At 41.6% G+C, this 288,358-nt stretch overlaps 2 protein-coding genes, 1 long non-coding RNA gene and 2 other non-coding genes across 5 annotated transcripts; 2 read left to right on the top strand and 3 right to left on the bottom strand.

The window, feature by feature from the left end:
* The first annotated feature begins 86,094 nt into the window (after window positions 1-86,094).
* On the top strand, window positions 86,095-162,793 carry LAMB1 (laminin subunit beta 1). The gene is given in 34 exon segments (NM_001206519.1): window positions 86,095-86,113; window positions 86,244-86,345; window positions 87,359-87,534; window positions 90,800-90,935; window positions 94,316-94,389; window positions 102,587-102,775; window positions 102,866-102,929; window positions 107,725-107,927; window positions 110,566-110,686; window positions 112,485-112,673; window positions 112,943-113,122; window positions 113,259-113,371; window positions 114,738-114,817; window positions 125,578-125,713; window positions 126,982-127,140; window positions 128,433-128,560; window positions 128,768-128,891; window positions 129,252-129,456; window positions 130,097-130,240; window positions 130,439-130,670; window positions 133,394-133,557; window positions 134,775-134,999; window positions 136,514-136,728; window positions 137,433-137,529; window positions 146,973-147,342; window positions 150,052-150,236; window positions 151,076-151,317; window positions 153,870-154,073; window positions 154,565-154,709; window positions 157,416-157,623; window positions 157,924-158,065; window positions 160,411-160,587; window positions 162,153-162,312; window positions 162,476-162,793. Coding segments are annotated over 33 exon segments (5,361 nt in total). The 5' UTR covers window positions 86,095-86,113; window positions 86,244-86,308; the 3' UTR covers window positions 162,613-162,793.
* Window positions 121,571-121,646, top strand: MIR2418 (microRNA mir-2418). The gene has a single exon (NR_031200.1). It is a non-coding gene; the product is annotated as a microRNA mir-2418 (primary transcript).
* LOC132345088 (uncharacterized) lies at window positions 151,839-153,907 on the bottom strand. Its single transcript, XR_009494217.1, has 2 exons — window positions 153,823-153,907; window positions 151,839-152,112 (listed from the first exon to the last, which is right to left on the bottom strand). It is a non-coding gene; the product is annotated as an uncharacterized lncRNA (long non-coding RNA).
* Window positions 162,794-168,482: 5,689 nt separating the features above from the next.
* Window positions 168,483-195,245, bottom strand: DLD (dihydrolipoamide dehydrogenase). The gene is made up of 14 exons (NM_001206170.3): window positions 195,128-195,245; window positions 193,304-193,382; window positions 185,726-185,805; window positions 184,914-184,982; window positions 184,268-184,337; window positions 182,798-182,898; window positions 182,348-182,491; window positions 181,821-181,922; window positions 172,258-172,448; window positions 171,452-171,622; window positions 170,978-171,167; window positions 170,408-170,545; window positions 169,315-169,404; window positions 168,483-169,229 (listed from the first exon to the last, which is right to left on the bottom strand). The coding sequence occupies exons 1-14, from the start codon at window positions 195,164-195,166 to the stop codon at window positions 169,164-169,166; spliced, it is 1,530 nt and encodes a 509-aa protein (NP_001193099.1). The 5' UTR covers window positions 195,167-195,245; the 3' UTR covers window positions 168,483-169,163.
* A 3,906-nt stretch (window positions 195,246-199,151) lies between these two features.
* Window positions 199,152-199,223, bottom strand: TRNAW-CCA (transfer RNA tryptophan (anticodon CCA)). Its single transcript has one exon. It is a non-coding gene; the product is annotated as a tRNA-Trp (tRNA).
* Window positions 199,224-288,358: the final 89,135 nt, after the last annotated feature.

Genomic DNA, 288,358 nt, shown 5'->3' with positions numbered 1-288,358 from the left:
TATCAAGTGACCATTCTCTTACATATAGCCATGAAAAATCCTAAACCAAAATAAAAATTAAGAGAGCCACCAGATGTTGGCAAACTGTCCAAAACCCCAGAAGAGGCCTTTGGTCATCATTTTACAGTGAGATTCCTTATAAGCAGAGATTCGGTGCTCCTGATTTGAGGTGCTCATTGGGAAAGAGGAGTGAGGAGCCAGCAGAAGGAGCTCAGCCAGGATGGCTCGGGGAGCTCTGGGGCATGAACTGCCCCATGGGTTGGTTCCACATGGAGCTGAAGGGGTAGGGTGTCATCGTCAGCTACAGGCTCCCCACCCCACCCCCAGGCCCTCAGGGAGCACACTCACTCCTGGACACAGTGACTGAGTCCAGTTCTCTGGAGAAGGGAACAGCTGCGAGCTTTCAGCATCCAGTGCCACAGCAGCTGGTGGGTGGGGAGATCTGAGCAGGGCACCTGCAATGTCCCTGAGAGTCCCTGACCCAGGACGACAGTAGAAGAAAATCCTTGCACATTATGATTTCAGACTAAAGCAATTCTGCTGTTCTGGGAAATACTCAATTGCTTAGAACTTGACCCTCTCTAAGTTCATTCTCCTCTGTAGCCTGATTAACTGAGATGCATTACCAAGAAAACCAGAGGAAAGCTGTGTTCAACCCTTCTGCACAAATATCTTTTGTTTATGAGTCAGTTCATTTTTTTTCAATCACCCTAATTACATGATAGATGCATCCATAAAAATGTGCTGAGACTCAAACGTAGAAAACGCATTCTAGAATATAAAACTGGCATTCTTCTTTTAAACCATGGGATGGACTGTAGTTGGTAACATAAAATCCTTAGAAGTTTCTAGGAGAAGTGAGTTGGCATTAGAAACCTCTGTAGCTAATAGGAACTCTTGTCATCTGTTCCATCAGCTTGGTGCCAAGAATGGCCAACTCTTAAACCAACTCTGACCAAGAACTGTAAACAGTAGTCCTGGATTGGCTACCCTCACTCCTAAGCCTAATCTATCTGGCTTCCTTCTGAGTGTCACCCTGCTTGGTTTGTGTTTGCAGAATGCAGAGTCATTTTAGTATCAACTTAAAGATACAATAATACTAAGAATGCATGTATACTTCTTTACTGCAGAATTTTTAATAAGCATTTACTGAAAATTAGCCACTGGGATAGGCATAGGTGTAAATAAGACTAGAACCTTCCCTGCCCTCACCAGGGCTGACGCTCTGAGGAGGAGATGTAGGCAATTATGGAGGAAGTGACAGCACAGTCGTGACAGATACTAGGAGTTGTGACAGGTCATTTGGTTTGGCTCAGGCAGTGGCTCTAAATGTCATCTGACACAACCTTCCCTTCTTATTACAAATATTTTGTATTACTCTTTCCTATCCTGCAGAGAAATTCACAGGAATTATAGCCTACCTGAACACACAGTTTCTAAATACTATCAGTGTTAGGTGCAAACACAAAGGAGAAATAAAAGGGAAGTAATTTATGGAGATATAGTATGTACTTCAATATGTACATGCATGGACATGAACACACTGGGAGACAGTGAAGTGTGGAGATGCTCATACGTGTAGAATCACTACATATGAGACAGCCATGCAAGCAGGTGTGTTGTAAATAAGTTTAACATGTTTTAAAATCACAGGGTAAAGCTTTCACCTGATAACTATAAACAGAAACCTCCTTCATGGATCTTCAGTGAAACATTCAAAAGCTATCAGAGACATGAGCTGATTTTCCTTTTTGTGAGAATGTCTAGCATTTCTGATCTCCACCCAGTAAATGCCAGTCACACACCTCACCCAATTACTTTGACAGCCAAAATTACCCCTTGGAATTTCTAAAATGCCCCATGCGGGGTGGGTACCTCCCACATAGAGAACCAGTGAGCTGAGAGGTCAAGGAGCAGCAGAATGAAAAGAGATGTGACTTAGATATCCTGAGGCGATGGGAAGTCACTGAAACTTTGAAGAAGGAATGTTATCTGAATAGACTGCCTTTTAAAAGATCGCTGTGGCAATAGCATAGAAAATTGATGACGGAGGGGAGACAAAAGTGGAAGACGGGACATCTTTGGGGCTGTCCCCATGGTCATCTGGGTGGCCTAGATTAGGGAAGTGATGGGAAATGAAGAGCAATAAACACATCCTAGACATATCAGTTGGTCAGATTGACCAGGCTCGTAAAGAACTTGATGTTGGGGGTGGGAGCAAGTGGGATGAATTGGGCGTGTTGATGATGAAGAGGCAGGTATCAAAGACGGCCTTCAGTTTCCTACACCAAGCAGCTTGGCAGATGGTGGCACTATTTCCTGGCAATAAGCACTGAAAGGAAAGCAGGTTGTGGGTGTGTTTGATTGGCAGTACCTGTGGGACAACCGATAGGCTCGTCTGTGCAGAGCTGGGACCCAGGACTGAGATGCAGCAGCAGACATAAATGCAGATGAAAACCAAAGACACAGCTTCATTACAATCACTTAGGAAATGGATGTGGGGTAAGAAGAGAGCCCATGAGAGAACCCCAAGGAGCCCCAACATTTAGGGGAGAGCTGTTGCGTTGGCGTGAAGGGTAAATGGGAGAGGAGGTAGTGAAGATGGCAAGGAAACAATTGTTAAAGAAATGTGACTGCCAAGGAATCAAGAGACAAGGCAGCAGCAGGAGACACATTTGAGATCAAGGAGGTGACTTTACAGACGGGAGAGATTTAAGCACATACAGATGTCGACTGAAAGGAAAAGATTGAAGAAGGAGGGCATTGTTGTTCAGTCACTAAGTCATGTCCAACTCTCTGAGACCCCATGGACTGGAGCACACCGGGCTTCCCCGTCCGTATTCCACAGGAATGTCCCCTAGGGCACAGGGCGTAGCTGCCGGGACATCTCTTCCCCTGGGACACCTCTCCTTCACCAGCTCGCAGAGGTGAGGATGGCTGTCAGTCCCTGTGAGACAGGAGTTTGGGCAACAGGAAGTAGGAGACTCCAGTCCCTTTTCTGTTACCTGTTTTCTCTATGGAATTTTGAGGAGTGAGAGGCAGTGACATGCTGGGAGGATGAGGTTAGAAATTTGAGGAGTAGAAATAGTCTGGATTATTGAAATCGTCATCCAAGTTTGAGATTGCAGCCCGCGGTGTGGGTGTGTCAGAGGACAGGAAGGAAAAGACTGAAGAGGGTTGAAGTAAAACCCATGGAAACTAACGTCAGTGTAGACAAAGCAAAAGGATCAGGGGAGATTTATCTGAGCCATCAGGTTCACCTCCCAACTTGACCTGTTGAATTCAACCTTACTTTCAGTGCTGTTTTTTCTACCATTTGTTCAAAATGACAAACTTGGTGATCAGTTTGCTATACCATTCTTCACTATTTCAACCAAGTCATTAGGAAACATTTTGAACAGTATTAGGTTATAATTTAGATAAAATCTCAAGAAACCTAAAGAGATAGTTATTCTTCATGTAACTATTAAACTATAGATCATTCCTCCTTGAGAATAAGCTTGAAAACATGTCCTTGTCCCCATAATAGCTGTGTGGTTTTAGCCAGCAATTCCCAAAATGCATCTGTGAAGCACTAGCATACAGGATGTTAATAAATATTATTTGGATATAGGACCAAGTGATAAAATAAGTGTGGAAACACTGAGTTTTGAAAGTATTTTTCTATCAGATCAGAATTTTTCTATCAGATCAGATCAGATCAGTCGCTCAGTCGTGTCCAACTCTTTGCGACTCCATGAATCACAGCATGCCAGGCCTCCCTGTCCATCACCAACTCCTGGAGTTCACTCAGACTCACGTCCATCGAGTCAGTGATGCCATCCAGCCATCTCATCCTCTGTCGTCCCCTTCTCCTCCTGCCCCCAATACCTCCCAGCATCAGTCTTTTCCAATGAGTCAACTCTTCACATGAGGTGGCCAAAGTACTGGAGTTTCAGCTTCAGCATCATTCCTTCCAAAGAAATCCCAGGGCTGATCTCCTTCAGAATGGACTGATTGGATCTCCTTGCAGTCCAAGGGACTCTCAAGAGTCCTCTCCAACACCACAGTTCAAAAGCATCAATTCTTCGGTGCTAGGCCTCTTCACAGTCCAACTCTCACATCCATACATGACCACAGGAAAAACCACAGCCTTGACTGGACAGACCTTTGTTGGTAAAGTAATGTCTCTGCTTTTGAATATGCTATCTAGGTTGGTCATAACTTTCCTTCCAAGGAGTAAGCGTCTTTTAATTTCATGGCTGCAGTCACCATCTGTAGTGATTTTGCAGCCCAGAAAAATAAAGTCTGACACTGTTTCCACTGTTTCCCCATCTATTTCCCATGAAGTGATGGGACCGGATGCCATGATCTTCGTTTTCTGAATGTTGAGCTTTAAGCCAACTTTTTCACTCTCCACTTTCACTTTCATCAAGAGGCTTTTTAGTTCCTCTTCACTTTCTGCCAGAAGGGTGGTGTCATCTGCATATCTGAGGTTATTGATATTTCTCCCGGCAATCCTGATTCCAGCTTGTGTTTCTTCCAGTCCAGCATTTCTCATGATGTACTCTGCATAGAAGTTAAATAAGCAGGGTGACAATATACAGCCTTGACGTACTCCTTTTCCTATTTGGAACCAGTCTGTTGTTCCATGTCCAGTTCTAACTGTTGCTTCCTGACCTGCATACAAATTTCTCAAAAGGCAGATCAGGTGGTCTGGTATTCCCATCTCTTTCAGAATTTTCCACAGTTTATTGTGATCCACACAGTCAAAGGCTTTGGCATAGTCAATAAAGCAGAAATAGATGCTTTGCTGGAACTCTCTTGCTTTTTCCATGATCCAGCGGATGTTGGCAATTTGATCTCTGGTTCCTCTGCCTTTTCTAAAACTAGCTTGAACATCTGGAAGTTCACGGTTCACATATTGCTGAAGCCTGGCTTGGAGAATTTTGAGTATTGCTTTACTAGCGTGTGAGATGAGTGCAATTGTGCACTAGTTTGAGCATTCTTTGGCATTGCCTTTCTTTGGGATTGGAATGAAAACTGACCTTTTCCAGTCCTGTGGCCACTGCTGAGTTTTCCAAATTTGCTGGCATATTGAGTGCAGCACTTTCACAGCATCATCTTTCAGGGTTTGAAATAGCTCAACTGGAATTCCATCACCTCCACTAGCTTTGTTCGTAGTGATGCTTGCTAAGGCCCACTTGACTTCACATTCCAGGATGTCTGGCTCTAGGTCAGTGATCACACCATTGTGATTATCTGGGTTATGAAGATCTTTTTTGTACAGTTCTTCTGTGTATTCTTGCCATCTCTTCTTAATATCTTCTGCTTCTGTTAGGTCCATACCATTTCTGTCCTTTATCAAGCTCATCTTTGCATGAAATGTTCCTTTGGTATCTCTGATTTTCTTGAAGAGATCCCTAGTCTTTCCCATTCTGTTGTTTTCCTTTATTTCTTTGCATTGATCGCTGAAGAAGGCTTTCTTATCTCTTCTTGCTATTCTTTGGAACTCTGCATTCAGATGTTTATATCTTTCCTTTTCTTCTTTGCTTTTCGCTTCTCTTCTTTTCACAGCTATTTGTAAGGCCTCCCCAGACAGCCATTTTGCTTTTTTGCATTTCTTTTCTATGGGAATGGTCTTGATCCCTGTCTCCTGTACAATGTCACAAACCTCATTTCATAGTTCATCAGGCACTCTATCAGATCTAGTCCCTTAAATCTATTTCTCACTTCCACTGTATAATCATAAGGGATTTGATTTAGGTCATACCTGAATGGTCTAGTGGTTTTGCCTACTTTCTTCAATTTAAGTCTGAATTTGGCAATAAGGAGTTCATGGTCTGAGCCACAGTCAGCTCCTGGTCTTGTTTTTGCTGACTATATAGAGCTTCTCCATCTTTGGCTGCAAAAAATATAATCAATCTGATTTTGGTGTTGACCATCTGGTGATGTCCATGTATAGGGTCTTCTCTTGTGTTGTTGGAAGAGGGTGTTTGTTATGACCAGTGCATTTTCTTGGCAAAACTCTATTAGTTTGCCCTGCTTCATTCCCTATTCCAAGGCCAAATTTGCCTGTTACTCCAGGTGTTTCTTGACTTCCTACTTTTGCATTCCAGTCCCCTATAATGAAAAGGACATCTTTTTTGGGTGTTAGTTCTAAAAGGTCTTGTAGGTCTTCATAGAACCGTTCAACTTCAGCTTCTTCAGTGTTTCTGGTTGGGGCATAGACTTGAATTACTGTGATGTTGAATGGTTTGCCTTGGAAACGAACAGAGATCATTCTGTCATTTTTGAGATTGCATCCAAGTACTGCATTTCGGACTCTTTTGTTGACCATGATGGCCACTCCATTTCTTCTGAGGGATTCCTGCCCGCAGTAGTAGATATAATGGTCATCTGAGTTAAATTCACCCATTCCAGTCCATTTCAGTTTGCTGATTCCTAGAATATCGACATTCACTCTTGCCATCTCTTGTTTGACCACTTCCAATTTGCCTTGATTCATGGACCTGACATTCCAGGTTCCTATGCAATATTGCTCTTTACAGCATTGGACCTTGCTTCTATCACCAGTCACATCCACAGCTGGGTATTCTCTTTGCTTTGGCTCCATCCCTTCATTCTTTCTGGAGTTATTTCTCCACCGATCTCCAGTAGCATATTGGGCACCTACTGACCTGGGGAGTTTCTCTTTCAGTATCCTATCATTTTGCCTTTTCATACTGTTCATGGCATTCTCAAGGCAAGAATACTGAAGTGGTTTGCCATTCCCTTCTCCAGTGGACCACATTCTGTCAAATAAAACAGAAAACAAGCTTATAGTTATCAAAGGGGAAAAGGATGGGGTGGGATGAATTAGAAGATTGGGATTAATGGATACAAACTACATGAAACAGATAAACAACAAGGACCTGCTGTGTAGCACAGGGAACTAAAGTCCGTATTTTGTAATAACCTGTAAGGGAAACGAATCTGAAAAAGAATACATATGTATGTATATATATTCTTGTGTATGTGTGCGTGCACTCAGTCATATCTGACTCTCTATGACCCCATGAACTGTTGCCTGCCAGGCTCCTCTGCCCATTGGATCTTCCAGGCAAGAATACTGGAGTGGGTTGCTATTTCCTACTCCAATATATATTCTTTTATATATATACAACTGAACTACTGTACTGTACACCTGAAACTAACAGAGCATTATAAATCAACTATAAATCAGTAAAAAGAAAGGTAACTTTCTTGCAGTACTTCTCAGAGGTCTAAGATGTTAATCTGCACTGCAAGTCACCCAAGAGGCAGATTGTTTGATGTAGAATAGCACTGTTCATGTGTAACTGAAAAAGACAAAACTTTCTCTTCTTTAATGTGTTTATTTTTAATTGAAGGATAATTGCTTTAGAGTATTGTGTTAGTTTCTGCCAAACATCATCAACATGAATTAGCCATAGAAAAAGACAAAACTTTCTAGAGGAGAGTTTTGTGAAATTAGAGTTCCAGAGTAATACTACAGAGTGCACCATCTAAGTCATAATTTTTTTAATTATTTATTTTGCGGCATGTGGGCTCAGTACTCGCAGTTCTTGATCTCCAGAGTGCAGGCTCAGTAGTGGTGGTTCACCGGCTTAGTTGCTCTGTGACATGTGGGATTTTCCTGGAACGAGGATCAAACCTGTGCCCCTGCACTGGCAGGTGGATTCTTATCCACTCTACCACCAGGAAAATCCCTAAGCTGAACTTGACATTACATCACAAGTAGTCTAGTTAGCAATCTTTCAAATCTAAGACAAATTGATTAGCACGTAAAAAATATAATAATAAAAAGGTAAAGGCTTATTTTCTTTGCCATAAGTCAACAAATGTAAATATTTAGTTGAAGATTTCTTAAATAAATTGAAAATCTTAAAATCTTCAGTTGCACGCAATTAAAAGGATGAAATTGAGTCTCTTTTCAACCATGACTCTCATAGATCTAATTATTTTAATAACTGGAATCTTGAACAGGATCCTACTATGAACAGAAATCTTTTTTTTTTTTTTTTTTCGTTATTTTAAAAGCTTGGTCTTATTCCACAAATCAACTCACTGAAGAATTTCTGCAGCAAGCAGGATTTAGATGAATATCAGCTGCACAACTGTGTTGAAATTGCCTCAGCATCGGGACCTCAGGTGCTCCCTGGAGCATGTGAAAGGCTTATAGCCAGTTTGTCTGCCAGGCTGCACAACGGGGCCGTGGGTGAGTATCTGTTCAATGGGCTCCGCTGAAGCACCGTTGCAAGGAAACATGAGTGAAATGGTTTAATATGTTTTAGCTCAACAGCCAATGTAAATACCAATTGCTAAGTGATTAGATATACAGTGCATTCTCTCCATGTGTTGAAATCATAACTTATAGTACAGAAAAAGTATATAAAAGAAGGGCCTGGCAGTCACTTGGGGAATGCCAGATTTCTGGAACAACAGTCCTAAAATATTTCTTTGGAATCCTGGGATGTTAGAGCTAGAATGAACTACAAACAACCTCTTTCATCCCTCAACCTTCATTTAATAAATGAGATTGAGTCCAAAACATGAGGTGGCTTGCCCATTTCACCAAGCTGTAGAACAGGGTTTAAGCACTTTTGAAATCTAGGTCTGAGTAACACTTCGCTGGGAAGGGGGCACTATCCTCTGCATTGTAAGATGTTTAACAGCGACCCTACCCTCTGCCCACCTGATATCAGCAGCACCCTCCCCCTAGGTGTGACATCCACAAATGCCCCCAGACTTTATCATATGTCCCCTGGGGATCAAGATCTCCCCTCTAGCTGGGAATCAGTGCTATAGAGTGATAGCCACAATGAGAGCCTGGGCTTCCTCAGTTCCTGTCAGATGCTTCTTCCATGCAGGATGCCCACCATTTCATGAAAGATGGAATAAGGGAAATGAAAGGCATAATCCAGCATCAACATGGATCATGAGGAATTGAAGAAATAATAGCATCAATTAGAATTACACTGGAACAACTAATGATTGAAGTGATCTATTTCAAGCCTTTCAGTAACTTGTTAAGTAATCTTTACTGCTAAGTGATGTGTATTACGTAGTGTTTATTGAGCACTTACTTTGTGCCAAACACTACTTCACAGGCATGATTGTCTTTAATCCTTATAATCCGAGGAGGCAGAGGTATCCAATGAGACAGATCAAAACTAGAGCTACCAATGGGCCGAGGTGCTTTGCTGTCACTTCCTTTCCCTCTAACTTCCTTTGTTCCTTGCAGCTTGCAGGTGTCATCCACAGGGCTCGAAGGGACCCAGCTGCAGCCGACTGGGGGGCAAGTGCCAATAAAGCCTGGTGTGACTGGCCGCTGCTGTGACACGTGCTCAACGGGAAGCTATGGTTTGGGGCAACATGGCTGTCACCATACGTAGCAAAACCCAGACGGGGAAAACGCATGTGTTCTCAACCTTGGCGTTTTAAAGGCAGGAAAATCAATGTGGGGAGTTTAAAAGGGGTGGAATTGGGAATTTGACTATTTCAGACTATCAATGTAGGTAAAACACTGAAAATTTTTCTGCCATACTTTATTCTTTCATGCAGTGGGCACTAACTGGTCATCAGAGAAATGCAAATCAAAACCACAATGAGATATCACCTCATGTCTATTAGAAATTCTATTACCAAAAAAGACAAGAAATAATGAGTGTTGGCAAGGATGTGGAGAAAAGGGAACCCTGTACACTAGGAATGTAAATTGGTGCAGCTACTATGAAAAACAGTATGGTGGCTCCTCAAAAACTTAAAAAGAACTACCATATGATCCAGCTGTTCTACTTCTGGGTATTTATGCAAAGAAAATGAAAATACTAACTTGGAAAGATACTTGCACCCTCTTGTCCACTGCTGCATTATTTACAGTAGCCAAGGTATGGAAACAACCTAAGTTTCTACCAACAGATAAATAGATGAAATGTGATGTATATATAGATATGTATTTCCATGATATAATATATGATATATAAATCTGAAAAGATGATGCTGTGAAAGTGCTGCACTCAATATGCCAGCACATTTGGAAAACTCAGCAGTGGTCACAGGACTGGAAAAGGTCAGTTTTCATTCCAATCCCAAAGAAAAGTAATGCCAAAGAATGCTCAAACTACCACACAATTGCACTCATCTCCAATGGCACCCCACTCCAGTACTCTTGCCTAGAAAATCCATGAATGGAGGAGCGTGGTAGGCTGCAGTCCATGGGGTCGCTAAGAGTCGTACACGACGGAGTGACTTCACTTTCACTTTTCTGTTTTATGCATTGGAGAAGGACATGGCAACCCACTCCAGTATTCTTGCCTGGAGAATCCCAGGGATGGCAGAGCCTGGTGGGCTGCCATCTATGGGGTTGCACAGAGTTGGACACGACTGAAGCGACTTAGCTTAGCTTAGCATGTGTTAGTAGAGTAATGCTCAAAATTCTCCAAGCCAGGCTTCAACAATACATGAACCGTGAACCTCCAGATATTCAAGCTGGATTTAGAAAAGGCAGAGGAACCAGAAATCAAATTGTCAACATCTACTGGATCATCGAAAAAGCAAGAGAGTTCTAGAAAAACATCTGCTTTCTTGACTATGCCAAAGCCTTTGACTGTGTGGATCACAACAAACTATGGAAAATTCTTCAAGAGATGGGAATACCAGACCACCTGACCTGCCTCTTGAGAAATCTGTACGCAGGTCAGGAAGGAACAGTTAGAACTGGACACGGAACAACAGAGTGGTTTCAAATAGGGAAAGGAGTACGTCAAGGCTGTATATCGTCACCCTGCTTATTTAACTTATATGCAGAGTACATCATGAGAAATGCTGGGCTGGAAGAAACACAAGCTGGAATCAAGATTGCTGGGAGAAATATCAATAACCTCAGATATGCAGATGACACCACCCTTATGGCAGAAAGTGAAGAAGAACTAAAAAGCCTCTTGATGAAAGTGAAAGAGGAGAGCGAAAAAGTTGGCTTAAGATTCAACATTCAGAAAACTAAGATAATGGCATCTGGTTCCATCACTTCATGGGAAATAGATGGGGGAAACAGTGGAAACACTGACAGACTTTAATTTTTTGGGCTCCAAAATCACTGCAGATGGTGACTGCAGCCATGAAATTAAAAGACGCTTGCTCCTTGGAAGAAAAGCTATGACCAACCCAGACAGCATATTAAAAAGCAGAGGCATGACTTTGCCAACAAAGGTCTGTTTAGTCAAAGCTATGTTTTTTCTAGTAGTCATGTATGGATGTGAGAATTGGACTATTAAGAAAGCTGAGTGCCAAAGATCTGATGCTTTTGAACTGTGGCATTGGATAAGACTCTTGAGAGTCCCTTAGACTGCAAGGAGATCTAACCAGTCCATCCTAAAGGAAATCAGTCCTGAATATTCACTGGAAGGTCTGATGCTGAAGCTGAAACTCCAGTACTTTAGCCACCTATTTGAAGAACTGACTCATTTGAAAAGATCCTGATGCTGGGGAAGATTGAAGGTAGGAGAAGAAGGGGATGACATAGGATGAGATGGTTGGATGGCATCACTGACTCAATGGACATGAGTTTGAGTAAACTCTGGGAGCTGGTGATGGACAGGGAGGCCTGATGCGCTACAATCCATGGGGTTGCAAAGAGTCGGACACAACTGAGTGACTGAACTGAGCTGAACTGATACATATATCTATAATATAATAATGGAATATTATTCAGTCATTTAAAAAAAGGGAAATCTTGACATCTGCAGCAACTTGAATGGACCTAGAGGGTTCACGCTGAGTGAAATAAGTCAGAAGACAACAAATTCTGTGTGATCACATTTTCTCTATTTTTATTTTTTTATTTTATATGAGAGGATAGTTGATTAACAATATTGTGTTAGGTTCAGGTGTACAACAAAGTGATTCAGTTATGTATGTACATGTATCATAGTAGTATGTACCTGTCAATTCCAAACTCCCAGTCTATCCCTCCTGTCTACCCTTTACCCTTGGTAGCCATAAGTTCGCTCTCTAAGAGTATGATCTCATTTATGTGTGAATCTAAAACAAATAAACAAAAATCAAGTTCATGGATATAGAGCACCAATAGATTAGCAGTTGCCAGAGGTGAGGCAGGCAAAAAGAGTGAACAAAGTCAAAAGGGTACAAACTTCCAGCTATATAATAAGTAAGTCATGGGAATGTAATGTACCGCATGGTGACTTTAGTTAATAATACTGTATTCTGTGTTTGAAAATTATAAGAGAACAAATCCTAAAAGATCTCATCGCAAGACAAATATTGTAACTGTGTGTCGTGACAGATATTAATTAGACTTAACGATGGTGATCATTTTTCAATATATACAAATATGAAATCATTATGTAGTACACTTGAAACTAATATTATGTCATATGTCATTCCACAATTCAAAAAAAAACACTGCAGTTGCCTACAATATACTGTTGATCAAATGAAATTAGTGAATTCTTATTAATAAGTCATATGTAACTGGGTGCAGGAGACACAAGAGACACAGGACTGATCCCTGTGTTGGGAAGATACCCTGGAGTAGGAAATGGCAACCCACTCCAGTTTTCTTCCTGGAAAATTCCAGGGACAGAGGAGCCTGGTGGGCTACGGTCCATGGGGCTGCACAGAGTCAGATATAACTTGCCAACTGAGCACATATACCTGGACCCAGTACATGCAAGGCTCTATTCTAAGCATTGTATGGAATCAAATTTATTTACCTTCATCGGGTTGATACAGTAAATTAAAGATTATGATATCAGAACTGTGACTCTCTCACCAACCCACCACTAGCCCCTTGACCCTGACAGGTCTCTCTTTGTTTTGCTCAGCTTGTCACTGCCACCCTCAAGGCTCAAAGAGCGCCATATGTGACCAAGTAACGGGACAGTGCCCCTGCCATGGAGAGGTGGCCGGCCGCCATTGTGACCGGTGCCTGGCAGGCTACTTCGGATTTCCCAACTGCCGTCCCTGCCTTTGTAATGGGTTCGCTGAACTTTGTGATCCAGAAACTGGGTCATGCTTCAACTGTGGCGGATTTACAACTGGGAGAAACTGTGAAAGGTATGGCATTCATATGCACTTTTTTTTCCCTTTTGTTCTGATTTCACAACATTCTCTAAAGGACCACTGTGTAGAGAATCAGTTGTATTGAAGTGTAAAAAGATGGCGACGGGCAGGGGAAGATAGAGCGTCATTTCATCATCCTTCAAAATCTTGTTATGAACTGGACTTTGTCTGATAAATTAGTAACATGCATTTGCCACCTTTCTTTTTATATCCCTAAAATATGCATGTAAATTAGATGCTATGATATCCAGTTTAATGACTAGGCTGTGGGACTTTCAATATGAAGCAGAAAACCTTTCTACAGAGCAAATGAGCATCTTCTAAAATGTTGAGTTTTAAGAGTTGCATTGTCCTCAGTTCAGTTCAGTCGCTCAATTGTGTCCAACTCTTTGCGACCCCATGGACTGCAGGGCGCCAGACCTCCCTGTCCATCACCAACTCCCGGAGTTTACCCAAACTCATGTCCATTGAGTCAGTGATCCCATCCAACCATCTCATCCTCTGTTGTCCCTTTCTCCTTCCGCCCCCAATCCCTCCCAGCATCAGGGTCTTTTCTAATGAGTCAGTTCTTTCACATCAGGTGGCCAAAGTATTGGAGTTTCAGCTTCAACATCAGTCCTTCCAATGAACACCCAGGGCTGATCTCCTTTAGGATGGACTGGTTGGATCTCCTTGCAGTCCAAGGGACTCTCAAGAGTCTTCTCTGACACCACAGTTCAAAAGCATCAATTCTTCGGTGCTCAGCTTTCTTTATAGTCCAACTCTCACATCCATACATGACCACTGGAAAAACCATAGCCTTGACTAGATGGACCTTTGTTGGCAAAGTAATGTTATTGTCCTAAAGCATAGCAAATCCACGTTGGCTAACGTGAGCTTTTCCTAGGAACACCTTAGTAAAAAGAATTTGCCTTGACAGATGCATCGATGGTTAGTTTTATATATTGATATATATATATAACACAAAAAAATTTTAATAAAAATCATTCAAATGCTTTCTTTATATAATGTCAAGTAATCAATTTGATTGATATTTCACAGATATAACTGATTTTTTTCAGATGTCTTAAAGCACCAATTTGGGTAATGTACAGATACTGCAAAAATTAATTCAATATCTATGTCTGTCCCTCAATCAAAAATTTTATTTAAGGAGCTTAAGCACAAGTGCAAATATACAATACAAACAAGGAAAAAAATCATGACGTCTGTATGAGTTAATGATACTAAAAGTGTGGCATTATTATTTTCTTTATTATAATTACCATCATGATATATCATATGGCCATTGTTTTTCTTATTTCTTACCTCTAAGGTTACATATGTCTCTAGTTAATCTTACAGCCTCTTCTCCATGTACACTCTGGTTTGGTTGGTCAGTTCTTAAGAGCTGAGACCGTGGTTGAGCTATGAGACCACTTCTAAATGGAATAAACCAAAAAATGGAAGGTGAACCCAGGGTTTGGGCACCTAAACATTGGCAGTTGCCTTTGTGATTGAAAGAGTAGAGTGTAGGAGAGATGGGATGGTTTTCCACTATCTTTCATGGAAATACCCTCAAAGTGTCCTATAAAGGTTATTAAAAAAAACCCTCAGAGGTTCACATGTCAGGAAACTACTCACCTCTCTGCACCTCCAGGCATGTTATCTCAGGCTGCTGCTGTTTCACCTCTAAGATTGGGTAAGTGTTGGAGTGCCGCATGGAGAACATGGGCTGAGATTAGTTTTGGATCCAGAGGCATATTTGAGTGGTTTTGGTTATTTGAGGACCCAGGAATCCTGAACTCACAACTCAGTGGTTTTTTAAGAAAGACTAAAGTCTGTTCTTCACCAAGAACTTTCTATATTCAAATAACCTTTTTATTCTCTGAATGGATAGTGAATGAAAATGGTTTTACTTTAGAACACTTTCTCTTATTCATCCCAAATGTGTGACCTTTCATAATCCCCAGAGGAGTCCAATTATCCACATCACTCTCCACACACATGCACGCATGCACACACACACACTTCTTATCTCATTCTCTTCTCTTCTCCCCTTCTTTCAGGTGTGCAGTGTGAAGAATGCTCTGCTGGTTTCTATGGAAATCCAAGAATTTCCGGAGCACCTTGCCGGCCATGTGCCTGTAACAACAACATTGATGTAACTGATCCAGGGTCCTGCAGCCCAGTCACAGGGGAGTGCCTTAAATGTCTGTACAACACTCAGGGCCCCAACTGCCAGCTTTGCAAACCAGGTTACTTTGGATCGGCCCTCAATCAGACCTGCACAAGTAAGTCTGCAAAGCTCTTGGCAGGAAATGTGGCAGCTTGAACTGTGGTAGCAACTCCTGTACTCATTTAAGTTAGGTCCATAGTGCCAGCACCCACAGAGAATGGGCTGATGTCCTGAACTCAGCAGCAGAAATGGGTGCAGTGCACACGCAGCTCAGTGTCATTACAGTAATAACTCACTGGTGTTGTAAGTTTGCCTTTTGTAACTGTACACTTCAGCATGTGCCCTGCAGGATTTGAAGTCTTCTTTCTCAGAGTGTGTACCCCTGTGCCCTCTGCCAGAATCAGAGGTGGAGTATCATTATGCAGATTCCTGGACTGTGCCTCAGACCTCAGAGAATTGGATCTCTGTGGGGTGGAGCCCAGGAATCTGCATTGTAACCAGCTCATCAACCAGACTTTAATGTATAAAGAGGAGAATTGCTGATGTAGAAGAGGACAAGAGTTTAATTCCATGATAAAGAAAGGCAAGGAATATGCTATTCATTTTTAGGAAGTATTTTAATTTATTTCAGTTCACCCAAGTCAATTTAGTAAACCATTTGTTTTCAGATCATTGGCTTAAGTGGAACTTTGGTGACTGATGTGAGGAAACAGTGATACTTTTATTCATCCTGATTGTGAGCTCTTGGGACATAGTTGGCTGAACCATAGGAAATTATAGTTGAGGGAGATCAAAAACAGTTGAATGAATTCAACCTACTTAGATTCTTTGATAAATTATGTTCTTGTGAAACGCTTCTTCCTCGGGCCTTTTAAAGAAATGATGCCTTCACGCTAAAAAGCTATTTGTATGGGTTGTTGACTGCCAGGGTTATCGTGGATTCACCCCAATGACGGCTCTGTGCTTCTAGGGTGCTCTTGTCATCCCTCTGGCGTGAGTCCCACTGAGTGTCCCCCCAGTAGGGAAGCTTGCCTCTGTGACCCTGACGCTGGCATGTGCCCATGTCTGCCCGGCGTCACAGGCCGGACCTGTGACCATTGTGCTGATGGATACTGGAATCTGCTCCCTGGCAGAGCATGTCAGCCATGCGATTGTGACCCCTGGACCTCGCTCAGCAGCCGCTGTGACCAGGCAAGAAACTTTCAACTTCCTATGGTGTCAGAGTGGGACACAGTGGGGAGACATGCTTTCTAAACATATAAAGAATGTTTTCTTTATGTATTGCTGTGAATCAGTGTTTTTAGATAGGATTGGCCTTTTATGGGCATAGAGTCTGCATTTATCAAGGAATGAAAAGCACCAAAGAAGAGAGAATAAGGGTCTGAAAGTTAAGCTCTGCCCCATTCAGCTTTCTCCAGTCCTCACTGGGACCGGGCAAGTCAAGATTCAAATCACAATCTTCTCTTTCACTGTTTTGTACATAGAAGCATAGGGAAGCCCCAAGAAATCCATCATTAATCAGAATTGACTACTAACCAGAATGAAAACTGAGTGCCTTCAGAATCCATAATTCCATCTTTAAAAATCAAGCTGTCATTCCCATGGTTCACCAGTTGCTTTATGTATGGTTAAAAAAGATGTCCTCTTATTTTGTTTATCTTCAAGCTACCAGACCAGCAGCAATTGTCTCTAGAGAATGCAGTCCAGGAGTAAATCTTTATGGTTTCATGTACAATTAACTCTACACTTAACTGCACATATGGTTTTCAGTCAATAAAACAATGAGAATGAAAAATTTTTAAAGAATATTAACATTATTTAAGGAAAAAACGATCTCATGATAAGGTTTTTTGCTTAGTAAATATATTCTTTGAAACACTTTTCACATTAATAGAGATGTGAAAAGAAGGGTAAAACAATGATGAGAAGTTTTAGAGTCGAATCCACAGTATAGGGATTAGGGCTTAATTAGAATCAAAATGCCCATTTCAGAAGCTGGAATCTTCCCAATTAATAAGTATGTCTCACCTCCAATTTCAACTCCACTGTTCAACTTATTAAATGTCAAATTTTGTAGAAGTAAAGTTTTGAAGTAGTTCTTATATATAGAATGGGTTTCCCCTTCTCTTTTTCTTTATCTCTGAGCTTCCTTCCTCTAACCCATATCCACACAAATGCACACCATGGCCTTTTTTTCCTTAATAACTTTTTATATTAAGATAGACTTAGGTTTACAGAAAAGTTATGAAGATAGAGAAGATGTACCCCACACCAAGTTTTCTCTATTATTAAATTTACTATATATTAATATGGTGTATTTCTCATAATTAATGAATTAGTGTTGATACATTATCATTAACTAATGTTCATAATTTATTCATATTTGATTAGTTTTTTATCTGATGCCCTTTTTCTGTTCCAAGACTTCAGAACACCACGTGACATTCAGTCATCGTATGTCCTTAGGTTGCTCTTGGTTGTGACGGTTTCTTAGACTTTCCTTATTTTTGATGCCATAACAGTTTTGAGTATTTTGTAAAATGTCCTTCAGTTCACATTTATCCTGTGTTTCTCTCATGGTAAGACTTGGATTATGGATTTTGAGAAAAAGATGACCCATGGAGGTCAAGTGCTGTTCTCATCACATCACATCAAAGCTATACACTATTTACATAGCTTGTCACTTGCTGCCCTGAACCTTGACCTCCTAGCTGAAGCAGCGGTGCATCAGGTTTCTCTCCTGCAAAGTGATCCTTTTGCTCTTTTCCGTACTGTACTCCTTCGGAAGAAAGCACTAAGCACAGCACCACACTTAAGGAGTAGGGAGTTATGCTCTGTCCCCTTGAGGACAGAGTATCTCCATAAATTATTCTATTCTTCTGCACTGGAGTTTTGTCTGCTGTTTCCCATTTCTTCATTTATTTAATCATTTTTTATATCAGTGAACTCAACGATATTTGTATTAAATTTTGAGTTATAAATCAACACTACTTAATTTTGTTCTTCAAGTTGTTCCAGTTTTGGTCATGGGAAGCTTTTTCAGTTGGTTTCTTTTTTTTTTTTTTCCAGTTGGTTTCTTTAGGCCTTTGACATACCTCAATATTGTTGGTGTGTTTTTGTTTTTTTTAAGTACCTCCCTACTTTTTGCACTGTAAGATGTTTTAAGCTCCTTTTGTATATTTCCTGCCTCTGCCCTAGAATCAGCCATTTCTTTAAGGAGCACTGGTTCCTTCTATTGGAGAATGATGTTAGAAACCAAGATCTGGGCACTAGAGGACCATGACTATTTTATATGCTCCTCTCCACTCATCACACCTGCAGCCACCAACCACAGAACATGTTGAACAAATTAGCAGATTGCCATACACTGCTTGGTTCCTTAATTCATGAGGAAGTCCTCATGCTCATGACATCACTGTCTGGTATGCTTCTTAGACTTTTGGGGAAGCATATTTGTAGGAGCACTTGGCAATGACCACAGTTCAGCCATGGAGGCTAAGGGAAGCCTCCAGAGCTGAAAATCAGATGGTGTTGGTTTAACCAAAGACCTGCTTATGACAAGGGTATTTGGGGTAATCTGGTCCACAGGGGATTCCTTGGGGAAGTTCGCTCTTTACAATCAGAAACACTTTCATTGGAGTATAGAAGAGCCACACGATCATTGAGATTTCCAGCTGTTTAAACAACTGCTGATAAATGTCTCTGTGTCGGCCCGTAGGTGGTCCCTAGTGCATTCTTAGAGAAGCAAATATGCTCTGCAATATTTTCATCAGCAATTTTGATGGAGAAACATATGTATCAAATTTGCGGATACTACAAAATTATAAGTTAATATGATCAAGACAGAACAAGAGACAAGATATTTTACAACTGTCTTATTGACTGGAAACAGGATGACATGTCAGTGGAATAAAAATAAAGTTTTGCAATTGGGTTTTTTAAATCCATTGCACAAATACAGAGAGGGAGTAATAACTTGGCACCAGTTTGTGTGAAAAACATCTGGGAGATTTTCTTTGTGTGCTGCAAGTGAACCAGTGGTGCGGCTTGGGGATGCCCATTCAGGCAGGAGTGGGAGTGCCACGCCCAGCTCCAGGGCAGCCTCTCTCGTCCCACTTGTCCTCTGTACTGGTCAGATGACTCCCAGGAACATTGTCGTCATTTCTGAGTACCACATTTTAAGGACTGAATTGACAAACTAGTGTTTGTGGATAGTGGAGAAGCACCATGCTATTTTGTGATGAAGTCTTAGGGGTGATTGATTTAAAATAACGAAGCATATACAAGTTGAGAACGGCCACCTCTAGTTGAGAGATGGACTGTACAAAGGAAGAGGGAAGCTATATGTTTTGTGCAATTTCCTTAAGACTGGGCTTAGAACAATGGGAGCAAGTTACAAGGAGCAGATTCTGCATCAACATACGGAAAGCATTGCCCAGCAGTCAAAGACAGTGTGGCAACGTGACAACTCTTGGGACTACAGGCTCCTGCAGTTCCCTATATTTAAGCAAAAGCCAGTGGTTACTCCAGAGATGGGTAGAAGTTTTAGTAGTCCAGTCGCTTTAAGAATTCAGCTACTTCTGGAGTCCTCTTTGGGTGAGCAGATTTGGTCAAGTATAATGTAGGACCACAACAATAGTGACTGGCTTTGTGTTTTTCCCCATTAATTTTCTAATCTCCTCAGTGTTCAGAAAATCTGGTCAAGAATCCAGTTGGGAGGATACAGAGAAGTTCAGCCCTCTCTCCAAAATACAGTTAAATAATTGTCACTAAATGATTAAGCTTCATTTACAAAAAAAAAAAAATTGTGGAGGAAAAACACTAGCCCAATTGGGAAAGACTCCAATTTACATTTCATAATGGAAACATTTGCCAAACTTATTGATGGATGTTAAAACCAGGTCTTTGGTCTCTCTCTCTCAGGGGAGAACTCTCAGAACCGTAGAGGAGAAGAATGTGGCCCATTTCCTATTATGTATTTTGCTTTCATTTACATCTGTGGCCGTTTACCAGTTTGGGGCCACCTGTCCCTGAACAGCTGGAAGCAGGCGGTATATTCAAGAGCCCTCAGCCAAAACGCATTAACTCTTGATCCTTGGTGTTGTCGGGGGTGGTTGCTGCCATGGGAATCCTCCTCCTGCCTCTGCACAGCTGTAAGTCCTAAATCACTGGAGGGAAAAGTTGTTTTGTATTTAATTTGCATTTTTTTTTTTTAGATCATAAAGCTTGCCAATTTCTTACCCATGACCATTCTCACAGCTTACAGGCCAGTGTCCGTGTAGATTAGGCTATGATGGGAAACGCTGCTCTGAGTGTGAGGAATCATTATGAGGATCCCCTAGGGCAATGCATTCGTAAGTATTGGTTCTAAAAATGTGAGTACAGTCAACCTGGTCCTACCACAGGCTTGCTGTGAACCAACTGAATTTTAAATTCCTTTATTTGGTAGAAAATTCACAAACTTAAAAAAAAAATTCTATATTAATAAAATGAAAGCTGTATAAACCAATTAGATTTCTCTTTCTTCTTTTCCATTATGGTTTTTCACAAGATATTAACTGTAGCTCCCTGGCTATATAGTGTGGGCTTCCCAGGTGGCCCTAGTGGTAAAGAACCCACCTGCCAGTGCAGGAGACATCAAGAGACTCCAGTTCCACCCCTGGGTCGGGAAAATCCCCTGGAGGAGGGCGTGGCAATCCACTCCAGTATTCTTGCCTGGAGAATCCCATGGACAGAGGAGCCTGGAAGGCTATAGTCCATAAGGTCGCACACAGTCGGACACAACTGAAGTGACTTAGCACACACACATGTGCTATACAGTAGGATCTTGTTGTTTATCCATCCTATATATAATAGTTCGTGTTTGCTAATCCCAAACTCCCAATCCATCCCCTCCCCCTTGGCAACCACAGTGTGTTCTCTGTGAGTCTGTCTCTGTTTTGTAAAATAAATTCATTTGTGTCATGTTTTAGATTCCACATGTAAGTAACATCGTATGGTATTTGTCTTCCTCTTTGTAACTTCCTTCACTTACTATGATAGTCTCTAAGTCCATCCACATCGCTGCAAATAGCATTATTTCATTCTTTTTATGGCTATGTAGTGTTCCATTATATATATGTACCATGTCTTTTATCCATCCATTTAGGTACATTTAGGTTGTAACCATGTCTTGGCTATTGTGAGTAGTGCTGCTATGATCATAGGGGTGAATGTATCCAGCCATATGCCCAGGAGTGGAATTGCTAGACCATATGACAACTCCATTTTTAGTTTTTTGAGTAACCTCCATATGGTTCTCCGTAGTGGCTGTACCAATTTACATTCCCACGAACAGTGTAGGAGGGTTCCCTTTTCTCCACACTTCTCCAGCATTTGTTGTTTATAGATTTTTATATATATAATTTTATGTGTTATTTTTGGCTGTGCTGAGTCTTCCTTGCTGCAGGCTTTCCCCTAGTTGTGCAGGGTGGGAGTACTTTCTAGGTGCGGTGCTCGGCTTCTCATTGCAGTGCTTCTCTTGTTGTGAAGCACAGGCTCTAGGGTGCGAGGGCTTCAGTTGTTGCAGTGCTGGCTCAGTAGTTCCAGTTCCTGGGCTCAGAGTACAGCTCAATAGTTGTGGCTTATTTGCTTTGCAGTATGTGGGATCTTCCTGGATCAGGGATCGAATCCATGTCTCCTGCAGTGGCAGGCAGATTCTTTACCACTGAGCCACCAGGGAAGCCCTAGACATTTTTATGATGGTCATGTGACCAATATAAGGTGATACCTCATTGTAGTTTTGATTTGCATTTCTCTAATAATTAGTAGTGTTGAGCATCTTTTCATGTGCCTGTTGGCCATCTGTATGTCTTCTTTAGAAAAATGTTTGTTTAGGTCTTCTGCCCTTTTTTCAATTGGGTTGTTTGGTTTTCTTTGTTTTGTTTTGTTAGTTATTGAATTGTATGAGCTGCTTGTATATTTTGGAAATTAAGCCCTTGTTGATCATGTCATTTGCAAATATTCTCTCCCAGTCCACAGATTGTCTTTTCATTTTGTTTATGGCTTCCTTTGCTGTGCAAAAGCTTATAAGTTTGATTAGGTCCCATTTGTTTATTTTCATTTTTATTTCCATTGCCTTGGGAGACTGACCTAAGAAAACATTAGTATGATTTATGTCAGAGAATGTTTTGCCTAAGTTCTCATCTAGGAATTTTATGGTATCATGCTTTATATTTGAAAATTCACAAACTTTAATCTTAGTTTTGAAAAAAAAAAAAAAAGTATTTTTAGCCCTTAAAAGTTTTTTCTCTTATATTAAAACTTTGCACTATATTGAATGTTAGGTTATATTAAAATTCCTCAAAGTTGTTAATATGGAACAGATTTTTGAGATCATAACTTGTAGCCAGTTTTCTGCCATCTGGAAGCATGCTGATGAAAACAGCTAATTTGGATCAAGGTAGAGCCTGGGAAATGGATCATAAGAAGCCAGCAGAGCAGATGTTTCCTTAACATGGCTTTCATAACTTGGGGTTTATCACAGATTCACTTATTTATTTATTTAAAAATAGTCCCAGAGTGTCTGCTGGGTCCTCAGGGTAGTGAGCAAAGAAGGCAAGGCCTCCAAACTTGAGGAGTTTGTGTTCCTACTGCCTTTCATTCCATTAGCACTAGTTATAGGATTTAAAGCGGGGCTGTTTATTTCTATTTATTTATTCTTAATACACAGCCAGTGCTCCTGGCATCTTTAAAAAATAAGATTGTCTTTTTATTTATTTTTAGCTGCGCCTCACAATATGTGGGATCTCAGTTCCTGGACAAGCGATCGAACCCATGTCCCCAGAGTGGAAAAGTGGAGCCTTAACCTCTGGACTGCCAGAGAATTCCCAGGGCAAGGCTGTTTCCTACTACTTTCTGCAAACATGGAACCATTTTACATCCGAACTATCCAGTGCAGGGACCACTAGTTGTATTAAGCACTTGCACTATGGCTAGTGCAAGTGAGAAAAACAAGTGTTTATTTCATTTAATCCATTTATATTTAAACAGCACATGTGGTTAGTAGCTACCATATTGGACAGTGCTAATGTAGAGTCTGGGTTGGTTCTAGGAGGAGGGATTTTTGAATCCCTCTTTGAAATCCACTTCCAAAAGAAGTCAAACTAAAGAAATATCAGATGTGATGGACTTACCATTGCGGTCATTTCTATTCTGTGTAGCCACATATGGGAATTCTTTCTTCCTGTCCATTCCTTTATAAATGTGCTTTTGTGGTTAAAAAAAAGCCTTTGGTTTTTTGCCGCATTCAAAGATGCAATTTTCCAAGTGGAATTGCTACTTTAAAAACCAGGAAGGAATGTTGGCTCTTAGAAAATCTTTCTTAGAGAGCCTATATTCCTGTGTCCCTCTAATATTTTAATAATCTTATTTTATAAAAATGCTTTCATAGAGGAAACTTTGCAAATGGACAGCTCAGGCTACAGACCCCACTAGTGCTCCTGGAGAAGAACAGACAATAAGGGGGAGCCTTGGCCTCTAGGTGGTGAAATGCACAGAGTACCCCCAGGGGTTCCTGCAGAGGCCTCTGGACCAAAACGAATGCGCCAGACAGATGATGTCTATTGGAGGAGCCCAGTGTGTTAATCAGTTTTTATTTGTAATTGGCATTATTCCCACTCAGGCTGCCGAATGGATTTTTAAATCACTTGTTCCTTACACTTAAGCCTGTGGCATAGGCTAGTGATTCCCTGACCTTTCGGAAATTGCTTCAATAATAATAATAATTGCTTCAAATAACTCCAGTAGCTCTCTTCATCCTCCATCCTTAGCTGTAATCAACAACCTACTCATCTGAATTGCATATAGTATCCGGTTTGGGGAGAGTTTTTGTTTATTTTTTGGCTACACTGCATGGCTATGGATCTGCTCCTAGACCAGTGACCGAACCCAAGCCCTCGGCAGTGAAAGCATGCAGCCCTAACCACTGGACCACCAGGGTGTCCTAACCATTGGACCACCACCTAACATCCAAGGTGTTTTTTTGTTTGTTTGTTTTTCTTTTAATTAAGATGGTAAACTTAATGTTTCCCATTTTTTGAAAAGACTTTTTTTTAGAGCAGTTTTAGGTTCACAGGAAAATTGAGAGAAAGGCAGAGATTTCCCATAGGTACTCCCAGACCCTACATATGCATGCGCTCCCTCATTATCAACCTCCCCACAAGAGTGGTACATTCATTACAGTTGATGAGCCTATATTGATACATTGTAATCATCAAAGCTCATAGTTTATATTAGGGTTGACTTGGTACTGGGTTTAGACAGATGTCTAATGACATGTATCTATCAGCATAGTATCATACAGGGTATTTCCACTGCCTTAAAAATCCTCTGTGCTTTGCCTTCTATCTATCCTTACACACCCCTTAACCCCTGGCAACAACTGATCTGTTTACTGTCTCTATAGCTTTTTTTGCCTTTTCAGAATATCTGTAGCTGGAATCATATTACAATATTTAACTTTTCCAAAGTGACTTCTTTCATTTAGTAGTAAGCCCCTAAGATTCCTCCATGTTTTTTTATGGCTTAACACTCATTTCTTTATAATGCTGAATAATATTTAATTGTCTGGATGTATCACAGTTTCTTTATCCATTCACCTAGACATCTTGGTTACATCTAAGTTGGCAATTATGCATAACATTGCTATAAACATCCATTGTAGGTTTTATGTGGACGTGTTTTGAATTCCTTTGGGTAAATACCAAAGGGAGATTCCACACACACACTTTTTTGAGAACAGAACAGTCTTTCTTATGCAAGGAAGACACCACATCCAGGCTGGGTTTCACTAAGAAAAAGTGTGATCATGGGCCTTCTTAGAGAGTCTGTGACATGCCTAAACCACCCTGCAGGAACAATAGCAGTTGTCCACAAGTGTGTCACTCGATTGATACTCTTCACCCACATAGGTGAAGAACCCAGATGTGAACAACTCACACACTTGCAGTAAAAATGACATCTAATAATGCCCATGTAAGAACCAAGACCTGGGACTTCCCTGGCAGTCCAGTGGTTAGGACTCCACACTTGCACTGCAGGACGCACGGTTTCCGTCCCTGGGCAGAGAACTAATCCTGCAAGCCAAGTGGCGTGGCCAAAACAAAAACAAAAAACAGAACAAAAACCCCAGGAGCTGATTTGTCTGGAGTGAAAAGAGGGATGCTATGTTTTAATGGCCATTGCAAAGATCTCTGAAATTATCCTGCTTTAAATGTTCACCTTAGAAATGGGATTTAGGAAGTTTCTCAGGGAAGAGGAGGGGACTTTATTCTTGAGCTGGTAAGGAGCCAAAGGCCAGGTGACTGACATTCTCTGCTCCTTCTCCCATCTTTTTCAGCATGTGACTGCAACAAGGAAGGTTCCCAGAAGCCTGTCTGTGACCAGGACACAGGCACGTGTCGATGCCAGGAGGGCATTAGCGGCCCTCGATGTGATCGCCGTGCCCAGGGTCATGACCAGGAATTCCCCACTTGTCTTCGGTATCGCTTGTGCTTTGATCAATGGGACCACACTATTTCTTCCCTCTCCACAGTGGTGCAAGGGTTAATTAGGCTGGCTGCTAACATGGAAGATAAAAGAGAGACCCTGCCTGTCTGTGAGGCCGACTTCAAAGGCCTCAGAGAAAACATGTCTGAAATAGAAAGGATTTGGAGACATCCTGTTTTCTCATCTGAGGAATTCTCAAAAGTCAAGGATTATCATGACTCTGTTCGGTAAGGTTTGTGCAAAAGTAATATGTCGCCAAGTTCTTGATTTACCTTAACTCCCGAGAGCTTTAACCACTTTCAGCTTAGAAATGTACCTTTGTTAACATTAGGAGAATGATCATTGTTCAATTAGTAACCAGGCTGATGATCATATCTGTCTGTCTCTTTCCTATCTAGTTAAGATTGCATGTGATTTTTCAGAATGTCATTGATTATAACAAAAAGGCAACCACAAGGTTAATCGGGAAGCCCAAACTCAGCAGAGCTGAAGGACACAAAATTGGAAGTAGGAAGGTTTCTAATACACAATTTTTTTTCAACCATGTACTCAGGGAAATTTGCTTAATGTTCCCAAATTCCTCAGTTGTTTACACGCCCATACATTACTGTGAAGTTGTATAATGAGTACAATAGTTCTTTCAAAATGCAGTATCATTTTTTCATTCATCAAATTGTTCTAGAGATGATGTTGATTGCTGTGGCCCAGGAGTCAGCAAGACATAGTTCACAAGCAACATCCAACCCATCACATTTTTTGTAAATAAAGTTTTATTGGAACACAGCCATACCCATCATTTACATCCTCTGTGGCTGCTGTCCCTCTGCAATGACAGAGTTGAGCAGTTGTGATAAGGATGCTATGGCCCCCAAGGCCTGAAATATTTACTTTCTCACCCTTTACAGAAGAAGTTTACTGACCTGATCTGGGCAAATGAGGATGAGTTGGGTATAGTTTCTACCCATCTAGGAGCACACAGTCTACAAAGAAACCAAGAAGATTATGGTTCTATAAAAAATATTCCTCCTCCCCAGAAAAGCTCATGGATTAAAGAATAGTTGAAGCTACAAAGTTTCATGTTATATAAAACACAAGTGTAAAATAAGGCCATTCATTTTGTCAGTTTTGTCACCAGACAAAAATTCCAGAAGTATATAGTAATTGCTTAAAAGTTAAACAGGGAGGATGATGCAATTCACCTGGTTAGTTCAGAGGACGGGCCACTGGCATCATAAACATAGCTCTAGGGCCCAGGGTGGTAACATGTTCAGATCAAGCTGGCAGGTGAGAACAAGCACTTCCATACCCTAGTAAAGACTGTGGGTCCCCAGAGCTCCCCACTTTTTAAGTGATGTCAGATATCCAGATTTCTATGGAAGTGTCCCCACTTTAAAATATAGGCAGCTAATTCAATAGCGCTTTTTAAAAGTGCTGTATAGGCCAAAGAAACATGGCTGAGAATGAGCTTGTCCCACGGACCACTAGTTTGTGGTTGTCAGACCCAGCAGGTAAAACGGAACTGAGAGAGCAGAAGGAGCCAGTCCATAGTGGATGGTCCAAACAAAGAGTGCAAGAGCCCAGAGCAGAGCCAGCGAGAACAGGAGTCCCAGTGCCGGGTCTGAAATGGTAAGGGACGCCTGCCCCTTCCTGGTCCACCTGTTGAACTCCTGTTCCTCTGTAACAACCACCCAAACACCGCCCCCTCTCTGAAGCCTTTCCTGATGACCTCAGAGAAAGGATGTGTTTCCTTCTCCATCTTTCCATGTCTTGGTAGTTCATTTGCCACTACCTCACTGAGGACCTCCTGTGGGCAAAGCTGTTTTCTCTATGAATGTATTCTCCAGGCCTGATTTAGTGAAATAATAAATGTTCACTGGGTAAATTACAAATCAAAATGGCAGTAGGGGAAGGACAGAGCACTCAGGATGTCCATAAGCATAGATTCAGAAGTCAGACTACTGCAGTTGAAATCCACCCGAAGTATGAGGATACTTAATAATGAGGGCAATTTCTTTGTGTGTGTGTGTGTGTGTGTTTTCCACCAATCTGTCAAATGTAATATAAGCTTTGCTACATTTACTCTCATTTCCCCCTATAAGAAACAAATCATGCAGCTAAGTGAACAGCTGAAAACAGTGGATGAATTTGAAGACCTGAAAGAAACAATAGTCAGAATGAGGAATGAAACAAACCTCTTACTTGAAGATCTTCAGGAAGGAAATGATCTGCACTCCAGTGCCTGGAATGCAAACCTCATGGGTAAGAGAGAAAATGTACCCTAACTGTCTGTTTCTGGACAAGTTGATAAAATCCTTAGTGCATTCCATTAGTGAATCACCCTGTGCTTATTGCCACAGCGCCCAAGCACTTTAAAACATGAAAACATACCCATTAAAGGTAGTATTTGTGCACGAATATTTCAACTTCTTAAAACATTGCAGAGACTGGATAGCATTTGCGCAAAAAAATGCTAACCATTATGCAATACTAAACATATACTAAAACCCAAAGTATTCAGATGCCAAGCCACACAAGGATCTTGTGTAATCATCAGCTTGGAAATTCTAATGTGGCCATAAGAAAATGAGAGAGATATGTTTTGATACCTTCCTGAATATAAGCCTCTCAGATTCCAGCAATCATAAACACAAAAGAATATGAATCAAAAAGAACTTACATATTTCTTGTAAGAACTTTGTAGGAATTTGGAGACATGTAACACATCAGAAGGCTGGAGTCCATATTGCATAGTTTTTAAAAATGAATGGGAGCCATGCCAAAGCCAAGACCAACTTGGAGGAGAAATGGAACTCTGAAACAAAACTTGAATTAAGTCACAGCCTCTTTTCCCATGAGATCCTTGTTATGTTTGGAAATGGACAGACATCTTGTTAACTACCAGGAGAGGTAGCACTGATCTTATTCACACAGAACCCATCTAGTTGAGAGATGAAACCTATCTGAAGGCAAAAGCATCATCTGATTTTCCTTATCCTATGTCTGTGCTCCTGTTTGTCATCTGATCTTGAGCTAAACAAAAAAAAAAAATAGATGGCAACTATGATGCTAAAGGAAGGCCTGGATTTAATGAAATCACTATTGATGATGCTTAATAAATGCCATATAAAGAGTAAGGAATTTGCTCTGATTCCTAATCTGGAAGAAGGTGCCCAATGAAAGAATTGAAAATCCATCAGCAGTCACCCAAGCCAGATAGAAGAAAGCAAAACTGACCCATGCTGATCCTCTCAAACTTGCATTCCAACAGCAGTTACTGGGCTTTTTCTCAATGCCTGACACTGTACTGGGCATCAGAGACAGGCAGTAAATTCAGCCAGTCCTCACCCTGAAGTCACCCCAATCTCATGTGGAAAAGCCAGGCATATAAACAACCCCAAACAGTGAACAGACTCTGTTAGAGCATCTTCAAACTGCTTCAGGAACATAATAGAGAGAATGGTATTAGTCCTGTGTATATTAGAAAAGGCTTCATAGAATAAAGATAAATTTGCCAGATAAATCAAGGCAGAAAATCATCACAAGCAATAGAAAGATGAGTTTTGTTTGTTTAGGGAAGTGGTTCATGGTAAATAAAAATCATGATATGTTAAGAATTCAGTTCAGTCACTCAGTCGTGTCCAACTCTTTGCCACCCCATGGATTGCAGCAAACCAGGCCTCCCTGTCCATCACCAACTCCCAGAGTTCCTCATACTCATGTCTATTGAGTCAGTGATGCCATCCGAGTATGTTAGTATAAAAACCAGGAATGTTTAGAAGATAAAGAGTGGCTGTCATGCCTGGACTCTGGTTATGTATGGAGTAAAGATCAGAATCATGAACCTTTGGTTCCTAAAATAGTCTAAAACCCTAATATGCTATCATTTACATTAAAACATCACATTATGCTTACAGGAATTTGTATTTCTATCAAAATATAGAGAAGTGTTTAAGAACACAGTCTCTAGAGTCAAACTACTTAGCTTCAAATCCTTGCTGCATCTCTTACTATCAGTGAGAATTTACTGTCATCAGAGCCTCGTTTTTCCACTTGTAAAATGGGGTTTGGGCTAATCCTCAGTGTTTTGTAAAATTAAGGATGAAAATTGATCAGAAGTACCGGTATATAGAAAGCACTTAGCACCGTTTGGCGGCTCAGGCAGTAAAGAGTCTTCCTGCAATGCAGGAGACGTGGGTTTGATCCCTGGGTTGGGAAGATCCCCTGGAGAAGGGAACGGCTACCCATTCTTGCCCGGAGAATTCCATGGACAGAGGAGCCTGGCAGGCTACAATCCACGGGGTCATAGAGAGTCTGACACGACTGAGTGACTTTCACTTTAGCACAGAAGCTGTTGTCATCAGCTTCAACATCAGTTCAGTTCAGTCGCTGAGTCGTGTCCGACTCTTTGCGACCCCATGAATCGCAGCACGCCAGGCCTCCCTGTCCATCACAACTCCCGGAGTTCACCCAAATTCACGTCCATCAAGTCAGTGATGCCATCCAGCCATCTCATCCTCTGTCGTCCCCTTCTCCTCCTGCCCCCAATACCTCCCAGCATCAGAGTCTTTTCCAATGAGTCAACTCTTCACATGAGGTGGCCAAAGTACTGGAGTTTCAGCTTTAGCATCATTCCTTCCAAAGAAATCCCAGGGCTGATCTCCTTCAGAATGGACTGGTTGGATCTCCTTGCAGTCCAAGGGACTCTCAAGAGTCTTCTCCAACACCACAGTTCAAAAGCATCAATTCTTCGGTGCTCAGCCTTCTTCACAGTCCAACTCTCACATCCATACATGACCACAGGAAAAACCATAGCCTTGACTAGACAAACCTTTGTTGGCCAAGTAATGTCTCTGCTTTTGAATAGGCTATCTAGGTTGGTCATAACTTTCCTTCCAAGGAGTAAGCGTCTTTTAATTTCATGGCTGCAATCACCATCTGTAGTGATTTTGGAGCCCAAAAAATAAAGTCTGCCACTGTTTCCACTGTTTCCCCATCTATTTCCCATGAAGTGATGGGACCAGGTGCCATGATCTTCGTTTTCTGAATGTTGAGCTTTAAGCCAACTTTTTCACTCTCCACTTTCACTTTCATCAAGAGGCTTTTGAGTTCCTCTTCACTTTCTGCCATAAGGGTGGTGTCATCTGCATATCTGAGGTTATTGATATTTCTCCTGGCAATCTTGATGCCAGCTTGTGTTTCTTCCAGTCCAGCGTTTCTCATGATGTACTCTGCATATAAGTTAAATAAGCAGGGTGACAATATACAGCCTTGACGTACTCCTTTCCCTATTTGGAACCAGTCTGTTTTTCCATGTCCAGTTCTACATGTTGCTTCCTGACCTGCATATAGGTTTCTCAAGAGGCAGGTCAGGTGGTCTGGTATTCCCATCTCTTTCAGAATTTTCCACAGTTTATTGTGATCCACACAGTCAAAGGCTTTGGCATAGTCAATAAAGCAGAAATAGATGCTTTGCTGGAACTCTCTTGCTTTTTTGATGATCCAGCAGATGTTGGCAATTTGATCTCTGGTTCCTCTGCCTTTTCTAACAGGTCAGCAAACTACAGTCTGCCTGCAGATCCTACCCACAGCCTGTGGTAGATTTTTTTTTTTTTTTCCCCTTTTTTTAAAAAAAAATTTACTTTTAATTGGAGGATAATTGCTTTACAATACTGTGTTAGTTTCTGCCATACATCAATATGAATCAACTACAGGTATACATATTTCCCCTCCCAGTCTATTTTTATAAATAAAGTTTCAATAGGAGACAATCTCACCTATTTATTTGCATGGTTACTGTTACAGTGGCAGAATTGAGTAGTTGTGACAGCAATGTAATGGTTGCTGCTGCTGCTAAGTTGCTTCAATCGTGTCCGACTCTATGCAACCCCATAAGTGGCAGCCCACCAGGCTCCCCCGTCCCTGGGATTCTCCAGGCAAGAACACTGGAGTGGGTTGCCATTTCCTTCTCCAATGCATGAAAGTGAAAAGTGAAGTCACTCAGTCGTGTCCAACTCTTAGCGACCCCATGGACTGCAGCCCACCAGGCTCCTCCATCCATGGGATTTTTCAGGCAAGAGTACTGGAGTGGGGTGGCCTAAAACATTTATAATCTGGCCTTGGTAGAATGAGTTTGTCAACTTCTGTGCTATGTAGTGGGATAAACTTGGTTCATCATCTTAGAGTTCATATAGGTAGTCAAAATTAATACCTTACATATGTGAAACATTTCACAGAGTATTTTTATATTATTTCCCTTAATCTTCACAAAGTATTATCCCTAATTTACAAGAAACATACTCTAAGAGACTAACGGGTTTGCTCAAGGACATACCCTCACAGTAAAGGGAGAAGCCAGCATTCAAATCTATGTCTGCAGACTTAAACCTCAGTGCTCTGTAGGTATTCCATCTGTATCTATGACAGGACTTCCAACTTTTCCTCATGAAGTGCAAACTCAAGGGAATGGATGTTGAGTTTTTGTATTGATCATTGAGAGCAAGATAGTCTAGTCAAGTTGGAGAATAATTATGTTGATAGCCCATGTATAATTTCAGTTGTTTCCACAAAATTTATCTTACCTCAGTTGGTGTTGATGTAGATTTTTCAAAGAACATCAAGAAGTATTATCAGAGTTCTTTATCTACTGAAAAGAAAACTAATGAAACTACATCCATCATTAACAACTCCAAAAATACCAGGAATGACTTCCTTCACATCTTAGATACACTAACCTCAAAAGAAGACTTGTCATTGGAGAAATTAAAGCAGATCAAGATACCAAATATTCAAATATTGCAAGAAAAGGTAAATGTTCATGACAGTATAGTAAAAGTATCTGTGGTTTTTACTTGATATGTGTGTGCTTGATCACTCAGTCGTGTCTGACTCTTAGGGACACCATGGACCGTAGCCAGGCTTCTCTGTCCATGGAATTTTCCAGGCAAGAATACTAGAGTGGGTTGCCATTTTCTTTTCCACAGGATCTTCCCAACCCAGAAATCATGCCCGCATCTCCTGCCTTGGCAGGTGGATTCTTTACCACTGGACTACCTGGGAAGCCCAACTTGATATATAAATCTTTTCTATTTCCCTGTCTAATGTTTTATTTCATTTTTAGTTTATATTTTATAAGTATAGGAATAATATATAAATAATATAACCTATATTTAATCTAAAAATAATGTAATTTTTAAATTTCTGAAGTCCAAGTTTGAAAAAAATCAAAAAGTAAAGACTGTGGCTTAATTTTATTATTTTATACTATTTTCTATTTTCCAAATGGTACAGACTGTGGACATTTACTCCTCCTGCTTCATAAGTGAAAGGTAGTTTTTATTTTTAAAAAGATGAAATTAACATGGAAATGCTTAATATTTTCCAAAGAAACCATAAGTATGAAAGTGTTATTGATTGCCACCAGTGCTAGCAACAAATAAGTTAGATACATATTCAGTTAACTAGGAAACATTTAATGGGTCATATCTACATATTAAGCATGAACAACTGTTGAAAAAACACACACGAATAGAGCAGTGTCTTGCCTCAGTGAGCCTGGATGACGTCAGAAAAACCCTCTGCCAACAAGTCACTTTTTCACATAGATCCCTTTTCCTCTTAGGTATGTGGAGCAGAAGAGGACATGGCCTGCGTGCTCTCATCCTGTGGCAGCCCGAGCTGTTACGGCTCCCCAGCCCTCTCAAGGAATGCCCTGCAGAAAGCTCAGGAAGCAGAGTCTGTGGTTCACAGTTTGAACAGCCAAGTTCACAGGTTGAAGAAACAGGTAAATGATGTCTTCTCATGCTTTATTTGCAAAGCTATAGCAATTTTAAAAAAGCAAACTGCTTGAAATTTTTAAATTTTCCATTTATTTTCTAAGTGAAAGAATAGATTCTAGATGTTAGGTGTTCTTTTGCCTGGAAATACAGAATAAAAATTAAAAAAGTTATGAAAGTGTTAGTTGCTCAGTCATGTCTGACTCTTTGTAAACCCATGGACTGTAGCCCGCCAGGCTCCTCTGTCCATGGAATTCTCCAGGCAAGTATACTGGAGTGGGTTGCCATGTCCTTCTCCAGGGGATCTTCCAAACCCAGGGATCGAACCTGGATCCTCCTGCATTACCATCTGAGCCACCAAGGAAGCCCTAAAAATATAGACGTGACTATAAATGGTGAATAGAAGGAGATGAAAATATTGACATATTTTCTCATATATATGACATATAAAAATGTGTATGTATGTGTGTATAACATTGTGTGTGTGTGTGTGTATGGAAAGAAAAGAGAAAAACAAAGTATATGTTCATAGGATATACATAGACGTTTGATTATGATTCCTTTATAGCAAACACTGCATAGAAATGTGTAAATTCCTAGCCTTGGAGGTTTGAAAACTATAGAAATCTCCAAATAAAGAATAATTTTTCATTAATTCAAGAATGTGTTTGAAATTCTACTAAATAGACAAATTTTAATGTTAGAATTTAATGTTAGAAAATGTTTTTAATAGGATTATACCCTTACTTCCTTAAACTCCTTCCTAGGTTGATATGATAAAGTTGTTTTAATATTTAAGTACCTGATAACAGAATCTCAAATAATTTTAAACGATTTTAAAAATCATTTCTAAAAAATGAGTATAATTTTCAGTTACCTAGTTTTCTTCAGGCTTTTGATCAATACATTATATTCATCTTGAAAGGATAAATATAAATTTAAGAGTTTTGTGAGTACATTTTGTTCATCTTGAAAATAAGATGGTATGCTCCCTAGTTTCCTTTGTTTTTTTTTTTGGCAATATACATAGAGCCTTTGAAGAAGAAAAGCTGAAAAAAGCTGCATTTTTTTTTATCAATATAAGATAAATATTATATCAGTCAGCCCTCTTGTTTGCAAGCGGCAGAAACCAACTCCTGAACAGAAAGGAAATGTACGTGCAGACATCTGGGCCTCAGAATTGAAAGAAGGATACAGAGCCAGACTTGAAAATGGGGTGAGAACCAAAGCTAAGATACACACTCCTGCACGTACACCCTGCAGAGTAGCCATTTGTTCCATGAGCCTCGTCTCCATGGACCTGAGCCCCAGCTGGTCCTATATCCTTGCTCCACGGGCTCCAGAATCCAAGTTCTGGAGCAGGTCTCTGATTAGTCAGGTTGAAGAACATCCCTACACATCCTAAATGTTGACATGTTTTGTTTACCTAGGCATCTGTGGCGCTAGTGGTAAAAAACGTGCTTGCCACTGCAGGAGACATGAGATGCAGGTTCAATCCCTGGGTCAAGATCTCCTGGAGGAGGGCATGACAATCACTCCAGTATTCTTACCTGGAGAGTCCCATGGACAAAGAGCCTGGCAGGCTAGAGTCCATAGGATCACAGAGTCGGACATGACTGAAGCGACTTAGCATTCAAATTTGTATTGCCATCTAGTTTTTTCACTTATATATTATCCTTCAATGCTTTAACAAATATTCTTTGAGTACCTATTGCATGCTGGGCGTTTATCTACATGCTGGGAATTCAACAGTGAGCAAATACGAATCCTGGTCTTGCATCCCTGTGCTTAAATCAACCCTTAACCATTTCATGCAATGTTAAACTACAGAAATCTCACACCATTTAAATAAGTCCCATGTTAAGTGATTACTTTTAAAAGATAACCCCTGAAGTATATAATAGCAAAATCTTGCTTAATCAACATATAAATGGAGAACTAGAAAAGGATGAAGGTTGTCATGTTGATAAAATGGTGTGCTATTTTCCTCTTGATTAGAAGGGGGAAGCATGCCAGAAGAGATTACGAGAGAATTCTCAGGAGTCGTGACAGAGGATGGATTGCAGAGAGATGTTTTAAGAGTGAAGTAATTTAGCATTCTTGTTCTTTCTGAATATGGCATCAACTAATCTACATTGAGATTTCATCTGTGTAATTTAGTGCTTCCTGACCAGAGTATTTATTTCTGAAATTCTCATATTTCTTCTATGTATTCTTACTCACAATTTCTCCACTTTATTTTTTATTGAAGTATAATTGACATAGGAAATTTGTATTAATTTTAGGTGAACAACATAATGATTTGATATATGTATATATTGTGAAATGATTAGTACAATAAATTTAGTTAATATCCATCCATCACCACATGTAGTTACATTTTCTTTCCTGTGATAAGAACTTTTAAAATCTCTCTTAGCAACTGGTATCCATTTTAAAGTTTAAAAAGTTCTAGAGAATTAAGGAACAACTCCAAAAAATTAAGGTACCTATTTTTCATCATGTAAATATTTCTGTTTTGTTTCATCATTTGCCAGTGACTACCATTAAAGCCTTTTCCACAGAATCTGTATGGCTTAAATTAAGCTGGCTTTTTTATGGGGAAATAAAGGGAGATTTTTTTCCCCTAACTATGCTTGATCCTAATTAGCCCTGCTTCTGTCACAATTAATTTATTCAGTGCAGCTCAACTTGTGGGTGATATTGTTCTATTGCTCTCCATTTTTTTCTCTTTCTCTCATTTTTTGGAATCCAAGAAAAAGTCCATGACCTTTTTCAAATCATGCAGTTAAGAATTTGCACTTCTAAGTTGTAAGCATTTTTTAGTCCTTATCGTTTCTCCAAGTATACACAGTATTTGTAATTTATTTTTGTAGCCTGCTCTGAGTTCAAACTCATTTATTAAAAGAAAGAGTGCTTCCCTTATACGCTCAAAGAGAGTATATTATTTGAATTTGAAGAATGTTTAAAAGAGTAACGATTTTAACTTATGTTAAACTTATTAAAATTAATATTTTAACTTATATTAAAGAAAATGTTCTCAGCTTCCTAAACATGATGATCACTGTAATTCTGTGAAATTTTTTGATACCCTAAAGTACTAACATTTCATAAAAAGAAAATTTGTATTTTCAATTTATATCAGGAAAAGTCATTGTTTTCAAATAGCAATTTTGATCACTAATAATGTTTTAAGAGAGAAGTTTACATTATTAAGAAAACAGGATTATTAAAGCAACCAATATCACCTTTTAAAAGAGTCCTTTAACATGAATCTATTGTTTAGTTATCTAGACTTCTATTTTAGTTTTAGTGAGTTCTATTTGGTCAGCTAAGTAACGAGACATCACAAAATATGCCTGATTGTTATGTTTGCCTCTTTTTTGTTTTTTCTATTCCAGATTAGAAATATAAGTAAACTGGCAGAAGTTTGCAAAAAGAGTACACTACAGCTAAGAAAGAAACTGAGGGATATGAAAAGCCAAAGTGAATCTGAAGAACAAAAAATGAATCTTCTAATAAAAAAACTGAAAATATTTTTGTTAGGTAATTGTTTTTAAATATTAGGACTAATTTTTGTTCCTCCTTCTCCCCCCCCCCATCTTCTCTTCCTTTTTCTTCCTTTTCAATGTATACTGAAGCATCAACCAATTCCAAATTACATTAATTGGAAATCACATGCCTAAATCCAAAATAAGACATACTCGTTGATCTTAAATTTCTTAATGAAAACAATTGCAAAATACTAACTGTATCAAAAAATATGGTTCTTTATATAAGGTTAATTTAGTAATAAATCCTAGAATTTAGTTAAAATTCCAAACAAGTGAACTTAGCGTTTAAAATTATATTATTTTTTTTAAAGGAAAATCTGACATGAAGACTCTGTCAGATTCCACAATCTGACAGAGTGAGATCAAGGTATGCCAATTGCTGGTTAGTATATTAAATACTGTAGTAAAGTGGCATCTAAAATACTGATTATTTTGGATAACTGTTATTGACTATTTTCCAAGACTCATGTTGGCTTTCTGTGACTGCCAGAGGGAACTATTTGATTCATTATTATTATGATTATAAACTTAATATCCCTCATAGTGCCTTATTTTAGGAGAGGTTTGTTGTTTTGTTTTTGATCACCCCATGCATACGGATCTTAGTTTGCTGACCATGGATTGAACCCATGCCCCCTGCAGTGGAAGTGCATAGCTTTAACCAATGGACTACCAGTGAAGTCCCTGGGAAGGGTTTGTTTTAAACTCCAGAGAATTATCAATTAAAGATAAAAATCAAAGAGTACAGCTGGAAATTGACCTGAAAACCTCACTTTCTGCAAATAATGTCATTTGGGTACAATACTACATGGAATTGATCTGAGAAAGCTTTCTTTCCCACAGCCATCTTCCAAATTCAGTAATTTAATATCTCCACATGAATTAATAGACAGTTAGGATGTCGGTTACAATCTTTGGAGTCACTTTATTAAATCTCTTTGCTATTGATTTTTATAAGAGACCCCTGTGGCCAAGTTCTATTTCACTGTTTCTAGAAATTGTATTAGCAGCTCTAATACTGATTTTCAAAATAAGAAAAAAAAAGGAGTGAAAATAATCAGTAAAAATGACCAAAATAATCTGTGAAAGTGACTGGGTACGAAATCAGTCAGATGGACATTTGTTCAAAAGCAAATTTTCAATGAGAAGCTAGATGGATTGATATTTACTAGGCATATATCCTAGTAGATCTGTGATTTAATCTAGTAGATTTAATCTCATAATCAATGTCAATTAATGTGAGGAACACATTAGCTATTTCTGCAGATACAAGTTAATTCAGACACCAAAACTAAATATCAGAACTACCACCACTGTTGTATGAAAATGGTAAAATATAGTCCTGAGCTCAAGCAACAGATCACAAAGCAGGTTCTGCCTGTTTTCCTCCTAGTTCACTGGATCACAGAGCCTACTGCTATACTGGTCCTGGTTCTCATTGCTACTAGAATGTTACTTTAAATAGAGTCACAATAAAAATGTCACTTTAATTAGCCGAAGGAATTGGGGGCAGGGGGGAACTGTGTTCAGATTATTACAACAAAATTAGGCTAGGCATCAAGAAAAATCGTGTTCCATAAAAGGAACTTCCCTGGTCAGAGTCCCGAGATTCTTGGTCACCAGGAAGTGGTGCCTTTCGCCCACCCAGTTTCTTCATTTTTCTTGGCTGTAAAGCCCAAATAAAAGTATTACATTTATGGTGACCACACTATGCAGCTCTTCTTTGACTATCTTAATATTTTCCTTGTGATCTGAATTCCTTATTAACAGAGTTTTGTGTCACTTTTCCTGAAAGTGAATTTATAATCATTTAAATTTTAATTTTTAATCTCATAATCAATGCCAATAAATGTTTCATGACTGAATGTGGAATTAAGCTCAATTCACTTTTTATTAGAACTTTTCTTTTTAACAAAACAGTTACCATTTCTATAAACAGCCAGATCCATGGTTCTGTTTAAAATATGGCTTTAATTTATTCATGAAAAATTCTTGTTGCATTTTTTCAAAAGCATTATAGGAAGTAAAGCATTCACTTTGGGAATTTGCGGGCGGTCCAGTGGTTAGGACTTGGCACATTCACTACCAAGGGCCCAGATTCAATCTCTGGTTGGGGAACTAAAACCTTACAAGCTACGTGGCACAGCTTTTAAAAAAAAAAAAAAAAACTAAGTAAAATAGTCCTTTTATATTAAAACTAGCTAAGGCAAAATGACTGCAAAGAAGGTATATACTTAGGTCATGTCACTCAAATACTGAAAGCCATCGATGGCTCCCATTGTCTCTTGAATGAAGTCCAGTTTCCTTAGCCCCACGTTTAGGGACTTGTGTGATCCAATCCCAGCCTTCCTGAACTTCAGCTCTTTTTATTTTAAACTTTTTAAGACACTTTTTAACTTTTTCACATACTTTTTACACACCCCCTCCACTGGCCAGCCAAACACACTATTTATCTGTTTCACCCTGAGCTGACAATGCCCTTACCTGTCCCTTCAACCCACATCTCCACAGATTTAATCTGTGTGGGCTTCTAAGGCCGGATTTGAATGTCTTCTTAAAGTTCTTCCTGAAATATTTTCTCTTCCCTCTGAACACCACATCATTTTGTCTTACATTTATTCCTTCTCCTCTTATGAAATATCAGTAATCATCTGGAATGACATAATTTCCTGACTTGATGTAAACCCCTTGGAGATCAGATCTGTATCTAATTCATCTCTAACTTCCCCCATGGGACTCAGGATATGTGCCTCAGTAAGGAGCCAGAAAGAGACAAAGAGTTATTACCCCAAACACCAACAGTACATCTTCTACTTCAGTTCTCAAAGGAGGCCAATTCTATTTTCTGAAAAGCAGGGCGTAAATGTATTTAGAAGTTTCTTGATAATATGTTGCTCATACTATATTTTGTCATATCCCTTCTCAAAGTAGGCTTTTGAGAAGTAGTATCAGATATAATTACTCTGTTATGCAGATAAGCAAAAATTGTTAGCCTTTTTATTATTTTAAATTAATTTATTTTAATTGGAGAATAACTACTTTACAGTATTGTGGTGGTTTTTCCCATACATCAACATGAATTAGCCATGGGTGTACATGTGTCCTACCATCCAGAACCCTCCTTCCACCTCCCTTCCCACCTATCCCTCTGGGTTGTCCCAGAGTACCAGTTTTGAGTGCCCTGCTTCATGCCGAACTTGGACTGGTCATCTGTTTTCCATATGGTAATATACATGTTTCAGTGCTATTCTCTCAAATCATCCCACCCTGGCCTTCTCCCACAGAGTCCAAAAGTCCGTTCTTTACGTCTGTGTCTCTTTTGCTGCCTCGCGTACAGGATCATCGTTACCATCTTTCTAAATTCCATATATATGTGTTAATATACAGTATTTGTGTTTCTCTTTCTGACTTAATTCACTTTGTATAATAGGCAATTGTGAGCCTTTTTAATGTCATGGGAGATTAGAGTGGAGTTTTGTTGAGTCCAAACCCAGGGCTTCCCTATTGTCTCATTCATGGTGTTTGAATCTTTTTTTTTTAAATTGAACTAGAGTCGGACACGACTGAAGCAACTTAGCAGCAGCAGCAGCATAGCTGATTTATATTGTTGTTAATATCTACTACATAGTAAAGTGATTCAGTTATACATATATTTGCTTTCTTTTTTATATTCCTTTCTGTGATGGCTTATCACAGGATATTGAGTATAGTTCCCTGTGCTATGCAGTAGGACCTTGTTGCTGATCCATTCTATGCATAATAGTTTTCCATGGTTTTGAATCTTAGAGACAGGCATCTAAACATTTTAATTGCTTTTGAATCTGTACTTACAATAAGCAATTATTGTGAAGACATTATGTAGGTCACAAAATATCCCAAATCTGTTACTTTTCTAACATTTGTACAGGTTGTGTTCATCATTACACAAACAGTGTTTCTTTCACAGAGAAGGGAAAATTGAGGGTGCAGAAGAGTCTATGGGACACTTACAGTCTAGTTCCTATATTCTAGGGACACTAATCAAATACAAATAGATTTAGCTTAGAATTCATTGTGATGCTATTGACAAGATAGAGTGATAAGGAGACACAGTTATCTAAAACGCATCTTCTTATTTAAGAGGAAAACGTGCCTCCAGAGGATGTAGAGAAGGTGGCAAATCGTGCACTTGACGTCCACCTACCAATAACATCGCAAAATCTAACCCGTGAACTTGACAAAATACAGAAACTTATGCAACTCTGTGAGGACTACAGGACAGAAGAGGACAGGCTAAACAAATCAGCAGATGGAGCCCAGAAGGTTTTGGTGATGGCAGAAGCAGCTGAGTAAGTGCAATTAATATTAATATTCTCCTCCTGCTCTAACAGGCAATCTGCTGAAAGGCCATCAGAAAAATATTTGCCTAAGGAGCTATAGCATTCAAATGAAATTACCCTCTGATAGTTCATTGCCCAAAATGAAGGCTAAGCTGTCTGTGGAGGTGCCCCAGAAAGCTGGGAAGCTGGGAGGCAGTGCATAAAGATGTTGGTTTGCCATTTTCCTTAGACTGAGCGCCCTTCCTGTGGTCTGTTACCTCTTTATACCAATATACGCCAGTAAATGCCATATATTGCTGCTGCTGCTGCTAAGTCGCTTCAGTCGTGTCCGACTCTGTGTGACCCCATAGACGGCAGCCCACCAGGCTCCCCCATCCCCGGGATTCTCCAGGCAAGAACACTGGAGTGGGTTGCCATTTCCTTCTCCAATGCATGAAAGTGAAAAGTGAAAGTGAAGTCGCTCAGTCGTGCCCAACTCTTAGGGACCCCATGGACTACAGCCTACCAGGCTCCTCCTATATTAATTATATGCCAATATCTTATTAAGTGGTGGGAATATCTGTGTATTTCCCTCTTCTTTTACACTGATTTTTGGTTCTTTCTATATTTATGGCAATAAGCAGTACTTTGAAAATCTAAACTTAAAATATATATATATATATATATATATATATATCACGTTAAAAAGATATGATAGTAAGGAAGAGAAGAAAAGGACTCTAGTGCCCCTAAAGTAGTACTGGAGTAGAATGATATATACAGCACACAAAGTCAACTAATTCTTGCTTCCTTTTGCCCTTGTCAATTTCACTAACCAAAGATGAGAAGCCACCTTGATGTTTTTATGATCGTGGGGTACTGTGAGTCAAGGTCATAGGGTCAGTGGATAATGGTACCATCATCTACATCCACCATCATTTTTGGATGCCCTGAAGCAGAGTTGAGACCTGAACTATCTCACCATCCACTTATACATATAAGGTTCCATCAGACTCCACTGAAAGCCCAGCCCCACCCAGTTTTACTATTTACAACTAGGAAGATTAAGTAACTACAGCACGATCATACTGCTGTTAAAAATGATGCTGATGAAGTAACATGCAGAGATTCTTACAGTGTAATGGTAATACTCTTAGAAAGAAGATAACACATTATACACAGAAGAGGCTCTCAGTCATGAAAACAAAAATCTTATAAGGACAAAAATGTTAGAATATGCCAATATCATAAAAGGTGGTAGAATTATTGGTACATTTTCTCTCCGATATTTTTTTCTTTCTTCTATTTTGGGGAGTGCTCTCTAAATGTACTATAATGAGCAATACATTGAAAATCTAAGGGAAAAAGGAATTAAAAAGATACAGGGATAGGGGGAGTTATGAGAAGGCAAGACTCAGGAACCCTCTTCTGTAACTGTAGAGAAAGAAGTGTAGAAAAGGAAAGCTACATACTGTATGATTCTTACTCTAAGACCTCTGGAAATAGCACAACTATGGGGACAGTGAAAAAAAAAAAAGATCAGTGGTTGCAGAGATTGAGGAGAGGGATGAATAGGCAAACACAGAGGAATTTTAGGACAGTGAAAATACTCAGTTTGATACTATAGTGATAAATGCATGTCATTATACATTTGTCCAAACCCAAAGAATGGACAACACTGAGAGTGAGCCCTAATGTAAACTGTGGCCTTTGGGTGATTATGATGTGTCAGTGTAGATTCATCAGTTGTAACAAACGGACCCTCTGGTGTGGGGTGTCAATGACTGGGGAGGTTATAAGTGTATGGGAAATCTCTGTACCTCCCTCTCAATTTTGCTGTGACCCTAAAACTGCTCTTAAAAAAATTGTATTTTTCTTTAAACAGAAAAAAAATTACCACTGGGAGGAGAGGATGGGTTGATTGGAGAAGGGGATGTTTTGCCATTTAGCTATATACAAACATTTCTAACTATGCCTCTATTAAGGTCAGTCAGCTATCTCCCTGACTTTGTACATTCTTCCAAAGGTTCTTCTGAGCCTGTAGATCTAAGTATCTGGTGAATGTTGACTTGAGGTGAGCTCATTTCTGTAAAATAGACTATCACTTGGAATGCTTGTGATTTTAACCTCTGACTGGGCCCCTGGGCGGCTGGAATGTCAGTGAAGCTTAAATAAACCTGAATAAACACAGCCTGTAAATGCAAAGCCTTTCACTCTCTTTGCTCTCTGTGGAGCCTCTTGACTTGCCCACCCCCCTACCCTCCAATAAGAATTTCAAGAGCATTGCTTATGTTTGAGGAGTCAGGAAAGAACTGGCTGAAGATAGTTTTTTGTTGTTGTTGTTCCGAGCTTGGCACTTTTATTACCCAAACAGCTCTGCTTATGACAAGTTAAGAAATGATATCTATGTCTTTGATTTCCATACCTGGCAAAATCTGTACCTATGTAGGCATATACAATATAAGTGTTTTTATTGACATTTAAATATACCTGCTTCTCAAAATGAAAATTTCAGTGCTTTGCCTTGCTTGAGAGTAATTTAAACAGACTTTATGAATAATTCAGGAAAGTTTTTGGTTGAGTTGAATGAACTCTCAAGGTGAATAAATGAATAATTGTATATTTATCTAATCTGATATGTTAATATCTTACCTCAGAAAAGCAGAAAATGTTCTATCAAATCTCAGCAAAATGTTGAATAAGTTGCAGCAAGTTCAAATCACTCAAGGACGGGCAGATTCTACCATCACACAGCTGACTGCCGAGATAACAAAATTCAAAAAGAACGAACTTCAGGTATTTCTTTATCTTCTTTGAAACTAACCTGAAATAAACTTCAACTGTAGAGACAGCACAGGTTTTATGTCTGCCAATGTCATGCTTGTCTTACCTGTTCAATGGGATTATTATGATGATAAATTAGGCTATGATAGTATTATATGTGTAATTAATGTTCTACAGAGCTCTCCCAGCATTATCTTTTTTCATTGTTGGCCAAGCCTGGGGGACAAAGCAAGGGCTACCACCAACTTGTAAATGAAGAAACTAAGACTGGGGAGACTAAGTCACTTGCCTAAGGTCACACAGCTAATTAGTGATAGATTTGAGGACAGTTTATCCCTTCTTTTTTTTAAATTTGTTTAATTGGAGTGTAGTTGATTTACAGTGTTGTGCCAGTGTCTGCTGTTCAGCAGAGTAATTCAGTTTTACACATACATACATTCTTCTTAAAATATTCTTTTCCATTATGGTTTATCCCAAGAGATTGGATATAGCTCTCTGTCCTATAGAGTAAGACCTTGTTGTTTATTCATTCTAAATGTAATACTTAACATCCACCACCCCCAAATACCCAGTCCATCCCTCCCAGCCCTCTGCCCCCACCCCCCATGTTGGCAATCAGAAATCTGATCTCTATGTCTGTGAATCTGTTTATGTTTGGTAGATAGGTTTATTTGTGTTGTATCTTAAATTCCACCTATAAGTGATGTCATATTATCCCTTCTTATACCAGGGAAAGTCATAGAGCTTTGAAAGCTCACCAACCAACAAAATTAAGTGAATTGTTGCCAGACTTTTATAATGAAGTTTACATAAAATCTCACCAGCATGTCCTAAAACTGAAAGATAACCCCAAAGAAAGGGTTCCATCCAGAGTTTGGCAGGAATAAAGCCATGCTTTAACCCACTTGATGGGTCTGGAAGAGGAAGCCTGGCAGTTAAAGGACAAAACAGGTCCTAGTCTGAGAGTCCATGGCATCTCTCCTCCAAGGCTCATCCCCTTCCCAGCAGACTGCAAGCTCCTCAGTCTCTGTTCTTCAGCTCATTTTAGGTATCTAAATGCAGGCATCCTGAAAAGAAAAGCAGAAAGCACCAGAACAGGATTAGTACACCAGGAAATTAAAAAAAGGTTAGATATGAAGAGGAGCAAAAAATAAAGAAGGCCTCCAGGTTTTCTCCTTCTGTGCATCTACTCTAGAATAGGGGTTGGCAAAATACAGCCCAAGGGGCCACATGCACGCACCAACTGTTGTAGTGTCCAAAGTCACACAGTTCAATTGGAATTCAGCCACATATTGTCCATAGATCATTTGTGCAGCCACAGCACTGAGTTGAATAGTTGAAACAGAGATTTTCTGGACCACAATGTATAAAATGTTTACTGTCGGGCCCTTTACAGAAAAAGCTTGCAGATTCCTACTCTGGAAAAACTCCCACATATACTCGAGGGCACAGGAAGGGGCTTCTCTGTTTCTAGCAGCATGATGGACCAGTACACAAAGGAAAAAAGAAACCTGAAAATGTTATTTTAAAACATTTTTAAATGCATCGCTGAATAGGTAAAAAATGGAAGACAGATGACGGACAAGTATGATCCAGAGAGGTAATTGATCAGGAAGCCGACAGCAGGCAGAGGGCAGCTGCCAGTCCCTGGGGTATCAGCACTGCTGGTTTTCATAGCTGCCACAAGTAAGAGAAAAACCCATCCAAGGAGGCCATGAGGCCCCTGCAGAGAGTAGGGACCTTAAAAAGCACACCCTCAAGGAAAATGTTAGACCATTACACACAGAGAGATGGTAAAGACACTAGCCTCTGTGTGGAGGGGGATAATCTTCACTGAGAATTATTAACAAGCTGGCACTCAGGTAAGATGGGGCTAGAATCCATACTACCTGGGTGACCCCCATAAACCAAGCTGAAAATGTCATTTAAAGTGACCCTGAGTTGTCAAGGCCCTCAGATGCCTGACAGAGGCCATGAGAAATCCTTTCCAAAGGACTGTACCTTAAAACCAAGCCTCAAAGGGTTCCCTTAAAACACATAATAAATAAACAAATTGCCTTAAGCAAGAATCATCAGAAATAGCAAACAAGAGAATCAGAATGCAGGAGACTTCAAATGTAACCATTACTGGATATCTGATGCAAAATAAGAGTGTTTATTATGCTTAAGAAAAATCAAAGAAGGTATGAAACTTTGGCCAAAGAACAAAAGAGATAACAAATGACACATCAGACTTTAAGACATCACAAGCATAGTCACCAAAATAAGGAATAAGGGTAGTTCAGTTCAGTTGCTCAGTCGTGTCTGACTCTTTGCGACCCCATGAACCACAGCACACCAGGCCTCCCTGTCCAAATAAGGTTAAGGGGTTTGTTATTATTTATAAGGGAGAAAAAAATAAGAAGCCACCCCCGCATCGCCAGAGAAGAGAAAAGTCAACTTTTGTACAGTCAAACTGTGAGACACTTTAAATTGGTAAAAGTGAATACACAAGAGCTATGCAAATTGGCTTAAATGACCTGTACAAGCATGATTTAAAAATTCAAACTGCAGAAAAACACAGGATTCTATATGTATAAAGTTTAAAAGTAGAAAATACTGTATTTTGTTAGAAATACCCAAAAAGACAGCTATTATATACATACATACATATATACACACACACACACACACACACACGGAATGAAGTGGAATTATTGGAATTATGTGGAATGAAAAGTGTTAGATTCAGGGTAGTGGTGACCTTTGAGGGGGTGGAGGAAGGTATGGAGAGGAGGGTGGTACACCCGAGGCCTTGGCTCATGGCATTACTTACTCTTAAGCCAAAAGGTGGCTACACTGATATTTTCTTTAGACCCTATTATCTGAAGCATCTTATTATAACATTGTTTTAATAGAACAGAAAAAGCAAAGGAACAGTTTTCTTTCCCTTTACACCTAGATTATTTGTGGAGGGATCATTATATCATTATTTTCTTGTTTGTTTATTACATAAGGAGAGTTTTTTCTTTTCTGGTGTTTCAATCAACAGCAGGCTGAAAATCAGGCCCAGGAGATGAAGAATAAGCTAGACGTAGCAAAGCACCAGTCAGTGTTGGAGGGTGGACTTGCCCAGCTGCAGACCACATTGCAGAGGAATTGAGGCGAGGCTGTCCGTGCACGAGCTCAGGCTGAAGCAGCCCGGCACCAGGCTGGGGGCCTTGAGGAGGTCATTGATCCTACCTCTGCCACCAAGAGCAGACAAACAGTGCTTCTTTGAAGGATAATCCTTAAGCCCAGATTTTTGTGCCATTTGTCAGCATTTCCTTTAGTGCTGGTCCATGTTCCATAGTGTGTGTGTAGGGACCCCGCTGGGCATGGAGACGCTTCTGTACATGGAGGGCTGTCTCCCAAGGAAGAGTTTTGTGACTATATTATGTTAGACTGTTTACCCCCATCTAGTCGAAGTTTTTCCTAAACTTCCAAACGTTCACAATTTATGTCACGGGTCTAACTGTATGTCTTTGCCCTTTGCTCTAATTAAATCACATAGCAGATAAAGAAGTACAAGTCACCTGCCAAAGAGAATAGATTGAGTTACAAAAATCAGAGTGAGTTCATGAACCAGTTGTGGAAAATGGCCTATTCATTTCGGTTGCTGAAAGAGGCTGTCAACTCATTTTCTTGGCAGGAAATCTTTGGTTGGTCTCATTCATAATAGCAGCTTAAGCAAAAGAAAGAGGTTGAAGTGTTTTTTATAATTGGTGTATTTTCTTGCTCTTAATTCCTAATATGCTGGGTACATTTTCCGCTGACTTGGGAGCTGAGGGTGTTTTCTGTGAAACAGAGGTTGAGAAAGGTGCTCCCTGCCCACCTGCTACCACTTCCATAGCCCACTACTGGGTCGGGCCTGTATTCATCTGTCTAACGTGCTAGGTCATCAGGCACTCAGGCTGACCCTGAAGATTTCCCTTCTAATACTGAGGGAGCGCTTCATTACCTCCTGCCTCCCTTCCTACCACGTTCCTATCTCACCTTTGTACCAAGCAAATCCTGTGTCCTTGCTGCTTCGGAATGTTCATCCACTCTCTCTGACCTTCACCTTGCACTTGTAGGTGTTCAACCCAGCTGAACAGAGACCTTTGTCCAGGGCAGCACTGAGCCAGTTCTGTCCTGTGTAGCTCTGACCTTATACTTCAGGACAAACGGGTACCTCATAAACAGTTGCCATCACATAAAACAATGTTTGATATTTTACAACAGGAAATTTTCTTTTTTAATTCACTAAAGCTGAGAATTTTTGCAGCCTGTAAACAAACAAACAATGCCAATGAAAGCCGTGTTGGACATCTCAGAATGACTCAAGCATGTTGAATGGATGAGGGTTGCCTCTTACTCCTTTTACGAACAGTATCAGGCAGACATCACATGTGTGCGTGCTTTACAAGTATCTTCTGATAATGAGAATGTTGCTCTGTTGTAGGAGTTTGTTGAGCTACAGAATCAATATGCTGTTCTTCAGCATAAGATGAGCGGGTCAGGACTGATGAAGGAAACATTAGGAAAAGTGAAACACCTAAAAGATGCAGCAGCAAAACTGGCTGGAGACACAGAGGACAAGATGAGAAGAATAGCGGGTACCTCTTTTTTATATGTTCCCAGCTTTTTTGAGGTATAATTGACGAATAGAATTGTATGTATTTAAGTGTACAGTGTGATGGTTTGATGAATATGTATGTTGTGAAATGACTACTACAATTAAGTTAACACATCCACCGCTTCACATAATTACCTTTTTGTGGTGGTGGTTTAGTCACTAAGTTGTGTCTGACTCTTGTGACCCCCATGGATCGTACCGGCCAGCCTTTCTGTCCATGAGATTTTCCAGGCAAGAATACTGGAGTGGGTTGCCATTTCCTTCTCCAGGGGATCTTCCCAACCGAAGGATTGAACCTGGGTCTCCTGCACTGCAGGCAGAGTCTTTACCGACTGAGCTACCAGGGAAGCCTGTGAAGTTGTTCAGTCATGTGCAACTCTTTGTGATCCCATGGAATGAAGCCTACCAGGCACGTCCATCCATGGAATTTTCCAGGCAAGAGTACTGGAGTGAGTTGCCATTTCCTTCTCCAGGGAATCTACCTGACCTGGGGATTGAACCTGGGTCTCCCGAATTGCAGGCAGACTCTTTACCCTCTGAGCCACCAGGGAAGCCCAGCCTTTTTGTATATGTGGTAATAATGCTTCTGATCTACTGGTGTGCACAGTACAATCTGAACGATCCACAGAACCATTCATCTTACAACTGGAAGTTTGTATTCTTTGACCAACATCTGCCCAATGTCCTCTACTCCCCCAACCCATGGCAGCCACAATTCTCCTCATTCCGTGTGTTTAGATCCCACATATGAGTGAGATCATATAGTATTTGTCTTTCTCTGTCTGGTTTATTTTCACTTAGCATGATGTCCTCTAGGTTCATCCATTGTCGCCTATTGGCAAGATTTCCTTGTTTTTTATGGCTGAACTATATTTATACATATATATGTATATATCTGATACATGTATATATGCCTCTCACATTGTTTCTATCCAGTCATCCATGGACAGACACAGGTTGTTTCCGTGTCTTGTCTATTGTGAAGAGTGCTGCAGTGAACACAGGAGAGCAGTATCTCTTTGAGATACAGATTTTGTTTCTTTCAGATGAATACACACATTGAGGATTCCCAGATCATGTAATAGTTCTATCTATCCTTTTATGCACTCCCCCAGTTTGACAATAACATCATATTAATAATATTCCACCTTCCTAGTAGGACAAATACTGGTTTCAATTTATTGTTGACACAGTTTAACCACTTATGAGTCCACTAAGTTGAGACAGAAGTAGGAGCTGGGTTTGTGACTGAAACAGAACATGCCTTGTGCCTGGTCTTACTTCAGAGAGTATTGATGAACTCTGACCTGTATTAATTGGAGCACACTGAAATTGCCTTTAGTCACCTTGAAATGCCCTTGTCCTAATTTGGTGCTTCTGTTATTTCTTTGGCTGTGCTAGGTCTTGTGTTGGGTCTCAGTTGTGGCATGCGAGATCTTCAGTTGTAGCCTGTGGACTCTACTTCTCTGACAAGGATTCAACCCAGGCCGCGTGCATTGGGAACACAGAGTCTTAGCCACTAGACCACCTAGAAAGTTCCCTAATTTGGTGCTTCTTAATCAGGGGTGATTTTCTCCCCTCCCCTGGAGATAAAAATGTTTGAAGACATTCCTGTTTGTCACAACTAGTGGTTCAACTAACGTTCTAGTGGATGGAGGTTAGGGATGTTGCTAAATGTTCTATAATTCACAGAATGTCTCCCCGACAGTGAACAGTTCTTCTGCCCAAAATATCACTAGTGCCAAGGTGGGGAACCCTGTCCTAACCTATGCTGCTCATTGCTGCTCATTTTCTCTTCTCCTTCAAATTACTTTTTTGGAGTTAGTATGATCTAGACTCTAGAGTGCTACTTTAGCACAGGTCTGTAGGTAGCAACTCGGAGGGAAACACACTCTGAACAAAATGGAAATTTTGATGCTCAAGAAGTGTAGTAAATATTGATACTATATGTAATATAGATAACTAATGAGAACCTACTGTATAGCTCAGGGAACTCTACTCAGAGCTCTATGGTGAACTAAACTGGAGGGAAATAAAAAAACAAAGAAGGAATATATGTATACATATGTAGCTGATTCACTTTGGTGTACAGAAGAAGCTAACACTACATTGTAAAGCAATTATGTGCATGTGTGCTCAGTCGTGACTGACTGTTTGCAACCCCATGGACTATAGCCGGCCAGGCTTCTCTGTCCACAGAATTTTCCAGGCAAGAATACTGGAGTGGGTTGCCATTTCCTACTCCAGAGGATCTTCCCCACCAGGGATCGAACTGGTGTCTCCTGCATTGCAGGCAGATTCTTTACCATTTGCACCACCTGGAAAACCCAAAGTAACTACATTCCAATAAAAATTAACTTAAATAAATAAAAGCCAAAGAACCATGAAAAACATAGACCAATTTGGCTAAAGAATTAGTTTCCATCAGACATCAGAGGTTAAGTAAATAAACAGTTATGTAAACACAGAACACATATACTTTAAAAGTTAATCAGTCTACTTTTCCCACAGCTGATACTTGTGATTGTTCTGGGCAGTCGTCATGTCCTGAACCACCTCTAAATCATCAAGAAATATCAAATGATGAGTGGTCTAGTTTTACTTCCAGTTGTGTTTATTGTTTCCCAAAGACCCTGATGCTGGGAAACATTGAGGGCAAGAAGAGAAGGGGATGACAGAGGAAGAGATGGTTGGATGGCATCATCTAATCCATGGGCATGAGTTTAAGCAAGCTCCAGGACATAGTGAAGGACAAGGAAGCCTGGAGTGCTGCAGTCTATGAGATCACAAAGAGTCAGACAGTGCTTAGCAACTGAACAACAAGAAATGCTTTCAAGTTAACCAGATTCATTTGGAATATAAGTAACTCTCAAAATATTAAAATAACTGAAACTCCTCACTTACAAGGGCTTCTTTAGTATAAAATGGATTCCAAGGAGAAATATCACTAACCTCAGATATGCAGATGACACCACCCTTATGGCAGAAAGCAAAGAAGAACTAAAGAGCCTCTTGATGAAAGTGAAAGAGGAGAGTGAAAAAGTTGGCTTAAAACTCAACATTTAAAAAACTAAGATCATGGCAACTGGTCCCATCACTTCATGGCAAATAGATGGGGAGACAGTGGAAACAGTGAGACCTTTAATTTTGGGGGCTCCAAAATCACTGCAGATGGTGACTGCAACCATGAAATTAAAAGACACTTGCTCCTTGGAAGAAAAGTTATGACCAATCTAGACAGCATATTAAAAAGCAGAGTCATTACTTTGCCAACAAAGGTCCATCCAGTCAAAGCTATGGTTTTTCCAGTAGTCATGTATGGATGTGTGCGTGTGTGTGTGTGTTAATCGACCAGTCGTGTCCGACTTTTTGTGACCCCATGGATTGTAGCCCAACAGGCTCCTCTGTTTATGGGATTTTCTAGGCAAGGATACTGGAGTTGGACTATAAAGAAAGCTGAGTGCTAAAGAACTGATGCTTTTGAACTGGGGTATTGGAGAAGACTCTTAAGAGTCCCTTGGACTGCAAGATCAAACCATTGAATTCTAAAGGAAATCAGTCCTGAATATTCATTGGAAGGACTGATGCTAAAACTGAAACTCCAGTACTTTGGCCACCTGATGCAAAGAACTGACTCACTGGAAAAGACCCTGGTGCTGGGAAAGATTGAAGGCAGGAGGAAAAGGGGAATGACAGAGGATGAGATGCTTGGATGGCATCACTGACTCAATGTACATGAGTTTGAGCCAGCTCCAGGAGTTGGTGAAGGACAGGGAAGCCTGGCATGCTGCAGTCCATGGGGTCTCAGAGTCAAACACAATTGAGCAACTGAACTGAACTGATTATAAAATGAGTCTTTGGCCCTATAACCATTTATATCACTGCTGTGACATGAAAAAATGAAAATGTGACATCAGTGTGGGCCAAAGTCAGGAAAAATAACACCATACTCTTACTGTTGAATATCTCTGGGGAAGGGATGGGTGAAGAGGAAAAATACTACTTTTTACATTTGTAGAATTGTTTTAAAAATAGTGAGCTTCTTTTCTTTTTCAGTATTTTCCTAATAATTTTAAAAATACTAAGATTCAAAAGGACAAATGTTTTTTTACCTTGAACCCCAGGGGTGATACCATGAAGAATCAGTTTTTATTATTCCCAGATCTTGGTCCCTGTTATGGGAACAAAAACACAAGGAGAATCCTTTCTGTCTTATATTTTATGTCAGGGTCCACATTGTTTCCACTTTCCCGCATAGACTAAAACTTTCACAGTTCTTGAAATTAAGTTGGAAGAGAAGTTTAAGTCAGGGGACATCTACTCAGAGAGACCGAAAATAATGCCTTCCTACTTCTTTCTCTCTTCTCACTTTAAAGCTGTTTTCACAACTCAACAAGATAGGAAAATAAGACAGTGGTTTGGCCATCTTCCCAACTCTGCCACTTGGGAACAGGCTGAACCACAAGGGTTGTATTCTATTCCATCTGTTAGGAAGAGAGGCCCATGGGATTCCAGAAAGGAGCCCTGACTTAACTTGACGAGGTCAAAGTGAAGAGAGTGGAGAGTGGGCCCCAGTCTATAGCCAAGATCCCTCTGCAGAGCTTTGTGTCAGTCAGGATCCTAGCAAGAAATGAAAACACACTTGGATACAATTCTGGATCATGTGTTTATAAGCAGAGTTGTCTCACTTATCTATTCAACACATCACAAAGTGTTCCCCAAATTTAACATCTTAGAACAACCAGCATGAACTGTTTTTCTGTGGGTCTCTCCTGGGGTGTTACTCAAGCAGCTGCATTGGCTGATGGATCAACTAATAGGTCTGCCAGGGCCCAGGATTGGCTGAGGTACTGTGCCTCTCTCCACCGGGTCTTTCAGCTCAGGTTGCTTGACAGCCTGGTGGTTACAGGGTTCCATTAGAGTGAGTAGAAGGCCCAAGGCTCTTGAGGTCCAGCAACATCATTTCTTCCGCTTTCTGATGGTCCAAACATCTGACAAAGAAAGCTAGACCTGGTTTGAGGGGAGAAGGTAAATAGGCTGTTTTCTTGTTGGAAGGAATTAGAATAGAAGCACAGGAATTAAGGGCATCAACCAAGGGCATGGAGGTCATGGGTGACCAGCAGAGAAGCCATTAGCATCCCTGAAGGAGTGTGAGTGCTAGAAAGCAGCCCTGGGAACACCAGGGCAGAAGGGAGGAGGCCGCATTGCAGGAGCTGGACTCAAAAGATGGCAGAACTGCCAGAACCCTGCTGATCCCCAGGGATGCAATCTGCTCACTCCCCTCCCCCACCACCCATCACTTCTCAGAACCGCCTGGCCGCCAAGTGTGAATGAAAGCCAGAGGTCAAGGGAGCCCCAGGTGATGTCATCCAGGGAGGCTGGCTTTTCAAGACAGGCAGGATGGGGAATGGATCTGGTGGGGCAAATGAAGAGTATCTAGCATGCTCTTATTAAATTACTTGGTAGAAACACCAGGATCTATTAACATTTTTCTCTTAGTACAAATAGTCTTCTAATGCTAAAACCCCTCTTCAATCCCACATGGCCTGTATGTGAAAGTTTCTAGTGATTGATAGAATGCTCATCACCTACCATAGCAACTTCTTAGTCTTTGAACTGCTGTGACTACTGGAAAGTTGTTTTTTGTTTTTTTTTTTTCGGTTGTGCCTTGCAACATGTTTGATCCTAACCAGGGATCAGACCCATGCTCCCTGTGTTGAGAGTATGGAGTCTTAACCACTGGACCGCCAGGGAAAATTCTTTATATTCAGACAGAATCTTCCTTCATGGAGCTTTCATGTGCTGGTTTTATACTATGTCCTCGGGATGACCAAACATGTACATTCTGCTTTTCTGCCCACAAGTACTTGAACATAGCTATAGTACATATCCTGAATCTTCTTTCTCCATTTGAAGCATAACCAGTTAATTCAACTTTTGTTCACAAGACAGTTTCGTATTTCTTCAGCAGTCTAGCTTGTTATGCTACATGCTACATGCTAGTTTGACAGTAACCCCAAACCAACTGAGTATCCACGTGTGATACAACCAAGTGAAGTGAAACGCTTACTTCTTTCTTTTAGAAGTTCCACTAAAGAAGGTCAGTTTCGTTTCTAAAGGCCACCTCACACTGTTAACTGTAGCTCTCTCTACCTCTTTCATCCACTACTTTATGAGCTCCTGGTTAGGGTTTACTATAATTCCCAAGTATTTGTTGGATAAAGAACAGATAAGTAAATGCTTGGATGGATGCATGCATGGATGAATTCATGGATGGGTGTGTGGATGGATTTATGCAGTCATAGATAAGAAGACAATGGCACCCCACTCCAGTACTCTTGCCTGGAAAATCCCATGGATGGAGGAGCCTGATAGGCATCAGTCCATGGGGTCGCTGAGAGTCAGACACAACTGAGCGACTTCACTTTCACTTTTCACTTTCATGCATTGGAGAAGGAAATGGCAACCCACTCCAGTGTTCTTGCCTGGAGAATCCCAGGGACGGGGGAGCCTGGTGGGCGGCCGTCTATGGGGTCGCACAGAGTCGGACACAACTGAAGTGACTTAGCAGCAGCAGCAGGAGTAAGACCAGATAAATCCATGCACCTATGGTCACCTAATCTATGACAAAGGAGGCAAGAATATACAATGGAGAAAAAAACAATCTCTTCAATAACGGTGCTGGGAAAACTGGACAGCTACATGTAAAAGAATGAAATTAGAACATTCTCCAACACCATACACAAAAAGAAACTCAGAATGGGTTAAAGACCGAAATGTAAGACTGGATACTATAAAAATTATTAGAAGAAAACATAGGCAGAACACTCTGTGACATAAATTGCAGCAAAATCTTTTATGATCCACCTTCTAGAGTAATGGAAATAAAAGCAAAAATAAACAAATGGGACCTAATTAAACATTTCCTCCATTCTCTTCCTTAAGATTTGGAAAAGAAGATCCAAGCTTTGAATCTTAGTAAACAAGAAAAAGCTGATCAGCTGAAACAGTTGGAAGATCAAGTCATTGCCATTAAAAATGAAATTGTCGACCAAGAAAATAACTATGCTACCTGCTACAGTTAGGTGGAGTTAAAATGCAAAATCATGTATGCCTTCATTTCTGGCTTCTGATAAGCAAACCTGAGGAGCTGTGCTGAAGCTGAGAAGCACAAATGACCAGCCTTTTCTGCCTCCTCCTCTGAGCCCTCTCCTTGCCCAGCGTGGCTGGGGAGTGAAGTCTGGCCAAGGAAATGCCACTTCATATGGAATAGAAAAGGAGTAGTAAAGAGATCATCTCTAGTTTCAGAAAACTTTGCTTTTGCCTTCCTTTCCTTTCATAGCTTACAAATAATGACTTGCATGTTACAAGTGTAAATCTATAAATAAGGATGTATTTATACTCATTTCAATCTAATAGCCTAAGTGTTAAATACGTTGCCAGCACTTGGGGTTGGGAGAATGGGGAGTTCTAATCAACAGGCAAGATGTTTCAATTAAGCAAGATGAGTACATTGTAAAGGTCTACTACATATTATACATATAGTCAGTGATAACATATTATACACTTAAAAAGCAATGAGTGTAAATCTCATATTAAATGTTAACACAATAAGATAAAAGTAAATAAATTTAAACAAATTAAACCAATATGTCTAATACTAGAATGGCATAAATATGGATGGCATATACTAGATTGTGCTATATTTTATTTGGATATGCTTTGTCTGTAAAACTCTTATTCTATTCTGAGTAAAATGCATACAATTCAAAATGTAACTCGTTTTTACACCCACTTTCCTATGTATTCATTCTCTCAACCAAAGGATTCTGTTTTCCCAAAATGACACTAGAACAATATTCTAGTGTTGGAATATTGAAGAAGGAAGATAAATACTGAGCTACTTTTCATAAGTTGTTCGCAACCACATTTGCTGTAAAAATCTGCTTATTTTTAAAAGACTAGTGATCATGTTACTGTTTAGTATAAAAGATCAGATTGTTTCATTTCAAAATGGATCTGTTATTTCATATTAACCTGTTGCATGTATGTTATACAATAGAGCACATTGTGAAAGCTCTCCTTCAGAGGGATTATTTTAAGGGAATTTGGCCCCACATTTGTGAATAAGAAATAATATACATCAGTATGAAAGAGAAAAAGCAGCTGGAACCATTTCCATTAAGGGCTGACTCTTAACAGATGGATTTAAAAACTCAACAAAGAGGCCTTATGATCACATATAAATATGAAATTTCTTTAGATGTAGGTTACCAAGGAAAATCACAGTTTCCCTGGTGATTCTGAAGAATGGGATGAAACTTTTCTACAGAAACAACCATCCCAGAAATCTCTCTCGAAATATATGATTATAATCCTTCACACATTTAGCACTTGGACTTTTGGAAATTTCCACCAACAGCACACAGAATGAGCCAGAGTTGAAGAACACAGCGATCATATTTCTATCCAATATAGAGAGTGGAACATGCTCCAACTTTCCCACTGGGATACTGACTTTCAACTTGGTACAAATGATAGACTTAATTTTGCAAGCATGGTGATCTGTTTGCAATAACCATGTCAATTACCTTTTCGGTGGGCAGACTGTACAAGTAATAGGCCACAGAGCAGAGAAAGGATTAAAGAGGGAAGAGTTTCTATCCTCTGACTGGGGATGCTATTGAGGTCTGGAGAGAGTGAAAATTCCCCAGTCATGACAAAAGCACTGTGATCTGGGGAACCAAGTGTGAGTGCAAAGGCAAAGATAAACCCATCATCTCTGTGGGCCTCCAGGGACTGCAGCTTGATGAGGTTGGGAATTATGTGATGGACTTTGGACAGATTGTGATTAAAAAGTGGTTATGCTTTCAAAACTTTGGTGTTGAAAATAATCTTTGGTTATCTTTTTTTAAATGTACATTGGTGGAAAATCTCGTTCCTCAGTAATGTCAGGTAAATCATCTTCACTTCTATTACTTGCTGTATCCATTGTTCAAGATGTGACCAAGGCAAAGATTCAGTGAAAACAGTATCTCTTATACGTTGCAAAGTAATTTGAGCAAGATCTAACCTAAGACCAGTTAAACTTGTACATTAGGAAAAAATTCTTAAACACAAGGGTGGGAGGGGGAGTTTTGTGGATAATCCACTGCAGCATTGCTGCTGCTGCTGCTGCTAAGTCACTTCAGTCGTGTCTGACTCCTAGCGACCCCATGGACTGGAGCCCACCAGGCTCCCCCATCCCTGGGGTTCTCCAGGCAAGAACACTGGAGTGGGTTGCCATTTCCTTCTCCAATGCATGAAAGTGAAACGTCAAAGTGAAATCGCTCAGTCGTGTCCGACTCTTAGTGACCCCATGGACGGCAGCCCACCAGGCTCCACCATCCCTGGGATTCTCCAGGCAAGAGTACTGGAGTGGGTTTCCATCGCCTTCTCCACTGCAGCACTACTTATGGTAAAATTAAAGAAATCCAGTAATTAACAGCAAAAAACCCCTAACACTATGATATTTTCCAGTCTGAGTTGCCTTGATTGCAAATGCTGAAAACCAATGCTAGTTTATCAAGCAGGAAGGGAATTTTACCAAAAAGATATAGCACAGAAAAATGAAGAAACAGCTGGAGAAAATGTACCCAAGGACAATTATGCATCTGGACGTATATTCAAGATCACACCTCAGGTGACACTCAGGTAAGGATGCTCAGGCTGGTCGTGATAGACACTCTCCACCATCCTGTTTATTTCCAACTGTCTCTGCACCCTGAGTTACTTTCTCATGACTCAGCATCCCTGGTGGAAGTGTCCAATTGGCTGAGCCTTTTCATGTGCCCTGGCTGCCAGGGAGCGAGAAGAGAAAAATGTCTGCCCCCTTGAGCTTTGGTAGTAGAAAAGGAATTTGGCCTCCATCTATCTTTGAACTCTTCCAGAGTAAGAAGAGTTTTGCTGCCAGGCAACAAAGAATCACAAGTTTCCATTCTAGCTTACCTCTTTGGCTTTCTAATACCATAATACATTCTTCATCCCATCTTTTCTTCCAGAACACAAGCATTTCCACCAAACACAATGTTGTATTCACTCAGCCATCTGGAATTACATCCCATGTCTTCAGAGGAACCAGCCGAAGGTCCCCCATCATGCATTCAGTGCATCCAGCTTTCAAGTTGGGTCTCCAGCTGAACTCCATTTCTTTTCTACTTCTGTTATAAGTCTGTCTTGATGTACCGAACTCATAATCAAAATAACAAATTTCACCACCAACATATACTAAGTACAGAATAGCAGGGGTTGGGGAATAGATTAAAAAGTTAAATATATTTTGTATTTTATAATACAAAATATAAGTATAAAACATCACAGATTGAGAAACACAGATTGAGGTAACAGTTTTCATTTTTATAACTGCTCAAGAAGTTGTAGTTGGGGATTTCTGATTTTTCTTTATGTTCTGTCTTCAGCAAACATCTCTTTGCCAGGTAGAATCACCTAAACCTTCTTTCCTGAGGATTCTGAGTCTTGGAAGGTCCTGCATGAATTGGGGAGAATGTTCTTATGTTTTTCCCCGGGAAAAGGCAGGACTAAACTGTCCAGATTCTAGCCACTGTGTCCCAACAGCTCTATTTCCCTTTAAAAATCAAGATCCAATTGAAATTATTATATAATCCACCCCCACCCCACCCCCATTTTTTGCAACCTGTTTATCATTTAGCATGAGGAGCCTGAAAAACTGGAAATTGATATGCATTCCAATTCAGTAGAACAACTATTATGTCATTAAGTGAAAACATACTTCCTTAGAGACAAGAGCCTAACGTCATGGGTACAGAAAGTAAAATTTTGCCTTTGAGTCATTTAGGCATAATTGTGAGGAGCATCACATGTATTTCCACTCTTGATTTTAGATCCATGGATTCTGCCTAAGCAATGCTTCATCAACTTTCCTGGTAAAAGGCATGGCTCAGCCTCCTGTCTAAGAAAGATAATTCGATGTAAGTAACCAAAAAAGAATTAGAGTATGTAAAGCACCCATAGGTGATAGTCAACTGAAAATATGATTAGAAGAAGACACATTTTAATTCTTCTTATAAAATGCTTACAGGCATCAATATGTATCAATTTGCTTTGCCTCATTATAATTTTTTCTAATACTTTCCTAAATCATCCACCCAGCACTTGGAGGCCTGTTGATGTATGAGGGCCAACACAGAGAAAGCTAAGCTAAATTCTGACATCAAGAGGAGGGGTTGGGGGAAGGGCAGGAGCCGGGAGCCAAAGTTGCTGGGAATAGTGCCCAGGTCGATAGAGACAGGCTGGAAGATTCAACAGCAGCGGCGGGCAGATAGCATCTAAGACGCTGGATGTGGGGGGTGCGGCAAGGTGCTGAACCATGGGCTGGGTGGGTCACACAGGACGTGGGTGGGCCAGTAAGTGTGAGGAAACCCTGTTACCAAAGACCAGCTAGAAACATTTACAGCTCATCTACGAGTTCATTATGAAGATCACGAAAATCATTATGGCGATCAGGAGATAACTGGTGATGATGTATCTGATATGGTCCATTTAGGAAATAGTTCCATGTCTTCTCCTAAATTAGAAACTACAATTCCAGGTAAAGCCTGGCTCGGGGCCTGTAGGTGAGTGCAACTAGCCAAAGCACCAGGGGGCAAGATGAAGTGAAGGGAAACAGACAGTAGAACCTGGCAAGAACAAAGGAGCCTGATATAGGGCACCGGCTAGAAAGTGCTGTTCATTACCCCACTTCTTTCTCTTGGTAATAGAACTCTCCATGGTTTAACCAGACCCAGGGCTGCCTACTTAGACTATATTTCTCAACCTCCCTGGGAGTTCAATGTGACCTTTGGACTAAATTCTGTCCAACAGGATGTTGGTCAGCTGAGTGTGATTTCAAGGATACAACCGTAAAAGGAAGCTGTTTAGAAATAGACTCACAGACATAGAAAACAAATTTATGGTTACCAAAGGGGAAAGGGAGGGGAGGATGAGATAAATTAGGAGTTTGGATTAATAGATACAAACTACTATGTATAAAATTGATAAACAGCAAGGACCTACTGTATCACACAGGGAACTATATTCAGTATCTAGTAATAACCTACAATGGAAAAGAATCTGAAAAAGAATAGACGTATACATACGTGTATAACTGAATCACCCTGCTATATACCTGAAACTAACACAACATTGTAAATCAACTATAATTCAATTTTTTAAAAAGGAAGCTCTTCATCCACTGATAGGCAGAATAGGTTAGGTTAGTTAGTGAAGTCGCTCAGTTGTGCCCGACTCTTTGGGACCCCATGGACTGTAGCCTACCAGGCTCCTCCGTCCATGGGATTTTCCAGGCAAGAGTACTGGAGTGGGGTGCCATTTCTTTCTCCAGGGGATAGGCAGAATAATGACTCCCAAATGATGTACACATCCTCATCTCTGTAACCTGTAATACATATATGGCAAAGAGAAATTAGGAGTACAGTTGAAATTGAAGTGCTAGTCTGCTAATCAGCTAATCTTGACATGGGGCAAGCAGCATGGATAACCCAGGTGGGCTCAATGAAATCATAAACACTCTTGAGCGACAGCTGGGGAAGGTCTCGGGTGACGCTGGTGGTTTTGAAGCTGGAGGGAAGGCGCCCTAGAAGCTGGAAACAACCGGGAAGGGAGTTCTCCTCCACTGGTTGCAGAAAAGAACACAATCATGTGACACCTTGACTTTAGCCCAGGGAGACCTGTCTTGGACTTTGAACCCACAGAACTGCAAGGTAAAGTCATGTTGTTTTAAGCCCTGTGTTTGTGGTGATTGGTTACTGCAACCATAGGAAATGAATACAGCTTCTGTTTATTTTTTCATTTGGGCCAGAATATGGTGAGTCAGAAGTAACCATGTAGATGAGGATAACACTGGTGAAACACGGTAGAAGCAGTGCAGGTTCCTGGACGATTGTGCTGGTCAGGGTCCCAGCAGGAGACAAGGGCATGAGCCAGACAGTTTAATAAGAAACTGCTGACAAAGATGTGGACAGGGAGGAGGAAAACCATAAAGGACAGCATCCCACATCCAGCACCAGTCAGGGGGCTATAGCCAGCTTTGGACAGGGCTGAGGGACAGAGGGTGAAAACTATAGACTAGAATGGAGTGTGTGGAAGGGGCACTCAGCATGACCTATAGGGACTTTCCTGGTGGCCCAGTGGTTAGAAATTAGCACTTTCACTGCCCTGGCCCAGGTTCAGTCCCTGGCTGCGGAACTAAGATCCTGCAAGCTTGAAGGCATGCATCACCACCCCACCCCCTAAAAAATCAAAAAACAAAAAAGGACCTGTAATCTTTGATTAAAGGATGCAGCCAGCTGTGACAATCTGCCGAGGGTCTTGGGGGACAAACATGCTGCAGTCACACTCCCCTCATCCCAAGTCTAATCTGTTGCTAGTGCTTCCCAATAGCTAAACCAAGGGACCAGGTTGATGTGTCCAGATAGCCCAGCCTCCTGGGGCACAGAGAGGGCCAATGACCTTGTGGATCACATCTGCCTGTACCTGACTTGCCTGGACTACCTGCCAGCATGAACTTGTATGCAATAGAAAAGCAAACTCCTATTTATAGCACTGGGGTTTTGAACTTGGTTAAAGCAGCTGAACCAACATCCTTATTAGTATCTTAAGGGTCCTAAGTGAAAGTGAAAATCACTCAGTCATGTCCAACTCTTTGTGACCCCATGGACTATACAGTCCATGGAATTCTCCAGGCCAGAATACTGGAGTGGGTAGCCTTTCCCTTCTCCAGGGAATCTTCCCAACCCAGGGATCAAACCCAGGTATCCCACATTGCAGCAGATTCTTTACCAACTGAGCCACAGGGGAAGCCCTAGGTGAATTCTTTACCAGCTGAGCCTCAAGGGAAGCCATAAGGGTCCTAGTTCAGTTCAGTTCAGTCGCTCAAACTCATGTCCATTGAGTCAGTGATGCCATCCAGCCATCTCATCCTCTGTTGTCCCCTTCTCCTCCTGCCCCCAATCCCTCCCAGCATCAGGGTCTTTTCCAATGAGTCAACTCTTCGCATGAGGTGGCCAAGGGGACTTTAAATTCTGTCTAAACTGCTACAACTGCCCCCACTGCCCTGTATTATGAGGACAGGGGACCAAGGGTCAAATGATAGATGCAAATCCTGACATGTCCCCTACATGACCCTAGGCGATTCATAGTCTCTTGTATCTCAAGTCCTAATTTCTTTCATCTTTAAAAAGTCAATAAATAAACCAGGCCTACCCCACCCCCAGCCCCTGCCCAGGGTCACAGAGCCAGTTCACATGAAAGGGCTTTGAGAAGAGTGAGGTGTGACTGAAATCCTCTAAGACTGCAGTCCCAAATCTTTTGGGCATCAGGGACCGGTTTTGTAGAAGACAGTTTTTCCATGGACCAGGGTGGAGGATGGTTTCGGGATGATTCAAGTACATTACATTTATTGCGCACTTTGTTTCTGTTACTATGGCATCAGCTCAGATCCTGAGGCATTAGATCCCAGAGGCTAGGGAGTCCTGCTCTAAGGCAATCTCTGCCGTGTTATGTGTGTTACATTTCCTGTGCCCTTCTGGTCTTTGCTCCCGTACTATTGCCGGCCTTGAAACATCAATTGTTCTCTCTCCTCCAAACCTGATGTTGCCTTAAGGGAAGCTCACTTTGCCCTGAAGGTCTCTCTGTCTCTAGTCTGGTTCAAAGCCCTTTTTCTCAAGTGTTCTCTTATTTTGCCGATTGGCTGATAAATTCTACCTGTCTAGCCAGAGAGTAAGTTCCATAAGAACACAGTATATCTTCAGTCACTTCTATGTCCCTTATAGAACTTGGTATAATGCGGAACACACTAATTTGTCCACTTACATGTTAGTTCCATGAACTGACTCCAAAACGTTGCGAGTCAGGCATTCTGTAGACCACTGCTGAATTATAAATTTTTCAACCGTTATATGAAACCAGCTCACCATATAGTTCAACTCTCTAAACATGTATTGAGTTGGCCAAAACATTCGTTCAGTTTTTCCATGCTGTCTTACAGAGTATAATTCAAATCTTTGCTTCCATATTTGGAGGGGAAAATGTCACATGGGAATAGAATACATAAGACAAAAGAAATCTTTTCTGCATCTCTACCACTCTCATTAGGTAACCCAACTCCAGAGCAGCTATTGAAAATGCTCTGCAAACTCCTCCCCCATGCCAAACTCACACGCTCTCTTATGTCCCCTTTTCTTGCCTCTCAAAATCTAGTCTCTTTACTTTGCAGTTGGTCACGCTTCTTTTCCTCCTACCATGTACGTGTGTTTACAAGACTGTTGCCATTTTCCAAGTCACAGGGCCTGAAATGAGGGTGAGCCACTCCCAAAGGAAGGTCATGGCCTTGCAGACAGGCAGCAGGGCACTTCCCAGGCACAGCCCACTGAGCCAGGGAGAAGGACAGCCTCTCCTTTTCACTTGTTCAGGCTTTGCCCAGAAAAATCGATTGCATTAAGTGACTAAGCATAAAACGCTAAAGGACACATTTGAAAACATAATTTTATAAATATCAAATACTTAAAGGTTTATACATTTATATATGCTTAAGACATATGCAAAATCTATCTACTAATAAATACAACTAGAATTGGTAAGTTTCTGAGTGATCCTAATCAAACGAGTTTAATCAAACTCTCCTGCATACAAACCTTTCCCCCTGCCCCCATTACTCTCTGACTCCTTATCCCCACTACTCCCTGAAACCCCACACTCCCACACACACATACAAGCCCATGCATGCTTCTTTTCCCCTTGCCACACTCCTCCCCAAACAAGCTTGAATAGAACTTTAAAAAAATTCACTGTGTTTCTAACTAAAAGTTCTTTCCCAGCCTTGATTCTGGTGCTTCAGAAAGTGAGCAGTTTTTAAACTTTGATCAAATTGCTTGCAGGCATTTTCCATTATAAGCTTTAAGGTTTTTGGTAAGGCGCTGCCAGCTTACAGTTAATCAGAAAAAGGCCCCCTGTTTCTCCTTTCATGTTGCCTGCCCTCAGCCCTCTGCTCTCTTGTAAGGGTGAAAGAAGGAGCACTTCATTTTTTTCCTCTCCAACACAAAGCAGCCAAAGCAGAACTTCTCTTAATACCTGCTCATCTGCCAGCATCTAGCTTTTTCTTCTCTGGGGAATAACTTGAACCTATATATAATCTTTTTAAAAAATGAAGTATAGTTGATTTTACAGTATTTCAGGTATACAGCAAGTAAGTTACACATATATATATGTGTGTGTATATATATATATATATATATATATATATATATTCTTTTTCAGATTCTTTTCCATTATAGATTATTATAAGATACTGAATATAGTTCCCTGTGCTATACAGTAGGTCCTTGTTGGTCATCTATCTTATTTATAATAGGAGTGTATATCTGTTAATCCCAAGCTCCAAATTTATCCCTCCTTCCTCCACCTTTCCCCTTTGGTAACCATAAGTTTTTTTTCTCTGTCTGTGAGTCCATGTTTTGTAAGTAAGTGCATTCAAGCCTACATATAATCTTTAACCTTCTCATCAAATTCTATGAGTGCCATGCTAGAAGGTTTCTACTGCTCTACCAACATACTTCTGAGTCAGCCTGATAACTGAAAACTGTTACATGAAGCCACTTTCCACAATCTATATTAAACACATTAATCAGAAAGTATAGAAATGTAAAGTGTTTTCCTCATGGTCATAGAATTTGTGATTTTTTTATTAACAGCCAAGATGATTTGCAGAGATATCTCACTTAGTCCCATGCCCAGCCGTCATAGTTCTGTTGATGATGGTTGGTTGCATTTTATCTTATGTTTACTATGTAGTAATAGATTAAGGATAATGCATGTCAAAGCTCTCTCTATTCATCCCAATGTGACACTAAGAATTAATATCTAATCTTTAGGACTGGTACTTTCTTGCAATGAAGACTTTGAAATATTTAGCCCACAAAACGTTGACAGTAGTGTTAAAAAATGAACCAAACCAACAGCAGCAAAAAAAACCAAATGCTCAAACAATGAAATCTACCAGTGGAAGAGATTACCTCTTATGGGGAAAGATGGAAAATGACTGTCAGGGGACTTCCCTGGTGGTCCAGTGGTTAGGACTCCATGCTCCCACTGCAGGGGGCATGGGTTCAATCCCTGGTCAGGGAATTAAGATCTTACATGCAAAACATGAAAAAAAATGTTCTGTGATATATATTTTAAGAATTCATTTAATTATGTAGGAAAATAAAGTAAATCTAACTACTAAAAGAACGACTTGTTTGGGAGCACTAGTTCTATGTGATATAAAATTTTCTAGAATTGTATGGTAACCAAATAGCCATCCAGATGATTACCTCTGCCAAAGTGACTATCTAAATTAGTCCATGTGTTTTCTTTTTTAAACTTATTTATAATGTCGTGTTAATTATTGCTATACAGCAAAGTGATTCTGTTATATGTATATGTACATCTTTCTTTTTTTATATTATTATCCATTATGATTTGTCATAGGATATTGGATATAGCTCTCTGTGCTAAACAGCAGGACCTTGTTTTTGTCCATTCTATATACAATAGCTTACATCTGCTAACCCCAACCTCTCACTCCATCCCTCCCCAAACCCCTGCCGCCTTGCAACCACCAGTCTATTCTCTGTGTCTGTGATTCTGTTTGTTTCATAAATAGGTTCATCTGTGTCATATTTCGGATTCCACATATAAGTGATACCATGGTATTTGTCTTTCTCTTTCTGACTTCACTTACTATGATCATCTCTAGTTGTATCCACGTTGCTGCAAATGGCATCATTTCATTCTTTTTATGACTGAGCAATATTCCATTGTATATATATGCCACATTTTTCTCCACTCATCTGTCAGTGGACATTTAGGTTGTTCCCATGTCTTGGCTATTATGAATGGTGCTGCTGTGAATATAGGGGTGCATGTATCTTTGAGTTATAGTTTTGTCTGGATATATACACAGGAGTGGGATTGCTGGATCATATGATAATTCTATTTTTAGTTTTCTGAGGAACTTCCATACTATCTTCCATAGTGGCTGTACCAACAGTGTAGGAGGGTACCTTTTTCTCCACATCGTCAGTATTTACTTGTAGACTTCTTAATGATGGCCATTAGAACTGATGTGAAATGGCACTTCATTGTAGATTTGATTTGTATTTCTCTAACAATTAGAGATGTTGAGCAACTTTTCATGTGCTTACTGGTTGTCTGTATGTCTTTAGAGAAACATCTGTTTAGGTCTGCCGGTTTGGGGATCCAAAAGCATTGGATATCTTTCCATTTCTTTTTAAATTTTTATTTGTTCATTTTTGGCTATGCTAGGTTCTTGTTGCTACATCTGGGCTTCCTCTTGTTGCAGAGAGTGAGGGCTGCTCTTTGTTGGGTTGCTTGGGTTTCTCACTGCAGTGGCTTCTCCTGGTGCAGAGCGTGGGCTCTAGGCACGCAGGCTTCAGTAGTCGCAGCACATGGGGTCAGTAGTTGTGGTGTGCAAGCTTACTTGCCCCATGGCGTGTGTAATCTTCCCAGAGCAGAGATCAAACCTGTTTCCCCTGCATTGGCAGGCAGATTCTTAGCCACTGGACCACCAGGTCCATTTCTTTGAATCATCTTTAATTCTTTCACCTCCTTGGTCCAGTTTATTCCTAAGTATTTTAATGGGAGGGGTGCGATTTTTATTATTATTATTATTTTAGAATATTTATTTGGCTGTACCAGGTCTTCGTTGTGATATGAGAGACCTTCACTGAGGCATGCAGGATCCAGTTCCCCAACCAGGGAGCAATCCCAAGGCCCTTGCGTTGGAAGGTAGATTCTTAGCCACTGGACCACCAAGGAAGTCAGGGTGCAACTTTTAAAACAGATTGTTTTTTATATTCCATTTCTGATACTTTATTGTTGGTGTTAAAGATGCAACAGATTTCTATATGTTAATCTTATATCCCGCTACCTTGCTAAATTCATTTATCAGTTTTAGTAGTTTTAGTGTGGAGTCTTTATGGTTTTCTCTATATAATATAGGTCATCTGCACGTAATGACAATGTTGCCTCTTTCCTTCCAATTTGGATACCTTTTATGTCTTGCCTGATTGCTGTGGCTAAGACTTCCAATGTTATGTTGAATATAAGAGATGAGAGTGGGCCTCCTGGTCTTGTTCCAGATTTTAGCAGGAGGGTTTTCAGCTTTTCTTTTTCTTCTTTTTAATATTTATTTATTTGGCTGAGTTGAGTCTTAGTTGCGGCATGCAGGATCTTCATTGCATTACATGCATGCTGAATTGCTTCAGCTGTGTCTGATTCTTTGTGACCCTGTGGACCATATCTCACCAGGCTCCTCTGTCCATGGGATTCTCCCAGCAAGAATACTAGAGTGGGTTGCCATGCCCACCTCCAGGGGATCTTCCTGACCCAGGGATCGAACCCACATCTCTTATGTCCTTTGCATTGGCAGGAAGGTTCTTTACCACTAGTGCCACCTGGGAAGCCAGGCAGGATCTGTTGTGGTGGCACATGGACTCTCTAGTTGTGGCACACGGTCTCGGGAATGTGTGGGCTCAGTAGTTGGTGGTGCGTGGGCTTAGTTGCTCCGTGGCATATGGGATCTTAGTTCCCCAACCAGGGATCAAACCTGTGTCCCCTGCATTACAAGGTGGATTCTTAACAACTGGACCACCAGGGAAGGCCATTTTCAGCTTTCAACACTGAGTGTTATGTTGGCTGTGAAAGAAAGTGAAAGTTTAGTCACTCAGTCATGTCTGACTCTTTGGGACCCCAAGGACTGCAGCCTACCAGGCTCCTCTGTCCATGGGATTTTCTAGGCAAGAGTACTGGAATGGGGTGCCATTTCCTTCTCCAGAGGATCTTCCCAACCCAGGGATCAAACCTAGGTCTCCCACATTGTAGTCAGATGCTTTACCATTTGAGCCACAAGTGAAGTCTTGTTGGCTGTGAGTTTGTCATAAATAGCTTTATTATCTTGAGATATGTTCTCTTCTATACCCACTTTGAGAAGAGCTTTTATCATTAGTGAAGGTTGAATTTTATCAAATGCTTTTTCTGCATCTACTGATGATTATGTGGGTTTTGCCTTTTCTTTTGTTGATGTGGTATATATGTTGATTTTGGCATATGTTGAACCATCTTTGTGAATGTGGGATGAATCTCACTTTGTCGTTGTGTATAATCTTTTTTATGCATTGTTGGATTCAGTTTGTTAATATTTTGTTGAGAATTTTTGCATCTATTTTCATCAAAAATAATGGCCTATGATTTTCTTTTTTAGTTCTCTCTTTGTCTGCTCTTGGTATCAGGGTGATAGTGGCTTCATCAGTGTTTGGGAGTTTCTTCCTCTTCAGGTTGTGGAAGAGTTTGAAAAGAATTGATATAAGTTCTTTGTATGTTGGGTAGAATCACCTGTGAAGCTATCTGCTCCTGAACTTTTGTTCATAGGCAGTTTTTTAAATTACAGATTCTATTTTGCTTTTAGTGATTGGTCTGTTCAAATTATCCATTTCTTCTTGATTCAATTTTGGTGGGTATATGTTTCTAGAAACTTCTGTATTTCTTCTAGATTGTCAAATCTGTTGACATTTAATTGTTCATAGTATTCCCTTACAAATTTTTTGTATTTCTGTGGTATCAATTATGTCTTTTTTGTGTCATTTCTTATTTTATTTGGGTTCTCTCTTTTCTTCTCAGTGAGCCTGGACAGAGATTTTCCATTTTGTTTACCCTTTCAAAGAACCCACTCTTGATTCATTTTTTTTTAAAACTATGGTTTTTATGTATGCGTGTACGTATGTATTTCTTTTTGGTTGCACTGGGTCTTCGTTGCCGTGTGCCGGCTTTCTCTGGTTGTGGCAAGCAAGGGCTACTCTTTGTTGCGGTGCATGGGCTTCCCACTGTTGAGGCTTCTCGTGTTGCAGAGCACAGGCTCTAGGCACACAGGCTTCAGCAGCTGCTGCATGTGGGCTCAGTAGTTGTGGTGCATGGGCTTAGTTGCTCTGAGGCATGTGGGATCTTCCCAGATCAGGGATCAAACCCCTGTCTCCTGCATTGGCAGGCAGATTCTTTACCACTAAGTCACCAGAGCAGCCTCTATAGTGTCCTTCTTTATCTTTCTTTATGGCCTTTCTTTAGTCTATTTTGTCTAATATGAATATTACGACCCTCACTTTCTTACCTTTTCCATATTTGCATGAAATATCTTTTTCCATCCTTTCATTTTCAATCTACGTGTGTCCTTTGCGCCAAAGCGGATCTCTGTGGGCAGCATATTGTAGGCTCTTGTTTTTCAGTCCAATCTGCCACTCTGTGTCTTTGGATGGGAGTATTTAGTCCACTGACATTTAAGGTAATTACTTATAGATAGCTATTTATTGTCCATTTAAACCTCATTTTCCTATTGATTTTATATGCTTCCTTGTCCATTTCTTTTTCCTTCTGTGGTTTGATAATTTCCTTTTGTTTTATACTTATGTTCTCTGCTTTCGGGGTTTTTTTCCTCTGCCTTTTTATTTTTGTGACTCTATTGTATGTTTCTGATTTGTGGTTACCATTTCAAGTATGTTCACCCCTTCCTATCTCTAATTGCCTTCAACTGGTAGTTTTATAGGCTCCAACTGGTAGTTTTATAATTTTTCACATTCTGGGGGAAAAAAGTCTGTATTTTCGTACTCTTTTCCTCCACATTTTATGATTTTGATGTCCTCTTTTACATCTTCATATTCATCCTTTTACTGTTCAATGTTTTTTCTTGATCCTCAGTTAACTGAGTCTGTTAAAGTTATCACCATTCTGTGAAAATTCTAAAAAGAGTAGAATTGGAAGTTAAATGGAGCCTGAAAAATCTAGCAAGCAAACTCGTGTGTGAGAATTCCAGGGCTTTGTACCATGGGAAGAAGCTCAGATCTTGGAGAAGCTGTATAAACATTGCATATCTTAAGATAAACACTTAGGGTCTTATGACCTTCAGGTTTAGGTTTGTGTTGGCCATTACTGCATCATGACTCATCTAGGGAAGGCAAAATATGAATGGGAAAAAACAGATATTCAGGATTAAGGGAATAATTGCTTTCACTTGAAAAGATGACATATAACATTTTATATGAATAAAATAAATGTAAAAAGCCAATCTATATTGATATGATTGATATGTTAAGTTACAAGTTTTTCTTTTTAAAAATCCCAGTTTGGGGAACTTCTCTGACAGTGCCAGTGGTTAAGACTCTGTACTTCCTCTGCAGTGGGCCAGGTTCCATCCCTGTTCAGAAAATTAAGATCCTGTATGCTATACAGAATGGCCAAAAAACATTAATTAAAAAAATGTCATGTTCTGTTCTTCAATCTGATACAGAAAAATGTGCATCTAAATTTTCTCCTTATACTCAGTTTCTTTAAACCTACTTTGGGAGGCATATTTACTATGCAGACACTTTTAAAGATTTAAACTTTGATGTAAACAAAGTTCTGATTTTTCTTTAAGAAAAATCAGCTTATAATTGGTAACACAGTTTACCATACTTTGATTAGAACATAGAAGCAAAGGAGTGGGTTAAAAAAGTCATCCTGGCTGCTGTAACACTGCATTCAAACCCAGACAGACCATGACACTTCCTACGGAACTCGAACTCAAGTTTCTATCAAGTACCTGCATATTTTAAGGGATATCCACAAGGTTGATTTGTTTTTCCTCATTCTAGGCTGGTCAGAAGACAGGCCCTTTTCTTCGATGCGAGCATTGTCCAGTATCTCCATTTAGGTTGGAAAGTCTTTTAACAAGAACTTATGTCTAAACGTAGAGTCACTCTTTCTTCCAACCACAGGAATGCGACTACTGTAAACTATTTTAAAAACTGAGTTTTTAGAACAAAGGCTATGCATATTAATAATGGAGACAAAAGAGGAAGCTATCATCTAATATTTGAGGCTGTATACACAGATAATTCCTAATGATAGCTCTTCTTAATCTCAAGAAATAAAGCGTATGTATACTTTTTTCATAATTGGAGCCTAGTTTTTCCTTCGGGTATAAAAATAGGTCCCATCTTTTTAGGCAACTGAGTATTCCATTACAGGGATCCATCATGATTATTTAACTAATCCCCTAGTGAGGACCATTAAAGTTATTTCCAGTTTTTCTTTTGTTACAAATGGTGTATGCTTAATTTGAAATATTTTTCCAGAGTTAATTTGAAATATATATATAATTTTAATACACATTTCAAATATTTATTTGGCCCCACTGGATCTTAGCTGTGGCATGCAAGAGCTATTTCCCTGACCAGGGATCAAACCTAGGGCCCCCTGCAGTGAAAGTTCAGAGTTTTAGCCCTCAGACTATCAGGGAAGTCCCTAATACATGTATACTAGCGCTCCAGAAAGGCACAAGTTTACCTTCCCAATAATCACTTATACTAGTGCCCTTATGAGCTTGACGATAGATAAGACTTGGGGACATTAACTCAACCATGTATATAATCACCACCTTGCAGCTTCTTGTGAAAGTTGCTCAGTTGTGTCCAGCTGTTTGCAACCCCATGGACTATACAGTCCATGGAATTCTCCAGGCCAGAATACTGGAGTGGGTCACCTTTCCATTCTCCAGGGGATCTTCCAAACCCAGGGATCGAACCCAGGTCTATCCACATTGCAGGTGGATTCTTTACCAGTTGAGCCACGATGCAGCTTCTTACATGATTGTGAAAGTGCAGTCACTTCTTGGTCATCCTGATATAGATTTACACTCTCCACATAATGGTAGAGAGCAAGTTAATATTGAGTTAATACTATACATTGATTAATCCTTCATGTATCTAAATCACAAACCACTCACTTTTGGATATTTCCCATGGAAAATGAAACATACTACATGCTCTTTTAAGTACCAATGTGTATTGGATATGATTCATTTTGCTAAAGAACTACCTGTGAATGATTTGTTCCCCACCTCCCAAAACACCCTGGACATAATGCCAGGTGTTTACTGAACAAATACATGCAGCAAACGCCTGCTGCCGTCTGTGCTCAGTGTTAGGACAATTAAGATGCTCTGAGGGCATTTGGACTTCAGTCTACACAGAATCTATTCATGCACTAACCAGTTACTTCCTTAATACTCTTTATGCACCTACTGTGTGCTCTGTGTGGTGCTGGTATTGGGGGTACAGTAGTGAGTGGGAGAGAGGGTTGCATGACCTCAGGTGTGGCACACCTATTCTAAAAATCTAGAAAGACCTCCTCCATCCACTAGGCATATGTCTGAGTATCATACCTAGAGAATAGAATGGAGAAACTTCCACAGGTGAGCTATCATCACGTAAACTTCGAGCATAAGTAAAAGCTGGCTTGGCAGAGAAGAGGGAGGGGCATTCCAGGCAAAAGGAATGGGATGAGTCATAAATTAGGGTCTGGGTTTGGGGAATGGTGTATCTATGGAGGCTTAGTGGGGGTGGGAGACTGATAGGCTGAGAATGCAGAAATGAGAGAGAGTGTATAGGAGCCAGATTCCAAAGAGCCTGAGTAGTGTGTTAAAGCATCTGGACTTTTTGGGGTTTTTTTCAGTCTATTTGTTTGGCTGCACCAAGTCCTAGTTGCTGCATGGGGGACCTTTGGTCTTCCTTGCAGCATGCAAGAGCTTTCAGTTGTGACTTGTGGGATCTACTCCCCTCACCAGAGACTGAACTCAGGCTCCCTGTATTGGGAACATGGAGTCTTGGCCACCGGACCACTAGGGAAGTCCTGGCACCCAGACTGTTTCAAAAAAAATTTTTAACTGAAGTGTTTTTGCTTTACAATGTGTTAATTTCTGCTATACAACAAAGTGATTCAGTTATATACAGATTCTCTTTCTTAGTCTTTCCATTATGCCTTACTACAGGATATTGAACATAGTTCTTTTTCCCTGTGCTATGCAGTCAGGCCTTGTTATTTACCTAATCTATATATACTAGTTTGCCTCTAACCCCAACCCCCCAGTTAAGTACCTGAACTTTGTACTCCTTTTACAGATAAGGAAATTGAGGCACACAGAAATGTAATTTATATGGTCCCAATTTAAGAGCCTTGTAATGTCATTTGGTAAACCCATTTGTGAGAAACAATTTTAATTCTATGGGATCTTTGAATTTATATTTCAAGATAAGAACTCTGACTTATTCAAAATTTATAACATACTTTATTCAAAATAATAACACTTTGTATGTCAAAAAAGACTTTTGGTTAGGTCTGTTTTTTAATTATGCTATTAATAGTTGTAGACAAATAGTCTCCTTATTTTAAAAAAGAGTTAAAATATTACAGATAATGCAGAAATTCTCTTTAACTCCCAAACCAAGTACTTGGCATCAAATTACTCACTATTGTCTGTTTGCTTTGCCTCCATCTATAACTTCATCATTGTCTATTCATATGTATATATTTATAGAAACAGAGAACTATAATGTTCTTCCTAGACTTTATCCCTTGCTGATCTTTACCAATAGTGTATATAATTTAGACAACCCTGGCCTCAGAATGTAGAATATGTACCATTAATGCATAGTAGTGCTTAGCACATACTAAATGCTCAAGAAATCTTAAAGAATAAGAGATATATGTTGCTGCTAAGGTTTAAGGTACTAATTAGGCAGATGGGGGGGTTGCCAAAGTCAGAGGTCAGCCAATTAGTGGGGATTATCACCACCTGGATTAAAAAGTCCTATGAGTTGGTAACTCCATTGTCAGCTCCATATTCCACAATTTCCAAATAGGATCACTGAGAAATCCATGCAGTCCTAGAGGTTAATAGCAGCATTTTATTAGCGATCTTGAAAAGGGCAAATGCATGCTGCAACTTCTTTGTCTGGCGAAAAGCCCAATTTGTGAGACAGCACCTAATCCTAGAGTGAAACCTAGTGCTAACTTGTCTCTCATGTGATAAAAACGCAGCCACTGCTCTGGGTGGGCTGGCCTTCATAAATCTGATTAGCTGCTTTGTTGTGCAACAGCACAACAGCCATGATGAGATAAATGCTCGCTTTCCAGAAGAGCAGGCTTATTCCTTTAGAGGAACTACAGTCGTGTTAATGCTTCTAGAAAGCCAAGGGCACTGGGGTTGGAGAGATGAGGCAAGACTGCATCTCTTGGAAAGTAGAGATGGCTTTTACTAGCATTTCCATCACTTCTGAAATGTGCTCAGAGCAAAGACCCCATTTTCCCAGGGTGAAAATACTGAATTGAGAACTCGGAACCGTTCCTAGTACAAGCCATGAATATTAGTGGAACATTTAACTAGCTAATTAAATCTAGTTTCTTAGATCACCCTATGTAATAATTAACAACCCAAAACTATGAGATAGGTTTGCACCCAGGGAGTAGATCAGGCTATTGGTTCAAACCTCTGGTACAGATGTTGCCTGAACCTGCTAGGTTCAAAATATAGGTTAAATAAGAAGTGCTTTTTCTCATATTGATGTTTGGCAGAAACCAACACAGTTCTCTAAGGCAATTATCCTTCAATTAAAAAATAATTTAAAAAAATTTTTAAAAAGCACTTTTTCATTCCATAAGCATTTCAGTAAGGACCCACAAAATCCCAAGTATAGGAACTCATGGGGAAATGTAGTAAGGACTTAGGCCCATTAGCAGCTGAACTTTACCTTTCTTTCTTTTTTAAAAAAGTTATTTATTTATTTGACTGCATTCAGGAGCTTTCATGGCAGCACACAGACTCTTCAGTTCTGGAGTACAGGCTCTGTGCAAGCACAGTAGTTGTGGTGATCCAGCTTGGTTGCTCGGCAGTGTGTGGGATCTTAGTTCCCTGACCAGGGATTGAACTCCTGGCTGCTGCATAGCAAGGATGATTCTTAACCACTGGACCACTAGGGATGTCCCTGAACTTGACCTTTCAAATAGAGAAGGAATCTGAATTTTTTTTTTCTGGCTACTCTTGATTTAATGTTTATGTAAAATGGATGTGGTTTTGGATTTCTGAATCATCAGATACAATTGAAATATTGAAGCAATTCAGCCTCTCAAAGATCCAACCATGAAGTCTGATATACCAGTGTTCTCAGAGCATCAGGATTAGCAGCCTCTACCTTCTTAATGAACTGATATGCTGTACTTTCTCTGGGATAAGTTCTTTCCTTAAGCTAATATAATTTTGTCTCTTTGAAACCCAAAGCTGTGGTTGTATTCTATTTCAGGATACAACACTGGAGCATGCTTAGTCACTCAGCCATGTCTGACTCTTTACGATCCCATGGACTGTAGCTGGTCAGGCTCCTCTGTCCCTGGGATTCTCCAGGCAAGAATACTGGAGTGGGTTGCCATTTCCTTCACCAGTGGAGAACCTGAATTTTTTTTTAAAGAGTAAAGGAGAATTTAAAAATTAAAATATTGTAATACAGAAAGTCCTTTTTTCCTCCTCTGGCTACTGGTGAATTTCAGCATCTTTAAAAGGCTGAGGAAGTAATACCACCAGCTGAAATAAAAGTTTCAAAATAATCTTTAAATATGATTTTAGGTGGATTGCTAGAAGAGATGAACTTTCAGTTCAGTTCAGTTGCTCAGTTGTGTCCGACTCTTTGCGACCCCATGGACTGCAGCAAGCCAGCCCTCCCTGTCCATCACCAACTCCCAGAATTTCCTCAAACTCATGTCCATTGAGTCGGTGATGCCATCCAACCATTTCATACTCTGTTGTCCCCTTCTCCTCCCACCGTCAATCTTTCCCAGCATCAGGGTCTTTTCAAATGAGTCAGTCCTTCACATCAGGTGGCCAAAGTATTGGAGCTTCAGCTTCAGCATCAGTCCTTCCAATGACTATTCAGGACTGATCTCCTTTAGGATGGACTGGTTGGATCTCCTTGCAGTCCAAGGGACTCTCAAGAGTCTTCTCCAACACCACAGTTCAAAAGCATCAATTCTTCCGTGCTCAGCTTTCTTTATAGTCCAAATCTCACATCCATATGTGACTACTGGAAAAACCATAGCTTTGAGTAAACGGACCTTTATTGGCAAAGTAATGTCTCTGCTTAATATACTGTCTAGATTGGTCATAACTTACCTTTAAGGAACATTTTTCTAAATCTTAGTAACCATCAGCCACTTAGTGTTAGTTGCCTTCTTAACTTGACATTGATGACTTTCAATACAAATTTATTTTAAAGCACATTTTTATTGGTGTGCTGGGTCATTGTTGCTGTGTGTGGGCTTTCTTTAGTCACGGCAAGAGGGGGCTACTCTTCCTTGGTGTGCATGGGCATCCCATTGTGGTGGCATCTCCTGTTACAGAGCACAGGCTCTAGGGCTCCTGGGTTTCAGTAGCTGCAGCACACAGGCCCTGCAGTTGTGGTATGCAGGCTCTAGGATGTGAGGGCTTTAGTAGCTGTGTTGCATGGGTTCAGCTGCTCTGAGGCATGTGGACTCTTCCCCGACCAAGGATCGAACCCATGTCTCCTGCATTGGCAGGTGGATTGCTGTCCACCATACCACCAGGGAAGTTCAAAAGCACATTTTAGATGGCAGGGTATTTTTGTCTAAGTATCTAATATAAGATATCTTAAGTATTTCTATAGTAAATTATTGTTGTTCAGTTGCTAGGTCGTATCCGACTCTTTGTCCATGAACTGCAACATACCAGGTTTCTCTGTCCATCACTGTCTCCTGGAGTTTCCTCAAACTCATGTCCATTGAGTCAGTGATGCCATCCAACCATCTCATCCTCTGTTGCCCCCTTCTCCTCTTGCCCTCAGTTTTCCCCAGCATTAGGATCTATTCCAATGAGTCAGCTCTTTGTGTCAGGTGGACAAAGTATTGGCGCTTCAGCATCAGTCCTTCCAATGGATCAGATCGGATCGGATCAGATCAGATCAGATCACATCAGTCGCTCAGTAGTGTCCGACTCTTTGCGACCCCATGAATCCCAGCACGCCAGGCCTCCCTGTCCATCACCAACTCCCGGAGTTCACTCAGACTCATGTCCATAGAGTCAGTGATGCCATCCAGCCATCTCATCCTCTGTCGTCCCCTTCTCCTCCTGCCCCCAATCCCTCCCAGCATCAGAGTCTTTTCCAATGAGTCAACTCTTCACATGAGGTGGCCAAAGCACTGGAGTTTCAGCTTTAGCATCATTCCTTCCAAAGAAATCCCAGGGCTGATCTCCTTCAGAATGGACTGGTTGGATCTCCTTGCAGTCCAAGGGACTCTCAAGAGTCCTCTCCAACACCACAGTTCAAAAGCATCAATTCTTCGGCACTCAGCCTTCTTCACAGTCCAACTCTCACATCCATACATGACCACAAGAAAAACCATAGCCTTGACTAGACGGACCTTTGTTGGCCAAGTAATGTCTCTACTTTTGAATATGCTGTCTAGGTTGGTCATAACTTTCCTTCCAAGGAGTAAGCATCTTTTAATTTCATGGCTGCAGTCACCATCTGCAATGATTTTGGAGCCCAAAAAAATAAAGTCTGACACTGTTTCCACTGTTTCCCCATCTATTTCCCATGAAGTGGTGGGACCGGATGCCATGATCTTCGTTTTCTGAATGTTGAGCTTTAAGCCAACTTTTTCACTCTCCACTTTCACTTTCATCAAGAGGCTTTTGAGTTCCTCTTCACTTTCTGCCATAAGGGTGGTGTCATCTGCATATCTGAGGTTATTGAGATTTCTCCCGGCAATCTTGATTCCAGCTTGTGTTTCTTCCAGTCCAGTGTTTCTCATGATGTGCTCTGCATAGAAGTTAAATAAACAGGGTGACAATATACAGCCTTGACGAACTCCTTTTCCTATTTGGAACCAGTCTGTCGTTCCATGTCCAGTTCTAACTGTTGCTTCCCGACCTGCATACAAATTTCTCAAGAGGCAGATCAGGTGGTCTGGTATTCCCATCTCTTGAAGAATTTTCCACAGTTTATTGTGATCCACACAGTCAAAGGCTTTGGCATAGTCAAGAAAGCAGAAATAGATGTTTTTCTGGAACTCTCTTGCTTTTTCTATGATCCAGCGGATGTTGGCAATTTGATCTCTTGGTTCCTCTGCCTTTTCTAAAACCAGCTTGAACATCAGGAAGTTCACGGTTCACATATTGCTGAAGCCTGGCTTGGAGAATTTTGAGTATTGCTTTACTAGCGTGTGAGATGAGTGCAATTGTGCAGTAGTTTGAGCATTCTTTGGCATTGCCTTTCTTTGGGATTGGAATGAAAACTGACCTTTTCCAGTCCTGTGGCCACTGCTGAGTTTTCCAAATGTGCTGGCATATTGAGTGCAGCACTTTGACAGCATCATCTTTCAGGATTTGGAATAGGTCAACTGGAATTCCATCACCTCCACTAGCTTTGTTCGTAGTGATGCTTTCTAAGGCCCACTTGACTTCACATTCCAGGATGTCTGGCTCTAGGTCAGTGATCACACCATTGTGATTATCTGGGTCGTGAAGATCTTTTTTGTACAGTTCTGTGTATTGTTGCCATCTCTTCTTAATATCTTCTGCTTCTGTTAGGTCCATACCATTTCTGTCCTTTATCGAGCTCATCTTTGCATGAAATGTTCCTTTGGTATCTCTGATAGTATCAGAGAGTACCAATACAAATATCTATTGGTATTTCCAATGGATAGTCACGGTTAATTTCCTTTAGGATTGAGCGGTTTGATCTCCTTGCTGTCCAAGGGACTGTCAAGAGTCTTCTACAGCATCACAGTTCAAAAGCCTCAGTTCTTCTGTGTTCAACCTTCTTTATGATCCAACTCTTACATCCATACATAACAACTGGAAAAACCATAGTTTTGACTATACGGACCTTTGTCAGCAAAGTGATGTCTGCTTTTTAGAACACTGTCTAGGTTTGACATAGCTATTCTTTGAAGGAGCAAGTGTCTTTTAATGTCATGGCTACAGTCAAAGTTGTAGTCATTTCTTAAACTTCCACTTATACAAACAAAAATGTTTGAATGTATCTATTACAAGTGACAAAAGCTGACCAAAGAAACAAAAGCCTTTACTTTTGATAGCCTTAAATCATATCTGTGAATTGGCAAATATTTGCAGTTTTAAAATTCCTACCACCCTTCTTTTTTTTAATTAATTTTTTGGAGTACAGTTGCATTATAATGTTGTGTTAGTTTTTGCTGTACAGCAAACTGAATCAGCTATATGTTTACATATATCCCTCTCTTTTGGACTTCCTTCCCACTGAGTTTGCTCTGCTGAGTAGTTCTCATTAGCTATCCATTTTATACATAGTATCAGTAGTGTGTATATGTCAATCTCAATCTCCCAGTTCACCCTCTTGTTCCCCCTTGGTATCCGTATGTTAGTTCTCTATGTCTGTGCCTCTATTTATGATTTGCAAGTAAGATCATCTATACCAATTTTTCTAGATTCCACATATTTTACTGCTCTTCTTTAGCTAGGGCACTCATGAATGAAGGTAAAGATAAGATACACCAGAAAAATGAAATTTGAACTCTTGACTAGTATTCAAGTCTTAAGGTGAACTACACTGAAGTTAATCCTGCTATAAATCTGATTAAAAAAAAATTAAGAGCTTTCTTGAGGCTCTGTAGCTTTCCCTCAGACATTAATCTCTCCTATTCATTTTTAAATGAGGTTAGCATCCAAACATTAAAATCCACAAACAAAAAACAGTGACCTGAATCATCTTGCTCCGTATTAGGAGGTAAAATGCAATATGTGTGCAGCCTTGCAGAGAACCTGTGATGAGCCTGGATGAGGCCTTCTTACACCTGTTTTAGTGACTATCTTAAAACACTCAAATATTGACCTGGGTCCTCTCTCACTTGTGACATTTCTTTTGCTATATTTGAGAGTAGATGATTATTTTTAAGACCATATTGATAAAGACCCGCCTGAACCAGTCAAGATAAACTAGGCTATGTTACAGTCAAAACAAAAAGACAAAGACCTCCCAACTCTCAGGCTAAAAACAACAAAGTTTCCTCTTATACTACAGATCCAGAAAAAATTATTGACTAAGGTAATATCTTCTGGCTTCAGGCACAGCTGGATCAAGAAACTCCAATGTGGCTTTTTTCTTTGGTTTGTTTTTTATTTTTGACCACATCAGGTGTCAGTTGCAGTACGCAAGATCTTTGTTGTGGCATGCAGGATCTTTGGCTGTGGTGACTGGGTTTCTCTCTAGTTCTGGTGCACAGGCTCCAGAGTGCAAGGGCTCTCTAGTTGTGGCACATGGATTTCAGAGCTCCAGGGCTCTATAGTTTTTAGCACGCGGGCTTAGTTGCCCCACAGTTTGTGGGACCCTAGGTCCCTGACCAGGGATTGAACCCGGGTTCACCTGCATTGGAAGGCAGGTTTTCAACCACTAGGCCGCCATGGCAGTCCCTCTAAGGTGGTCCTTAAGGATTTGCCCTACGACTTCCCTTCGTTTTGCTTTCCTCTGTGTTGGTCCCAGTTTCAAGCAGCCTCTACTAGTTCTGGGCAGATGTCTAGAACTCCAGGTCTGGAAGAGGTATTCTTCTCTTCCATGAAAATCCCAGTAATTCCCACAGAAATCCCCAGAGTCACCCTAACTGGAAAACTTAAGTTCCATACCCATCCCTAAACCCATTAGTGGGAAAAGGGAAATGGGAACTTACTGAAATCCATGCAGGGATGATCACCATCCAGTGATGTGGGCTGAAAATATGGACAGACGAGTCACCTCAGATCTAGGAGCTGTTTTCTGATAAAGGGATGTTACTGTAAGCCTAAGCAACAGTTTCTGTTGTATGGGTCCCAGACTGAAAATACCTGACTCAGGCCCTGATGTTTTCCATTTTACATTACTGGTGACAGTGATGACTCCTTTGTGCTCTCTTAATGGTTATTCAGTTTTAGTTACTTATCCAAATTCCACTAAAATACAATCTTTACCCTCCAGTAGCTGGTGGGGGATGGGGATGGAGTACACTTAAAACTATTGATACAAATTACTATCCTGTATATTATAAAAGTATGTAGAAAATACTGTGACTTTTGTCCTAAAGTTTACTGGTCATTGAACTTGCTTTTCTAGACGAATTCTGAAGCTTATGTTTCAATACAGCAAAAACCTAGTAATTTTCATGAGAATAAGTGTTAAATAGCCAGGTTTAGGACTTAACGATGAAAGTCTAGAATGTGACATCCTTGTTACATCACTGTCAACTCGAGGATTTAAAATGATACACATAGGTGGCCATTCTAAGATGATAAAGGTGATCTTGAAAGCATGTCTTGGATTTTTTTGAACAAAAATAATGCCTCAGGGAGACAACTGTCACACATTCTTTTGAGATGGAACAGCCAATAATTGGCAGTCCCATCTGTCATTCAGAATGCTGTAGAACTCTCCAGAGAAGCCTGCCTTAGGCTGAAGCAGGTAGTGCCAGGTACATACAGGTACAGGACAAGAGGCTTCTGTCAGCAGGAGTAAAGCATTGATGGGCTTCACTAGCAAAAGGGATTCATTTGCCCTAAACTTATAAGATCTTCAGAAAGCAGAGGAAGTTGTCTGAAATATAACAGAGAGGAAAATTTTGTTCAGGAGTGAGATTGAGAAGCGTTCAAGTCTGATCATGATTATTCTTTTTGTCTTGGCCTGGAAATTTGTTAGATAAAAGTAGACATTTAAGATTTAAGAAGGTTTTTAAAACATGGAAACAAGTCTTGATTTACTTTGATTCAAGAAACATTTATTGAGCACCAAAGATGTCACATGAGACAATGTTTATGCACAAAGGAATGTTACATAACACTGGTATTTGTCTTGATGTCTATTGGGGGAGATAAGGGGGTAAACAAATAGTCACAGGATTATGTCATGTATGCTGTAACAGGCTTTTACAAGGTGCTGGTAGACAGACTCGGGTTTGCAGAAGATGGAGAGGAGGAAGTCATGTTTAACTAGAGGTGTCAAAGATGTGTGACAGCTCTCTAAGTTGAGGTCAAGGAGGGCAGAGAAATGAAGGTATAAGTAGTATGTCATGTCTAGGGCTTCCCTTGTAGCTCAGCTGTAAAGAATCCACCTGCCAATGCAAGAGACGTGGGTTTGATCCCTGGATCAGGAAGGTCCCCTGGAGAAGGAAATGGCAACCCACTCCAGTATTTCCAGTATCCAGGAAATCCCATGAACTGAGGAGCTTAGCAGCTTACAGTCCATGGGGTCACAAAGAGTTGGACATGACTTAGTGACTAAACAACAACATATCTAGGGAACCTCAGGAGGCTAACATGGGCAGAGGGAAACCATCGAAAGCTTTTGATGTGATCAAAGCTATGCTTCTGGAAAATCCTTCCAGCTATGTTATGGGGGGTTAGACTGGAGTAGGGTAGAGTTTGGCAGGTGGAACACCAGGCAAGTGGGTTTTCAGGTCATACTAGAAGAGAGATGACTAAGGCAGGATGATGAGGTTGGAGCCATGGGGCCATGAGGGTAAGTTGCTAGTAAGTAGAAATAATGGCCCAAGTGATGGTAAGAGATGAAGATGGAACCGTCCAGTGTGTTTCCCAGGCTGAGCTGGCTTCAAGGGTATTTATGATCTGTGTAGCCTCACAAAGCCTCCCCCTCAGAAAGATCCCATGATTGGTTCAATGCTCTATTGGCATCATCGTGAAATCACTGAATTTGTAAACAAGGGGCCCAACATGCTCATTTTCATTTTGTATTGGGTCTGCGAATCATACAGTTTCTGTATGATTCTGTATGAGCTAAGGGGGGGAAATCAAGGTACAAGTAACTGCAACTAGAAACAGAAGAGATGGGTGGAGCGATGAGTTCAGTTTTGTAGCCCATGTGTCTATAGTCATAAAGTAGTGATATTCAATAAGCTGTTAGAAACTGGGTATAAATTCCAAGCAGGGTATATGTTAGAGTTATCGATGTGGGGAATAGCAAGTCAAGGTGGTAGAGCCCAGGGATGTGGATTATAGTGAGTAGAGAGGAAATCAGCTGGAAAAGAAGCTTAATGCGTAAGGGATCAGAGAAGGCAGAGAGAAATGGAAGAGTGGGGAACTGAAGTCCTGTGGGACTTTTTAAGAGAGAATCGTGTCCTGGAAGCCAAGGAAAGGTCTCAAGAAGGGAGGAATCATGAGGAATCATGCCACATAGTAATCAAATACAGAGAACATCCATTGCATTTGGCAATTAGAGGATGGAAATGAGAGCTGCTTTCCAATGGGATAGAGGAGAAGCCAGGAGGAAACAAGGGTGCAGACTATCCTTTCAAGAAGGTGGGCTATGAAGTCAAAGGGAGGAATGGAGTAGAGGGTGTGCAGAATAAAGCTTCTTGGTTTTCTTTTTGTTTGCCTTTAAAATGGGGGACTTGAGCAGGTTTGTGTGTGAAAGAGCATTGCTCTCAGGAAGTGAGAGCAGGACACACTTTCCAGGGCAGAAGCACAAAAGATAAAAGTGAGAATGAAGACAGACACATTCATAGATCGAGTGGTCAGAATATATGCCTGCAAAAACAAACAAAACCCAACAAATCTATTTTTTTGAGTAAAGGTAAGTTTCCTACTGAAAGTGAAGTAGTAAGGAGCACGGGGGGGCTTTAGAGGAGTGTTGAAGGTGTCTGCCCTCTAGCAGAGGACACTGACCAGTGACAGATAGAACCACCAAGTAACAAGGAGGGCTCCCAGAAGAGGCAGAACCAGAGATGCCTGCAGTTCCTACGAATGAAAAACTAATAAGCAACTTTGGCCCAGGGTATCCAAAGTTCCACAAAGGGAGAAGGCATTTACCTGTGAATCTTTTTAAGTTCTGAAGACCCTCCATCACAATATTAGACCTTCACAAGAGGACTAGCTGTCTGGGTGCTCAGGGCTGCTCAGAAAGCACCAGGGATCCTGAGCATCACGTAGAGGCAGAAATCTCCAGAGGCTACAAGCAGGGCAAAGTGCTGATTTGGTGAATAATTAATGTATCACCACAACCTAAGGCTCCCCCACTCCCTCAGTGGAAAAGGATGTAGATAAACTCACAAAGCAACTTACTCTATGGTCTAATGATTAAACTTCCCAGGGCCCTATTTCATTTCAACCAAGTTAAAAGCTGACCAACTGGCCACTTAAACCCTTCTGCTGGGGTGATTAATTAGAAAGTAAAATCTCTTGACTGGACTAACAACTAACATACTCCCCTCATTTCAGGGGGCACTTTTGCCCAGAGGACTAAAGAAAGCTCAAGCTTTGATTCCAGTCATTGCTAAGGCAGCAGAACTGGGCTAGTTTACCGAAAGGGGGACACAAAATGACACCACCGGCTTCTGTTCCCCCCTCTACTCCCAGGAGCTGGGTGAGGGTGTATTTACGCCTTATTTAACCAGACAGGTCACATTCAGGGCTGCTAGAGACCGGACATCAGAGGCCCTCTCTTCCACCCCAGCATTTGTACGCCATGTTATTCCTCCCGAGAATCTGCGAGGTTGTGCTTTTGTGGAGATTGTTAAGTGTGTCTCGAGAGACTTCCTCTCACGGTGAGATGAAGAAAAGTGTCAATAAACTACCCTACAACGTTGTTCGAGAAGTTACCTGAATTCGCACCTTACGTCTGGATTTGGATTTAAAAGTCGATTTTAAAAAAACAAATAGATGGGTAATTCAATGCTGTGGCCACCTGGGTTGCAGGTCCCCCAGGCAGGTCCTGAGTTGGTGCGCAAAGGCAGCAGAGCGAAGAGCACTTTGCTTCCTTGGAATGAAGACATCCGAGGTCGCGCCGAGTCCGGGTTCAGCAGGACAGGGGGCTTCCCCGCTTTCTCGGAAACAACCTGCCAGGTGACCCTCTTTCTAAAGGGTTAACCAGCCCACGCCTAGCGCTAGAGTTTACAGCCTTGGGCACCTCTTCGTGACTCACTCCTTATAAATGTAAATGCAGGAGCGAGCGGTAGGTCCTGACCAGCCCCCTCGCCCGCCAGGCGATTTGAACACCTACCTCCCAGACCCGCCCGAACGCCTCGGGCACCCCAGCGCACCGCTCAGGACACGCACCCGGCGGTCTCCCAGCAGCCCCGCACGGAACTGGAAGACCTACTACCCCATCGCATCAGCAGATGCAGCCTTAAAACAAAGGAGGGGCGGAGGGAGGGTGGGACCTGAACCTCACCCCCTCCCCGCCAAGCAGGGGCCGCCCGGCCCCCTCCGACCTGACTCCGCGTGTGCGCATGAGCAGAGGCGCCTCCCTTGGTTCCTCCCAGGGCGAAACTTTCTAATTCCCTTCTTTGGGCTCAGGGGCTGCCAGGCGCCGAGAGAGCGCTCGTCCCGCCGGGTGAGCAGGACACAGTGGCGGCGCGATGTTTTCCTCCCCACCCTCCCACCCTTCGCTTCCGTGGGAGCGGCAGGAAACGCGAGGGCCCCCTCTTCTCTGAATATTTGCCTTTTTCTCTCCACCTCTCTAGAAAAGAAGACTGGGAAAACAGCCGGCGGCTCGGTGGCCGTGTCCCCTGGGCTGCAGGGACTGGACATGGGGCGGCTCCAGGTGTTCGCGTTCAGTTTCTTAGGTAATTCAGAGGAAAAGGGGCGCGGGGTGTGTGTGTGAAGGGGTGGGCTTGGAGGAAGAATAACCAAACCGTTGGACTCAGCTTTGGGGGAAGCCTGTGGGAAGAGGGACTTGATAGAAATCTGCTTTGGGATTAATCGCCAGCGCCCTCGGTGGTGGCCGGGGACCGCATCCTGGGGTGTTTGTGCCCAGAGCTCCGGGTGCTCCCGCAGCTCCCGCTCTGGGCTTTGCGTCTCCGGCCCTTTTTCGGTGGGACTCTCCATCTCTGGGGTCAGGCTTCCTGGGCTCTGGGGTCAGGCTGCGAGGGCTCCTCAGAAGCCCATCCGGGAGAGTGCCTGAGCTGAGTGCAGGCTTCATCCTGGGAACAAATTGGGGCCATGTGGCTTTAATTAACCATCGCTGTTTGCCCCCGGATGGCGCCAGAAACAGCTAGATCGGGAGCTTCTCTGGAATGACGAATCGCTGAAGCCAGTCAAAAGCCTCAGGGATTGACCACTCGCCCCTTGTTCGGGACAGTGGTGTTCCCCGCGAACCCCATGATCCCCCGTCCCCGGCGAAGCGTAGGCGACCTCCGAGTGTGTGGGCACACACACTCACGCGTCCCCACGCTTACAAATTTCCACGCACACACTTGCACTGTCACCCAAGGATGCACAGGCTACCGTGTGCGTGCGAGTTCACATACTAGTGGGTGTGCGGCGTTTGGCCGCCTGCGTCCGGGTCCAGGAACCTCGTAGTGACCGGAGCTGCTTCCCAGGGCTGATCAGGGTGGGCGCGAGAGTAGGTGGGCTTCCTAGGAGTGATGCTCTCAGTTACTGGACAAACCTGCTGTATCTGTTTCTTTCTGAATCCTTCTCTCCACGTTCTGCCTTCCCGGCCTCACTCCATTGTGTCTCTTTCCTGTGTATCTTGCTTTTTTCCCCGAATCTACTCTGTCTCCGCCCCCTGCTTATTCTCTTTGCATGGGCCCGCTCCCTGCTTGTGCCCTACGCTGTCCGCCTGCCCCTTCCACAGCCCTGTGCGGAGTCGGAGTGAGCGCTCAAGAACCCGATTTCAGCTACGGCTGCGCTGAGGGCAGCTGCTACCCGGCCACAGGCGACCTTCTCATCGGCCGAGCGCAGAAGCTCTCAGTGACCTCGACCTGCGGGCTGCACAAACCCGAGCCTTACTGTATCGTCAGCCACCTCCAGGTGAGGGCAGAGAGATGGCTCCGCGCACACCTCTTCCAGTCCCCACCGAAGGGGAAGGCCTAGGAGACTCCATATCCTGCCAGCTATCCGGATAGGAAGCTCGGCAGTCAGGGAGTCCCGGGATCAGGCTGGTAGCTCACCCTTTTCCCTCATCTCAGTTTGCACAGTTGCATCCGCCAAACGTTTCCTGCCGCCACTGTATAGAAAGGCAGAGCTGCAGACAGATCTTAGGGCCCGTGCGCAAGCCCTGACCCAGGGTCTCCAAAAGCCCATGTTTTTTTGTTGTTGTTTTTTTTTTTAATTTTGTTTTTCAATCTTTCCTCTTTGGAAAATGTATGTAAAAGGTGGTTTGTCCTCTTCATTTTTTATATACTGAGTGGTGATCTTGGGTTTTCCCCAAGTCTTTCACTTGGATAAAGGGTATTCCAGCCCTAGCAAATACCTTGCAAGGTCACTCCAATCATGGAGAAAAGCACTCCAATGTTTTGCTCTCCTCATTTGGTGCTGCTCCCATCCACCTCCATTAGCTATCAAGATCAGATGCTTGCTTTTTCAAAATGCCCTGGTTGCCATGGTACCCTGATAGAGGAAGACCAAAATGAAATTTCAGAGTGTTTTCTGTTTCTAAAAGTGGATCCAGATCGTAGATTTCAAAGGTCACATTTTTAATAAGACTAATTTTGAAAGAAGGTACAAAGCATAAACTACCCAGAATCAGAATCCATTTCCTTGATTTTTTTAAGAGACTGATATCTCTGGCCTGTAAAGCAAACATAAGAGTTTAGGCTCCTGTACAGGGTAAGTTCCAAGTCAATTGCTCTAAATTTGGTCACTCCCCCTACATGTAGATCTGCCCTTCAGGAGAGGGACGGGATATTCTGTGGTTTGCATGCAGATGCCTTCAAATGGAGTCACTTTTAAAAAACAGAAAGAGAGCCCTTTCTGAAAACCTGATAAATTAAACCAAAGGAATGTGGTAAAGTAGATTCCACTTATTTGCTTCCAGGTTTATACAGAGATGTCTAGACTGCTTCCTCCTGATTAGAAGGGAGGCTATAATTACACTTTTTTAAAGTTCTGGTAATTGTTCTCTGGTATTAGTTTCCTTGACTACAAGTCACCAAAAGCAGTTGATGTTACCTTTTTTAACATTAGCATGTAAATTTCACCTAAAATATTATGCTAACATTTACCTCCAAGGCCAGGACATCCTGTAAATGAATTACCAGATCCTGAAAAATCCACCAGATCCTGCTTTGACCAGAATGAGAATTGGACTGTTTGTCTAAAAGCAAGTAGAGCCAGACTCTCTAGTTTGTATGATTAGCCATGAAATTGTGGGGCGCTTTTCAGATATCAGGGCTTCCCAGTGGCTCAGTGATAAAGAATCTTTCTTCAGTGCAGGAGACATGGATTCCATACCTGGGTCGGGAAGATCCCCGGGAGGAGGAAATGGCAACTCACTCCAGTATTCTTGCCTGGAAAATCCCATGGACAGAGAAACCTGGCAGGCTATAGTCCATGGGGTTGCAAAGAGTCAGACATGACCGAGCACACATGGAGGCATGCTATGCTTCAGATACAGAGCCTAGAGAAAGGAACTGGGCATGTAATTCTCTCAAACATTGAACAGGTGTAAAACTTGAGGCAGGAATCAGAATTATTGTGTCCAGGGTTCCCCTGTATTCCTGATTTCTGGTTTCTGTTTTCTAGTTAGTATATCTTGCCAGTCTTAAAATCCCTTTGGGAAGAAGGTGATAACTAATAGCTAGCTAAATACATACAAATGCAGTATCGTAGGTTGATACTGTCCTTACAAGGATATCACCTTTGCTTAATGACTTGCTGACCGGAGGACCAGAGACATATTAATCCATCCTTCATTACCCAAACATTATTGACAGGAGTGTTTCAGTATTCACTTACGTAACAAATTGCCAACCACAGGCATTACTTTCTGCAAAAATCCATAGGTGGATAATGTGTTAAATGTTGTTTGTAAGATGTGTGTGGGGTCTCAACAGATTTCTGCCTCGGCATCATTTTCAGACCTAATAAGCAGTTCAGAAAAACTTGGGTAGAGAGCCCAGCCTCATGTGGAAAAGAGAACCATTAAGTGATGCTGCTGTTTACAATTCACCATGATGGAGTGCAAAGAAGGCTGTTTTGGCCGTGGCTCACATTTTAGGTAGAAGGCAAATGTTAAGCCAGGAGTTTAAAGCTGCTCTAAAACTGAAAGTAGTGGTAGATTTTTCAGTTCAGGTCCTTGGCATTCTTTGACTTGGTCCCAGTTGTCAGTGCTCCCAACTTGACAGGGCAGCCTGGTGTCCCCTTCCTGGATATTCTGAGCAGTTTGTGAGCTAGCCTGCATGCTGCTGCCACGAATTCGCTGTCGGGGCAGGGGAGAAGCTAAGAAGTCTTAATCTGTCGTTCCCAAAGCTTCTTAAATATATCTGACTAATGAACTGTGGTGTTGGAGAAGACTCTTGAGAGTCCCTTGGACTGCAAGGAGATCCAACCAGTCCATTCTGAAGGAGATCAGCCCTGGGATTTCTTTGGAGGGAATGACGCTAAAGCTGAAACTCCAGTACTTTGGCCACTTCATGCAAAGAGTTGACTCGTTGGAAAAGACTCTGATGCTGGGAGGGATTGGGGGCAAGAGGAGAAGGGGACGACAGGGATGAGATGGCTGGATGGCATCACTGACTCGATGGACATGAGTCTGAGTGAACTCCGGGAGTTGGTGATGGACAGGGAGGCCTGGCGTGCTGTGATTCATGGGGTCGCAGAATCGGACACGACTGAGCAACTGAACTGAACTGAATACTTGGTTTCTGCCTTATATAGGTTTTGGAAAATCAAGCCAGTTGAATTGTTCTCTTTTTATTTTCAGTTTGCTTTATGTCAGCAAAAATTCTCTAAAACCTCCTCTGCATTTTGCCTCAAGAGTAAGCTTTTCCAGCTATTCATTGAGATTAAGGCTTAAGCCTAGAAATTTCATTTTGATTAAATTAATAGCTTGTGGAAACAATGCCTTCTTTTACTTTTGACCTTGAATTTGCTAGAGAAGAGGAAAATTTCAGGAGTATATCATACTCCGTTAAGTTAAAAAGTGAAAGACATGTGCTAGGTCATTTAAGTAATTTTGGCACATTCGTTTTTCTTGAAGAAAGTAGGTTTGATTTTTGTATTGTGGACTTGATTTTTGGTGTGCATGTGAGTGTGTGATTGCTTCCCAGACTCGTGAAACTATCTTTGCTTTCAGGAGGACAAAAAATGCTTCATATGCAATTCACAAGATCCTTATCATGAAACCCTCAACCCTGACAGTCATCTCATTGAAAATGTGGTCACGACATTTGCTCCAAACCGCCTTAAGATCTGGTGGCAATCCGAAAATGGTATGTGTGGTGTGGGAATAACTTCCATGGAGTGTGATTGGTTACCTGGAAAGTGTTTACAGGCGCCTGGGTGTTTGTAATTACGATTGGTTTCCCTATCCTGGAATTATGGCCTTCGACAGATTTACTGCCCAGAGCACTGACTTCTCTTGGTAAAATCTGATCCTTCTTCTTAAAGTATGCACTTCCTGTAAGAAAGAAGTCTTTCATGTGAAACCAAAGGAGGATTTCGTAGTCTTCATCCTGAGGGGCCCTTGGGGAGTGTGGCAATGTGCTGGGGCAGTCTGGGGAGGGCATGGGAAGGCCTTGCCCCACTCAGGCCCTTATCCTTCTGCAAAACAGCCATCTTTCATTTTGATCAATCCCAAAAGAAAGGGCAAAATCAGCGCCCACCACCTTCCTCCATCTAGAGAACATTTAGTAATAGTACTATGAATACACACTAGACATAATTTCTCAGACACTCAACATGGATGATGACCCTAAGTCAACTTTTCTAATGAGTGTGTGAATCCAACCCTTTTTCCTTTCTTTGCCATTTGGGTTGGGATTTAATAAATTCATCCAATATGATGTTACTATTGTGCTGCAACTAAGCTGAACTTAGTTTTGCATTTGTTTCCAAGTCAAATGCTGAAATTTGGCAACTAACAGTAGAGTTAATGTGTTGTTAATAATGAGTTAACTTTATATCTTTTTTAAAAAAGCATTTATTAGAAAGGACTCTCAAAGAAGTGAATCTAAGCTTGGCCAGAGGAAGCCTGGGCACTACTAGATCCCTTTATTATGTATTCTATGCTCAGGAAGCTTTGGGGTGCTTTGCAGTTATTTATCAGTCTGTAAAAAGGAAGCATTTTTTTGCGCCACAAGGCTTTCAAGATCCAATTCTCGACCAGGGATCAAACCTGGGCCCCCCTGCAGCAGAAGCATGGAGTCCTAACCACTCTACCGCCAGGGAATTCCCAGGAGGAAGTCTCTTCATAGACTTATTTCTAATTGATTATGAAATTGTGCATGCTTTCTACTATTGATTTCTAGGGAAGGTTGATTATTCATTGGTAAGCTTTGGGACTCCATTGGTTATCAGCTTGATTGAGATAGATTAGATGTCAAAAAGCAATTTATCAGTTAAAGCCTTGTTAATTATTATAGGAGGGTATCTAAGTTGAGAGTTCGGGGTAAAAGAGAAGTTTCTGTAAGTCGGCACTTGAGTCACAGGGGACTTGTGAAATAGCATAGATCTGATTACAAGTTTGGGACCTATCTCACTGTCCACATTTTTCCAGTGAGACCAAAAGACAATTAGAAGGATGCCTTGGGAATTCCCCTGCAGTCCAGTGGTTAGGACTCCACGGTTTCACTGCTGATGGCACAGGGTTCAGTCCCTAGTCAGGGAACTAACATCCCTGCTAACTAGGTGCAGTGCGGTGCGGCCAAAAAAAAGACAGAAGGGTGCCTCAACATCAGTATCAAGTTAATACTTGATACAGACAGTAAAATAGTTCATCAAATTCTGTAGTTCTCGAGGAGGGTTTTTCTTGGTTACGTCAGGTGTTAATCAGTTTCCACAACTCTGAGTTTGTGGGACAAGAGAGGACAAAGGCCCGAAAGAAGGGATTTTCAAACCAAGAGTCTTGAGAGCTCTGTCTCTGTTATAAGAGATTAGATAGGATTAGATGGATGGAACTTCGTCTTTAGAAAGTCAGACGGATTGTTACTGTCTCCTATCATCTCTCTGCTGTCTGATAGTTCACAATTGAAGTTTCTTGATGAATGTGATTTTTATCTATTTTCTGTGTGTTTTATCCAAGTTGAGCTTTACATGATGCATTAAATTATCAGTGCTCAGGCCCAGAAACGGGCTTGGAATGTGCAACTGCTTTTAACTTAGCCCTCATGCTTTATTCCCAGGTCTGACCATACACCATACACCATAGAAGAATGATCTTGGTTCTTTTCTCCATGGATTTTTCTTCCCATATTAAAAAAAAAAAAACCTGTAGCACTTTATCAGGTTAGGAATCTAAAATGGAATGTGCTTTTCAAGCCCACATCAGCAGATACATTCTTATGTTACAGAACTGGTCCTAGTCTTGCTCTGACTTTACATTATTTCGTTATCTCTTCATTTTAAACAAATAGTTCAGGTACTTAAAAGCCTGGGAAGGGAGAGACGGACAGTTGCTTAGCTAACATGTTGCTCAGAAAGAAACCTTGAGAGTCGGTTTGTAATATGGCTCTTTTTCAGAAGTTAGATAAGGTTTGTAATATGGTTCTTTTTCAGAAGTTAGATAAGGTTAGTTAGCATGACGATACTGTTTTTCTTTAACATTCCAACTAACTCATATCCGTTCCAGTGACTACTTTCCCTCCCTCCCCCACCCCCACCCCCAATTGACTTGGCTGTTTTCCAGTGGGAGAGTTTATTTCAAAAGTCTTACTGATTTCCTGAAAATACACCAGCCTGTGACATGATTCATTCTGACACATTCCTGTCTTTCTGCATTTAAGACCTCTCTTGCTCCGGAAGCTGAACCCCCAAAAGCTCTCTGGAGCACAAGAAACCTGGAAAGGTCTCCTTTACCAAACAGGCAGGCTCGAGGGCCCAGGGGATTGTGGAGGAGGTGCTTTCCATCCCTGGAATTCCAGTGGCCTTTTTAGCCTTTTAAAGTGGGATGACTTGACCCCCAGGGCATAGTGCAAAGGCTCATTTGTTTGTTCAGGCTTTCCCCTGAAAGGGAAGATGTTAGTATTTGTTCTGGGGCAGTTTATTTATTTGACCCATTCTTTGTCTCTTTGGCATTATTTCTCCATTGTGGCAATGCACCCAAAGGCTTCTCCAACGGGGATAGGTTTTTCTAAATTGGAGCGTAACTCACATTCATGATGGACTCCTGTTTTCTTTGCTGCTGCATAGAAACAAAAAGGAATATTTGTGTTTCGACTGGATTGTGTCCCTGTGCTTTAGACTGCAGAGCTGAACCCCTACTGTGCACAGGAAATGCCCCCTCTCGTTTCCCCTTTGAGAGTCCCTTGGCTTAGAGAGTTGGAAAGACTTTTAGTTTTTACTAAGCAAAGGATGTCTTTCTTGACAGCAACTAAAAAGGCCTTCTGCCAGATGTCTTGTTCCATGGAGCACATTCAATACGTTGAACTCCAGAATGATTTATGACCAACCAAAGAGTCATTCTGAGATGTGCTTTATCACCTCAATCAAGTCAGGGCGTTATTGTTATTATCTTATCTTCAGATTAAGGTGGACTGCAGAGAGAATTTCTATGAGGAGCATAAAGATAGTTGAAGAAAATAGACTCAATTGTTCACAGATGTTCTTGTTTACCTTGCTATTTCCTTTTGTCTTTTTTAAAAATATCCTATAGGCGTGGAGAATGTCACTATCCAACTGGATTTGGAAGCAGAATTTCATTTCACTCATCTCATCATGACCTTCAAGGTAAGGAATCCTTCTCTTTCTCAGAAATGAGAGCATTGTGTAATTCCCCCTTTCAGAATGGATGGCTGTTGTGAGTTGGGCTAAGTGGGAACCTAAACATTATTGTTGCTATAAATTAGGATAATTGAGCAGCTTTTAAACATGGGCATGGATAACTACACTTAACAGATACTCTATCTTTGTGGCAATAAGTAGAGAGAGCCACTGTTCTATGATTCGACTGTAAACTTTTAATTAGATATCTGTTAATTTCCCCATGGAAAGAGACAGCTTTGACTCACTCCCAAACCACAGTAAAACATCTGGAGAATAAATCCCTACCCCCTTGGGTTGATGTTTTAATGCTGACTTTGGTAACTGGAAAGGAAGTGTGTTATCTTTAGTTTTCAAGGTTTTGCAAAATTTGTGGGAACGGTTTTACAGTTCTTTAAGAAATGTGCCTGCTTTCTTCAGTGAGGATGTTTTTCCCATCCTTTTTCTTTGAGAGATGTAAAATGACTCCAGGACTAAGGAATGGCCCTGTACAAAGTCTCTTTGTTTCTTCTTAAGCAGCTGCCTGGAAATGACAGGCTTCATATGGCTTAAAGTACATGTTGGTGCACACAAAACCCATAATTTACTTATTGCTTCTCAGATTAAAATCACTTTTGAATCGTTTTCTGTTGGGCATGGGGGCCTTATCTCTACCCTTGCAGGTTTTAGAAAAGGTGCCCAGGGTAGATTTGATTTACCATGTGGGCAGGTAACCACTAAAGTCTTGCTTGTGTCCTCTGCATGAACCGGGGAGGCCTAGGGTCAGGGGTGGGCATTGAGGTCAATGTGACTAGGGGAGATGCTGGGCTACCTGTCCCCAGGCCTGGGTTCATCCCCTTGCTTCTCCCCAGGAACCCACTCTTGCTGCTTGGAGAAAAGGTAGGGGGAAGGTTTACACTGTGACACCTACTCCTGTGAGGCGGGGGAGGACTTTCTCTAAACCACTTTGTTTCTTCATTGGCCATGAGCTCAACCTGGCAGTTAGAATTAAGACTCAGCCTCAGATGTTGTCTGCCTGTTGTTCAGTTGCTCAGTTGTGTCTGATTGTTTGCAACCCCGTGGACTGTAGCCCACCAGGCTCCTCTGTCCATGGAATTTTCCAGGCAAGAATACTGGAGTGGGTTGCCCTGCCCTCCTTCAGGAGAATCTTCCCAACCCAGGGATTGAACCCGTTTTCCTGAATTGGCAAGTGGGTTCTTTACCACTAGTGCCACCTGGGAAGAAGGTGTACTTGCAAATAACTCGATACAAGGCAAGGTGTGTTCACTGCTATAGCAGAAGTTCGGATAATGTACATCAGCATGGAGGATGGGGAGATTCATTTTAGCCTGGAATAAAGGAGAAAGCTTTACAAGGAGAGGACTGTGATTGCGCTTGACCTGGGTCAGGAAGAGTGAGCAGGATTTTAGGAGGAAGAGGTAGAAGAAAAGGCCTTCTTGACAGAGGAAAAGGCCTTCTCTCTCTCTCTGTCTGTGGGACAGTTTGGACAGAGTTTGTTCAGCATGTACTATGTAGACATGCCTTGAATGTCTACACTTGGGCCAGTGAGGGGACCAACAGGAAGTAAGACTATAGCCAGAAGGACCTTGCTTCCTTCCTGAGGAGTGTGAACTTTATAGGAGATGGGGAGCCATGGACAGGAAATGAGACCTGTGTTTCAGGAAATGAGGGAGCCAAGAGGAAAAGCAAAGGAGGGCCTGAGGCATGGAGAAGAGAAGGCATAGAGGCAGGGGCTCTCAAGGTCCGCGGTAAGGGGGAGCTGACTTAGGCAGGGCTGTGGTTCTCAACTAGGAGGGAGCCACCTCCTGTAACTGGCGTCCTGGCAGTCTGACGTGGTGAGCTTTTTCTAATCATACATCACCCCTTGCTGCCATACTCTGCTACCCTCTGCGACTGCTAACTTTGAGTCATTACCCAGAGGAGGAGCCTCTGTTTGTTAAGGGAGTCAAAGGTTGAACCATGAACTGAAGAAAGATTAGAAGCAGAAGAGCAGAAGGCAGGGTTAGGAAAGGGATGAATCAAAGATTCCTGAGATGTCCGAGCTGGGGAACCTGGAGGCTGCTGATACCATTAAGAGTGGTGAAGACAGGAAGGGGATGAGGATGAAGAGTGTGTTTCTTTTTTTTTTTAATTTATTTTATTCAGCTATAGTTGATTTACAATGTTGTGCTATGCAACAAATGACTCAGGTATATATATATGTATATACATATATATACACATTCTTTTCCATATTCTTTTCCATTATGGTTTATTGTGGAATATTGAATATAGTTCCCAGTGCTATATAGTAGAACCTTATTTATTTGGGTAGCATTTCCCTTTTCCACTGGCACCTTCCTGACCCAGGGATTGAACCTGGGTCTTCTGTACTGCAGGCAGATTCTTTACCTTCTGAGCCACCAGAAAGTGTGACAGTGAAAGTGTTAGTCACTCAGTTGTGTCTGACTCTTTGTGACTTCATGGACTATAGACTGCCAGGCTTCACTGTCCATGGAATTCTCCAGGCAAGAATACTGGAGTGGGTTACCATTCCCTTCTCCAGGGGATCTTCCCAACCCAGCAATCGAACCTGAGTCTCCTACACTGCAGGCAGATTCTTTACTGTCTGAGCTACCAGGAAAGCTGAGCTACCAGGGAAGCCCATATAAAAGCTACATCTGCTAATCCCAAACTCCCAATTTATCCCTACCCCCTTGGCATCCAAAAGTCTGTTCTCTATATCTGTGAGTCTGTTTCATAGATATGTTCATTTGTGTCATATTTTAAATTTCATACAGTAAGTCACATATGTACCAACAAGTTCTGTTTTGAGAGTTCATAGGTCCAGTTTATTCGTAAGACCGACAAAGTTAGCCTAGGTACCTAATTAACACAATCAGCTGTGTAGTACTGTACTATAATTGGTGTATCATACTTTTCACACAAATGATACATAAAAGAACAAGCCAACACAAAAAATAAAGAAAACATTTTTAATCTTACAATAGTTTGGAAAGTACAGTAGTACAGTGCAACAGTTGACATCTGGGGGCTGGCATCAAGGGAACAGCGAGAAGAGTTACCAACTGGAGGAGGGAAAGGAGGTGGGAGATGGTAGAGCTAAAGGGTCATCAACAAGGAAGACGGAGGGCAAGCTGGGATTTCACCCACGCCTGATGTTGATGGCACAGGTTCTGGTTCCTTGCTGGATCCAATTCTATCTACTCTCTTGAAGAAAAAAGATCCAGTGATGTCTGGGTAGTAACATGTTCACATCTTTGAAAATTCCGAACTTGAAAGTTCATATGTAGGGGACTTAACTGTGTAAGGGATATCATATGGTATTTGTCTTTCTCTGTTTCACTTAGTATGATAACCTCTAGGTCCATCTGTGTTGCTACAAATGGCATTCTTTCATTCTTTTTATGGCTAAGTAGCATTCCATTGTATATATGTACCACATCTTCTTTATCCATTCGTCTGTAGACTGACATTTAGGTTGTCTCATGTCTTGGTTATTATAAATAGTGCTGATGTGAACATCTTTTTGAATTATAGTCTGGATACAGGCCCAGGCTTGGGACTGCTGGATTATATGAGAATGTTTTCAGGCAGATAGATGCTTACTAACTGGATTGGATTTTCTTAGGCTTGCATAATCTAGTTAGCATATTGACAGTCTGTTTTTGTACATAGCCAGACATTTCCAAGCTCACAGCTTTTTTATTTAGTATAAATTCAGAAACAGCCACGCAGCAATGTAAGGCCTGAGAAGGTCAATGACTCAGCAAACAGCATAGAGAGACTTCCCTTCTGTAGGTAAAATGCATTGTCCTGGTTTCCAGCAGCTTCCTAACCTCACAGGAATTTGGCCTTTTGGGACTTGGAAGGTTCCAGAAGGGAGGAATAAGGAAGCACAGCCAGGATAGCTGTAAGGCTCCCTTGCAACATAGAGACATCAGGCTAGTCTCTCTCCAGGTGTCACCACCCAGGAGGTGTGTCCCGTGGGAGGGTTTGCCATGGTTCAGTTAGTTATTGGGGTTTTTTCCCCCTTATTTTAAAATTCTTAGCCTAATACTCTCTCAGGTTTAATATAAAGTATTATTTCCTTATATTTCTGAATAGGTAAAAAATAAATTAAGCCTGAACAACTAGTAAATGCATAAGCCAAAGAATCTATCAAAATATGACTTTCCATTTCCTTATCCTTGTCTCCTTTTATCAGTGAGAAAGACCGTCAAGATTATTAAGGAAGGTGTGAGGAGATCTGGGCATGTACTGCTTTTCACTTCAGTTGTCACCCAGATTTCTATCAAGTTGTCACCCAGATTTTATTTATTTTTTTATGATATGAAGTGTTTTTTATGATATGATATGTTCAAGTTCTTGGTCATCTTGGCCTGCAACATTTGATCTCTCTGAAAAAAATTTTCATTTTTATATAATTTTTAAAGGTCACTCTCCAGTAACAGTTATTACAAAATATTGGCTATATTCCCTGTGTTGTCCAATACGTCCTCAAGCCTATCTAACACCCAACAGTTGTTCTCTATGAGTCAAGCACTGGTTGGAATTCAGAAGTGCCTTTGTTCAGATTCTGTTGGCTGAGTCAGCTTACCTTTCATTCATCACTGTTGAAGCATTTGCTTATTCTTAGAGTTCATTTTGTTTCATCTCATATTTCCAGTTGTCCCTGTTCACCACAACCTCCTATATCTGCGTCCTGCTTGTTTCCAGAATTCTTGTCCTTTTCCTCCTTCTGACATCCATTTTTCAGGCTGCTATTACACCAGAAACCAGAGGCAGAAAAGATCTTCATTCAGCCTGGATTTGATAGGTCTTCACTCAGCCTCAATTGAAGCCTCTCTGCGAATAGCTGGCGAGTTAGGTGATCTCTCTGAGCCTTCATTTCCTCATCTGTCAGACAGATGTGTTGGGAAGGTGTGTTAGTGTGCTAGGACTGCCGTAGCAAACTGCACAGACTGGGTGACTTAAACAACAGAAATGTATTTCTCAGAGTTCTGGAGGCATGTAGTCTGCGATGAAGGTGTCAGTAGAGGTGGTTTCTTCCGTGGCCTCTTTCCCTCCTTGGCTTTGTACATGACTGTCTTCTCCCTGGGTCTTTACCTCTGTACCTGTCTATGTCCTAATATATCTTCTTCTTTAAAGACATCAGTCATATGGGATTAGGGCCCACTCCAATGACCTCATTTTACTTTCAGTTCAGTTCAGTCGCTCAGTTGTGTCCGACTCTTTGTAACCCCATGGACTGCAGCACGCCAGGCCTCCCTGTCCATTGCCAACTCCCTTAGCTTACTCAAACTCATGTCCATTGAGTAGGTGATGCCATCCAACCATCTCATCCTCTGTCTTCCTCTTCTCCTCATGCCTTCAATCTTTCCCAGCATCAGGGTCTTTTCAAATGAGTCAGTTAGTCACATCAGGTGGCCAAAGTATTGAATTTTCAGCTTCAGCATCAGTCCTTCCAATGACTATTCAGGAATGATTTCCTTTAGGATGGACTGGTTGGATCTCCTTGCAGTCCAAGGAACTCTCAAGAGTCTCTTCCAATACCACAGTTCAAAAGCATCAATTCTTTGGTGCTCAGCTTTCTTTATAGTCTAGCTCTCACATCCATACATGACTACTGGAAAAACCATAGCTTTGACTAGATGAACCTTTGTTGGCAAAGTAATGTCTCTGCTTTTTAATATGCTGTCTAGGTTGGTCAAAGCTTCTCTTCCAAGGAGTAAGCGTCTTTTAATTTCATGGCTGCAGTCACCATCTGTAGTGATTTTGGAGCCCACGAAAATAAAGTCTGTCACTGTTTCCACTGTTTCCCCATCCATTTGCCATAGTTACCCTTTTAAAGACCCTTGTTATTGTTCAGCAGCTATGTCCAACTTGTTGCGACCCCATGGACTGCAGCACACTGGCTTCCCTGTCCTCCACTATTTCCCAGACTTTGCTCAAACTCATATCCATTGAGTTGGTGATGCCATCCAACCATCTATTCTCTGTTGCCCCCTTCTCTTCTTGCCATCAATCTTTCCCAACATTAGGGTCTTTTCCAACGAGTTGGCTGTTCATATCAGGTGGCCAAAGTAATGGTGCTTCAACATCAGTGCTTCCAGTGAACATGGAAGGTTGATTTCCTTTAGGATTGACTGGTTTGATCTCCTGCTGTCTAAGGGACTCTCAAGAGTCTTCTCCAGTATGACAGTTTGAAAGCACCAATTCTTTGGTGCTTAGCCTTTTTTACAGCCCAACTCTTACATCCATACATGAATACTGGAAAAACCATAGCTTTGACTAGATGGACCTTTGTTGGCCAAATGATGTCTCTGCTTTTTAATATGCTGTCTAGGTTTATCATAGCTTTTCTTCCAAGGAGCAAACGTCTTTTAATTTTGTGGCTGCACATACCATCTGCAGTGATTTTTGGAGCCAAAGCAAATAAAATCAGACACAGTTTCCACTTTTTCCCCATTATTTGCCATGAAGTGATGGGACCAGATGCCGTGATCTTAGTTTTTTGAACGTTGAGTTTTAAGCCAACTTTTTACTCTCCTCTTTCACCCCCATCAAGAAGCTCTTTAGTTCCTCTTCACTTTCTGCCACTAGAATGGTACAATCTGCATATCTGAGGTTGTTGATATTTCTCCCAGCAATTTTAATTCCAGCTTGTGAGTCATTCAGCCTGGCATTTAGCATGACAAACTCTGCATATAAGTTAAATAAGCTGGGTGACAATATACAGCCTTGACGTACTCCTTTTCTAATTTTGAACCAGTCCATTCAGTTCTAACTGTTGCTTCTTGATCTGCATACAGATTTCTCAGGAGACAGGTAAGGTGGTCTGGTATTCCCATCTTTTGAAGAATTTTCCACAGTTTGTTGTGATCTACAAAATCAAAGTCTTTAGTCTAGTTAATGAAGCAGAAGTAGATGCTTTTCTGGAATTCCCTTGCTTTCTCTATGATCAGATATTTGCAGTTTGATCTCTGGTTCCTATAGCTTTTCTAAATCTAGCTTGTACATCTGGAATTTCTCTGTTCACATACTGCTGAAGCCTAGCTTGAAGGATTTTGAACATTATGTTGCTACCATGTGAAATGAACACAGATCTACAGTAATTTGAACTTTCTTTGGCATTGCCTTTCTTTGGTATTGGAATGAAAACTGACCTTTTCCAGTCCTGTGGCCGTTGCTGAGTTTTCCAAATTTGCTGGCATATTGCATGCAGCACTTTAGCAGCGTCATCTTTAAGATTTTAAATAGCTTAGCTGGATTTCCATCACCTCCACTAGCTTTGTTCAGAGACATGTTTCCTAAGACCCACATGACTTCACAGTCCAGGATGTCTAGCTCTAGGTGAGTGACCACACCTAGCAATGTTTCCAGAGTTCATCTGTGTCATAGGAAGTATCTGAATTTCAGTTCTGTTTATTGCCGAGTAATAATAGTCCATTGCTTATGTGTATCACCTTTCGTGTATCCATTATCCGTTGATGGACACTTGAGTGATTTTCACTTGTTGGTGATTATGAATAATGCTGCTCTGAATGTTTATGTATGAGAGTCATCTGAGTCTCTGCTTTCAGTTACTTTGGGGTGTGTAGCTGGAATTTCAGGGTTCTCCAGCTTCTTGCATTAGTAATTCCTTCCCCTTGTTTTTCCAAAGCACACTGCATGTGACTCTACTATACAGTGTGATGGGTATTTTTGCAAATGATTTCTACACATTCCTGGACCTTATTGGACGAGTTACAGCACTTAGACCATGTCTGGTACTGAGTAGCTGTCGTTACACATCTACTGAATGATTAAATGATGGCATGAAGGAACAAGCACTCAACCTCAGCTGCACGTCATGGGCATGGTGGCTTAATGTGCCAAAACTTGTCTGCACTAAGGCCTGTTTATAATCAGCTTCTAAAGAGAAACAGCTTACTAGTCTCTAATAGGGTGGGAGAAAGTGCAGTATTTAGAGGTGCGACACTGCTGCAAGAAGAGGCTCCGTGGAACAGCTTGAAGTATTTGAAATCCAGCCACAGTGAAATACCAACCACATGCAGTCAGGGTTTGTAGTACATAGTTGAGTGATATTTTCCTCTGGGATTTAAAAAAATATAGATAACCAATAAAAGCATGCAGTGAGTCTCTTCTACCCTGCCTTTAGACATTCCGTCCAGCTGCTATGCTGATAGAACGGTCGTCTGACTTTGGAAAAACCTGGGGTGTATACAGATACTTTGCTTATGACTGTGAGAGCTCATTTCCCGGCATTTCCACCGGCCCCATAAAGAAAGTTGACGACATAATTTGTGATTCCCGATATTCTGACATTGAGCCCTCAACGGAAGGAGAGGTTTGTTTATACTTTTTATTTTCCATGCTATTTACAAATCCAGTTTTTGATCATAGCAAAAATATCAATTGCTCTTATGTTTATTTTTAGGTGATATTTCGTGCTTTAGATCCTGCTTTCAGAATAGAAGATCCTTACAGTCCAAGGATACAGAGTAAGCCTGTTTTCAAATAAAAGCTTGGATGGAAAACAGCAATCATGGGAGAAAGTTTACCCAGACCACTGCTACCCAGAATCTAAATACTCAGTGCTAAATCCACCCTCTTCATTTCCTTCTTTCTCTGCAGTGCTCTACCAGAAGCTCTTGAAATTGGCAATAATCAAAGTCCTCACTGACAGGAACATATTTTGATAAGAGTAAAAGGTTGATGTCATAAGTCCTCAAACCATTATGCTGGTCATATAATACTTTATTTACTTTTTTGTTATATATATGTATGTATGTATGTATATATGTATATAAAAATAACATATGTGTGCTAAATTTCTTCAGTCATGTCTGACTCCTTGCGACCCTGTGGACTGTAACCCACCAGGCTTCTCTGTCCATGGGATTCTCCAGACAAGAATACTGCAGTGAATTGCCATGCCCTCTTCCAGGGAATCTTCCCGACTCAGGGATCAAACCCAAAGCTCTTAAGTTCTCCTGAATTGGCAGGCAGGTTCTTTACCACTAGTACCAACTGGAAAGTCATATATGATATTTGTGTGTGTGTGTGTATGATACATTAATATATATCCTATATATTATGTGTATACGTATATAATTATGTATATGTATAATTAAGGCTTCCCTGGTGACTCACCTGGTAAACAGTCTGCCTACTAATGCAGGCAGACAAGAGACATGAGTTCAATCCCTGGGTTGGAAAGAGACCCTGGAGAAGGAAATGGCAACCTGCTCCAGTATTCTTACCTAGAAAATTCCATAGACAGAGGAACCCATGGGTTTGCAAAGAGTTAGACATGACAGAGCTCACATGCATAATTAAGGTACAGGTTAGCTTCCCTGGCAGCTCAGTCGGTAAAGAGTCTGCCTTTAATGCAGGAGACCTGGGTTCAAACCCTGGGCTGGGAAGATCCCCTGGAGAAGGGAATGGCAACCCACTCCAGTATTCTTGCCTGGAGAATCCCATGGACAGAGGAGCTTGGTGGGCTATAGTCCATAGGGTTGCAAAGAGTCGAACACAACTGAGTGATTTTCACTTTCACTTTTAGGATGTTGCTAACAAAGTGTCCCCCAAAATGCAGCATCTCAAACAAAAAAGTTTATTTCTCTCTTACAGAATTACCCAGAGGGATTTCCAGATAAAGTACTTTTCAACCTGCCACAAGCAAGCAGTCTTACCAGATAAAATACAGGCTGAAACCCTGTTCAATATGAATTTTCAGACAAATGATAAACTATTTTTTAGCATAACTATATCCCCTGTAGTATTTGTGACTAGTATGAGCATATTTCATGCAATATTTGTGGGTGAGGAAAACCATGTCTCATGTGGTATTTGGGGCATATTTGTACCAAAATGATTAGTTGTTTATCTGAAATTCAAATGTAACTGAGCACCTTGTATTTTTATTGCTAAATCAGGCACTTGTAGCCATTAGATCACCTAGGTTCCCAAGTTTCTTGTGGCTTATAGTCTGTGCCCACATGGTGAGACCTGGAAAAACCTCACCTTATCCTTGTACCAACCTGCAAGAGGGGGCAAGTAAAAGGCAAGTGGCTTAGAAGCCATACATCACATTTGTTCACACGCCATTGGCCAAAGTAGTCCCCTGGCTACACGGCAGGAGATGCTGGGAATCCTCTCTGGCTGGTGGCTGTGTGTGTTCTCAAACTCTTGGCCAGGGCTCTTATTGTCAGAGGAAGAAGAAAAGAAAGAATCCTGGGGGAAATCATGGGTCTCAACCTTGCTTAATATGATCAATGAGGGTTGTAGTTCCATTTTCCAGATGAGTCAACTGAGGCTTAGAGGGTTGGACTAACATGCACAAAGTGACTTGGCTATTTAATGTCGGATCCTAAGTGTTCTTGTTATGACTCTTAGTTCAGAGGGCTTTCCATTGTTCAGTAACCATGCTTATGTCCTCACAAAAATACAATTTGATCTTGGGAGGCAGAATGTGCACTAATTAAAAGAATGGGCTTTGGAGTCCAACAGAGCTGGGTTTAAGTTCTAGCTCCAGTATATTCTGTGATCTTAGGCAAGGAATTTATTTAAAACTTTTCTTAGTCTTTATTTTTTCATCTGTAAATGGAGATAATCATATTGACCTTTTGGTTGTTGTGGAAGGAAAATGAGTTAATATATATAAATGACTCACCAAAGCGCCCGACACATAGAAAGTGCTGGATCCGTGAAGCTGTTGCCACTCTTGTTGCTGCCTTCAGCTGTCACTCAGACCTTTTCTAGACTGGGTCCCACACCTCAGAGCGAAGGTGAGGCTCCCTCTCTCCAGCTGCTGAGGTGCAGTCAGCTGAGCAGAGTTGGGGCAGGGTCTTGCTGGTCTTCCCCTAATTTGAACCAAGCCCCCATGGCGCGCACACACATCCTTACCCCCCAGCTCACAGCATGAAAGAGTAGAATTGAAGGACTCCAGGGAAGATTGCCATGAAAGTACTGTTTCCCCACTTAAATTAATTTTTCAAGTGGCCCAGATCATCTCTGGTCCAGAATTTATTCATCCTATCATCAAACACATTTTTTACATGTTTAAATTTTATTAAAAAAATATTTTTATTGGAGTACAGTTGGTTTACCTTGTTGTATTAGTTTCAGGTGTACAGCAAAGTGTTTCAGTTATACATATATTCATTATTTTCCAGATTGTTTTCTCATATAGGTTATCCCAGAATATTGAGTAGAGTTCCTTCTGCTGTATACAGGAAGTCCTTGTTGATTATCTATCTTATATACAGCAGTGTGTGTACGTTAATCCCAAGCTCCTGATTTAGCTCTCCTTCCCCCCACCCCCGCCCCGCCATGTTTCCCTTTGGTAACCGTAAGTTTGTTTTCAAAATCTGTAAATCTTTCTGTTTTGTCAATAAGTTCATTTGTATCATTTTTTAAAATTAGCTTCCACATATAAGCGATATTCTGTCTGACTTCACTTAGTATAATATCAAATATTTAATGGCACGTTCAGCCTTGTGCCATTTCTAAGTGTGCTCTGGGAGACCTGTGCTCCCTGCTCTCAAAATCCAGTTGCGAGAAGTGTCTGCACACGTTCCTTGACCAACACTTCCTGGGTCTCTCAATGGACTCTTAAGTTTGTTCCTTTTGGGTGGTACTTGTTTTACTTGGGGAATGTGCTGCCATTAGAATTCTATTGTGTTTGCTGTTCAATGGCATCAGAAAACCTATTTCTATATTAAACAAGCATCCATTGTAACAGATCATGCTTTGGATTTACTTTGTGATCAAGGGAACAATATCTCTTTAGCTGTCCCTATTGTTCTGAGTCCTCTGAGACTCACTTCAGAAGTGATTGTGCCTCTTACAACAGCAATCAATTTGAGGCTTAGATGTCGTTAAATATGGCAGGAGAGCTCGAAGGGAGCACAGTTGCTCTTCTGAGGACTTCCACAGAGATCAGCTCAAGGGTTTCTAAATACTCCAGCTGCTCTTCAAGTTTGTTTTTTGGCCTCTTGTCAATAGGCACTTGTGCTCGTTCTGTGCAGGAGAAAATGCTGGCATTCAGAAATTCCATTCAGCGAAGTAGTACCACAATTTCTCTGTTTAGTTTTTGCTTTTACAAAGAGCCTAAGTTGAATGCATGGCCTCATAGACTTTCTCTTTCAACCCACAGCTATTTCTATAGTCTTCATTGTATGCCGTGCATATGTTACAAGTATTTAAAATTGTATCTAGGCTTTGAAAGTATCTGATGTATTGGGCAAATGCCCCATTGTCCTGTGTTGTAAATTGTAAGAATCCATCGACAGAAATGAAAGAAAAGCTCAGAAGCAGTTTCAGGCTATGGAGCTAAAAGGGAAGGGCAGGTAGACTGTTTAGTAACTCATGTTTAGCAACTTAGTGGTTAATGAAAATACTGATGGAGAAGGCTATATGACTGTTGCTTTATCAAGTTACTAGAGAATGTAATTGACGGCCCCGCTTCTGTAATAAGCATTGGTCTGTAAACCCAGGAAAAGGAAGGAAAGTTCAAATAAGAGACATTTCTCTACAAGAACCTCTATTTAGGAAAGCAATCTGCCCCAACATCCCAATACTAAACTCCTTTATCTTCATGCTACTGTATTATATTGGTAATTATATTGGTAAATTGTATTGTAAAACAAGGATCAAAAAAGGTGTAGGTTGTAATGGTGCTTCAAAACTTGTTTGAGATGGTCAGTCCCTTGATTATGGTTATCCTATCATGTCAAATCGATTTTAGTAACTTGTATTTCATCTGATTGGTGGGAAATTTCAGGTAGCATTTTTTTCCCTCCAGAAATAAACACAAACATGTTTTCTAACTATCTTACAATAATAATGACAATTAGGGTGCTTTGATAAATTCTTGCCCACCTAAATGGAATTTTCTGATTTTGAGACGAACACTAGTTGCTGTGGGAACCCGATGGTATTGCAGTAGTGTAGATTACTGTGTGCCAGTGGCTTCTGGCAAGCATGCAACTGCATTCTTAAATTTCTCTACTTTCACACTTCTTTCTGCAACATCAGTCTGCCAACAAATCCATCACAGAATATATGTTCTTGCTAAATGGTGATGAGAAGAGAGTAACCTTTCTTCCAGAGACTGTCACTTTAGGCTAAACTTTATTATTACATGCATCTAGATCATGAAAGGGAAGTAAACTTTACATAAGCTATTTTTATTTGTCATGTGTTTCTATAAAGAAGAAAAGTGTTGTCTTAATTGCAAACAAAGTCTTGCTTCTTTGATCAAACTTTTCATCTTCTTGGTGACCTTCGTAGATCTCTTAAAAATTACCAACTTGAGGATCAAGTTTGTGAAACTACATACTTTGGGAGATAACCTTTTGGATTCCAGAATGGAAATCAGAGAAAAGTATTATTACGCGGTTTACGATATGGTGGTTCGAGGAAACTGCTTCTGCTATGGCCACGCCAGCGAGTGTGCCCCGGTGGACGGAGTCAATGAAGAAGTAGAAGGAATGGTAAGTACGTGCTCCAGGAAGGCTTCTCCTTTGTACAGGTGATTCTTAAAAGCAAATTGAAGCTAGTCTTAGCGTAAGCCTTTTTATTTTGAGTTTGTCCAGACTCCCTTTAAATTTAATAGCCTTTTGTACCATTCCAGTGGTTGATTTTTTCATTTTCTGTTTGCTGATTTTCTTGGACTGCAAGAATGTGAGGACTACTCGTTTCACAAACACTGAATTAATTTTTGAAAATTGTGGCTGCAGGCTGCCTCTATGGTATACATTTTATACAACAAGGATTAAAAACTTTTCTCAACTAAAAAAAAAAAAAAAAAAAAACTTTTCTCAACTGACAGTCCAATCTTGAGGAAAGATTAAAAACCACAAGCATTCCAGCCTTCATGCCAGAAAGCATAAATTGACACCAGCCCAGAGAAACTGGAAATTTGAACTTAGAATCACGGCTTACCATTTAGGAGTCAGTGGACTTTGTATCTTGATCTCCAAGTTTCATTCTTTTCCCACTTTTATGCTGTGTTTTCAAATTTTTAAAATTAGTTTTAATCAGCGCTTCCTTGCTTTTCAATGTTCTACTGTGCAGCAAAGTGCATCAACTCTATATATATATATATACACGTGTGTGTGCTAAGGTGTTTCAGTTGTGTCCGATTCTTTGTGACCCCATGTGATCCTCTGTCTGTGGAATTCTCTAGGCAAGAACACTAGAGTGGGTTGGTATGCCCTCCATATGTGTGTGTGTGTGTGTATATGTATCCCCTCTTTTTTGGATTTCCTTCCCATTTTGGTCACCACAGAGCACTGAGTAGAGTTCCCTGTGCTATCCAGTAGGTTCTCCTTAGTTATCTGTTCTATACATAGGATCAATAGTGTATATATATCAATCCCAAACTCCCAATTCATCCTACCACTCCTCCTTGGTGTCCATACCTTTGTTCTCTGCCTCTATTTCTGTCTTGCAAATAAGATTATCTGTACTTTTTTTTTCTGGATTCCACATATATGCATTAATATATGATAATTGTTTTTCTCTGTGTTTTCAAATTATGTAATTTTAAAAAGGGGGACTTGGATACTTGCCAGATGGATAACGTTAGGGTGTTTTTCCAGTTTCTAAATGAATTGATAATTCCTGTTAGAAGAGACCAGAGTTTCAGTCTTTTGCCAAAGGGTCTTGAGTAAGTACATGGCAAATGGAAATTCACATCTCGCTTTCCTGACTGTGCACTGGGGCTTGCACTGGACCATGGGCCTCATGTCTGGATGAAAGGTGTGCCTTGCTTAGTTGCTGTTGACCTTTTCAAAGAGTGTTAGTCCTCACCTACGAAGGTGAAGATGCAGGAATGAGTGTGTTCAGTTGTCTAAAACTTCTGCCTTCTCTTTCCTCCAGTTAGAACTTTTATTGCACAGAGAAAGTTAAATTTTTAACAGAGCCTAAAGGGAGAATAGATCCTTCTGATCTTATTGTTCCATCTTACAGAGAATGCCAGGTAGATGATAATTCTTCTCAGTGTAACAAATCCTGTGTGTAGCTAACCTCTTGTAGTCCTGTCACCCCCATGCATCTAATGGTACATTGTACTCTTGATTCAGATGCTATAGGGTCCTGTGGTGTGGGCTTTGGAACTGTTTTTCAGTCTTTGCAAAATCACCTTATAATTAGAGGATTTTAGTCTGCTAATCACACTCCTGTCGAGGTGGGTTCAAGGGGGGCCTGTCTATCCTGTTTCTAAATTCCATTCTGTAAAAACTAGTGTTAGGTGAGGGATGGGCATACGTGCATATTTGCTGGGTAAGAAGAATTGATTTTTCATTGATGTGCCTCAGGGGCTCGAGTGACAGGTGGTGTGTGCAAAAGAACACATTGTGGGCCCTTCCTCAAGCAAAATAATCTGCTTCTTTTTCTGATGTTTTATATTTTTTTCCTTGAAAATGTAAACATGGCAACTGATTAATTCTTAAAATCTCATTTTGGGTTGAAAAAATGTTTTTTAAGTGCTGAGCCAGAAGTCAAAAACCAGGCAAAGCAAGCAGAGAAAACCTGTCTTTTGTATGGTGTGGGGTAATGGTTGCAGGAAATTGAATTGGTCCTGGTGATGTATACATTTAGTTCTCCATTATAACTTTTGTTGATTCGTATTATACTAATTTTTTTAAAACTTAAAAAAATTCTTAAATGGCTAATTTTGCTCTTCTGTGTTTTTTTAGATCAATACTTCAATAAAAATATTTATTGAGTACCTATTAAACAGTAGAAACTGTTCCTAGAGATGGGAATTAAAGCCATCAAGACAGGACTCACAGTGGGAAGGGACAAAATAAAAACAAAGCAGGACTTTTCCTGATTGTTCAGTGGTTACTACTCCATTCTATCGCTGCAGGGGCCATGGGTTTGGTCCCTGGTCTGGAAACTAAGATTCTGCATGCCTCTTGCAGCCAAAAAATAAGGGGGAAAAAAATTAAAACTGAAACAGAAAATTAGAAAATAAAAACAAAGAAACCCTCATTGTAGTGAGGTAGAGATGAGTATGAAAAAGGTATGATATTTATGACTATGACATTTTCCACTGCTTGTGGGGAAGGTCTGGCCATTACTATATCTCTTACTTGGCTCTTTCCTGTTTTTGTAACTTTCAAGGTTCACGGACACTGCATGTGCAGGCATAACACCAAGGGCTTAAACTGTGAACAGTGCATGGATTTCTACCATGATTTACCTTGGAGACCCGCTGAAGGTCGAAACAGCAATGCTTGTAAAAGTAAGTCTCAGGCAGGGAATTCCCTGGAGGTCCAGTGGTTAGAACTCCAAGCTTTCACTGCCAAGGGTGGTGAAAGTCCCTGGTTGGGAAACTAAAGTCCTGTAAGATATGCAGTGGTACCAAAACAACAAGAAAAAAAGAAGTAAGTCTTAGGCAAAGGGATGTTTTGAATCAGTTCAGACCCCAGGATCCATTTTCTGAGTAGACGTGCTATAATAGTACACTATTTTGCAAAAGGAAGAAAAGTTACTACCCTTTTCCCAGCCTCGCCCTAATACTCCTAGGAAGCCATTATCCACTCAGATTAATCAATTAGCATTTATTAAGCAGCTCCCATGTGTTTGGCAGATGTTGTGTGCCGCCTGTAACATTGCACTTTTTTCAAGGCCAGATGACTGAGAAAAATGAATGAAAACGATGTTGTGGTGGATCCATAAGGTCTAAGAGAGATGGAGTACTTGTCAGCCTTGTTCTGTGCCAACCCAGGTGCCGCCTGTGGCCTCCTTCCATCCATCCATCTGCCATCCCTCCTGGTGCTATTCTCTGGGCAGAGGGGAAGTTTGAAAACCACCACCCTCCCCACCTCACACAGTGATGCTGATAGATGATCATCCCTGCAAACGTGCCTGCCTCTGACCCCACTGAGGACAGAGGGGTTAGGAGTTCAGAAACCAGTGAGGGCTGGAGTGGTCAAGGTTTTTGTTAGTAAGGACAACTAGCTGGGCCCTAGCAAGTAGTTAGGATTGTTTAGATAAAGAGAAGAAAGCAGGGGGAAGGTGGAAGGGAGTTCAGATAAGGAGAATACAAAACACAAGGCTCCTAGGACCTTCTCATGATACCGTGGTTTAATTCATGATTCCATGGTTCCAGGGTTTAATCAAACCAATGCATCCAAGGCAGGATGACACAGTCCCTCCCTTTAGGATGGATAAGACCAGTTGTAGAGCCCTTTGAGAACCCAGTTGAGTTAAGCTTCCTTGTGAGAAGACAAGAGGAGTCGATGAGGATAGCTGAGCACGAGAGGGAGACGGTTAAAGCTGGGTTGGACCAAGAGGACTCTGCCAAACAGGCTAGAGGAGAAACAGACTGACCCAAGAAGACTGGCTTGATGGCTGTTAAGGGTCTGATTCATAGAGCCTGGCCTAGGGTGGTGGTAGGAACGGGGAAGAAGAGAACGCAGCCTTCATACCATGTTCCTCAAAGCCAAGAGCCCAGACAGGCTTCCCCAGGAACATATCGCCTAGAAAACCCTCTGGAGTGATGTATTCCTGTCCTACTCTGCACACAACCCAAACGAGTCCTCCATGCAGTGCAGCCTTCCTGTGGGTGAGCCTGTGAGGGGACTTCCCTCAGAGCTTTTACACTTTTTATAGCCCATTCTCTTCCAAAGAGGGCAAATGAGGTTATTTCATAAAGATCACACTTGGAAGGTTTCCAGCATGGTTTAGGATTTAAACTGATGGCATAAGCAGATGTATTTTTTCCACCGCCAGTTCCTTCTTGTTAGTTGCCGTTTTGCCTGACTTCATCCCCAGTTTCCAAAATGAGCTTCCTTCCCACCAATCCCATCCTGCACTGGTTTTTCTTGTTCAGTCCCTTAGTTGTATCTGACTCTTGGTGACCCTGTGAACTACAGCATGCAGGGCTTCCCTGTCCTTCACTGTCTCCCAGAGTTTGCTCAAAATCATGTCCATTGAGTAGGTGGTGCCATCCAACCATCTCATCCTCTGTCGTCCCCTTCTCCTCCACTGGTAAGTAGATTGAAAAGATTTTTCCTGACGTAGATCTTGTTTTGCAGAGTGTAACTGCAACGAACATTCCAGCTCATGCCACTTTGACATGGCGGTCTACTTGGCCACTGGCAACGTCAGCGGAGGGGTGTGTGATGACTGTCAGCACAACACGATGGGGCGCAACTGTGAGCAGTGCAAACCGTTTTACTACCAGCACCCGGAGAGAGACATCCGAGATCCTAGTCTCTGTGAACGTACGTAGGAGAAGGTTACGATGGGGCGGGGAGAAGGGGGGGATCTGTTTGGGTCACCTTTCAGCTTGAATAGTCGAGTAGTAACCATCCTCCTCTCAGGACTCAGACCTAGCCTTATTTTAGCCGCTATATAGGATGCTGGGAGTGGAAGTTAGTTGGTAATCCAGTCTTCTTTAGTCTATTTTTGTGAAATTTGGAGGGATGAAGGGAACATAGGTGTTTCTGCAGACACACACATTGTGTTACCTGGTGCTTCTCATCCTTCTTAGAATGTACATGTGACCCAGCTGGTTCTCAGAACGGGGGAATCTGTGACAGCTACACGGACTTTTCTGCCGGTCTCATTGCCGGTCAGTGTCGGTGTAAATTATACGTGGAAGGAGAACATTGTGATATCTGCAAAGAAGGCTTCTATGGTTTAAGCGCTGAAGATCCATTTGGTTGTAAATGTAAGCACTTGTGTTAAAAAGTTTGGGAGTTCTCATGTGTACGTAATTCCCATTTTACCTGGCAATTCTTTATCATGTTGATGACTACAGACTCACTTGGCTTGTGTTTCTTTGCTTCATTTTATCTTTAACCAAGCTTGTGCTTGCAATCCTCTGGGAACGATTCCTGGCGGGAATCCTTGTGATTCTGAGACCGGTTACTGCTACTGTAAGCGTCTGGTGACAGGACAGCATTGTGACCAGTGTCTGGTAGGTAAATCCTAATTACATGGGATGGGTGGTTTGTGAATGTGTTCCAGTAGAGAATGATTTTCACAGTTGTTTTGTAGGTTCTGCCTACAAAACACCCTTTTATGTAAATCATAAAAGCCACTCGTAGACAATTCACAAAAGAGAAATTACTAACGAATAATTTTGTCAGGATATTCACCATTACTATTAGAACTGTAAAATAAAACCAGAGTGAAGTACTGTTTTTACAGACAAAACTAACAAGTTTTTTTTTTTAATGGTAATGCTGACTAATAAGTGAAGTCATAGTGAGAGGCTGGTACTCGAGTGCTGGTGATGAAAATACAGATCGGCTCATACTTTGCAAAAAGCATTTTGGAGATGTGTACCCATTGCCTGTAGAAATGTGCATACCCTTTGACCCAGTAATTCCACATCTGGGGATCTATCCTAATGAAATAATCAGAAAATTGGTCAAAGATGAATTCACTAGAAGACTCATAGCATCTTTTATCAATAGCAAAAAACACTTGGAAGCAACAGTAGGGAAAATATTTAAATAAATTTGGGGGTTTCTATACAGTGTGATGGTTTCCCTGCTGGCACAGCAGTAAAAAAAAATCCACCTGCCAATGCAGGAGATACCAGTTTGATCCCTGGGTTGGTAAGATCCCTTGGAGGAAGAAATGGCAACCCACTCCAGTATTCTTGCCTGGGAAATCCCATGGACAGAGGACCCTGGTGGCCTACAGTCCATAGGGAAGCAAAGAGCTGGACAGGACTTAACAACTAAGCAACAACAAAACAGTATGATATTTTGTTGCTATTGAAAATGACGGTAACACAAGGGGGAAATGCTTATGCTGGTGTCAAAAAAAGCCACAGGATGTGAGTAGTATCTTGATTATGTAGGGAAAAAGTTCATCAAGAAAAACAAAATCTGGAAGGAAGTAGACCAAAAGTTCACTATGGTGATCTGGAGAATATTTATGAAGGTAATTTTTTAAATTATTTTATGTCTTTTATAACATTCTTGTGATTGCTTTCATAATTACTGACTTACTGCCAGAGTAATTCTAAAGAAAATTGGCATATTTGCTGCCAGCTCATGTTAATTTTTGGATGAAGGTTACTTGCAGGGCAAAGAAACTGCTCTGATCTGGGGTTACCATGTGGCTATGTGCAATCTTCTCTGACCCCAGTGACCTGCAGCTTGCGGTTCTCTATTCTAGAACACTCACGCCTCGTGTAGGCTTTCTGCTTTCACAGTGCAAAAGAACGTTTGGTGGAACGTCGTCCAAAACACGCCATAACTTGTCTCTTGCTGGGTCTATTGTGTAATTACAGGAACCCCTCTTTAGATGTTTAATCTTTTGTTCTGCAGCCAGAGCACTGGGGCTTAAGCAACGACTTGGATGGATGTCGACCTTGTGACTGTGACATTGGGGGAGCCTTAAACAATAGGTGAGTGGAGCTGCTCAGACACTCTTGCGCTCAGTCATCCCCAGGGTCCTCATGACCTCTAGGATGAGGTGACGCTCAGTGTTTTCCTGAGAGGCAGAGAACATTTACCTTTGCTTTGAATCTGTGATAATCACTTTTACCTGTGTTCTGCTGCTGCTGCTGCTAAGTCACTTCAGTTGTGTCTGACTCTGTGCAACCCCATAGACGGCAGCCCACCAGGCTCTCCTGCCCCTGGGATTCTCCAGGCAAGAGCACTGGAGTGGGTTGCCATTTCCTTCTCCAATGTGTGAAAGTGAAGTCGCTCAGTCGTGTCCAACCCCCAGTCACCCCATGGACTGCAGCCCACCAGGCTCCTCCGTCCATGGGAGTTACCAGGCAAGAGTACTGGAGTAGGGTGCCATTGCAAAGATTTTTAAAGATTGATTCATTCCAAGAGTTAGCTTTGAAGCCTTCTCTAGTCTGTTTATGTTTCCTGGTTTTTAATAGTGTTACTTGTTTTGTATTTTACTTTTCTGGTCTGGTTTGTTTTGTTTTTTTTTTTTGGTGACACAGCTTATGGGATCTTAGTTCCCTGACCTGGGATTCAACCCGGGCCATAGCAGTGAAGGTATTGAGTCCTAACCACTGGACCGCCAGGGAACTCCCTTATTATTTTTTAAATTATAAACACAGTACATGCCCATGGCTTAAAAAGATTCAGACAGCTCATGTAGGTATGCTGCCTTTTTTCTCCACTGAGTTCCGTTGCCTTAAAGTGCCACTGTTAGCAATTCCTTGTATGTCTCTAGAAAATAAAAATGGTGCTCAGAATACATCTTAAAACTGACAATTTCTTTCCTCTCATTTCTTTTGAAATAACATGTTGGGTGTTGTTTTTTAAATAGACAGTACAAAGAAATAAAAATTGTCCAGGATTTCCTACTTAGTTGTACAAACTTTTTTTATAAATCAAAATAATATATGTATGTACGTTACTCTGCAACTTGCTTTTTTAATCTAGAGATCTGTTTTTCATATCAGCATCAATTTTATCTCCCTTTTTTTGTATTCTGTCATGTGATAGTGCTATGATTTATTGATTTATTATTATTATTATTTTAAATGTTGTAGAGACTTTCCTCGTGGTTCAGTGATTAAGACTGAGCTTCCACGGCAGAGTGTGTGGGTTTGATCTCTGGTCAGGAACTAAGATCCCACATGGCACGTGGTGCGTACCAAACAGAAATGTTGTGGTTAGTATCCTTGTGGATAATCTTGATGAATGTTTGTAGACATGTCTATAGATTGGATTCCCAGTGATGGAACAGCTAAGTCAAATTACATGTGTATTTTCTATTTTACTGGAGATCTCAGGTTGTTCTCCAGACAGATGGTGCTAATCTGTTTTCTTCTCAACTGGTTACAAAGTACTGTTTTCTCCCATCTCCACCAGCAGCTGGTATCATCAAATCTTTTATTTTTCACCAATCTAAAAGACAAAAAGTGGAGTCCCATTTGATTTGTGTAAGGACTCTTTTCATTTTCTTCTTCGTTATTTCTTTCTTTCTTTCTTTTTTTTTTTTTTTTACAACTTTCAAGTACATTAATGAAAATTACATACAATAATTTTAGGGACTTAAATATGTTGGCATTCCTTGAATCAATGAGATATGATACTCTCCCCGAAATGATCAAAATACACATTTTGGCAAGATGTTAAATTTGTAGGAGTTGGATTTATTACCTTTGAGTCAGAGAGAATTCTGGTCTCTGTGTGTTACTGGATCAGATTCAGAACATCTGGTAAAAATAGTGTAAGTGACTGTTGGGAGGATAGACAGATGTTTCCTTGTGGCCTTGAATCTTGCCTGGGAGAATGTGCTGAGTTCATTGAGTAAGCCTCACGGATTCAAAAACTGACTCTCTAACAAGAAGTTTTCCCAACACTGTAATAGTCTACTTGGGAAGGAATGAGACTTTAAGCAGCAAGAACATGTTCTGTTTGGCCTCTGTAGTTGATTTGTTCTGTTCCAGATCATGTAGTAAACTCTGGACTGCACGAAGCCCTCGGAACTCAGGGTGAATGTCCGTTCTTAGAAAACCGCCAGAGGGGAGGAAGCGAGGATAAGTCCATAAATGCAGAAAGAGACCAGTTGCTCCCTCTGTTAATGAAATCAGTTCTGACTTTCCTTGGTGACTCCCAGAACACATGCTGATAAATCATTCCTTTAGTAACCAAGTCCTCAATTCAAAGCTATCATCACTACGAAAATCCTTCTTAATTAGAGGAAAGCAGCACACTTACTTCTCCAAATTATGTCCTAAACTCAGGAATGTCCTGTTCCTAATGCCGTGTCTCTGTCTCTTCCACACCATGCTTCCTGTCTCTAAATCCACCCACACACAGCCCCTGGCCTACCCTTCCAATCTCCTGCAAAACCGTATAAAAACCAGAATGTGCTAGTCAAGAGTTTGTGAAGCAACACATTTCAGTCAAGTTTTGTTTTTGTCTTTTTTATTGGAGTATAGTTGATTCACAGTGTCGTGTTAGTGTCTGCTCTACATTAAAGTGAATCAGTTATACATATATCCTTTAGTGAAGCTTTTAAAGCGGGTAATTTGATCTTTCTAGGGTGATGGACGAGATAGCTGCCTTATCTTTTGGCATCATTGGTGGGGAAAAAAGAAACCTTAAAAAAGCCTCTAGTCTTGTGATTCTTCAGTATTTTGTAGTGATCCTGTTCGTTTTTTTAATTTATTTATTTGGCTGCCCCAGGTCAGAGTTGTGGCACGTGGGACCTAGTTCCCTGACTCAGGGATTGAACCCAGGCCCTCTGCATTGGGGGTGAGGAGTCTTAGCCACCAGACCACCAGGAAAGTCCCTGTAGTGATCCTTTTCAAGGCTGTTTTTTCCCACAAGGACTTTAAGAATCTCACAGGGGTGATAGAGGCCCTGCCTTCTAAAGCACTTAGAGTTACACTTTCTGAATTGTTTTGTTACAAGCGCTCAAATATCTTCCACCTGACAATATTACTTTGCTCTGCCTCAGACCCATGTTGAATAAACACTGATCGAGTCAAAGAATTTGAGAAACTAGATTTTTATGATATAAAAATCAAACGCACTCTTCCTGGGAGATGCAGTCTCTAAATCAATCCCAAACATTCCTTAGTTACTTTGGCCAGGGCCAGAGTAACTGTAAAGTCATGAAGTGGAAAAAGTTTTTTAATGTTTTTGTTTAATGAGCCGAATGACTTTTGGTAGTACAATAAAAGTGTAGTAATCCATGTCTATTATGTTGACAGCTAGTCTCAACTTTTGAATATTTTAAAGTAAGATCTGATTTGTTTAAATAATGTGACTCAAGCCAGGTTAATGACGTTTTGCCTAGTAGATGACCCACTTTAATGAATAAATAAGAGTGCATGCTAAGTAAATGCTACTTGCAAATATTTAAAAACACTGAAAAATATAAATATCTTGGCAGCATCCTTTGTAATTATTTCATCAGTGTAGTTTAGGACTTTGGTATCTGGCTTGAAGCCCACCACTTTTTTGAAGACCTCTCCTTCCTAGGCTTAAGTCCCCCAACCTTCCTTTGATGTGAGAACATGTTACTTCTGCATCTGTACTAGCACTGATTCTGCTTTGTAATAGCTGCTTGTATTTAGAAGATCTCTTTGAACAGGGATTGTGTCGTACCTGTTTTTGCATCTCCTTTTGTCCCCAGCATAGTGATAACGTGCTCAGCAAATGAAGAACTGAAATTTATTGTACTCTGAAACCAGAGCAGAAGTCAGTAGATATTTTCATCAGTGTATTGAATGATCCTGATGTATTAATTAACCCTTTGTTAATTGCTATGGCAGCTGGGCATAGAGAGGTTATAGAACACAGGTCCTACTCTTTAAAAAAGTATTCTATTGGGGGCGGGGATTGGTTGAGGGGATGGAAAAGCTACTCTGGATAAAACGTATGACACTGACTGCTCAACACTGTGGAACCAATTCTTATTTGTAATCCGAATTTTGGAGATTTCAGTGTTGAACAGAGGAGTGGGTTTTGTCCTTTAATGTTTTTCTTTTGCTTAACTTCTTAGTAGTAAGGTTGAGATTGCACAGTATTTTCCCTGCTTATCACTGTTTAAATGAGTTTTCCTTCTACTAGTCCTTAATTTCTACATTTATGAGAAATCTGTTTTTGAAAAATGATGTTTTAAAAAATTTTTATTTTATGAAAGTATAGTTGATTAACAATGTTGCATTAATTTCTGCCGTACAATAAAGTGATTCAGTTATATGTGTATATATCATATCAGATCAGTCGCTCAGTCGTGTCTGACTCTTTGCGACCCCATGAATCGCAGCACGCCAGGCCCCCCCTGTCCAACACCAATTCCTGGAGTTCACCCAGACTCATGTCCATTGAGTCAGTGATGCCATCCAGCCATCTCATTCTCTGTCATCCCCTTCTCCTCTTGCCCCCAATCCCTCCCAGCATCAGGTCTTTTCCAATGAGTCAACTCTTTGCATGAGGTGGCCAAAGTACTGGAGTTTCAGCTTTAGCATCATTCCTTCCAAAGAAATCCCAGGGCTGATCTCCTTTAGAATGGACTGGTTGGATCTCCTTGCAGTCCAAGGGACTCTCAAGAGTCTTCTCCAACACCACAGTTCAAAAGCATCAATTCTTCGGCACTCAGCCTTCTTCACAGTCCAACTCTCACATCCATACATGACCACAGGAAAAAACCATAGCCTTGACTAGACGGACCTTTGTTGGCAAAGTAATGTCTCTGCTTTTGAATGTGCTATCTAGGTTGGTCATAACTTTCCTTCCAAGGAGTAAGCATCTTTTAATTTCATGGCTGCAGTCACCATCTGCAGTGATTTTGGAGCCCAGAAAATAAAGTCTGCCACTGTTTCCACTGTTTCCCCATCTATTTCCCATGAAGTGATGGGACTGGATGCCATGATCTTCGTTTTCTGAATGTTGAGCCTTAAGCCAACTTTTTCACTCTCCACTTTCACCTTCATCAAGAGGCTTTTGAGTTCCTCTTCACTTTCTGCCATAAGGGTGGTGTCATCTGCATATCTGAGGTTATTGATATTTCTCCCAGCAATCTTGATTCTAGCTTGTGTTTCTTCCAGTCCAGCGTTTCTCATGATGTACTCTGCATATAAGTTAAATAAACAGGGTGACAGTATACAGCCTTGATGTACTCCTTTTCCTATTTGGAACCAGTCTGTCGTTCCATGTCCAGTTCTAACTGTTGCTTCCTGACCTGCATACAGATTTCTCAAGAGGCAGATCAGGTGGTCTGGTATTCCCATCTCTTTCAGAATTTTCCACAGTTTATTTTATGGGATATTATGGTGTATCCCAGGATACTGAATATAGTTCCCCAGGATACAGTACGACCTTGTTGTTTATCCGTTTTATATGTAATAGTTTGCATCTGCTAATCCCAAACTCCCAAAGCATCCCTCCCCTACTACCCTCTCCCTTGGCGACCACAAATCTGTTTTCCATATCTGAGAATCTGTTTCTGTTTCATAGATAGGTTCACAAATAGATTTGTGTCATATTTTAGATTCCACAAATGATATCATATATTTGTCTCTCTGTCTGACTTACTTCACTTAGTATGGTAATCTCTAGGTCCATCCGTGTTGCTGCAAATGGGATTATTTCATTCTTTTTATGGCTGAGTAGTATTCCATTGTGTGTGTGTGTATATATACACACCACATCTTTCTTCATTCATCTGTCAGTAGATATTTAGGTTATTTCCGTGTCTTGGCTATTATGAGTAGTGCTGTTCTGAACATAGAGGTGCATATATCTCTTTGAATTACAGTTTGTCCAAGTGTATTCCTAGAAGTAGAATTGCTGGATCATATGGCAGCTCTATTATAATTTCCTGAGGAATCTCCACACTGTTGTCCATACCAGCTGCACCAATTTCCATTCCTACCAACAGTGTAGGAGGGTTGCCTTTTGAGAAGTAATCTTGGCCTTTATCCTTTGAGGAAAAAGTAGGGCTTTATTAGGTTTCTGTTGGTGCCATAACAAATTACCACCACCACTTAGCAGCCTAAAGCAACATAAATTTAAGACCTTACAGTCTGTGTTTCCACCTGCAGGCTCTGGGGAGGCTCTTTCCTACTCATTTGCACTGTTGGCAGAATTCAGTTCCTCTTGGTTGCAGGATGCAGTTCCCATTTTCCTGCTGGCTGTCAGCAGAGGGCCATTCCCACCTTCTTGAGGCTGCCCACATTCCTTGACTCATGACCCCTTTCTTTCACCTTCACAACCAGTGACGATGGGTTACGTCCTCCTGGTGGGACAGCTCTGATCTTCTCTGCTTTTAAGTATTCATGTGATTTGCTTGGGCCCACCTGGGTAACCTACGGTAATCTCCCATCTCAAGGTCCTTAAGCTTGGTCCCATCAGGAAAGTCTTTTGCACCACATGAGGTAACATGGCCATAGAATCCAGGGGTGAGGACATGGAGGACATGGGCATCTTTGGGAGCCATTTTTCTGCCTGCCATAGGCCCTGATTTATTCTGTTTTATGTCATTACTTTGCCTAACTGGCCCAATGAATTGCATCTGTATCTAGTTGCAGATAAATTGGTGAAGGGAACTTGTATAATTATCAAGGGTATATTTCTATCTGAAATGATTTTTGCTTGAACACAGGAAAGAACAATGATACATAATAAATCTTTGTCTCCACTCTGGAGGAGGCGATATTTGAGCTTCCAGTGAAGGCACAGATGGGATGAGTGTGGCGTGGTCGAGACCTGGTCTGCCCTTGACCGTGTCTGCTCCCGTCCCTTCTGTCTTCTCTGGGCCACCTCTGTCCTGGTGTCCCCTCAGCTCCTCACTCAGATGAGCATTGTCTTTGCTCTTAGCTCTGGGTGGGCACTTCGTGCATTTTATTTTGCTATATTGGTCAATTGCTCTTTTTTTGTTTATACCACCAATTAGATTGGAAGTTCTTTAGGACAGGGACAATTTTTTTCTCCCCTTTTTCTTTCTCCGTTTCATTTTGAGGGAAATAATGGACTAACAAGGAAGGAAGGATTTGTTCAGAAGAGAATTGACAGAGGCCTTCCTGGTGGTCCAGTGGTTAAGACTCCATGCTTCCATAGCAGGGGGCTCCGGTTTGATCCCTGTTCGGGGAACTAAACCCTGCATGCTGCACAGTGAGCCAAAAAAAAGAGAGAGCTGACAATGAACTGAAAGGGGAGAGTATCAACACCAGGAAGCACAGCTGCCAGGGCTAATATTTGCTCAGTAAATATTTATAAAAGAGTATGAGTGTGACTCGGCTAAAGCCAAGGACGGGCACCGGGAAGAAAAGCAGTTGTTTTCAGAGGAGAGGTTATAGAGGCTGCTGGAAGCCAGGCAGAGACACCATGACTTGGTAGAAGAAGAAACAGTGGTAGCGTTTTGTGTTGTGGGCTTTTGTGAAGTGATGAAGGTGGGGCTCTGGGAAGACTCATTTGGCTGCGTAAAAGGATGGACGGGGCGGTGGGGAGAGAGGAGCTGGAGAGGTCAACTTGGGAGGTGAATAGAGTGACAGGTGTGGAGCGATGACATAGGGTACTAGGGTAGCCACAGTGACAAGAGGAAATGGCTAAGTGGAGAACCATCTTGAAATAACATGTGTTGTATTAAGGATAAAGGAAAGGGATGATTATGTCTCACCTACATCAGAAATTTTTTTTAATTGAAATATAGTTGATTTTCAGTATTGTGTTAGTTTGTGCTGTACAGCAAAGTGATTGTTATACATATATACAGTCTATTTCATTATGGTTTATCATGGGATGTTGAATCTAGTTCCCTTTTCTGTACAGTAAGACCTTGTTAATCCATTCATGTAACAGTTTGCATCTACTACCTGCAAATTCCCAATCCATCCCACCCCACCCCACCTCCCCTTGGTAACCATGCGTCTGTTCAACAATAGAGGAATTTTAAATCTGCTGATAGAAATAGCAGAGCTGAAGGTAGATCAGTGTGTGAGGTGACGAATAGCTTGGGACAATATGAATTAGAGGTGACAACTGGACAAATCATGGAAATGCCCCACGCATGACTGAAGGTGTACAACCAGAGCAAAGTTCTGAGCGGGTGAGGGCCACCTGCTTGGGGGCAGGTAAAGCCTTTGGTGAATGAGTTCACCAAAGGAATAAGTGTTGAATGGGAGCCACACCTACTGGCGACAAGAGTTCAAGTGTGCAGACACGGGCGTGTGGCTGCGGGGGCCGACATGAGGGGAATTCCCTTCACAAGGTCAGGTTCTCATGAGTTGTTTCTCCTTTAGAATTGTGCTGCAGATAACAGTACTTCAGGAGTGTGCCCACCTCTCCTTCCTTACCTTCATTTGCTTGTTCTCTAGTGGTGGATAGCATAGAAAGGATTTGTGTGTGTTCTTCTTGGGTGGTTCATGTTTGAGACATTTGTTCCCTCAGTAAACATCTGCTGGGAGGAAGGGATTTTCTTTTGTCCATATGATGTCATGCCTGATCCCTGAATTTTGGAAAATGGGTGTTGTTGGTTGGATTATGTTTAAAGAGGGTTAGATCCTAATTGGAGCAAGCTTTCTTCCTCTCTGGGAATAGATTTAAAGTAACAATTCCAAATCGCGTCTTGATTTTAATGAAGTAAAGATGGATCCATGTAATTCAGGGGTTTTTTTTTTGTTTTTTTTTTATTGAAGTATATTTGAGTTACAATGTTTTAGGTGTCCTGCAAAATGATCCATATATATATATATATATATATATATTCTGTTTCAGATTCTTTTCCATTATAGGTTATTACAAGATAGTGACTATAGTTCCTGTGCTATAGGTTCTTGTTGTTTCCCTATTTTATATATAGCAGTGTGTATCTGTCGATCCCAGACTCCTAATTTTTCCCTTCCCCTCCTCTTTCCCCTTTGGTGACCATAAGTTTGCTTTCTGTGTAATTCAGTTTTATCCTGTACATAAACTCCTGTTACCAGGGAAAAAACAGACAAACGTAGGCTGAGGACCAAATGAGTATGTTACAGTTGAGGCCTTTATTACCTAAATAATGACCAATAACACAAAAGCACTGTTTCCATTAAATAGTATTTTTCTTTTTAAAATTCAGAACACCTATCTTTCATGCATTTATTTCTTGAACCAATGTTTGGGTGTGTCTGTGTGCTGAGCACTGGGCCAGCTGGGGGGTCGGGCAGGGTAACTGAGGTGAGTCAGGCACAGTCCAGGCCTTCAGGGAGTTTCCTGTCAACTCAGGGGTTAGGTAGGTCTATCAATAATTGTACAACAAGAGAGAAAGTAATAAATGTCTTAGTACAGAGCACAAACAATTGAGGCTTCAGAAAGCACCATTTGAGAACAGTAGAGGGAGGGAACCAAACAAGCCTTCAGGAAAGGATGATGGTTGAAAAATTAGGAGAATTTGAAGACACAGTGCCTCAAATGTAATGAAGCCTACTTCAGGACCAGCTTAGTTGTTGACGTTTCTCCTGCAAGGAGGTGATGGCGTGAAGGAGAAGGTGGTTCCTTCTATGGGATGGGGAGTGACAGTCAGGAAACATGATGCCTGAGCTGAATCTTGCTAGAAGAATGGGTGGGTCTTTGCTGGGTAAATGAGGGAGCGGGACATTCCAGCCTGCAGGAACAGGAGAAACAAAGGGAAAAGGTCATGCGTCCCCCAGTGCCCTGGAGAAACTCAGTCGCTCAGTGTGGTGGGAGAGGTGAGGAGAGCCAGAAAGGAAGAGGAGGGCCAAACTGGGGGCAGGGGACAGTGGGACCTGGCGCACTGCCCCAAGGCCATCGTGCCTGCATCTCAGAAAGGTCATTGGGGCAGCTCTGGGGAAGGTGGAAGTTCTGGTTGAAAGTTGGAAGACTGGCAATAAGGATACCAGTTAGAAGACTTTAACTGCTTTTACCATGAATGAGAGAGGGAAGAAAGGCATAGCCTAGTCAGTGGGAAGTGGGGAGAGACACCCAAGATGCTAGGAGGGGCTATCACAGAATTTGGCCCTTGATTGGTTACAAAGAGGGAATCTAGAGGATACCTTCTGATTTCTGACATGGCTGATGCAATGGTGGGTAGTGTCTTCTCCCAAGGCAGGGATTGGGTGCTGCCCTCTTGGATCCGTGATTAGCCTCTGGGACCACTGAGTTGGAGCTGTCCTTCTGAGAGTTGGATATTTAGATGTCAGGCCCAGGAAAGGGGTTGTATTTGCCAAAGAAATATGTTCTTGCCAATGTAAGAACATATGTGATAGCTACAGAAACACTGCCATGGCACATATGCAGCAGGGGAGAGCACAGGGGAGAGAACTGAAAGGCCAGGTTACTGAGACCTTTCAACCTCAGGTGCTGTGCTTGGTTACTCAGTTGGATCCAACTCTTTGTGACCCCTATGGACTGTAGCCTGCTAGGCACCTCTGTCCATGGGGATTCTCCAGGCAAAAATATGGGAGTGGGTTGCCATGCCCTCCTCCAGGGGAGCTTCCTAACCCAGGAATCAAACCCAGGTCTCCCACATTGTAGGCAGATTCTTTACCATCTGAACCACCAGGGAAGCTCGGGAGTTTGGGATTAATTGGTAGGCAGTGTTTTTTCCATGTACTTACTTTCAGAATGGAGTAAGAATACCCTCCTGAGTATTTCACCCTATTTACCGTTTAATGGCAAACATGGATCTGCTTGGTTCACTGATGGATGTGGTGAGCACCGCTGACCCTCTCTGCTTCCTTGCCAGTTGCTCTGCAGAGTCGGGCCAGTGCCTATGCCGACCCCACATGATCGGACGTCAGTGCAGTGAAGTGGAATCTGGCTACTACTTCACCACTTTGGATCACTACATCTACGAAGCAGAAGAAGCCAACTTCGGGCCTGTAAGTAGGGGTGTGCTTGCCAGGTGGATAAAGCAGAGTGGAGGGGGGCAGTAATGTGATACACACATTTTGTAAAGAGACTAGGTAAGGAGCATCTTATCAGTGAGCATGAAGCAAGGATCAGGACCAGGCCTTCTTGAGAATAGTCCTATTTAAAACTAGGTAAATCCATCACTCAGAAAGACTTCAAAACATTCAGTAATAAGGCTATTTGTGTTTTTAAGGGGATTGGTTTTTCGGTGTGTTTTTTTTTCTATTCTCTACTGACACTCCAAAATTATTGAGCTAGTATAGTTAACATTCAGAGTATATTGTTTCAATTTTCTATTGCTGTATAACAGCTATCCCAAAAATTAGTGGCTTAAAATACATGTCTGGCACTTCAGCTGGGGTGGCAGAAAGAGCTGAAGGCTGGCTGAGCACCGTTCTCCAAACAGCTGTCTTGAGCTTCTTCACAGCGTGAAGAGTAGTGAGACTTCTGCCACGGCATCTGCCTTCCAAGAAGGAGGAAACAGAAACTGCCAGGTCTCTTAAGGTCTGGGCTAAGAAGACCCAAAAGGTCATTTTTTCACATTTTGCTGGTCACAAGTCACAAGGCCAGACCAGATTCAATGGCAGGGGAACATAGTTTACACCTCTAGATGGTGAAGCCACACCCACTTTCATTATAGGTGAGGACAGACTTCATCTTTGGAGGTGACTAATCACAGGTATTGTATGTAATCCTGTGAACACACTCGAAGTCACCCTTGAGTTAAGCAACTCACATTGATCCATTCTCAATCTCATTGACCATCAGAATTCACTCATCAGTAGTGAACATTCATGACTGTATCGAGTTTCCTCATTTGTACCTGGAGCTTGAAAGAAATGCCAATGAGGATGACAGAAATACACCCATAGATATTGGGCTAGTCTTGTAGAAATGCAGAACATACCTGGTCACTCCTAGGCTTGCTCATAACAGCATTTGGGATGTTCTCTTTCCTTCCTTCATGCTCATTCCCCTGGTTGTATCATAGAAGGTATATCCTAAGCCTTAATTCCATCTCCAGTGTCTCAAGACTACTTCAACCTAAAAACTAAAAAGAAACCAATTACCTGTTTATATTCCAAAAAATTATAGAATCTACTGGGAAAATGTGGCTGCAAAAAAAAATAGGTTTCATATCTACAGTTTCGGACCTTTGGGTGCCTTCAGATTTCTTTAACTGTTAACATCGAATTCCATTTCAAGTAAAGCATCACGCCTGTCCCCTTGTCCTTAGGGGGTCAGCATAGTGGAACGGCAGTATATCCAGGACCGGATTCCTTCCTGGACTGGAGCGGGCTTCGTCCGAGTGCCTGAAGGGGCTTACTTGGAGTTCTTCATCGACAACATACCATATTCTATGGAGTATGACATCCTAATTCGCTATGAGCCACAGGTAAGCCCTCATTGGACTAATGGGGATTGGGGGATACTGGTAAAAGTTTTTCTTCTAATGGACACTGAGTCTTTGTGAAATGTGCAGGCTGCCTTGGAATAGAGGAACCTCTCTGACTTTCTATCTTCCTCGAAAGTAAAAATATACATTTTTATTAAATTCAGTTTCACAAACATTTAGTGATCTCTTTGTTAAGCACTTAGTCTTGCTGAGAACTGAGGTGGTGATGAGAACGTGCTGGGTCCTCTTCTTGCCCTCCTAGCCTGCCCTGCCCAGGGATGGACACGTGTCCCTAACTGGCATCAAAGGTGGAAAGTGTAAGAGCAGAGACACAAGCAATGCTGCCAGATGAGAGGTTCATACCAACCAGACTGCCCCGGGGCTGCCAGGATGTTTCCTTAAAGAGTCAGTTGTAGGTCTTAAGATGGAGACAGAATTTTGAGACAAGCGGAAGTGAGGGACAGCGTGAGCAGCAGATGGAGGGGTGGTTGGAGTGTCCTTCCACAGAGAAAGGGTGGTTGGAGAGGCTGTTAGAAGAAACGCTGGGATCAGTAAATGAAATTGGAGTCTGTATTAACAGGAAGCTTTTGAAGGGTTTTGGACAGGGGATTGTCTTTAAGCTGTGGGTTTGAGTGTTCTTTTTTTTAATCTTCTTAATTTTTGCTTTTAAGTCAGAGAAAGACAAATAACCATATGATACCATTTATATGTGGAATTAAAATATGGCACAAATGAACTTATTTACACAACAGAAATAGACTCACGGACAGAGAAAACAAATGTATGATTACCAAAGGGGAAAGGGAGGAGGGATAAATTAGGAGTTTTGGATTAACAGAGGCACACTGCTATATATGGAACACTGAAACAATAAGGACCTGCCATATAGCACAGGGAACTATATTCAATATCCTATAATAACCTGTAACAGAAAAGAATCTGAAAAAATAGATATGTGTGTATATATAACTGGATCTCTTTGTTGTATCCCTGAAACTAACACAACATTGTAAATCAACTATACTTTAATAAAAGATAATAAAGTGTGTTTTAAGGTGGATGGAAAGGGATATTGGGAGAGGCAAGGAGAGCTATGGAAGGCTGTTTCAGTGTCCAGGTGAGGAGATTTGGTCTGAAACTGGGGTAACAAGCCAAGAGCATGGTAAGAGGGAAGGGAAATGCAAGCGAGTGTTTCCCATTTAAACTTGGCAAAAGATAGGTGGCTGGAGACTTCCAAACAGGCAGCAGCAGGCCAGCGAATCGTCCTTCTGATCCTCTGCTTCTTACTCTAGCTCCCCGACCACTGGGAGAAAGCTGTCATCATGGTGCAGCGGCCCGGCAAGATTCCAACCAGCAGCCGGTGTGGAAACACTGTTCCCGATGATGACAACCAGGTGGTGTCCCTGTCACCTGGCTCCAGGTCAGTGTGGCAGCGGTTTGCAGCTCAGTAGAACCAACATGCAAATTAATTATTTTGCTGGTGTCTCACCTTGTGAGTTGTACAGTAACCATTTCAGAGCCAAAACCAGACACAGACTATTCCTTCCTTTGGGATCTATGGGGAGCTTTGATAGATTGGATGCTTAAAGGTTGACCTTTGTTGTTTTTCTTTTCTGTTTTGGGGCAGGTACGTGGTCCTCCCCCGCCCCGTGTGCTTCGAGAAGGGTGTGAACTACACGGTGCGGTTAGAACTGCCACAGTACACCTCCTCGGACAGCGGTGTGGACAGCCCCTACACCCTGATTGATTCCGTAAGTGGAGGTCATTTCCGATGCGAGCAGGGAGGACTGGGCAGACAACGTGCATCTACTTCCCTAGAGGGCTTTGTGGAGGATCATGCTGAGGAGTCTTTCCTGCCTCCAAGGTTACTTTGCTTGTTTACTTTAATAAAACTCCACCCTCTGGAAGACTCTACTCAAGCTGATCCTTCCTGAAAATAGGAAGTGTCTGAACAATGACATTTCAAAACTCATCAAACTATGTAAGGGGTATCTATACTTTTTCTGGCAAGAATGTTTTAAGAATGAGAAGATTTCCACTTGACGTTGATTTGCGTTAATTGGTGACCCCAGACAGCCACCTAAGAACAGTGTGTTCTGGTTTCTTCCTAGCTTGTTCTCATGCCATTCTGTAAGTCACTGGACATCTTCACCGTGGGAGGCTCAGGAGATGGGGTGGTCACCAACAGCGCCTGGGAAACCTTTCAGAGATACCGATGTCTAGAGAACAGCAGGAGCGTTGTGAAGACGCCGATGACTGATGTTTGCAGAAACATCATCTTTAGCATTTCTGCCCTGTTGCACCAGACAGGCCTGGGTAGGTATCACTGCTGCTGCTTGTGCCCCTTCTTTCTCAAAAGCTCCGAGGACACTTGGCATCATGAGATACATTGGCAGGCATGTCTGATAGTTCTTTGTTAGGCATACAACACAAAGGAAAGAGTGTCTCAACTGCAGTTTATGTTTGTTTTTTTAAGAGTGTGTTAGTGATAAAGCACCTCTGACAGTGGACTCAGTCATCGAGAAATACACAAAGAGTAAGAGACGAGGGAAAGGTCCCTGAGACTTGCCATATGCAGGGCAGGAAGTTGGAATGAAATCAGAGGAGCATCCCATAACTGAAATAGATGTTTTGCTCTTCGAAAGGTCACTGGCCTTTTGTTGAAGATCCTATGATATTTGAGCTTTGAAGGCAAAGAGAGAAAACATTAGTGACCTCCTTCCTAGAAAAACTGATTTTATCTGTCAACTTGCTCCTGCTGCTTCCCTCACACCCCTCTGAGGGAAGATAAATGCTTTAAATGGGAATTCTGAATGAGCCGAGATGCCCACGAGGGGTCAGGGAAGAATCTGAGCAAAAGGACAGGCCAATGCAGAACTGGGTGGGATGTGCTGGGCTATCGCTGTGGCAGGCATGGCTGCCCTGGGTTATGGGCTCTTGCCTGTCTTCCCTGCAGCTTGTGAGTGCGACCCTCAGGGCTCCTTAAGTTCCGTCTGCGACCCCAACGGAGGCCAGTGTCAGTGCCGGCCGAACGTGGTGGGAAGAAGGTGTGACAGATGTGCTCCTGGCACCTTTGGCTTTGGGCCCAGCGGATGCAAACGTAAGTTGACCGGAAGAACTGTAACATACTCATTCACATCATAAGTCATGCAGCTTCAGAAGGCGTGCTGCACCCCGGAAATTGATCACAGAGGCCCATGAGCATTCTACACTGAAAGGAGGGGGCCAGCTTGTATAAGAGGTGTGTTTGCATTTAACCAGTTTCTCAACGTGGTCCCTTGGTTGCCTATTTCTTCAGCTTGTGAGTGCCATCTGCAAGGATCTGTCAGTGCTTTCTGCGACCCCATCACTGGCCAGTGCCACTGCTTCCAGGGGGTGTACACGAGGCAATGTGACCGGTGCTTACCCGGGTTCTGGGGTTTTCCAAGTTGCCAGCCCTGCCAGTGCAACGGCCACGCCGATGACTGTGACTCAGTGACAGGGGAGTGCTTGAGCTGCCAGGACTACACCACAGGGCATAACTGTGAGAGGTATGTGCCGCCTCTTGAAAGGAAAGAGAACAAGGTTGTTTTTGACTGAGCAAACAGCATCTTAGACAAACCACAGAATGACTCTCTACCAGGCTCCAGGTTGCTCATTCATTTCTAATCCCCTTGGTATTTTCTAGGAACTCATTCATTTATCTAGTACAGACTTCGTTTACAGCTTCTGTGTGCCAGGCATTGTTTGAGGGCAGAGGGAGATACAACAGAGAACAAAACTGGCAGGAATCTGCTCTCTTGAAGAGTCCTTCTAGGCTGCACAGCAATCGTCTCTGGCTCGGCCAATTCTGGCCTAGGGTGAGAGTTGTGAAATGTTAATTCCTAATTTGGGTCAAAGTAGAAACCAAATCCAAACGGGGATTAGCCACATTAATGGCTTTGTTGATCTCAACGTTTTATGCAGCTAGCGTTTCCAGGAGCCCATGTAAAATGTGCACAAGTAGATCTGTTCTCCAGTTGCTGCTGCTAAGTCGCTTCAGTCGTGTCCGACTCTTAGCGACCCCATGGACTGCAGCCCACCAGGCTCCTCCTTCCATGGGGTTTTCCAGGCAAGAGTACTGGAGTGGGGTGCCATTGCCTTCTCCAGTTAGCAGATGTTAATTGGACAATTATTATGGATGTAGTGCAGTGCCCCAGGGCTAGGAAGAATGGGACATAGAATATGCCTCTAATCATATTATAGCCCAGCTCAGTAGGTAAGAAATAGTCTGTATGAAAAGATTACATCCTGACTTACATCATTCGTTACTAATTTAAAAAGGCAGACATGCTCTTAGAATCTGCTGTTTTGCGAGTACTAGTCTCCACCTTTCACGTCAATAAACCTCTCCTGATATCCACCCTCTATGGTACTTTTGCTTTTAAAAAAATATTCAGCAAATGTTCAGTCAGTGCAAAATTTTCAATTTTAGTGAAAATTGAATATGTGATTACAGCATGAGGATGTACAAGGCAGCAAATACACGGCTCTTGGTTGTGTGCTGGATGGTATTCAAGAATTTACTCCTTAGAGTAAAAGTCAAGTGTTTCCAACCACAAGATTGTGCTGTAGAAAGATAGGAGACAGTTAGACAAGATTGAAAGGAACAAATTAATGTATTGGTGTCATTTTTCGTTCTCTGCATTTGATTTTTCATCACCATTGTTTCAGTGGACATGGAAAATAAATTCAAGACAGACAGATGAGAAAATCAGATGAAAAGGGTGAAGAAGGTGGGGAACACTGGTCAGCAGAGGTGATTGTCCACAAGGCTGATGTGAAATCATATTTCTAAAGCGTTCTGATTGCTTGCAGGAGAACTCAAAAGGATGTAGGAGGAGGAAGGGTTTTCACCCCTAGTTTGATGACAGAATTTCACTGAAGTATTTCAGATGCCACTATTTAGTTTGAGCTGGTTTCCCATTCTCTTCCTCTTCTCGAGATGGTCAACTCCAGTCCTGTGATTTTAAGAAGCTCTGGACTCAGATTACTGCCAAGGGGATTAGAGAAGGAGGAGGCAGGAAGTGAACACTCAGTTTCAATCATGATGTGTTTGGATGTATTGCACCTAGAAATGCCTCATAGGAAAATTTCTCAAACTGTTGCACAGAATTGCTTCATTCCTGTTGATTTCCCAGCATGTAATTGGGACATATGTTCTTGTATTGTGTCTGTGTCTAATAGAAGGTTAATGCCCTCTGAACAACTTTCCCCTTCTATTTCTTCATCCTTCCCCACTCCCCATTTAAAATAATCCTCTGCCTCAAAAAGAGAAAAAAGAAAAACAAACTGAATTAGAAGTTCCAGGCCCAATTCTGCTCCTGACCTGCTCTATCTTGGGTGATTTAGCTCACCTCTCTGAATATCCAACTTTATGATAGTAGAATAACTAAGTTGGATTAGATGATATCCAAACTTCCTTCAAGCTCTTATGCTATAGGAAATTTAACACGTAACTTAATTATCAGTCATGTTGAAAAGCGCCTTGGCATACTAAAAGAATTCCTTGCTGAAAGTTGGGAGGCTGAATCCAAATTGTGGCTTGTTACTAACTATTCATTTGAGCTTTGCAAATCATTTCTGCTCCCTGGCTGCCTTATCTGTAAGGCAGGGAGGTGGGACCTGCTGGGTCTGGGAACTGATAAATACCATCTCTCATCCCTGAGAGACAGACACAAGGGACATGCATCTGGAGAGCATCTTTCTCTACTTTTCACTGGTTAAGGCTGGATTGTAGAACAAGCCAGCATGGGCTTACTGACACATCGCCCCACCCAGGCATGGGCAGAGACCAACAACCACAAGCTCTCTTTCCCCCAAACTCCTTAATGCACAGAAGGAGCTGACCAGAATGCCCAGGACAGGCAGCTATTAGAACGATAGCATGCACTTGGGGAGAGGTACCTCTTTAGGGAGGAGTGAATGAGAGTCGAGGTGAGGCCAGGGGTGTAACTCTAATGCAGTGGTCCTTCTGTGGGATCCCCAGACCAGTGGTGGCAGCGTCACCTCCTAAATCAGGAGACAGAACCCAGCAATCTGTGTTTAAAAGCCCTCCAGGGAATTCTGATTGAAAGTAGTGTTTAAGCCACTGCTCTACTGGAAAGTCCTTCATGTGGAAACATGAGGAATCAGGAATGATGTTCCTAAACAGAGAACATGGTTTCTTAGACTTTTTCTTGTAACGTATGTCTTATCACTGCAGTTCATGACCTCTCTCCTGGAACTGATGCAGGTGCTTGGCTGGTTACTACGGAGACCCCGTCATTGGGTCAGGAGACCACTGCCGCCCTTGTCCTTGCCCAGATGGTCCCGAGAGCGGACGCCAGTTTGCCAGTAGCTGCTATCAAGACCCTGTTTCTTTGCAGCTTGCCTGTGTCTGTAATCCTGGATATATTGGTAAGTGATGTGCAGACTCTCAGAGGAAACGATGTGTCCTCATGAGGTTAGTGGTTAAGAAAGAAGAAAAGCTGAAGAGTGAGCCAATTTAGTTGCTTTTAAAAAAAAAATATTTATTTAAAAGTGAAGGGAATCTGAAATATAAAAGATGTTCTTTTCCTGTTTCGTATGTGGGATAGTCTCGATTCTCATGTCTCTGATAAAAATGTTATAATACAGAGCACAATAACAAGTTCATTTAAAGTCCCTGTGAAGTCTAATGTTCTTAACCAGTTCTGTTCCTAACCAGTAGAAAGATTAATTTATATTTCACTTCTTCCTTCCCTTATCCAACGCCTAATAGGAGAGTCTCAAAAAGTAAAGTAGCCAAATAGTGGGCAGAATGAAGGAAAAAATACCATCTGCGAGTCCCAGACAATAGAATTGATCAAAGCTAGAAATATTCTTCATTATTTGCTGTACTCACATTATCTGCCAGCATTCATGGAGTGTAGCAAGTTGTACATACAGTCTCCCTTTCTTTCATCCTTGATGCCACTGTTTCAGATACTCCTTATGCTTATACACAGCTCAGCCAATTTGCACTTTTTAGGATTTTTTAAAATTTATTGAAGTATAGTTGATCTACAATGTTGTTTATTTCCGCTGTGCAACGAAGTGACTCAGTTATACATATATTCATCCGTTTTCCTGTTCTTTTCCATGTGGTTTATCCCAGGCTATTGAATATAGTTCCCTGTGCTATACAGTAGGAACTTGTTTACTCTTCGAAATCTCTTAAGAAGGGAAATTGGCTGTCACAAAGGGCCTCATTTTTCAGGTTGCTCAGGGAGGAGCCAGGGTTTTTCAATGAAAATAATCCTTGGGTTAAGATTTAACATCAAGCTAAGCTTTTTGCTGTGAAACCATTATTTTGCTCCTGATTGTCCATCCCTGTGTAATGAGGAGCTGAGTCCATGGGTTGGAACTCTCCTAACTGTCCCTCCCCGACCATGACCTCAGAGAACCCAGGCTGAAGCACCATCACTGCAAAGAACCTGCTGCCTTTCCCGACTGGCAACCCGTTCCCTGAAAGTGTGGCCAGCCTTGGCCCAGTAACTAGCGCCCTGGGGATCGAGGCACCACCTGGGTGGGCTCTCTGGTTGGCAGGAATGTCAGGGGACCAGATCTTGCAGTCAGCAAGCCAAAGGCCCCATGCTGGTTTCATTGGACAACAGGCTCCAGATGTGACGAGTGTGCCTCAGGCTTCTTTGGCAATCCCTCAGATGTGGGGGGGACATGTCAGCCTTGCCAGTGTCACCACAACATCGACACAGCAGACCCAGAAGCCTGCGACAAGGAGACCGGGAGGTGCCTCAAGTGCCTGTACCACACGGAGGGGGAGCACTGCCAGCTCTGCCGCTTTGGATACTATGGCGACGCGCTCCGCCAGGACTGTCGTAGTAAGATGCACGCTCCCTCTGCCCCATCCTTGAATGACTTCCACTCTCCTGCTCCTCCTCCCCTGCCTCCTTCTTGAGGGATTTTATTCTTAGGGGATTTATTTCATCTATGTTAGTCATTCAATTCATGTCTGACTCTTTGTGACCCCTTGGACTGTAGCCCACCAGGGTCCTCTGTCCATGGAATTTTCCAGGCAAGAATACTGGAGTGGGTTTGCCATTCCCTTCTCCAGGGGATCTTCCTGACCTAGGGATCGAACCCATGTCTCCTGCATTGCAGGCAGATTCTTTACTGACTGAGCTACCAGGGAAGCCCATTATCTCATCAGGTAAAACACTTCTTCAGAAAGAGAAAATTTCACTAACCACAAGAGAAAGATAAGGATGATTTTTTTTTTTACAGCCTCGTTCCTGGCACTGAAGTGTTGAGCTGTGGCTCAGCACCTGAGAAGGAACCAAAAGCTGTGCCACTGTCCCCATGATTAATGCCATCGATAGAGTGGATTGATTTTTTTTTTTTTTAATTGAAAACAGTTTTGTTAAAATAAGCACAGTGCATCCTTGCATTGCATAAACATCTGGCATATGCAGGTCGATTTTCTTAGGTAACTAAGCAGCTCAGCTATCTGAGGCTGGATATGCCTTTGTGCTCACCAGTAGCCGGCGCCACATGCCTCAGCCTCTGGACTGGCTCCCCAGCAGGCGCAGAGCTCCTCACTGCCCCAGACCTGCACTGCCCTTCACACCAGGCCCGAGGGAGGAAGCCACAGACAAATCATCTCCACAAGTCTAGAGTGGATTGATTTTATGTTCTGCCCGTGGACTTGTTGATGGGCTGAGACTTCTGCATCCCAAATACACACTTTGGTCTACCCTTTTGTCAGTGATGGATAGAGCCTTCCAGCTTAAGGAAAAGAAAGGAGTAACATCTCTGAAGTATCTCTTTCAGAACTCATTATTTCTCTCTTATCGCGAGATCAGCCAGCATTTCCTGCTGCGGCTGCACGGCCCCCAGGCCCCTGTCTTTGTTGATACAAACGCGTGCGGAATGTTGAGGACCAGCAGGACTGGATTCTTTGAAGCCTTCCTGGTTTAAAGGGCTCTACCTGCCATGGCTCACACAGCCGTGACTGCTGTTCCCTGCCCAGAGTTTGAAATCATTAGGTATCTCTGCTCCCACAGCCTGGTTTTTATTTCCAGTTAAATCCTCAATCTTACAATGATTCACCAGCCACTTATTAAATCAAGTATTTTTGAAGGTACATGCCAGCCATTTTACATGTCTGCCTGGGAAATGTCAGAGCTGTGTGGAACACTATAAGATAAGAACCACAGTTTTAGATTATTATTATTATTTTTTAAAATCCCTTCCATTCCATTCTCTTCTTTTCGCATTTCCAGGTTGAAATCTAGAGAGAGAAAGTGGTCGTTGTTTGATGTAGCTGACTTCCGCACTGTCTGTATTTTCTGAGTGGGCCTCTGTAAGTGCATCTGACCAGGTTGTTCTTTTTCAGAGTGTGTCTGCAATTACCTGGGCACGGTGCAAGAGCACTGTAACGGCTCTGACTGCCAGTGCGACAAAACCACCGGGCAGTGCCTCTGCCTCCCTAACGTGATTGGCCAGAACTGTGACCGCTGTGCGCCCAACACCTGGCAACTGGCCAGTGGGACGGGGTGCGACCCCTGCAGCTGTGATGCTGCTCATTCCTTCGGGCCGTCCTGTAATGAGGTGAGGCACTGTCGCCCAGGGCAGCCATCATAACATGAGGAAAGAGGACTTTGAGTCCACATGAAGCTCTTTGGTGGCTGGGCCCCAGTTAGAGAAAGGCACCCCTCCTTGTGGTTACAGCCTTGCACCAGGACACCCAGCTTGGCACACACAGCACAGACTGGATATCTGCCCTCACTTGCCCCCGTGGGCTGGGACAATGTAAAGCAATGTGCACAGAGTCCCCACTGGATACTACTGGGGCACAGCAGCCTAGGACCCCAGCAGCAGCAGGGGGGCAGCTCGCTTTAGAATGGACCAGGGGGGTCATTTTTTCCAATACCTGGCTGCTGAATCAGACTTTTTTTTCTTAGCCGCAGAGCCTGAAACGGGCCACATAACAATAGCCAACATTGTAGAAAGTTCTCCTATTCCCTGACACACACAGAACGGTGTGCCACACACAGTCACAGGTGGTCCAGGCTTGTGAGTGACGTATGAGGATATGAGTGAGGAAACATGTCAACAAAAGGGAACCTGCTCTGGGCCTTCCCAACCCCACTTGCAGAGGAGCGGTTAGGAGATGCCAGCCTGGGGCCCTTGGCACCCACGATTGGGGTGAGGTTCCCTGTGCTCGGTCAGGTCAGGCGCGAGGTCTTCTCGGGCAGGCCGTTAGGTCTCCCGGCCTTGCAGCTGATCTGACACAGGTCTGTCTTTGGCCTCAGTTCACAGGGCAGTGCCACTGCATGCCTGGCTTCGGAGGCCGCACCTGCAGCGAGTGCCAGGAGCTCTTCTGGGGGGACCCCAGCGTGGAGTGCCGAGGTGAGCATGGGCGCCGGACTCGCAAGTGGATGGGCCGGGTGTCTGTGGGAGCTTTCTGTCCAGCACAGCACAAATGAACTTGTCTATAAGAACTAGGCTGAATTACAAAAGAAAGCATGCTCATTGTTTAACAACCACAAAACCTGGAACCCATCTCCACCTACATGGAGACATGTAGCTGGTAAAAGTGGGCCTGCTGACTGCTGGCTTCGCTCCCCAGGGCTGAGGCTTGTCTGCCTCGGTACAGACAAGCATACATACACACTCCAGATCACACAGAATGGCTGTATTTTTTACTATTTTTTAAGTTGAAGCATAGTTGATTTCCTTGGTGACTCGGACAGTAAGCGTCTGCCTGCAATGCTGGAGACTCGGGTTCCATCCCTGGGGCAGGCCATGGCAACCTACTCCAGTATACTTGCTTAGAGAATCCCTTGGACAGAGGAGCCTGGCAGTTGTTTGATGTGGCTGACTTTCGCAACCATGGGGTTGCAAAGAGTCGGACGCAGAGCCATGAACGCATAGTTGATTGACAATATTTCAGATGTACATCTTAGTGAATCAGTTATATATACGTATTTTCCAGATTCTTTTCCCTTATGTGTTATTACAAGGTACTGAATATAGTTCCGCGCTGTACATAGGTCTTTGTTGTTTTTCTGTTTCACATATAGCTGTGTATGTGTTAATCCCAACCTCATAATCTATCCCTTCTCCACCGCCACCTTTCCCTTTTATAACCATAAGCTTATTTTCTGTGTCTGTAGGTCTTTTTCTGTTCAGTAAATAAGTTCATTTGTACTGTTTTTTTAGATTCCACATGTAAGTGATTCATAGAGTCTTTGTCTTTCTCTGACTCACTTAGTGTGATTATCTCTAGGTCTGTCCATGTTGCTGCAAATGGCATTATTTCATTCTGTTTTTATGGCTGAGTAATCAGAATGGCTTTTTAAAATGCTTTTAAGCAAAGTGAGCATCAAGTTCTGCACATGGATTCCCCCCTAACAGTATTTTGGGGTAAGCTTCCTTGTCAGCACAAGCATTCTGGTAAGATGGTTTGATCCCAGTGAAACAAGCAGATAGTGCTGACAGTTAAAGCCCTCAACTGTCACCCCCACCAGCAAGAACTCGGAGGGTAACGTCCTAGAACCCTCGTGTGCAACAAAGGAGCGGGAGACAGGACCACCACATGTGTTAAATGTGACGAAAACCCAGATTCTCCCTTAGGCTTGTGACTAACTAGGACTTTGAGGGAAAGCTTGATGTTTTCTTAAGAACAAGATATTGCTACAGGCATGTGAATCAGAAGGATTGCTTAATTTTTATGCTGTTGCAGTATTTTTCCTGCCAGGTTATTTTTCAGATCTTAAAGCATTCTTGGAGAAGATTTTAGTAGACTGTTCCTATACTGTTTTCCTCTTCTTTCTTTCCTACTTGGGTTTTCTTCCTTATGTTTTAAGTTTATAACTATGGATAAATATCTTCTGTACTTTCTTATTTGCTCTTTGATATATTTTCTTCATTATACGTATGAAATTCTGGGTCCCTGTTGGACACTACATTTTTAAAAAAAATCTCTTTTTTAGACTGAACTGTAGTGAGAAATAATATAGGTTAGCAGTTCATTCAGAATCTTCTGCTGAAAGTCACAAATCTAGAAGCTGCATGTTGTTTCAGAGTCAGCTCATATGTTCCTTAACTAAGTCCAAAGATTCAAGCAGTAGACATGACCAGAACCAATGGCCTGTGATTTGTTTCTTTCATTCGCTGTGTAGCCAGAAGGGTCTGCGCCAGTATCTTGGATGAGACGAATGTTTGCTCCACAGAGGAGATGACGAGGGCTGTGTAGATATACAGATGTATTCATATATATCATTCTTCAGTCCCCGACATTGGTTCTTAATGGAACCTGATTTTCTCACTTCCTTTAGAAGGTCCATGATATTCAGTGGACCACTTGCTCTAGGAGGTCCCTTGCAAGTAAAATCCTGCTTAAAATCTGGTTTCTTCAGGACTTCACCACTATTTTGTTAAATTTCTCAATCGTATACTGCCCCAGGGGCTTGATTTTCTCCAGATAATGGCTCTATCATGCTTATAGCCTGATTCTGTCAGCATGTGTCATTGGCAAAATAGCTTTGACTGCCAAAGCTTTCTGACCTTTTGCTCCATCTAAGCTTTGTTAGCATGAAAAGCCTGTTTCCCAGAGTCAGAGTCAATCAGAGGATTGTTCACTTAACACTCAGAACTTTACCCCTTACCCTTTTATCTTTAAACCTTCACCTCTAAATCTGCCAGAGAAATTGTGGCTTATAAGCACAGTATCAACTTGTTTAGGTCAAAAGTGAGATCATGTTTTAGAAATTTTGCAAGGAGAGAAATCCATGGCATTGATGTTCGCCAACTTCTTTTGTTTGTTTTACGCAGAGGAAAGGTCAGCCTGTTACATAAGAAACTGTGGAGACCCAAATGCTTTTGACACCCCATGAAGGAAGTTCATAACTGAAGGCAACTAGAAAGGGCAAGAATTGACTGCAGCATGCAGTGGGGGAGTCCTGGCCAGCTATGGGCCCTGTGCACACAGGATAGATAGCTGTTGGAGCAAGACCAGAATAATCTGATGAGGGCAGGGACAAGAATGCAGGAACAGATCGAGTTCAGGAACACAATCACCAGTGCAAATGGGAGGGCAAGAGATTGAAGGGACAGGGTCCAGCAACCAGCGGGAACACAAGTAGGTGTTATCTGAAATTAGATTGAACTATGGGCAATGAAAATGTGAACAGTCTTCTCAGATTAAGTCACTCACTGCCCAGGAGTGAATTTCAAATCTTTCGGTTGAACAAGGCACAAGTTCAGACTTTCTGGAGCCACCTCACTAACAATATGCTTATAGAAAGACTTAAGTCATAGCTAAGTATTCTCCTTATGGAAAAACATGGAGTTATGTCAAAGACAAACGAGCTGAGCCTCCAGCTCGTGAATTGTTGAATGTTCCCATTGTCCAGGCGGGTTGGGGCTCTTGGCCGACAGTGCTGAGTCTGAACAAGCCCGTCACTGTGCTGGACGGAGAGGAGCTCGCCCACCCAGTCCTGAACGTGCCCGAGAAAAACCTCTGCCCAGAGCTCTGCCCCATACCCTGAGGAGTCAAAGGGTCACAGGAGGAATCTTCTGTTGACTGGCAGACCGCAGAGGCAAGGCCTCTGGCTCTTGGGAAAGGCCAGGCTGATTGGAAATAGGGGCCATAGGTGAGAGGCTCTGGCTGTTTTTTTCATCCTGCTTGTTTCTCATTTCCAGTAGTTTTTGGTAGAAAATCGAAGCACATTTTTGCTCAGACATAGTTTGTTTTTTTAATGCTTGTCATCTTTTCTCAGGCTGGGATTCCTTTATAATCACCCACCTTTTTGCTTTATTTCCAGGATGGCTCAGGAAGTCAGATTTAATTTGACTCTCTAGAGAATTGCAGATCTTTTTGTTAGTAGAGGGAAGGCTTGTCCATAGCCACGTACCAGATCCAGCTCACAGCCCCCTTCAGTAGAGTTTGACTGGAGCACAGTCATGCCCTGGTTTGTCCATATTGTCCGGGCTCCCTTTCTGCTGCAGGGCCAGTGTTGAGGAGTTGTGATGGAGCCTTTTATAGAAAACGTTTACCATCTCCTGGGCCAGACAGCCAGCTCATTTCTGCAGATGAATCCTATTCATTCTCCAACTTCCGTTTCAAAACTTTTGAAACTTCCATTTAAAATCATACTACTGAGGCAAAAAAATTAAAAAAAAAAACACGTGGGACTGGAGGAGGTTAGAGAATTTACAGAAAAAGAAAATCACATTTCAGAGATTAGAAAGTACTGAAATTTCCCTTAGAGTAAAATAGAAATGCCGAAGTAAAGCAAGAATTAACCTTTGGCATGAGAGCACATCCCCTGGGATCTATTGAGGCAGGTTCATGACAAAAATGAGTAAACCCTGTCCCCTGACGTGAGGAGAGCACTCTCTTGGTCCCCAGGCAGCTTCAAGTTCAAAAGGAAAGGTGTGGGGACCAACACAAGCCTGAGTGACTGCCCAGTGTGCCCAGAGGGGAGTGGACACTGGGGAGGAGGGCCGCTCCCTGATCAGGGCACCTTGCAGGCTCCGGGGGGAAACAGCGCGTGAAGCTGCAGGAGGGCAGGAAACGAGAGGTGCTGAACTCTGCAGGTGTCATAGCGGGGAGCCAGCAGGAAACGAGAGGTGCTGAACTCTGCAGGCGTCAGGGCCGGGGGAAGCCAGGCAGGGACCGGAGTCCCCTCGGCAGGTGTCATGGGAACTGTCTTCATGGAGAGACAGAGGAGATTCAGTGCCATCAGATGGTGGAAAGCCCTTGAGGATGGACTTTCTTCAGTGGGCAGAGGAGGTCTTGCAGACAAGAAGGGACGGATACGAAGAAAGCAGAAAGGGACACTTGCTAAGAAAGAGGCACGTAGGCTATTTCCCATTCTGCTGTTTCCTTGCTGACAGTTTCTTCCAGATCTCAGAGTCTGTAAAATGGGTACACTATTTTTCATCTACCAACCTCTGAGAGATCATGTTTTATTAATTTTTTAGTTGAAGTACCATTGCTGTACAATAGTATATAAGTTACATGTGTCCAATATAGTGATTAACAATTTTTAAAGGTTATGCTCCATTTACAGCTTTTTTTTTTAATAGTGACTATATTCCCTCTGTTGTGCAATATATCCTTGTAGCTTATTTTATGTACTTATTTATTTGGCTGCGTCAGGTCTTGGTGGTGGCAGTCTTCTTCATTGTGTCACGTGGGGTCTTTGGTTGTGGCATGTGGGCCCTCCAGCTGTGTCATGGTCTCTGGTTGCTCAGGCTCTGTAGTTGTGGCACATGGGTTCCAGAGTGCTCCAGCTCAGTAGGTGTAACACACAGGCTCAGTTGCCCTGCAGCATATGGAATCTTAGTTCCCCAACCAGGGATTGAACCCGTGTCCCCTGCATTGCAAGTTGGATTCTTAACCACTGGACCACCAGGGAATCCCTCCTTGTAGCTTATTTTATACTTAATAGTTTGTACCTCTTGTTTTAAATGAGGAGAAAACTTAGTAAAAATAGAGATGACCCACTGCCCATGTAACCAAGAATATATTTATATAGGAAGGTGGAATTCTCATGGCTCATTAAAATGATGACAGTCTCATTTTTAGAATGCTGTTCTTCATCTTCATGATTTGTTCATCTTAAAAATCAGGCAACAGCTTTCACTATATATAGTCCTTTCCAAGAGAAAGGTTTTGGTCCTTCACCTAATAATTCTTTAAAGCCACACTGAGTTGCAGGTCCCCTGGATTCCTATCCCTTCCTCTAAAGAGGAGAAAACACATTGGGCCTGTCGGAGACAACCAGTACAATTACTTGATAAATTTTCCCAGTCCCAGTGTATGTGAGGTTGGAGAGTCTCCTTCACAGCTTTACTGTCTGTAAAGTTTTAAACTGTCAGGTGAGAACCAACCTTTCTGCTTCAGCAGAAAGGAAGATACTCTTAGTGGGTATTTTTTACAAGGTCATAAGTTTGGGCCTTTTAGTACTTGCCTCCAAGGTGACCCCATCAGAGAAGCAGTTCTGGAAGCTTAATAAAAGAAGGAAGCACATGTCCACTGGCGCTTAACAATTCACCAGCTTCAGTTTGAAATGAAAACCTGATGCGTTTTTAGGTAGTCAGACTTTTTCAGTGATGAAACTGCAGTCCAGCCATCTATTAAATTTGACTCTGCTTTTCAAATGGAAGAAAGGAATGTGGTCAGCAAACGGGTCCTAGTCTCTGGAGGTGCCAGAGCACTGCCCACCCTCTGGGACACTGGTCTTGAAGGGCAGGGTCCAGAGATCAGCTAGCATGAGAATTAGGTAGATTTTGGGAAAAGAACGTGACCGCTTTTTTCACATTATGTAATCATTTGCCAAATATGCCTTCCATTGCTAACCTTTCTGTTGAAGTGACTTGTTGGAGGGCACAGTTTTAGACTTTCTGCTGTTGTCTCATTAGCAATATGCTTCTGGGAAGACTTAAGTCATAGGTAGGTATTCTTCCTATGACAAAACACGTAGCTGTGTGAAAGACAAGGAAAGTCGTAATGAGAGGCCACTTGCCTTTTAAATCCCACAGTTTGGGACCAATATTTTCCCCCTCAAAGAGGCCATGACAGAATGAGAGCAAGACATGCCTATTCCAATGACATAAATGAACACTTGTTAGAGAAATTAAAAATAAACTCAATGTATGCACACATCCCTTGCCCCCAGCATGAATTCAGTGAAAACCTCTTTAGGACTACACCTTTGCATTATCTTCAGGAAAGAAAGATTTTCTAAGCAAACTAAAAGCATATGCACCATCTGGCACTGTTGTCCCCAGCATAACAGTAAAGCAGGACAGATCTGGGGCTTCCCTGGTGGTCCAGTGGTTAAGATTCTCTGCTTCCAATGCAGGGGGCATGGGTTCGATCCCTGGTTGGGGAACTAAGATCCTACATCCTATAGTGCGGCCAAAAAAAAGTAGGACAGATCTGCTGGGCCACGTGAGGCCCCACACAGAGCTCCCCACTGGGGCCTGCAGGACAGGAGCACCTGACAGCCTCATTCATTTCAAATGGCATCAAAGGCCCTCTGCTTACACAAGTCCTTAGGTCCATTCATCAGCTTACACTGGTGAACTAGAAGGTCATGATTGCTCCACTACCCCCCTCCACACAGACACACACACACATACACTTAACATGCAAAAGGAAAAGGAAGGTGAACAGCTGGGAAGATAACATGGTCAGTACTTCTCAAAATTGGGTATAGTGACCCTCAATATCAGCATCTCTTGGCAACTACTAGAATATAAATTCTCAGGCCCCACTGATTCCAGATCTGTGGGGAGAAATGGGGCGAATGTGTTAAATGAGCCCTGTACATGATTCTGATGCCTGCTGGAGTTTGAGAGGCTAGGACTCAGATGACCTAGGTAACTTACAGCTTTCTGGAAGATGACTAAATGCTATGAGATGATATGGAAATCCGTTCCTGAAGGCTAAACAACACAGACCTTCAGATACAAGCATTAGCCGAGTTCTTCCCAGTCTCTTTGATTTTAGAAACTGATGGAGGCAGTGGTTTTCCCAAGTCTTTCCCTTTCTTTTTTTTTTTTTTTTGAGGCGGGGGGGTGTCATTAGGTATTCCACTAGAAAAAGATACCACAGTATAATGAGTTTGGGATATGACTGGGTAAAAAAAAAAATGTGGAACAAGGTTTTTAATGCAGAACTCTTCTGAGTTTTTAACATGCTTTTGTTTTGAATTTTCAAAAGGAGAACGTAGAATTTCCCAAAGCTACTTGATCACAGAACTCTCATCTCATCCTGAAAGCAATCCTAAGAGTGGCTAGGTATAATCATTATCCCTTATAGACATGGAAAGCATGACTCAGTTTTTGTCCCAGCTAGGGTCGGGTGTGGGGAAGGCAGGATTCACCAGCAGGCAGCCTGAGTGTTTATTACAACACTGTTCTACTCAAACTTGGTGCTTGAGATCGCGGATTGTAGTTGGCAAACAGAGGCCAGGAAAAGCTAAAGGAACAATACAAAGCAGGGTGTGAGGAGAGTCAGGTGAATGGTCCAGTCCACAAACACACATCTTTCTGGCTTTGGAAGGTGGAGTATTTTGTTTCCAGGACCATCCATGAAACTGGTTCTGGAAAGTGTTTCATTAGAAAGTCTTTTGGAGACAATACTATTGACTCAGGAAGGGTTTTTTGGTTTTTAATCGAAATGTAGTTGATTTTCCAGTGTTGTATTAGTGTCAGGTGTACAGCACAGTGATTCAGTTATATGTATATTTTCGGTTATATGTATATTTCCTACTATGCATTATTACAAAATATTGTATAGTTCCCTGTGCTCTATAGTAGGTCCTGGTTGGTTATCTGTTTCATATATAGTAGTGCTGCAGTGAACATCGTTGTGCTTTGCCACAATTGAGTCCTAGGAAAATTATTTTCTTTTGTAGGGGGTGTGTTGATGTCTCTTTTATGCCTGTATCAAAAGTGAGGGTAGAGCCTCGTTTGGCAGACAGTTGAGCTCCAGTTTGAGAGTTAACCCTGTGCACAGAGCTGAGAATGGAAAGATGGTTAAAGGTGTACCTCTGCCCTTGGAGTCCACAATCTACTTAGGGAAATAGGATCTTTGTTTTTATTTTTATCCCCACCTTTTCCCAGAAGGGGTTTAAGGCCAGGGATAAGGGGTGTGTGTGTGTGTGCATGCTCAGTTGTGTTCAACTCTGCGATCCATAGACTGAGGTCCGCCAGGCTCCTCTGTCCATGGTATTTTCCAGGCAAGAGTACTGGAGCAGGTGGCCACTTCCTTCTCCAGGGGATCTTCACGACCCACGGGTCAAACCCGAGTCTCTTACGTTTCCTGCGCCAGCAGACAGGTTCTTTACCCCTAGTGCCACCTGCAGGCCTTTGTTATTCAAACACTGAACAATACAAATGTCAAGTGTTGATAGAAAACCAAGTTAGTCATCCGAGCTTTGGGACTCTGAGCTGGGGTTCAGTGGCGCAGTGCCTCAGATGCCAACCCTACTGGGCCAGTGAGAGGTTGGCACTGAATGGCTCCCAAGGCCTTTGCACTTCAGATGTTTTATGAGCCTCTGCTCTTAGCGCTGGGGGTGGTTAGTGCAATGGCAGGCACACACAAGTTAGATGATACTTAATTGAAAGCCTTTTAACCAGACGCTTAGAATTCCTGAGACTTCTTTCTCATTTAGTTTTCTCTTTATCAACCTTATTGCATTTCATCAACCGTTCACTGTTCTGTGAACGGGTAGAGGGATGTTGGTATGTTGCTTGCTCATCACTGCTCTATCTTAGGCCAGAGGCCTCACATCTTTAGGGTATCACCTGACAGACCCTGTCCTGTCCTGACAGGATCTACAGACAGGTCAAAAAAAGGGGAGCAGAGGCAAGACAGAGCTTAAAAGCACAGACTCTGGAGCTGCAAAGTGCTGAGTTAGACTCCTGGCTTGGCCGCTTCCCTGCTGCAAGACTTGGCAGTCACATAATCTCTCTAGACCTCAGTTTTCACATCTATAAAACTGATGATTGTAATACTTGGATCCCATAGGGTTATTGTGAGGATTAAGTGAGACGATGCATGTAAACCAGTTGTACAGAGGCAAGTACAATGATGCACAATGGTGTTCACTTAAAGAAAAATTTATTATCACTATAATTGTTAAGCAGCAGCTAGCCAGGGTTGAGGTACCGCGTGTTGTTGGGGGAGCAGCTATAGTCTCTGTGAGGGTCATTGGTAAACTGCCGTAGGCCATGTACAGACCTTCCTGTGTAACAGTGGCTGAGGGTATAACTGCCTAGTGGCTGTTTGGGCTCTAGTGGCTCAGCCAGCATTGCTGTCTCCCTTCTAGCCTGTGACTGCGACCCCAGAGGCATCGAGACACCGCAGTGTGACCAGTCCACTGGCCAGTGTGTGTGTGTGGAGGGCGTGGAGGGCCCACGCTGTGACAAGTGCACCCGGGGCTACTCGGGCGTCTTTCCCGACTGCACACCCTGCCACCAGTGCTTTGCTCTTTGGGACGTGATCATCGCTGAGTTGACCAACAGGACCCAGAAGTTCCTGGAGAAAGCCAAGGCCTTGAAGATCAGTGGTGTGATTGGGCCTTACCGGGAGACTGTGGACTCGGTGGAGAAGAAAGTCAACGAGATCAGAGACATCCTGGCCCAGAGCCCAGCTGCCGAGCCACTGAAGAACATCGGGAATCTCTTTGAGGAAGCAGAGTAAGTAGTTGATAAGCCAGAGTAACAGCTCACGATGTTGTTTCAACTTGGTGAATCAACAGCACGGTGCTTCCATCAGGAGGGGTGGTCAGTGCTGTGAGTGAAAATAGATGCTGGGCATTCATTTTCTGGCAGTCACTGCTCTGGGCTTGGGGGCAAATGGACCCAGAGTTGTGGGGACTGCAGTGCAGAATGTGTACACGTTATATTCAGCACTTTTCTCTGCAAACAATAACTCTTTGGCAGTAGAAGGTCTGGATACAGAGACAAAGGATCCATAACAGTCACAACTGGGTTACTTGCTAGGCTTGTGAACTAAAATGACTCACACACTTCCAGGCCTCCCTTCTCACCTGCGGCGGAGGGGAGGATACTCTTAACTTTTTCCTTACAGAGTAACAAAAGGATTAATCTATGAAATGGTAATGTAATTGCAGAAAACATTATAAATATAAGTTGTTGTCATATGTTTTGCTACTTCCAGGAAAATTCCATTACCACAAGTAAGACTTCTATTTCTAGGTTATTTCTACTGCTCAGCTATTGGTCCACTAGAGCTGTGCTTCATTCATCCAATTTTAACAGATTCCCTACGATGAAAATTCCTCTTCTTAGTCCTTCTCTGGGCAATCATATCTCTGATTGGAGAGAGTGTATTTTGCCAGTGAAAGCAGAGAGAATTGAGCTGAGTGATGCTGAACTTTTATGAGATTATTTTTTTCCCATTTCTCCCAGTTATCTTTCCTGTTCTCAAACATTCCAACTCCCTTTGCCAGAAAGGACCCCCAAAACAGCAAAATAAGATCTAGGCTAAAGGACAAAACAGGAAAGGATATGGAGCATTTGTGCTTCTCCAAATGCTATGAGTTTTTATTATAGATTCCCCATTTGGCAGGAGCAGGGGCTTTGTTTCATGGCTAAATCCTATACATTCAGGCAATAGTACATTATGCCAGAACTACAGGAGCAATTTTGTGTGATGGTACTTTAATCAGCATCTCTAAGAAGTCAGACGGACTTTTCATTCATCTCCACACTGTGTACGAGAAGCAGGAAGCTAACAGCTGACATTAGCTCAAGTACCTTGTAGGAGGTCCTTTCAACAAATTCTAGATTTAAAGTAACTGGTCCCTTGACTTCAAGCCTCAGATCTTGTGCCCAAGATCATGTGGTTGATCAGGGTGTTAGGAGATGTCTGATGTGAGGCGATAATGCATTTAATGAGGAATTTTACCTCATTAAAAAAAGACCACAGTACAGCTCAGCCTTCTTACATGTAGCGATAACAAGCCTTAAAAGGCCCTGGTCTGAATGCAACCCCATTTAAGAAACGATTCTTGACCTTGGCGTCATGCACCTTAAGGGAGAACAAAAAACTCTGGGATCCTTCGGGAGCCTGCCAGAAGAGCGATTACATTCCACTGGCAGCTCTGGTTCTACCTTCGCTCTTCATCTAATCACACAGATTGTAATCATCTCAGGAAAACTAATTTCATTAATCTATTTCCAACACAGTATCCAAGGATGCATGTTTTAGGATCCTGAGTGGCATTATTTAAAAATCTACAATGTAAGGTGTTTTTTTTTTTTTTTAATTATAACATTATATGAGACCTGAGGAGAAATGAAAGCCTTCTGGGAATCAACAGATTAATAAAAGCAAAGCACTGGGAAAAAAAGAAACTAGCCTCAGGTCAGGAAAAAAAGCCATCAGGTTTACAAAATGTAATTTAACCCACAAATCCTTTTAAGCACTTTTCCTTTGAGTTGGGTCATGGTATTATCTCAGCCTTAAATATCATTTTTCAAATGGCCTCCAACCTTTCAGCATCTCTACATTTTCCCAGTTTTTTATATGATTATATCCCTGAGAAGACAATTACACTCCATTAGGTGATACCCAGAGCTGAGGTCTTCATGATTTGCACTTTCTTTGTGATATGTACACACCTGCGCACTGCATATGCGAGTAATTTACAAATAGATGCCTAAACTACAGCTTTGGAGACAGAAGATACAGAACAAAGGCAGTTGGGTTTGCATTCCAAACGAAATATTGTGCAAAGTAAACGGTTATCATATTCCATCCTCAGTGATGCTGCTTTCTTTCTCAGGAAAAATGAAAGGGTTGCTTTGTTGGTGGAAGGTGGCTCCTTTGATGGGACTTTGTCTGAAGGGGGGTGTGTATGAAAAGCTTCTTTGCCTTGTTCCCACTGTCTTCCTGGTGGCCATGGGGCTTTCTTTCTGCATGTCTTATCTTGAAGGAGATCCCTGAGGTTCAGATAGGAGTGTTTTTGGCAGGTGACTGGGAGCCATAATTCTACATGGGAGTCACTTATGTCTTTTGAGTTTGTGGAATTGTATGGGCTTGCAGCTGTTTATGTTACAGAGTGGGACGCATGCTCTGGATCTGTGCTCATGTTACATCAGATATTGAGAATCCCTCAAATAGCCCATCTGTCACAACACAGCTGAGTGGAACTGCTGTGTTTTCCTTCAAAGCGTTGAAGAAAGAAAAATCATTAGATTTAACATAATCTCTTAATGATAAGATTAAAACCAGTACTTGAAGATGAACTGTTATAAACTACTGAATCAATTTGAAATTACAGAGTAATGGATACAGTATTAGGGGAAAATGTAAAAATGAGACTTCTCATTTTCCCTTGACTTTCTTGCCCTTAAGTTCATTTACCCTTCTCTTTACAGGAAACTAACTAAAGATGTCACAGAAAAGATGGCACAAGTACAAGTGGATTTGTCTGACACAGCTATGCAAAACAACAGCACAGCCAGACAACTAGATACTCTACAGGCAGAAGCCGAAAGTCTAGATAACACAGTGAAAGAGCTTGCTGAACAGTTGGAATTGATCAAAAATTCAGATATTCGGGGTGAGCATTTTTTTAATGCAAATACTTAATGGAGCACTTTCAGAAGAAAAGTAAGTGCTTTGTAATAATTTTAAAGCTTTTCCTCATTGAGTCTCTGGCACAAAGGAGGATTAAAGTCATTTTGTCAGTGTGGGATGTGGGGCACAGACGAGACTGCATGGAGTGGGCAGTGGTCTTTGTGTTAGAATGGCATCCCATTTAGTGGTTGACCTTCATATGACTTGAAAAGGGGCTCTTATAAAAAGTTAAGAAATCAAGTTGATACTTCTGCAAATCATTTTATATTCAAGAATGTTACTTGACCAGGAAATCACACTTGCAAATCATTTATTGATATTGTAGGCCATATTATATAGGACCCTCTCCCCGCAAAGCAAAAGAAAGTAAAATATGTCAGATCACTCTATGCATCCTGTTTTATGCATGATTACATTTTTTTTTTTAGCTAGTTCCTTTAAAGCCAAAACATGTCAGGCTGTTTTATGTATATAACATTAGCCATTTGAGTGGATATAAACAGTTAAATGAGAAAAGGGAAAACTCATCTGGACATGTAATCTACAAGTTGTCTCACACCAGCTATTTAGAAAGAACTGGATGCTTGCCTGTGTAGGAACAAAATCTTCATGATTGACTTAATTTTTTTAATCCAGATGTTTGGCATCCTCCAGAGCCACAGTTAGGTGCCAATGGGACAAAGTATATTCATTGATCATGAGAAGAAAGTTGTATTTCTTTAAGGTTTTTATTCTTTGAATTTTAAAACAAAACCATATGGTCAATTTAGGAAGATTGGGTACAAGGGGATTAACTGTGGGCAATTTCATCTCATGCTCTAGGAGCCTTGGACAGCATTACCAAGTATTTCCAGATGTCTCTAGAGGCTGAGGAGCGTGTGAATGCCTCCACCACAAGTTCCAACAGCACGGTGGAGGAGTCGGCCCTCACTAGAGACAGGGTGGAAGATTTTATATTGGAGCGAGAGTCGCAGTTCAGAGAGAAACAGGAGGAGCAGGCCCGCCTTCTGGATGAACTGGCAGGCAAACTACAAAGTCTTGACCTTTCAGCTGCTGCCGAAATGGTAAGGTTTGAGTTTGGCCCCCAGGCTGCCATGCTACAAGAGAAAAAATACCCTGCTTTGTCTTTAACACTGTCCACTTTGCAGATGAGTCAGCGGGAGGGAAACCGGTCTGGGGTTTCTGTGACCAAGCCAGATTAAAAACAGCAGCATGTGAGTTTCCGCCTTCCTCTCGCAGCAATTTCTCTGTGGTACAACCAAAGAATCAGGACTACTCTCCCATGCTGCTGAATTGACTCACTTCTTATCTAAATGGGATTCTTTTTATACTGTGGACATTTTTTTTAAAACTTTGTTCTGACTTGAAGTGCAAATTGCATCCCAGTGAAACAATTCAGAATCATTCTCAGAGAGACTGCCTAAAAAAAAATAAAGGAAGCTAAAGAATTTTTTTTAATGGATAGGTTATTAGTTAAAATGTTCCTTTGTCCTAGTAACTTTACATAGTTAAGATTAACCTGAGACCAGCCTAGAAAGTAAATTTACTTCCCAGAAGCTTTTAAAAAAATAACTCTGGAGTGAAATGAAATTGAGTGACGAGTTTAATGGAAATCAGGCAGAAAGCAAAAAAAAAAAAAAATCCAAACTAGGTTTTTCTTCCTCTTGCTCCCTTACTATTTTTCATAGAAGAATACTTATCTGAGAGAAGCTGCAGGGTGTTGTTTATAACCTTTATAAGGCTTCTGCTCTCTTGGCTTTAGAAGTAGAGGATCAGTACAAGAAGGGGTAAAGTGAATTCATGGGAGGCTGGGAGTTCAGACTTCATTACAATTTTGTCTTGGTGACAGTCTTCCGTTCCTGAAACAGACAAAAACACTGTGCTGTATTATGACAAAGTTAATTGATGCCTACAAGATTATGTTTTCATTACCTTAGGAAACTTGATAGCATCTAATGGAAAGGTAAGAGATCTCTTACCATTTGTTTAATACAGAAACAGAGGCGTAGAGAAATATGTATTCGCACCTAACATGAGACAAAGCTGCCATATGCAGGCATGAAACGCCAATTCTCTCAGTCTTTCTTCAATAGTGACTCCTTCCTTATAAATTCTAATTAAAACTCGTCATCACAAGTTTCTCCAAACTAAAATGAAAAGCAGCTAAGGATGCTAGAGTATGTCTGCTTTGCAGCAGGGGGCATCTTGGGAATAGGTGGCCTGTGGGCAGCTTCCTCCAGCTATTAAGAACGGGAGCCCTGCCTGTGCCTGCTTTCCATCAGTTGAGTGGCCTAGAAACTTGCCACCTTCTTCCCATCTCTCATTGTATGTGCCTGTTAATAATCTTGTGAGAACTCCCTTTTTAGGTTCCACACCACCACTTTTTGTGTAGAAAGATTTTTGCTCCTTTGTGTTTTTCCAGGACCTTCGGTTCTGTCTTTGTGTATATTTAGTTAGACTGATGATGTTTTCTTCCAGGCCTGCCAGGCTGATGAAATAAAACAGATCTCCTAGGGTGTTAGAATGTTTTTAGAAAGTATCCCTGAGGTCTTAAGCCTTCTTGATTAAGGCTTGTGTTCTTGTATAGCATGCAGAATAAACTTTATTTTCTGAAGATTTTTATGTGCTATAAACCAGATACATGAAAGAGTATTATTTTAAGAGATAATAAGATAATTATCACAGAACTATTAAGTTATTGAGTAGACTGTATTTTGAAAAAACTACTCTTCTTAAAAGAAGTACCAGCATGCTTTGTTTGGGAGTATTCTGTTAACTATTTTTCACTGTAGTATAGCTTTTCCCTCTTTTCAACATGAGCATTTTCCACAAAATAGCTCTAAACACAGTTTGTCTTCCTGCTCAGCCTTTTCCGTCATATAGCAAACCTGTAGTTTATCGATTTGCCATATATATTCTACAACCAAGCCTTTGGAAGTTTCTGGCAGGTGAGAGAGGAGGAGTCTGGCAGGGGCTTTGGGGGTTATTTGGAAAAATTGTACCCACCTTTATTTTCTCTCTTCCTCTCCCATGTGGAATGTTCCCCACTTCTGCTAAAAATCTAACCAACCCACTCTCCTTCCCCAGCTACAATCCTCAGTAATCTCCATCTGCTTTCTTTCTTACTTGATCTGACCTATTTTTGGCCTTTTTCCCTAGAGTTAACGTGTCTTCCTAACTAGACATAAAGTTACTAAAAGGCCTGATTATGGGTCTTTTATATCACCCTTTTTACCAGAACAGTTAACAGGCTACTAGGTCCGTTCTCGATACCATTTTTTCTTTCGGTAAATTCAACCAGTTAGGAGACCTTTCAAAGGATGCATTCTTTGGCTTTCATATCAGCAGACTTCAACTGGATGGAGCAGAGCCCCTACGTGTGGTATCAGGGCAGAAGGTACTGAAAGCACTGATGCAGGGTTAAATCACTATTGCCTTGGAAGGAAGCAAGCTGGCTTACCCCTAAGCTCTTTGCTCCTCTCTATCCTGAACACTTTTCCAAGCACCCTTGCCGAGGACCACCTACACACTCTCTTGGGCCACCCAGGCCCTGCACAGCTGTTGGCTACCTTGGACTCACTCTGCACCCCGTGCTTGTTCCTTGGCTTTGTTGCAGACGTGTGGAACGCCTCCAGGGGCCTCCTGTTCCGAGACGGAATGTGGCGGCCCAAACTGCAGAACCGACGAAGGAGAAAAAAAGTGTGGTGGGCCTGGCTGTGGTGGGCTGGTCACTGTTGCACACAGCGCCTGGCAGAAAGCCATGGACTTTGACCGAGATGTCCTGAGTGCCCTGGCTGAGGTGGAGCAGCTCTCCAAGATGGTAATTCAGTGGATGGCCTATTTTTGTTGGCTTTCAGTTATGGAGGACCTGAACGGGAGAAATCAATCTCAAATGCTGACTAATAAGAAAGGGCAAAAGTTTTTGTAAGATCAGGGAGATGAGGTTTTATTCATAGGTGGACTAAGTGCTTATTTCTCATTATGATAATTTGAAATATCCATGTAAATAACCATTGGTCCAGGGTTATGAATACATCCAGCTTTTATTTCAATTGAGCTTGGAACCTGAGAAAAAGACCAAAGAACAACTGGGGAAAAAAACTGTATATGCTAGCCCTAGCTACGTAAGACCGCTGTATAGGAACTGATATACTGATGACTTTGTCTACACAATAGTATGGTTGAATGCGAGACATTTCTAAAACCCATGATTCCAAATACAGTTTTTCGTCATCATTTTCTGGATCATTTATAGTATTCTCGTCTGTTTGAGTGACATTGTTCCATGCGTATTTTACTCCCCATATATAGGTCTCTGAAGCAAAACTGAGGGCTGATGAGGCAAAACAGAATGCTCAAGATGTTCTGTTGAAAACCAATGCTACCAAAGAAAAAGTGGACAGGAGCAATGAGGATCTGAGAAATCTGATCAAGCAAATCAGGAACTTTTTGACCCGTAAGGAATTTTTTCATTTTACTTTTAGATATTTCTTTCTATCTAGGAATATAAAACAAATTTTTAAGAGTACTGGAGAGGCCATAATTCAAATCTGCAGTTTTGATAAAATCAACTTCTTGCAGGGGATAAAATACTTCCAAATTTTAAAGTATTTCCATATTAGGAAATATTTTCATTTCTTAACATTTATGTTCAGTTCAGTTGCTCAGTCATGTCTGACTCTTTGCGACCCCATGAATCGCAGCATGCCAGGCCTCCCTGTCCATCACCAACTCCCAGAGTCCACTCAAACTCATGTCCATTTAGTCGGTGATGGCATCCAGCCATCTCATCCTCTGTCGTCCCCTTCTCCTCCTGCCCCCAGTCCCTCCCAGCATCAGGGTCTTTTCCAATGAGTCAACTCTTCACATAAGGTGGCCAAAGTACTGGAGTTTCAGCTTCAGCATCAGTCCTTCCAATGAACACCCAGGACTGGTCTCCTTTAGGATGGACTGGTTGGATCTCCTTGCAGTTCAAGGGACTCTCAAGAGTCTTCTCTAACACCACAGTTCGAAAGCATCAATTCTTCGGCGCTCAGCTTTTTTTACAGTCCAACTCTCACATCCATACATGACCACAGGAAAAACCACAGCCTTGACTAGACGGACCTTTGTTGGCAAGTAATGTCTCTGCTTTTTAATATGCTGTCTGGGTTGGTCATAACTTTCCTTCCAAGAAGTAAGCGTCTTTTAATTTCATGACTGCAGTCACCATCTGCAGTGATTTTGGAGCCCAAAATCTGACAGTTTCCACTGTTTCCCCATCTATTTCCCATGAAGTGATGGGACCAGATGCCATGATCTTCGTTTTCTGAATGTTGAGCTTTAAGCAAACTTCTTCACTCTCTACTTTCACTTTCATCAAGAGGCTTTTGAGCTCCTCTTCACTTTCTGCCGTAAGGGTGGTGTCATCTGCATATCCGAGGTCATTGATATTTCTCCCAGCAATCTTGATTCCAGCTTGTGCTTCTTCCAGCCCAGCGTTTCTCATGATGTACTCTGCATATAAGTTAAATAAGCAGGGTGACAATATACAGCCTTGACGGACTTCTTTTCCTATTTGGAACCAGTCTGTTGTTCCATGTCCAGTTCTAACTGTTGCTTCCTGACCTGCATACAGAGTTCTTAGCTGTATATAAATAATCTCTAATTTATGCAGATATAAGACATACTTGATGTGATACCCAAATAGTAAGAAGTCAGACATGTACTATGAGAATTGAATTTGGAACTTGTGTTAGAGAATACATGTAATGTCATTAGAACCTTAATTATAAGGATTTTTTGTTTTTTTGGCATTGTCCCCAAAGCTTTGTAATCCTATTGTTTTCAGGATATTTTATTTATGATTAGATAGCTCTATGTCTTAAGCATTCTGTACAGAAATAGAAAATCTCCAGGATTTGTGGTCCAGCTCATAAATGTTGCTGGTCACAGTTTGAGTTCCATCAGTGAGGATGGTTGTGGTTGCAAGTTAAACTCTCAACTGAAATGGATGTAATCAAAACAGAGATGTCTTTTATAATACATAATCAGTTCAGTAGTAGCTCCATGATTCTGGAATCCATGCATTTCTCATCTTTCTGCTCTGTCATTTTAATTAAGCATATCAACTCTTCTCAGGCTCGCTCCTCCTCATTACAAGGTGGCTGCCAAAGTTCCACAAAGACACAATAATAGCTAATGGAAAAAAAGACCAGCTATTTCTTTATTGTATCATTTTTAAATAGAGGAAAGTCTTTGAAAAGTCATTTCCATAAATCTCATTGGCCAGAAATGAGTACCATGTATAGATGTCACTGATACAGTAATTCCATACAGTAATGGGATTACTGTAATTGGCAGGCTAATCAGTATTTAACTCTGAACTGATAAGCTTACCTTAACTTACAGGTTGGTACCTGAACAAAATCAGTATTCTGTTAGTAAGGAAAAAGGGAGAATAACTTAGTAATAAGGAGCCAACAGTATTTGCTAAGAATATCTTATGGAATATTCTGTGATGGTCATCATTCAGTTGTGTATTTCCCTGGGCTTCATAATTTTAATATTCTTTCAGTTAAAAAAAAAAGGCTTAAAAATCAATGACATACTTAGAATTTAAACTCTGGTATTTATCTTTTCAGACTTGACATTTGAAACTCCTTGAAGACAACTATATTGACTCTCTTGCTTCTCTGACTGGATTGTCTAATTTCCTGAATCCAGATACTTTATTAGGGATTTCAACACTTACATCTGCATTTACAGCAGTAGTCTTTTAACTGAAAGTTTTCATTGCCTTTTAGGATCAAGTTCCAGCTTTTTACCTTTGCCTGTAGAGTGTTCTACAATCTGAACTGAACAACACTTCACTCAACTTCCACATAACATGCTCTGCCCATCCTGTCTCTCCAACCAGAGATGTTCTTTCTTCTCTCAAATCCTCTCATCCTTCAACACCCTCCAGAGTCTTCCCTGACAACCCCAGCTCGTCACCATCTCCAGTAGTATGCATTGTCTGCATTACTTTTCCTGTGTGTAGGTCTCATCTCCCCAACTCAAATTAAAAACGCTTACATAGGAAGTACCTTTGCTTGGTATAAGCCCACCAGGCTGAACATACAGTAGTAGATGACCAATATGGTTGAAAGAGTGAGCCATCTTTGCTTTTTACTTTTAACAGAAGATAGTGCTGATCTAGACAGCATTGAAGCAGTTGCTAATGAAGTCTTGAAAATGGAAATGCCTAGCACTCCACAGCAGTTACAGAACTTGACAGAAGATATTCGTGAACGAGTTGAAAGCCTTTCTCAAGTAGAGGTTATTCTACAGCAAAGTGCGGCTGACATTGCCAGAGCTGAGATATTGTTAGAAGAAGCTCAAAAAGCCAGGTATCTGAACACAGTTTTATATGCCATTTAGCGGAGCTCATTTTGTGTATCTCTTCCTCCTCCTCCTAAGTCACTTCAGTCGTGTCCGACTCTGCGACCCCATAGACGGCAGCCCACCAGGCTCCACTGTCCCTGGGATTTGTGTATCTAGCATGGAGTAGTCTTTTCTTTGATCAGTGACATTTCTCACCTAGTGACCTGTGGGAGTCTCTCTGCATCACTTCAGGAAAGCTGGTCTTTAAAAGAAGACCAAGTACTTTTTTCTTGTTCACACGTTATCACCCTGTTCTTTTTACTCAGCAAAAGTGCAACAGATGTTAAAGTCACTGCAGATATGGTAAGGGAAGCTCTGGAAGAAGCAGAAAAGGCCCAGATTGCAGCAGAGAAGGCAATTAAACAAGCAGATGAAGACATCCAGGGAACCCAAAACCTGCTCACTTCGGTAAGAGACTGCAGTTATTGTTGCATATGGGAGAAACACACTCACACATACATTTGTCAGGAAAGAAGCACATCTGACCATTACCTATAATGATTCTTACAGCTGAACATCAAAGGAGTCTTTTAATAAATCTGTACTCCCTTAGCACAGATGCTAAAAGTCTTGTTTTCTAGGGAAAAAAAGGAGCATGAAAACAAACATTAAATCCCCTTTCATTTGCATCCCCACAAAAAGCCTTGTGAAAGATATGAGTTTCCAGTTCCTTCAAGGAATAAGATTCTATTTAGTATGAAACATACTATTAATTCATATTTAGTTTTAGAACATCTCCAGATGGAGAGACAGGATGGGCAGAGCAAGCTTTTGCAGCCCAAAAGCAACTACATAGTTAAGACTAGATTTATGAGGTGATCATTCACAAAAACTTTACTAGTTTTGAAAACCACTGGAAAGCAATGAATTAAATTGTCTGCTTCTGATACCTAATTTTAGATGAATCTGATAGAGCTCTTACTTCCCAGATGGCTCAGTGGTAAAGAATCCACCTACCAATGCAGGAAACATGGGTTTGATTCCTGGGTCAGGAATATCCTCTGGAGAACCTCCTCCAGTATTCTTGCCTAGAAAATCGCATGGACAGAAGAGCCTGGCGGGCTACAGTCCATGGGGTTGCAAATGAGTCAGACATGACTTAGCAACTAAACAGCAATAGAGCTCTTACAGCTAGACAATCTGTTTTATGCAGAATACATGGGAAATACCCTTAGAGCCTACTAAATATTAAAGGCATTCACTAAAAAAAGAATTATTCACATGGATTTAGTGCTCTAGTCTAAAAACTTAAAACTCTGAAATAAGATGCTTCTCTTACTGGCTGTCAATCCCCCTTCTCAAGACAACCCATCATATTTAAAACCTGGGAGATGGTTTTTCAATCTGCTTTCCCTACCATTAGTTAATATAAGCCCATCTTCCTCTATTCCATTACCCTCAGTAAAATGAAGCCAGACAGCTCCTCAGCCACTTTAAGTTTTGAATATATATATATATATGACCCTTTGTTTGGGCTACTTAATCAAGTTTAGAAAAATTGTATTTTCACCCCCAGTCTATGTTCCAACCCTTTGCTTTATCTCTAGGTTTTTCAATCTTGTCAATGTGCTGTTAACATGTAAATGAACTTTAAATGACTTTTAAAAAATGACTATTTTGAAAAGCAAATTGGAAACTATTAATCAAATTGTAGATGAAATATTTGGCTTGATGATGCAATTTATTTAAAGATGAAACCTTGGAAGGTAGGAAGTGTTTCAGGTAAACAGTAAGAAAGAGAAGCTCTAAACCATATTAATGAAAGCTTGACACAAACTATTCACTTACTTACTCTAAGTGTTATCTTCTAAGAATTGTTTTCTAACTAATGGGTGAACTCTCAAATCAAGAATCATTTGGTTTCAAACAGTTATAACTTTGAGCATATGTGTATACTGATCCATTAGTTATGACATTATTCTTCAGAGTTATTCTACAGAATAGAACCATCCTTGAAGATCATTTTTAAGGAAAATAGGTGCTCAGTGAAACTGGTTCTTCTGTCATGGGTCAAGCTTACTTTGGCTAGCTTTAAAAAAAAAAATCAGTATTTATTGATTATATTTTGAAAAGAGATCAAACATGGACCCTCCCCAGTTGCCCAGATGAGATACTTTTACCCTAAATAATTCTTGAGTACTTACAGCTTCCAGTTGTAACTTTCCCAGATCTATGCCACGTCACAATCCTATAGTAACTTTTCATAGTTTTAACATTCCAGGTTTCCAGGTCTTCATTAATTAGCTGAAAACACTCAAATTAACTTTGCAGGTAGCTCCCAAAGTGCTTTAATCTCCACTACTAGAGCTTAACATTTACAATTGATAGAAAAAAAACTAAAATTGACTGGAAGTTATGATTTCCCCACCCACATTAATTGAGAAAGTTATGTGGCTATCCCTTTGCTCACATCAACTTCCTTGTGAACACTGTGTAGCCAGAGTTTGCAGGTGTCCTTAAAATGCTTTCTTGGCACATCACACTGCCTGGGAGTGGTTCAGTAAGAAAAAATTTACGTAAATTTCAGCCTAGACTGTCAGAAGTACTGAAAGAATAAAATATATGAGATGTATCAGAGACTGTTTTGAAGTTGGGCACTTTGTATCAGCTTTCTTGAAATTTTTAGTAATTACTTCTGTTGTTCTAGAGCAGTGGCACAGTAGCCTTTTAAATTTTTCTCTACACTTGAATTCATACCACTTGCTACCACTTCTTGAATTAATTGCTGAATATAATCTATTATATACTTTCAGATAGAGTCTGAAACAGCAGCTTCTGAGGAAACTTTGTTCAATGCCTCCCAGCGCATCAGCGAGCTAGAGAGGAATGTGGAAGAACTTAAGCGGAAAGCTGCCCAGAATTCTGGGGAGGCAGAATATATTGAAAAAGTAGTATACACTGTGAAGCAAAGTGCAGAAGATGTTAAGAAGGTAAGTAGAGCTTTGTTACTGCACAGCTGTGTGAACAAGGGAGCAAGCGCTCTCCTCCAGGCCTTCCTTGGAATGGTTATTCATCAGAAACATCTTGGGTGACCTGTTTTGAAACAGCAGTCTTTAAAGACAAAGATGGAAAAGAATGGGAGTGGATATGAAAATATCCATACATGAGATGTAGGCCCTCAAATCCAAACTTGGATTAGGGTTTAGAAAAATGAAATTAATTTAACAAGCATATTGAACTTATATTTCAATTAGGAAGAGCTTTATGGCAAACAGTAAATTACCTGTTCATTTGAGAAATCTTTTAAAGCGGGGTAGAAAATGCTTAAAGAATCCCTAGACAACAGCTGGTATAGAACCGTATCTTACCTCTTCTCTGCTCATTTGGAATTAACCACCTCTTCCCTCTAACTGGAAGGTACTATATTTTGCAGAGGAAAGTCTCAAGCCCCCATTTTTCACTAGAAGCCAAGTAGTCACTGAAACACATTTAATTTTTAAATTTGTGTCAGTAAATATTTATCACTAAAGAAACCTTTTTAAACTTTTCAAGGGAGTGTTGAAACTCTTAAATGAATAGTAGGAAGCTATAAACTGAATGAAATCAAGACTTTTCCTTGAAGCTACTATAGTTTTTAGGCATTATTACAGATAACTTCCCTATACCTTAGTCAACGGTCCTCCCACTTTTTTCTGATGTCTAAATATTTGGATCTCAGCACACCTACGTTTGAGAAAATCTATTTCTCTAACTCTCCTTCCATGAATTTTCCTACAACACCTGCAAAGAAAAAGCCTGTCCCCCAGGGACCTACAGGAACTCCACCATGTCTTTGACATATTTTCATTTAAAAAAATCATGTCCGGAAAAAAACTCAGTCATTTGTGGAGACATGGACGGACCCAGAGACTAATACAGAGTGAAGTAAGTCAGAGAGAGAGAAAAAAAACGTTGTACATTAACACATAGATGTGGAATCTGAAAAAACTGATATAGACAATCTTATTTACAAAGCAGAGAGATACAGATGTAGAGAACAAACGTATGGATACCAAAGGGGAATGGGGAGTTGGGGGTGAGGTGAATTGGGAGATTGGGATTGACATGACATATATGTACTATTGATACTGTCTATAAAATAGATAAGTAATGAGAACCTGCTGTATAGCAAAGAGAACTCTCTACTCAGTGCTCTGCGATGACCTAAATGGAAAAGAAATCCAAAAAACAGGGGATACACACATACATACAGCTGATTCACTTTGTTGTATGTACAGTAGAAACTAACACAACCCTGTAAAGCAACTCTATTCCAGTAATAACTGAAAAATATAGAAAATAAAAATTATGTCAATATTATATCTAATTATACCATTTCAAGTTAATGTTTTCAGTTACTTACTCTTGCGTAGCTTGAAACCTGAGTACCTGTGGTGATGGCCTTTAATTCAGAATGCTGGCTGTGCAAGTTAGCATCTATGTGATCTAATATTGCCACAATTATATTACTGACACTAACATTATTACCTTTTTTTACCAAAATGTGGAACTGCAGACTCTGGACAATGAACTTGATGAAAAGTACAAGAAAGTAGAAAATTTAATTGCCAAGAAAACCGAAGAGTCAGCAGATGCCAGAAGGAAAGCAGAAATGCTACAAAATGAAGCAAAAACACTTTTGGCTCAAGCAAACAGCAAACTGCAACTCCTGAAAGGTAGATTTTTTTTTTTTAACTTATTATTAGAATTTATTTAAAAGGTAAAGTACCATTCACTCTGTCTCAAGCACTTAGAGCCTTATAATAAAAGAGGATCAGTCTTTGATTTTGAGATCATCATAGTATAACTGCTCAGACCTTTTATTTTTATTTCCCACAGATTTAGAAAGAAAATATGAGGACAATCAAAAATATTTAGAAGATAAAGCTCAAGAATTAGTAAGACTGGAAGGAGAAGTTCGTTCACTCCTAAAGGATATAAGCCAGAAAGTTGCTGTTTATAGCACCTGCTTGTAACAAAGGAGGGGGAGCTGTAAGTAAAAGATGGCTGAGGTGACCAAAGCAAAATCATTACCTTTTAAAAACTGACTTAATGATCTTCAAAATAAAACTCAACCTATTTAATGTTTTTAATCACCACATTTTGTATGGAGTTAAATAAAGTACAAAGCTTTTATATAAATATATATTGAGTATATTTTTCCTGATTTAGTATTTATGAATTCCTTTAACAAAGAAGGCTATTTTCGTGGTATGCATTTATAAGCTCACTGATTGTCTCCATGGAGATGCTAATTTCTGTTATGTCTATAGGCCAGTATCACTCATCTGTTTGGGTCAATATCCTCCACAAATCCACCCCCAAAAATCACCTTCCAGTTGGATTCCCAGATCGAAATTAGAAAGGAAGGAAGTACCCTAAGCTACCCTCACCATCTCAGTGGCTGCTCAGTTGATCCAAATCTACTCTAAGTACTCCTTACTCTAGAAAAGAGAACAAAAAAGCAGCAACTTTTAGGGAAGGGTTGAAACTAGAAAGGCATGAAACTAGAAATCAAGCACAGAAAAAGCATCAAGAAAAAAACAACTGCATGCAAACTAAACAACATCCTAATAAAAAACCAATAGGTTTAAAGAGGAAATCCAAAAGGAAATTTAAAAATACCCTGAGACAAATGACAATTAAAAAAAAACAAACATACAAATCTATGGGATGCAATAAAAGCAGTTACAGAAGTTCTTAGTGACACAGGTCTTCTTTAAGAAACAAGAAAAATCTCAAAAACACTTAACCCACAACCTAAAAGAATTAGAAAAAGAACAAACAAAACAGTCAACAGAAGGAAGGAGATAATACAAAGAAATCACTACTAATAACACAGATTTATATGCTGAGAACTATGAAATATTAATAAAGGAAATTAGTGACTCGAAATGGAAAAATATCCCAAGCTCTTGGATTGGGACAATTAATGTTAAAATGGCAATACTATCCAAAGCAATTACAGATTTAATGTGATCTCTATCAAAATTCCCAAAGAATAGCAAGGAGAGATAAGAAAGCCTTCCTCAGTGATCAATACAAAGAAATAGAGGAAAACAATAGAATGGGAAAGACTAGAGATCTCTTCAAGAAAATTAGAGATACCAAGGGAACATTTCAGGCAAAGATGCGTACAATAAAGGACAGAAATGGTATGGACCTAGCAGAAGCAGAAGATATTAAGGGGTGGCAACAATATACAGAAGAACTATTAAAAAAAAAATCTTCATGACCCATATAACCACGATGGTGTAATCACTCATCTACAGTCAGACATCCTGGAATGCGAAGTCAAGTAGGCCTTAAGCAGCATCACTACGAACAAAGCTAGTGGAGGTGATGGAATTCCAGTTAAGCTGTTTCAAATCTTAAAAGATGATGCTGTGAAAATGCTGCACCCAATATGCCAGCAAATCTGGAAAACTCAGCAGTGGCCACAAGACTGGAAAAAGTCAGTTTTCATTCCAATCCCAAAGAAAGGCAATGTCAATGAATGCTCAAACTAGTGCACAATTGCATGCATTTCACACGCTAGTAAAGTAATGCTCAAAATTCTCCAAGCCAGGCTTCAACAGTACGTGAACCATGAACTTCCTGATGTTCAAGCCGATTTAGAAAAGGCAGAGGAACCAGAGATCAAATTGCCAATATCCACTAGATCACAAGAGAGTTCCAGAAAAACATCTACTTCTGCTTCACTGACTATGCCTTTGACTGTGTGGATCACAATAAACTGTGGAAAATTCTGAAAGAGATGGGAATCCCAGACCACCTGACCTGCCTCCTGAGAAATCTGTATGCAGGTCAAGAAGCAACAGTTAGACCTGAACATGGAACAATAGACTGGTTCCAAATTGGGAAAGGAGTACATCAAGGTTGCATATTCTCACCGTACTTATTTAACTTATATGCAGAGTACATCATGTGAAACGCTGGGCTGGACGAAGCACAAGCTGGAATCAAGGTTGCCAGGAGAAATATCAATAACTTCAGATATGCAGATGATACCACCCTTATGGCACAAAGTGAAGAGGAACTAAAGAGCCTCTTGATGAAAGTGAAAGAGAAGAGTGAAAAAGTTGACTTAGTTAAAACTCAACATGCAGAAAACTCAGATCATGGCATCTGGCCGGTCCCATCACATGGCAAATAGATGGGGAAACAGTGGAAACAGTGACAGACTTTATTTTTGGGGGGCTCCAAATCACTGCAGATGGTAACTGCAACCATGAAATTAAAAGGTGCTTGCTCCTTGGAAGAAAAGTTATGACCAACCTAGACAGAATATTAAAAAGCAGAGACATTACTCTGCCAAAGTCAAAGCTATGGTTTTTCCAGTAGTCATGAATGGATGTGAGAGTTGGAATATATAAGCCAAAGAATTGATGCTTTTGAACTGTGGTGTTGGATAAGACTCTTTAGAGTCCCTTAGACTGCAAGGAGAGCCAGTCCATCCTAAAAGAGATCAGTCCTGAATATCCATCGGAAGGACTGATGCTGAAACTCCAATACTTTGGCCACCTGATGCGAAGAAGTGACTTATTTGGAAAGACCCTGATGCTGGCAAAGATCGAAGGCGGGAGGAGAAGGGGACAACAGGATGAGATGGCTGGATGGCATCACCGACTCAATGGACATGAGTTTGAGTAAAATCTGGGAGTTGGTGATGGACAGGAAGGCCTGGCATGCTGCAGTCCATGGGATCACAAAGAGTTGGACACAACTGAGCGACTGAACTGATCAAGTACCCATGACATTTTTCACAGAACTAGAACAAACCCTAAAATTTGTATGGAACCATAAAAGACCCAGAATTGCTAAAGCAATCCTGAGGAAAAAAAAAAATCTGGAGCTATAACACTCCCAGACTTCAAACAATGCTACAAAGACACTACAACAGTAGTCAAAAAGATAATGGCATTGGTACAAAAAGACATGGATCAATGGAACAGAAGAGAGTCCAGAAATACACCCACACACCTACCATCAACTTTCAACAAAGGAGGCAAGGATATACAATGAGAAAAAGACAGTCTCTTCAGCAAGTGGTGTTGGGACAGCCACATATAAATCAATGAAGTTAGAACACAGCCTCACACCATACACACAAATAAAATGGCTAAAATGAAATAATGCCATTTGCAGTAATACAGATGGATCTAGAGATTATCATACTAAGTGAAATAGGTTAGAAAGAGAAACAAATACCATATGACTACCATTTACATAGGATGAGATGGTTAGATAGCATCATGGACCCACTGGACATGAATCTGAGCAAAGTCCAAGAGACTGGAAGACAGAGGAGCCTGGGGTGCTTCAATGTACGGTATAGCAAAAAGTCAGACATGTCTTAGCAGCTCAACACCACCACCATTTACCTGTGGAATCTAAAATAGGATACAAATCAGCATATATATGAAACAGACTCAGAGATAAAGAAGAGACTTATGGTTGCCACAGCAGAGGGGGCGTAGGGAGGAAAGGAATGGGAATTTGAGATTAGCAAAGGCATATTATATATGGCATGGATAAACAAAGTCCGACTGTATAGCAGAGGGAACTATACTCACGATCCTCTGACAAGTCATAATGGAAAATACATATAGGTATAACTGAGTCACTTTGCTGTACAGAAGAAATTAATACAAATTGTAAATCAACTAGACTCCAATAAAATATTTAAAAACCAGAGGGCTGTCACCTACAACAGGGCTAGGGTTGCTGAGGGGAATGTTTAAACTGAGCCAACGTTTAGGGACACTGCTTATGCCAAGGGGGCAGGTCTACAAAAGTACAGAAGGATGCTGTCATTTCTCAGATCTTACATTGTATTTTATTTAATTTCACAATCTGGTAACAATCACTTATTCCACAGGACAAAGAAGATACATGGACCATAACTGTCAAGGCTTTGTCAACTTCATAGCTGAGTTAGCTGGAAACAGGCCAGGCCCTAAGTGACTTTTTCACACCTTCTCCTTAGAGCAAGGCTATTCTGTATTCCACTTAACAACCACCCACACATCTAACACAGCTGCATTTGAAGCTGGGCCCAAACAAAAGTTACGGTTATGTAAACAGCTGTAAATTCGACAATAAGGCAACTTTCTTCTGGTTCCAAGCATTTATTTGTCACTCTTATTTAGGTAGAAATCCTAATAACTAACAAAGTGGTTGTGCCTCCTCATCTGCTAGAACATCTAAATCTTTTTCCCCCTTGATTATAAGTATTTTACTTACAATTAAGTAGAAGTAGAAACCTTCACTACTCCTCATTCCTTTTCAGCCAAACAACTAAAAATCTCACTTTGAAATTACTCTTTTTCATTGAAATTACTAATTTTAATCAGCTCAATGAACTGGGCAACTAACAGCCCCATCGTCACAAGTCAAGAGAATACTTAGAACTTAGTACATAACAAGTGAACACTTAAAATTTGTTTTATACAGGACTTCATTCCCAGATATATTTTCACTCTCATACTGAATGAGAACCTTTAAAGTTGCATTTAACTATTATTTTGTGTCTCTACTGCTAGTAGTCCATATTAAATTATATTTCACTATTCTTTAATCAGATCTTTCTACCTAGAGTAGAGGACACATTTTAAGTTTAAATAAATTAGCACTTCACAGGATATTGGGATTTCAGATTTTAAAAAGATTCAGTTTATTACCAATAACAGGGAATAGCACATTCAGACCAACACTCCTATAGATTAACTGAAAACTCTGAATTTTAAAAAAAGTAAAGTTACTGGACAACAATCAGAAGTAGGTGGGGGTGGGGAGGGAGAGTACCACTCAAACAACAGCACTGGGTGGAATTCTCATTTTTAATAGCTTTTCACTTGAGGGCAAATCCCAGGAAGTGGCAACTTGAGCAGAAGCCAAGTTTTACTGGTTAAGGAATCAGAGGACAGAGTTTGGGGAAAACAACAGCAAATGAAATGAGGGGAAGAACCCCAGAAAAGACAGGTCTAATAAATTCTGCACATTCCTTGTCCAGTCTCTGACTTACCTGTGCACTACACGTGCATGGTACAAACTTCAGCCCAAGTGAAGCTAAAACAATTGAGTAGAGATTTCAGCTGCGTTCCCCTCCATCCCACACACATAAAGACAACAAGAGTTTGGCATTCAAATCAAGTTAACTGCTCACTAAAAAATTCAATATTTTCCAGAGGTAACAGAATCCAGTCTTTAGAATGTATTGATTTATAAGGACTGTAATACAATTCAAGACCACTGGACATGTGGAAAAAAAAGGAAAATGGACTTATATGTAAATAAATTAAAACCTGAAGGTTACTAAACATTTTCCTTTAATCTCCGATCAACTGATATCTTATTCTGCATAGCCTTCTGCTTATAAACTATATTCTCCAAACTTTCCTTAATATATGTTCCTTTAAATTGCCATCAAGTGCACTGCAATTTGACAAATAAATGTGAATGACTTATGCAAAAGTCTCTTTAGTATTTAACACTTATTTAAGAAACAGTCATTTTAAATATTTATCAATAAATATTATTCTTTAAAGAAAAAGTCAATTTTACCCAGACAGGATAAACTGGAAATCCACTTAGGAAAAGAAAGACGATTAAAGATTCCCTTAGGTTGCTTCTCCAAAAATAAATGGTAAACATTTAGTAGGTATTGCTAAAACAGATGAAAGGATGATGACCTTTTAAATACCTTAGTATTGTCCTACAATGTGGAAAGAAAAGATACATCCTGGTCTATAAAAGCAATAATAAAGAGTAACAAAAATATACACTAGAGGTAGTCAAAAAAAACTAGGACCATCTTGACATCCACTCAGAATAACCAGTAAATGAATATTTAAGACATATTTATTTCTGTGTCTTCATTTTCCACTGTAATACATTGCTTCTCCATCTGATACTTGATTTTTGTATATACACTGCCTTACTTTGGTTAACTGTATAACTATACTTTAGACCTCAACAGAACCTTAAAAATCTGAACAAAAATTTTACCTCTAACCACCAAGACATTGGGGATTAAAATAACTGAGATCATCATTTTTTATTTACATCAGTTTATACATGTTTCCAACTTCTTCTAATGACTGTTTCCAATGTGAAAACCAAGTTTCAAATAACCTGATCACCTTGGTTCAAACAGAGCTGTTCACATACCATACTCTAGTTGCATCCATGTAAGTAAATCCTGTATCAGAGATAACAGCTACTTAACATAAATTCAGTGACAATGAACCCTTCATAAACAGCATGAAAATATGGGTTGAAGAAAATTTTCCAGGAAGCTACTATAAGTAGCTTTTTTCCTGCAGATATTAATGCAGTGAAACAATATTAAATTTATTTAAAATATAGATAAGAGATTATTCAATTCTGTCCAAACCTATTAAATACCTTCCAAAAGTTTCCTAATTCAGTCCTAGAAATTTTTGCAGCTGTGAGCATTTCCTGTTCAGAAATGTGACCTCTACAAAAGTCCCCAGGAAATTGCAGAAAAATATAATCTTCTAATTTAAAAGTTGATTGATTTGCCAAATGATGCAGCCAAGTTTGCTTCTCTAAAAGCTTCTGATAAGGTCTGAAAGGGAAGAAATTTAGAATTAAAAACCAAGTATTTGTGGGTCAGAAGAAAATGTAGGTAGCCATTAATTGTGTGTTGTTACCGGATGGGCATGACAGACTCGAGCTATGTCTTCACAGGATGCGCCATACTCCAGTGCAAGTGCAGCTTCATTTACCATTTCACCAGCACCCTTTAAAATAATAAATCAAGAAGTAATTCTGTTTCTATGGCAAAACAACTATCATCTCATAGGACAGATTAGAATAGTTCTAAACTGCCTCCAGTTGGAAAAATCCTAACAGAAAAAAGTAGCACAGAAGAGCTTGGGCTCTGAAGAAAAATGGCCTGCATTCCAATCTTACCACTAACTACCTCAATTACTGACTGTGCTTCATTCCATTTTACTCACCTTAAAAATGGGATGAACAACACCTACTGCACAGAGCCCTGAAAACCCAAGTTAATGCATGTATTTAGGAAAAACTTGCAGAGTAAGCACTCAAATGTTCTATTATCATCACTGATACATCAGATACCTAGGGAGGGCATACTTCAAATGCAGTGGTAGGAAAAGCTTCTCTTAGAAGGTAACATTTGAACCAAGCTAAATAAGCCAGTCATACAAAGATCTGGAGAGACAGGATTCTAAACAAACGGTCTATAAGCACAAAGGTTTTAAAATGGGACAAGTTTTGGCCTATTAAGAAATTGTGAGAAGGTGCTCTCACTTTCTGAGATGGCCCACACTCTGTGGAGCATGTTTCTCTCTAAATAAACCAACTTCTTACCTATCAGAAAAATACAAAGAAAAAAACTGAGAGAAGGCCCATGAGACAGGGAATTAATGAGCAAAGAGAATGACTGGAAAGAGATGATGTCAGAAAGATAGTCAGGACCAAAATTCAGTGGAGCCTTGGGTGTAAGTCTGAAGTGGAAAGGACCACCAGAGAGTTTTAAGCAGGCAAATGGCCTGGTTTGTGTTTTAAAGGGAAAACTTAGTTGCGGCATGGAAAACAGAGGATATGATAGGCAAGACTGTCAGTGCTAGAAACAATCCATAAAGAGGCTATGTTCAAACTTCTGCTAGTAAATAATAACCTCAGAATGTAACCACTAGGTGGTTTTAAATTAATGTACTAAATAGCAATGTTTTCCAGAAATTCTAATGGGATTTCTGGCTTTACAATACTCACTGGTCCTAGAATATGTGCTCCCAATACTCTGTCTGTTGATTTCTGCCCGAGAATCTTCACCATGCCATCTGTGTCAGCGTTTGTCTTAGCTCTGCTGTTAGCAGCAAATGGGAATTTCCCAACTTTGTATTCAATACCCTGTGAGAGACAGAAATTGAGAGCTTACATAAATTCTCAAAAAATTCATTTCCATTTGCTGAAATCATCTACCATTTATAAGAACTAAATCCCAAGAAGGCAGTTCTTCACAAAGCATATAGAAGGAAAGACCAAAAGGTTTATCACAGAAAAATATTTTGGAAACAAACATCAAGTAAATTCAAGTGTCAGCCCACCTGGATATACTTCAAAGTCAAATGTAAGACCTCTAGAATTACTAATTTTTAAATACAGGCAAGCAAATACTCTCTCCTTTATGATACTAATAAAGTAAAAAATTATTCAAACTTACCTATAATGTTCTACATAGTTATTAAAATGCATTAATGCAATAATGACAGGGTTCTTAACCACCATGGTCATTAGGTCAAATCACACGTTAAAAATAAAACCACCCTCATTCAGAATTACCTCTTCTTTCAATTGCTCTTCTGATTTGCCAACCCAAGCAACTTCAGGGTGTGTGTAAATCACTGATGGTACACAGTTGTAGTCAATGTGTACAGCGCCACCAGCCATCCCTTCCACACAGATAATGCCTTCATCCTCTGCTTTGTGAGCCAGCATTGGACCAGCAACCACATCACCAATTGCATAGATACTGCAACAGAGATCAACAGAAACAGCGAACTTCTGAAATCAGACACTCATCTGCTGTTATGCCAGAGTCAAAAACTATGAGCTTCCAGTTAGTAAATCACCGAAAAATAAATCAAATACAGCTCTTCCAAGTTCAAGTTCTACACTGCATAATCAAAAATTCAATTAATTATTTTTCTTTTACAGGTTATAATTTTACTATTCTACCCCAAAGCCAATGCATTTTTAAGGCATGAAAAGTGTTTATTTAAAATTATTGAAAATGCAGGTAGGTATGCAACTTACTTTGGAATTTTAGTTTGGAATCTGGTATTCACTGGAATTCTACCTCTAGTATCCAGCTCAATTCCAAGCTCTTCTAGTCCCAAATTCTGAGTAAAGGGTCGTCGGCCGATGCAAACCAGCAGTACATCACAAGTGATAACTTCAGCTTTACCACCAGAAGCAGCCTCAATACTAGGTAGTAAGCAGCATATAATTGTAAAACACATCTACATGAATAGCTGACAGATATTGGAAACTTAAGACCAGACATTACTCAAGTATTAATGACACTTCTGACAGTCTATTTTAATCATAAATAAAACATAAACAGGGTCAGGCAATGAAAAATGTACATATCCTCTAGAGGTCTATCATTTGAACCTCACAACAAAAGGCTGTAATTAACATGGTTTAAGAACACAGATCCAAGCTCAAGTAGTGCTTCTGCCCCCACCAGCTGTGAGACATTAGCCAAGTTACTTCAGTGTTGAATAAGTAGAATACCAGGCACATAGTAAGCAATCTAATCAATAATCTTACTGATTTCCCCATGCATCTGTCTAAAAATAATGATTTTACTGAATGTTGAGAGTTTAAATTGTTCTGAATGTATACTATGAAAAAGTACATAACAAATGAGAACACTGGGTTAGTTTTTCTATCATCAATGCAATCATGAATTTCAGAGGGCTGACTGGATAAGCAATACTGAGCTACACTACACAATAAAGTGGTACTAAGTTATAAAAAATCTGATTCTTAAAGCTAAATGTTTTTCTTAAACACACAGAAGGATACCATATCAAAAACAAATGTGGCATACTTACGAAACATCAATTTTTCCATCTGATTTCTTAGTAGCACCAGTAACTTTTGTGTTTAATTTAAATTTAAATCCTTGTTTTTGAAGGATACGTTGAAAGTTTTTAGATATTTCCATATCAATTCCAACACCACCAACATGACCCAAAAACTCAACTGCTGTCACATCTGCACCAAGCCTTTGCCAAACTGAGCCCTGCAAACAATAATCATGAAAATAAAGGCTTTGATAGCAAATGTTTAAAAAATCATCTTAAACAGTTTATTGTAAGGTATTTTCCTAGGTTACTATGTTCCTATTAGAAACTCTGAGGTTTAAAATTAACACTGTGACAAACATGTATGCTAATGCTAACTCACTTCAGTCGTGTCTGACTCTGTGTGACCCCATAGACGGCAGCCCACCAGGCTCCCCCGTCCCTGGGATTCTCCAGGCAAGAACACTGGAGTGGGTTGCCATTTCCCTCTCCAATGCATGAAAGTGAAAAGTGAAAGTGAAGTCGCTCAGTCGTGTCTGACTCTTAGCGACCCCATGGACTGCAGCCTACCAGGCTCCTCCGTCCACGGGATTTTCCAGGCAAGAGTACTGGAGTGGGGTGCCATTGCCTTCTCCAGACAAACATATATAACTTCATACATTTATTCATTCAGCATTTACTGAACACCTACTATATGCTAGGCACCATTTAGATGGTAGGTATACATCAGTGAACAAAACCCTGCCCTCAGAGACCTTAAATTCTGATAGAGAAGACAAATAAGTTGAATTTATGCAGAGGACAGTAAAGTGTAATGAGAAAAATAAAGGTGAAGTAGAACCAGGACTACTGCAATGAGAAGGACTGCAATTTTAAATATGTGGTCAAGGGGAAGCCCTCGTGGGGAGCGACAACTGCACAAAGACTTGGAGAAGGATGAAATACACTGGTAACTGCTTCAGAAACAGGCAAGACTGTGAAAAGGAAGGCTTTGAGGGGAAAGAAGTACCTCTTTTTGCTAATTACTGATGCTTGCAAAGTATTAATCTAGCTTCATATTTTATCTTCTCAAGATGAACATTTACTTTTTTCATTCAAATTATAATTTAAACGAAACGCTGACATTTTATTTTAACAACATTTTAACAATTATAACTTGTGAATACTTATATGTCAAATTGGCAATAGGAAGATTTTTACAGCATTAAACAAACTATGAAAAGCTACGAATATATCCTTTGCAAGAACTTACATTAAAATCACCTAATAATTTAAAATTCATTGTAAGATTTTAGCAACTGAATAAAGTTCATGTATTTATTTTTTGTATTTCATGAATTTTGGGGGTGAGAGCTGAGTTAACTAGAGGCAATACAGTGACACTAAAAATTCAATAACAAACATACACAAAAAATAACTCGAAATTATGGACCTAAATGTAAAATCCAAGACGGTAAAACTTTTAGAAGAAAACAGGAGAGAATCATTGTGACACTGAATTAGGCAAAGACTTCTTAGCTATAACACCAAAGTACAATCCATAAAAGAAAAAAAGTAAATTAGACTTCATCAAAATTAAAAACTTCTCTTCACAAGACAGTATTATGAACACAAAAAAGAGAAACCACAGGCTAGGAAGAAATGTTTGCAAAACAACTATTTGATGAATGTTTGCAAAACAACTACTTGATAAAAAAAAATATTTGCAAAACTATTTGATAAAGAAATGTTTACAAAAAAACTATTTGATAAAGATTCTATGCAGAACTCTCAAAACTCAGTAACAAAACAAATGGACCCAAGAAAAAAACATACAAAACATTTAAACAAATACTTCAAGGACATAGAGATGGCAAAAAGCACATAAAAATATGCTTAACACTGCAACACTAGAGAAATGCAAATTAAAACCACAATGAGATACTACTGCACACCCACCAGAAAAGCTCAAATCAAAAAAACCAACAATACCAGCTACTGGTGAGCAAATGGAACTGAAACTTACAGTGCTTGGGGAGGGAGTTATAAAATGATGCAGCCCTTTTGGAGAACAGAGTTCCTTGAAAGGTTAAACACAGAATTACTCCTAGGTATATACTCAAGAGAAATGAAAACAGATGTCCAAACAAAAACTTGTACAAAAATGTTCATAGTAGCATTATTCATGTTAGTCCTCAAGTGAAAACAACCCAAATGTTCATAACTAAAGAATGGATACAGCACATTTTTAAAATTCACTGAATGGAAAATTATTTGGCCATAAAGTGAAATAAGGTATACCTAAATGTTGAGAACATTATGCTAACTGAAATAAGCCAGACACAAAATGCCACATATTGCACGAATTCCATTTATATGAAATGTTCAGAATAGGCAATAGACATAAGAAGCAGATTAGTGTTTTCCAAGGACTGGGAAAATGGAGAAATATAGAATGACTGGCGGCTCAGATGGTAAAGAATCTGTCTGCAGTAAGGGAGACCCAGGTTCAATCCCTGGGTGGAAAGATTCCCTGGAGAATGGAATGGCAACCCACTCCAGTATACCTGCCTGGAGAATTCCATGGACAGAGAAGCCTGGCAGACTACAGTCCATGGGATCACGGTAAGTCGGAAACGACTAAGCAACTTTCACTTCTTTCTGGAGTGATGAAAATGTTCTGGAATTGAGATACTGATGACAGATGCATAGCTCTGTAAATACACTAAAAATCACTGAACTGTACACTACAATCATTACATGATATGTAAGTTATAGCTCACTACAAAAAAAGGAATCACTCCTCTGAATCTAAATCAGAATAGTAAGAAACAGTTAAGAGTAGAAATGATAAGCAGCAGCACCATCTTGAGAGAACAGTAAGCAAAGCTAGACAAGTGCCATATTCTTTAGGAAAGCTGATTTCAAAATCCTTAGATAGGAAAACTCCAGTAATATCTACCATTTATTCAGAGCTTATTAAATGCAAGGCACTATGGTGCCTTAAATGTATTAACCGTATTAAATCTCAACAAAATCTTATAAGGTAATTATTCTTATCCTCGTTTTATAATGGATTAGTTCAGAGAGGGTAATGAATTTAACAAAAACATAAAGTCATTAAGAGACAAAGCTAAGATTCCATTTTAAATCTGTCTGATTTGAAAGCACTACATTAAACTGTAATGGAAGAAAGAAAATGAACTGTAAAAAATAAGTCATATGAATAATCTTTATGAGAAAATAGATACGTATGTCGACACAGTAAGTTCTCCATAAACCTAAATTTTTAAAATGACATGTAAAAATTATTTTAATATAGTAACAGACACCTAAAACATTGTGTCAAGATGTTTAAATGACTTGAAGCTTGCAAAAAATCTAATGCAAAAGTGCAGAGATGGAAGAAACAGAGTCATTGCCTTGGGCTATTATTATGCTGATTAAAAGGAAGTAAAGCTATATGATTCCTTTATGTTTGTTTGTTTTATCCATCAGTGACAACAATTTTCAATGTGGTGTGAACAGAAGAAATAGCATTAAAATAGAAGTGAAGCCCCAAATAAAAACCAATTGTTTTGGATGAATTAATTCCCAAATCGAATAAATTAGATAGACCACAGAGTTTGGGTAACAGACAGTGAACTTTGGGAACTTAATTAGCCTAAGAGCACTGTCAAGAGGTGGGAAAGAATAGATTCTAAAAAAGAACATTCCTGGAGATTAGCTCAAGATGGTGGAGAAGGATATGAGTTCACTCCTTACAAAAACACATCTAACTGCTGAACAACCACTGACAGAAAAAACCAAACTCTGGAACCTTCCAAAATGACACCCTACATCCAAAGATAAAAAAGAAGCCACAAAGAACAGTAGGAGAGGCACAACTGCGATAAAATTAAATCACAAACCAGTTGGGTGGGCCACTCACAAATCTGAGAACAATTATACCATGGAAGTTATCCCACAGGATAACTTCTGAGATACTTCTGAGCCCCATGTAAGCCTTTCCAGCCTGAGGGATGGGAATGGGGAGGAGTTCCCAGAGAATCTGGCTTTGAAGGCCAGTGGGGTTTGACTACGTTACCAGAGTGGAAGGGTGGGCAAGAGGGATAGTTATGAAGTTTGGGACTGATATATACACACTACTGTATTTATAATGGATAGCCAGTGAATAAGTCAGAAAGAGAAAGACAAATACTGTATATGAATGCATACATATGGAATTTAGAAAGACAGTGCCGATGATCCTAAATGCAGGGCAGCATAGGAGACACAGATATAAAGAACAGACTTTTTGAACTCAGTGAGAGGTGTCAGTCAGTCAGTTCAGTCGCTCAGTCATATCTGACTCTTTGCGACCCCATGAACTGCAGCACGCCAGGCCTCCCTGTCCATCACCAACTCCCGGAGTTCACCCAGACTCACGTCCATCGAGTCAGTGATGCCATCCAGCCATCTCATCCGCTGTCGTCCCCTTCTCCTCCTACCCTCAATCCCTCCCAGCATCAGGGTCTTTTCAAATGAGTCAGCTCTTCGCATCAGGTGGCCAAAGTACTGGAGTTTCAGCTTCAACGTCAGTCCCTCCAATGAACACCCAGGACTGGTGTCCTTTAGGATGGATTCATTGGATCTCCTTACAGTCCAAGGTACTCTCAAGAGTCTTCTCCAACACCACAGTTCAAAAGCATCAATTCTTCGGCACTCAGCTTTCTTTATAGTCCAACTCTCACATCCATACATGACTACTGGAAAAACCACAGCCTTGACTAGATGGACCTTTGCTGGCAAAATAATGTTTCTGCTTTTTAACATGCTGTCCAGGTTGGTCATAACTTTCTTTCCAAGGAGCAAGCGTCTTTTCATTTCATGGTTGCAATCAACATCTGCAGTGATTTGGAGCCCCCCAAAAATAAAATCTGTCACTGTTTCCATCTGCCATGAAGTGATGGGACCGGATGCCATGATCTTCGTTTTCTGAATGTTGAGCTTTAAGCCAACTTTTTTACTCTCCTCTTTCACTTTCATCAAGAGGCTCTTTAGTTCATCTTCACTTTCTGCCATAAGGGTGGTGTCATCTGCACATCTGAGGTTATTGATATTTCTCCCAGAAATCTTGATTCCAGCTTGTGCTTCTTCCAGCCCAGCGTTTCTCATGACGCACTCTGCATATAAGTTAAATAAGCAGGGTGACAATATACAGCCTTGATGGACTCCTTTTCCTATTTGGAACCAGTCTGTTGTTCCATGTCCAGTTCTAACTGTTGCTTCCTGACCTGCATACAGGTTTCTCAAGAGGCAGGTGAGGGTGGGATAATCTGAGAGAACAGCACTGAAATATGTACATTACCATATGTGAAATAGATGACCAGTGCAAGTCCAATGCATGAAGCAGGGCACCAAAAGCCAGTGCTCTGGGACAACCCAGAGGGATAGGGCAGGGCGGGGCGGGGCAGAGGGGGGTGCTGGACCAGCACACATACACACCTGTGGCCAATTCATGTTGATGTATGGCAAAAACCATCACAATATTGTAAAGTAATTATCCTCCAATGAAAATAAATTAACTAATTTAAAAAAATGTTTTTAAAGAAAACAAAATAGATAGCCAACAAGGATACTGTGCTCAATATTATATAACAACCTAAATGGGAAAAGAACTTGAAAAAGAAAAGATACATGTATATGCAATAACTGAATCACTTTGTTGTACACCTGAAAATAACACTGTTAATCAACTATACCCCAATATAAAAACATTTTTAAACAAAAATAAAAACTGAAAAAGAATAGATTCTGAAATGTGGAATAGAAGTCAATCCCTGTTAAATACTAAAAGTAGAGATTTATAAATAGCCAGTTTGACAACCATTAGACACTACCGTAAGTGTTTCAAACAGGTCATGTAAGCTACCCAAATTTTATTTCTGAAAGTTCTTCTGGGCTGGTTAATGCAGTATATTTTGGTATCAGAAAGGTAACCAGTTATGTTCATAACTGGTAAAAGGCTGCAGTATCAGGGCCTCCCTGGCAGTCATCCAAGATTCTTGCTCTTCCATGCAAGGGGGAGTAAGTCTGATCCCTGATCAGGTATCTTAAGATCCACATGCTGTGTGGTATGGCAAAAAAAAAAATTTAATTTAAAAGCCTTTTAAAACCAAAAAAAAAGACTGTAGTATCAGATGGCTTTTAATACTTTGCATTGACAACCTGAATAACACTAGAGAATGCTTGATTAACCAATTGCAGATAAGATCAGATGATGGACCACACGCCTTAGTTAACATACTTCCCCAACTTATGAACAAGACAAAGCAAGAAATAACAGTTAAATGTAAAAGTGACAGAATCAAGACAAAGAACTAGGCTGGAAATACTGGGTGCAAGTGAACAATACTAAATTAAAAGCAAGGATAAGGTTCAAAGTCCTTTATTTAGGTTTTAAAAAAAAATCAGAATTGCTCAAGCAAAAGATGTGAGGTTTTCATCTGACCACAATCTCAATATGTGCTAAAAACAAATGAACAAATATCAAAAAACTGATCTTCAAGGGTTACACAAAGAAGCATATTATGCATATCAGAAGACTAAAAAACATTCTCACCAAAACCCAGACTATTTTGCTTAGTTTGGAACATCATTTAAAAATGACAAACTGGACTGGATCAAAAGGATGACAATGAAATAATGGATCTGTTATCTAAAAAACCTAAGTAAGAGTCATTAACAAAAGCAATGGAGATTTAAATATGACTAAAACTCAGTCTCTGCCTTTCAGGAGCTTATGATCCTATAAAAAAGAAAGACGTAAACAAATAAATGCAATATATACTATTATCAGTAGATGATGAAAACATGTAGACACATTACACTAGACTCAAAGAAGGAAGGACCTGAGTTTTCTTAAACAGAAAGTGAAGTGAAGTCGCTCAGTCATGTCTGACTCTTTGCGACCACGTGGACGGCGGCGCTGTCCATGGGATTTTCCAGGCAAGAATACTGGAGTGGGCTGCCATTTCCCTCTCCAGGAGATCTTCCCAACCCAGGGATCGAACCTGGGTCTCCTGCATTGCAGACAGACGCTTTATCGTCTGAGCCACCAGGGAAGCCCCCAGAAGTCTCCACTAAAAAGGTAACTTCCAAGCTGACATTTGAAAAATATTTATTATACCAACAAAAGTTTATTAAGCAACAATAACAAAAGCTAATATATGAGTACATATTATATATCAGCCACTATGCTAGATACTAAAGACACACAGTAAATGAAATAGCCGGCACCTCTAGCCTCATGGAGATTATGATTTAATGAAAGAGAGACAAGTGAACAAATAGTATCAAGAAAGTAAGATAAATGCTAGAACAAGGACAGGGTGCAATGGAACACTCGGCAAGAGTACCTAAGGACATCCATGGTAGGCGGGGAAGGGCTCATAAAGCACAGAAACTCACAGAGGGATGAAATGTTCCAAACAGGAGGAAGGCCTGACTAAAGATAAAATACAAAATGCAGCTTGTTCAGGAACTGCTATTTCAATATATCCTGAACATAGTTTGAGAGGGAGAGGGCTTAGAAATGAAGCTGGAGACTTGAGCCAGTACAAACAATATTTAAGAGTTTGTACTTATCCTAACAGAGGATATATTCATGAGTTACCTAACAGGTAGTATCACATTAGAACCCACAGAGAGGTCACTTACAGTTCCCAAACGTCTTATTTAGGCCTCTAGACAGATGGCAGTACCACTCACTGAGATGGGAAATGTTAGAAAATAAACAGGTTTTGCTCTGTATTTTGGTAAGTGAAGGAGGGAAAGACAGGTTAAGTTACACATTCACTGAGTGCCTGTGAGACCTACAAATAAAGATACTGTAAGCATTCACATACAAAAGCTCAGAGGTAAGGAGAAAGGATTAACTGCACATATATTTATGAGTCTTCAGGTAACTGGTTAAGAGTGAACAGAATATTCTCTGAAAAGACAAAAAGAATCTAGGAGAGAACCTTGAGACAGAATCTAGAGTAATAGTAACAATTAAAGTGAAGGCTGAGAACAGGAACAAAGAAAAGTCAGCCCAAAGGGTAGATGGAAAATCCAGAGTGCTATTTGCAGAGAGGGCAAGGGAAAAGTTTCAAAGGCAAGAAAATCAACAATGCTGTTTTCTACCAAAAAAGCAGTGAAGAAAACAGTCTACTGGATTGAGCAGTGAAGCCATACACGCCCCATCAAGAGCACTCTGACGGCACGAGAAGCCATGGGTGAAGATGTAAGTGAGAGCTGATGAAACAGTGTGGGCATCTCTTCCAAGGAGTCTGGCTGTGGAGAGAAGGTGAGAGGGGAATCAGGAACTTAAGGAGGACACAGAATCAAAAAAGGCTTATGTTTGTGTACGAAGTCCATGTCTTTAAGTACAAAGGCATCTTAGCATGTGTGAATGCACATAGGTACCCTCAGAGAAGCAGGTTTAAATGTAAATGAGAAGGAAGCAAAAATAGGAGAGGCTAAAGACTAAAAAAAATACAAAAATAAAAATCACAAAACAAAGTCGCCAAGAAAGCAGGAGACAGTGCACCCCCAAGCACAGGTGAAAGGCTGAGTCTCAGGGAAGAAAGCACGCACACAGACACAGCAGACAAGGCAAGAGAACAGTGTAACGCCGGGCAAAAATACTTCCAAATCCAGCCATCGGGTTGAGGGTGTATGTCTTTCTCCTGGTGTAGTCAATATCCTGGGTACAACATAAAAAAAGGAAGCTGAATCCAACCAGGACCAGAGTTGCCAAGCAGGTATGACAGAACAGTGCGGCAAGGGACTCAAGAACACCTGTAAGGAAGTCGTTAGTGACGCACTATGGAATCTAAGCTGCTTGGAAAGCAGTCAAGACGGGATAAGGGCACAGAGCAAAGACACAGAGGAACCTAGGGACTAGAAAACATGATAAACTCAGCTATTCTTCAGCTAGATAGGCTCTCTAAGGAAGAGGAAAGGAGTTTATGGTCAGAGAATAAAATGTCTGGATTTGTGATTTTAGAAGGAGAGGTAAAACGGCCCTGGGAAAAGACTCCTAAAACAGAGGGAAGAGGTCACTGGACAGAAATAAAAGTTGCCAGATAGACAAGAATGGAGAACAAGATAAGCAAAAGGTATGAGACAGCACATTATTCAGAGAACGTCAAGTAATTTGCCATTTCTAAAACTTGAGTTAGAGGGATCAAAATGAGGACAGAGATGCAAGAAAGATGCAAGAAAGAACCACATCATATAAGTCATGTCTTTATCTGAAATGCAATTCACTCAGAATGAGAGCTGTCTGCTGAAGGGCTGGAAGATTTAAATATCTGAAGGGCTGGTAGATCTTTAAAAATCAGTCCAATTCTAGGGAATACAAAAGCTGGAAGATACAGGGAAGCAGATTTCAAAACAAAACAAAACAGAATGTTCTAATGAGTAATGATTACTTAAACAGATTATCTTGAAAACTATTACTAGATAGTATTTAAACAAAACTCAACGCTAATCTGCCTGTGATGTTAAACAAACAATCAGAGGAACTCTAAGTCCTTTCCAACTCCACGGAAGTAATAAGGGACAGAAAAAACATCACTCACCAATTCTACACCTATTACTCCTGCACCAATGACAACCAATTTTTCTGGAACTTTTTTTAAAGACAAAGCACCTGTAGATGACACTATTGTATCTTCATCAATCTGTTAATAAAAAAAAGGAGATAGACAATCAAAATTACTTGAAAAAACCTGACTTATAATCTGTGATCTTATTCAGTATAATCACTAAAAATATTAAGTCATTTATTTGCTTTGAGCTATTTATGACTTTTATCCATGGACTTAATTTTATCAAAACCCATTAGAAATGGCTCACTTAAAAGTTTATCATGTAGCATCTCAAAATAGAATGGTCAACGTTAACCTCATATTGAATTCAAATATATCATAATATAAAGTGTTCCATTTCTGGTCAAGATCACTGCAGAATAAAGACAGGCAAATTCCCAAAGCTGAATGACTGTCAACATGTAGTACTTCAGTCAGGTGTCTCTCATTCGAAGTTCATAAAGAACATAAAATATATTTAAGCAGAAAAGTTGTGCAGTTGTAAAACATGTAAATACCGTAATTCCAGGAAAAGGAGTGACTTCTGAACCTGTGGCTATAAGAATGTTCTTTGTATCAATAACTTGAGTGCTGCCATCGGCTTTCGTGGCGGTGACCTGATTTTTCCCAGTTATCTTTCCATATCCATTTACATGAACAACCTTTATAAAATAATATTTAAAAATTCACAAAGTTTAAAAATAATTTTTTGGGTAAACAAACGTGATTTGTAAGAAAAAACTATTAAGTAAGTTATCCAATACAAAACACCTCCTTACTTGGTAACACTACAAATGGCGCAGCAAAAATTTTGTTACATACATCAGGGAAATCTATTTTAGGCTAACATACTGTTTTAAATTAAATATCCTCCTGCAGCCAATTTCTAACAGCATCACTGTCAGCATAAAGCAATGTTTATCATGTATATAAAATAATGCAAAAATCTGAACATAAGACACACTAACCTTATTCTGTTTGAATAAGTGGGCAATTCCACCTGTTAAAGCTTTTACTGCATTACTCTTCTGCTCCATCATCTTCTCCAAATTCAAACGAACTTCAGACACTGTAATTTGTTAAATAAATCTTTAGTCCATAGCTAAATTCCTGAAGCAATGTGATATTTTTCACTAATCAAGGTCTGAAAAATTGCAGCCCAATGTATACAGAACTGCATAAAAGGCTGTATTAAAATTTTTTAATCTAATAACTGATACAATAATCATAGCTGACGAAAGGCCAACAGCATCCTATGACAATAACAGAACACATCACACAATGTAAAAAGTCCACCTTCAGCAAAAATTAAGTCCAAAATAAACCATTACACCCCACTCTGACAATACAGTCTTTAAACACCTTATGACAATTATAAGTCTGAAAGAGATTTAAGTAAAAATGACAAAGTAAAACATCACTGGAAATTTTAAACCAAAGACAATGCTAAATTTCATGAAACAAAAGCTAGTAAAAAATCACATCTGAAAACTTCAAATATAGTTTAATATAAAGGAGTTTAATCAACTAGATTTTACTCATTTAATTCACAAGAAAACTCTGAAGCAACAATATAATAAAGAAACTCAAATTCCAAAAGAACTTCAGAAGCAAGAAGAGTATGTCAGAAATTAGCTCAGGCAACCAATACATATATTAGAGATGAGGAAACAAAGGCCCTAAGAGATGTGGTCTACTTAAGGTCACAGTGCTAGAACAAGAAGCTTTGCCTACAATGCACATCTCTGGTTAACCCTGTCTCTTCTTCCCTTAGTAGGTACAGAAAGTCAACTTTGATTCTACTTTTCATCTAGTTTAAAATATTTGCTTTAATGTATGTACATCACTCCTATACCTATCTGCCTACACTACAGCCCAAGCTTTCAGAAACCTACTACTATAAAGACATAAAAATCAAATTAGCCTCTCCCAGCACAAGATGTGTTTTGACCTTTCCTAGGACTATTCTCCTGGATGTATCTGTAAACAACAATAATTGGAGAAAAAGGACAAAATGAAAACAGTCCAAAAAGAATGACAGGAGATAGGACATACCAAATTAAAACATTATGAAATGTCCATTTCCACTATGCCACCTCCTTCCCCCTCTCCTTGCATCTCTTTTCACTACCAACGACTTAAGTAGACCTTCCTTCCTTCACCACTATTTGCCCATTGCACTAAGGAATCCAGCGCCCCCCTAGTGATCTCTTAGTGATCTCTAAGTTTTAAGGAAACAAAAACTGAGTCTTCATACACACACACTCTGTCTCACACACACACAGGTTAGCAAAGGAACAGAAGATGTCATAGTAGAAACATCGTTAAGATCTGTCTTACTCTTCCCTCACTAACCATATATTACACTGTCATCAGACACAAGTCCTTAACCAGAAGAGCCAAGTGATGATATTGCTAAATGTGAAAGATATACATACTTTCAATTCCTCTAGATGCAAAATCTTTTCCATGGGCCAAATGGTAAAAGTGAGAGTTATTCAATAAAGCCTAAAGGAAAAAAAAGACTAAATTATCAAATTTCACAAACTATATACATGCAAAAACCACTTACAAAATGACAGTCTCTACATGAAATAGCATATAGGACTACACCAATTCAGTTTCTGTTCTTACATATTTAATGTAAGAAAAACAGTAACAACTTAAACGTTCAGCAAACAAGAATGAAAAAACTACCTTACTTTCTTTAAAAGCAAAGGATTAGGTATACAACTTCAGAATGTCAGGTTAAAAAGGAAGTTATTTTTCATACATAAAGGGCTTAAAAGAAGAATTTACTGCCTATTAATTGTTTCGCTGGAGAGGAAAGCCAAAAAAATGGAATCTGATCCTGTCATCAGAGCCCAGCTCAAAGGCTAGGCATTCTGAGACAAGGAAGTTATTTCAGGAATGTATGGCAGACTGACAACAGTAACCTAAATTTTAACAAAGAAAAAAATGTGTTTTTATCATCTCTGGGTTATTTTTTAATAACTGTATTAGTTTAACATTCTAATCTCAATATATCCTTCCAGTTGGTGGCTAATGAAAAAAATTTCTACCCTGTACAAAACATATGCTCACCTTAGAAGGAATACAACCAACATTCAAGCATGTTCCACCGAGTGTTTCATTTTTCTCAACACAGACTGTCTATAAGCAAAGAAAACATTATTTATTGCACATAACCTGCAATGTTTCAGTTCACTAAAATTCCAAATGTATGTCTTAATTCTTCTATAAAACATGCTACTGAAAGTGTTTGTGAGAATGAAATATATAGACTCTTTTAAAATTTATTATCTGCATAATACTACCCAAAAGTGAATCATTCTGAAAGATATTTGTTTAAAAACCAAATCATGTTTTTATTTAGCTCTACTACTCTATCTTCCAAACTGTGTGTGTGTGCAGGCCAAGTCGCTTCGGTAATATCCAACTCTGTGGGACCCTACAGACTGTAGCCTGTCAGGCTCCTCTGTCCATGGGATTCTCCAGGCAAGAATAGTGGAGCAGCTGCCATGCCTTCCTCCAGGGGATCCTCCCAACCCAGGGATCGAACTTGCATCTCTTAAGTCTTCTGCACTGGCACACAGGTTCTTTACCACTAGCGCCACCTGGAATTCCCAAAGTGTGACTAGAAGCCAAAACAAAAACAAAAAATATGGAGTGGGGGGTGGTGCGCGGCAGGGAGGGGACAGTGACTTCACTTTCCATTTCATGAAAATACTACAACTGAATAAATCCTCTCTCTTCATTAGTCTCAGACCTAAATATAATTTATAGAATTAGCAAATTATTTATCATTATTAATTACCTGCAAAGTATTTTGTGAATGTGCTCAACCTTTCCCAAATGAAAAGGAAATCAATGCCTAATCTGAGCTTAAACCTTACCTTGAAGCCTAACTGGGCAGCTTTAATAGCAGCAACATATCCTCCAGGACCAGAGCCAATTACTGTCACATCAGCATCGACTACAATCAAAGCAAATTGATACAAAACAATAAATTGCTTATTACTGATCAAAAGCATTACAGTTAAAAAAAAATCTTGCATTTTATACTCCAAAAAAGTGCAAATAACCAGCATTTTCTACATAATACTATTCATTCCGAGGTACCAGACATTCTCTGACATAACTGAAAATGACACAGATTTTTAAATTTTGTGTTCTATGTATTCATTATGGCATATAAAAATATAACTGAGTTCTGTACCCACTGTATCCACTGACTTTGCTAAATTCCATAGTTTTATTGAATGATAATGGACAGAGATTTAGTGACATAGCTGTACAAAGGAAAGAGCCTGAGCTTTGCAATCTGTCATACCTGGCTTCAAATCTCAACTCTTATCATTTATTAGCTGTGTGACTAAGTGACTTCATTTTTCTGTCATATAGGAACAATAATACTGCCATAAATGACTGATGTTTGGATTAAATAAAATAATTTCGTATAATACCTTAGTTCTTTCAATAAATTCAAAACCGATTATATCCTTTTCAGGTACTTAACTTCTAAAATAACAGGGGGAAAATTCTGCTTCCCTATAATACTTGGCAAATACGTTCTGAACTATTTGAATAATGATAAATTTTTTACAGTTTAACAGGCTAAACAGAACACTCAATTAACTATTCTGGACATTTATCATATAAAAATAAGAAACTGAAAATTAACTTTGATCAGTAGTCTCAGGAGTATAATAATTATGAAACAAATGTAAAAATAAATTCCAATTATTCCCAGTCTTCTCAATGCAACATCAAATCAAGCAACAATAACCATTAAGAGTTAGAGACAGTCTCCCTTCTCCCCCATCCACTGTCCTTACAATCTCAGTGACTTTAACACACTTTCACATATGTTTTTCTCAGAACTTCCTAGGAGAAAGGTAAGGATGGCATATATATATATATATATATATATATATATGGTAAAAAACACTAGGTTAAAAAAGAAAAAACCCACTAGTTTCAGACAGGTCAATTAAACTTGCCCAAGGTCATCTAGCAGCCATGTAACAGAGACAAAATTAGGCTTTTTGTCTCCCCTTCCAGTGGTCTATTATTTAATATTACTCCATTCCTTAATTTCAACTACTTCAAGAGCAATAATCAAGCTGCGTAATTACTAGCTATCTAATCTTAGGTGAGTAATTTAATCTGCTTCACCTTCAGTTTTCTCATCTGCAAAATAAAAGTGAAGTCGCTCAGTCGTGTCTGACTCTTTGTGACCCCATGGACTGTAGCCCACCAGGCTCCTCTGTCCATGGGATTCTCCAGGCAAGAATACTGGAGTGGGTTGCCATTTCCTTCTCCAGGGGATCTTTCCGACCCAGGGATCAAATCCAGCATTGCAGGCAGAGGCTTTAACCTCTGAGCCACCAGGGAAGTCCTCTGCAAAATAAGGAGTACACAAAAAAATATCTACCTCACAAGGCTGTAATATAGAACAAATAACATTTGCAAATAGCTTAGCACAGTACCCAAATGTATATAGTATTTGCTATATAATAGCTATATTCTGATCTACAAAGACAACAATTTTAATTTCTTATCATCCCCTTCCCCACAAAACACATACCCCCTAAGGGATGGGAGTAGAGTATCCTTTAAAAGACTTTTGCTGGCCTCAACAGAATCACAGAAGCTATGTTGGAGGACAAGTAATAGGTTATCCAACCCAGTTATCCACAAAATCTAAGAATCACCCTACTGAATAAATTAAAGTACTGATTATCCTTGGTAATAATTTGGGTTACTCACACATGAAAAAAATATAGCTAGACTAACACACAATAAAAAGTATTGTATCAATTCTCCTGATCCATTTGTGCTTTTTGGCCATACTGCTTAGTTCACTCATTCATGTTCAGAATTAAATATATAATAAAATATATTTTGATTTTCAAATAGAAATTTCTATAAAATACATTTCTATTTTCAAATCTTGAACCAAATGAAGACCTAACCAACATCCCTTAGTTTGGGTCTAATTTTTAATTTCACAGTAATCTAAATACAAGCTAAAAAACTTATTTCTTGCCTAAATTTTTAACATATTTTAAATTATAATATACAGGTTTATTGAATAAACTTAAATACAAAAAAGTCAAAAACGTGTGTTTTATTTCCCAATTTACTATGTGATCTTAGGTCTTTTTCAAAGCTACGGAAAATACCAAGAAACAGTTCAGCTTGCACTGAAGATACTGGTTGTTCCATTCCATGAGAATCCCACTAACATGCTAGGAAGCACAAAGATGAAGGGAAAGAAGAAAAGTCTTCATTTAAAGATCTGTCAGCTGAAGTATAGGAGGGCATTCAGTTCAGTCGCTCAGTTGTGTCCCATTCTTTGTGATCCCATGGACTGTAGCATGTCATCATATGGGTATGATTCAGGGCAAAGTTTTAAAAATAAGCCATTATTTAGGGAAAGTATACCAATGTCTGCAATTTACTTTGAAATGCATCAGAAAAGTAAGATGAATGAATGGATATGTATATGAATGGACAGACATGTGATAATGTAAGTACAGAAAAATGCGAAGAATCCATGGGTATTCACTGTAAAATTTTTCCAACTTTTCTAAATATTTGCAATTTTTCAAAATAAAATACTGGAAAAACAAGCCAGCCAGCATTCACCTTTAGCAAAGGCTGCTTGCAAGTGAAGGGTTATAACACATGATTCTGACTATTTCCTTGTCAAAAAGTATTTCTCAATTTGGTTCCTATACATAGTTTTAAAAATTAGGATATGGCAAAGTAGTTAAACAAAATGCATTAATTTAGAGAACATTTAACAGAAAATTTAAAACTAGCATCAGCCTTTACAAGTGAAAAAGAAAAACAGAAAAGGAAATGCAAATTGATAGCCTAAGAGAAAGATGACTAAGCCAAAACAGCAAAGGACAGCTGGATAGTAATCTACATTTCAGGTGGCAGTGAAATACCAAGAGGAAGCTATCAGGCTGATACTTAAAAAAAAAAAAAAAATACTGGGTACAATAAGTGGTGACCAACTTAGTCAATACCATGAAATGAATGGAAAGAAAAAGCAGGGAAAAGTGCTCTAAAAGTTACAAAATATTGCTTATTACACCAATAGGAAGAAACTAAGGATACCATATAATCAAGGCTACCACTAAAATAAAGGTGTCGGGCTACAAACCAATTATAATCATCAACAAATACAACATGTGTATTAAAAAGTCAGTCTGCAATATTATTTACCACTTGGATAATTTACTACATGCCAGGCAGTGAGCTAAATGCTTCTGGTTGTCTTATTTAAGACTAAGGACATCTGTTACATAACTATTACTGCCATGTAACAGGGAGCAGATAAGGCTGAGGGGAATTAAATAACCTGCATAAGGTTACACAACTAGTAAGTGACCAGCCAGCATTTACGTTAAGTTGTTCAGATTCTGAAGACTGTGCTCCTGTACCATTATGTCTTCCAAACCACTCAGATGGTCCCATCATCTCCAGGGCAATCAGGAATTCCAAGCAAAATGACAAAAAGTTCTTCATTATCAGAATGAAATAAAATTTCATGAATGCCTACCCTATGAGGAAATCATCACTATCTTCAGAAATCTCACAGTATAGTTAGGGAAAACAGGTATATATCAAAACGTAGAGAAATCAATTGTAGAAAACAATTAATAATTGTCTTTTAAGGAACAAGAACAAATATTATAAGGCAGTAATCATTAATTGCCAAATTCACTAAATGAATATAAGAGCTACATGATAAGGTTTATCATGTTTTGTTGTGTATTGGGGGGAGAGAGACTTTTTTTTAATGTATTTATTTGTTAATTTTGGCCACACCCCACAGCATGTGGGACCTCAGCTCCCGGACCAGGGACTGAACCTGTGTCACGTGTGTTGGAAGATGGAGTCTTACCCACTGGACCTCTGGGGAAGTCCCATGTTTTAAAATTATCAATAGCCTTAATCTTCAGCCTATTTCCATAGTCACATTCTATACCTTAATCACCCAAAACTGCTTGGATTCAAAGAAACTCTTGAATTTTAATACTTTACTTTCTGATCATAATCCTACAACCTCCTAGTTCATGAGCAAAGAGAAACACAGTAAAAGAAGAAAGAATGGTGAAGTAAAACAAATCTGAGTTCAAATATAAGCTCTACCATCCCTTAAATTCTTGGGAAAATTATTTAATCTCCCTGGGCTTTGATGCAATATAGCCATAATAGTGACAGTAATACCTACATCCCGGGGTTGAAAGGCCAGAGGTAAGATATGTCAAGACCCTGGGAGGATGCCAGGTACCTACTGGGCACTCAACACATGTTTCGTCTCTCCTTAGATCCATCTCCCATCTTTGGTCTTGCAGCCTCCAGTAGATTCCCACCCTCCATAATACCCTACACAACTACATCCTGACAAAATCCAACTCAGATCTTATTCTTTTGCTTCTCATTGGTCTCCCTATTTCTTGTTAGATAAAGTTCAAGTTCCTAAGTGCACATCCAAATATCTTCAATAACTTTCTCCAGCCTCGTCTCCCACCACATTCTGCTCATCCACCAGTATCATGTGGTGTAAGCTTCAGCAATAATGAATTACTGGTAGCTTGCACCCAGCCCTGTGTTGGTCTACCCACACACATTCTGCTCCACCTACCTAGAAAATAAATGCTGAGAGCATACCTTTCACATTACAGACACTATTCTAAGCTATTGGGCTACCAATAAATGGCAGGGCCCTGGTTCTTACAGTCTAATGAGAGAGAAAGAAAAAGTATAAAAACTCCAAATGTGCAACAGAATGAGCTTTAAAAACAAATATGATTATATCATGCTCCTGCTTAGAACACTTCAGCGACCTCCAACTGCCCTTAAAATAGTGTCTTTTGTAACCTGGAAACATCAACTCTCAACTATCAACATATTCAGCCACACTGGCCCTTTCAATCTCCTCAAATGCACTACACTCCTTCTCACGTCAAAATATCCCTACATGCCATTTCTTCTACCTGGAACACCTCCTTCCACACATGCTCCCACAACGCTTTTCAGATATCAACATTAATTTCCTTAGGAAAATAATTGTGACCAGTCTCAATCCATATATAGCTATCATATATAGCTATATGCTCCATCAATGGAGCCTTCATCATAACTATAATAATTTGTTCAGTGTTTATCTTCCCCCTGCAAACTATAAAGCTGCATCTTGTCTGTCTTATCCTCTAGTGTATCCCAGCAACTAGTATAATAACCAGGACATAGTATAGACTTTGTTGAAATAATGAGTAAATGAACAGATGGATGTAACAAATGTGACTAAGTGCTATAAGTATCTGTCATGAAATGGGTCATATCAATAACAACACAACCTGATGAACTTGGCCCAAATTCAGAAATCACCCAGATGCTGTAACAGGGACTGTATCATAATAAGCTCAAACTTCTCAAGCTGGTCAACCAATACTCATCTAAGGAGACAGGTCAAACAGATCAGTGATTAAGAGTGTTTAAGTTCTAGAGTCAGAAGAATTTCCCCAGCTACACAGCTGGTAAACGACAGATTTCCTAGCTCAGCGCACTAAACTCAGGTCCTCAATTTCATAAAGGAGAAATCAGCAGTACATAACTGGTGGGGCAGCCACAAGGATTAAAGACTGTGCTTGAGACAGAGTAAGCACTCAATGCATCAGCTAATATCACTGTTGTTGCATCAGTTAGTATCACTGTTGTTTCTGGACACTTACTGTATACCAGGCACCATACTGGATGCTTGTGATGGAGCATAACTAAAACAGACATGATCCCAGGGTTTATTCAGTAAATAAGAACTGAGTACCCACTGGTCTATTTTCGGTGATAAGCAGTCACATTCAGTCCTTGCCCTAAAGAAGTGTACACTCTTGAAGAAAGGTCAGTCATTAAATAAATAGACAAATATAAATATGTACATAAAATACTTGTTACTGCATCCAACCAAAGACTTTACACACAGTATCTACACGAGTACTAAAGGATTTATAATCTACTCAACATGAATGCTCAGTTATGCCTGCAACATTACAATCTAAATTCCTGCTCAGGGACAGCCTAGCAGATAGAAGGTACTAAATGAAACTTTGTTGAATATGTAACACCAAAGGTGCAGAGTGAGCCATAAAAAGTCTTTACTTGGCATGCTTTGGAAACGAAAATCTCCTGCTGAATTAAGAATTTCCATTTAACAAAAGAAACAAAGAGTGTATACCAACTATACCTCAGTGAAACTGAAAGGGAAAGGGGATATAACGGGTTGAACTTTCTCCTCCACCAAATTTGTATTTTTTAAAGGATTTTTTTGACCTGTTCAAAGCAAGGGTAAATCACCCACTGTTGGTCATTACTGACCAGAATCCTCCTCCTACCCTCTCTCCTAAGAATAAAATATACCAAATGCCAGTAGTCTGACAACAGTTTAAGGATACAGGAAAAAATTATTTCACAGAATGCAGGAAGACCAATGGTCACAGTTACCCCCAGGTAAGCTTTAAGACATCAACATACAACTTTACTTATGATTATACAAGAAATTTCAAAAAATGTCAAAACATGATTTCAAATAATCAATAGTCTTGGTACTGGGAAGCCAAAGTATCTTATTATAAATCCAAGAACTTCCTGTTTTAAATACCTTTTTTTTTTTTTTAAGTACATATCCTTTATAGAAACTTCAAAAATACAGAAAAGTGTAAAAGAAGAAAATATTCATAATCCATAGCTTCCTTTCAGGGTACATTTTTCTAATCTTTAAAATGTGCTTTTGATAAGCCCATTAAGATTTCCATTCAGCACAGAAAGAGATGTCTCATCATTCTAAACAGTGTTAAGCAACTAACACACTCAGTCTTACCAGAGGACAGAATTAACTTTTTATTTTCTTGGCACAATATGTAGGCTCTTAGCTCCCAGCCCAGAGGCTGGACCCAGGCATCCCGCAGTAGTGGTCCATAACTTTAAAATGGAAACCCCCTAGCCACAATAACCTTCTTGCTATTCCTTAAACCACACAACTCAATTCCTACCTCAGACCCTTCTCACTGCTGGTTCCCTCTGCCTGAAATTACCTTCTCACACCCTCACCTTACTCAGGCCCTTGCACAGAAAAGGCCTGATACACTATCTAAAATAGTCACCCTACCCCCAATTACCAGACTTCATTTTCAACCACTTCCCAAATTATTTCCCTGTTTCTTGTATACTGTTTGTATTTCACCATCAGACTTCAAGTTCTGTAAGAGCAAGGCTTTTTCTTGTTCACCACCTGGAACACACTACCTGTTCAACAGAGCATTTAAGTGAACAAACATTTGAACAAATGAATTCTATAGCTAATTACTTTGCTCTTAGTTACTCTTAACATTCACTTGCTTTTACATTTAAATATAAAGGAAATATGAGCAAAACCTGTTTTACTAAGTACTTACTTGGTTGATCTGCATAAGTTCTTAGTGGCACTACAGAAACTCCTTGCAGACCATGAGATATTCGACTGAAATGGCCTCTCTGAAAAAAAGAAAGAAAATGATCCTATTATGTAAAATATGAATTGAAAACCACTAAAGATCCATGAAGTCAATAATAAGTCAAATGTATCGAGCAATGATTGCTAATGTATCTTCCACTGACACAGGGAGGTTACACAACAATTTCTGCTTTTGTAAAAACAATCAGCTTGCCACACTTTTTTTATACATGTTCAACATATCATTTCATTTTTTTACCTAACTAAAACATGTTATTAAATGCTGCTTACGTTTTATTTTATTTTCAGAAGGCATGGCTAACTTTTGGCGCCAGAGATTATTTTAATGGCATTAACTAAAGTGTTTAATGGAGAAGGCAATGGCATCCCACTCCAGTACTCTTGCCTGGAAAATCCATGGACAGAGGAGCCTGGTAGGCTGCAGTCCATGGGGTCGCTAAGAGTCGGACACGACTGAGCGACTTCACTTTCACTCTTCTCTTTCATGCACTGGAGAAGGAAATGGCAACCCACTCCACTGTTCTTGCCTGGAGAATCCCAGGGATGGGGGAGCCTGGTGGGCTGCCGTCTATGGGGTCGCACAGAGTCAGACATGACTGAAGCGACTTAGCATAGCAAAGCGTTTAAAGTTTCAGCTTAAGTACTTGGATAATCTACATTATGAAAATCCTTTTACATGTAATTATTGTTTCCTAAAATCAAAACTACCATGTACAATCTATGGAGATGTACCTGAACCACACAAAATGAACAGAAAATTTAGACAAGATACCTTAGGAAAATGCACCATGTACTCGGACCCAAGAGCTACTAGTGTTACAAACTGCATCATAACTCCACAACAATCTCTAAACATGGATGGCTACTATTTTCCTAAGAATAGTGAGGCACAAAGGAACAACTGCAAAGAGCTCCTATCAAAGTAGGCAGTGAAAAATCCTACACGTTGATCTAGGAACGCTGTCTACTTCAAGGCAAGGCTTGCACTTGAGGTGAGGACAGCGGACCAAAGAACAGAAGAGTAGAGACCAGGGCTGAGTTTCAGTCCCAGCTCTCTCACTAAACGTACATCTAGCTTGTTACATTAACTTTGCGAAACATAGTAACTCATCTTGAAACAAAGGAGTCTAACTTCTCTATTATTTTTAAGGTCTCCGTCAATACTGTATTCAGTCACAAACCCAAATATATACAATTTGGCTGTATTCGGTACATTGATGTAAAGGGAAGGCTATCTTGATAACCTGCTACAATTAAAAATACAAGCTCTAAGGGGGAGGTCAATGCACGCTCGCTTAAAGCTGCAAACACTAAAGGGACCTTTGAGGAATTCCTGGGGCCAAGAGTTAGGGCTCAGTCTGAGTCTTTCAAGCGGTGGCCCAAGCCTGTCTACTGCAAAAGGCCACTAGGGCCGGAATTAGAACTACGAAAAAGTCAACCATAACGGGCAAGGGTGACTCCTACTTTCTCCGCCAGGGTGGAAGGGCCTATGCGGGACTCCCAGGCTCCAGGCCCAGGCTTGGGAGGGGACTGTGTGTGGTTGTTGGCCGTCACACAACCGGCGGAGCTCTCCACGGCCCAGGCTTCTGCCTCCAAGCCGCCGCCCCAGCTGAGCGGGTTCAGGGGTGGAGTCGCGGGTGGAGTCCCAGGTGGTCCCGGCCTGGCCGCCGGTCTCTCCCACACCCACACTTAGGCCGCGTCCCGGATCCCGTCAGTGGGCCTCTCTGGGCCTGATTCAGCACGATCCCACCCAGTGGGCCCTCACCTTGACCAAGGAACAGTACACACGACTCCAGCTCTGCATCTTGCCGCTACACCTTCCTTTCTGCCAAGGATTTCACCTCCGCTAAGCGTCTCCGCCGCCTCCCCAAGGTCTCCCCGCCCTGCGCATGCACGAGCGCGGCCTACGTCATCGGTCGGGCGCTGCACGATTGGCCCGCGTGGTGCGCGCCTGTCAGGCCCGGCGTCGTACACTGTCGTAAAGAGCGTAATGTTTTGTGGCACCGGGGAATGCGGGACATCTTACACGTATGGAAGTGTGCGGATTTGCGGTCTGATCTAGTACTTGAAAGGCAGAACAAATAAACTAAACTGTTGTTTCCTTAAAGCACGCTACGGAAAGTATCACTTCATGGGAAATAGATGGGGAAACAGTGTCAGACTTTATTTTTGGGGGCTCCAGAATCACTGCGGATGGTGATTGCAGCCATGAAATTAAAAGACGCTTACTCCTTGGAAGGAAAGTTATGACCAACCTAGATAGCATATTAAAAAGCAGAGACATCACTTTGCCAACAAAGGTCCGTCTAGTCAAGGCTATGGTTTTTCCAGTGGTCATGTATGGATGTGAGAGTTGGACTGTGAAGAAAGCTGAGCGCCGAAGAATTGATGGTTTTGAACTGTGGTGTTAGAGAAGACTCTTGAGAGTCCCTTGGACTGCAAGGAGATCCAATCAGTCCATCCTAAAGGAGATCAGTCCTGAGTGTTCATTGGAAGGACTGATGCTGAAGCTGAAACTCCAATACTTTGGCCACCACATGCGAAGAGTTGACTCATTGGAAAAGACCCTGATGCTGGGAGGGATTGGGGGCAGGAGAAGAAGGGGATGACAGAGGATGAGATGGCTGAATGGCATCACCGACTTGACGGACATGAGTTTGAGTGAACTCCGGGAGTTGGTGATGGACAGGGAGGCCTGGCGCGCTGCGGTTCATGGGGTCGCAAAGAGTCAGATACGACTGAGCTACTGAACTGAACTGAACCAGTTCTTGACTGTGCTAGGCTGAGGAATCTCAGCACTTCTGAGCATTATCTCACTTTATCCTTAAACTATATGAAGGATTCCAAGTATTTACACTTCTTGGATGAGGTTAAATACCACTTCCAAAGTCCTACCAACGACAGATAACTGGAGCCCTAAGGTTAAATACTTTAGGCTTATTTACTACTTTATAATCTCTCCATCAGCTCAAAAACCATATTAGTGCTGGGGTCACAGACTTTGGTATCACCAGCATCCTGCTCTAAGTAACTAAGCTAACTGGCAATATGTAGAAAACACGTTATCTTCTGTCTCCTCAGCTAGTTAACACACCTCCCTGTTAGAGTAAATTAGAATGTGTGGGGTGATGGGTGAAATTATAGGTTTTTATAAGAGATACTGAAAAACAATGTCTTCAAAATTGAGCAGAGAGACTTCCCCCCAGTCTGTGTGCTTGTGCTTAGCCACTCAGTCATGTCCGACTCTTTGCAACCTGGTGGACTGTAGCCCTCCAGGCTTCTCTGTCCATGGGGATTCTCCAGGCAAGAATACTAGTGTGGGTTGCTATGCCCTTCTCCAGGGGATCTTCCCAACCCAGGGATTGAACCGAGGTCTCCTGCATTGCAAGTGGTTTCTTTACTGTCTGAGCCCCTCTAGGGAGGCCATCCCCTGCACTCTAGGGGTTAAGAATCTGCCTTCCAATGCCAGGGATGTAGGTCTGATCCTTGATGGGGAACTAGGCTACCACATGCCAGAGCTGTGGGGCCAAAAAAAAAAAAAATTGAGCACAGAGGTACAGAGTCTGATCTTGGCTTTGTAATAACTTTGTAGCATAGATATAACTTAATTCTACATTTCTTGAGTTTACTACCCAGGCACTGTGGATTTAAATACTACTTAGAAATTACTGAGAATTCCCTGGCGGTCCAGTGGTTAAGACTCCACACTCTAACTGCCAAGGGTCTGGGTTTGATCCTTGGGCAGGAAACTAAGATCCCATAAGCCTTTTGGCACAGCCAGAAAAAGAAAAAGAAATTACTCCTTGCCTAGCTAAGCTGTTTTGGGAGAGAAGATACGAATGATATTTAGTGTTTGTTTTTAGAGACTGCCACTTCACATTCAATGTCCATTTTCCCTGTTCTTTCCTCTGTACATGAGCATTTTGGCCATCTTAACCATTTTCATGCATTTAGCACCCACCTACATACACTGAAGGAACCCACTTAGCAACTAAACAACAATGTACACTGATAACTCCTAGATCCTTAGCTCCTGTCTCTACATCTCTCCTGGTCTCCAATTCCATATTCTCAACTCTCTACTGAACATGTCCAAGTGGGTGATTCTGCCAGCACTACAGTTTCAATTATCTAGTATCTAAAATATTAAATACATATTAGCTTCCTTATTGGAGAAGGCAATGGCACCCTACTCCAGTACTCTTGCCTGGAAAATCCCATGGACGGAGGAGCATGGTGGGCTACAGTCCATGGGGTCGCTAAGAGTCGGACATGACTGAGCGACTTCACTTTCACTTTTCACTTTCATGCTTTGGAGGAGGAAATGGCAACCCACTCCAGTGTTCTTGCCTGGAGAATCCTAGGGACAGGGGAGCCTGGTGGGCTGCCGTCTATGGGGTCACACAGAGTCGGACACAACTGAAGTGACTTAGCAGCAGCAGCAGCTTTCTTATGATTCATGATGCCTCCAATCATCCATAGTGAAAAATACTATAGCCATTCTCAACTCTTCCCTTTATCCCAATATCTAACTAGTCACTGTTGTAGTTGACTACAGCTAGAAGCAGACCTGGAGATAAGCATTTGAGCACAGCAGGTTTGTTGAAGAGATTATCCAAGAAAACATCAGTAGGGGATGGAAAAGAGATGGAAGTTATTTCAGTTACATTAATGAGATTGTTGGATGGCATCACCCACTCAATGGACATGAATTTGAGCAAACTCTGGGAGATAGGAAAGGACAGGGAAGCTTGGCATGCTGCAGTCCATGGGGTGGCAAAGAAGTATGATACGACTGAGTGAGTGAACAACAACAATGAGTAGATTATACATGTGGGCAGTTGGGTCTCAGACACATCGGAGACCTCTGGAGAGTGGCACAGAACATGCTTCAGAGTTGTTCTACCCAAAATATATCCATCAACTTCCATCAGGCTTTGGTTGAGGACTGCTCCCAGGGATTTTTAACTATGTGGCATATCTGGGCTGTGTGAGCCCTAACAGAGAAATCTCTCAGGCAAAACATCCCTGGTGCTTCTAAAAAGGCAGCTTTGGGTGAGAATGAAAAGAAAAAGTGAATGCTAAAAGTATACAGGTGAGACTAATAAGGTTGGCTATAATCACCAAGTTCTATCAATTCTGAATGTGAGAATAAGAGTGAAAGGAACACCAACACAGACTCCAAACTTTTACCTTAGATAGTGGGGTGTTTAGTGAAACCAGTACAGAAATAAAAGGAAGTACAGCTCTGGGGAGAAACTGGAGACAGATGGCTCCCCTAAGAAAAACAAATATCGTATATTAATGCATAAATGTGGAATCTAGAAGAATAGTACAAATGAACCTATTTGTAGAGCAGGAATAGAGACACAGATGTAGAGAACAGACACAGGAATGCAGAACGGGAAGGGGAGGGTGGGATAAATTGGGAGGTTAGGAATGATGTATATACAGGCTTCCCTGGTGGCTTAGGCAGCAAAGAATCTACAAAGTGGGAGACCTGGGTTCAATCCCTGGGTCAGGAAGATCCCCTGAAGAAGGGAATGGCTACCCACTCCAGTATTCTTGCCTGGAGAATTTCATGGACAGAGGAGCCTGGCAGGCTGAAGTCCATGGGGTTGCAATGACTTGGACATGAAAAGTCCATGTCTGAAAGTCTGAAGTGAAGTCACTCAGTCCTGTCTGACTCTTTGCGACCCCATGGACTGTAGCCTACCAGGCTTCTCCATCCATGGGATTCTCCAGGCAAGAATACTGGAGTGGGTTACCATTTCCTTTTCCAGGGGATCTTCCCGACCCAGGGATCGAACCCGGGTCTCCTGCATTGGAGGCAGACGCTTTAACCTCTGAGCCACCAGGGAATTCAACTAACCCTAGCATACTACATGTGTAAAACAGATAGCAAGTGGGAACCTGTTGTTTAGCACAGGAAGCTCAGCTCAGTACTCTGTGATGGCCTAGATGAGTGGGGCAGGGGGTGGGATGGAAGGGAGGTTTTAAAGGAAGGGAATATATGTATACATATAGCTAATTCACTTCATTGTACAGCAGAAAGTAAAGCACGATTGTAAAGCAACTATACTCCAATTTTTTTTTAAGTGATGCTTGACCTAAAATCCAAACCATTCGAAGGAGTGCTCCAGGCAGTAAGCATCATCACCATACCCATTTTACATATGGGAAAGAATGTGGTGAGGAGAACTGGAATAACAATCAGGGGACCAAAGTTCTAAAGCTGAATGCTCTTCTCTTTCTGTGTAATCTAGCATTAGTCCTGTCTTGGGACCTTGGTTGTCTAGATTTTCAAATGAGGGGCTACAAGCTCCCTTCCAGATATAAAGCTCTTCCACTGAGTTGCAAAGAGTTTGCTTCCAGAGAACCACAAAACAGTCACATCTGTAACAGAAGTTTGTTACTTTGGGGACTGTTGTCTAGCGGAACACTCATTCCATGTTTGAGGGATCTATCACAGCGTGAGATCACATGGCACTAGGAGGCCCATGTGGCCAGCCCTGGCTCTTCTGAGCCCCGCAGGTAGAATGGGCACAGAACCTAAGCCAAGCAGTCGCTCCCGCCGGACCACCATCAAAAGGGGTGGCACAAAGAAACTGACAGCTTAGAATCCATCCTACTGGCAGCTGCTGTGCCTCCAGTGTCAGTGGCCAGTGGTGTGCTCCATTCAGACCCTTCCTATGGAAAATCTCAGCTGGGGCCACCTAGCTTCTTGCCGGCTTCTCAAAACCACATTGGTTATTTCACTATCAGATAACCTGCCAATAATTTCTTTTTCCCAAAAGTGAACCAGAGATTATTTTGCAGAGGTTACTTTCAATCCAGAAAGTTGAGGTGCACTACACACCTTAAATGAACCTAGGAATCTTATTATTATTATTTTTTTGGAATCTTATAATATTACAAGAAAGGTGTCATAAACCCAGTGTTTTTTAAGGAAAGGAAACTAGCTCAGAGAGCTTAAATACTATACCTAAGGTCAAGCAATCAATCAGCAGTAAACCACAGTGAGTCCCTACCCTTCACACAATTCTGTGCTACATCTGTTCATGGTGCACACAACACTAACCAGGAAGGAAGGGAGTTCTTTGGCTCTTTCTTTGTACCACCTCATTCATCTCTGGTGTTGGCTGGCCTCGATTGTTTGCTGGAGTTGAATGTCTCCATCTGTTAGAACACGATGCTTCCCTCATAGCTCAATTGGTAAATCATCTGCCTGCAATGCAAGAGACCTGGGTTTGATTCCTGGGTCGGGAAGTTCCCCTGGAGAAAGAAATGGCAACCCACTCCAGTATTCTTGCCTGGAGAATCCCATGGATAGAGGAGCCTGACAGTCCGCGGGATCGCAAGAGTCGGACACGACTTAGCGACTAAACCACCAAACTGCCCATAGAGCCCTTTTGCCTGGGTATTTTGTGGATTTACTGTAGCCAAAACTCAGCCTCTGTGCACAGTATTGAATTGAATCTCAGAGACAGAGTTTGGGGGAAGTAGCAAAGAATTGCTTTATTGCTTTGCCAGGCAAGGGGGCCACAGCAGGACAATGCCCTCAAAAGTGTGTGTCCCATCTGAAGGGAGTAGTGAAGAGTTTCATGGTAATGGTTCACAGGGCTCCTGGACATCCTTCTGACTGGTTAGTGGTGAGATACTTGGGAGGCCGCATCATCAGCATGTAGACCTTTGGCCTGGGGTTGATGTACTTCTGGGCAGCATATAGTTACCTTCTTTTATCCAGTAGGGGTTTGAGTATCTGCAGAAGAGCTTAAAAATAGGGTTTTGTGTATCACTTGAGGTGGGGGTTGGGGGCTTCCCTGCTGGCTCAGTGGTTAAGAATGTGCCTGCCAATGCAGGAAATGCAGGTTCAAGCCTTGGGTCAGGAAGATTCTCTGGAGAAGGAAATAGCAACCCACATCAGTATTCCTGCCTGGGAAATTCCCAGGACAGAGGAGCTTGGAGGACTACAGACCAAGATACTGACATGACTTAATGACTAAAGACTAAAGAACAACAACCCCTTGAGGGGGAACGAGGACCCTGCCCCCAGGCTTCACTATTGTTTTTTGACTGCTTCTCCCTTGTCTCCACAGTTATCATTCACTCTGAGATACCTTTTGAAAAAGAAGGAAATTCCAGAAAAGAAATGTATGTGTTGGGGTAGAGATGATGGGATATACCATCCTCTGCTTCAAAATGACTCTAAATATAGAGATATTATAGATCACTGATGTGCAGAATCAATAAATCAACAGTTACCAAATGGTCTTTGTTGAAATATTGTGCAGGATATTGAAAGGAATGCAAAAATGTTGTCAGCAAATCTCTGTGATCTCAAAAGCTATTTAATTGAGGAAATAAGGCATTTCCTGCAAGCAGTGAAGAATATGTGACAACAGGCCAGCTCAGGCTGGGCCCTCTGTTCATACTTTTTCACCCCAACCACAATTAGTCAAACTCACACCCTTGCCTCCTCTGAGTCTTCCATCAAAATTCACTTTCTCAACTAAAAATACAATTACCGTATGATCCAGCAATCCACGTCAGGATTTACATCCAGACAAAAGCATAGTTCTAAAAGATACATGCACCCCAATGTTCATAGCAGCATTACTTACAATAGCTGAAACACAATGTCCATTAACAGATAAGAGGATAAAGAGGATGTCAGTTCAGTTCACTTGTTCAGTCGTGTCCAATTCTTTGTGACCCCGTGAACTGCAGCACGGCAGGCCTCCCTGTCCATCACCAACTCCCAGACTTTACTGAGACTCATGCCCATTGAGTTGGTGATGCCATCCAACCATCTCATCCTGTCATCCCTTTCTCCCGCCTTCAATCTTCCCCAGCATCAGGGTCTTTTCAAATGAGTCAGTTAGTCACATCAGGTGGCCAAAGTTGGAGTTTCAGCTTCAACATCAGTCCCTCCAATGAACACCCAGGACTGACCTCCTTTAGGATGGACTGGTTGGATCTCCTTTCAGTCCAAGGGACTCTCAAGAGTCCTCTCCAACACCACAGTTCAAAAGCATCAATTCTTCAGTGCTCAGCTGTCTTTATAGTGCAACTCTCACATCCATACATGACCACTGGAAAAACCATAGCCTTGACTAGACGGATCTTTGTTGGCAAAGTAATGTTTCTGCTTTTTAATATGCTGTCTAGGTTGGTCGTAAATTTTCTTCCAAGGAGTATGCATCTTTTAACTTCATGGCTGTAGTCACCATCTGCAGTGATTTTGAAGCCCCCCAAAATAAAGTCTGCCACTGTTTCTTGATCTGCCGCAGGGACAGGGGCTCTGGGTGCAGCAGACTTAGGTATGGCATAAGCCCTCTTGGAGGAGGTTGCCACTAATCCCACCATAGAGCTACCAGAACTTACACAGGACTGGGAAATAGACTCTTGGAGGGCACAACAGAACCTTGTGCACCAGGACCCAGGAGACTGTCCCAGACTTGCCTGTGAGTGTCCAGGCATCTCCAGTGGAGACGTGGGTCAGTGGTGGCCTGCTGCAGGGTTGGGGGCACTAAGTAGCAGTGCATGCATAGGATCTTTTGAGGGAGATCACCATTATCTTCATTACCTCCACCATAGTTCAGATCAGATCAGATCAGATTAGTCGGTCAGTCGTGTCCAACTCTTTGAGACCCCATGAATCACAGCACACCAGGCCTCCCTGTCCATCACCAACTCCCGGAGTTCACTCAGACTCACGTCCATCGAGTCAGTGATGCCATCCAGCCATCTCATCCTCTGCTGTCCCCTTCTCCTCTTGCCCCCAATCCCTCCCAGCATCAGAGTCTTTTCCAATGAGTCAACTCTTTGCATGAGGTGGCCAAAGTACTGGAGTTCCAGCTTTAGCATCATTCCTTCCAAAGAAATCCCAGGGCTGATCTCCTTCAGAATGGACTGGTTGGATCTCCTTGCAGTCCAAGGGACTCTCAAGAGTCTTCTCCAACACCACAGTTCAAAAGCATCAATTCTTCGGCGCTCAGCCTTCTTCACAGTCCAACTCTCACATCCATACATGACCACAGGAAAAACCATAGCCTTGACTAGACGGACCTTTGTTGGCAAAGTAATGTCTCTGCTTTTGAATATGCTATCTAGGTTGGTCACAACTTTCCTTCCAAGGAGTAAGCATCTTTTAATTTCATGGCTGCAGTCACCATCTGTAGTGATTTTGGAGGCCAGAAAAACAAAGTCTGACACTGTTTCCACTGTTTCCCCATCTATTTCCCATGAAGTGATGGGACCGGATGCCATGATCTTCGTTTTCTGAATGTTGAGCTTTAAGCCAACTTTTTCACTCTCCACTTTCACTTTCATCAAGAGGCTTTTTAGTTCCTCTTCACTTTCTGCCATAAGGGTGGTGTCATCTGCATATCTGAGGTTATTGATATTTCTCCTGGCAATCTTGATTCCAGCTTGTGTTTCTTCCAGTCCAGCGTTTCTCATGATGTACTCTGCATAGAAGTTAAATAAACAGGGTGACAATATACAGCCTTGATGTACTCCTTTTCCTATTTGGAACCAGTCTGTTGTTCCACGTCCAGTTCTAACTGTTGCTTCCTGACCTGCATACAAATTTCTCAAGAGGCAGATCAGGTGGTCTGGCATTCCCATCTCTTGAAGAATTTTCCACAGTTTATTGTGATCCACACAGTCAAAGGCTTTGGCATAGTCAATAAAGCAGAAATAGATATTTTTCTGGAACTCTCTTGCTTTTTCCATGATCCAGCGGATGTTGGCAATTTGATCTCTGGTTCCTCTGCCTTTTCTAAAACCAGCTTGAACATCAGGAAGTTCACAGTTCACATACTGCTGAAGCCTGGCTTGGAGAATTTTGAGCATTACTTTACTAGCATGTGAGATGAGTGCAATTGTGCAAAGAGCATTCTTTGGCATTGCCTTTCCTTGGAATGAAAACTGACCTTTTCCAGTCCTATGGCCACTGCTGAGTTTTCCAAATGTGCTGGCATATTGAGTGCAGTACTTTCACTGCATCATCTTTCAGGATTTGGAATAGCTCAACTGGAATTCCATCACCTTCACTAGCTTTGTTGGTAGTGATGCTTTCTAAGGCCCACTTGACTTCACATTCCAGGATGTCTGGCTCTAGGTCAGTGATCATAGTTCAGCACCAGATAAATAGCAGGGAGGGAACACAGCTCCACCCATCAACAGAAAATTGGATTAAAGATTTACTGAGCATGGCCCCACCATCAGAACAAGATCTACTTTCCCCCTTTGTCAGTCTCTCTTATCAGGAAACTTCCATAAGCCTCTTATCCTTCGCCATCAGAGGGCAGACAGACTGAAAACCACAGTCACAGAAAACTAACCAATCTAACCACATGGACCACAGCCTTGTCTAACTCAATGAAACTATGAGTCATGCTGTGTAGGGCCACCCAAGACGGACAGGTCATGGTGGAGAGTTCTGACAAAATGTGGTCCACTGGAGAAGGGAATGGCAAACCACTTCAGTATTCTTGCCTTGAGAACCCCATGAACAGCATGAAAAGAAGATATAATGAAATATTACTCATCCATAAAAAAGAATGAGATGATGCCATTTGCAGCAATGTCAACTATGAATTGGGCTTCCCTGATAGCTCAGTTGGTAAAGAAACCACCTGGGTTGTGGGAGACCTGGGTTCGATCCCTGGGTTGGGAAGATCCCCTGGAGAAGGGAAAGGCTACCCACTCCAGTTCTGGCCTGGAGAATTCCATGGGCTGTATAGTCCGTAGGGTAGCAAAGAGTCAGACATGACTGAGTGACTTGCACTTCACTTTGTTAGGTAGGTAGAATAGGGAAAAGGAGTCCAAAATGGCGGTGGCTAAAAGACAAGGAAGGTCAAAGGAAGGTCCGAGGATCAGAGTGAAGACTTCAGGCAGAACAAACAGCACTCCTGGCTAAGCCCAATTTGCATAGGGCAGGCCCAGGTGGAGGAAAAAACATATAAAAGGAGGAGCCAAAGCGCTTTCTCTCGGTCTCTCTCTCTCTCTCTCTTTTTCTTTTTCTTTTTCTCTCTCTCTCTCTCCCTCTCTCTCCCTCTCCCGTGCGTTCACGCACTGTCTCTCTCCACCCCCCCCAACACACTCCTCCACTCTCTTCTCTTTGAGTCTTGGATTCTCCTGCTATCTTCTTAAATCAAATGGAGCTGTAACACTGATTTGCCTAAGAGCTGTAGCACGGTTTGTCCGAGACCCAAGAGCTGTGACGCGCTGAGGGCTTTAAGTCCGTCGCTCCAAATCTTTGTTGTGACGAGACAAAGAACCGAGGAACATACACTCGCGTGACATCTATGGTGCCGTGACTCGGATATAACCTGGCTGAAACAACCTCTGCGCGGAAGAGGCCAAGTCAGCAAAACTCCCGAGAACCCAGCGCAGGAGAAGGCCCATCGTACTTGAAACTGGGACAGCGAAAAACGAACTCAGCAGAAAGCTCATGAGGCCCAGTCTCAGATTCCAGAAGACCTCCAGTTAAGGTAAGAGGTCCTCGCTCCTATGGCTGGAGGGACCTTTACAATCTCGTTTCTTGTTTCCTCAAACCTCCCGCGAATAGGCGGGCGGCAGGGGACACAACTGAGGGACTCTGGAGAGGCTACTCCTCAGCATGTCCCAAAGGCACTATCTGCTGAGCCCCAGTAGCTGTTACACAAGCCGGTAGGGGTTCTTCTGTCCTTTCTCTTCTCTGTGCCAAGGATCAGACCAATGAAACTGTGAGTACCGGTCAGATATTTAGCAAGTCTTCCGGTGGGCTATGAAGGGGATTCCTTGGCACGTTTTTCCCACTGCTTTTTCCTCCTGTCCTTCAGCTCTCTCCCGGGACTCAAGCCCGGCCAAACCTAATGAAACTCAGGCTCTGAAGTCTCATTGCAAAAATTCATTGAGAGACAAAGCGATAAGAGGTGGATTTGTTAGGATCCAGAGAGAAGCCACTCTTCGGGGTGTGAACTATTGCAGAGGGCAAGGGCTGGGGCCATGGAATTAGGCCTAGCTAGGTTTTGTGAAGGGATGGAATTCATATGCTAATAAGTGAGAGAATCATCCCAGCCATTGGGGAACCACCCTCTCCTCCCTCGTAATGTGACCTTGTGCCTTGGAGCTGTCCTGCCACCTCTGGGTGTGTCTGTTGGCTTATAGATTGGGGATTAAGGTTTACTTGAATTTGACTTGTCATCTTGGACCCAAATGATTTTAATTGGTTTACATTATACCCTTGTGCTATGTCATTCTTTCAAAGGTTGTGCTCTGCCCCCTTCCCTCCTGTTTCATGCTCTTTTTCTGAGCCCCATCCAGACCCACAAGGTTGCCTCTACAATCTTCTGGAGAGACAACCAGAAAATAGCTGGCCTTGGGAGGGAAATACTCTATAATATTCAACCCCCTAATCCTACCCAATACTGGTCACACTGGAGATCTTGGGGACGCCCAAACTCCAGTCCGGGGGATCCCAGGAGGTCATCATGCCTTGACCTGCCTAGGGATCGGTCTTTCAAAGGTTGTCACGCCTCAACCTGTTCAGGGATCCTCTAGTCCCAGGGGTCCCAGGAGGTCATCATGCCTTGACCTGCCCGGGGATTCGATCTCTAGAGGCTGTCACGCCTCAGCCTGCCTGGGGATCTGCACCCTGACCAGGGGACGCCTGGCTTTCAGGTTGCAACAGTACTGGGTAGGATGAACTTACATCATATCTATTCCCGTGCACGGTAGGCAAACAAACATCTTAATTCTACCCAGCACTGGTCACACTGGAGATCTTGAGGACGCCCAAACTCCAGTCCGGGGCGTCCCAGGAGGTCATCACGCCTTGACCTGCCTAGGGATAGGTCTTCGAGAGGTTGTCACGCCTCAACCTGCTCGGGGATCCTCTAGTCCCAGGGGTCCCAGGAGGTCGTCACGCCTCGACCTGCCCAGGGACACAATTCTCAGGAGGCTGTCACGCCTCGACCTGCCGGGGGATCTGCACCCTGACCCGGGGACGCCTGGCTCTCAGGTTGCAACAGTTCTGGGTAGGATAAGCTTCAGAAAGACTCACCCCTCAGGAAGTCCACCCATGGAAACATAAAGAAGCCTTTTACTTGTGGGACTGTGCCCAGTCTCAGCAATAACTCAGGAGCCCAATGAGAACCCCATTGCCTTTCTGGAGAGGCTAAAAGAGGCACTCCAAAAGTTTACCAACCTGGACTTAGACTCTTACGAGGGACGGGTGATTTTAAAGGACAAATTCCTGTCCCAATGTGCATCAGATATCAGAATTAAGTTACAGCAGCTACAACAGCAGGACCCTGCTACCTCTTTAGATGAGATGGTCCAGACAGCCACCAATACCTTTTATAACAGAGAACAGGAGAAGGAGGCCAAGGCCCAGGAGAAGGAGAGAAAGAGAGACAAGGCATGCCCAGATGCTGGCCGCCCTCCAGAGAAGCCCTATGGCAAACCCCGAGTCCTTGAGGGACAAGGCACGAGACAGATGCCTGATCTGTAGACAGGCGGGGCATTGGGCCAGAGAATCTCCTAGAACGGTTTGCCACAAATGCCATCAACTGGGACAATGGGCGGCACTCTGCCCTCGGGACCCAAGAGCCTCAAGGTCAAGTGCCAAGCCTACCCTCACAATGGTTCAAGAGGACTGAAGCGGCCCGCTCCAGCCAGCTCGCCTGTCACAGATAACCATCACGGGGCTGGAGCCAAGGGTGCAACTGGATGTGGCAGGTAGGTCCGAGAATTTCTTGGTTGACACAGGGGCTACCTACTCTCTCTTGATCTCCTACTCCAGAGCCTTCTCCTCCCAAACCTGTACCATTTTGGGTGCTACAGGAAAAGCAACTACTAAAAGATTCACCCGAGCACTTCTTTGTTGCTGGGATGGACAAACATTTTCCCACCAGCTTCTGGTGGTCCCTGAGTGTCCTACCCCCTTATTGGGAAGAGATATACTCACTAAACTGGGGACCACCCTTGTGATGGGAAATTTTTCAGCCTCTAGAGCTCTACAGCTCCTGGTTACTACAGAAGAACCCATTACACTTCAATAGAGAGGGACCAAAGACTATGGGAAGACAAAATTAACCCCCAGGTGTGGGACCAGGGGATTCCTGGACGAGCCCACCAAGCTGAACCGCTCATCATTGTCCTCCAAGATCCCACTCGGTTTCCTAACCGGAAACAATATCTTCTCAAAAGAGAGGCTCAGGAGGGACTACAGCCTTTAATAAATAAATTCCTTGCTTGTGGGCTATTGGTCCCCACCAGTTCGCCATGTAACACCCCAATCCTCTCAGTAAAAAAAAAAAGACGGAACCTGATGAATGGTTCAAGATATCCAGATCATAAATGAAGCTGTAGTCCCCCTCCATCCCACAGTAGCCAATCCCTATGTAATCTTGGGAGAAATCCCACCCAGTGCCAAGTGGTTTACAGTCTTGGATCTCAAAGATGCATTTTTTTTTTGCATACCACTGGCTAAAGAATCCCAATACCTTTTTGCCTTTGAGTGGGAAGCCCCAGGAGAAAAACACCAACAGATGACTTGGACAGTATTACCTCAGAGGTTCAGAGATAGCCCTCACCTGTTTGGACAGGCCCTTAGCCGGGATCTCCTAGATCTGGACCTGGGACCTAATGGGAAAATATTACAATACGTAGATGACCTACTAATCTGCTCTCCAGATGAGAAAAGTGCCCAACAACATGCAATTCAGGTTCTAAACTTCTTGGCAGAAAGGGGATATAAAGTCTCCCGTGCTAAGGCACAGATGGTTGAGACAAAGGTCACTTACCTGGGAATTCAGATTACACACGGGTCCAGGAGGCTGTCCTCTGATCGGGTACAAGGAATCCTCCAGTTGCCCTCCCCCACGACTCGAAAACAATTGCGAGCTTTCCTGGGGCTAACTGGTTATTGTAGAATCTGGATACCCAATTATGGTCTAATTGCCCAACCCTTATATGAAAGCTTAAAGGGACGAGATGATTCAATCCCATTGATGTGGGGAACTCCTCAAAAGAAGGCAGCTGCTAAGTTGCTAAGTCACTTCAGTCGTGTCCGACTCTGTGCGACCCCAGAGACGGCAGCCCACCAGGCTCCCCTGTCCCTGGGATTCTCCAGGCAAGAACACTGGAGTGGGTTGCCATTTCCTTCTCTAATGCATGAAAGTGAAAAGTGAAAGTGAAGTCGCTCAGTCGTGTCCGACTCTTAGCGACCCCATGGACTGCAGCCTACCATGCTCCTCCGTCCATGGGATTTTCCAGGCAAGAGTACTGGAGTGGGGTGCCATTGCCTTCTCCGCAAAAGAAGGCAGAGGCTACACTAAAACAGGCCTTAACTCAGGCACCTGCCTTGAGGTTGCCAGACCCAGAAAAAGCATTCCAACTTAATGTCCATGAAAGAGAGGGAATATCCTTGGGAGTGTTAACTCAAAGGTTGGAATCTGAGCCCCAGCCTGTAGCTTACTTATCCAAGAGGCTCGATCAAACTACCCGAGGTTGGCCCCCCTGCCTTCGAAATCTTGCAGCTATTGCAATCATGATAGAAGATGCTTTAAAACTCTCCTTTGGGGGCAAACTAACTGTTTTTACCAGCCACCAAGTAAAACAACTCCTAAATGGGAGAGGCCATTTATGGATATCTGATCAAAGAATCCTCAGATATCAAGTAATGCTGATGGAAAATCAGGCCTCACTATATCCCCTTGTGAGGTTCTTAACCCAGCCACCTTCCTCCCTACCCCCGAGGGCTCTCTCCCGTGTCACTGTTGTCTAGAAACCTTGGACCACTGGACAAAACCCCGAGAGGGATTGTCAGAAGATCCTCTGACCAATCCTGAGGAAATCTGGTACTCTGATGGAAGCAGCTTTGTCCTGGATGGAAAAAGAAGAGCTGGGTGTGCAGTAGTCTCCAATTTTGAGACCATAGAGGCTAAGCCTCTGCCACCAGGTACTTCAGCCCAATTAGCTGAGCTCATAGCCCTGACTCGAGCTTTAGAGCTGGGAAAAGGAAAAAGAATAGCCATTTACACTGACTCCAAGTATGCCTTTCTGGTGCTACATGCACATTCGGCTGTTTGGAAAGAAAGGGGCCACTTGACCACCTGAGGGTCCCCAATCAAATATGGTGATCAGATTCTTCAACTCTTGGAGGCAGTCCATCTGCCCACTGAGGTTTCAGTCTCCCACTGTAAAGGACACCAAAAAGGGAACACTGAAGTGGCACGAGGGAACCAAGCATCTGATCAGGCAGCTAGGAGAGCAGCATTACAGAACCATGACCTAATAGGGATTGCCACCTTAGTTCCACAGACTAATTTACCAGAAACTCCTTCATATACTGAAGGCGAGACTCTTAAAGCTAAGAGCGAGGGCTTTCAAGAAGATCATATGAGGTGGTTCCAAAAGGAGGGACTCTTTTTTCTTCCTGGAAACCTCCAATGGAAGTTGGTTAACTCCTTACATGCCACTAATCATTTAGGAGAAAAGGCCCTCCAAGGATTACTAGAAAGGTCCTTCAGAGGAACAGGCTTCCAAACAACTGTAAGACAGGTGGTGTCCTCTTGTCCCACTTGCCAATTAAACAACCCCTAAGGAGCTTGAAGACCCCAGCTGGCCCAGCCCGTCCAACGATGTGGGGCCTACCCAGGAGAGGACTGGCAGATGGACTTCGCCCAGATGCCAGTTTCTCAAGGGTATAAATACCTATTAGTTATGATAGATAAATTCACAGGATGGATTGAAGGCTTTCCCACCTGGACTGAGAAGGCTGAGGAGGTGGTAAAAAAACTGCTCCATGAAATCATTCCAAGATTTGGTCTGCCCAGGTCATTACAAAGTGACAATGGGACATCACTTACTTCTAAGGTCACCCAAGGGGTCTCGAAAGCATTGGGCATTACTTATTATCTCCATTGTGCCTGGAGGCCTCAATATTCAGGAAGAGTAGAAAGAGCCAATCAATTCTTAAAATCAGCAATAAAAAAGATAACCCAGGAGACCTCCCTGGGATGGAAGGAGGCTTTACCAATAGCTCTCCTCCGCACCCTCATTGCCCCTAAGGAACAGGTTGGTCTTAGTCCTTATGAGATGCTATATGGGAGACCTTTTGTTTATGTCAATGACCTCTTCCTAGATCCAGAGGTTCAGACCCCCCTCGTCTTATACCATAGCCATTGGGCAATTCCAACAGGATATATGCTTGTGGGGTATGAACCAGGACCCAAAAGATTCTGAAGAGTCACCACTATATGCTCCAGGAACTCAAGTCCTAATTAAAGTCTGGAAAGATGGGTCCCCAAAGGCTCAACTCCAGCCCACATGGAAGGGCCCCTACCCTGTAATACTTTCTACCCCCACAGCAGTCAAGGTACCAGGACATGACTCCTGGATTCACTACTCACGAGTCAAGCCGTGGAAGAAAACAGAAGAGGACACTCAATACACCTGTGAGCCCCTGGGAGCTCTCAGATACCTATTCAGGACTACCAATGAGTGTCATTCTAATGAACACCCCCAAAATCTGGTTTCTGGGGATAAAATTTCTCAGGATAACTCTAAAGAGCCAACACAGCTTGACAGAGATTGTACTCCAAAACAGACAGGAGATATATCTTCTAATCCCTGAACAAGGAGGGACTTGAGCCACCCTGGCGATGTGAATTTAAAATTGGCTAATGCCCCTACTAGTCTTTGTTATGCTATATTGATGATGCTTATGATTATTCCATGTACTGTCAATATTGGCTAACTTGTTTTGTCTCTGCCCAGGTCAACCAGCTACAACATGCAGTGCCAGTTCAACAAAGATATAAAACTACAGCCGACCACGGAAAATATCACACACCCTTGGACACCACTATAAGGACTCTGAGGCTTGAGACTAGTAAGAGGGGGAGGCCCAATACCCCTTGCTGTCCCAGTTCAGCAGGAAGTAGCCAGAAAGACCTCGACGCCCCTATTCCCAAAGAATTGGGCCTCCCACCTCTTGAGGGGGGAATGTTAGGTAGGTAGAATAGGGAAAAGGAGTCCAAAATGGCGGTGGCTAAAAGACAAGGAAGGTCAAAGGAAGGTCCGAGGACCAGAGTGAAGACTTCAGGCAGAACAAACAGCACTCCTGGCTAAGCCCAATTTGCATAGGGCAGGCCCAGGTGGAGAAAAAAACATAAAAGGAGGAGCCAAAGCGCTTTCTCTGACTCTCTCCGCGTGCGTGTGCGCGTGCGCTCTCTCTCTCTCTCTCCCCCCCTCCCACCCGCCCCATGCACTCCTCCACTCTTTTTTTTGAGTCTTGGATTCTCCTGCTATCTTCTAAATCAAATGGAGCTGTAACACTGATTTGCCTAAGAGCTGTAGCACGGTTTGTCCAAGACCTAAGAGCTGTGACGCACCAAGGGCTTTAATGTCCGTCGCTCCAAATCTTTGTTGTGACGAGGCAAAGAACCGAGGAACATACACTCGTGTGACAACTTCAACTACAAATTGGTGCTTGCCAAGAGCATTGCCAATAACTGAACAACAAGGGCATTTGCCATTTCCTTTTGCAGAGACTGGGCTTCCCGGTAGCTCAGTTGGTAAAGAATCTGCCTGCAAAGTGGGATACCTGAGTTCCATCCCTGGGTTGGGGAGATCCCCTGGAGAAGGGAACAGCTACCCACTCCAGTATTCTGGCCTAGAGAATTCCATGGACTGTATAGAGAATTCCAGGGAGCTGAAGCTCCAACACTTTGGCCACCTGATGTGAAGAACCCTGGATGCTAGGAAAGATTGAAGGCAGGAGGAGAAGGGGACGACAGAGGATGAGATGGTTGGATGGCATCACCGACTCAATGGACATGAGTTTGAGCAAACTCCAGGAGTTGGTGATAGACAGGGAAGCCTGGTGTGCTGCAGTCCATGGGGTCACAAAGAGTCAGACAAGACTGAGTGACTGAACTGAACTGATCTTCCGTGGGGTCGCAGAGTCAGACACTGACTAAGCGACTTTTACTTCACTTTACTTCTACAGAGATTGAACCCTGTGCTGCTGCAGCTGTTGAGTTTCAACACTCCCTAAGGGAGTTCAGGGTGGAGTGAGGCACGCTGTGCTTCAGGGAATCTAGTGAAGCAGGTCTTTAGATAGTTAGGTATTTTCAGGAACAGAGTTCATGATCCCAGTCCCTATATCTCTTCATATCTAAAAAAGCACTAAATCCCTTCATGATGACATCAGTTTATGGTCAGGGAAGCCTGGAGTGCTATAGTCTGTGGGGGTCACAAAGAGTTGGACACAAGTAAGTGACTCAACAACAACAAGCTTTAATATACAGAATGGATATACAACAAGGTACTGCTGCATAGCAGTGTGTGCATGCTAAATTGCTTCAGTCGCGTCCGACTCTTTGCAACCCAGTGAACTTTAACCTGCCAGGCTCCTCTTTCCATGGGGATTTTCCAGGCAAGAATACTGGAGTGCGTTGCCAGGCCTTCCCCTAGGGGATCTTCCTGACCCAGGGACTGAACCTGCATCTCCTGCATTACAGGCAGATTCTTTACCACTGAGCCAGTGAGGAAGGACAGGGAGCTTTATTCAATATCCTAGGATGAACCGAAATGGAAAAGAATATTCTAAAAAAGAATGTACATATATATGTGTGTGTGAATAATCTTGCCGTACGGCAGAAATTAACAACATTGTAAATTAACTAAATTTCAATCAAAAAAAAAAGTCATGTTCTCAGTGAGGGTTGTCCTGACCCTAATAAACACCATCTAGGCCCTTCATTCTCATTCTCCCTGATTCCACATTATTTTTGTCCACAGCACTTACCATCTTCTAACATGTGCTGTAATTCCTCTGTTGTGTTTATTTTATAAAGTTCTCTGCTGCCAGGATCTAAGCTCCATGAGGGCTGATTTCTGCTTTGTTTACTGATGGTTCCCAAAAGCCTAGAAGAGTGCCTTGCACATAATTGACACTCCAAAAAGAAAAAGCAAAACAGAAAACTGTTGAATCTGAGAAATGGAATATTTCCTGTCATATCAAGAAACAAGGATGTCACAGTCATCCGTGACTACAGCCCTTTGGTGTGAGCCATGAGCCCTGAGGGTTCACAGGAAGGCAAATACCTGACATTTAGCAACCATCAGACTACAGCTACTCCCTACGGTGAGCCCTGAGGAAGCTCAGGATTTGAAAAACACAGACACAGTCCCCAGATGGCTGAGATGCGTATCCAAGGAATGATTTCAGAGAGCCCAGACTCTCGCATCTTCCCACAGGCAGAAAAGGGCTAGCTAAATTCCTTAACTTGGGTCATCTGGTTTTCTCTAATTAACAACAATCTTTCAATGTTTAGACTGCCTGCCCTTTGTTGCAAAACTTCTATATAACCTGGCTCCTCCTCTTGCCTCCTCCAGAGCAGTTCTCTCAAGGTTACTTGAGATACTATCTCCCAAGCTTGAAGTCTCAAAAATATCCGCCTAATAAAATGTAACCCTTAATTTTTAGGTTGCTTGCACTTTTTTCAATGGACAAATCTATGAAAGTAGACAGAAAAGATAGTAAATGCTGTAGGAATATTAATGGGGAGAGGTTATAATGAGCTGGGGACCTGAGGGAAATCTTTATGCAAAAAAACCCACAATTATTTACATTAGTGTTTTCCCTGTGCTTCCCATCAGAGGGTTCGGTTTCAGGGAACTAAGATCCCACAAATCACACAACACGGTCAAAACAAAAATAATAATAAATTGATCTTTGAAAAGTGGATAGGATTTTAACAGAGAAGAGTTAAAAAAAAAATGAAATGTAATTTCTGGGTCATGAAGACTTCTAGGCAAAGAGGATTAAAGGACAAAAAAGCATAATAGTTTATAGTGTGCTAGAGGGAAAAAGGTATAGACTTTGTAGTCACCAACTCTCCTTTGGCAATTCATTTGTTCAAGTCCTTGGAGAAACTGGCTAATCTCTTTAAATCTTTTCCTCATTTGTAAAGTGAAGAGAATGATACTATCACTGAAGACTGTGTAAAGGATTTTTAAAAACCTAAATAATGCACCTGGCACACAGTCATTCCTTAGAAAAACAAATTATTACACTGCTCTAATACACTGACATTTATCAAACATACAGTTGAATTCACTTTCACGATAATACAATTTGAGTCTCTTGACCTGAGTCTCTACAGGTATACCATTGAATCTTCCATAAAATGGGTTAGGGTGGTGCTCAAGCGGTGTGGTGGAGAAGGGCATGGCAACCCACTCCAGTATTCTTGCCTGGAGAATCCCATGGACAGAGGAACCTAGTGGGCTACAGTCCATGGGGTTGCAAAGAGTCAGACACGACTGAGCACCTGAGCACAAGTAGTGTGGAGAATTCCCTCTCTCAGGCACACACTCGCCATGGTCTACAGAGCGACCCTGTATTAGAATCATCAGTTTGGATTATAAAAAAAGAAATTTCTGCTCAGTGAAATGCAATTATTTGTCTAAGTGAGCAAATCTATGAATTGAAAATGGCACCGTGTGTACACAGGACTTCTAATTCCAAGTCTATTACTCTTTTCAATAAATTCTCTATTTCCAACCATTTTTATGGATTTGAGCCACACAATTATATTGCTGATCCATTCAATCAATGACAAACCTGCGATGTTTCTGAAATCTGTCATTGCAGAGACTTCATTTGATACTTCTGTCTCTCATGGAGAGACTAAGGTAAGAAGAACTGAATTGCTGGAGTGTACCTCTCCAGGCCACTTTCTGCAGCTTATTGAAGATGTTCTCTACATGGTTTTTTCCTTGAAGAAGTTGAACCTCTGCTGGTGGAAACAGTACTTAAGGGGAACTCAGCTGGAAATACCCTTTACTTGATTTCACTCCACACATTTATGTAATGATGTTTCCAGTTTAAAAAAAAAGTATACTAGCCTTTGAGAAATTGATAGAAAAAGAAGTTAAATGACCCAAAACACTTAAAGATATGTGAATAAATACACAATGAGGTGAAAGGGTTGTTGCCATATCCAGGGATTAACAGAGTAAGAAATACTGTGGGAGAAAATAGTGGAAGAGCACTAGGAAATCACTTCAGCAGAGAACACCTGGAGCTACTTCTGAGAATGACAGGCTATGAAGAGGGACAGCTGAATACACAAACTTGATAAAATGGGCTTAGATGAAGAGTTGGGGGAGGGGTGATTACTGGAGAGATACAGTGATACCTAGATTAAGCATTTACTCTGAGTAACTGTGCTAAAGAATATAATCATTGTCTGTGCAAAATGGGCAGTTCTTTGTTACTGTCTACAGGCTAAGAAAGATATGTTTTTTAAAAAAAAATTTAACAGAATCAACAAAAAAAGATACTCAAAAGATACTCCAGAATTCACGTTTCTGCATCTCTTAAAGAACTGCCAATTTCTATCAGCTAAAGATATTATACTTTATTTTTTTCTGCAAAGTGTATCTTAGCTGTTAGACTGAAACATGTTTGTATCTAAGATATTTTAAACAAAAATACTTATCTTTTAATATTTTTCTTCAAATGATATTTTAAACAAAAATACTTATCTTTTAATATTTTTCTTCAAATGAAGAATATCTGTTTTCTGGAGGCATGCACTGTAGGTCCTTTAGGAATCTTTCCTTTTTTTTTTTTTTTCAGATTCATCTTTTAAAATAGAATTTAAAAACCAACAAGAATAAACCAATAACAAATCTCTCCTAAATAAGCCAAACTTCTATTCCCTCATACTAGCTAATTGTCACGCGAGTGTATGTTCCTCGGTTCTTTGTCTCGTCACAACAAAGATTTGGAGCAACGGACATTAAAGCCCTTGGTGCGTCACAGCTCTTGGGTCTTGGACAAACCATGCTACAGCTCTTAGGCAAATCAGTGTTACAGCTCTATTTTAATTTAGAAGATAGCAGGAGAGAGAGAGAGAGAGAGAGAGAGAGAGAAAGAGCACACGCACGCGGGAGAGAGAGTCGGTGAGAAAGCGCTTTGGCTCCTCCTTTTATATGTTTTTTCCTCCACCTGGGCCTGCCCTATGGAAATTGGGCTTAGCCAGGAGTGCTGTTTGTTCTGCCTGAAGTCTTCACTCTGGTCCTCGGACCTTCTTTTGACCTTCCTTGTCTTTTAGCCACCACCATTTTGGACTCCTTTTCCCTATTCTACCTACCTAACATAATGATGAATGCCAAAAGTATGTTTAATCCACATGCTAACCAAAATTCACTACCCTGTAGGGAGAGACTTCCCAGGAGAAGTGATTTATCCAAAGTATGAAGAGTTAAGGGGAAAAAAGATAATTGCCCTTAGGTGTTTCTTCCAGCACAATCAGCTCTCACTGACAAGCCACAAACAGGACTTTCACTAGGCCTGACTTTCACAAGCCAGGACTTTTACTAGGCTTTGGTGCCACAACACCCAGAGGATGGTGGGAAAGAAGAAATCCTGCCACCTTGTGACCATTTATTTTTCATAACAAAAACTGTTAAACCTATCAATGTGGGAACTTATAACTTACAAGGCCTGCAAGGCTGTAAATGACTCCTGCCCTGAAAAAATTGGCCTGAAGTCCCTTATCAAAGAAGAGTGCGAAACAGGGCAGGGTTTCAAGAAGCACATTTTAATATGTATATTTAATTCACACTGTAATTTAGAAAGGAAGACAAAAGCAGACAAAAGCTTATAAATAGATCCTCTTTAGATATAATGTGAAAGTACCTGAAGAACAATGGACAAAGGTCCATAGTATTGTATAGGAGGCAGTGAACAAAACCATCACAAAGAAAAAGAAATGCAAGAAGGCCAAGCGGTTGTCTGAGGAGGCCTTACAAATAGTGGAGGAAAGAAGAGTGAGAAGCAAGGCAGAAAGGGAAAGGCATGCCTCATTAAAGGCAGAGTTTCAGACAATAGCAAGGAGAAGAGGCTTTGTTCAATGAAAAATGCAACCAAATAGAGGAAAACGACAGAAAGAGTAAGACTAGAGATCTCCTCAAGAAAACTGGAAATATCAAAGGAATGTTTCATCCAGAGATGGGCACAATAAAGACAGAAATGGTAAAGACCTAATAGAAGCAGAGGAGATCAAGAAGAGCTGGACAGAATGCACGGAAGAACGATACAAAAAAGATATTAATGACCCAGATAACCACAATGGCGCGGTCTCTCACTCAGAGCCAGACATTCTGGAGTGTGAGGTCAAGTGGACCTTAGGAAGCACTGCTGTCAATAAAGCTAGTGGAGGTGATGGGAATTCCAGCAGAACTATTTAAAATCCTAAAAGATGATGCAGTTAAACTGCTGCACTTAATACGTCAGCAAATCTGAAAGACCCAGCAGTAGCCATAGGACTGGAAAAGGTCAATCTTCATCCAGATTCCCAAGAAGGGCAGTACTAGAGAATGTTCAAGCCACCAGACAATTGCACTCATCTCCCATGCTAGTAAGGTTATACTCAAAATGCTGTAGGTGGGCTTCAGTATTACATGAAGTGAGAACTTCCAGATGTTCAAGCTGGGTTTAGAAAAGACAAGAGGAACCAGAGATCAAATTGCCAACATTCATTGGATCAATAGAAAGCAAGGGAATTCCAGAAAAACATCTACCTCTGTTTCATTGACTATGCCAAAGCCTTTGACCCTGTGGATCACAACAAACTGTGGAAAACTCTTAGAGATGGGAATACCAGACCATCTTACCTGTCTCCTGAGAAACTTGTATGTGGGTCAAGAAGCAACAGTTAGAACCCTGTATGGAACAACTGACTGGTTCAAGATCAAGAAAGAAGTACAAAAAGGCTGTTTACTGTCTCCCTGTTTATTTAACGTATATGCAGAGCACATTATGTGAAATGCCAGGCTGGATGAGTTACAAGCTGGAATCAAGATTGCCAGGAGAAATATCACCAACCTTATAAATGCAGATGATACCACTCTAATGGCAGAATGGGAGGAGGAACTAAAGAGCCTCTTGAAGAGGGTGAAGGACGAGAGAGAAAAAGCCAGGCAAGAACTCAGTATTAAAAAACTAAGATCGTGGCATCTGGTCCCATCACTTCATGGCAAATAGAAGGCGAAAAGGTGAAAGCAGTGACAGATTTCCTCTGTCACTCTAAAAGGACTCTGTGGGCTGTAAAATCACTGCGGGTGGTCAGAAGGAGACTGCAGACACGAAATTAGATGATTGCTTCTTGGCAGGAAACTTACGACAAACCTAGACAGTGTGTTAAAAGGCGAGGACACCACTTTGCCAATAAAGGTTCCTTTAGTCAAGGCTGTAGTCCTTCCAGAAGTCATATACAAATGTGAGAGCTGGACAATGAAGAAGGCAGAGCATCAAAGAATTGATGCTTTCAAACTGTGGTGCTGGAGAAGACTCTTGAGAGTCCCTTGGACTGCAAGGAGGTCAAGCCAGTCCATCCTAAACGAAAACAACCCTGAATAATCATTGGAATTAAATTGAAGAAAGTAGAGGAAATCATTAGACCATTCAGGCATGACCTAAATCAAATCCCTGATGATAATACAGTGGAAGTAACAAAGCAGATTCAAGGGATTAGATAGAGTGCCTGAAGAACTATGGATGGAGGTTCATGATATTGTACAGGAGGCAATGATCAAGACCGTCTCCAAGAAAAAGAAATGCAAAAAGGCAAAATAGTTATCTGAGGAGGCCTTACAAATAACTAAAAAAAGAAGAGAAGCAAAACGCAAAGGAGAAAAGGAAAGATATACCCATCTGAATGCAGAGTTCCAAAGAATAGCAAGGAGAGATAAGAAAGCCTTCCTCAGTGATCAATGCAAAGAAATAGCAGAAAACAATAGAATGAGAAAGACTAGAGATCTCTTCAAGAAAGTTAGAGATACCAAGGGAACATTTCATGCAAAGATGGGCACAATAAAGGACAGAAATGGTATGGACCTAATGAAGCAGGAGATATTAAGAAGAGATGGCAAGAATACAAAGAACCATACAAAAAAGATCAAAAGGCCAGTTTTCATTCCAATCCCAAAGAAAGGCGATGCCAAAGAATGTCCAAACTACTGCACAATTGCACTCATCTCACATGCAAGCAAAGTAATGCTCAAAAATCTCCAAGCCAGGCTTCAATAGTACACGAACCATGATGTTCCAGGCGTTCAAGCTGGATTTAGAAAAGGCAGAGGAACTAGAGATCAAATTGCCAACATCCACTGGATTATCAAAAAATCAAGAGAATTCTAGAAAAACATCTATTTCTGCTTCATTGACTACACCAAAGCCTTTGACTGTATAGATCACAACAGACTGTGTGAAACTCTTCAAGAGATGGGAATACCAGACCACTTGACCTGCCTCCTGAAAAATCTATATGCAGATGAAGAAGCAACAGTTAGAATCAAACATGGAACAACAGACTGGTTCCAAATTGGGAAAGGAGTACATCAAGGTTGTATATTGTCACCCTACTTATTTAACTTTTTTGCAGAGTACATCATGAGAAACACTGGGCTGGAAGAAGCACAAGCTGGAATCAAGATTGCCAGGAGAAATATCAATAACCTCAGATACGCAGATGATACCACCCTTATGGCAGAAAGTGAAGAAGAACTAAAGAGCCTCTTGATGAAGGTGAAAGAGGAGAGTGAAAAAGTTGACTTAAAACTCAACATTCAGAAAACTAAGATCATAGCATCCAGTCCCATCACTTCATGGCAAATAGATGAGGAAACAATGGAAACAGTGACAGACTTTATTTTTGGGCTCCAAAATCATTGCAGATGTTGACTGCAGCCATGAAATTAAAAGACACTTGCACCTTGGAAGAAAAGCCAAGACCAACCAAGATAGCATATTAAAAAGCATAGACATTACTTTGCCAACAAGGGTCCGTCTAGTCAAGGCTATGGTTTTTCCAGTAGTCATGTATGGATGTGAGAGTTGGACTATAAAGAAGGCTGAGCACCAAAGAATTGATGCTTTTGAACTGTGTTGTTGGAGAAGACTCTTGAGAGTCACTCGGGCAGCAAGGATATCCAACCAGTCCATCCTAAAGGAAATCAGTCCTGAATATTCTTTGGAATGACTGATGCTGAAGCTGAAACTCCAGTATTTTGGCCACCTGATTTGAAGAACTGACTCACTGGAAAAGACCCTGAGGCTGGGAAAGATTGAGGGCAGGAGGAGAAGAGGACGACAGAGAATGAGATGGTTGGATGGCATCACTGACTCAATGGACGTGAGTTTGAGCAAGGTCTGGGAGCTGGTGATGGACAGGGAAGCCTGGCATGCTGCAGTCCATGGGGTTGCAAAGAGTCAGACACAACTGAGTGACTGAACTGAACTGAACCTTTGGAAAGACAGATGCCAAAGCTCCAATATTTTGGCCACCTGATATGAATAGCTGACGCACTGGGAAAGACCCTGATGCTGGGAAATCGAAAGCAGGAGGAGAGAGCGACAGAAAATGAGATGGTTGGAGACATCACAAATTCAACGGACGGGAAATGGGGAAATTTCAAAAGGTGGTGAGGGACAGGAAGGCTGGTGTGCTGTAGCTCAAGGAATCACCAAGAGTCAGACACAACTAAGAGACGTTCGTTTGCTGTTTCTCGTGTTTCCTGAGGTTGGCCTGTTTCGTGTGAAGTTCTCTCTTACCACTGCATTTACTGGTACTTTGGGTGGTTCTGTTTTTATTGTCATTTGTGTCCACGCAAACTTTGATTTACTTCTTGATTTCCTCAGTAATCTGCTCCTTGTAAACTGGAACAGCTTTCAAGAGCCAGAAGGGTCGCTCAGTCTCCCAGAGGTGCCGTTCCTTCTGCCAACTTCCTCCTAAAGACTGGCCTCACTAACAGAGTACAGAACCCAGAGCAGGGCAAAATTCAGGGTAGGGGTTTGTGAGAAGCGGGGTTGGAATAGATTGAAGGTTACTGGGAAACACGACTTTAAACAAGGGCCTTGTGTCCTGAGAGGCACAGGCGGGAAGGAGAAAGTGCTGCTACCTTGTGGACATTTGCAGTAACTACAACCTGAAAACACCCGCTCAAGGAATTTCAAACTCAATGGCACCCCACTCCAGTACTTTTGCCTAGAAAATCCCATGGACGGAGGAGCCTGGTAGGCTGCAGTCCATGGGGTCGCTAGAGTCGGACGCGACTGAGCGACTTCACTTTCACTTTTCACTTTCATGCGTTGGAGAAGGAAATGGCAACCCACTCCAGTGTTCTTGCCTGGAGAATCCCAGGGACAGGAAGCCTGATGGGCTGCCGTCTATGGGGTCGCACAGAGTCGGACACGACTGAAGCGACGCAGCAGCAGCAGCAGCAAGGCCTGTGGGGCTGTAAAGGACTCCTCCTGCACAGCAGAAATAGCCTGGGTTCGTTAACAGAATAACATTTCCAAGTAGGGCAGGCTTTCAAGAACCCAATCTTCAAAGTTCAGTTTAACAGACTCTCTAACACCGTTCCCCCCCGCCCGAAACCCGGCACTTAAAATGATGCTCAACATGACTTTTTATTAAATGAACTGAAATCAAAATTACTAGGAGGCAATACCTCGCAGTTGACCTGATGGTCATCATCCATAGTCTGCAAAACATGGAAGACAGAGCATGGAGAAAACCAAAACCTCCTTTGCCTCTGTTGAGAATGCAAATTAGTCACAGGCAATGTGGATAACAGCACAGAGGTTTCTCAGAATCCGAAAGACACAGAGAGCTGCCCAGCAGGGAATCATGCCTTTTAAGCTGCAATGCGAGAAAACAACAGTTGAGAAAGACACAGGCGCCAGACGGCTCACTGCAGCACCGCTTGCAATAGCCACAACATGTAAGCAACCGTGATGTCTATCCATAGATGAACGGACGGAGAAGATGCACTACAACAGATACAAGGGAATGTTCCTCAGCCTTTATAAAAAAGAATAAATGCTACTTGCAGCACCACTGATGGATCTAGAGATTGTTTGAGGGAGAAAAGTCAGAGAGAGAAAGCTAAATATCCTGGGACCCCACTTATAAGTGCAATCTGAGAAAGAATGTTAGCAATGAACAGTCTGAGCAAACACTATAGACTCACAGAATTACAGAATGCACTTGTGCTTGCCCGGGGGAATGCTGGGGAGAAAAGACAGCTATGGAGCTGGGAATGGGCAAGTCCACACAGCTATAATTGAGTGACCAGCAAGGCCCTAGTGTATAGCAAGGGGAACTCTGTTCTACGTTAGGTGGCGACCTGAATGGGAGGCAAGTCTGGGGGAGAATAGATATGTGTATACAAATGGCTGAGTCCCTTTGCTGTCCCGAGATTCTATCATGACATTTTAATTGGGTCTCTTCCCATATAAAATAGGAATTGAAACAAAAACGAAAACACTACACCCACCCGAATATCACCACCCAGCTGACAGAATGGGCATCATCAGCAAAGTCTGCAAACAGGAAAGCTGAAGGCCTTCAGAAAAGGGAGCTTCCAATGTCTACCCTGCTGCTGCTGCTGCTGCTGCTAAGTCGCTTCAGTCGTGCCCGACTCTGTGCGACCCCATAGACGGCAGCCCATCAGGCTCCCCGTCCCTGGGATTCTCCAGGCAAGAACACTGGAGTGGGTTGCCATTTCCTTCTCCAATGCATGAAGGTGAAAAGTGAAAGTGAAGTCGCTCAGTCGTGTCCAACTCTTAGCAACCCCATGGACTGCTGCCTACCAGGCTCCTCCGTCCATGGAATTTTCCGGGCGAGAGTACTGGAGTGGGGTGCCATTGCCTTCTCTGAATGTCTACCCTGGGAAGGTATTAATAAAACTGGTTCCCTTGAGGTTCTTCCACACCTAAAGAAAGATGGACTATGAGAGGGCACTCCCACCCCCGGCGTCTTTCATGTACAAACCTCTACTTGAAAAGGACAGGCGCACCCCAGCCTTTACTGCAGCACTACTTCCAAGAGCCAAGACAGGGAAGCAGCTTGACATCCATCTACAGCTCATGGCACAAAGAGGAGCTGATACTTACATTCAAGGGAATGTCACTCAGCCCAGAAAAGAAGGAAAGAATGCTATTTGTAGCAACATGGAAGGACCCAGCAAGGACCCCAGGAAGCCAAGTAAGTCAGACAGAGGAAGATGAATCTCATCTGGGATCTTTTAGAGGAGGAATCTCAAAATGGACACACAGGACGTCAGTTTCAAAACACACACAGCTTAGAGACTTGACAACCCACTTGGCGTTCCCGAAAGGGACGTATCAGGGAGAGGAATTTAATAGGACCTTGAGATGATCATAGACACATAAATATAAACATAAACTATACATCCTGAATGATGACCTACAGAATAGCACAGGAAACCCAACTGAACATCCTCATACTAACCTAGACATGCAAGTTGTCTGCAGAAGACTAGATACACACCCAGGGATACCTGAATCAATCTGTTGTTTCTTTAAAACTCACACCACCTGGGAAATCCACAATATTAGAAAATACACACTATCTTACAGATTAAATGGAAGGCCAATGTTATTCACCTCAAGCCTCGGTGACCAGGGCTGTGGGCCCATCCCTGGAGCCTGAGCTGCCTTTGGTCCCAGGGCTGCAGCATCCCGGGGCTGAAGGTGCTGAGAAGGATGTACCAGCCAATGAGCCCCAGCTGGACCTGTTGTGTTTGTCTCTATTGGATAAAACCACGATTTCCAGACTGGGGCCAGCCCTGCAGAGCTAAAGCCATCTCTAGTGCATTCTAGACGGATGCTGGTCCCTGGGAACTGGAAGAGCCTTCCAAAGTCAGGGCATCTCTCAGTTTCTGAGGGGTGGGGTTCTTTCTGCCAACTTCCTTCTAGAGATTGGCCTCGCTTAGAGAACACAACACTCAAAGCCGGACAAAACACAAGTTTGGGCTTTGTGAGAAGCGGGTAGGGGAGGTTGAAGGTTAATGGGACACATGACTTTCACTAAGGCCCTGATGCCCTCAGGAGGCAGGCAGGAGGCCTCCTGAGAAATCTGTATGCGTATCAAACTGTATGCAACAGTTAGAACTGGACATGAAACAACAGACTGGTTTCAAATTGGGAAAGGAGTGCATCAAGGCTGTATATTATCACCCTGCTTATTTAACTTATATGCAGAGTACATCATGAGAAATGCTGGACTGGATGAAACACAAGCTGGAATCAAGATTGCCAGGAGAAATATCAATAACCTCAGATATGCAGATGACACTGCCCTTCTGGCAGAAAGTGAAGAATTAAAGAGCCTCTTGATGAAAGTGAAAGAGTTGAGTGAAAAAGTTGGCTTAAAACTCAACATTCAGAAAACTAAGATCATGTCATCTGGTCCCATCATTTCATGGCAAATAGATGGGGAAACAGTGGAAAGAGTGACAGACTTTATTTTGGGGGGCTCCAAAATCACTGCAGATGGTGACTGCAGCCATGAAATTAAAAGACGCTTACTCCTTGGAAGAAAAGTTATGACCAATCTAGACAGCATATTAAAAAGCAGAGACATTAGTTTGCCAACAAAGGTCCATATAGTCAAAGCTATGGTTTTTCCAGTAGTCGTGTATGGTTGTGAGAGTTGGACTATAAAGAAAGCTGAGTGCCTAAGAATTAATGATTTTAAACTGTGGTGTTGGAGAAGACTCTCAAGAGTCCCTTGGTCTGCAAGGAGATCCAACCAGTCCATCTTAAAGGAGATCAGTCCTGAATATTCATTGGGAGGACTGATGCTGAAGCTGAAACTCCAATACTTTGGCTATCTGATGCGAACAATTGACTCATTTGAAAAGACCCTTTAATGCTGGGAAAGATTGAAGGCAGGAGAAGGGGACGACAGAGGATGAGATGGTTGGATGGCATCACCGACTCAATGGACATGAGTTTGAATAAAGTCCAGGAGTTGGTGATAGGGAAGCCTTGTGTGCTGCAGCCCGTGGGGTCGCAGAGTCAGACACGACTGAGCGTTTGAACTGAACTGAACTGAACTGGTGCCCTGTGGGCACAGCTGGGAATGAGAAAGTGCTACCGCTTTGTGGACATCCTTGGTACCTACAACTTAAAATCCCCTGTGGAATCGAACTTCAGTCGAACTTCCTTTACAGTCTGTGGGGCTGTAAAGGATTCCCGCACTGTAGAAATGACATGGGTTTGGTAACAGAATAACATTTCCAAGGAGGGCAGGCTTTCGAGGACCCAATCTCCCAAGCTCAATTTTACAAACTCTTTAACACCACTCCCCGTTAAACAAACAAAAGAAGCAGGTGTATAAAAAGATGCTCATCGTGGCTCTCTACTAGAGGAACTGAAATGAAAACCACTAGGAGCTAATAGTTACCAGCAGACCTGATGGTCATCATCCAAATGTCTGCAAATCATGAAAGCCAGGGAAAACCAGAACCTCCTTTCCTCTGTTGGGAATGCAAATCAGTCCCAGGCATCCTGGAAAACACAGAGGTTCCTTAAAATCTGAAAGACGCAGAGAGTTACCCAGCAGGCAGACACGCCTTTCAGCCACATCGGAAAACCAAAGTTGAGAAAGATACAGATACGCAACCGATCGCTGCAGCACCGCTTACAATAGCCACGACATGCAAGCAACCGTGATGTCTATCCCCAGATGAATGGACTGAGATGTGGTACATAAACACTGGGGAATGCGCCTCAGCCATTACAAAGAATAAATGCCACTCGCAGCACCACTGATGGATCTAGAGATTATCTGAGTGAGAAAAGTCAGACAGAGAAAGCAAAATATCCTGGGACATCACTTATAAGTGTAATCGACAAAAGAATCTTAACAATGAACACACTGAGAAAACACTCACAGGCTCACAGACTTACAGATTGCACAAGTGCCTGCCACAGGGGAATATCTGGTGGAAGGGAAAACTATGGAGCAGGTGACTGACAGTCCCAGCAGATATATTTAAAACTGACCACCAAGGCCCTAGTGCATAGCTAGGGGAACTCTGCTCTGTGTTCTGTGGTGACCTGAATGGGACAGGCAAGAGTGGGGAGGATAGATATGTGTATACCAATGGCTGAGTCCCTTTGCTGTCCTTGAGATTCTATCACAACATTTTAATTGGGTCTCTTCCCACACAAAATAAGAATTGAAACAAAAACAAAATCACTGCAACTGAGTATCACCAACCGGCAGATGGAATGGTCATCATCAAGTCAGCAAGCCAGGAATGTTGCAGAGGGCCTTCAGAAAACAGAACCTTCCAGTGCCTTACCCTGGGAGTATACTAGGAAACGGGTTACCTACCACTGTAAATAAAAGCTTATATGTTCCCTCCACACTTAAAGAAAAATTGGCTATGTCGGGCACTCCTATCCTTGGCCTATTTCCAGAGAAACCTCTACTTGAAAAATACACACACACCCCAATGTTCATTGCAGCACAGCTTACAGGAACCAAGACATAGAATCAAAAATAACATCCATCAACAGAGCAATGCACAAAAATGAGGTGATATTTATATACAAGTGAGTGAAAAGAAGAGAAGCAAAAAGCAAAGGAGAAAAGGAGAGATATTCCCATTTGAATGCAGAGTTCCAAAGAATAGCAAGGAGAGATAAGAAAGCCTTCCTCAGCAATCAATGCAAAGAAATAGAGGGAAAAAAAATTAGAGATACCAAGGGAACATTTCATGCAAAGATGGGCTCGATAAAGGACAGAAATGGTATGGACCTAACAGAAGCAGAAAATATTAAGAAGAGGTGGCAAGAATACACAGAAGAACTGTACAAAAAAGAGCTTCATGACCCAGATAATCACGATGGTGTGATCACTCACCTAGAGCCAGACATCCTGGAATGTGAAGTTAAGTGAGCCTTAGAAAGCATCACTACGAACAAAGCTAGTGGAAGTGATGGAATTCCAGTTGAGCTATTTCAAATCCTGAAAGATGATGCTGTGAAAGTGCTGCACTCAATATGCCAGCAAATTTGGAAAACTCAGCAGTGGCCATAGGACTGGAAAAGGTCAGTTTTCATTCCAATCCCAAAGAAAGGCAATGCCAAAGAATGCTCAAACTACTGCACAATTGCACTCATCTCACATGCTAGTAAAGTAATGCTCAAAATTCTCCAAGCCAGGCTTCAGCAATATGTGAACTGTGAAATTCCAGATGTTCAAGCTGGTTTTAGAAAAGGCAGCGGAACCAGAGATCAAATTGCCAACATCCACTGGATCATCGAAAAGGCAAGAGAATTCCACAAAAACGTCTATTTCTGATTTATTGACTATGCCAAAACCTTTGACTGTGTGGATCACAATAAACTGTGGAAAATTCTGAAAGAGATGGGAATACCAGACCACCTGACCTGCAGCTTGAGAAATATGTATGCAGGTCAGGAAGCAACAGTTAGAACTGGACATGGAACAACAGACTGGTTCCAATAGGAAAAGGAGTACATCAAGGCTGTATATTGTCACCCTGTTTATTTAACTTATATGCAGAGTACATCATGAGAAACGCTGGGCTGAAAGAAACACAAGCTGGAATCAAGATTGCTGGGAGAAATATCAATAACCTCAGATATGCAGATGATACCACCCTTATGGCAGAAAGTGAAGAAGAACTAAAGAGCCTCTTGATGAAAATGAAAGAGGAGAGTGAAAAAGTTGGCTTAAAGCTCAACATTCAGAAAACGAAGATCATGGCACCTGGTCCCACCACTTCATGGGAAATAGATGGGGAAACAGTGGAAACAGTGTCAGACTTTACTTTTTTGGGCTCTAAAATCACTGCAGATGGTGACTGCAGCCATGAAATTAAAAGACACTTACTTCTTGGAAGGAAAGTTATGACCAACCTAGATAGCATATTCAAAAGCAGAGACATCACTTTGCCAACAAAGGTCCGTCTAGTCAAGGCTGTGGTTTTTCCAGTAGTCATGTATGGATGTCAAAGTTGGACTGTGAAGAAAACTGAGCGCCGAAGAATTGATGCTTTTGAACTGTGGTGTTAGAGAAGACTCTTGAGAGTCCCTTGAACTGCAAGGAGATCCAACCAGTCCATCCTAAAGGAGACCAGTCCTGGGTGTTCATTGGAAGGACTGATGCTGAAGCTGAAACTCCAATACTTTGGCCACCTTATGTGAAGAGTTGACTCATTGGAAAAGACCCTGATGCTGGGAGGGATTGGGGGCAGGAGGAGAAGGGGACGACAGAGGATGAGATGGCTGGATGGCATCACCGACTCGATGGACACGAGTTTGGGTGAACTCTGGGAGTTGGTGATGGACAGGGAGGCCTGGCGTGCTGTAATTCAGGGGGTCGCAAAGAGTTGGACATGACTGAGTGACTGAACTGAACTGAATGTTACTCAGCCACAGAATAATTTTATTTTATTTTTAAACTTTACATAATTGTATTAGTTTTGCCAAATATCAAAATGAATCCGCCACAGGTATACATGTATTCCCCATCCTGAACCCCCCTCCCTCCTCCCTCCCCATACCATCCCTCTGGGTCGTCCCAGTGCACTAGCCCCAAGCATCCAGTATCGTGCATCGGACCTGGACTGGCAACTCGTTTCTTACATGATATTTCACATGTTTCAATGCCATTCTCCCAAATCTTCCCACCCTCTCCCTCTCCCACAGAGTCCATAAGACTGTTCTCTACATCAGTGTCTCTCTTGCTGTCTCGTACACTGGGTTATTGTTACCATCTTTCTAAATTCCATATATATGCGTTAGTATACTGTATTGGTGTTTTTCCTTCTGGCTTCCTTCACTCTGTATAATAGGCTCCAGTTTCTTCCACCTCATTAGAACTGATTCAAATGTATTCTTTTTAATGGCTGAGTAATATTCCATTGTGTATATGTACCACAGCTTTCTTATCCATTCATCTGCCGATGGACATCTAGGTTGCTTCCATGTCCTGGCTATTATAAACAGTGCTGCGATGAACATTGGGGTACATGTGTCTCTTTCCCTTCTGGTTTCCTCAGTGTGTATGCCCAGCAGTGGGATTGCTTCAGCCACAGAACAGAAGGAAAGAATGCTATCTGTAGCAACATGGGAGGACCCAGGAAGGATCCCAGTAAGCCAAGTAAATCAAAGAGGAAGATGAATCTCATATGGTATCCTATATAGGAGGAATCTCTTAACTGATACTCATGAAGTCATCTTGAACACAGACACTGACTTAGAGACTTTGCCAACCCACTTTGTATTCCACAAGTGGAAATATCATTGAGCAGAATGAAACAGGAGTTTGGAATTATCATAGACACATTCAAATACAGACATAAAAATAGATCCTCAACAGGACTTACAGAATAGCACAGGGAACCCTACTGAACACTCTTGTAATAACCTAGATGTGACAATCGTCTGCCAAAGACTAGATACACTTTCATGTTTCCCTGAATAAAGCTGCTGTTTCCTTACAACACAAACAATATGGGAAATCAACTACATTCTAACACAAAACACACACTATACTGCAAGTCAAATGAAAGGCCTTCTGTATTGACCTCAGGCCTCAGGGACCCGGGCTGCGGTCCCATCCCTGGAGCCTGAGCAGCCTTTCGTCCCAGGGCTGCACCATCCTGGCACTGAGGGAGCTGAGAATGATGTGCCAGCCAATGAGCCCCAGCTGGACCTGTTGTGTGTGTCCCTTCTGGATAAAACCACAGTTTCCAGATGGGGCCGGCCCTGCAGAGCTAAACCATCTTTAGTACATTCAAAGTATGGTGATCCCTGGGAACTGGAAGAGCCTCCCAGAGTCAGAGGGTCTCCATGTCTCCCCGTGGAGGGTTTCCTTCTGCCAGCTTCCTCCTAAAGAGTCACCTCACTTACACAATACAGCACCCAGAGCAGGGTAAAATCCAGGGCTTGGGATTTCTGGGGAGTGGGAGCAGGAGAGGGTGAAGGTGACGGGGAGCACGACTCTCACTAAGGCCCTGGTGTCCCCCCCGCCCCCCACCCCCCCCAACCCCTGACACCAGAATGGTCATCATCAACAATTCGGCAAGTCAGAAAAGCTGGAGAAGGCCCAGAGAAAGAAACCCTCCTATCCCTTCTCTAAGAATGTGCATTGGTTAACAGCTACACTTAAGAACCCTATGGAAGTCTGTTAATAACCTAAAGAAAGAGATTGCCTATGATCAGACACTCCCACCCTTGGGCCTATTTCCTGAGAAAACTCCACTTCAAAAAGACATGTGCAGCTGAAGTTAATTTCAGCACTGCTTGTAAGACCCAAGACATGGAAGGAACTGTAATGTCCATTGACAGAAAAATGGACAAAGATGATGTTGTACTCATAAACAAGGGAATTTTACTCAGCCATAAAAAAAAAGGAAATAATGTCATCTGCAGCAACATAGATGGACTTAGCCAGGATCATAGGAAGCGAGCAGTCATAGGAAAGCAAATATGCTATGCTGTCACTTATCAAATGATGCTACAAATTGATACACGTGAACTCATTTAGGAAACAGAACAGACTCAAATTGTTAGAGAACCCACTGTGTGTTTCCCCATAAAACATGGGGAAAAGGAATCAATCAGAAGGTTGGGATTAATATAGCCACACTGATTTTACAAAATCAGATCATCAGTAAGGACCTACTCTATAGCCCAGAGAACCCCACTAGACACTCTGTACTATCTAGAGGGGCATAGCTCCCAAAAAAGACAAGATAAACATCTACGCCTACCCAAATCACTGACTGCAGCAAACACATCCTTTGAAGTCAGCTATGGTGGAGAGTTCTGATGAAACGTGGTCCACTGGAGAAGGGAATGGCAAACCACTTCAGTAGTCTTACCTAGCGAAAGCCATGAACACTATGAAAAGGCAAAAAGATATGACACCAAAAAATAAACTCCCCATGTCAGTAGATGCCCAATATGCTACTGGAGAAGAGTGGAGAAATGATTCCAGAAACAATAAAGAGATGGAACCAAAGCAAAAACAACACCCAGTTGGAGTGTGACTGGTGATGGAAATAAAGTCTGATGCTGTAAAGAGCGATATTGCATAGGAACCTGGAATGTTAGGTCCATGAATCAAGGTAAATTGGAAGTGGTCAAACAGGAGATGGCAAGAGTGAAATTTACATTTTAGGAATCAATGAACTAAAATGGACTGGAATGGGCAAACTTACTTCAGATGACTGAAGTCTATCTACTACTATGGGTAAGAATCCCTTAGGAGAAACGGAGTAGCCCTCATAGTCAAAAAAAGAGTCCAAAATGCAGTACTTGGGTACAATCTCAAAAGCGAAGACTTGTCATCATGAACAACAATGTTTATAGAGTACTTCCTGTATGTCAGTCACTGTGCCAAACATTTTACAAAGAGTACACAATTTCATCTTCACCATGACACACTGTAGGAGTTAGTATTATCCTACATTTTACAGTTGAAGGAACTAAGGCTTAGAGATGGCAAGAGATGTGTTCTGGCCATTGGCTTTAGAAGATATACAGGAAAGAACAGCAAGAGAAACAATGTACAGAAACAGAAAGCAGGACCGATTACAATTGATAAAGATAGATAAGGATATAAAGGAGGAGAAAATATGTGTGCTGTAGCAAATGAAAAACCATCTTAGTAAACACAGGTCTGAGAATCCACCATACAAACTATTAAGACTTTCCATGCTCTGGTACAAATGGATGTTCCAAAGTCATTTCAAGATGCACAATTTGTATGGAAATACAAAAAACCTCAAATAGCCAAAGCAATCTTGAGAAAGAAGAATGGAACTGGAGGAATCAATCTGCCTGACTTCAGACTATACTACAAAGCTACAGTCATCAAGACAGTATGGTACTGGCACAAAGACAGATATATAGATCAATGGAACAAAATAGAAAGCCCAGAGATAAATCCACGCACCTATGGACACCTTATCTTTGAAAAAGGAGGCAAGAATATACAGTGGAGAAAAGACAATCTCTTTAACAAGTGGTGCTGGGGAAACTGGTCAACCACCTGTAAAAGAATGAAACTAGAACACTTTCTAATACCATACACAAAAATAAACTCAAAATGGATTAAAGATCTAAATGTAAGATCAGAAACTATAAAACTCCTAGAGGAAAACAGAGGCAAAACACTCTCTGACATAAACCACAGCAGGATCCTCTATGACCCACCTTCCAGAGTAATGGAAATAAAAGCAAAAATAAACAAATGGGACCTAATTAAACTTCAAAAGCTTTTGCACAATGAAGGAAACTGTAAGCAAGGTGAAAAGACAGCCTTCAGAATGGGAGAAAATAACAGCAAATAAGCAACTGACAAAGAATTAACCTCAAAACTATACAAGCAGCTCATGCAGCTCAATACCAGAAAAATAAATGACCCAATCAAAAAATGGACCAAAGAACAGATATTTCGCCAAAGAAGATGTACAAATGGCTAACAAACACATGAAAAGATGCTCAACATCACATATTATCAGAGAAATGCAAATCAAAACCACAATGAGGTACCATCTCATGCTAGTCAGAATGGCTTCTATCAAAAAGTCTACAAACAATAAATGTTGGAGAGGGTGTGGAGAAAAGGGAACCCTCTTACACTGTTGGTGGGAATGCAAACTAGTACAGTCGCTATAGAGAACAGTATGGAGATTCCTTAAAAAACTGGAAATAGAACTGCCTTATGACCCAGCAATCCCACTGCTGGATATATACACTGAAGAAACCAGAATTGAAAGAGACACATGTACCCCAATGTTCATTGCAGAACTCTTTACAATAGGTAGGACATGGAAGCAACCTAGATGTCCATCGGCAGACGAATGGATAAGAAAGCTGTGGTACATATACACAATGGAATATTACTCAGCCATTAAAAAGAATACATTTGAATCAGTTCTAATGAGGTGGATGAAACTGAACCTATTATACAGAGTGAACTAAATCAGAAAGAAAAACACCAATGCAGTATCAGTTCAGTTCAGTCCCTCAGTCATGTCCGACTCTTTGCGACCCCATGAATCACAGCATGCCAGGCCTCCCTGTCCATCACCAACTCCTGGAGTTTACTCAAACTCATGTCCATTGAGTCCATGATGCCATCCAACCATCTCATCCTCTGTTGTCCACTTCTCCTCCTGCCCTCAATCTTTCCCAGCATCAGGGTCTTTTCAAATGAGTCAGCTCTTCTCATCAGGTGGCCAAAGTATTGGCGTTTCAGCTTCAGCATCAGTCCTTCCAATGAACACTCAGGACTGATCTCCTTTCAGTCCAAGGGACTCTCAAGAGTCTTCTCCAACATCACAGTTCAAAAGCATCAATTCTTCAGTGCTCAGCTTTCTTTATAGTCCAACTCTTTCTTTATAGTCCAACATCCATACATGACTACTAGAAAAACCATAGCCTTGACTAGATGGACCTTTGTTGGCAAGGTAATATCTCTGCTTTTAAATATGCTGTCTAGTTTGGTCATAACCTTCCTTCCAAGGAGTAAGCATCTTTTAATTTCATGGCTGTAATCACCATCTGCAGTGATTTTGGAGCCCCCCAAAATAAAGTCAGCCACTGTTTCCCCATCTGTTTGCCATGAAGTGATGGGACCAGATGCCATGATCTTAGTTTTTTTAATATTGAGCTTTAAGCCAACCTTTTCACTCTCCTCTTTCACTTTAATCAAAAGCCTCTTTAGTTCTTCTTTGCTTTCTGCCATAAGGGTGGTGTCATCTGCATATCTGAGGTTATTGATATTTCTCCCAGCAATCTTGATTCCAGCTTGTGCTTCATCCAGCCCAGTGTTTCTCATGATGTATTCTGCATATAAATTAAATAAGCAGGGTGGCAAAATACAGCCTTGACATATTCCTTTAATTAATGCATATATATAAGAATTTAGAAAGATGGTAACGATGACCCTATATGAGAGACAGTAAAAGAGACACAGATATAGAGAACAGATTTTTTAACTCTGTGGGAGAAGGCGAGTGTGGGATGATTTGAGAGAATAGCACTGAAATATGTGTATTACCATATGTGAAGTAGATCACCAGTCCAAGTTTGATGCATGAAATAGGGCACTCAAAGCCAGTGCACTGGGACCACCCTGAGGGATGGGATGGGAGGGAGGTGGGAGGGGGTTTCAGGATGGGAGACACATGTACACCCATGGCTGATTCATGTCAATGTATGGCAAAAACCACCACAGTATTGTAAAGTAATTAGCCTCCAATTAAAATAAACTAATTAATTTTTAAAAAGATGCTGCTGTTTATTTGTTCAGGTGTGTGGGTGTCTGCAATGTGTCTTAAAACCAACAGATGGCAGCAACATGCAAGCAATAGTAAGTCACTCATCCTCTAGAGCTAACCAATTTAGCTAACTCTGCCATCAGTTCCGGAGAAGGCAATGGCACCCCACTCCAGTACTTTTGCCTGGAAAATCCCATGGATGGAGGAGCCTGGAAGGCTGCAGTCCATAGGGTCGCTGAGAGTCGGACACGACTGAGCGGCTTCACTTTCACTTTTCACTTTCATGCATGCCTGGAGAATCCCAGTTGCTCAAATTTCAACAGATCTCTCAGTATTCCCACCATTACAAGTATGATTTGAGGAGCACAAATGATGTTTCATAGACATCCCTCCCCAAACATTATCACCATATGGAAGCCTTGTAAGAATGCTGATTTTGAAGACAATACACAAATAGAGTACAAGAGCAGCTCTCCTTTGGAGAAAGAGAATTCCCCTAGAGGACCAGATTGCAGTTATGGCTCCTTTCACCAGCAGTTCTGGCTTGATGGGAAGATCATTGCTATGGGGGTGATTGACATCCTTCCATACTGTGTATTGTCTGTATATTTGTACTACAATCTGGATTATTTATTTCTGTCTCTGAGTGTTTACTCTGCGCTCCGAGAAACTGCTTTTACTAGGCAACTTCATGATAAAACACCTCAATTCAGCTATTACTGTTAGGTAGTTAGAATAGGAAAAAGGAGTCCAGAATGGTGGTGGCTAAAAGACAAAGAAGGGAAAAGCCCACAAAAATAGAACAAAGGAAGGTCTGAGGACTGGAGTGAGGACCTCAGGTAAAACAAACAGCCCTCCCGGTTAGCCCAATTTACATAGGGCAGGCTCAGAGGGAGGAGAAATAACAGATAAAAAGAGGAGTCAAAATTGAGCCGGCAGCCTCTCTTCTCTCTGTCTTTTGGGTCGGCCCGCCCTCACTCCTCAAGGGTGTACTATCCTTTGTTTTTGTAATAAAACTGAGCTGTAACACGGAGCTGTGACACTGGTCTGTCCGAGGAAATTTCACAAGGCTGTAACGCTGGTCCATCCATTGGTTCAAATTTTTGTTTTGTTGAGACAGAACCAAGGAAATTTCAAATTCCCCTGACATCTACAGTGTCGTTTCCCAGATTTAACTTGGCTGAAACAACCTCGGCTTGGCCCCCGTGAACACAGCAGAAGTACAACGCGGCAAAAGCTCCCACTGGAAGCTGAATGTGAGAAAACCCAGAGCGGGGGAAGTGACAAGAAGCCCAGCGTGCTGGAAACTGGAACAGCAAAAACCAACTTGGTAGAAAGCTAACATGGCTCAGTCTCAGATTCCAGAAGACCTCCAGTGGGGATAGGAAGTCCTTGCTCCTATGGCTGGAAAGACATATGGCTAACAAAATCTTAAATCCTTCACAACCTCTCATTTCTTGTTTCCTTGAACCCCCTACAAACAGGCGAGCGGCAGTAGGTGCCCCAGGATATCCTGAAGGCTCTACTATCTGCTGTGCCTTAGTAGCTGTTGCCCAAGCAGGTGGGGGTTCTTTTGTTCTTAATCTGCTTTGTGTCAAGGATCAGACCAATGAAAACTGTGAGCACAGGTCAGGTATTTAGCAGATTTTCTGGCAGGTTATGAAGGGGATTCCTCGGCACATTTTTCCCACTGTTTTTTCCTCCCATCCTCAGGTCCTCTCTCCATCTGTGCTGTTGCTTACAAAGTATTGGTCATCATCTTTCCATTTCTGAAAGTTGTGCTTGAAACCGTTTACCTAAGATTGGGACTCAAACCCATGTGGTAGGGACTCTGTACTATGCTTAGTCACTCAGTCATATCCACCTGGGACTTGAGCCTGGCCAAAACCCATGGTGCCTGGTTTTAGGACCTAATGAAGCTCAGGCTCTTGATGTCTTATTGCAAAAAATTCAGTGAGGGACACAGCAATAGGTAAGAGGTGGATTTGTTTAGATTTAGAGAGAAGCACAGTCAACAGGGTGTGGGCCATTGCAGAGGGCAAGTGCAGCAGCCATAGAATGTGGTGTGGTTATTTCCCCCCACCCCAATCTGGGTGATTTCATATGCTAATGAGCGGGAGGATCATTCCAACAATTGGGGAACCACCCACTCCTTGGTCTTTTAATAGGGCCTTAGAACTGTCAGAAGAACATCTATTTCTGCTTTATTGACTATGCCAAAGCCTTTGACTGTGTGGATCACAATAAACTGTGGAAAATTCTGAAAGAGATGGGAATACCATGTCACCTGACCTGCCTCTTGAGAAACCTATATGCAGGTCAGGAAGCTACAGTTAGAACTAGACATGGAACAACAAACTGGTTCCAAATCAGAAAAGGAGTACATCAAGGCTGTATATGGTCACCCTGCTTATTTAACTTATATATAGCAGAGTACATCATGAGAAATACTGGGCTGGAAGAAACACAAGCTGGAATCAAGATTGCCGGGAGAAATACCAATAACCTCAGATATGCAGATGACACCACCCTTATGGCAGAAAGTGAAGAGGAACTAAAAAGCCTCTTGATGAAAGTGAAAGAGGAGAATGAAAGGTTGGCTTAAAGCTCAACATTCAGAAAACAAAGATCATGGCATCTGGTCCCATCACTTTATGGGAAATAGATGGGGAAACAGTGGAAACAACATCAGACTTTATTTTTCGGGGCTCCAAAATCACGGCAGATGGTGATTGCAGCCATGAAATTAAAAGACGCTTACTCCTTGGAAGGAAAGTTATGACCAACCTAGATAGCATATTAAAAAGCAGAGACATTACTTTGCCAACAAAGGTCCATCTAGTCAAGGCTATGGTTTTTCCACTGGTCATGTATGGATGTGAGAGTCGACTCTGAAGAAAGCTGAGTGCTGAAGAATTGATGCTTTTGAACTGTGGTGTTAGAGAAGACTCTTGAGAGTCCCTTGGACAGCAAGGAGATCCAATCAGTCCATCCTAAAGGAGATCAGTCCTGGGTGTTCATTGGAAGGACTGATGCTGAAGCTGAAACTCCAGTACTTTGGCCACCTCATGCGAAGAGTTGACTCATTGGAAAAGACCCTGATGCTGGGAGGGATTGGGGGCAGGAGAAGAAGGGGACGACAGAGGATGAGATGGCTGGATGTCATCACTGACTCGATGCACATGAGTTTGGGTAAACTCCGGGAGTTGGTGATGGACAGGGAGGCCTGGCGTGCTGTGATTCATGGGGTCACAAAGAGTTGGACACGACTGAACTGAACTGAAACTGTCATGGGGCCTCTGTGTGTGTCCTTTAGCTTGCAGATTGAGGATCAAAGTTTAGCTGAATTTGACTTATCATCTTGGATCCATTTAATTTTAATCGGTTTATGTTATGCCCTTGGGCCATGTCATTCTTTCAAAAGCTGTGCCCTGCCCCCTTCCCTCCTGTTTCATGCTCTTCTCCTGAGCCCCATTCAGGCCATCAATGTTGCCTCTACAATCTTCTGGAGGGACAACCAGAAAATAGTTGGCCTTTGGGAGAGAAATGCTGTATAATAGCTAATCCCTCTAGATATTCACGCCTTCATCTTCCATGTTTCCTACAACATGTGCAACAACAGCATCTCAGTGAACCCGCTAGAGTGGGTGACAGGCACACAAGGCCTGCTAGAAGTCCATCTGTTGGTGGCATTCCTCCAAGGGCAGTTGGGCTTCTGGGGATAATGTTTGCCACTTTGGGAGTTCCGCAGGCCATTTGGGCCCAAACCGTTGACACCCTTCTCCTAAAGTTACAAACATACCCCCAGATCAAAACTCCACTCCACTTTTATGGAACATTTGGTCTGTTGCCTTTTATAAGTTTGTTCTTAAGCCACTTACTAACTCCTATAACCAAGACCCTGCCCCCTTATAGGCAACATTGCTCCACCCTGCTTATTATTAAAATACTCTTAGTGCACCTAACCAGCAATGCTGAAGAAGCTGAGGTTGAATGCTATTATGAAGACCTACAAGACCTTCTAGAACGAACATCCAAAAAAGATGTCCTTTTCATTACAGGGGACTGGAATGCAAAAGTAGGAAGTCAAGAAATATCTCAAGTAACAGGCAAATTTGGCTTTGGAGTACAGAATGAAGCAGGGCAAAGGCGAACAGTTTTGTCAAGGGAACGCACTGGTCATAGCAAATACCTGCTTCCAAAAACACAAGGGAAGACTTTATACATGGACATCACCAGATGGTCAATATGAAATCAGATTGATTGTATTCTTTGCAGCCAAAGATGGAGAAGCTCTATACAGTCAGCAAAAACAAGACCGGGAGCTGACTGTGGCTCAGATCATGAGCTCCTTATTGCTAGTCTCAGACTTAAATAAAAAAGGGTAGGGAAAACCATTAGACCATTCAGGTATGACCTAAATCAAATACCTTATGACTATACAGCAGAAGTGACAAATAGATTCAAGGGATTAGATCTGATAGAGTGCCTGAAGAACTATGGATGGAGGTTAATGACATTGTACAGGAGGCAGTGATCAAGACCATCCCCAGGAAAAACAAATGCAAAAAGGCAAAATGGTTGTCTGAGGAGGCCTTAAAAATAGCTAAGAAAAGAAGAGAAGCAAAAGGCAAAGGAGAAAAGGAAAGATATACCCATCTGAATGCAGAGTTCCAAAGAATAGCAAGGAGAGATAAGAAAGCCTTCCTCAGCGATCAATGCAAAGAAATAGAGGAAAACATAGAATGGTAAAGACTAGAGGTCTCTTTAAGAAAATTAGAGATACCAAGGGAATATTTCATGCAAAGATGGGCACAATAAAGGACAGAAATGGTATGGACCTAACAGAAGTAGAAGATATTAAAGAGAGGTGGCAACAATACACAGAAGAGCTATTCAAAAAAGATCTTCACAACCCAGAAAATCACAATGTTGTGATCACTCACCTAGAGCTAGACATCCTGGAATGTGAAGTCAAGTGGGCCTTAGAAAGCATCACTACGAACAAAGCTAGTGGAGGTGATAGAATTCCAATTGAGCTATTTCAAATTCTAAAAGGTGATGCTGTTAAAGTGCTGCACTCAATATGCCAGCAAATGTGGAAAACTCAGCAGTGGCCACAGGACTGGAAAAGGTCACTTTTCATTCCAATCCCAAAGAAAGGCAATGGCAAAGAATGCTCAAACTACCACACAATTGTACTCATCTCATAAGCTAGCAAAATAATGCTCAAAACCTTCCAAGCCAGGCTTCAAATGAACCGTGAACTTCCAGATGTTCAAGCTGGATTTAGAAAAGGCAGAGGAACCAGAGATCAAATTGCCAACATCCACCAGATCATCAAAAAAGCAAGAGAGTTCCAGAAAAAACATCTACTTCTGCTTTATTGACTATGCCATTGCCTTTGACTGTGTGGATCACAACAAAGTGTGGAAAATTCTTCAACAGTTGGGAATACCAGACCACCTGACCTGCCTCTTGAGAAATCTGTATGCAGGTCAAGAAGCAACAGTTAGAGAAAAAAAAAAAAAAAGAAGAAGAAGAAGCAACAGTTAGAACAGGACATGAAACAACAGACTGGTTCCAAATTGGGAAAGGAGTACATCAAGGTTGCATATTGTCACCCTGCTTATTTAACTTATATGCAGAATACATCATGAGAAATGCTGGGCTGGATGAAGCACAAGCTGGAATCAAGATTGCCAGGAGAAATATCGATAACCTCAGATACGCAGATGACACCACCCTTATGGCAGAAAGTGAAGAAGAACTAAAGAGCCTCTTGATGAAAGTGAAAGAGGAGGGTGAAGAAGTTGGCTTAAAACACAACATTTAGAAAAGTAAGATCATGGCATCCGGTCCCATCACTTCATGGCAAATAGATGGTGAAACAATGAAAACAGTGAGAGATTTTATTTTTTTGGACTCCAAAATCACTGCAGATGGTGACTGCAGCCATGAAATTAAGGAAGTACACCCATGGAAACAGAAGGAAGCCTATCAGTTGTGGGACTATGCCTGGTTTCAGCAATAATTCAGGAGCCCAATGAGAACCCCTTTGGCTTTCTGGAAAGTTTAAAAGAGGCCCTCCAAAAGTTTACCGATCTGGACTTAGACTCTTACAAGGGACAGGTGATTTTAAAGGACAAATTTCTATCCCAATGGCAACAGACATCGGGATAAAGTTACCATCAGTTACAGCAGCAGGACCCTGCTGCCTCTTTAGATGAGATGGTCTAGACAGCCACCAGTACTTTTTATAACAGAAAACAGAAGAGGGAGGCCAAGGTCCAGGAAAGGGATAAAAGGAGAGAGACAAGGCATGCCCAGATGCTGGCCACCCTCCAGGGAAGCCCTATGACAAACCCCAAGTCCTTGAAGGACAAGGCATGAGGCAAATGCCTAATCTGTAGACAGGAGGGACATTGGGCCAAAGAGTGTCCAAACCGTGACAAGTCTACTAAAATGGCTTGCTACAAAAGCCATCAATTGGGACATTGGGCAGCACTCTGCCCTTGGGACCCAAGAGCCTCAAGGTCAAGTGCTAAACCTTCCCTCATGATGTGTCAACAGAACTGAAGTGGCCTGCTCCAGCCAGCCCACCTATCACAGATAACCATCACAGAGCTGGAGCCAAGGGTGCAACTGGAAGTGGCAGGTAGGTCTGAGAAATTTCTTGGCTGACACAGGGGCTACCTACTCCGTCCTGACCTCCTATTCCAGAGCCTTCTCCTTCCAAACTTATACAATTTTGGGTCTACAGGAAAAACAATTACAAAAATATTCACCTGAGCACTTCTTTGTTGCTATATGGACAAATATTTTCCCACCAGTTTCTGGTGGTCCCTGAGTTTCTTACTCCCGTATTGGAAAGAGATGTTTCCCTGCCTTTGAAATCTTGCAGCTATTGCAGTCCTGATAGAAAATGCCTTAAAACTCTCTCTTGGGGGCAAACTATTTTTACCAGCCACCAAGTGAAACAACTCCTGAATGGGAGAGGCCATTTATGGATGTCTGATCAAAGGATCCTCAGATATCAAGTAGTGCTGATGGAAAACCCAGGCCTGACTATATCCTCTTGTGAGGTTCTTAACCCAGCTACCTTCTTGCCTACCCCCAAGGGCTCTCTCCTTTTTCACTCTTGCCTCGAAACTTTGGACCACTGGACAAAACCCCGAGAGGAATTGTCAGAAGATCCTCTGACCAATCCTGAGGAAATCTGGTACACTGATGGAAGCGGCTTTGTCTTGGATGAAAAAAGAAGAGCTGGAGAAGCAGTAGTCTCCAATCTCGAGACCATAGAGGCTAAACCTTTGCCACCAGTTACTTCAGCCCAATTAGCTGAGCTCATAGCCCTGATTCAAGCTTTAGAGCCGGGAAAAGGAAAAAGAGCAGCCATTTACACTGACTCCAAGTATGTCTTTCTGGAGCTACATGCACATGCTGCCATTTGGAAAGAAAGAGGCCACTTGACCACACGAGGGTTCCCAATCAAATATGGTGATCAAATCATTAGGCTTCTTGGAGGCAGTCCATCTGCCCACTGAGATTTCAGTCTCCCATTGTAAAAGACACCAAAAAGGGAGCATGGAAGTGACACAAGGGAACCAAGCAGCCGATCAGGCAGCTAAGAGAGCAGCATTACAGAACAATGACCTAAGAAGGGTTGCCACCTTAGTCCCACAGACTAACTTGCCAGAAACTCCTTCATATGTTGAAGGTGAGACTCTTAAAGCTAAGAGTGAGAGCTTCCAAGAAGACCATACAGGGTGGTTTCAAAAGGAGGGACTTCTTTTTCTGCCTGGGGACCTCGAATGGAAGTTAGTTAACTCCTTACATGCCACCACTCGTTTAGGGGAAAAGGCCCTCCAAATATTACTAGAAAAGTCCTTCAGAGAAACAGGCCTCCAAATGACTATAAGGCAAGTGGTCTCTTCTTGTCCCGCTTTCCAATTAAATAATCCAGTCCAACAACATGGGACCTACCCAGGAGAGGAATGGCAGATGGACTTCACCCAGATGCCAGTTTCTCAAGGGTATAAATACCTATTAGTCATGATAGATACATTCACAGGATGGATTGAAGGCTTTCCCACCTGGACTGAGAAGACTGAGGAGGTGGTAAAAAAACTGCTCCATGAAATCATTCCAAGATTTGGTCTGCCCAGGTCATTACAAGGTGACAATGGGACATCATTTACTTCTAAGTTCAACCAAGGGGTCTCTAAAGCATTGGACATTACTTATTATCTCCATTGTGAGGCCTCAGTCTTCAGGAAAAGTAGAAAGAGCCAACCAATCCTTAAAATCAGTGATAAAAATGATAACCCAGGAAACCATCCTGGGATGGAAGGAGGCTTTACCATTAGCCCTCCTCCACACCCATATTGCCCCTAAGGAACAGGTTGGTCTTAGTCTTTATGAGATGCTATATGGGAGACCTTTTGTTTATGTCAATGACCTCTTCCTAGATCCAGAGGCTCAGACCCTCCGGTCTTATACCATGGTCATTGTACAACTCCAACAAGATATACGCTTTCTGAGTGTCAACCAAGACCCAAAAGATTCTAAAGAGCCACCACGATATGCTCCAGGGACTCAAGTCCTAGTTAAAGTCTGGAAAGATGGGTCCCCAAAGGTTCAATTCCAGCCCACTTGGAAGGTTCCCTACCCTGTAATACTTTCTACCCCTACAGCAGTCAAGGTACCAGTACATGACTCCTGGATTTGCTACTCATAAGTCAAGCCATGGAAGAAAACAGAAGAAGACACTCAATACACTTGTGAGCCCCTGGGAGATCTCAGATACCTATTCAAGACTACAAATGAGTGCCATTCTAATGAACACCCCCAAAATTAAGTTTCTGGAGATAATATTTCTCAGAATAGCTCTATGAAGCCAATACAGTTTGGCAGGAGTTGTACTCCAAAATAGACAGGAGATAGATCTTCTGATACCTGAATAAGGAGGGACTTGAGCCATCTTGAATGAGACATGTTGTTTCTGGGTAAATACCTCCAGCTAAGTTTAAAAACAGTCTCACAGTTCACAAGAAAAATAGTCAGATCCTACTGGATCTCAAAGAATGAGCTGGAGAGTTCTCAGGGTGGCTACAATCTCTCTTTGGGGGATCCTTCTCTTGGCGAGGGGAAATTTGGAGTTGGCTAATGCCCCTACTAATCCCTTTCATCACCATATTGATGCTGCTTATGACGGCTCCATGTATTATCAATTGTCTAACCTGTTTTATCTTTGCCCAGGTCAACAAGCTACAACATGCAGTGCCAGTTCAACAAGGATATGTAAAACTACAGCCGACTACAGAAAATATCACTCACCTTTAGATAGACACTGCTCTAAGGACTCTGAGGCCTGAGACAAGCAAAAGGGGGAGGCCCAATGGCCCTCACCATCCCAGTTCAGCAGGCAGTAGCCAGAGAGACCTCAATGCCCGTATTCCCAAAGAATTGGGCCTCCCATCTCTTGAAGGAGGAATGTTAGGTAGTTAGAATAGGAAATAGGAGTGCAGAATGGTGGTGGCTAAAAGACAAAGAAGAGAAAAGCCCACAAGAATAGAACAAAAGAAGGTCTGAGGACTGGAGTGAGGACCTCAGGTGAAAAAAAAAAAAAGCCCTCCTGGCTAGCTCAGTTTACATAGGGCAGGCTCAGGGGGAGGAGAAAAAACATAAAAAGAGGAGTCAAAATTGAGCCGGGGGCCTCTCTTCTCTCTGTCTTTTGGGTCGGCCCGCCCTCACTCCTCAAGGGTGTACTATCCTTTGTTTTTCCTCATAAAACTGAACTGTAACACAGAGAGGTAACACTGGTCTGCCCAAGGAAATTTCACAGGGCTGTAACACTGGTCTATCCATCACTTCAAATTTTTGTTGCGATGAGACAAAACCAAGAAAATTACAAACTCCCCCAACATTACCACATGGGTTTCTACATTCATTCATGTCCCAAGATGAAATATAAGACAATATTGCAGTCAACAAAGGGGTGCATGTATCTTTTTGAATTAGTACTTTTCTTTGGAAAAACACTCAGAAGTGGAATTGTCAGATTGTATGATGGAATTATAAGATGGTGGAGTAGAAGTATGTGTGCTCGTCTTCTCCTGCAAGAACTCCAAAATTACAACTCACTGCTGAACAACCACTGACAGGAGAAGGTTGGATCCCACCAAAAAAAGATACCCTATGTCAAAGGGCAAAGGAGAAGCCCCAGAAAGATGGTAGGAGGGGCAAAATGATGTTTAGAATCAAACCCCATACCCACCAGAGATGCTCGGAGGGCTCAAACAAACCTTGTGCACACCAGGACCCAGAGACCCCACAGAGACTGAGCCAGAACAGTGTTTGAGTATCTCCTGTGGAGGTATGGGTCAGCAGTGGCCTGTTGCAGGGGCAGGGGCTCTGGGTGCAGCAGACCTGGGTATGGCATAAGCCCTCTTGGAGGAGGTCGCCATTAACCCCACCATAGAGCCGCCAGAACTTACACAGGACTGGGAAATAGACTCTTGGAGGACACAAACAAAACCTTGTGTGTACCAGGATCCAGGAGAAAGGAGCAGTGACCCTACAGGAGACTGACCCACACTTGCCCGTGAGTGTCCAGAGTCTCCGGCAGAGGGATGGGTCGGCAGTGGCCTGCTGCATGGTTGGGGCACTGAGTACAGCAGTGTGTGCACAGGACGTTTTGAAGGAGGTCACCATCATCTTCATTACCTCCACCATAGTTTGGCCTCAGGTCAAACAACAGGGAGGGAACACAGCTCCAATCAACAGAAAACTAGATTAAAGATTTACTGAGCATGGCCCTGCCCATCAGAACAAGACCCATTTTCCCCCTCAATCAATCTCTCCCATCAGGAAGCTTCCATAAGCCTCTTAAGCTTACCCATCAGTGGGCAGACAGAATGAAAACCACAGTCACAGAAAACTAACCAAACTGATCACATGGACCACAGTGTTGTCTAACTCAGTGAAACTATGAGCCATCCATGTAGGGCCACCTAAGATGGACGGGTCATGGTGAAGAGTTCTGACAAGACATGGTCTACTGGAGAAGGGAATGGCAAACCACTTCAGTATTCTTGCCTTGAGAACCCCATGAACAGTATGAAAAGGAAAAAAGATAGAACGCTGAAAGATGAACTCCCCAGGTCAGTAGGTGCCCAATATGCTACTGGAGATCAGTGAAGAAATAACTCCAGAAAGAATGAAAAGATGGAGCAAAAGCAAAAACAACACCCAGTTGTGGATGTGACTGGTGATGGAAGTAAAGTCCAAGGCTGTAAAGAGCAATATTACATAGGAACCTGGAATGTTAGGTCCATGAATCAAGGTAAAATGGGAGTGGTCAAAGAGGAGAAGCAAGAGTGAAATTGACATTTTAGGAATCAGTGAACTAAAATGGACTGGAATGAGTGAATTTAACTCAGATGACCATTATATCTATAGTGGGCAAGAATCCCTTAGAAGAAACGGAGTAGCCCTCATAGTCAACAAAAGAGTCTGAAATGCAGTGCTTGGATGCAATCTCAAAAACAACAGAATGATCTCTGATCTTGGAATGTATCCAAGGCAAACCATTCAATACCACAATAGTGCAAGTATATGCCCCAACTACTAATGCTGAAGAAGCTGAAGTTGAATGGTTCTGTGAAGACCTACAAGACCTTATAGAACAAACATCCCCAAAAGATGTCCTTTTCATTATAGGGGACTGGAATGCAAGAGTAGGAAGTCAAGAGATACCTGGAGTCACAGGCAAATTTGGCCTTGGAGTACAAAACGAAGCAGGGCAAAAGTTAACAGAGTTTTGCTAAGAGAATGCACTGACAATAGCAAATACCTTCTTCCAAAATCACAAGAGAAGACTCTATACATGGACATCACCAGATGGTCAATACTGAAATCAGATTGATTATATTCTTTGCAGCCAAAGATGGAGGAGCTCTATACAGTCAGCAAAAACAAGACCGGGAGCTGACTGTGGCTCAGATCATGAACTCCTTATTGCCAAATTCAGACTTAAATTGAAGAAAGTGGGGAAAACCACAAGACCATTCAGGTATGACCTAAATCAAATCCCTTATGATTATACAGGGAAAGTGACAAATAGATTCAAGGGATTAGATCTGATAGACAGAGTGTAGAACTGTGGATGAAGGTTTGTGACATTGTACAGGAGGTGGTGATCAAGACTATCCCCAAGAAAAAGAAATGCTAAAAGGCAAAATGGTTGTCTGAGGAGTGCTTACAAATAGCTGAGAAAAGAGGAGGAGCTAAAGGCAAAGGAGAAAAGGAAAGATATACCCATCTGAATGCAGAGTTCCAAAGAATAGCAAGGAGAGATGAGAAAGCCTTCCTCAGTATTCAGTGCAAAGAAATAGAGGAAAACAATAGAATGGGAGGGACTAGAGATCTCTTTAATCTCCTGTGGATATCCAACCATTCCATCCTAAAGGAAATAGCCCTGAATATTCACTGGAAGGACTGATGCTGAAGCTGAAACTCCAAACTTTGGCCACCTGATGCGAAGAACTGATTCATTTGAAAAGACCCTGATGCTGGGAAAGATTGAAGGCCGGAAAAGAAGGGGATGACAGAAGATGAGATGGTTGGATCGCATCACTGACTCGATGGACATGAGTTTGAGTAAACTTCAGGAGTTGGTGATGGACAGGGAGGCCTGGCCCGCTGCGATTCATGGGGTTGCAAAGAGTCAGACACGACTGTGTGACTGAACTGAACTGAACTGAAAACTAGAGATACCAAGGGAACATTTCATGCAAAGATGGGCACAAAAAGGACAGAAATGGTATGGACCTAACAGAAGCAGAAGATATTAAGAAGAAGTGGCAAGAACACACAGAAGAACTATACAAAAAAGATCATGACTCATATAGCCACGATGGTGTGATAAATCATCTAGAGTCAGATATCCTGGAATGTGAAGTCAAGTGGGCTTTAGGAAACATCACTACAAATAAAGCTGGTGATGGTGACAGAATTCCAGTTGAGCTATTTCAATTCCTAAAAGATGATGCTGTGAAAATGCTGCACTCAATATGCCAGCAAATTTGGAAAACTCAGTAGTGGCCACAGGACTGGAAAAGGTCAGTTTTCATTCCAATCCCAAAGAAAGGCAATGACAAAGAATGTTCAAACTACTGCACAATTGCACTCATCTCACATGCCAGCAAAGTAATGCTCAAAATTCTCCAAGCCAGGCTTCAACAGTACATGAACTGTGAACTTCCAGATGTTCAAGCTGGATTTAGAAAAGGCAGAGGAACCAAAGATCAAATTGCCAACATCCATTGGATTATCAAAAAAGCAAGAGAGTTCCAGAAGAACATCTATTTCTGCTTCATTGACTATGCCATAGCCTTTGACTATGTGGATCACAATAAACTTAAAGAGATGGGAATACCAGACCACCTGACCTGCCTTCTGAGAAATCTGTATGCAGGTCAAGAAGCAACAGTTAGAACTGGACATGGAACAACAAACTGGTTCCAAATAGGAAAAGGAGTGCATCAAGGCTGTATATTGCCACCCTGCTTATTTAATTTATATGCAGAGTACATCATAAGAAATGCTGGGCTGGAGGAAGCACAAGCTGGAATCAAGATTGCCAGGAGAAATATCAATAACCTCAGAAATGCAGATGATACCACCTTTATGGCAGAAAATGAAGAAGACCTAAAGAGCTTCTTGATGAAAGTGAAAGAGGAGAGTGAAAAAGTTGGCTTAAAGCTCAACATTCAGAAAAGTAAGATCATGGCATCTGGTCCCATCACTTCATGGCAAATAGATGGTGAAACAATGGAAATAGTGACAGACTTTATTTTGGGGGGATCCAAAATCACTGCAGAAGGTGATTGCAGCCATGAAATTAAAAGATGCTTGCTCCCTGGAAGAAAAGGTCTGATCAACCTAGCAGCATATTAAAAGTCAGAGACATTACTTTGCCAACAAAGGTCCATCTAGTCAAAGCTATGGTTTTTCCAGTGGTCATGTATGGATGTGAGAGTTGGACTATAAAGAAAGCTGAGTGCCAAAAATTGATGCTTTTGAACTGTGGTGTTGGAGAAGACTCTTGAGAGTCCCTTGGACTGCAAAGGAGATCCAACCAGTCCATACTCAAGGAAATCAGGCCTGAATATTAATTGAAGCTGAAACTCCAATACTTTGGCCATCTGTTGCCAAGAACTGACTCATTGGAAAAGACTCTGATGCTGGGAAAGATTGAAGGTGGGAGGAGAAGGGGACGGCAGAGGATGAGATGGTTGGATCACATCACTGACTCGATGGATATGAGTTTGAGTAAATTCCGGGAGTTAGTGATGGACAGGGAAGTCTGGCATGCTGTAGTCCATGGGGTCACAAAGAGTCAGACATGACTGAGTGACTGAACTGAACAAGAATAGAGTAGAAAATATTTCATTAGTAATTAAAATACTGATGAATGTTGAAATGGTAATAGTTAGGATATACTGGGTTTAATGAAATGTAGCATTACTGTTCATTTCTCCTGCTTTTGCTTTTTTAAATGTGGCTACTAGAACATTTAAAATTACATTTTTAAAATTACACTTATGGCTCCCATCTGTGTCTCATGTTTACATTTCCCATTGTATTTCTACAGGACATCTGTGTCCTGAAGACTATATATTGAACATGAGACTCAAGCCTGGCCAATCAGAGCAACCCACTCCCTTGGCTACAGTGATTGGTTCAGGGACATAGGCTGCCACTAGCAAGTGAAACACACTCTTGTTCTTCCTAGATGTCTATCTAAGTGGATATAGGAACTGAAACAGTTGCAACTGTTCTGAACCCATGCATGGCCCTAAGATGGAGCAAACACAAGGACCTAGAGACAAGACAAGGAGAGAAATGACATTTCAGTGACATTTTTTGAGCCTTGGATTAAAAACCATGCCTATTCTTTGGACTCTTCAGTTAAAGGAGCTCACAGATTCTCTTTTTTGCTTAAACCAGTTTGAGTTAGAATTTCTATCACTCGCATTAGAAAGGTTCTTAGCTGTTACACCTTTGTATTTGACACTGGAGATCTTTGAGAGCAAGTTTCAGTCCAAAAGAGGTAAATGTCAAAATCCAAGGACTGAAAACTGGAATGGTAAGGAAATGGAGGAAGAAAAGGGAAACATGACATATTGTGGTGAAGAGAGAGAAAAGTCAGGTTCTACTCAAAAAGGAATGGGTGAAAGGGACTGGGAATTCTGTCCATTTGGGTGTAGTTGCTTGGTTTGGCTTGGAGAGAACAGGAATATTCTCACTGCCTGGTTTCCCTGGATTTGGGATCAATAGGAACTGGGAGCTTCCTCCCATCACACTCTCAGAAGAGCAGCCTTAATATGGGGGCTCTCCTCACCCCACAAGAAGGACCTCTGGAAGTATCCCAAGCAATAGGTGATGAATGCTTGAGGTGGAGAAGAGAAAAGAGAAGGAAATAGTAAGAATACAGAACTACAGTGCTAGGGGTTGGCAGGATAAAGGAATGAAAAAGGGAAAGATGATCATGATGCAAAATTTCATTATCTGGAACATGGGGTGATTTGTGGTGATGCTTTTCACCTATGAGGACACATGGGAGAGGGAACAGGTATGATGGAGGAGGTGGTTTCAGAGGATGCACGGTAGAGGCAGTAGGTACGATGCAGGAGGTGGTTATAGAGGATGCACAGGAGAGGCTGCAGGTCTGATGCCGGAGGTGGTTCCAAAGGACGCCCGGGATAGAGCAGCAGGTCTGATGGAGAAGGTGGTTTTAGACACGATAGTCCATTTCTGTGCTCTCCAAGAACCACAGGAACTGGGGTAAGGATGTCCCCTAACATTTCCCTCCCAGTCATACTCCACTAGTCCCTTCTTGTTCTTCCCAAAGGCTTCTAAAAAGGTCTCTGCCTCTGGAGATCTTGAGACAAGATCTTGAGACAAGATCCCATCTTCCTGAGACAGGAAACCCCTCACCTTCGGAGGACTCACCAAGAAGGCTCAGGTAATGCTCCACCCACTGCTGCACCAGAGCCGACCTCACGCTTGGCTGTCCAGCCAGTGTCAAGCCCGGGATCAAGAAGCGGGTCTCCCCATCTTGTGGGACTCCCAGTCTCTGTGAGTAATTCTCTTGGAGCCCCACAGCACTCTGCTTGGGGGTGAGGTGGGGAAGAACCTTCCCAACAGGTAGAAGAATAAACTCACCAATCAATGCTAAGAACTCTATTTTATTTTTGGGCACACCACACAGCCTACAGAATCTGGACCTTGCAGTGAAAGCACAATGTCCTAACCATTGGACCACCAGGGAATTCCCAAAGCTAAGAGCTCTTGGCCCTACTCATCTATAAATAATCTCCCCTGCCCCCACCTTCCTTATTTAGAGGATGAGCAGTGTAGGAGTCAGTGGTGGTTGATAGCAATAGGCTGATCAGTCTGCCTCTCATTACACTTACATAAAATTATGTATGCTGCTAAGTCACTTCAGTTGTGTCCAACTCTGTGCGACCCCATAGACGGCAGCCCACCAGGCTCCCCGTCCCTGGGATTCTCCAGGCAAGAACACTGGAGTGGGTTGCCATTTCCTTCTCCAGTGCATGAAAGTGAAAAGTGAAAGTGAAGTCGCTCAGTTGTGCCTGACTCTTAGCGACCCCATGGACTGCAGTCCACCAGGCTTGTCCGTCCATGGGATTTTCCAAGCAAGAGTACTGGATTGGGGTGCCATTGCCTTCTCCGAAAATTATGTATATGTATCTATAAACATGTATTTATGCACTGAAAGCTATCTAAAGTTTATTTACCAAAATGCTTACTGTGATAATACTCCTGCTGCTGCTGCTAAGTCGCTCCAGTCATGTCTGACTCTCCTAGATACCTTTAAAAAAAAAATTCCTTTGGAAACAAAGGTTTAGATATAATAGAGTAAAAGGTGTTAGAAGATATCTAGGTGCAATATACACAGGTATTCTTATGCCTCGTATGCTTAAAAAATGAAAATCATATAAGAATAGATTGCAAACATAAACTTTTGAAATTTCTATACGGGATAAATATCGTAATCACCATTAAAAAGCAAATGGAAAGGTAGGAAAGATATTTGCAATGCATACAACAAAGTTTTAATATTTGTAATATTCAAAGGATCCTTAGAAAACAATTCTAAAGAACAGAACATTCCAACAGAAAAACTGGTGAAGGCAGTTTACAAAAGTAAGGCTATAAATGATGAGAAAATACAGGAACCAAACTATAAACTTTATCATCTATTCAAAGTTATTGTTTGAGACTTTTTTAAGCTCATTTTAAAATTAACTCATTTAAATGTCAAAACAAACCAATTTTGTTTTATGTTATTATTTTGACTACTTATGATTATATGTCATAATTGTTATTTCTCCCATTTTATAGACAAGGAAATGGAGATACAGAGAGATTGATTACCTTTCTAGAGGTCACACAGGTAAGTGATGGAGCAGGGATTTGAATTGAGAAACTCTGGTTCCAGAGTTCATCTCTTAATATTTCATTATATGTAAGCACAGATCACCAAGCAACATCTAATAATACTGCCTACCTCTCCACACTCATCTCACTTCATTACTCCCCAGTTCTCTAGCCACACTGGCCTCCTTTCTGATCCACAGACATGGTAAGATGTTTTCTACTGTGGAATCTTTGCAATATTGGTCGTTCTGCCTGGAATATTCCTTCCCCACTTCTAGTTTTATTCATCCATTCTTCACTCCATCCATCATTCACTCATTCTTGCATTCATTTATAATACCTTTAAACTTTGTACCAGGCATTGTTCTAAAATCCTGGTTCTGTCCTGTGCTGTAGGGCTCATTCCAGATGTTACCTTTTAGAAATTTTTAAGCAAAGTGTTCAAGGGGGCAGCTTGATTTCCCCTGATCACTTACAGTGACGTGCAAAAGGAGAGAGATGAGTTGAAGAAGAATGGAGACTTTGTTTAATAAACGTTTGTTAACTAGTGCCCCGGGGTGTCAGATGGTGAGCCCCAATGTGAAATGCTGCAAAGAAAAGTGAAATAGACATGTTTATTACTCAAAGGTCCTTGGGGAGGGACACAGCACACCTTGATGAGCCTCTTGGCTCAAGGCAGAATATGGGTAGAGACCCCTACAGAACCTTGAACTCTTGCCTTATTAAGGTGGAGGGCTTTTAGATTCTAGAGCTAAGGTCAGATTGGTCAATTCAAACCAAGAGTGAGGTTTTGGTAAGCTTTGCAGGAGTCTTATCTAAGGGGTGCACAGGGTAAGGTTGTGGGCTATGGGGGCAAGTGTTTATCACAAGGGTTATTGGAGAGTCATATCAGGAACTTGTCACATTTACTTGTGACTGGAGGTTGTTATCTAGAGAGGAGCTACTATCAGTACAAGCCCTCTTCAGGCCACACAAAATGGATGCTGAGTCGGCAATATTATGGAGTAGTTTAAACTCTGAACAACAGAATTGTTAAGCAAAAAAGAACCAGAATTTAAAGACTGAGAAAATTCTCAGTGTGGCCACATGGCAGAGAATGAGAAAGTTCATTCTTAAAGAGAATGCTAAGGGTGTGGCTGAACAACTTTGATAAAGTTACCATGACCATGAACCATGATCTCATCACCCATCTCAGCAGAAGCTAGGAACGGAGATGAGGCTTTACCAGCAGAAACCACAAGCTGAGATAAAAGGAAGCTGAACAAAGGGAAGGACTGCAGGAAGGCTGCAAGCTTGTTTATCTTTCAAGAAAAGGGAAGAATGAAACCAAAGGTGATCATGGAGTTGCCACTCCCACCACAGACCCGGGGAACAAGGCTGCTTCCTTCTGCCAGAGGGTGAAGCCCCCAGCAGGGACCTTCAGCGTGGGAGGAGGAAGCCCTGCTGAGCCTTGGGTATGATGGTGCCACCCCAGTGAGCCTGGATGACAGAATATTAAACTAAAATGGATTGCTCTTGAGCTTTAAGATCTAAAGGAACTAACTTCTTCCCATTTAGGTAACCACAGAGCATTGAGTAGAGTTCCCTGTGCTTACAGTAGGTTCTCATTAGTTATCTATTTCATGTGAGTGTGTGTGCATGCAAGCCCGCTAGGTTCCTCTGTGCATGGAATTTTCCCAGGCAAAAATACTGGAGTGGGATGCCTTTTCCTACTTCTTTATATGTAGTATCAATAGTGTATATATATGCCAATCCCAGTCTCCCAATCATCCCCCCATCCCCATTCCCTTTTGGTATGCATACATTTGTTCTCTGTGTTTGCATTTCTACTGTTTAGCAAATAAGATCATCTATGCCATTTTTTCTAGATGCCACATTTATGTGTTAATATACGATATTTGTTTTTCTCTTTCTGATTTACTTCACTCTATAGGAGAGACTCTAGCCAAAATATGGATAGATGTAAATACATCGCTGATTCAATTTGCTGTAGAGTGGAAACTAACACAAAATTGTAAAGCAAGGACACTCCAATAAAAATTAATTTTTAAAAAAAGATTTAATGGGATTTACATATTTAAGTTTTGGACTTCCTTGGTACCCACCACTCTTTGTACCCACCACTCTGTCCTTTTCTCCCAATTTCTCCCTTTTTTAGAATGGGAGTGTCTATCCTGTGTCTGTCCCACCACTGTATTTTGGAAGAACATAACTTGTTTAATTTATACATAGGATGGATAAACAACAAGGTCCTACTCTATAGCACAGGAAACTATATTCAGTATCCTGTTACAAACCATCGTAGAAAAGAATATGAAAAGAATATGCATAACTGAGTCACTTTGCTGTACAAAGTAAATTAACACATTCTAGAGCAACTATTCTTCAATCACATTTTAAAAATTAAAAAAAAAAATAAGTTGGTTTTACATGTTCAAAGTGAAGAGGAACTTTGCCTGTGAATCAATGTACTTAGACTCTCACCCGTATCTGATTTAAGTGATATAAAGATGAAACTTTGGACTTCAGGTTTCTGAGTTAGTTAAGACAGGGGGAGCTGTTTGGATAGAATGAATGAATGAATTTTGCATGTCAGAAGGACATGAAATTGAGGGGACCAAAGGTAGAATATTATGTACTGAATGGTGTCTCCCCAAAATCATATAGCAAAGCTGAAACTCCAGTATGACGGTATTTGGAGATGGGGCTTTTTGGGAGACACAGTGTTTCCGCCCGAATTGGAGGCTTTGTTTTCCATGGCTTCAGTTACCCAGGGTCAACTGTAGTGCAAACACAGTAAATGAAAAATTCTAGAAATAAATAGTTATGTTTTAAAGTGCACACCCTTCTGAGTAGGATGATGAAATCTCATACCGTCCTGCTCTGTCCAACCCAGAACATGAATTGTCCCGGTGTCCAGCATATCTACCCCTTAGTCGCCTAGCAGCCGCCTCAGCTATCAGATTGACTGTTGTGATATTGCAGTGCTTGTTTTCAAGTTACCCTTATTTTACTGAATAATGGCCCCAAAGCTCAAGCACAAGAGTCGTGATGCTGGTAATTCTGGTATGCCAAAGAGAAGATTTAAATGCTTCCTTTCAGTGAAAAGATGAAAGTTCTCAACTTAATAAGGAAAGAAAAAAAAAATCACAAGCTGTGGTTGCTAAAATCTAAGATAAGAATGAATCTTCAATCAATGAAACTGCGAAGAAGGAAAAAGAAATATGTGCTAGTTTTGCTGTTATACCTCAAACTACAGAAGCTATGGCCACAGTGGTTGGCAGGTGCTTAGTTAAGATGGAAAAGACAGTACATTTTTACAATAAGATATTTTGAGAGACAGAGACCACATACAATAATCTTTATTACAGTATATTGTTATAATTTTTCTATTCTATTACTTTTGTTAATGTCTCACTATACCTAATTATAAATTAAACCTTATCATAGTTATGCATATATGAGAAAAATACAGTATATCTATGCTTCCATACTATCTGCAGTTTCAGGCATTCCAGTGTACAGGTTCTTAGAACCTCTCTCTCACACAAATGGGGGACTACTGTGATTAAGTTTAGATGAGGTCATAAGGGAGAGGCCTTCATGATGGGATTAGTGCCCTTATATGAAGAAATACTCAATCCCTCCTCCCCAACCCACTGTGTAAGGGCACAGTGAAAAGGCGACCATCTACAAGACAGGATGCCAGCTCTTGCCACTGGAACCCGACCATTCTGGCATCCTGATCCAGGAACTGCAGCTCCCCAAACGGAAGAAATACATTTTTGTCCTTTAAGCCACGTAGTTTAGGGTATTTACTTATGGCAGTTCAAGCTGAATAAAGCAAGGGGTCTCCCCACTTTCTCTTTGTCACATAACGTCTGTGTTTTCAAATTAGTTATCACTCTCTGTAACTATCTTATTTATTTTTACTTTATTATCAACTTCATTAAGATAGGAGCCCTAAGGTGACAGGGACATTTTCTGTTCTACCCCCCAAGCCTAGAACAGTGCCTGGCGTGTAACAGCTGCTCAATAAATGAATGAGTAAACAAGGAGAGAGAAGAGCTGAACACTTGGATCTTTAGTTTTTCAGAAACACCTGCTGAGGTTTTTTTTTTAGGCTGTAGACTCCCTATGATCCTCACTTTCCTCCTTTCTCCCATTCCTTCCTCTTCTGCTTTCAAGAAAAAATGTAAATCATATTCATTTGGAGTGCCTCCAACTGGAAAGCAGAAGGAAATAGAAGGGTCACTGTTATCCTTTTCCATCTGTTTGATTTTCATTAGAAAAAGAATTTTTTCCCCCAGTTCTGAAGAAAGAGAACAAAAGTCAAGAGTCATGAAAAGACCAAAGGTTACAAGTTACATAAGCTACAGCACAGTGTAGTTTTGTGTTTACTGCATAGTTGTATTTGTTAAATTAGGATCAATAAACAATCATCCAGAAGTGTATTGTTTACACTTTGCACTAAATACACACAGGCTAATTATAGAAAACACAATGATGTTGTTGAAAGAAGTTAGAATTCAGAACTGAACTTTTTCTTCTGGGTCAATCTTGGCCAAACGCTACTCAAAACAAATGAGAAATTTCTGTACTTCTTCCAATGAAAGGTCAAGAATGAGCAAATCGGCAGCCCGTGGGCCACACCCAACCTGGACACTTGTTTTTCCAAAAATCCAAATGTTGAGATTCTTTTCAGTCTGCATTCCAATGGCAATAATCTGCTGGAATTATGTTAGTGCTATCCTCTGGGCATGATTTTTGAGCTTTAAAACCTGACTGGATCTCACTAGTGTGTCCCATCCCTTATTTACATCATTTGCTTGGTTCCTGTCTGTATTCAAAATTAAAATCTCCATCTTAAAATAGAAATCAAAATGTCCTAATTTATACCAACTAAAATTAAGCCAGTGTTCATCCAGGATACAGCAGAGTGGTTGTATCTATTATTTACGGCCAATGCTAATTTGATAGGTCAGTTCTCATACTGTACAAATTGTTAACTCTTTTTTTTTTTTTTTTTGCAGAGCTGCCAAGTTTGTGGGATCTTAGTTTCCTGACCAGGGATCGAACCTATGCCCCTTGCAGTGGAGTCCTAGCCACTGGATCATCAGAGAAGTTCCTAAATATTGTGATTATAATTCTTGCTTAAAATTCTTCTGGAAAAAAACTTTTTTAAGTTGGAAATATATATATATATATTTAGTTTGACAGTTTGATTTGCATTATGGATATTCAAGAAATGAAAAGCTATTAATATAATACAATGAAGGCAAAGAAACTAGACTTGTGGGCAGACAGGTTAAACTTTGTTAGATCTGAACTTAAAAAGAATGTCAAACTGTGGGTCAGTAAAAAATATTTCTTAAATGGAAATAATCCAATAATATATAATTCTTTAGGTGAATCCTGTGCATGTTTATCAAGTTAGTAAATGTTACAATTAATGATATAACTGACAACTCATTCTTGAAAAATTAATCTCATAATCACAAAATTAGATCAGATCAGATCAGATCAGATCAGTCGCTCAGTTGTGTCCGACTCTTTGAGACCCCATGAATCGCAGCATGCCAGGCCTCCCGGTCCATCACCAACTCCTGGAGTCCACTCAGACTCACGTCCATTGAGTCAGTGATGCCATCCAGCCATCTCATCCTCTGTCGTCCCCTTCTCCTCTTGCCCTAATCCCTCCTAGCATCAGAGTCTTTTCCAGTGAGTCAACTCTTCGCATGAGGTGGCCAAAGTACTGGAGTTTCAGCTTTAGCATCAGTCCTTCCAAAGAAATCCCAGGGCTGATCTCCTTCAGAATGGACTGGTTGGATGTCCTTGCAGTCCAAGGGACCCTCAAGAGTCTTCTCCAACACCACAGTTCAAAAGCATCAATTCTTCGGCGCTCAGCTTTCTTCACAGTCCAACTCTCACATCCATACATGACCACAGGAAAAACCATAGCCTTGACTAGACAAACCTTTGTTGGCAAAGTGATGTCTCTGCTTTTGAATATGCTATCTAGGTTGGTCATAACTTTCCTTCCAAGGAGTAAGCGTCTTTTAATTTCATGGCTGCAGTCACCATCTGCAGTGATTTTGGAGCCCAGAAAAATAAAGTCTGATACTGTTTCCACTGTTTCCCCATCTATTTGCCATGAAGTGATGGGACCAGATGCCATGAGCTTCATTTTCTGAATGTTGAGCTTTAAGCCAACTTTTTCACTCTCCACTTTCACTTTCATCAAGAGGCTTTGAGTTCCTCTTCACTTTCTGCCATAAGGGTGGTGTCATCTGCATATCTGAGGTTATTGAGATTTCTCCCAGAAATCTTGATTCCAGCTTGTGTTTCTTCCAGTCCAGCGTTTCTCATGATGTACTCTGCATATAAGTTAAATAAACACGGTGACAATATACAGCCTTGACATACTCCTTTTCCTATTTGGAACCAGTCTGTTGTTCCATGTCCAGTTCTAACTGTTGCTTCCTGATCTGCATACAAATTTCTCAAGAGGCAGATCAGGTGGTCTGGTATTCCCATCTCTTTCAGAATTTTCCACAGTTTATTGTGATCCACACAGTCAAAGGCTTTGGCATAGTCAATAAAACAGAAATAGATATTTTTCTGGAACTCTCTTGCTTTTTCCATGATCCAGCGGATGTTGGCAATTTGATCTCTGGTTCCTCTGCCTTTTCTAAAACCAGCTTGAACATCAGGAAGTTCACGGTTCACATATTGCTGAAGCCAGGCTTGGAGAATTTTGAGCATTACTTTACTAGCGTGTGAGATGAGTGCAATTGTGCAGTAGTTTGAGCATTCTTTGGCATTGCCTTTCTTTGGGATTGGAATGAAAACTGACCTTTTCCAGTTCTGTGGCCACTGCTGAGTTTTCCAAATGTGCTGGCATATTGAGTGCAGCACTTTCACAGCATCCTCTTTCAGGATTTGAAATAGCTCAACTGGAATTCCATCACCTCCACTAGCTTTGTTCATAGTGATGCTTTCTAAGGCCCACTTGACTTCACATTCCAGGATGTCTGGCTCCAGGTCAGTGATCATACCATCGTGATTATCTGGGTCGTGAAGCTCTTTTTTGTACAGTTCTTCTGTGTATTCTTGCCACCTCTTCTTAATATCTTCTGCTTCTGTTAGGTCCATACCATTTCTGTCCTTTATGGTGCCCATCTTTGTGTGAAATGTTCCTTTGGTATCTCTGATTTTCTTGAAGAGATCTCTAGTCTTTCCCATTCTGTTGTTTTCCTCTATTTCTTTGCATTGATCGCTGAATATTTGCAGTAATACATAGGAGTTTCACCTACTTAGTTGGATTTCATTACTGTAATGAAACTTTTTCTTGAGCAATAAATTTGTGCCTGTCTCCTATGTCTTTGCTTCCCTTGTGGCTCAGCACGTAAAGAATCTACCTGCAGTGCGGGAGACCTGGGTTCAATGCCTGGGTTGTGAAGATCCCCTGGAGAAGGGAAAGGCTACCCAGTCCAGTATTCTGGCCTAGAGAATTTCACGGGCTATATAGTCCATGGGGTTGCAAAGAGTTGGACACAACTGAGCAACTTTCACTTTCACCCATGTCTTTGCTAAACGAATTGGTGAATGATTTATTGCCGGGGTCCAGCCCCAGTGGATCCAGGGAATTCGAAGCGAGGATGGCATCGGAGAGGATCAGGAAACAATTGCTTAATTAAATGTTAATTAAGGATATAAAGAGTGGTTAAGTAAGGATAGCTCAGTGAGGAAATTCAGTGGAGAAAAGAGGCTGAAATAAGGATAGCTCAGTGAGGAAATTCAGTGGAGAAAAGAGGCTGAATAATTCAGCCAGAAGGTGAGAGAAAGAACGACATGGGGAGACCAAGTTTCAGTGAACAAGGCCCGCACTTTATTTTTCAAAGTAGTTTTTATACCTTAAGTTATGCATAGAGGATAATGGGGGAAGGGGTAGAGTCATGCAGTAAGCCAGGCTTTCTTCCTGCAAACTTATCATATGCAAAAGTTTAGGTGATTTGCATCATCTTCTGGCCCGGAGGCCTGTTAACATTTTCAGACCCTTTCTTCAGAAAACTTATTTTTCTCTAAAGGTGACTTGTCAGGCGCCACCCTCCAAAAGCATTAGATAAAGTTGCATTCCTACAGGGCAAAGGTGTGGTGGGCTATAACAAGAAAAAGAATTAACTCAAGGGTCCAAGGTTACAAACATTAAAGCTACTACTTACACCAATTATATTAATCAATACACTGCCAGGGACACAGCAGGTAAGGGATATGGAGACTTAGCAGCTAACATTGGCCCAACAAGTGAAAAACCCTTCACCAATACAATTTCTAATCAATCTTTTAACTGCTCAAAGGAATCTGTATTTAGACAGTTTAGAACATCTCATGCCTCTCACAGTTGGGAGGCTCTGAGCAATCACATGCGGCTGGAAAAACCTATTCAGGCAGGCTAGAGGACTTCCAAAGGAGTTTGTAGGTTGGAACACTATCATCCAGGAACTTTATTAACTGGAGCTGTAAGTTAACTCTTCTTTTCAGAGAGAGGTAGTGGGGGACAGCCCCCTGTAAAGTCAGAGGTGTAGGTGAGAGCACAAAGCAGAAAGTAGGCAGACTCTGGTTTTGGGGGTAGATGCTCGAGAATTTCCAGGGGGACTCCTGAGGCTCGATCCCACCTTTGCGTATGCCCAGCCTCCTTCCTCATGACCTTTGCCAGGGGCGGAGCTCCTGCTCCCGGCAATTTATGTTCCATGTTTTTGTGGAATTAACTGGTTTCAAAGCCACAGATATTCTCAGCACTGCAAGTGCTGGGGGTCACCATAATCACATTATGAGAATCACCATAATCACAAGGCAGGTTTCAGTGCAAATCCCAGAAAAAATATTCTAATTAACCCAAGACTGTCTCAAGCGATCCCTTTCTATTTTGTTGCATGCTGGGAGCCACAGCTGCCCTAATATGTTTGGGTCATCTTTTAGCAGGGAAACTGGTGATGATCAGCCCTGGAAATGGCTTTAGTAGCCATTGGTATCTTAGTCCTCTGCCTCTTTACAGCCTGGTCCACTACAGAAAGCCAATTACTCTCCTTTTCTTGTTCCGTCTTGTCAAAAGAAGCAAACAGTTCAGGGTGAGCGGTTTGGACCTATTTATAAATGTGTACAATCATTGAATTATGGAATATTATGGAAGCAAGGAGCCTTTCTAGTTGATTAATCTGCTCCATCTCCTTTACGGTGGAGGAAACAAAGATTCTTCAGAGGTCTTACAGCTGGTAAACTGCAGTCAGTTTAAGAAGTTATCCCTGTTGTTTCTAATGAGCGTTATAGCATTGCTATCTTGAACTGTAGTATCAGCACAAGGAAACTTCACAATGGTAAATATACTATATTTCAGAAAATCTATACATTTCGCTCTAAGTATTACATGTCACTGTCCTGCTAACTTGAAAGTGAGAAAGTGAAAGTCGCTCAGTCCTGTCCAACTCTTTGAGACCCCATGGACTATACAGTCCATGGAATTCTCCAGGCCGGGTAGCCTTTCCCTTCTCTAGGGGATCTTCCCAACCCAGGGACTGAACCCAGTTCTCCCACATCACAGGCGGATTCTTTACCAGCCAAGCCACAAGGGAGGCCCAAGAATACTGGAGTGGGTAGCCTATCCCTTCTCCAGCAGATCTTCCTGACTCGGGAATCAAACCGGGGTTTCCTGCCTTGCAGGCAGATTCTTTACCAACTGAGCTATCAGGGAAGCCCCTATTTTTAAATGACAGGATTCTCATTAACATGGTACTCAGGTTTGATGTTAAGAGTCAAGATTTCTGGTGAGATTTAGAAGAAATTTCAACATATGCCCAGTGTGATATGAGGAAGAAAACGGGAGCCTGGTGATTGACCGTAATCAGCGTGAGCCTCTCAGAAGCACAGCTGACACTGGAAATGCCTCGTTCCCCTTGCTTGGATTCTGTGCGTATCTTGTTTCCCATCCTGTCATCTAGATCCTCACTCTGTCTCTAGCCTAAACTCCAGACTCAGGCATCATCTCTGGACATTTCTAGCTGCCCAAGCACATTAAAAAGCCAAAAGGCTCCTCAACTAAGCCCATGTGCCACAACTGTTGAGCCTTGCTCTAGAGCCCAGGAGCCAACTACTGAGTACACATTGCACAACTACTGAAGCCCACTGGCCTTAGAGCCCAAGATCCACGAGAAAAGAAGCCATTGCAACGAGAAGCCTACCCACTGCAACTGGAGAAAAGCCCCCCACTTGCCACAACTAGAGAAAACTGTGAGCAGCAACAAAGACCCAGCACAACCAAAAATAAATAAAATTAATTTATTTTCAAAAACCCAAAGGGCTTCTAATACAACATGGTAAATCAACTATATGTCAATAAAATTTTTTTAAAAAGCCACAAACCCAAAGGGCTCAGCAGTTCTTAAACCATGTCTACCATTGTCCCCATCAAAGATACACTCTACTATCTATGAAACAATTTCATATGACCGTCCCCAAAACACATCACACGGAACTTAAGTCCTATTCCTGTCCACCTTCACCACGGCCCTGCTGTTCCCCCTGGAAATCTCTTCTATCTCAGTGAATGGCTAAACCAGCCCTCTAACTGCTTAAGCCCCAAACCAAGGAGATAGAATCCATGCCTTATTTCCTCTCTGCTTTCAATCCTTCAGAAAGCCTTGATAATTCTAGCTCTGACTGTAACTCAAATGCACCCACCAGCCCACCCTACCTTGAGCCCCTCCACCTCACTTCTTACCTGAAGTCCTATAAAGGCCTCTTTTATGTGTTCTCCCCTCTTCCATTCCTGCCTCCTTTCCAATTCCTTCACAAACCAGCACTGAGTGACTTTCTTCAAACACCAATTAGATATGGCTATTTTTCTGCAGGGTGACAATATACAGCCTTGATGTACTCCTTTTCCTATTTGGAACCAATCTGTTGTTCCACGTCCAGTTCTAACTGTTGCTTCCTGACCTGCATATAGGTTTCTCAAGAGGCAGGTCAGGTGGTCTGGTATTCCCATCTCTTTCAGAATCTCCCACAGTTTATTGTGATCCACACAGTCAAAGGCTTTGGCATAGTCAATAAAACAGAAATAGATGTTTTTCTGGAACTCTCTTGCTTTTTCCATGATCCAGCGGATGTTGGCAATTTGATCTCTGGTTCCTCTGCCTTTTCTAAATCCAGCTTGAACATAGGGAAGTTCACGGTTCACATATTGCTGAAGCCGGGCTTGGAGAATTTTGAGCATTACGTTACTAGCGTGTGAGATGAGTGCAATTGTGCAGTAGATTGAGCATTCTTTGGCATTGCCTTTCTTTGGGATTGGAATGAAAACTGACCTTTTCCAGTTCTGTGGCCACTGCTGTGTTTTCCAAATGTGCTGGCATATTGAGTGCAGCACTTTAACAGCATCATCTTTCAGGATTTGAAATAGCTCAACTGGAATTCCATCACCTCCACTAGCTTTGTTCGTAGTGATGCTTTCTAAGGCCCACTTGACTTCACATTCCAGGATGTCTGGCTCTAGGTGAGTGATCACACCATTGTGATTATCTTGGTTGTGAAGATCTTTTTTGTATATTTCTTCTGTGTATTCTTGCCACCTCTTCTTAATATCTTCTGCTTCTGTTAGGTCCATACCATTTCTGTCCTTTATCGAGCCCATCTTTGCATGAAATTTTCCCTTAGTATCTTTAATTTTCCTGAAGAGATCTCTAGTCTTTCCCATTCTGTTGTTTTCCTCTATTTCTTTGCACATCATGAGAAATGCTGGGCTGGAGGAAGCACAAGCTGGAATCAAGATTGCCAGGAGAAATATCAATAACCTCAGCTATGCAGATGACACCACCCTTATGGCAGAAAGTGAAGAGGAACTCAAAAGCCTCTTGATGAACGTGAAAGTGGAGAGTGAAAAAGTTGGCTTAAAGCTCAACATTCAGAAAACCAGATCATGGCCTCTGGTCCCATTACTTCATGGGAAATAGATGGGGAAACAGTGGAAACAGTGTCAGACTTTATTTTTCTGGGCTCCAAAATCACTGCAGATGGTGACTGCAGCCATGAAATTAAAAGACGCTTACTCCTTGGAAGGAAAGTTATGACCAATCTAAATAGCATATTGAAAAGCAGAGACATTACTCTGCCAACAAAGGTTCATCTAGTCAAGGCTGTGGTTTTTCCAGTGGTCATATATGGATGTGAGATTTGGACTGTGAAGAAGGCTGAGTGCTGAATAATTGATGCTTTTGAACTGTGGTGTTGGAGAAGACTCTTGAGAGTCCCTTGGACTGCAAGGAGATCCAACCAGTCCATTCTGAAGGAGATCAGTCCTATTATATTTGTTGGAAGGCCTGATGCTGAAGCTGAAACTCCAGTACTTTGGCCACCTCATGTGAAGAGTTGACTCATTGGAAAAGACTCTGATGCTGGGAGGGATTGGGGGCAGGAGGAGAAGGGGATGACAGAGGATGAGATGGCTGGATGGCATCACTGACTCGATGGACGTGAGTCTGAGTGGACTCTAGGAGTTGGTGATGGACAGGGAGGCCTGGTGTGCTGTGATTCATGGGGTCGCAAAGAGTCGGACACGACTGAGGGACTGAACTGAACTGAACTGATTCCTCTGCATAAAAATCCTCCCTGGCTTCCTGTTGTGTTTAGAATAAAATCAACGTCAAACTCTTTACTATGGCCCTGAAGGACATCAAACTATCCAAACTTAATTCAAGCCACTCTTCCATTCACTCACCACTCCCAACTCCAGTCTCCCTCCCCTTCCTCAATATGCCAAGCTCATTCGGGCCCAGGGCCTTTACACACACTGTGGCCTCTGCCTGAAACCCTCTTTTCCTTTGCTATTCCCATGGCTGATGACTCCTCATCTTCAAGCCTGGTTTAAATGACACTTTCTCAGAGAAACCTTCCCTGATCACCCTTTTAAAAGTATGATCCCCTCTTAGACTCTATCTCAGTGCTCTGTTTTCTTTGCAGAATCTGTACCATTTATAATTATTTTATTTGTGACTTTCTTTGTTTTCTCTGTTTTACTAACCTGTAAGCTCCAAGAGGTCTAGGATCTTGACCATCTTGTTCATCTATTTATCTCTGACTCTGAGCCCAGGGCCTGACCCACAGGAGACACTCATCAAGTGTGTTTTGAATGGACGAATGAATGAAAGCCTGTTTCCTTCTCAGCATCCCCTTCCTGCCCAGGAGAATGTAAATTCTATTGAGATGGGAGACGGATGGGTCCCTGGGTTGGACAGCTAGGTTTGTCAAGTAGAGTAAAACTAAAGCTTTGTTCTCACCCAGACATTCCAAGGACAAAGCTAGTGGCAAAAGCTGAGCTCTGCTAAAGTAGAGAGATAAGGTACCTATTCCTGAGGTCAAGGAAGACTTCCCTGTCTGCACATGTGCAGGAAGGCTTTTGGGGGATTGAAAAGGGGAGGGGCCCCACCCCATAGTAAGTGTGGACATGTATCCATAGGCCTCTTCGGTGGAATCCATCTTAGCAAAAAGTTGCGCAGGCATCTTGGCAAGGGTCTTAGGACCAGTCAGGTGTGAAGAAAGAAACAAGATAACTGGCCACGTGTAAACAAAGACCTGGAAGAACTGTCCTATACAAGTGATTTAAATCACCTTACTGTACTCCTCTTCATTCAGGATGCACTCTTCTCTGGGTGTGTCTTTCTGCCTAGCTTCTGACTTCAACGAACTGTTTCTCTGTGTGCTCTCCCATACTTTGGGCTGTGTCTCTAATAATAAACTTTGTACCCTTGTATAGTTTTTGCCTCCTTGCAACATTCTTCTTTCAAAGAAGGGAAAGAGCCAGAGCCACTTTGCTTCTGGCCTCTAGCCCCTGGTGGTCTAGTGGCTAGATTCCCGGTTTTCATTCAGGCTGCCTAGCTTAGGGATGTCCCATGGACGGAGGAGCCTGGTGGGCTGCAGTCCTTGGGGTCGCTAAGAGTCGGACACGACTGAGCGACTTCTCTTTCACTTTTCACTTTCATGCATTGGAGAAGGAAATGGCAACCCACTCCAGTGTTCTTGCCTGGAGAATCCCAGGGACGGGGGAGCCTGGTGGGCTGCCATCTATGGGGTCGCACAGAGTCGGACACGACTGAAGCGACTTAGCAGCAGCAGCAGCTTAGGGAACTAAGATCTCTCTTGAGGACCGCTCACTGCAGTCTCTCGGAGATCACTGTGGCAACTCTATCCCGTTGTCAGCACCTCTATCCCCAGCACCTAGTAATGTGAATGAATACTCTAAATATTTGTTGAGTTAAAATGAAAAGCAGCAGCTCAGTTAGGAAACAGTGGGAAGAATCTTCATTGGAGGCAATGGAGAACGAATTAAAAAGGCGGAAGGCAAAATAATGATCTTGCTATTTTTGGTACAATCACCTGTTACATGTATCCTTTACTATAAGTATGCAATATTATGCATTGTTGACTTAATATTAGCCTATGGTTACATTGCCTTTCTTGTCTTTTTCTTTTTTCTGAAGCTAATAATTTTTCTTTACAAAGCTCTCTGTGCAGCTATCATTAAGTTCTTCCAAAACTCTCTCTCTCTCAGAATTTTAAAGCACCTCTAAATACTCTTCTCTTTACCATGTGCTCAAATCCATCAGATGACCATTAGTTCTGCATCTTCCCTTGCACCCTCCATCCTCCTGCTCCTCTCTGTACCCTCTCATCTCGCTGCCCAAGATTTCCCTTTGCTTTTCTTCTAGCTTGGATCTCTTATTTCTAGGGTCCTATGTCTTCTCCTTTCTTAGTTTATCCTCTCTTTTGGCAAAGCATCTCCTGCCGAAGCTTCTTGAGAGAGAATGGAAGGGAAGTCTCTTCACTGCTAAGAATCCCACTTCTCATTTCTAAGGATTAATCCTGCTCCCTTACAATCTCCTTTAATTAAAGGCAGGGGCTAGGAGTTATTTTTCTTTTAATCTCCTAGTCTATGTACGACTGTTCCCCTACCAGTCCCTGTTCATCACAGATCCTAAAATTATCCTAGTTATTTATCTGTTTACCAATATATTATCTTTCCACCTTACATGCCTTACTCCATCAATGCATCTTCAGCACATTAAAGTTGCCGGTCCCACTAAAATCACTGAATAAATAGACAAATGAATTTAAAAAAAAAAAAAAAAAGGTGGGAGAGTGGAAAGTGGAGGGCACAGGCCACCACTTACTACTGGGAAGACTACCCTGGTACTGGTTTTGCCTTTTCGAGGCACTATGATATACAGAGTCAGACAAACCCAGCAGAACTATAGAATCTAGGGAAGGCTACAGAAATGTTTCTTTCTTTTAGAATAATTTTAAACAACAGATCTCAGTGTGTGGATTATCCTGTAGAGAGAAAACCAATGCTGATTCTAGATTACAGATGCTTACAGCACTATATCAAACGGGAGAATTGTAGGAGTACACATTTATCTTGGTAACTGTGACAATTACTTCTTTCTATTCTGTGGCCCTGTGATGCTGGTGTAGACCAGGAGAACTCTGCCTAAGGCAGGAAGAAGTTACAACCTCCTGCATCCCCCTCACCTGACCCTCCCTACCTCCATGCTATTAATCTCTTTAAGTTGGAAAAGGTTCCTGGGTATCTTTTGACTGTTTAAGGGTCCAGTTCAATATGTTTGCACAAGTGTACAAAGATGTATGTTCAAGGATCTTCTCTGCACTGTTGCCTCTCTTAGCAACCCTCTGGATCCCCACAGTGGGGGCTGGTCCCTTGATACTTCCCAGTGCTAAAGCCATGTGGGAAATCTCTGTTGATGGACTCTGCTGGTTTAAAGGCTACCAAGACATGCTTGTAAGTGAAAATAGCAAGATGAAGAATTATGTTTGTTCCTACTTCTATAGCTACAGAGTTTGTATAATTTAAAATATGTCTCTATGTATAAAAAGTTTCAAGATTCTCAAAATGCTGTTAAAGCTTGCCTCTAAGGAAGAAGACAGGAGGCATATTATTTAAGGTGTTTTTAGCCATAGGCCATGTATTACCTTTTTTCAATAAAAAATACTACTGAATTTTTAAAATTGACAAATACTCTCTCATGAATTGTAGACTCCAATTCTTATCAAGCTTAGAGTAATTAACTAGAATAACTAGAGTAATTAACATTGGGTCTGATTCCTTCATGATTAATTAAAATACTGATAATATTAGGGTGGTACTTTGCAGTTTCCAAAACACTTTCACATATACTATTTCATAACAACCCACTGAAGAATGTACTAGCAGTAGTGATACCAATCACTTTTATCAATGAAAAAACAAACAAACAAACCCCATTCAAGGTAAATAGGAAGTTGTGGATTCAGGACTTGAATGAGGTCTTTGAACATCAAATGCTGTGATCTTTCCCCCAAATGCAACTTCTCTCTTCACTAAATCATTTTCTAAAAGAACAACTCTCTACATCAACTTCAAATTATAACATAATTATTGGGATGTTTATCATCTCTTTAAAATGCTGTTAAATTTTAGGTTTCTTGAAAAGCCTGAATAAGAATTTTTCTATTGTTGCTGGATGCCATTTTCCGCTTCACGGGAGAAAACATATGAATAATGTAAGACTTTTTTATCCTCTCTTGTTTATCCATCTATTATCAACATTTTATTGCAGGCAGGAATAGGGCTATGGGCATAATCCTGATGTTGATCCCAGAAAATTGGTTCTTATGAGCCTATCCATAGCCCTAATGGGACCAGAACAGTTAAAATAGACACTTGACAAAATTCCAATCCTAATGATATAAAATAGAGGAGGGAGTTCCCAGGATCCCCCTCTTCCATATTTATCTGAGTAACTTGACATAGCTTTTTGATGAGCTGACTAGATGGCCCTCTGTTGCAATAAGTAGGAAAGGGGCCTCTCTCTTTCCTCACCAGAGATTTTCAATCCTGTGTGCACAATGCAACCATCTAGAAAACTTAAAAAAAAAAAAAAATTACTGGTGCTTGGGCCCAACCCCCAGAGTTTTATGGGTTAATCAGTCTGAGCTGGTGCCTGGACATAGATATTTTTTAAATCTCTGTAGGTGATACAATATTAATAAGTGTTGGGGCTGTGTTTAACAGCTGTCTTCTCCTGGATCTATTGTGATGCAGCTTTCCCCTAAAGCAAAAACATCCCCAGCCCTATCAAGGTCCTTTAATGTCCCTCAGTGGGCTTGGCCAGCACCATCTCTCCCACATTCAATGAGGCCGAACTCTGAGCTTCCAGCTGAGAACTTGATCAGGCATTTGAACAGATTCCAGACAGCCTCTTAACAGAACACTGCTGCTGCTAAGTCACCTCAGTCGTGTCCAACTCTGTGTGACCCCATAGACAGCCCCATCCCCATCCCTGGGATTCTCCAGGCAAGAACACTGGAGTGGGTTGCCATTTTCTTCTCCAGTGCATGAAAGTGAAAAGTGAAAGTGAAGTCGCTCAGTCGTGTCTGACTCTTCATGACCCCATGGACTGCAGCCCACCAGGCTCCTCCATCCATGGGAGTTTCCAGGCAAGAGTACTGGAGTGGGGTGCCATCGCCTTCTCTGTAACAGAGCACTAGCCTTCCCTATATCCTCTCATTGTGCCGCATATGATGTGAGAAGGCTCCAGATCCAGGCAAAGACTCAGGTCTTTTTATTTGTCACAAGAGGATATAGATTTTACCCACTGGAATTTAAGCTGGATGGATCTATTTCAATCAGTAACAGAATTTCTATATTTCAGGACTTGCTAGGGAATACAGCCTGGTACTCTCTGCTCCGTCCAGTGCCTGAGAACAAGTCTCACTGAAACCTTAGAGTTCAAGGTCTGTGCAAATCACCTCCTTATCTACAGTCTATATGTTCCATCCTTGCCTGGAGCAAACAGGGAGTGTCAGGCTTGCACACCATTACTTTTTCTTTTTATTAAAAATTTACTGAGGGAGAGTTGATGTACACTATTATATTAGTTTCAGGTATACAACAGTGATCCAAAATTTTTAGAAATTTTTTTATAGATTATACTCCACTTAAAGTTATAATAAAATATTAACTATATCCCCTTATTGTATAACATATCCTTGTAGCTTGTTTCATATTTAATAGTTGTTCCTGTCAATCCCCTACCCCTATCCTGCCCTTCCTCTCTTCCCTCTCCCCACTGGTAACCACTAATTTGTTCTCTCTATCTGTGAATCAGCTTCTTTTTTGTTATATTCACTAGTTTTCTATTTTTTTAGATTTCATATGTAAGTGATATCATACAACATTTGTCTTTCTCTGACTTATTTCACTAAGCATAATACTCTCTGAGTCCATTCATCTTGCTACAAATGGCAAAATTTCTTCTCTATGGCTGTAGAATTTTCATGTACCTGTTAGCTATCCCTTATGTCTTTTAAAGAAAAATGTCTATTTAAGTCTTCTGCCCATTTTTTAATCTAGTTTTTTTTTTTTTTGTTAAATACTGAGTTGTACAAGCTGTTTATATATATTGGACATTAAACCCTTATCAGTCACATCATTTGCAAATATCTTCTCCCATTCAATAGGTTTTCTTCTAGAAGACCTAAATGTAAGACTGGAAACCATAAAACTCATAGAATGAGTTCAAGAGTGTTCTTTCCTCTGCAATTTTTTGGAATAGTTTAAGAAAGATAGTGTTAACTGTTATCTAAATGTTTGGTAGAATTCACCTGTGAAGCTGTCTTGTCCTGGACTTTTGTTTGTTGGGAGTTTTTTTTTTTTTTTTTTTTTAAACTGGTTTAATTTTATTACTGATGATTGGTTGGTTTATATTTTCTATTTCTTCTTAGTTTAGCCTTGGGAGATTGTACGCTTCTGGGATTTGTCCATTTCCTCTAGGTTGTCCACTGGCATTTATTTTTTATTGGAATTTAGTTGTTCATAATAATCTCTTATAAGCCTTCATATTTCTGTGGTTTCAGTTGTAACTTCTCCTTTTTCATTTCTGATTTTATTGATTTTGGCTCTCTCTTTTTTTCTTGAGTCTGGCTAAAGGTTTATAATTTTTGCTTATTGTTTCAAAGAACCAACTCAGTTTCACCGATCTTTTCTATTTTTTAGTCTGTATGATACTTTATTTCTGCTCTGCTGCTAAGTCACTTCAGTTGTGTCCAACTCTGTGAGACCCCATAGACGGCAGCCCACCAGGCTCCCCCGTCCCTGGGATTCTCCAGGCAAGAACACTGGAGTGGGTTGCCATTTCCTTCTCCAATGCATGAAAGTGAAAAATGGAAGTGAAGTCGCTCAGTCGTGTCCGACTCTGTGAGACCCCATAGACAGCAGCCCACCAGGCTCCTCCGTCCATGGGATTTTCCAGGCAAGAGTACTGGAGTGGGGTGCCATTGCCTTCTCCGATTTCTGCTCTAATCTTTATCATTTGTTTCTTCCTACAAATGCTGGAGAAGGTGTGGAGAATGGACTCTTCCTACATTGTTAGTGGGAATGTAAGCTAGTGTAGCCACTGTGGGAAACAGTATGGCGGTTCCTCAGAAAACTAAAAATAGAATTATCATATGATCCAGCAATCCTACATGTTTCCCAGGCGGCCCAGTGGTAAGGCATTCGCCTGCCAATGCAGGAGACGCAGGTTTGATCCCTGGGTCAGAAAGATCCCTGGGAAGAGGAAATGGCAACCCACTCCAGTATTCTCACCTGGAGAATTCCATGGACAGAGGAGCCTGGCAGACTGCGGTCCATGGGGTTGCAAAGAGTCAGACACCACCAAGCACTCATGCAATGCAATACACACCAGCAATACCACACCTGGGCACATATTCAGTCATAGCTATAATTCAAAAAGATCTATGCAACCCTATGTTCATAGCAGCACTATTCACAGTAACCAAAACATGGAAACAGCGTAAATGTCCATCAATAGATGAATGAATAAAGATGTGGTACATATATACAATGGAATACTACTCAGCCACAGAAAAGAATGAGATAATGGCATTTGCAGCAACATGGATTTAACTAGAGATTATCATACTAAGTGAAATGTCAGAAAAAAAAAAAGACAAATACTATAGGATATCACTTATATATTGAATCTAAAATATGACGCAAATGAACCTGTCTAGGAACCAAACAGAATCATGGGCATAAAGAACAGACTGGTGGTTGCTGGGGGGGCGGGGGTTGGAGGAGGGAGGGAAAGGGAGGCTGTTGTTAGCAGATGTAAGCTTTTAAATAGAGAATGCATAAACAACAAAGTCCTACTGTATGGCACAGAGAACTATATTCAATATCCTATGATTAAACCATAATGGCTGCTGCTGCTGCTGCTGCTGCTATGTTGCTTCAGTCGTGTCCGACTCTGTGCGACCCCATAGACGGCAGCCCACCAGGCTCCCCCATCCCTGGGATTCTCCAGGCAAGAACACTGGAGTGGGTTGCCATTCCCTTCTCCAGTGCATGAAAGTGGAAAGTGAAAGTGAAGTCACTCAGTCGTGTCCGACCCTCAGCGACCCCATGGACTGCAGCCTACCAGGCTCCTCCGTCCATGGGATTTTCCAGGCAAGAGTGCTGGAGTGGGTTGCCATTGCCTTCTCCATAATGGATATATACATATAAATGAATCATTTTTCTATACAGAAAAAGAAATACATTGTAACATTGCAAATCAATCAACTATACTTCAATTAAAATATATTAAGAAAAACTAAAGTCTATTTTGTCTAATATAAATAATGCTAACCCAGCTTTCTACTGATTTTCATATGCATGGAAAACCTTTTTTCATCCCTCATTTTCAGTCTATGTGTGTCTTTAGATCTGAAATGAGTCTCTTGTAGGCAGTGTGTGTATATACATATTGTTCTTATACCCACTCAGCCACTCTATGTCTTTTGATTGGAGCATCTAAACCATTTACATTTAAAGTGATTATTAATAAGTATGTACTTATTGCCATTTTGTTAACCATTAGATTTCTATACAAATGTCACTACAATGGTAACATTGAATAATATAGCCTTGAGGTTTTATGGTGATTTAATAAAAGGAATAGCCATTGAAATACCAGCCTTGATTTTAAGTAAAAGTATATTTGAAGACAGTAGCCTATATTTTGTTCAGTGGATGAAACAGTAACATTTTTTTGCTCATTTTGTTCAATCAGCAAACACTTATTAAGCACCTCCTTTGGACAGATAGGTACTGGCCATTTATAGATAAATCAGGTAAGTGTCTATATTTCCAAGAATTCACAGGATAGTGTAGAGAAAGAGTATAAACAAATAGTTACAAAACCATCAGCCAAGTGCAATAAAAGAGTTTAGTGCAAGGTGCACAGAGGGGCCCCAGTTTCAGCCTTGGCTGGGCAGTCAGAGAAGCAGGTCCGAAGGGAATGACTGAGGTTCCCCCAAGTTGAAAGTGGATGTTTAAATTTTAGAAAGATAATTCTGGAATCCAAAGGAGGTAGATTTATTGAATAACCATATATCGTGTAGCCCTCACCATGACCCCCATACTATTCTAAGTGCTTACATGGAGTAATACATTTAATCTTCATAACAACTCTTTGAGGAAAGAACTGTTATCCCCATTTACACATGAGGAAACAGGCACACAGAGATTATGTAACTTGATTGAGATTGTATGGCTATTAAGGAACAAAATCAAGATTTAAACTCAGGCTGTTTGGCTCCAGAGCCCACACACTTCCATTACGCTACAGTGCCTCAGGGACAGAGACAGAGCAAAAGGGAGATGGGTGGACCAGTTACAAAGCTGATGTCAAGGGGAGATGGATACCTTGCATTTAGCAGGCGAAAATAACAGAAAAAATAGACTGAAACTCACTCTGTGGTTCTAGCTTGGGGAATTAGGAAAAAGATTAAGCCTTTAACTGAGTAAACAAATGATAGAGGTATACGCTTCAGATAGCCCAAAAGTTAGAGGAAAAGGGAAACAACATTTATGAAACAGAATTTATGTTCTAGGAAATCTAAATATTCAATAGACTAACATGTTTAATTCTTATAACTTTAAGAGCTGGTTTTTAAATATGAGAAGACAGAAGTTCAGAGAGGTTAAGTGAAGTCACACAATATATTAGACATCTGCTGGTTTGGGCTGCCTAGAATCCTAACAGCACTTCGGTTTTTTCTGGGGGAATCACATCCCTCCCATTACATGTAGTCTTCTTGGTGGGGCATAATTTCAGGTACCCGCCTCCCAACAAAAGTTGAAAAGCTGCATCATTCCTCTTTCTGGTTATTGGTGTACCCAAGGAGAAGACAGGCTGGTCAGAGTTTGTTTTGGTTGCTTGACCCTAAGAAATCCTAACTGAAATCCACAGTAATTGTCAAAGCCGAAATTGTCAAACCCTGGTCCCTTTGCTGCTGCTGCTAAGTTACTTTAGTCGTGTCTGACTCTGTGTGACCCCATGGACGGCAGCCCACCAGGCTCCCCTGACCCTGGGATTCTCCAGGCAAGAACACTGGAGTGGGTTGCCATTCCCTTCTCCAATGCATGAAAGTGAAAAGTGAAAGTGAAGTCGCCTAGTCGTGTCTGACCTTCAGTGACCCCATGGACTGCAGCCTTCCAGGCTCCTCCGTCCATGGGATTTTCCAGGCAAGAGTAGTGGAGTGGGGTGCCATTGCCTTCTCCACTGGTCCCTCTAACGCCCATCTAATGGACATCTAATGTCCATCTAATACTTTTAGATTGTATAATGACACCTTGCTGCTCCCAACATTTCTGCAAGCAAAATACATGGTGATTGTTCACTATAGGTTCAATATGAGTTCTTTTTTTTTTTTTTTTTTGCAAGCCATTAGGTGTTTATTCCAAGTAAACTAGCGAAGCCACCATGGAAAACATTGAGCAGTATGGAGTTCCTCAGAAAACTAAAAACAGCTCAGCCATACAATTCAGCAATTCCACTTTTGGGTATTTACCCAAAGAAGACAAAAATACTAACTCAAAAACGTATACACACCCTGATGTTGACTGCAGCATTATTTATGATTGCTGAGATATGGAAACAGCCTAAATGTCCATCGATAGATAAATGTGGCATATTCCATATATAATTCAACCATAAAACAAGAGTGAAACCTTGCCATTTGCAACAATATAGATGGACCCTGAGGGCATTATGGTAAGTGAAATAAGTTGGACAGGGAAGGACAAATACTATATGATCTCACTTATATAAGAAATGGGCTTCCCTGGCGGCTCAGAGGGTAAAGCGTCTGCCTGCAATGCGGGAGACCCAGGTTTGATCCCTGGGTTGAGAAGATCCCCTGGAGAAGGAAATGGCAACCCACTCCAGTATTCTTGCCTGGAGAATCCCATGGACAGAACAGCCTGGTAGGCTACAGTCCATGGGGTCGCAAAGAGTCGGACACAACTGAGTGACTACTTCATTTCATATATGGTAAATGAGAAATACAAAAAAAAAAAATCAAGCTCAAAGATACAAAGAATCAGTGGTGGTTGCTAGATGTGGAGTGGGAGATGGGCAAGGTGGGTGAAGGGGGTCAAAATGTACAAAATTCCAGCTATAAAATAAATAGGTCAGGGGACTGTAATGTACAGAATGGTGACCACAATTAATAATACTGTATTGCATATTTGAAGGTTGCTAATACCTTTTTAAGTAGATCTTAAAAAGCCTCATCACAAGGAAAAAAAAACTTTGTAACCATGTGTGGTGACAGGTGTTGACAAGGCTTACTGCTGTGATCATTTTGCGACATGTACAGATATCAAATCATTACACTGTATACTTGAAATTAATCTCAATTACACCTCAATAAAAATAATAAAAAGGTGCTTATTCCAGGGTGAGTGAAGAGTTTTATCAGGCAATTAAAATCAGGTTTATTGAGGTATAATTGACATACAACAAAATTCATCCTGTTTAATGAACAGGTCTATGATTTTAATAACATATACAGTTGTGTAATCCCATCAAAATCAAGATATAGAATTCCCTTATACCCTTTTATAGTCAATTCCTACTACCCCAACCCCTGGTAACCAATGATCTTTTAAAAAATCTCTATAGTTTTCCATTTTCCAGAATGCCTTGGAAATGGATTTTTACAACATGTGGCCTTTTGAGTCTGCAAAATGAATTTAAGAGTTATCCATGCTGTTTCATGATCATTAGTTCACTTATCAGGTAAGTTTTACTGAATGTTAAACTTGTTAAGTTGTCAGACAATTAATAAAAAGTTGTTAGCCTAGGCTCTGTTCCAGGTCCTGGGAGTACAGCAGTGACCGAAAGAATCTTGGTTTCTGCCTTTAGTGAGCTGACATCCTAATGCTGGGTAGGGAGGCAGACAGGCAATAAACATATAAAGTGAAGTCGCTCAGTTGGGTCTGACTCTTTGCGACCCCATGGGCACCAGACTCCTTCGTCCATGGGATTTTCTAGGCAAGAGTACTGCAATGGGTTGCCATTTCCTCCTCCACGGAATCTTCCCGACCTAGGGATCGAACCCAGGTCTCCCACATTGTAGACAGAAGCTTTACTGTCTGAGCCATCAGGGAAGTCTTAATAAACACATAAACAGGACTTTTAAAAGAATTTAATTTCAAAGATTTGCAGGTGCTAAAATAGGATAGGATAGAGTGGCAGAGGTGAGGATAGGGGTGCTGATTTATCTAGGGTGAGCTTTTAAGGTCTCTCTAAAAGATGGGAATTGGGATCCACATAAAGAGATGTGGGCATCCATGCAAAGATCTGGGAAAAGAGCAAATAACAGGAAGAACAGTAAGTGCAAAGGTCCAGAAAGGAACCAAGCTTGATGTGTTCAAGAGACAGGAAGAAAGTTAAAGGGACTGGTCTGCCGAGGGCCAGGAGCAAATTGTTGGTTAATTTGGGGAGATCCAATCAGGAAGGTTTAGTAGCCTAGTGTGAGAATATCAGTCTTCTTCTAGTTGCAAGGGGAAACCGTGGGAGAGATTTCTTTATAAAAATAGCTCTTGTTGCTATGTGGTGGATGGACTGTGCTGGGTGGGTATGGGTTAAGAGTAGAGGAAGGGAGATGCATCTGGAAACTTTCTCAGAGTTTCAGAGACAGTTGGCAGTGGCTTGAACGAGGACTGCAGCAGCGCAGATGGTAAGAAATGTTGAAATTTTCCACTTTTGTGGCATGATAGGAAAAAAGAACAAAAATCTCCCAACCCGTTACATTTTAATATATCTTTTAAAAGCTTTGACCTTAAAAATCTCATAGATGCAAATTTGGAGAAATGTACAAAAGTTTAAAACATTCAAGGTAACATAAAATAGGCTAGTGACTAATCTGCACGTATGTGTGCTCAGTTGCTCAGTCATGTCCGACTCTTTGCAACCCCATGAACTGCAGCCCACCAGGCTCCTCTTGTCCATGGAATTCTTCAGGCAAGAATACTGGAGTTGGTTGCCATTTTCTTCCTCCAAGGGATTGAACTTCATCTCTTGCATCTCCTGCATTGGCAGGCAGATTCTTTACCACTAGCACCACCTGGGAAACCCAATCTATACAGTGAAGGTAAACTAGTCTTGATGATTAAGGTCAATATATGCTAAATGGGGGAAATTCTTTTGATTCACTGTGGGCACTGATGAAATTAAGCCAGAAGCTCATCTTTATCTACTCTGTTGTCATAACAACAGGCAAAGAACTCACAAGGGCCATAATCTAAATACATTCACATGAACCCCAAATTTGAAGAGCTATATATGTGGGTTGGATTCCAAAGTAAAAGGAGTAGGAAGAGATTCATTGCTGAGGCTGTATCTGGTCAAAGTCCCATCACAGTCACACTTCTCAACCTTTAGGCTTAGAGATGAGAACCATTATAAAGTTGAGTCAGAAATATAGTGAGCCTCTAACTATAGTAAACTGAAAAAAAAAAAAATCATGTTCTCCTACGGCTTTCAGTTTTTATTTCTTTACATCCTCCATTCCATCAGGACGTGCAGGTCCTCAAAAGGCACTCGGTGCTGTGGTCTGAGATTATCATTTGGCTTTATCATTTTGATCTACAGCTGATGCCACTTTTCCAGCCAAGACCAGCCTCCCTTAAAAACAAAGATCTCAACTTCAGAGGGAATGAAGAAATGTATCTTAATGGAGTGTTCTGTTCCTTTCACTGTTCAAAGGATTTGAGAAATTTGTTTGTTTTGAAACAAGTAACCAGCCTCCTCCACCTGCATATTACTAACCTCCTGGGGGGCACCGTGCAGACCTGAAGAACTGGGTGACCCTCTCTTATCATCCTATCCCATTCTTGCCCTGCTTCCTGTTTACTTATTTGGTTTTGTTTTTAAAGTGAAAAGAAAGAAAGTGAAGTCGCTCAGTCGGGTCCTACTCTTTGTGACCCCATGGGTACCGGGCTCCTTCATCCCTGGGATTTTCTAGGCAAGAGTCCTGGAATGGGTTGCCATTTCCTTCTCCAGGGAATCTTCCCGACCCAGGGATCAAACCCAGGTCTCCCGCATTGTAGAGAGATGCTTTACCGTCTGAGCAACCAGGGAAGTCTTGTTTTTAAACTGAGTTTATATCTGACTTACCCTCAGACTTTCAGTTAGGGTACAATATACTACAAGTGTTTGCCAGGGAGGAGATTCAGAACAGGGACTGCAGCCTTTCAGAGACAGTGTGTTAGTCAATCGAGAAATGCAAATTATAGCCACAATAAGATATCAGCTCATACCTGTCAGACTCGCTATCATCAAAAAGACTACAAATAACAAATGTTGGTGACAATGTGGAGAAAAGTGAACCCTTGGGCACTGTTGGGGGGAATGTAAATTGGTTCAGCCACTGTGCAAAACAGTATGGAGGTTTCTTAAAAAATAAATAAATAAAAACAGAACTAGTCAACACCATTGTTGTCATTGTTTTACTCACTAAGTCATGCCTGACTCTTAGTGACCCCATGGATTGTAGCCCACCAGGCTCCTCTGTCCATGGCATTTCTCAGGCAAGAATACTAGAGTGGATTGCCATTTCCTTCTCCAGGAGATCTTCCCAACCCAGGGACAGAATCCATGTCTCCTGCTTGGCAGATGGATTCTTTACCACTGAGCCAACTGGGAAGTCCAGCCAATGCCATAGGACCCAGCATTTCCACTCCTGGGTATGTAACTGAAAAAGATGAAAAGCACTAATTGGAAAAGATAGAAATACTCCAGTGTTCATAGCAGTATTATGCACAATTGCCAAGATATGGAAGGAAGCAACCTAAGTGTCCATCAACGTGGATAAAGACAATGAATGAATAAATACTACTTAGCCATAAAAATGGCACCCCACTCCAGTACTCTTGCCTGGGAAATCCCATGGACGGAGGAGCCTGGTAGGCTGCAGTCCATGGGGTCACTAGAGTCAGACATGACTGAGCGACTTCACTTTCACTTTTCACTTTCATGCATTGGAGAAGGAAATGGCAACCCACTCCAGTGTTCTTGCCTGGAGAATCCCAGGGACGGGGGAGCCTGGTGGGCTGCCATCTATGGGGTCACACAGAGTCGGACATGACTGAAGCGACTTAGCAGAGACTTAGCAGAACCATAAAAAAGAATGAAAATTTGCCATTTGCAACAACATGGATGGACTTAAAGGATAATATGTTGAGTGAAATAATCCAGAGAAAGGCAAATACTGTAAGATATTTATATGTGGAATCTAAAACAAACTGTGCATGCTAAGTTGCTTAAGTTGAGTCCAACTCTTTGTGACCCTATGGACTGTAGCCTGCCAGACTCCTGTGTCCGTGGGATTTTCCAGGCAAGACAACTGGAGTGGATTGCCATGCCCGCCTCCAGGGGATCTTCCTGACACAGGGACTGAAGCCACGTCTCTTATGTCTCCTACATTGGGAGGCAGGTTCTTTACCACTAGTGCCACCGGGGAAGCCCCAAAACAAACTAGTGAACATAACAAAAAAGAAACAGATTCACAGATGTAGAGAACAAATGTTACCAGTGGGGCGGGAAGGAGGAGGGGCAAGATATGGGGAGGGGATTAAAAGGTGCAAACTACTATGTATACAATAAATAAGCTACAAGGATATATTGTATGACACAGGGAGTATATTTTATAATATATTTTATAATAACTTTGAATAGAGAATAGCCTTTAAATGTTTTGAATCACTATGTCATATACCTGAAATATATATAATATTGTACACAACTATACCTCAATAAAAATTTTTCTTATTTAAAAAGAAAAAAAGATGCTGTGTCAATGGTGTTACTCAGTCAGGAGGCAGGAAGGTGGAGGATGGGAGCAGAAAATTAAACAAGATTGTCTCTACAGCCCTCTCCTCCTTTTCAGCATGAATCTTTTCCAAGGAAAATGCCTTGACCAAGACTCGACAAAGTCTGTGGGGCTTAGGAACCTCAGAAGAGGACCTTTCAGAGAAGATAACACAGGTCAGGGAGCATGGTGGCAGCTTCTCCTGCTCTTTTCATACAGTTACACAAGTGTACTCTATCCCCGGCTCCTGTGTCCACGCCATTAAAAGCAAACATGGTCAAGCATGTCCACAGGGAAGACTTCATCCTTCTGAAGCCTATTCACAGCTTAAGAAGCTTTTTTTGAAGGGCAAACACACTTGTAACTAACATCATACCATTGCTAATCATCCTTCTTTGTATAAAGTAACATCTAGCTGAGGACAAGAGTGAACTGCAAAAGTTAAGTCCAGAGAAAGGAAAGAGAGAAGTATTATTAGTTTTTATTACATGTCACTTTAAAAAGAATGTATTGTATTACTTTTTGCATTAATTTTTTTAACTTTTTTTTTGTATTGGGGTATATCTGATTAACAAACAATGTCATGATAGTTTCAGGTGAACAGCGAAGGGACTCAGCCATTTACATACATATATTCATCCTTCCCTAAACCCCCGTCCCATCCAGGCTGCCACGTAACATTGAGCAGAGTTCCATGTGCTATACAGTATGTCCCTGTTGGTTATCCATTTTAAATATAGCAATGTGTATGATGTCACTTTTTTTTAATTGGAGGATAATTGCTTTACAATGTTGTGTTGGTTTCTGCCCTGCAACAACGTGAATCAACAATAAGTATACATATGTCCCCTCCCTCTTGAACCTCCCTTCCACCCCATACCCCATCCCACCCCTCTAGGTTGTCACGGAGCACTGGGTTGAGCTCTCTGTGTTACACACCAACTTCCCACTATCTATTTTACAGATGGTAATGTATATGTGTAGTGCTACTATCTCAATTCATCCCACCCTCTCTCTCTTCTGATGGGTCCACAAGTCTCTATGTCTGCATCTCAAGAAAGGGTATTATTGATGAAGTAAGATGCTACTAAGGTTTCTGCTGGATTGCCTAAGACACATTATTCAAAAATATATTGAGAACAACTCTTGGTATACATTCATCTGTTCATTAAATAAAGATCGCTTTTGGACCTGACAAGATAATGTAGCCATTTGGCATGTAGTAGGTGGTCATAACTAACTGTTAGTTATAAGCGTTATTATTACTATCCCTACCGGCATTAGTACTACTGCTACTATTACTCTTTGGCATGTTAGACATTATACTGGGTTCTGGGAACAGAGAGAAGCAAAACCTAGCCTCTGTCCTCAGGGAACTTACAGTCTAGGAGAGGGGACAGATGAGTGAGTGCAGGCTGTGGCTCAGTGTCGCTAGTGCTGGGTGGGGTGGCCAACACACCGGGGAGACTGGCACAGGATGGAACAGGGATGGGTACTGCTTCTGAGAAAGTTGTAACTGAGAGGGGTCTGGAAGGATAGATAGAAGCTAGTCAGGTATAACAGTCAGTGTCTTAATTGTGAGTAACAGAAAATAGCTCTGGCCAGAATCTTTGGAAATGACATCAATTAGCCACACAGCTTCAGGGAAAGCTATGGAACAGTTTGGCAAAGTGGTACCAATGTGATGTGGATGTTGGTGGTGGTGTGGCCAGGAAACTGCATGCCACCCCTGCCATGGCCAAGTAGCGTGTCTTCCCTATTCTGCTTCTTGGTGGCTTTACTTCCAGAGTCCACGTTCAGATCAGTTCAGCTGATAGACCAAGGCTGGCTCCCTATCCACTCCTTAGGTACCAGGGTAGCTGGCAAATTGAGTATTGGGTCTTTCCCACTTCTGTCAAGGAAGACACTTGTTGTTTCCTGACAAGACCCATATTGTGAGGCTTGTCCTCACATGGGATAAAAGTTTAGAGGCTGTGAGTCAAAATGCATCAAATGTTTTCTGTTCCAGGTAAAGCAGGAAGGAAAGGTCACTGTGGCAGAGGGGCCAACATATGCAAAGGCCCGACCGGGGGTGAGAGACATACGGTGAATCTGCAGCCTTCGATACTCCAGTTTGACCGGATCATAGACTGGGGGGAGGGAGGTATCTAAAGACAGAAGTAGAAAGGCAATCAGAGTTAGATCAAGGGGGAAGCCTGTTGTGTTTTGTGTCCTCTAAGGACTTTTGTCTTCAATTTATGAATGAAGTATGGTAAGGTTTTAAGTTTGGGAGTAAGGGACAGGGTAGTAGAGATGGGATGGGGACTGGCAGGGAAGATCAGATTTTTGAAGTTTGAGCTGTGTATTCATAAATCTTAGCAGAAAACATCTTTATCGTGTTAGATCAGAGGTGTCTATTCACTTTTGTGTCATCTGGTCAATCACAGCTCTCCATTCTGCCTTTCTGTGTCATAAATTAGATCCACTTATCCCAAATTACAACAGAGGACATTTCTGGGTTGTAAATTCTTACATTCAAGCACAGTGTAGACACGAGCAGGTTAAAAACTGGCCAGGATTACAAGAATTGTGTTTAGATCCAGTACAAACTCCCAACTATAGCAAATTTTCCCAACGGTATAAGCAGTGTACTAGACCATGGAGGCAAATCACCTAAATCAGACATCGCTTTAGTTTTCTAACCCACAGGAAATGTTTTCTTCAGATAACATGGAGTAAATTGGAGGTGTGATGATAATCTGGCCAATTCAGGGCTAATGGTCTGATGGAATTTGTTGGCTAGTGTGGAAATCAGGAGAAGGAAAGAAGGCATCTGGAGTGTTGTAGCTCACTGGCTCTCCAACCAGGAGAAACCATGAGAATGAATAATGCCTAGGGAAGGTGATACTCTGGGTGACGCGCTGGAAGTCACAAAGGGGAACAACCTAAATGTTCATCAACAGAGGAACTGATAAAGATGATATGGTACATGTATACAATGGAATATTACTCAGCCATCAAAAAGAACGAAACAGTGCCATTTGCAGCAACATGGACAGACCTGGAGATGATCGCACTAAGCGAAATAAGACAGAGAAGACAAATGTCATGTTATACATTTATATACAGGATCTTTAAAAAAATGAAACAAATTAATTTATTTACAAAATAGGTTACAGGGGGGAAGGGATACCATGATGATGTGATCACTCACTAGAGCCAGACATCCTGGAATGTTAAGTCAGGTAGGCCTTAGGAAGCATCACTATGAACAAAGCTAGTAGAGGTGATGGAATTCCACTTGAGCTATTTCAAATCCTAAAAGATGATGCTGTGAAAGTGCTGCACTCAATATGCCAGCAAATTTGGAAAACTCAGCAGTGGCCACAGGACTGGAAAAGGTCAGTTTTCATTCCAATCCCAAAGATAGGAAATGCCAAAGAATGTTCAAACTACCATACAATTGTACTCATCTCACATGCTAGCAAAGTAATACTCAAAATTCTCCAAGCCAGGCTTCAATAGTACATGAACTATGAACTTCCAGATGTTCAAGCTGAATTTAGAAAAGGCAGAGGAACCAGAGATCAAATTGCCAACATCTGCTGGATCATCAAAAAAGCAAGAGAATTCCAGGAAAACATCTACTTCTGCTTTTTGACTATGCCAAAGCCTTTGACTGTGTAGATCACAACAAACTGTGGAATATTCTTCAAGAGATGGGAATACCAGACCATCTGACCTGCCTCTTGAGAAACCTATATGCAGGTCAGGAAACCACAGTTAGAACTGGACACGGAACAACAGACTGGTTCCAAATAGGGAAAGGAGAACATCGAGGCTGCATATTTTCACCCTGCTTATTTAACTTATATGCAGAGTATATCGTGTGAAATGCTAGGCTGGATGGAGCACAAACTGGAATCAAGATTTCCAGGAGAAATATCAATATGCAGATGACACCACCCTTATGGCAGAAAGGGAAGAACTAAAGAACCTCTTGATGAAAGTGAAAGAGGAGAGTGAAAAAGTTGGCTTAAAACTCAACATTCAGAAAAGTAAGGTCATGGTATCTGGTCCCACCACTTCATGGCAAATAGATGAACAAACAATGGAAACAGTGAGAGATTTTATTTTTTTGGACTCCCAAATCACTTCAGATGGTGACTGCAGCCATGAAATTAAAAGATGCTTGCTCCTTGGAAGAAAAGCTATGACCAACCTAGATGGCATATGAAAAAGCAGAGACATTACTTTGCCAACAAAGGTCTGTCTAGTCAAAGCTATGGTTTTTCCAGGAGTCATGTATGGATGTGAGGGTTGGAGTATAAAGAAAGCTGAACGCCAAAGAATTGATGCTTTTGAACTGTGGTGTTGGAGAAGACTCTTGAGAGTCCCTTGGTCTGCAAAGGAGATCAAATCAGTCGATCCTAAAGGAAATCAGTCCTGAATATTCATTGAAAGGACTGATATTGAAGTTGAAACTCCAATATTTTGGCCACCTGATGCGAAGAACTGACTCATTTGAAAAGACCCTGATGCTGGGAAAGATTGAAGGCAGGATGAGAAGGGGATGACAGATGATGAGATCCTTGGATGGCATCACCGACTCAATGGACATGAGTTTGAGTTAGCTTCGGGAGTTGGTGATGGACAGGGAAGCTTGGCGTGCTGCAGTCCATGGGGTTGCAAAAAGTTGGACACAACTGAACCCCTGAATTGAACTGAACTTTATGGTGAATTTTAGTTCATATTAAATAAGAACACTCCAGGAACAAACGGGGTGTAATGAAGCAAACTCCTTGAGCCAAATTTCTCATTCTCCAGTCTGCATCATTCTATCCTGTTTTTCATTTTTCCCTGTCATTCATTTACTTACTTATTATCTGTCTTGCCTCACTAAAATGTAAGCTTCCAAGAAAACTCCATCTGTTTTGTTCCCTAATACTTAGAGTCTGACCCTGAGTTGGTGCTCCGTAAATATTTGTTGAATGAATGAGTGACTGAACCAGTGACTTCAAGCATGTTCTCTATAAACAGAGCTTATTTGAAGTCAAAGGCAAAGAGTCTTCATCTTTATATTATCTTTTCCTTCCTACCCTCTCCTCCCAATTTTCCAAACCCTAATTCCTGTTTAATATCACTTGAGTGACTAACACCAAACCTCTACACACTAACCGCACCCATGTTAATGTCCATTTGGTCCACACCCACCATGCTGCCCTGCCCATACTGGAGAGGCGGGGTCTTTTGAGGGGTGTAAGTGATTTGAAAGGTGACAAAGTCAAATATTACGGTACCCTGGGCCTTGTGGGAGATTCTGAACTGAAATGAAAAAACAGCGAATCTCCCTTCCATACTCACATTTTATTACAGTCATTGGCTGATGAAAGGCTCACTCTAGCTGTGATGGGCCAGGGAAGCCATCAGTAGGAAAAACCAGGAGCCATCTGACACTGACATGCTTGCGTCTCCAGAGCAGTGCATTAATTACCAGGCGTGGGGATTCACCACTGGAGATGCACTGGAGAGTCGGGGCTGGCTCGGGAAGACCCAGGGGCCTCAAAAGCTCTGAGTTCCTGGGAAGTATTTTTGTCATTTGAGCTTAACTCTTCAAGTTTTACTGGCAGAAAATTCTAATTATCTATAGCAGCTATTATAATCACAATCACCAGGTACCCTATGTAAGGTCAAAGATGCAGATCTCATCTGCCACCAGTGAGTGATAAGTAGGTAATATGAGTGAGAAATGACATTTATTTCTCAGAGTATACCCTTCTCTGACCTAGGGGTTTTATCTGATCTCATTTAATTTACCTATGGTCTTCAGTTAGTTCTTTAGCCAAGACTACAAATCACCTCTAGCCAGACACACTGCAGATATAGGTTCTTTGTCACAGAGTAGTAGATGAAATATGAATCCAAATGTATCTCTCTTGAAAAGGAACTATCCAAGGAACAGACTGGAAGAAGAAATAAACAATAACACCCATATATTTTTATTAGAGTAGTGAAAGAATGGTATATGATGAAAACATGTATTTTTGTTTCATTTTGCCCTAAGGTGTGGGATTACTTCATGTTTTTACTCATACACACCCCTTCCCATAGCTGCCACTCATCTTTCTGCCTCTTCTTTGTTTTCTCCATGAAGCAGGTTTCTGTGACTATTCTAGGAATTAGGAACTGCCTTGAACTTCTGCTAAAGCAGTTGAAGAGAGAAAAACAATCTAGTTTTTTTTTCTGAAAAATAAAAGCAAGTACTGCCTTCTCCTCTTCAATCACCTTGACTGAGCCTTCTCTACTTCTGTCAGCTTCTCTCAGTTTGGGACCCAATTATTACATCTTCTACTGTTAGTCCCAAAATATACAACATTCTCTACCCGCATCCAACCAACGTAGAATCGAATCTAGAAGTGAATGCTAAAAATTGAGTGAGATAAAAAAGAGAACCAATTATCTTTAAACAAAACAAACTCAAAAAGACTTGTGCTCACTGATTTGTTCCTGTGATGACTAGAACTTTCCTATGTTCAAAGTAAGAATGTAAAATGGTGAAAAACATTGTGAAAAACAGTACTGTACTTTCTCACAAAGGTAAACAAAATACTACCATATGACCTAGAAATCCTACTCCTAAGTAGTTAGCCTAAAGAAATACAAAAAATCAACTGGGCAGAAATATTGACAGTGGCTTTATTCATTATTGTCAACACCTGGAAACCACCCAATGACCTTTGTCAACATTTAAAGCAAAAAGGTAAGTGGTTTAGCCAGCAAAACCCAGTTTGTTTGGGAGTAGCAGAGGAATTGCAATTTGGGACATGAGAACTATAATGAATCATAGACAAGTCCAGAGGACAAAGGAGAGGAGGATTTCTTTTATAAAAGAAAGGAAGTTGGGAGGAGCTGTTTGAACAAAAGTTTATTGGAGGAGAACAAGAATTTGAGGTTGTGGTGGCTGCTCACTGGCTGAGTTGTTGCTGGGAAAGAAGAAAATCTTCCTTCTTCCTGTTGGACTATTTGAAGGAAGCTGCCACACTGGCACATGTGTGACAGCTTCCCTTTCAGGGCTTCCTGACTCCATTTTGAAAGATATTTTTCTTTATTCATTTTTACACCTTCA

Source organism: Bos taurus, chromosome 4, assembly GCF_002263795.3.
Source record: "Bos taurus isolate L1 Dominette 01449 registration number 42190680 breed Hereford chromosome 4, ARS-UCD2.0, whole genome shotgun sequence".
Taxonomy (NCBI): Eukaryota; Metazoa; Chordata; class Mammalia; order Artiodactyla; family Bovidae; genus Bos; species Bos taurus.
Note: the sequence above shows the minus strand (reverse complement) of the source record. Positions and strands in the feature narration are given on the sequence as shown.

Bases quoted from the DNA above. Each gene is read 5' to 3' on its own strand.
- DLD (NM_001206170.3), bottom strand. From the start codon at position 195,166: ATGCAGAGCTGGAGTCGTGTGTACTGTTCCTTGGTCAAG. The intron at 185,806-193,303 runs GTAAGTACTTAG...CTTTGATTGTAG, and splicing joins AACTTATGCAGATCAACCAA to TCGATGCTGATGTGACAGTA. The intron at 182,492-182,797 runs GTTAGTGTGTCT...TATTTTATAAAG, and splicing joins ACTTATTCAAACAGAATAAG to GTTGTTCATGTAAATGGATA.